At 42.9% G+C, this 265033-nt stretch overlaps 1 protein-coding gene across 3 annotated transcripts; it reads right to left on the reverse strand.

Annotated features, from left to right (window-relative positions):
- Positions 1–2150: 2150 nt before the first annotated feature.
- On the reverse strand, positions 2151–207554 carry cables1 (Cdk5 and Abl enzyme substrate 1). Of its 3 annotated transcripts, XM_059985267.1 has the most exons (11): positions 206876–207017; positions 113982–114053; positions 111727–111819; positions 93683–93779; positions 86860–86937; positions 63274–63379; positions 36524–36680; positions 29845–29948; positions 15238–15344; positions 4047–4254; positions 2151–2347 (listed from the first exon to the last, which is right to left on the reverse strand). In XM_059985267.1, exons 2-11 carry the CDS (start codon positions 113995–113997, stop codon positions 2207–2209), a joined length of 1107 nt encoding a protein of 368 aa, XP_059841250.1. In that variant the 5' UTR covers positions 113998–114053; positions 206876–207017; the 3' UTR covers positions 2151–2206. The 3 variants fall into 3 exon arrangements, with proteins under 3 accessions (XP_059841250.1, XP_059841244.1, XP_059841256.1); XM_059985261.1 differs by lacking the exon at positions 93683–93779 and having other exon boundaries at positions 206876–207554; XM_059985273.1 differs by lacking the exons at positions 111727–111819; positions 113982–114053; positions 206876–207017 and adding an exon at positions 111541–111584.
- Between the last annotated feature and the right edge of the window lie 57479 nt (positions 207555–265033).

The raw sequence follows: 265033 nt of genomic DNA on the forward strand, positions 1-265033 counted from the left end.
AACTATGGAATTCAATGCCTAAAACCATAAAAGATGCAGACTCAATTGACGCTTTTAAACACCAGCTTTATTTACTAATTTACTTAACCTTGCTTTTAACTAACATCTTTTTGTCTTTTATTTTCATGTAAATTTTACCCCATTGTGAACCGTATTGTCTGCATGAAAAGTGTTCTATAAATAAGTTGTTATTATTATTTATTTTTTCTTAGCTCAAGCTGATAAAACTTGAGGTATTAGCATTGCCAAGGACACTCAAGTCTCAAATGCTAGAAGCTTTCAAACTTTTCTAGTAGCTTCTTGAAGATTTACATAAATATTGCTGTGTAGGCTTAATGGTTTAACAATATTGTGTAGTGAATTTGGGATGATACCTGTTGTAGATATTACTAACGGGACAATGTATATCCTGCTCGTAGAAACATAGAAAACCTACAGCACAATACAGGCCCTTCAGCCGACAAAGGCAAAGACAAACATGTCCTTACCTTAGAAATTATCTAGGGTTACCCATAGCCCATTCCATGCTGCTGCAAAATATAATTTTTAGGACTCTGACTCTGAAGCTAGAACGGGCTTGTATTTATAGTAAAGTATGTATTATTAAGTTCAGTAACTTTTCATATTTTGTAGCCATCGTGGCCAATGCAGATACTGTTTCAAACAAATAAACAGGACTGACAACACGGGTTGCACATGGGAGAATCTTTAAAAACATTTGCATATTTGTCTTGCACAATAAATAACTTTTATTTTTCTAGAGTATTCAATGTTTCAAAACGGCATCATCAGAATTTTTTATCAGCACTTTTATTATATTCTATAGAGATTAGTGTAGATGCATAAGATCATTTAGTGTTACAAAATAAACTTAATCAGTAAATCAGTTTTCAGAGAATCAGTGTAAAACACATCCATTAACAACAGTCCCAAACCCAGCTGCGAAAGGAGGAGGGTTGGACGTGAGGCTAGCAACGGCATCCCGTAAAAACCCAGAGCTATAGAAACGCCAATGGAAGCTCCAAAGACTTCATTCCTGGGAGAGAAAGGATCTTCAATGAGTTACACCTGGAGCCAAATTGAAAGACAGGCCCAGGACAGAGGACTGTGGAGAGCTGCTGTCAACAGCCTAGGCCCCAGTAGGGGTGATGGGTTTAACCAACCAACCAACCAAATACATCAACATAACAAATATTTGAGAACAGCATACTGACAAGAGATTGAAATCACTTCCAAAGGAATTTGCAAACTAGAAATCTGAATTATCACCAGGAAAACGGAGTAAAATTAGTTACATTCAGCGTTTCTGGCCTGGACTTCATTTGGAGAATAATACCGAGCCTTTGTTTTATCAGAAGCCAGAAAGAGTAACAGCAAGTACTGGCCTAGGTTTGTGCTTGTTTGTACAGAGAAATATGGCTTGCTTTCATCAGCTAACAGTGCAAAGCATATCATTTATATATCTGACTGGTCAAGCATTATCGAAAGATCATTCAACATAGGAATACATAAGGAAAATGAAATCCAGTCAGATTTACACCTGCTTAACATCTATGGTTCAAGAGAGGTTCCTGTGAAAAGACAAAATCTTCAACATAGCACTGGAAACGTGCTGAGTATGAACTCTAACATAGAGCATCTTTATGAAGCTAAAGATTTAGTTTTAATCATCTCTATAATTTGGCAATAATCCCCAGACAGAAACACTTATAAATTGATTATGCAGGCAAGAAAAAGGAACAGCTTTATACACAAATATGTATAAATGTAATAAGTCACTTTCTCATTCTAGTGTTTGAAAAAAGTTATCAGGGGTTAGGAGTAAATTCTTTAAGAAACAATGATATAACAATTTATTATAGAATATATGACTGAGATTGTTCCTTCAAAATTCTGCTAACTGTAAAACAAAATTTAACAATTGTTTCGTCCCGATAGCTGATGTCAAATCAATAGACATCCTAATCAGGAAAATAACCACAAAATATCAACGCTACATCTCCAGGTCACAAAAGTGCATTTTCATCAGTGGACGTATAAAAATAGAAGAGTTTGTTTTATGTCTCGGGATATCAATTTGAGAATACCATGTGTTACAGTATGCTCTTCGAATGTTCAGTCCTTTGTAGTTGTGTTGCTTGCTGTAGTTGGGGGTGGGGTGGGGGTGGGGGCAGTAGCAGATGAACCTGGAACCCCTTGGCCACTGCTAGGAATGCTGGGTAAGCCTTCTGTAGTGCGGCAGCACTTCATGCTCGGAAAGATGAAGAGCAAATTCCAAGGCAACTAACACGGGAAACTCAAAGGCTAACAGTTCTCTTCGGTTAAGTCGGAATTTTTCTTCCAGTTTCTGTCGGGAGAAAAGAGAAAAACAAGCGTTACATTCCGGTTTCCTCCCACAGTACAAAGATGTACCAGTGAGTCAGGTAATTAGTCATGTAAATTGTCCCATGATGAGGCTAAGGGTTAAATAGGCGGGCTGCTGGGTGGTGTGGGTCATTAGGCTGAAAGGGGCTGTAAATAAACAAAGGAATAACATTTACTGTTACAATAGGTCTGTTAGGGTAGCACAGTAGTGGGGTGGTAGCTGTAGTGGGCAGCCTGGTGGCAAAGCATTAGAACATAATTTCACATCACCATCTGCAAGATGGGGGTTCAATTCCCACTGCTGTCTAGAGGAAGTCTGTACATTTCCCTCATGACCGTGTGGGTTTTTTCTGGGTGCTTCAATTTCCTCCCACATTCCGATTAGTGTCAGTGAGCTGTGGGCGTAGTGTGCTGGGGCTAGAACTGTGGCAGCGCATGTGGGCTGCCCAGCACAACGCTCACTGACTTCATTTGATGCAAATGACATATTTCCCTGTGTGCTTTGATGTTCATGTGACAAGTAAAGCTAAACTCTTTAATATTATCCAATTTGATTTGATGCATTTCACTGCATTTCGATGTACATGTAATAAATAAACTAATCTAATTGAAGCACATTTAATTTAATCTATCTGAAATTGAACCACTGTGTTTTACATTTTTCCCCTTAGCTCATGCTTAGAAGAGCCAGAATCGGGAGAACACTTACATGTCGTGAATTTTTTTTGTTTTGAGGTATCAGTATAGTACAAGATATAAAGATACGGTGTCCTCACACTGACATAAATCAAATCTTTTTTGGAAATTTGGAAGAAGGGTGATACCAGACACGTAGGTGCAATAGTGATCTGGACACTGCGGAGTCTAGAAGTACACTGCCAGAGGTTACAGTCTCAGAACTACATGGCACAGATAACAGCCCACAGTGCCTGTCACAATTTTCTGTGTTAGGGCCATATTCCTCTTAACCCCACCCCTCCATACCTATTCAAATGTTGAAACTGTCGTACTGAAACTGGCAGCTTGTTCCATATATTCATATATATATATATATGGTATATATTCCATATACCTCTCTCTGCATCTCTCCATAAGAGCATCAGACATGGGAGCAAAATTGGACTGTTTGGCTATCAACTCTGCTCTGCCATTTCATCATGGCTGATCTACTTTCCCTCTCAACTCCATTCTCCTGTCTTTTCCTTGTAACCTTTGACACCCTGATTAATCAAGAATCTATCAAGCTCCACTTTAAATATACCCAGTGGCTTGGCCTCCAGGCCATCTGTGGCAATGATTTCCACATATTTGCCACCCTCTGGTTAAAGAAATTCCTTCTCATTTCCGTTCTAAACAGACGTCCCTGTATTCTGAGACTGTGTCCTCTGGTATTTGACTCCCCCACTATAGGAAACAATCTCTCCACACCCATTCTATCTAGGCCTTTCAATATTCCATAGGTCTCAATGTGATCTCCCTCACTGTTCTAAACACCTGTGAGTACAGGCCTAGAGTCAACAAATATCTTCATACATCGAATCATTCCTGGTAAGATTAGGATTAGCTTGTTTGCCTCAACAATATATTGTGTCATGGTGTTCAATCTCAATATCTAATCCATTCATTTTTTTCTCTTTCTCTCCCCCTCTCTCTCTCTCTCTCTCATCCTCTCAGGTACATACATCAATCAGATGTTTGACTTCATGCTTCCGTAGATCGCTGTCTACTTTGGCTGCTAGTAAAACGCAGGCGCCTGCACAGAGCTTGCGGTTTTGTTTGTTCAGTTTGCCTTTGAGTGCCAGTTTCTCAAAGTAGACAAAGGCCATGGCCACGGTTGGCTCTTCCAGACCACACTCCTCTTGTGCCAGCTTCCTCATCTCCCGTTTCAGACTAGGGAAATCAAAAATACCGTAAGTAATCTTTCTTTCCAAACAAATACAACTGTGTGAAGTTCAGGTAGTCCTGGGGCAATAATGTTTCTTCAGGATGTGTATATTGGGTTCTTTTTGTTTGACAAGATATCCTGATTTAAGGCAAACAAGTAGTGAGGTCATGGAACCTATACAGACTGAAGAGGAGGAGGTGCTTGCTGTCTTGAGGCAAATCAGAGTAAATAAATCCCCAGGACGTGACAGGGTATTCACTCGGACCTTGGAGGAGACTAGTGTTGAAATCGCAATGGCCTGTGACTAGTGGTGTGCCACAGGGATCAGTGCTGGGGCCAATTGTTATTTCTCATCTGTATCAATGATCTGGATGATAAGGTGGTAAATTGGATCAGCAAATTTGCTGCTGATACAAAGATTGGAGGTGTAATGGACAGTGAGGAAGGTTTACAAAGCTTGCAGAGGGATCTGGACTAGCTGGAAAAATGGGCTGAAAAACGGCAGATGGAGTTTAGTACAGACAAGTGTGAGGTATTGCACTTTGGAAGGAAACACAAGGTAAGACATGCAAGGTAAATGGTAGGGCACTGAGGAGTGCAGTAGGACAGAGGGACCTGGGGGTACAGGTACAAAATTCCATAAAAGTGACATCACAAGTAGATAGGGTAGTAAAGAGAGTTTTTGGTACATTGGCCTTTATAAATCAAGGTATTGAGTATATTAGTTGGAATGCTATGGTGAGGTTGTATAAGGCATTGGTCAGGTCGAATTTGGAGTATTGTGTGCAGTTTTGGTCACTGAATTACAGGAAGGATATTAATAAGGTTGAGAGTGCAGAGAAGGTTTACAAGGATGTTGCCAGGACTTGAGAAACTGAGTTACACAGAAAGGTTGAATATTTTAGGACTTTATTCCTTGGAGCATAGAAGAATGAGGGATTTGACAGAGGTATATAAAATTATGGTGGGCATAGATAGAGTGAATGCAAGCAGGCTTTTCCCACTGAAGCTAGGGGAGGAAAAAACCAGAGGTCATGGGTTAAGGGTGAAAGGGGAAAAGTTTAAATGGAACATTAGGGGGGGCTTCTTCACACAGAGAGTGGTGGGAGCGTGGAATGAACTGCCAGATGAAGTGGTAAATGCACTTTTAACATTTAAGAAAAACTTGGACAGGTACATGGATGATTTCTTCGGCAGTTTGAACGGGGCACGACTGTGCAAGTGTGTGAAGGTCGGCCTCTGAGACAGTGGGAGACTTTAAAAAGTGAGCAGATTGAGAAGGGGAAGGTCACTTCTTCGGCAGTTTAAATGGGGCACAACTGCGCAAATGCGTGAAGGTTGGCTCAAGAGGCTTCGGTGAGCAGAGGCTGAGGACGAGCTTGCTCCCAGTCAGGTAAGGCCGATCAGCTCCTTTAATTAATCTAATTAACTTAGGAGTAGGTCTTCTTTTCCCCTTGGCGAATCGGCCCAGACAGACGGAGGAACAGCAGGGCTCACACAGCTAACGGTACAAGCTAACGGTTTAAAAAAAATTGTGTGTTTGGCGAGGTAAGTGGGTGAATAGACTTACTTTTCCTTGTTTCATTCCTGTAGAATTAGGTAGCATGTCTGCAGGGTTAGTGCTTTGTTCAGGGTGTCAGATGTGGGAATCCCGGGAGACCTCCAGCCTCCCTGACGGCCACATCTGCACCAGGTGCACCGAGATGCAGCTCCTCGGAGACCGTGTTAGGGTTCTGGAGCTGCAGCTTGATGACCTACTGCTTATTAGGGAGAGTGAAGAGGTGATAGACAGGAGCTACAGGGAGGTAGTCATCCCTAGGCTACAGGGGTCAGAAAACTGGGTGACTGTCAGGAGAGGTAAAGGAAATGCCCAGATAGTGGAGAGCACCTCTGTGGCTGCCCCCCTCAGCAACAAGTATATCGTTTTGGAAGCTGTTGAGGGGAATGACCTGACAGGGGACGGCCACAGTGACCGGGTCTCTGGCGCTGTTATGCAGGAGGGAAGGAGGGAGAAGAGGAATGCGGTAGTCATAGGGGATTCCATAGTCGGGGAACAGACAGGAGATTCGGTGAGCCTGATAGAGATACCCGCATGGTGTGTTAATCTCCCAGGTTCCAGGTACAGGATGTCTCGGATTGGGTCCAGAATATCGTGAAGGGAGAGGGCAAGCAGCCAGCTGTCTTGGTACATGTTGGTACCAATCACATAGATAGGAAAAGGGAGGAGGTCCTGAAGAGAGATTTCCGGGAGTTAGGCATGAAGCTGAGAAGCAGGACCTCCAGGGTAGTAATCTCAGGATTGCTACCTGTGCCAAGTGCTAGTGAGGGCAAGAATAGAAGGATCAGGCGATGGATGCGTGGCTGAGAGACTGGTGCAGGGAGCAGGGCTCCAGATTCTTGGATCATTGGGATCTCTTCTGGGGGAAGTATCAAAAAGGACGGGTTACATCTGAACCCAGAGGGGACCAATATCCTGGCCGGAAGGTTTAATAGAGCTGTTAGGTTTAAACTAATTCAGCAGGGGGATGGAAACTGGAATGGTAGAGCAGAGGAGGGGGAAAACAGAAATAAATCTAAGATAGTGAGCAGTAAGGATGTCAGGAAGGACAGGCAGGTGATGGAGCAAATTTGCAGCCATTGGGATGAGTTGAAGTGCAATCAAAGCAAAAAGTACCAAATACTGGACTTAAGGTGTTATACTTAAATGCACGCAGCATAAGGAATAAGGTGGATGATCTTGTCATACAGCTACAGATTGGCGGGTATGATATTGTGGCCATCACTGAGACGTGGCTAAAGGATGCATGTCTCTGGGAGCTGAACGTCCAAGGATACACGGTGTATCGGAAGGATAGGCAGGTAGGCAGAGGGGGTGGCATGGCTTTACTGGTAAGAAGTGTTATTAAATCATTAGAAAGAGGTGACATAGGATTGGAAGGTGCAGAATCTTTGTGGGTTGAGCAAAGAAATCGCTGGGGTAATAGGACCCTGATGGCAGTTATATACAGGCCTCTTAACAGCTGCAGTGATGTGGACTACAAATTACAACAGGAAATAGAAAAGGCTTGCCAAAAGGGCAGTGTTATGATAATTGTAGGGGATTTTAACATGCGAGTGGATTGGGAAAATCAGGTCGGCACTGGATGTCAAGAGAGAGAATTTGTAGAATGACTACGAGCTTGTTGTTGAGCCCACTAGGGGATTGACAATCCAGCCCACTACTGGATTGGGTATTGTGTAATGAACCAGAGGTGATCAGAGAGATTGAGGTGAAGGAACCCTTAGGAGGCAGTGATCATAACATGATTGAGTTCACTGTGAAATTTGAGAAAGAGAAGCCAAAATCTGATGTGTCAGTATTTCAGTGGAGTAAAGGAAATTACAGTGGCATGAGAGAGGAACTGGCCAAAGTTGACTGGAAAGGGACACTAGTGGGAAAGATGGCAGAGCAGCAGTGGCTGGAGTTTATGCGAGAAGTGAGGAAGGTGCAAGATAGCTATATTCAATAAAGAAGAAATTTTCAAATGGAAAAGGAATGCAAACGTGTCTGACAAGAGAAGGCAAAGCCAAAGTAAAAGCAAAGCATAAGGCATGCAAGGAAGCAAAAATTAGTGGGAAACCAGAGGATTGGGAAGATTTTAAAAGCTTACAAAAGGAAACTAAGAAGGTCATTAAGAGGGAAAAGATGAACTATGAAAGGAAGCTAGCAAATAACATCAAAGGGGATACTAAAAGCTTTTTCAAGTACATAAAGAGTAAAAGACAGGTGAGAGTAGATACAGGATGGATAGAAAATGATGCTGGAGAAATTGTAATGGGAGATAAGGAGATGGTGGAGGAACTGAACGAGTATTTTGCATCAATCTTCACTGAGGAAGACATCAGCAGTATACCGGACACTCAAGGGTGTCAGGGAAGAGAAGTGTGCGCAGTCACAATTATGACAGGGAAAGTACTCAGGAAGCTGAATAGTCTAAGGGTAGATAAATCTCCCGGACCAGATGGAATGCACTCTCGTTTTCTGAATGAAGTAGCTGTAGAGATTACGGAGACATAAGCAATGGTCTATCAAAAGTCAATAGATTCTGGCATGGTTCTGGAGGACTGGAAGATTGCAAATGTCACTCCGCTATCTAAGAAGGGGGCAAGGAAGCAAAAAGGAAATTATAGACCTGTTAGCTTGACATCGGTGGTTGGGAAGTTGTTGGAGTCGATTGTCAAGGATGAGGTTACGGAGTACCTGGAGGCATATGACAAGATAGGCAGAACTCAGCATGGTTTCCTTAAAAGAAAATCCTGCCTGACAAACCTATTACAATTTTTTGAGGAAATTACAAGTAGGTTGGACAAGGGAGATGCAGTGGATGTTGTGTATTTGGATTTTCAGAAGGCCTTTGACAAGGTGCAGCACATGAGGCTGCTAAACAAGATAAGAGCCCATGGAATTATGGGAAAGTTACATACATGGACAGAGCGTTGGCTGATTGGCAGGAAACAGAGAGTGGGAATAAAGGGATCCCCTTCTGGTTGGCTGACAGGGTTCCGTGTTGGGGCCACTTCTTTTTATGTTGTATATCAACAATTTGGATTATGGAATAGATGGCTTTGTGGCTAAGTTTGGTGATGATACAAAGATAGGTGGAGGGGCTGGTAGTGCTGAGGAAACAGAGTCTGCGGGGAGACTTGGATAGATTGGGAGAATGGGCAAAGAAGTGGCAAATGAAATACAATGTTGGAAAGTGTATGGTCATGCACTTTGGTAGAAGAAATAAACGGGCAGACTATTATTTAAATGAGGAGAGAATTCAAAGTTCTGAGATGCAACGGGACTTGGGAGTCCTCGTGCAGAAAACCCTTAAGGTTAACCTCCAGGTTGAGTCGGTGGTGAAGAAGGCGAATGCAATGTTGGCATTCATTTCTAGAGGAATAGAGTATAGGAGCAGGGATGTGATGTTGAGGCTCTATAAGGTACTGGTAAGACCTCACTTGGAATACTGTCTGAAGTTTTGGGCTCCTTATTTAAGAAAGGATGTGCTGATGTTGGAGAGGGTTCAGAGAAGATTCACTAGAATGATTCCGGGAATGAGAGGGTTAACATATGAGGAACGTTTGACCGCTCTTGGACTGTACTCCTTGGAGTTTAGAAGAACGAGGGGGGACCTCATAGAAACATTTCGAATGTTGAAAGGCGTGGACAGAGTGGATGTGGCAAAGTTGTTTCCCATGGTGGGGGAGTCTAGTATGAAAGGGCATGACTTAAGGATTGAAGGGCGCCCATTCAGAAGAGAGATGCGAAGAAATTTTTTTAGCCAGAGGGTGGTGAATCTGTGGAATTTGTTGCCAAGGGTGGCAGTGGAGGTCAAGTCATTGGGTGTATTTAAGGCAGAGATTGATAGGTATCTGAGTAGCCAGGGCATCAAAGGTTATGGTGAGAAGGTGGGGGGGGGGGGCACTAAATGGGAGAATGGATCAGCTCATAATAAAATGGCGGAGCAGACTCGATGAGCCGAATGGCCGACTTCTGCTCCTTTGTCTTATGATCTTATGACGGGTGTATGGAGGGATATGGTCCAGGTGCAGGTCAGTGGGACTAGGCAGAAAAATGGTTCGGCACACCCAAGGGCCAAAAGGCCTATTTCTGTGCTGTAATGTTCTATGGTTCTATATATTTAAAATGTCAGTATCTACGGGTGAGGTGCCGGAGGTTTGGAGGATAGCTCATGTTGTTCCATTGTTTAAAAAAGGCTCTAAAAGTAATCCGGGAAATTATAGGCCAGTAAGTTTGACGTCGATAGTAGGTAAACTATTGGAAGGCGTACGAAGAGATAGGATCTGCAAGTATTTGGATAGACAAGAACTTATTAGGGAGAGTCAACATGGCTTAGTGCATGTTAGGTCATGTTTAACCAATCTATTAGAGTTTTTTGAGGAGGTTACCAGGAAAGTAGATGAAGGGAAGGCAGTGGATGTTGTCTACATGGACTTCAGTAAGGCCTTTGAAAAGGCCCCGCATGGGAGGTTAGTTAGGAAGATTCAGTCACTTGGTATACATTGTGAGGTATACTTGGCTCAGTGGGAGAAGTCAGGGAGTGGTAGTGGAGGATTGCTTCTCTGAGTGCAGGCCTGTGACTAGTGATGTGCTACAGGGATCAGTGCTGGGTTCATTGTTATTTGTCATCTATATCAATGATCTGGATGATAATGTAGTAAATTGGATCAGCAAATTTGCTGGTGATACAAAGATTGGAAGTGTAGTGGGCAGTGAGGAAGGTTTTTAAAGCTTGTAGAGGGATTTAGACCAGCTGAAAATGTGGGCGGAAAAATGGCAGATGGAGTTTAATGCAGACAAGTGTGAGGTATTGCACTTTGGAAGAAAAAACCAAGGTAGGACATACAAGGTAAATGGTAGGACACTGAGGAGAGCAGTAGAACAGAGGGATCTGGGAATACAGATATTTAATTCCGTAAAAGTGGCGTCACAGGTAGATAGGGTAGTAAAGAGAGCATTTGGTACATTGGCCTTTATAAATCAAAGTACTGAATATAAGAGTTGGAATATTATGGTGAGGTTGTATAAGACATTGGTGAGGCCAAATTTGGATGTGTGCAGTTTTGGTCACCTAATTACAGGAAGGATATTAATAAGGTTGAAATTCGAGTGCAGAGAAGGTTTACAAGGATGTTGCCAGGACTTGAGAAACTGAGTTTCAGAGAAAGGTTGAATAGGTTAGGACTTTATTCCCTGGAACGTAGGAGAATGGGAGATTTGATAGAGGTATATAAAATTATGATAGGTATAGATAGAGTGAATGCAAGCAGGCTTTTTCCACTGAGGCTAGGGGAGAAAAAAAAACCAGAGGACATGGGTTGAGGGTGAAGGGGGAAAAAGTTTAAAGGGAACATTGGGGGGGGGGGCTTCTTCACACAGAGTGGTGGGAGTGTGGAATGAGCTGACAGATGAAGTGGTAAATGTGGGCTTACTTTTAACATTTAAGAAAAACTTGGACAGATACATGGATGAGAGGGGTTTGGAGAGATATGGTCCAGGTGCAGGTCAGTGGGACTCTGCAGAAAAATGGTTTGGCACAGCCAAGAAAGGCGAAGGGCTTGTTTCTGTGCTGTAATGTTCTATGGTTCTACATTTCTGTGTGTCACCAAAGGAATGATATTTACTTTGGAAAATTAAAGCAGAAAATTATAAATACAAGAGATTCTGCAAATGCTGAAAATCCAAAGCAACGCACACAAAATGCTGGAGGAACTCAGCAGGTCTGATAGCATCTATGGAGGGAAATAGCTGGTTGACATTATGGCCCCGATGAAGGGTCTCACTATGAAACATGGGCTCTTTATTCTTCTGCATAGATGCTACCCGAGCTGCAGAGTTCCTCCCGCACTTTGAGTCCATTATTGTGGTAAAAGGCAGCATTTCCAAAGAACATAGTGGGAGTAAATTGAAGGCAAACATGATGAAGATCTTCACATCCAGAATGCTAAGGATTTGGCAAACACACCAGCTGGTGTCACTCAAACACATCCTTCAGGGCACTCATGTTGAGGATGACAGGCAAGGAGGAGCGTAGAAGTGTTCCTCGTCCTTGGACAAAGGATCATTTTCATACCAGCTTCAGCGAAGGCTGCAGAATTTAAAATGGCAGCAAATACAGCATTCAGAGTGTAATATCTCAATGCACGGATTGTAAGAAATAAGGTGGATGATCCTGGTGCACTACTGTAAATTGTTGGGTATAATGATGTGGCCATCACTGAATTGTGGCTGAAGGATGGTTGCAGTTGGGAGCTAAATGTCCCAACGTTACAACTTACACGTTGTATTGGAGAGCTAGGAAGGTAGGCAGAGGGGGGTGGTGTCTCTGCTGGTAAAGAATGGAATCAAATCAGTGGGAAGATGTGACATAGGTTCAGAAGATGTTGAATCCTTGTGGGTTGAGTTCAGAAACTGCAAGGGTAAAAAGACCCTGATGGCAGTTATATACTGGCCTCCCTAGAGGAGCTGGGATGTGGACCACAGATTGCAACAGGATATAGAAAAGGTGTGTCAAAAGGACAATATCATGATAGTCATAGGAGATTTCAACATGCAGGTCAATTGGGAAATTCAGATTGTTAATGGATCTCAAGAGCGAATTTGTTGAATATCTACGCATTGGCTTTTTAGAGCAGTTTGTCGGATTGGATGTGATGTAATGAACTGGAGGCCATTTGGAAACTTACTGTAAAAGAACCCTTAGGAGACAGTGATCACAATATGATTGAGTTCAACTTGATATTTGATGGGGAGAATATAAAGTGTGATGTGGCAGCATTTCAGGTGGAGTAAAGGAGATTACAGCGGTATGAGAGAGGAGTTGGCCAAAGTAAATTGGAAGGAGCTGCTGGCAGGGATGTCAGCAGAGCAGCAAAGGTGTGAGTTTCTGGGAAAAATGAGAAAGGTGCAGTATAGATGTATTCCAAAAACGAAGAAATACTCAAAGAGCAAAATAACACTACTGTACAACAAACAGTACGATAAGGGAAGTTAAAGCTAATGTAAAAGCAAAAGAGAAGGCATACAACAAAGCAAAAATTTGTGGCAAGATAGAGGATTGGGAAACTTAAAATTCTACAGAGCAACTAAAAGAATCATTAGGCGGAAAAAGATGAAATGTGAAAGCAAGCTCGCAAAGTGGATAGTAAAAGCTTTCTCAAGTATGTAAAAAGTAAAAGAGAGATGAGAGGGGATATGGGACCGCTAGAAAATGAGGCCGGAGAAATAATAATGGGAAACAGGGAAGTGGTAGATGAATTAAATGAGTATTTTGCAACAGTCTTCAGTGTGGAAGACACTAGCAGTCTGCCAGATGTTGAAGGGTGTGAGGGAAGAGAAGTGGGTGCAGTTACTATTACAAGGGAGAAAGTGCTCCAAAAGCTGAAAGACCTGAGGGTACAGAAGTCATCTGGAGTAGATGAACTGCACACTCAGGTTCTGAAAGAGGTAGTGGTAGAAAATATGGAGGCATTAGCAATGATCTTTCAAAAATCATTGGACTCAGGCATGGTGCCAGAGGACTGGAAAAATGCAAACGTCACTTCACTCTTTAAGAAAGGAGAAGGCAGCAGGGAGGAACTTATAGACCAGTTAGCCTGACCTCAGTGGTTGGGAAGATGTTGGCGTCAACTATTAAGGGTGAGGTTATGGAGTACTTGGTGACACAGGGCAAGATAGGACAAAGTCAGTGGGGTTTCCTTAAGGGAAAATCTTGCCTAACAAACCTGTTGGAATTCTTTGAGGAGATTACAAGTAGGATAGATAAAGGGGGTGAAGTGGATGTTCTATATTTGAACAACCAAAAAGCATTTGACAAAGTGCCACACATGAGACTGCTTACCAAGTTAACAGCCCTTAGTATTAAAGTATTATAGTATTACTGGCATGGTTAGAGCATTGGCTGATTGGTAGGAGGCAGTGAGTGGGAATAAAAGGATCCTTTTCTTGTTGGCTGCCAGTGACTAGTGCTGTTCCACAGGTGCCGTTATTGGGACCATTTCTTTTATACTGTATATCAATGATTTAGATGATAGAAATGCAACTTTGTAGATGATATGAACCTCAGTGGAGGGGCAGGTCGTTTTGAGGAAACAGGTAAGCTGCAGATGAACTTAGACAGATTAGGAGAATGGGCAAGAGAGTGGCAAATGGAAGACAATGTTGGAAAATGCATGGTCCTGCACTTTGGTAGCAGAAATAAATATGCAGACTATTTTCTAAATGGGGAGAAATTCCAAAAATCTGAGATGCAAAGGGACTTGGGAGTCCTTGTGCAGAACACCCTAAAGGTTAACCTGCAGGTAGAGCTGGCCATGAGGAAGGTAACTGCAATGTTAGCATTCATTTCAAGAGGTCTAGAAGATAAGAGCAGGGATGTGATGCTGTGGTTTTGTAAGGCACTGGGTGAGACCTCACCTTGAGTATTGTGAACAGGTTTGGGCTCCTCACCTTAGAAAAGATCTGCTGACATTGGAGAGGGTTCAGAGGAAGCTCACAAGGATGAATCCGGGAAAGACAAGAATTATCAGACGAGGAATGTTTGATGGCTTTGGGACTGTACTCATTGGAATTTCGAAGGATGAGGGTGGTTCTCATTGAAACCTTTCGAATATTGAAGGGCCTAGATAGAGTAGATGTGGAAAGGAGATTTCCCATGGTAGGAGAGTCTAGGACAAGAGGGCACAATCTTAGGATAGCAGGGCCCCATTTAAAACATAGATGGGGAGAAATTTCTTTAGCTAGAGGGTGGTGAACTTGAGTAATTTATCTCCACAAGCAGCTGTGGAGGCCAGGCTGTTGGGTGTATTTAAGGCAGAGCTTGATAGGTTTTCAATTGGACACGGCATCAAAGGTTATGGAGAGAAGGTCGGGGAGTGGGGCTGAGGAGGGGAGAAAAAGGATCAGCCATGGTTGAATAGCGAAACAGACTCAATAAGCCAAGCGGCCTAATTATGTGCCTAAGTTTTATTGTCTTATGATCTTATTGTCACTGTGATAATAAAATGACTTTTTTGAACTTTGCTCCCTGGCCTGATATAAACAAACTCTGACTGTTCTGCCCTCAGTGCAATTGATTTATGTTCTTCTCTGTGATTAAGTATATTCAACTTTTATTTTGAAATTAGAAGTTACAGGTCTGTATTGGATCATGGACAGGTACATGGAGCTGAGAAATATAGAGGGCTATGGGTAACCCTAGGTAATTTTTAAGGTAAGAACATGTTCGGCAGAGCTTTGTGGGTCAAAGGGCTGTATTGTGCTGTAGGTTTTCTATGTTTCGATGAAAGTCAGCCAGTATGAGAACGACACAGAATTCAGGGGCTCTCTCCCTGCTATCAGTGTTAACATCATTTAAAAACCACAGTCAATCTAGCAGGGTTACTCTTTAACTTCCCCTGAAACCTTGGGTTACTGACTTCAGAGTGACTGTCTGTCTTACCTTCTTATCTTACTGAGGGTCAACTTGATATGGGGAAACTTTTCTCGGAAGGTTTCATTCATGTCCTTTTTAAGATCGGAGGGTTTGACATATTCAATCACTGTAGTCTAAACAGAAAAGAAATACTGATTTAGCATTAGATGTAACCATGGCTTCATGAGCTACCAATCAAATGTGCAGTTCTTGACAAAAACATCAACAAGACATGAGTCATAGAAAACTACAGGACAGAAACAGGCCCTTCAGGCATAGTAGCAGAATTAGGCCACTTGGCCCATTGATTCTGCTCTGCCGTTCAATCATGGCTAATCCTTTTCTCCCCTCCTCTGCCCCACTCCCATACCTTCTCCCCATAACCTTTGACGCCACGTCCAATCAAGAACTTATCAAGCTCTGCCATAAATACACAGAACAACCTGGCCTCCACAGCTGCCTGTGGCAGTAAATTCCACCATTCACCACCCTCTGGCTTAATAAATTTCTCTGTGTCTCTGTTTTCAATGGACATCCCTCTATCCTGAGGCTGTAACCTCTTTTCCTTTCCACATCTACTCTGTCTAGGCCTTTCAACATTTGAAAGGTTTCAGTGAGATTCCTCCTGATCCTGCTAAATTGCACTGAGTACAGACCCTGAGCTTTCATATGTTCCTTGTATGATAACTCTTTCATTCCTGAATTCATCCTCATGAACCTCCTCTGAACCCTCTCCAATGCCAACACATTTTTCTTCAATGAGGAGCCCAAAACTGATCACAATACTCTATTCTACAATATTCTAGAACTCTTGAAATGAATGCTTGTATCATTGGAAACAGATCTATTTCTACCTTTAATATCTTTATTTTTCCCTTTCAGGGTTCTTTTGAAGACCTTGACCTGCAATTACAAACAGGCTTCAGTTCTTTGCCAGAATGGGACCCATTCTTGGAGTTCCACGACTGGCCGCTATTCAACATGCCAAGGGTTTGGCCTGACAGTCTCAATCGTGATCGGAAGCCTAAGATCTCGGGGATATGGAGATGTGCGGATCGAGAATTGGTATCACGTCAGGAGACTTGTGTGTCGTCGGGGAGGCCGAAAAATCTTTCACTGTGGGCCCGAAGACCCAAGCTCTTTACGATCTTCAGACACAGAACTCAAAAAAAGCAACAAAATGGACTTTTAAGATCGTAAACCAGCGGACTGTTGTTATGCCTCCCGCCCACTGTGAAAATGGGGAACACCTCCCTCTCCTTTGCCAGGGAGAGAGAGAACTGGCAGGTTGTCAAACTTCGATGAAATGTAAAACTCGGGGTAACTTTGGTCTGTGTCTTTGCTATCGCTTAGCACATGCTTGGGCTCGGTGATTGTACAGATGCATATTTATTTTTGCTGGCGGGGGGAGGGAGGATCGTTGCTTGCTGCCACTTATGTGCGGGAGGGGGGAGCTGGGGGGATTTTGGGTTCTCACGTTTAACTGTTGTTCATTCTTTGGGCACTTCTCTGTTTTCATGGATGTTTTGCAAAGAAGAAGCATTTCAGGATGTATATTGTATGCATTTCTCTGACATTAAACTTGACCTTTGAACATTACATTTGCTTTTCTCACTCAGCGATTCAGGAACAGCTTCTTCCCCTCTGCCATCCGATTCCTTTCTTTTTCAATCTTTTTATTAATATCAACATGATAAGATTAGTACATAGATAATGGGATTACAAACTTACAAAATTAAAATGAACATAAAAGGAAACACAAGCAATAATTACAATATAGATAAGTCTTCCCAAATCATGACTGATACAAATGTCATATAAATGAAACAAAAAAAACTAAGTAAATCATGTTGGAAAAAAAACAGAAAAGAGAAAAAGAAAAAAAATATTAATACCCTAAGAAAAACTAAACAAACAAACTAACCACTAACTATTAAAGAAAAAAAAGAAAGAAAAAAATGGGCTGTTTATAGTATCTATAAAAAAAATTACAAAATCATCAGTGTCCCCAACTCCGACTCTCTCAACATATATATATAATCAAAACTGGAAAAACAAATAGGATTGGAACAGGGTCAAATTACATCTTGTGAAAATATTGAACAAATGGCCTCCAAATCTTTTCAAATTTAATAGAAGGGTCATATACGACACTTCTAATTTTCTCCAAATTTAGACATAACATAGTTTGAGAAAACTAATGAAATATGGTAGGGGGATTAATTTCTTTCCAATTCAACAAAATAGATCTTCTAGCCATTAACATAAGAAATGCAATCATTTGACAAGCAGAAGAAGATAAGTGGATTGACTCCATCATTGGTAAACCAAAGATTGCAGTAATAGGATGTGGTTGTAAATCAATGTTCAATACCCTGGAAATAATATCGAAAATGTCTTTCCAATATTTTTTTCAAAAGCAGACATGACCAAAACATATGAGTTAAAGAAGCTATCTCAGAATGACACCTGTCTCATATAGGATTTATATGGGAATAAAAACGAGCCAATTTATCCTTGGACATACGAGCCCTGTGCACTACTTTAAACTGTATCAATGAATGTTTAGCACATATAGAGAATAAATTAACTAATTGAAGAATTTTATCTCAATTCTCAATAGGGATAGTAAAGTTAAGTTCTCTTTCCCAATCATTTTTAATCTTATAAAAGGTCTCTGAATGTATTTTCATAATTATATTGTAAACATTTGATATTACACCTTTCTGAAAAGGATTTAGTTCTAACAATTTCTCCAAAATAACCGAAGAATCAAGATTTGGAAAGGTAGGAAGTACAGTGTTTAAGAAATTCCTAATCTGTAAATATCTAAAAAAATGAGATTTGGGCAAATTATATTTATTAGATAATTGTTCAAAAGACATAAAACAATTATCCAAAAATAAATCAGAAAATCGTAGTATTCCTTTAGTCTTCCAAGCTGAATAAGCTTGGTCCATAATAGAAAGATGAAAAAAGAAATTGGATACAATAGGAATAGTTAAAACAAATTGATTCAACCCAAAAAATTTCCAAAATTGAAACCATATACGTAAAGTGTGTTTGACTATTGGAACTATTTTAGGGACTTCTCTTCCCTTTGCTCTTTCTAAATTGCATAAACAAATCCGATTCCTGAATAGACATTGAAGCTTTGGACACTACCTCACATTTTTTAATATACAATATTTTTGCTTTTGCACAATTTTTAAAATCCATTCAATATACGTAATTAATTTACTTGTTTATTTCTTATTTTGATTTATTTTACTTATGATTATTATTATTATTTGTTCTTTCTCTACTAGGTTATGTATTGCATTGAACTGCTGCTGCTAAGTTAGCAAATTTCACATCACATGCCGGTGATAATAAACTTGATTCTGATTTTGAACAGCGACTGAGAACGGGGGAGAACAGACACTTGGGGATTACAGGCACTGACAAGTGACATTGAGAACAGGGGCAACATACACTGAGAACAGGAGAGATCAGATACTGAGAACAGACAATCAGAATGAGGTTGGACAGACACTGAGAATGGGGGAGAACAGACACTGAGAACAGTGGAAGGGATACTGAGAATGGGCAAGAACAGACTGGGAATGGTGGACACTGAGAGCAGGGAAAAACAGACTTTGAAAATGGGTTTAACAGACACTGAGACTGTGGGAGAACAGACACCGAGTACAAGCAATAGCAGGCACTGGCAAGTGACACTGAGAACAGGGGAGATTAAATAATGAGAACAATGGGACAAAGATGGAGAATGGGGGTAACAAACATAAAGGACAGCGAAAATGGTCATGAAAACAGAGAAAAGACTGAGAACAGGGGAGAAACTACACTGAATTTTTGGGAGAATAGCGAGTGAAAACGGTGGAGAACAGACATTGAGAATGGAACATAACAGACACTGAGATTGGTGGAGAATAGGGAGGAAAGACACTAAGGATGGGATAAAAGACACTGAGAATGGGACAGAATTGACACTGCAAACAGGAAGAACAGGTACTGAGAAAGGTGAAGAACGGACCTTGAGAACTGAGAGAAAAGACACTAAGAATGGGGGCAGAAAAGACATAGGAAAGAAACTGAGAGCATACACTGAGAACAGGGGATTACAGACACTGAGAAAGGGAGAATGGAGACTGAGAACTGGGATGACGAGCAATAGAGAATGGGGGTCGCAGACATTGAGGACAGGGGGATGACGGCCAGTGAGAACAGGTAGAACAGACACTGAAAAATTCGGAGAATAAACACTGGGAACAGTGGAGAATGTAAACTAAGAAAGGAAGAGAATGGACATTGAGACATGGCAAATAGACACTGAGAATGGTTGATAACAGACAGTGAGAATAGGAGAGGACAGACACAGAATGGAGAGAACTGACTATAAACAGACATTGATAATGGGGGAGGATATGTATTGAAAATGGTGGTGGAGAACAGACACTGAATGGGTGGGAACAAACACTGAAAACAGGAATAGGCACTGGCACTCAGAATGTGGAGAACAGACACTGAGAATAGACTGAGAATGGGAGTGAACAGACACTGAGAATGGGGATGACGGACACTGGGAATGGTGGACAACTGGCACTGAGAACCTGGGAGAACAGAGAATGGGAATGGGAGATAAAAGACACTGAACACAGGGGAGAAGTGGTACTGAGAAAGAGAAGAACAGACACTGAGAACGGGGGACAACAGATGGAAAGAGAGATACTGAGAACAAATAGTATAATACAGGGGAGAACAGATCCTCTGAAAATGGGGACGTCAGACACTGACAATGGGGACAACAGACACTGTCAACAAGGACAATAGACACAGAACCAGGGAGAACAGACACAAAGAACAGGGGAGGACAGACAGTGATAACGGTGGAGAGCAGACAGTGAGATCATGGGAGAACAGACATGGAAAATGGGGCAGAATAGTCACTGAGAGACAATCACCGGAATCCAAGAACAGAAACTCAGAAGGGGTGGGGGCAACAGTCACTGAGAATGCGGTGGAACAGACTGAGAATGGATACTGACAATGGGAGAGAATAGACACTGAGAATGGAGATGAACTGTTTACTGGGAAGAATAGACACTGAGATTGGGGGAAAACAGGCACAAAGAGACACTGAGAACACGGAAAAAGGGGGAGAAAAGTGTGATATGGAGAGAACAACCACTGAGAATGGGAGTATTAAACTGAGTACAGTGGGGAACAGACTTTGAGAACAGGGAAACATATACAGAACAGGGGAGAGCAGACACTGAAAATGAGGGAGAACAAGCACTGAGCCACTGAGAACAGACAGTGAGAAAGGGGGACAATAGCCACTAAGAATGGGGAAAAATGAACATTGTGACCTGAGAGAACAGACACTGAAAATGGGGAGATCATGCACAGAAAACCAGGAAAACATCACTGACAATGAGGAGAACAGACACAGAGAATAGAAACTGAGAACAAAAGAGAATAGAGTCTGAGAATGGGGGAGAACAGACACTGAGAATAGAGAGAATGGGAGAGAATAGAGATTGAGAATGGGGTGAACGGACACTGAGAATAGAGGGAATGGGAGAGAATAGAGATTGAGAATGGGGGTGAACGGACACTGAGAATGGAGAGAATGGGAGAGAATAGAAACTAAGAATGGGCTTCAGATTTACTCTAAACTTAGACAGGACATAATGGAGGTAAGCCAATAGAAAACAGTAGGTGGATTAGAGTCCTTCCATTTAAGCAAAATGGCTCTCCTAGCCAATAAAGTTGTAAAAGTGATCATCCATTGAGCGGAAACAGGAATATATCTTGCTTCTGGTGAAGTGATCCAAAAATTGCTGTAATTAAATTTGGTTGTAGGTCCAAATTCAAGATTTTTGATAAAGCTTTAAAGACATCTTTCCAAAAATTATCTATCTTGATACAAGAGCAAAACATATGAGTTGAAGTAGCCACCTCAACATTACATCTGTTGCAAATAGGATTCATTTTGGAAAAGATACGGGCTGATTTATCCTCTGACATATGTGCCCGACATACTACCTTGAACTATATCAAGGAATGACGGGCACAAATAGATGAAGTATTTACCAAATGGAAAATTTTATCCCATTGATTATCTGAAAATGACTCTCAAAATTCCAATTCCCATGCAGCTTTAATTTTATCATTAGATACCATTTGCAAATTCAATAACCATTTATAAATTATAGCTATCAGTCCTTTTTGAAATGGTTTAACCTGAACAAGAGTATCTATTATATTAGGTGAATAAGCCAAGGGAAAATTTGGAACTAAACTACATAAAAAATTCCTAATTTGTAAATACCTAAAAAATGTGCATTAGTTAAGTCATATTTGTCCACTGAGTGAAAGACATTAAACAATCCCCCATAGACAAGTCTAAAAAAATTTGATATATTTTTTAAATTTGAAGAAACCAGGTGACCTTTTATTCACTATTTTCATATGGTTTGAATTACTGCTCTTCCAGTTACTTTCTCAAAACTTTGGATTTGAAGAGAAAGTTTCTCTTTTTTCTTGCTTTTACTCTCAGTATGGGCTGCCCAGTCCTTCTTTTCCTCTTTTCCTTTTTGTTTTGTTTAGTGTTTTTTTTTATGTATATAAAAATAGTAAAAGTTTCTTGATCTTTTTTTTTCTTTTCATGGAATGATAAGAGGAGAATTGATTATCTTACTTTTTATTACATACTATTAAACTATTACTATGCATGATCTTGATAATGTTTATTTTACCTTTTATATAAATTGTCATAGATATTTGAGATAATTCTCCTTTTGTTTATATATATGTACTTTTTTAATTAATAAAAAGATTGATAAAGAAAGAAAGAAGAAACTAAGAATGGGGGAGAACAGGCACTGAGAATAGAGAGAATGGGAGAGAATAGCGGCTGAGAACAGGGAGAACAGACACTGGGAATAGAGAGAATGGGAGAGAATAGCGGCTGAGAATGGGGGAGAACGGACACTGGGAACCAAAGAGAACAGAGAATGAGAACAGGAGAGAAAAGACACAGAACACCAGGGAAAAGAGTCACTAAGACGGAGGAAAACAGGCATTGAATACAGGGGAGAATGGACATTGAGAACTGAGAGAACAGTCACTAATAACTTGGCAAAGGAGGAAAACAGACAGAATGAGGGAGGACAAACAATGAAAATGAGGGAGAACAAGCACTGAGACACTGAGAATGAGATAAACAGACACTGAGGTCAGGGAGACTAGACACTGAGAACAGAGGACAACAGACAGAAAGAAGAGACACTGAGAACAAACATTGAGAACGGGTGACAACAGACACTGACTAAGGGGAGAATAGACACCAAGGATGGGAAAAACAGACACTGAGAACGGGGAGAACAGACACTGAGAACAAGGAAAACAGACACTGAGAACATTAGAAAGAGCAGGGGAGAACAGACACTGGTCGACATCCTGTTGAGGAAACCAGCAAATTGATCTTGTTGGCACTGTAATCCAGCTATCTGTGGTCTGCATCCTACAAAACATCAGAGTCTCTCAGGCAACACAAACTACTGGAACTCAGCAAGTTAACAGTTGTCTTTAAAGGTCTTATTCCAAAACATTGACTTTCTGTACAGTTCCATTGATGTTGTTTGACTTGCTGAGTTCCTCCAGTATTTTGTGTGTGTTGCTCTGGATTTCCAGCATCTGCAGTATCTTTTGTGTTTAGAGTTTCTTGGGATCCTTCATCTGAATTCTGTTCCGATGAAGGGTCACATACCCAAAACATTTGCTGTTTCTCCTTCCCCAGATTCTGACTGGCATATAGTGTATACATCTTGATAATAAATTTTCTTTGAAGTTTCCAAAAGTGGGTAGACACAGCAGGTATGCTCAGAAATTCCCTTTCCCATTTCCCCCTCAATTTGTGGCAGCGCAACAGCAGGAAAAGTTTTTAAAGGACGAACAAACAGAACCATTAATCGACCAACAGAGTGTAGCAAGCAGCCCCAATTTCCTATCAACAACCTCACAGCAGGAGACACAAGACATCAGTGGCTTCAAAGTCAATTAACAGACTGGGCCACTGCTTCTGCTGTGGAAAATTTGCTCTGCTTATCTGGTAAATAATAACCAGCAACATAACCCAAACCAACGCATACAATGTGTGTCGTGATGGCACACACCTGCCCCTGACCAAAGTCTAAGCTCTACCAGGCGTTCATCTCTCTCTCTGATTAACGCTTTCAGCAATAGCTTAGGACAGAGGCAATGTTTTAGAAATAGACGTGACGTAAAATTCTGATGAATCTTGGCTGGATAGACTGAAAATTAATCTCAGGGTCATATTTGGTGATATATACAGAACAGTGCAATAGTTTTAGGCACATGGGTGTCACGGACCTTTGCACGGCACTGTAGTAATTTCATGTATTGCACTGCACTGCTGCCACAAAAAAAACTAAAGTTCATTACATATGTGAGTGATGACAAACCAGATTCTGATATGAATCCCTATTGTGGACTGACAGTGGGAAGGGGACAGGGAGAGGGGAGGGAGCAGGAAGCACAGACAGACATTCTGTAATGATCAATAAACCAATTGTTTGGAATCAGGTGACCTTGCCTGGTGCTTCAGGGCTGTGTGTGTCTGCACCCACGCCAGCTTCTGCCCCTGGCACTCCTCTGCCAACTGTCCCACACCCCTCCCGAGGCGCTCTACCCTCACCATTCACAATATCCTTTGCTCCCACCAGATTTACAAACTTATTCTGCTCCACATTGACAAACACTGTACTGTGTACAGGTCTTAGAGACCCTCGTTGTATATACGTGCCTCAGGCAGTTCTGTATGTACCTTGATAATAAATTTATTTTGAACTATGAGATTCCTTTATTGCAGTACTGTAGCCAAATTCCAAGCACTGGAGATATACTGCTGGTGTTGTGGCTAATGTTATACGTACAAAAAGACACAAACATAGAGCAAAGAACAACTCAGTACCTGCTATTTGATTGGCTGACCTTCTAAGACCTACTCCACTCTTAAAGAAAGGAGGAAGGCAGCAGAAAGGAAATTATAGATCAGTGAGCCTGACCTCAGTGGTTGGGAAGATGTTAAGAGTCAATTGTTAAAGATGAGGTTTTGAAGAACTTGGTGACACGTCAAAATCAGCATGATTTTCTTGAGGGAAGATCTTGTCTGATAAACTTGCTGGAATTCTTTGAAGAGATTACAAATAGGATAGATAAAGAGGATGCAGTGGATGTTGTATATTTGGACTTGCAGAAGGCCTTTGACAAGGTGCCACACATGAAGCTGCTTAACAAGTTAAGAGCCCATGTTATTGCAGGAAAGTTACTAACATGGTTAGAGCATTGGCTGATTGGTAGGAGGCAGCGAGTGGGAATAAAAGGATCCTTTTCTCATTAGCTACAGTGACTAGTGCAGTTCTGCAGGGGTTGATGTTGCGACCACTTCCTTTCATGCTATATATTAATGATTTAGATGATGCAATAGATGGCTTTGTTGCCAAGTTTACAGATGATACAAAGATTGGTGGAGAAGCAGCTCGTGTTGAGGAAACAAGTAGGCTGCAGAATAACTTATACATAGAAACATAGCACAATACAGGCCCTTCAGCCCACAAAGCTGTGCCGAACATGTCCTTATCTTAGAAATTACCTAGAGTTACCTATAGCCCTCTATTTTCCTGAGCTCCATGTACCTATCCAGGAGTCTCTTAAAGGACCCTATTGTATCTGCCTCCACCACCATCACCAGCAACCTATTCCACGCACTCACCACTCCCTGCGTAAGAAGTTTACCCCTGACAGCTCCTCTGTACCTACAAACTATGCCCTCTCATGCTAACCATTTCAACCCTGGGAAAAAGCCTCCGACTATCCACATGATCAATGCCTCTCATCATCTTATACGCCATCTACTAATTTCCTCGGAAAATTCTGTAAGATTGGTCAGACATGACCTATAATCAACAAAGCCAAGCTGACTATCCTTTATCAGTTCATGTCTATCCAAATACTTATATAACTGGTCCCTTAGAACACCTTCCAATAAATTTTTCACTACTGATGTCAGGGTCACCAGCCTATAATTTCCTGGTTTATTATTAGAGCCTTTCTTAAAGAGTGGAACAAGATCAGCTATCCTCCAACACGCACATAAAATACTGAAGGAGCTCAGCTGGCTAGGCAGCATCAATGGAAAGAAATAAAGAGATTTATCAGTACCGGAAAGGAAGAGAGGTGAGCGTAAAATGCTAAGAGGAGGGGAGAGGGAAGTACAAAATGGCAGGTGATCAGAGAGGGAGGGGTGAAGAAAAGAGCTGGGAAGTTGATTGGTGAAAGAGATAAAGGGCTGGAGAAAGGGGAATCTTATAGGAGAGAACGAAGACCATGGAAAAAAGGGAAGTGAGAGGAGCACCAGAGGGAGGTGATCGACAGGTAAGGAGATAAGATGAGAGAGGGAAAGGGGAATGGAGAATGGTGAAGGAGAGGAGGGGGTGGTTAGAGAAAGTTAGAAAAATTAATGTTCATGCCATCAGGTTGGAGACTTGACAGAAGTCAAGTCAAGTCAAGTCAAGTCACTTTTATTGTCATTTCAACCATAACTGCTGGTACAGTACATAGTAAAAATGAGACAACGTTTTTCAGGACCATGGTGTTACATGACACAGTACAAAAACTAGACTGAACTGCGTAAAAAATATAAGACGTTGCTCCTCCAACGTGAGCATGGCCTCATTGTGGCAGCAGAGGAGGCTGTAGGCTGAAATATTGAAATGGGAATGGGAAGTAGAATTGAAAAGGGTAGCTATTGTCTATTGTCTATTATCTCACTTCTAGTGGCCTTCGGAGCAAAGGTGCTTGACAAAGCAGCCTTCCAATCTAGGTCAGGTCTCACTGACACATGGGAGGCCAGACCGGGAGCACCAGATACAGTAGATGGCCCCAGCAGACTCACAGGTGGAGTGTTGCCTCACCTGGAAGAACTGCTTGTGGTTCTGAATGGCAGTGAGGGAGGAGGTGTACTGGCAGAGTTTGACAGATTCTTGATTAATCAGGGCATGAAGGGATATGGGGAGAAGGCAGGAGATCGAGGCTGAGAGGAAAATTGCAAGGCCATGACGAAATGGAGGAGCAGACTCAATGGGATAAAGGGCCTAATTCTGTTCCAATACTTTATGGTCTTATAGAAATGGAAGCGATGCGGTTGAGGGCAGCATTGATGGTGAAGGAAGAAAAGCCCCTTTCTTTGAAGATGGAGAGCATTTCAGTAGTTCTGGAATGAAAAGCCTCATCCTGACAGCAGATGTGGTGGAGAGGAAGGAACTGAGGGATGGGGATTTTAGTTTTACAAGTGACAGGGTGGGAAGAGGTATAGTCTAGGTAGCTGTAAGAGTTAATAGGTTTATAAAAGATAACAGGAGAAAGACTGTCTCCAGAGATGGAGACAGAGAGATCGAGAAAGGGAAGAGAGAGACCATGTAAATTTGAGGGCAGGGTGAAGTTGGAGGTAAAGTTGATGAAATTGACAAGCTCAGTATAGGAGTGGGAAGCAACATCAACTTAGCGTAGAAAGAATTGGGGAGCAATGCCAGTGTAGACTTGGGACATGGACTGCTCCTCATAACTGATGAAATGGCAGGCATAGCTGAGACCCATGTGAATGCCTAGAGCTACACCTATGGTTTGAAGAAAGTGGGAGGAGCAGAGGGAGAAATTATTGAGGGTGAGAACGAGTTCCACCAGACGAAGGAGAGTGCCCACTGAGCTCCTCCAGCATTTTGTGTGTGTTGCTTGGGATTTCCAGCAGCTTCAGATTTTGTCATGTTTGTTAACTGTCCTCCAATCCTCACTTTTTATCACACCTACTGTACATTGAAACATACAGTGAAATATGTTTCTGAAATGTTCTCCCACTGAGAGTTCTGACACCTGACATGGTTCAGTGCTGAGCACCAAATCCAATATAGATTCTCCTCTAGTCAGCTTGTCTAATTATTGTGTCAGGATTTCCTCCTGGACACACAAATTTCACCCATCTAAACCTTTTGCATGAAGGAATATTAAGGAAGTTGACCTGACTAATTAAGAACCTGTCTACCTCTGCTTTAACTATACCTAAGAACTTGGCCTCTGTAGCCATCTGTGGCAATGGTCACCATCCTTGTGGTGACCAAAACTGTACTTTGCAATTCAGCTGGGTTTAATAGAGTTGCACCTGTAAACTCCCATTGTGAACACTGTCAGCACTTTTGGACCAATTATTTGAGAAAGAATGTGGAGAGGGTTCAGAGAAGGTTCACAAATATGATTCCAGGAATGAAAGAGTTAATGTATGAGGAGTGTTTGGGCCAGTGCTACCGAAGTTTAGAAGAATAAGAGGTGAAACTCATTGAAACCTATGAAATATTGAAAGCACTAGATAGAGTGGACGTGGAGAAGATGTTTCCCATTGTGGGGGAGTCTAGGACCAGAGGACAAAGCCTCAGTACAGAGCAATGGCCATTTAGAACAGAGATGGGGAGAAATTTCTTTAGCCAGAGGGTGGTGAATCTATGGAAGTTATTGCTATACATGGCTGTGGAGGCCAAATCATTTGGTATATTTAAAGTGGAGGTTGACAGGGTCTCAATTAAGGGTTTCAATGGTGGAGTGGACTCGACAGCTGCTCCTGTATCTTAGCAGCACTCCATGAGACCCTAAGGCCATAAGACATAGGACCAGAAGTAGGCCATTCAGCCCATCGAGTCTGGTGTGCCATTCAATCATGGGTTGATCCAATTCTTCCAGTCATCCCTACTCCCCTGCCTTCTTCCCATACCCTTTGATGCCCTGGCTATTTAAGAACCTATCTATCTCTGCCTTAAATGCAACCAATGTCTTGGTCTCCACAGCTGCTTGTGGGAACAAATTCCACAGATTTACCACCCTCTGACTAAAGTAATTTCAATGCATTTCTGTTCTAAATGGATGTCCTTCAATCCTGAAGTCGTGCCCTCTTGTCCTGGACTCCCCTACCATGGGAAATAACTTTGCCATATCTAATCTATTCAGGCCTTTTAGCATTCGGAATGTTTCTATGAGATCTCCCATCATTCTCCTGAACTCCAGGAAATACAGCCCAAGAGCTGTCAGACATGTTCCTCATACAGTAAGTCTTTCACTCCTGGAATTATTCTCGTGAATCCTCTCTGAACCCTCTCCAACGTCAGTATATCCTTTCTAAAATAAGGAGCCCAAAACTGCACACAATACTCCAAGTGTGGTCTCACAAGTGCCTTATAGAGACTCAACATCACACCCCTGCTCTTATATTCTATTCCTCTAAAAATGAATGCCAACATTGCATTTGCCTTCTTCACCACTGACTCAACCTGGAGGTTAACCTTTATGGTATCCAGCACAACAGCTCCCAAATCTTCAGCTGAGAAGATTAACGGGGTCTCTCTTCCCGCCATTACGGACATTTACACTACACGCTGCATCCACAAAGCAAACAGCATTATGAAGAACCCCATACACCCCTCATACAAACTGTTCTCCCTCCTTCTGTCTCGGAAAAGGCACCAAAGCATTTGGGCTCTCACAACCAGACTATGTAACAGTTTCTTCCCTCAAGCTATCAGACTGCTCAATACCCAGAGCCTGGACTGACACCAACTTACTGCCCTATTGGCCTGTTTATTATTTATTGTAATGCCTGCACTGTTTTGTGCACTTTATGCAGTCCTGGATAGATCTGTAGTCTAGTGTAGTTTTTTTTCTGTGTTGTTTTTTACGTAGTTCAGTCTAGTTTTTGTACTGTGTCATAAACACCATGGTCCTGAAAAATGTTGTCTCATTTTTACTATGTACTGTACCAACAGTTATGGTTGAAATGACAATAAAAGTGACTTGTCTTGACTTGACTTGAAGTCCCATTGCATCTCTGCATTTTGAATTCTCTCCCCTTCTAAATAATAGTCTGCCTGTTTATTTCTTGCACCAAAGTGCATGACCATACTCTTTCCATCTTATGGTCTCCCAGCTGTTACATTCTATTCCCAGTCTAATAAAGACAGCTATGCTATTTGTGAGGATGCTGTGTTGGCACCATAATGTGTGGCAACTCTTGCTGGCTGACCCCAGCACATCCTCGGGTTGTGCTAGTTGTTAACACGAATGTCATATTTCACTCTACAGTAGGTGTGGTAAATGAATCTGAGTCTGCTTCTCAGCCACATAGATGACCGCCAAATAGTTCAAAAAAACAACAAAATATTGTCTATGCACAAAATCCAGAATTAGCACAGAAACAGCAAGCATTATTTTCTGAATTTTATCAATGTCTGGATGTTTGGCCTAATCCCATACATATCCTTGAGAACTTCACATTGAAGTCTGTTTCTCAACAAAAACAAGATATTGCCCTCACGCTGCCTCAACGCCACTTGCCATTACGCAGGCTGTTTAAAGGCGCTGAGTGTTATGCACTGTTTCTTCCATGGTAATCTCTTACAGTGCATTTTCAGATGACCGGGAGATGCTTGTCAAACCAACACTTTTGTTTTGACCATGCAGCTACATAAAACCACAGCACACAAGCAAGAGGAATGTGCCAGCACCTACCATATAGGAAGGGAAAATGAGAACTCGCTTGTGTTTTCCACACGGCCACTGTGGGTCATCCACCAGGTTGGGATTGTATTCTGCAAACTCTGTCACTTCAGTACCTGTGAGGAAACACCAGTGTTAATCTGTCCATCTGGATAGCCTCCACCTTGATAGCATGAATATTGATTTCTTCAACTTCCAGTCCCCATCCCGCTTTTCCCTCTCTCTCCGTATCTCCATGCCTGCTTGTCACCTCCCTCTGGTGCTCCTCCTCATCGTTTCTGTCTTCATGGCCTTCTGTCCTCTCCAGCCCTGTATCTCTCTCACCATTCAACTTTTCAGCTCTTCATCCATACCCCTCGCAGTTTCACCGATCACCTTGTGTTCCTTTCTCCCCTCCCCCACCTTTTAAATCTACTCCTCATCTTTTTTTCTCCAGTCCTGCCGAAGGGTCTCATCTCAAAACATTGACTGTACACTTTTCCATTGATAATTCCCAGTGGAGACGAGTGAACAAGGATATTTCCCAGTGGGGATGTGTGAACAGGGGTATTTCCCAGTGGGGACGTGTGAAGAGGGATATTTCCCAGTAGAGACGAGTGAACAGGGATATTTCCTAGTGGATAGGAGTGAACAGGGATATTTCCCAGTGGGGACAGGTGAACGGGGGTATTTCCCAGTGGGGACAGGTGAACGGGGTATTTCCCAGTGGAGAGGAGTGAACAGTCCTGAAATAGTGTCCCAGCCCGAAATGCCAACTGATGAGATTGGGTGTAGATGAGATTTACAAGGATGTTGCCTGGATTGGGGAGCATGCCTTATGAGAGCGTCGGAGGATGAGAGGTGACCTGATAGAGGTGTATAAGACGATGAGAGGCACTGATCGTGTGGATAGTCAGAGGCTTTCTCCCAGGGCTGAAATTGTTGCCACAAGAGGACACAGGTTTAAGGTGCTGGGGAGTAGGTTCAGAGGAGATGTCAGGGGTAAGTATTTTACTCAGAGAGTGGTGCCTGTGTGGAATGGGCTGCTGGCAACAGTGGTGGAGGTGAATACAATAGGGTCTTTTAAGAATCTTTTGGATAGGAACATGGAGCTTAGAAAAATAAAGGGCAATGGGTAACTCTAGTAATTTCTAAGGAAGGGACATGCTCGGCATGGGCCGAAGGGTCTGTGTTGTACTGTAGGTTTTCTAGTTTCTATAATTGTTCCAACGGGTTGGGATTATTTCAGACTGACACAGTGGATAATTGTTCTGATAGGATGGGGTTATTACGGACTGACACAGTGGATAATTATTCCGATGGGATGGGGTTATTACAGATTGACACAGTGGGTTGATTTAATAGAATATTTATTGCAGAACAGTACAGTGGAAAATTGCTCCAATGGGATTGTTATTACACAGTGGCACGATGCATACAATCCGCCCTCCTTATCCGTGGATTCCGTATGCGCGGATTCAACCAACCACAGATCGGGAAAACCCGGAAGTTCTTTCTCCAGCACTCATTGCTTGAGCATGTACAGACTATTTTTTCTTGTCATTATTCCATAAGCAATACAGTCTAACAACTATTTACATAGCATTTACATTGTATTAGGTATTATAAGTAATCTAGAAATGACTTTAAAGTACAGGCAGTCCCCAGGTTATGAATGAGTTCTGATCCTGAGTCCGTCTTTAAGTTGGATTTGAAGTCGGAACCGGTACATCCGGTATTATTTAGCGTCAGTTAGTCAAACATTTTTCTTAGTATATTGTACATATTTTAACTTTCTATGCATATAAAACACTTAAGTATTTAACACTTATGTATTTCAATAATTTAAACACTGCGTTGCTTAGTAATAACTGTTGCTTTCATCGGGGCAGGGCCTTTCACATGCTCCATTAAAATTGTTCCGATCGTTGACCAACTGTAGCCTAACGCTTTTCTAATGACCGATGGCGTTTCAACTCTTTCTGATCGCTTTTTTCCACCTTTGTTTCAATCGCGGTCATGATTATTTTCGTTAACAGAAACACTGCAGATTCAGAGCTGCGACACCAGGTCCTAATGTCCACCACACGGAGACATGTAAAATAAAGTCCGGGGTTACGCTGGGTCCTAAAGACCACTGCACCCATACATTAAGGGACTTGAGCATCTGCGAATTTTGGTATCCGTGGGGGGTCCCGGAACCAATCCCCCACAGATAAAGAGGGCGGACTGTAATTGTTTCAAAGAGATTTGTATTGTTCCCAATGGATAATTCTTCTGATGGGATTGAGTTATTAGAGACTGGCATGATGGGTAATTGTTCTCTTGAGATGGGATTGTTACAAACTGGCACAGTGGATAATTATTCCGCTACAATGGGGTAGGTATAAAACAGTGGCACAGTGGATAATTATTCCGCTACAATGGGGTGGGTATAAAACAGTGGCACAGTGGATCATTATTCCGCTACAATGGGGTGGGTATAAAACAGTGGCACGGTGGATAATTGCTCCATAACATCATAAGGTGCAGGAGCAGAATTAGGCCATTTGGCCCATCAAGTCTACCCCAGCATTTCATCATGACTGATCCATTTTTCTTCTCAGCCCCAGTCTCCTGCCTTCTCACCATATCATTTTATTAGAACATAGAAATCTACAGCACATTACAGGTCCTTCAGCCCTCAATGTTGTGCCGACCATGTAACCTACTCTAGAAATCTCCCTACCGCCCGCTCTAGCACCATTGCTGGCAGTGCATTCCATGCATCCATCACTCTCTGTGTGAAAAACTTAACCCTGACATCCCCTCGGTACCACTTCCAAGCTCCTTAAAACTATGCCCTCTCGTGTTAGCCAAGGATCAATGCCTCTCATCATCTTATACACCTCTATCAGGTCACCTCTCATCCTCCACTGCTCCAAAAAAAAGAGGCCAAGTTCCCTCAACCTATTCTCATCAGGCACACTCTCCGGTCCAGTTAATCTCCTTGTAAATCTCCTCTGCACTCTTACTGTCGTATCCACATCCTTCCTGTAGTGTGGTGACCAGAACTGGGCACAGTACTCCATTTGGAGTCTGTACAAGTTGGGGATTGCTTGACAAATCAAGCGTCTATCAATCTCTGCCTCAGATGTACATAAAGTCTTGGCCTCCACAGCTGCCTGAGGCAACAAATTCACCTTAAGACCTTTGAGTTTGCCTGGCACTTTTTTCTTTGTAATAGCAATGACACTCACTCCTTCTCCCTGACATTCACAGACTTCTGGCACACTGCTAGTGTCTTCCACAGTGAAGAATGATGCAAAGTACTAATTAAGTTCATCTGCACAACACACACAAAATGCTGGAGGAACTCAGCAGGCCAGGCAACATCTGTGGAAAAGAGTACAGTCCATGTTTTCAGCTGAGACCCTTCAGCAGGACTGGAGAAAAAAACATGAGGAGCAGATTTAAAAGGTGAGGGTCCATACTTTTGTCCTCCATTACTACCTCACAGGCATCACTTTCCAGTGGTCCAATATGAACTCTCATCTCCCTTTTACTCTTAATATAATTGTAAAAACTTTTCAAACTCTGCTTTATATTATTGCCTACTTTGCCCTCAGATTTCGTCTTCTCTCTTTTTATAGCTTTATTCGTTGCCTAAAATGAATGCAACAAGGAAATAAGGCGAAGGCCAGCAATGGTACGCACAAGCACTACCAAACTCTGGAACACCTGGAAAGATAGATCTGTGAGCACTGACACCTCCTCAAGAGTCTCGTCTGGCCAGTAACCCTATATGGCTGTGAAACATGGACCCTAAAGCAGCTGATGAAAAGAAGTTGACAGCATTTGAGATGAGGACATACAGACGGATCCTCAGGGTATCATACATTGAAAGGAGATCCAACAATTTCATCCGAGAAAAGACTGGCATGAAACCAATACTTCTGGAAACTGTTGTCCAAAGGAAACTTTGTTATTTTGGACACATCTTGAGAACCGATGACACACGAGAACCCACTGCGCTTAAAGGTAGAGTAGAAGGAGCCGCTCCCGAGGCAGACAGAGGACAACCTGGATTGACAACATCAAGCCTCACTGCCAAAGATGCAAGAGGTCTGACTGCCAACAGATCGCAGTGGAAGAAAGTGGTCGCTGAGGCTCTGGCAGAGTATGGCACTTGATGATGATGATGAGTTGCCTTTGGTTGGATTTTAAAAGCTTCCCAATCAGCAATATCCCACTCACTTTTGCTACCGTATGTGGCCTTTCCTTGGCTTTTATTCAGTCCTCAACTTCCTTCGTCAGCCACAATTGCCCACCTCTGTCCTTTGGGAACTTCGTCCTCTGTGGGATACATCTATCCTGCAACTTGTGAACTATTCCCAGAGACTTCAGCCATCTCTGCTCTGTCGTCATTCCCACCAGCATCCTCCTCCAATCCACCTGGGCAAGCTCCTCCCTCATGCCTCTGGAATTCCCTTTATTCCATTGTGACTCTGATACATCTGATTTGTGCTTCTCCCTCTCAAACTGCAGTATGAATTCAATCATATTATAGAACATAGAAAGTTCTAAGATCTGGGTTAGTACACAACACCAATCCAAGATAGCCTTTCCCAGAGTAGACTCAAGCACAAGCTGCTCTAAAATCCATCTTGTAGGCATTCAAGAAATTCCTTTCCTTGCGATCCGACAACAATCTGATTTTGCCAATCCCCTTACATATTGAACTCACCCATTACAATTATGTCATTACCCAACAAACAGAATTACAGATAATGGAATTTGTGGCTTTGTGGCAAAGTTCATGAATGATACTAAGGTAGCTGGAGAGGTAGGTAGTGCTGAGGAAGCAATGTGATTCCAGCAGGACTTAGACAAATAGGAAGAATGGACAAAAATGTGGCTGATGGAATACAGTGTTGGGGAATATATGATAATGCATTTTGGTAAAAAGGAACAATAATGCTGACTATTGTATAAATGGGAAGAAGGTTCAAACATCAGAGGGATTTAGGAGTCCTAGGCCAAGTCATTGGGTGCACTTAAAGCAGAGATAGATAGTTTCTTGATTAGCCAGGACATCAAAAGGTATGGGGAGAAGGCAGGGGACTGGGGATGACTGGAAGAATTGGATCAGCCATGATTGAATGGCCAAGCATTCTCAATGGGCCAAATGGCCTACTACTGCTCCTATACCTTATGGTCTTATAGTCCTTGTCCAAACTCCCAGCAGGTTAATTTACAGGTTGAGTCTGAGCTAAAGAAGCCAAATGCAATGTTGGCATTTATTTCAAGGGGAAAAGAATATAAAAGCAAGGAGAAAATGCTGAGGCTTTGTAAGACACTGTTCAGGCTACACTTGGAGTATTGTCAACAGTTTTGGGCCTCATATCTTCGAAAGGATGTGTTGTCATTGCAGAGAGTCAAGAGGAAGTTCACGATGATGATTCTGGGAATGAAGTGGTTAAACTATGAGGAGCATTTGGCAGCTTTGGGCCTGTACTCACTGGAATTTAGAAGAATATGGGGGGGCGGTGGAATCTCATTGAAACCTACTGAATGTATGTTGAAGAACCAAGATAGGGTGGATGGGGAAAGGATATTTCCTCTGGTGGGGGTATCCATAACTAGACAGCACAGCCTCAAAACTGAGAGGGGCAATCCTTTAGAACAGGGGTAAGGAAGAATTTTTATAGCCAGGCAAAGTTAATCTCTGGAATGCTCAGACACAAACTACGGTGGAGGCCAAGTCCATAAGGCAGAATCTGATCTTTTCTTGATCGGTTAGGCCATCAAAGGATATGGCAAGAAAGCAGTTGTATGGGTTTGAGTGAGATCCAGGATCGGCCACGATGGAATGGTGAAGCAGACTCGATGGGTTGAATGGCCTAATTCTGCTTCTATGTCTTATGGTCTTATTACATTCCTTTCCAGCTCCCTTTGCAATTACAACCCCACATCTTGGCTATTACTTGGAGGCCTACATATGACTCCCATTATGTTCTTCACCCTTGCAGTTTCTTAACTCTACCTACAAAGATTCAACATTCTCTGACCCTATGTCATCTCTTTCAAACGAAGTAATTCCATCTCTTACCAACAGAAGAACCACACCACACCTAGGCCTTTCTGCCTGTCCTTTTGATACAAAATATATCCTTTGATGTTAAGCTCCCATCTGTGGCCTTCTTTCAGCCACAACTCAGTGATGCCCACAATGTCACACCGACCAATCTCTAATTGACCCACAAGTGCCTTTAAAAAAAAAGCACCTTCAGTCCTTCATTCTTCGCCCTTCTGAATTTTGCCTCTGGTAAAATTTAACTCTTTGCTCTGTCTGCATTTGTACCCAATCATTGGCTTGTCCTTCCTTACATTCATGTTACACCCATCGTCTACTTGTAAACCTGCTGGCTCATCCTCAGCTCTATCATACTGGTTTCTATCCCCCTGCAATATTAGTTTAAACTATTCCCAACAGCTCTAGTAAATCTGCCTGCAAGCCTTCCCAGGATCTAGACCTGGACCTCATTACCTCAACATACCACCATGTTGTTATGGTTTCCTGTCGTCCAGCTGTAACTTACATGGCAATGTCAAGTATGAATTGGAACTTTATGTGGACTCTGTGTGCAGGTCTCTCGAACTCTGCAATAGGAAAGTCCAACATACAGTAAGCTTAAACTTCATGTATGATCATCTTACACCCATTACATACCTGTTTCGATGCTTCCCTGGGAACTGCTGGCCCTCCCGAGAGGAGTGTTACGATGGCTAGTGTTGCGAAACTGGGATAAAGATGCCGTGGAATCTATCGTGTTCCTCCGTCCACCAAGCACGTTAGTTGGATAAAGAAACTGTGTGTAGGAAACAGTCTGGGAAGGAAATGATTAAAAATGTTATCAGTGAAAACGTATCCTGAAACACCTCTTGTCCCTGATCCCCAACAGAGCCGACATTCCAGGAGACCGACAATAACCTGATCCTGATAGAGCTGAGGTTGTACAAGACTGACAATAACCCCCATGTCTCTGATCCCGATAGAGTTAACGTTGAAGAGAGACAATAACCTCCTTGTCCCTGATCCCCAATAAAGCTGAAGTCATACAAAGGGGACAGCCACCCTCTTGACCCTGATCCCGAAAGATCCAAGATTGTACAAGGAGTACAGTAACCTCCTTGTACCTGATCCTGATAGAGCTGATGTCGTATAAACAGGACAAGAACTTCCATGTCCCTGATCCATCCCGATAGAGCTGAGGTTGTACGGGGGGGGGGGGGGGGGGGGGAGGGGTCAATATCCACCTTCTCCCTGATCCCAATAGAGTCGAGGTACGTTGGAAAATAACCCCCTTGTCTCTAATCCCCATAGAGCTGAGGTTGTACAAGTTGGGCAATAACCCCCTAGTCTGTGATCCTGATAGAGTCAAGGTTGGACAAGGTGGGGGGGGGGGTGCAATATCCACCTTGTCTCTGATCCCAATAGAGTTGAGGTTGTACTAGGGGGGAACAATATCTGCATTGTCCCTGATCCTGATAGAGCCAAGGGTGTACAAGGGAGATAATATTCCTGTTTCTGATCCCATTAGAGCCGTGGTTGTACAAGACAGACAATAACCTCTTGTCCCTGAGCCCGATAGAGCTGAGGTTGTACAAGGGAGACAATAATCTCTGTTTCTGATTCCTAATAGAGAAATTGGGATTATTGACCTTGTAACAGAGAAAGTTGGGATATGGAGGGGTTGGTTTCAAAGAAGTGAATCGTGTGTATTTCTGGAACATAAGGAGAAAGGGCATCCACTGGAAGGGAGATGTTGAAGGACATAAAGACATCTGTTCTCATACTTCCCCTTCGCTGATGATTTGTCTTCAAGCTGAATCCTTAAATCTATTTCTCTTTCCATAGATGCTGCCTGACCCAATGAGTATTTTCCATATTTTCTGCCTGTATTTATTATTTCCAGCATCTATAGTTATTTGGTTTGTGTTAGAAATAAACCTTTTGTAATAAAATCTGTTTAAATGAAAGTTCAATGTCAATTTATTATTGAAGTGAATATATGTTGCCACTTACAACCTTGAGATTCATTTTCTTGTGGGCATACTCAATAAATCAATAATAGAATAATAACCATAATAGAATCAATGAAAGACTCGAACAACTTGGGTGTTCAACCAGTGTGTAAAAGACAACAAACTGTGCAAATTCAAAAAGTAGTAGTAATAGTAATAATAAGCAATAAATATCAAGAACCTGAGATGAAGAGTCCTTGAAAGTGAATCAATAGGAACACCAGTGATGGGGCAATTGAAGTTGAGTAAGGTTATCCCCATTGGTTCAAGAGCCTGATTGGAGGGGTAATAGTTGCTCCTGAACCTGGTGGTGTGAGTCCTGAGGCTCCTGTACCTTTTTCCTGATGGCAACAGTGAGAAGAGAGCATGACGTGGATGTTGGGGGTCCCTGATGGTGGATCCTGCCTTCCAGGACAACATTTTGTGTAGATGTGCTCAATGGTGGGGAGGGCTCTCCCCATGATGGACTGGGCCACATCCACTACTTTCTGTAGGATTTTCTGTTCAAAGGCATTGGTGTTTCCATGCCAAACTGTGATGCAGCTAGTCAATATACTCTCCACCACACAACTCCAGAAGTTTGTCAGAGTTTTAGATGTCAAATCTTCGCAAACTGCTCAGGAAGTAGAGGCACTTCCATGTTTTCTTTATAATTGCCCTTACGTTCTGGTGCAAGGACAGGTGCTTTAAAATGATAACACCAAGGAATTTAAAGTGTCCGACCTTCTCTACCTCTGATCTCCCAATGAGGACTGGCTCATGGAAATCTTGTTCCCTTCTCCTGAAGTCTACAATCAGTTCCTTGGTCTTGTTGACATTGAGAAATAGTCTGTAGTTCTGCCACCACTCAGCCAGATTTTCAATCTCCCTTCTATCTGCTGGTCATGACCTATGATTCAACCTACGACAGTGGTGTTGTCAGGAAATTTGAATATGGCATTGGAGTTGTGCTTAATCTCACGGTCATTGGTGTAAAGCCAGATGAGCAGGGGGCTAAGCACACAGCCCTGTGGTGCACCTGTGCTAATGGAGAGCACGGAGGAGATGTTGTTGCCAATCCAAACTGATTGGGATCTGCAAGTGAGGAAATTTAGAATCCATTTACATAAGGAGGTATTGAGACCAAGGTCTTGAAGCTTATTCGAGCAACACACACAAAATGCTGGAGGAACTCAGCAGGCCAGGCAGCATCTATGGAAAAAAGTACAGTTGAGGTTTTGGGTCAAAACCCTTCAGCGGAACTGGAGAAAAAAAGCAGAGCAGCAGATTTGAAAGGTGGCAGAAGGGGAGAGTGAAACAGACGACAGGTGAATCTTGGAGGAGGAGGAGGAGGGATGAAGCAAAGAGATAGGGACTTGATTGGTCAAAGAGACAGAAGGCTATGGAAGAATGAAGATGGGGCGGGGGAGGAGCACCACAGAGAAGCATTGGGCGGGCAAGGAGATAATATGAGAGAGGGACAAGGGGATGGGAAATGGTGGTGGGGGAGGGGTGGAGGCATTACTGGAAGGTTGAGAAATTAATGTTTTAATTTCTGTTGAACCTAATGTTCATACCATCAGGTTGGAGGCTACCCATACAGAATAGAAGGTGTTGTTTCTCCAACCTGAATGTGGTCTCATCATGACTGTAGAAGAGGCCTTGGATTTTTTTTTCTTTTTTTTTAAATCTTTTTATTAATCTTTAAACAAACATAAAAAGAAAAGCAGCAAATACAGAGAGCTTGAGAGTACATAATTAATAAGGCTAGGATGCAAATACAAACAGTTAATAATCCAAATACGTATAATAACCTCCCAAACTCATGGTGTATTACAAAAAATGGAAAAAAAACCCAAAAGAAAAAAAAAGAGCTAACTTAACTGACAGGGGCTATTGTATCATGTCAAGTATACACAGTAGTGTCAATAACTCCGCACCTCCATCCAAATAACTAAAGGTGTTAAGAGAAAGGTTCGGGAAAGGTCAGTTTAACTCATGAAAATGTTGAATAAAACGTCTCCAGGTTTCTTCAAATTTGACCCAAGGGTCAAAAATGACACTTCTAATTTTTTTCTAAACTCAAACAAGAAATAGTTTGGGAAAACTATTGAAATGTAGTTGGGGGATTAATTTCTTTCCAGTTCAGTAGAATAGATCTTCTTTAGTGTGGCAAATGCAATCATATGCCGAGCTGAGGGGGATAAACAACTGTTATCCACCATTGGTAAGCCAAAACTTGCAGTATTAGGATGAGGTTGCAAGTTAATACTCAAAACTGTTGAAATGATACCAAAAATATCTTTCCAGTATTTTTGCAAGGGCATGACCAAAACATGTGAGTCAATGAGGCTACTTCCGAATGGCATCTGTCACAGATTGGATTAACATGAGAATAAAATTGAGCAAGTTTGTCCTTGGCCCTATGAGCCCTATGTACAACCTTGAATTGTATTAGGGCATGTTTGGCACAAATAGAAGAGCAGTTAACTAACTGTAAGATTTTCTCCCATTGCTCAATAGGTAAGGGACATTGAAGTTCTTTTCCCCATTCATTCTTAATTTTATCTGACATCCCTGGTTGTATTTTCATGATCATATTATAAATGATGACTACTAAACCCTTCTGATAGGGATTTAAACCTAGAATTTTTTCCGTAATATCAATTGGGCATGAATTCGGAAAGGACTGTAGCATATTATTCAAAAAATTTCTAATTTGTAAGTATCTAAAAAAATGGGCACTGGACAAATTATATTTATTGGACAGCTGTTCAAAGGACATAAAACAAATATCTGAAAATAAATCATGAAAACATGTTATACCCCTCGTTTTCCATAGCACAAAGGCTTGATCCATAAGAGAGGACTGAAAAAGAAAGTTAGATATAATAGGGCTTGATAAGATGAACTTATTAAAGCAAAAAAATATACGGAATTGAAACCATATTCGTAATGTATATTTAACCATAGGGTTAGTCATTTGTTTATTCAGTTTAGAGAGGACAAAGATGCTAAGATAGAGAACAATGAAAAACCTTGTACAGATTTACCCATTGTCAACTTTGTATTGCCACCAAGTCCTGTGTCCAAAATATTAAATATCAGATGTTAACTGCCAGTAGTAAAATCTTAGGTTTGGCAAAGCCAAACCACCTTCCTTCTTAGGTTTCTGTACATATTTTTTACTTAATCTAGGATTTTTATTCTGCCATTCGTATGAGGATATTTTGGAGTCAATAATATCAAAGAAAGATTTAGGAATAAAAATTGGTAATGCTTGAAGTAAGTATAAAAAATTAGGTAAAACTATCATCTTAATAGAATTGATTTGACCAACCAATGACAAAGACAATGGGGTCCATCTGGTAATGAGTTGCTTAATCTGGTCAATTAAAGGTAAAAAGTTAACTTTAAATAAATCCTTATGTTTCTTGGTAATTTTAATACCCAAATAAGTAAAGTTATCTGTAACTACTTTATATGGTAGATGTTTATAAATTGGAACTTGTGTATTTCATGGGAACAATTCACTCTTACTAAAATTCAGTTTATAGCCAGAAAAACTACTAATCTGAGCAAGCAAAGATAAAATAACAGGAACAGATCTCTCAGGATCAGAGATATATAGTAACAAATCATCAGCATATAGTGATAGCTTATATGTCCGTTCCCCACGGGAAATACCAAATATGTTAGGTGAATCACGAATAGCAATGGCTAAGAGTTCCAAAGTAATATCAAATAGTAGAGGACTTAAAGGACAGCCTTGCCTTGTGCCACGAAACAGCTGAGAAAAGGGAGATCTTTGAGTATTGGTAAGAACTGAGGCCAAAGACTTGTAATATATTAATTTACATGTTATAAGTGTCAGGCTAAAGTTAAAATTCTGAAGCATATTAAATAAATACGGCCATTCAACTCTGTCAAACGATTTCTCAGTATAATTTCCAATCTAGTGGCCAAAATTTTGGTAAAAATCTTGGAATCCACATTCAGCAAAGATATAGGCCAATATGATGCACATTCAAAAGGGTCTTTGTATTTTTTAAGAATTAGAGAAATGAAGGCTTCATAAAAAGATTGTGGTAATTTACCTACAGTTAATGCATCCTTAAAAATTTTACATAACCAAGGAGAGAGTATAGAAGAAAAAGATTTTTAAAATTCTGCAGTATAACGATCCGGACCAGGGGCTTTACCTGAATTCATTGAAAAATTTGCCTCTTCTATTTTGGTTTCCATAATGGGGGCATCTAATGATGCACAATCCTCGGCTGTTAATTTCAGGATATTCAGTTTCCTTAAAAATTCATCCATTATGAAAGAATGATCAGAAAATTCTGATTGATATAAAGAGTTATAAAATGCTTGAAAGGCTTTATTTATGTCTTTATGATCAATCGTCAGAGTACCATCTCGTTTACGGATCTTAATGATCTGATGTTTAACCAAAGCAGTTTTCAATTGATTAGCCAATAATTTACCAGATTTCTCCCCATGTATATAAAACTGAGTCCTAGAGTTAATTAATTGATTTTCAATCGAAGAGGATAATAGCAAACTGTGCCCCATTTGAAGTTCAACTCTCTTTTTATAAAGCTCTTTACTAGGAGTCACAGAGTAAGTCTTACCAATTTCTTTAATTTTATCAACCAACATAAGTATTTCAGTGTTAATTCATTTTCTGACTCCAGCAGAGTATGAAATAATTTGTCCACGGATAAATGCTTTAAAAGTGTCCCATTATATTTCACTAGAAATCTCTTCTGTAAAGTTTGTTGAAAAGAACAAATCAATTTGTTGTTTAATAAAGTTGAGTAAGTCTGAATCCTGAAGTAGAGAAGAGTTGAACCGCCATGATTTAACACTTCAGGATGAATCCGTTTTCTTAATAAATAGTTTCAAAGGCGCACAATCAGAGATAGTAATAGAGTCATAATTACAATCAATAATGTCTGTAAGTAAATGATGATCGATAAAGAAATAGTCAATTCTTGAATAATCATGATAAACATGAGAGAAATATGAAAATTCTTTATCCTTAGGGTGAGGAAATCACCAAATTTCAGAAATTCCAGAATCAACCATAAAGGAGTTAATGAGAGAGGCCGATTTATTTGTAAGAACCTGAATAGACTTAGATCTATCCATTGAGGGATTTAAACAACTGTTAAAATTCCCACCCATTATCAGCATATACTCATTTAAATTAGGAAGAGATGTGAATAAACACTTAAAAAATTCCAGACAGTCAAATTTTGGAGCATAAGCATCCACTAAAACAACTTTTTGGTTAAAAAGTAAACCAGTGAGGAGCAAAAATCTACCTGAAATTGTCTGAAATTGTTTCATAATGAATAAAAGAGGTTGAGGAGTCTATAAAAATAGAAACGCCTCTTACTTTATCTTGAGAATTTGAATGGTACTGTTGACCTTTCCAAAACCTTAAAAAAAGTTGACTATCTATCCTCTTTCCTCACATGAGTCTCTTGTGCAAAAATAATATTAGCATTCATTCTATGGAATACATTAAATATTTTTTTCTGTTTAATCGGGTGGTTTAAACCATTTGTATTCCAAGACACAAAGTTAATAATCTTATCCATATTGTTAATATTTATCGTAGTAAACACACAAGGTTAAACTGAAGATAAACTCATGAATCCGGAAGAGGAGAGCAGGTTCAAAGAGGAACCGATAGTTACGACACTTCAGACATTTTGGTAGATTCAAATCAGCCCATGAAGGTAAAACTAAGCGAAAAGCAAAAGCAAAAGAGAATCCCCCTCCCCCCACCCACGAAAACCCAAGAAAAAGCCAGAGAAAGGCCAGCAGGCAAACTAACACTAATTTTACCCCCATCTCTCAAGATGGCAGCTCAAAAAAAAAATGAAAAAAAGAAGACACAAACCGTCCATATTCAAAAAAAAAACAAAGGGTTAGTATAACAGGAAGACAACTATAAAATTGATATTATTTTAAAAAATAGACAAGATTAAGAGAGAAAAAATAGACTAAACCGTTAAAACCTAAAACAGGGTAGCATAATACTAATATTTCGATAGAACAACAGCAGTCTTGTTCAGACACACCAGAACGGATGTGACATGTCCAGGAACTAAGGTCTTATGGGAAGAAGAAACGACATCTAAAAAGAGAAATTTTTTAAAAAGACTGAATACTTCAGCATAAAAGATATAAAGCAAAAATATATTCAAACTTAAAAACATTTAATTAGTAGCTTTCAAAATCAAAAGAATAATGATAAAAAAAGTCTCAAAAGAAGCCGAAAACAGACCTTTACTTTAACATGTAGAAAGTAATTATACTACCAGTCATCACATACAGATCTTCAAATTATGAAAAGTCCGAATCTATAAGCTATTTGTTAGCTTAAAAGAAAAAGCAGAAACAATAAAAACCATTAAAGAGAGATAATAAAAATACAATACGTTAATCAGCTCATAGTAGAAAGATGATGTTCCTCGAGAAATCTTAGGGCATCAGCTGGAGATTTGAACAGCCGATGAGAATTATCGGGAAGAACAACTCGCAGATGCGCTGGGAATAACAACACTTGTTTGAAGCCTTTCCGATAGAATTCTGACATCACCGGTTTAAAAGCCATTCTTTCCCTCAAAACTTCAGGGCTAAAAGCTTCCACAATACAAAATTTGAAATCTTGAAAGTCGATCATGCCCTTTTGGCGGGCAGCTCGAATCAGGCGAACTTTAATATGAGCATAGTGAAGCTGGAGGATTACTGGCCATGGTCTCTCACCTGCAGCTGGTTTTAAGCGAGAAATGTGGTGCCCACGGTCAATCACTGGAGGAGTATCCAGAACATGAGCCGAACACATCCATTAAGAATTTAGAGAAAAATTCAACCCGATCTCCCTTCTCGACATTTTCCGGGAGCCCAATTATCCACAGGTTCTGTCTTCGAGATTGATTTTCAAGATCAATAATTTTGGATTTGTAGCGTTCCAGCACTTGAGAAGTCGAAGACAGCTTTTGTTCCAAAGTTTCGATTTTACAATCTCTCTGACGGGCGGCTTCTTCAAGAGCTGAAATTCTTGCTTGTTGTTGTGGAATTTCCGATTTAAGTGATTGAAGACTTACATTGACCATCTTTAAAGTTTCATCAAGCTGAGAAAATTTTGGGCTGTTTATCCTCCAGTCTCTCATCCATGAGTTTCCTGATTGCATTCAGAGTTAATGGTTTTTTAGTTGGTCTCACTTCTTTAGTTTCTTGTGATCACCCAGCCATTTTAACAAGTTGAAAATATAATTCAAAAAGTCGAAAAGTATATCTTAAATATCAACCTCCTTAATGTAGGTATAAATAAGTCAGTTAGGGGGTGATTGCAGGTAAAAGAAGTAAAAGGATTGGAGAGAAGCCTAATTCAGCTTCACACCATGAGCGCCATCTTGAGAGTCCGGGATTTTCATATTGGAATGGGACGTGGAATTAAAGTGTGTGGCCTCTAGGAGATCCTGTTTTTTCTGGCAGATGGAGCGTAGGTGCTCAGCGGTGGTCTCCCAATCTATGTCAGGTCTCACCGATATACAGGAGGCCACACCGGGAGCACCAGACACAGTAAATAACCACACCAGCCGACTCACAGGTGAAGTGTCGCCTCACCTGGAAGGACTGTTTGGGGCCCTGAATGGTAGTGAGGGAGGAGGTGTAAGGGCAGGTGAAGCACTTGTTCCACTTGCAAGGATAAGAGCCAGGATGGAGATCAGTGGAGAAGGACGAATGGAAAAGTGAGTCATGTAGGGAGTGATCCTTATGGAAAGCAGGAAGTGGGTGGGGGGGGGATGGAAAGAGGTGTTTCCATTCGTCCCTCCCCACTGGTCTCCCTCCTGGCATTTATCCTTTCAAGTGGGACAAGTGCTACACCTGCTCCTACACCTCCTCCCTCACTACTATTCAGGGCACCAAACAGGCCTTCCAGGTGAGGGAACACTTCACCTGTGGTTTCAGCCCAAAACATCGACTGTGCTCTTTTCCATAGACCCTGCCAGGCCTGCTGAGTTCCTCCAGAATTTTCTGTGCGTTGCTCTTGAAGCTTATTGTATAGTTTTGATGGTACTTAATGCCGAGTTGCAGCTGATGAAGAGCATGCTGATGTATGCATCTTTGCTGCCCAGATGTTTTGGGATTGATTGAAGTAGCTCCAGTAAGCAAATTGAAGCCGATTCAAATCACTTCACAGTCAGGAGTGGATATGTCTCATCGCCAGCCTCTCAAAGCACTTCATCATGACAGTCATTGAGGCAGATTACTATGTTCTTCTTAAGCACCGGTATAATTGAAGTAGTTGGGTACCTCAGATCAGCAAAGTGAGAGGTTAATGATCTCAGTGAAGGCCAGTTGGTCAGCACAGTTCTTTAGTACTTGGTTAGCTACCCCACCTGGGGCGTGCGTGCTTCCTGGGTTCTGCATCGGCCTCTGAGATATATATTATATCTTTAGCCAAAGAGTGGTGAATCTGTGGCATACTTTGCCAGACAGCAGTGGAGACCAAGTCTTTATGTATACATAAGGCAGTAGTTGATAGATTCTTGATTGGTCAGGGCACAATAGGATAAGGGGAGAAGGCAGGAGCTTGGGGTTGAGAGGAAAATTGCATCAGCCATGATGAAATGGCAGAACAGACTTAATGGGCCAAATGGCCTAATTCAGCTCTTATATCTTATGGTCATAGGGGGCTGTGGGAGTTTGTGATGGTTCCTCCACGTTTAGATGATCAAAGTGAGCACAAAAAGCATGCAGCTCATCTGGAAGAGAACTCCTGCTGTCGCCAGTGTAGCTTCATAAAAGGTGATAGTATTCAAGCCCTGCTACAACAGTCTTTCATCCTTTGTTGACTCAAGTTTAGTTCAGAAATGCCATTTTCCCCATGAGATGACTTTCCAGAGATCATAACACCACAGAATACAAAATGTAAGAACAGAATTAGGCCATTTGGACCATCGAGTCTGCTCCACCATTTCATCATGGCTGATCCACTTTACCTCTCAGCCACCCCCCCCCCCACCCCCGTATCCCTTCATGACCTGACCTATCAAAAATCTATCAACTTCTATCAGCCTTAAGTATACATAAAGACTTGGCCTCCACAGCTGCCTGTAGCAAAGAACTCCACAGATTCACCACTCTCTGGCTAAATTCCTCCTTATCTCCATTCTAAAAGGATGCCCCTCTATTCTGAGGCTGTGTCCTCTGGTCTTAGACTCTCCCACCACAGGAAACATCCTCCCCACAAACACTCTAACGAGGCACTTCACCATTTGATAGGTTTCAATTAGATCATCCCTTATTCTTCTGAATTCTAGGGAATACAGGCCCAGTAACATCAAATGCTCTTCATATGACAAACCATTCAATCCTGGAATCATTTTTGTGCACTTCCTTTGAACCCTCTCCAGTCTAAGATAAAGGGCCCAAAGCTGCTTACAATAGTCCAAGTGAGGCTTCACCAGTACTCTATAAAGTCTCAATATTACATCTCTGATTTTATATTCTAGTCCTCTTAAAATGAATGCTAACATTACATTTGCCTCAATCTGTACGCTAACTTTCAGGGAATCCTGCGTCTCAAGTCCCTTTACAGCTCAGATTTTTGTGTTTTCTCTCCATTTAGAAATTTGTCAACATTTTCTTTTCTTCTATCAAAGTGCTTGATCATATACTTCCCGATGCTGTATTCCATCTGCCACTTCTTTATCCATTCTCCAGATCTGTCTAAGTCCTTCTGTAGTCTTTCTATTTCCTCAGAACTATCTGCACTTCCACCTAGTTTATCATGTGCCTCCAAATATTCTGAAACCACATCCTTAACAATTGACTCGAACATCTTCCCAACCACTGAGGTCAAACTAACTGGCCTATAGTTTCCTTTCCCCAGCCTCTCTCTCTTCTTGAAGAGTGGACTGACATATACAATTTCCAGTATTCTGGAACAACTCCAGAATCTAGTGATTCTTGAAATATAATCACTAATCTCCTCTGCCAACTTTTTCAGAACCCTTTGGTGTACACCATCTAGTCCAGGTGACTTAACTACTTTCAGACCTTTCAGTTTCCCAAGAAACTTCTCCCTAGTAATGATAACTTCACACAATTCAGGACTCCTGACACCTGGAACATCCAGCATATTGCTAGTGACTTTCACAGTGAACACTGATGCAAAATACTTATTCAGTTCATCCAACATATCCTTGTCCCCCATTACTAGCTCTCCAGCATCGTTTTCCAGTGTTCCAATATCCATTGTCAACTCTCTTTTACACTTTATGTATCTGAAGAAACATTAGGTATGCTCTGTATTACTATTGGTGAGCTTACTTTCATATTTCATCTTTCTCAATGACATTTTTAGTTCTGTACTACTGGATTTTTAAAAGCACCCAATCCTCCAACTTCCCACTAATTTGTTGCTCTATTATATGTTCTCTCTTTATCTTAAATTTGAAACATAGAAAACCTACAGCACAATACAGGCCCTTCAGCCCACAAGGCTGTGCCAAACATGTCCTTACATTAGACATTTCTAGGATAACCCATAGCTCTCTATTTTTCTAAGCTCCATGTACCTATCCTAAAGCCTCTTAAAAGACCCTATCGTATCTGCCTCCACCACCATCGCCGGCAGCCCATTCCACGCACTCACCACTCTCTGAGTAAAAAACTTAACCTTGACATCTCCTCGGTACCTACTCCCCAGCACATTAAATCTGTGTCCCCTTGTGGCAACCAGTTTAGCCCTGGGAAAAAGCTTCCAACTATCCACACGATCAATGCCTCTCATCATCTTATACACCTCTATCAGGTCACCTCTCATCCTCTGTCACTCCAAGGAGAAAAGGCCGAGTTCACTCAACCTACTCTCATAAGGCATGCTCCCCAATCCAAGCAACATCCTTGTAAATCTCCTCTGCACCCTTTCTATGGCTTCCACATCCTTCCTGTAGTGGGGCGACCAGTAATGAGCACAGTACTCCAGGTGGGGTCTGGCCAGGGTCCTATATAGCTGCAACATTACTTCTCGGCTCTAAATTCAATTCCACGATTGATGAAGGCCAATACACCATACGCCTTCTTAACCACAGAGTCAACCTGTGCAGCTGATTTGAGTGTCCTGTGGACTTGGACCCCAAGATCTCTCTGATCCTCCACACTGTCAACAGTCTTACCATTAATACTATATCCTGCCATTCTATTTGACCTACCAAAATGAACCACTTCACACTTATCTGGGTTGAACACCATCTGCCACTTCTCAGCCCAGTTTTGCATCCTATCAATGTCCTGCTGTAACCTCTGACAGCCCTCCACACTATACACAACATCTCTAACCTTTGTGTCATAAGCAAACTTACTAACCCATCCCTCCACTTCCTCATCTAGGTCATTTATAAAAATCACGAAGAGTAAGGGTCCCAGAACAGAACCGTGAGGCACACCACAGGTGACCGAACACCATCCAGAATAGGACCCGTCTACAATCACTTCTGTGGGCAAGCCAGTTCTGGATCCACAAAGCAATGTCCCCTTGGATCTCATGACTCCTTAGTTTCTCAATATGGCATGGGGTACCTTATCAAATGCCCTGCGGAAATCCATATACACTACATCTATTGCTCTACCTTCATGAACGTGTTTAGTCACATTCTCAAAAAATTCAGTCAGGCTCGTAAGGCAGGACCTGTCCTTGACAAAGCCATACTGACTATTCCTAATCATATATCTCTCCAAATGTTCATAAATCCTGCCTCTCAGGATCTTCTCCATCAACCTACCAACCACTGAGGTAAGACTCACTGGTCTATAATTTCCTGGGCTATCTCTACTCCCTTTCTTGAATATAGGAACAATATCTGCAACCCTCCAATCCTCCAGAACCTCTCCTGTTCCCTATTGATGGTGTAAAGATCACTGCCAGAGGCTCAGCAATCTCCTCACTTGCCTCCCACAGAAGCCTGGAGCACATCTTGTCCAGTCCCAGCGACTTATCCAACTTGATGCTTTCCAAAAGCTCCAGAACTTCCTCTTTTGTAATATCTACATGCTCAAGCTTTTCAGTTTGCTGCAAGTCATCACTACAATCACCAAGCTCCTTTTCCATAGTGAATACTGAAGTAAGTTATTCATTAAGTACCTCTGCTATTTTCTTCAGTTTCATACACTTTCCCACTGTCGCACTTGATAGGTCCTATTCTTTCACGTCTTATCCTCTTGCTCTTCACATACCTGTATAATGCCTTGAGGCTTGCCTTAATCCTGCCCGCTAAGTCCTTCTCATGGCCCCTTCTGGCTCTCCTAATTTCCTTCTTTTGCTCCTTCCTGTTAGCCTTATAATCTTCTAGATCTCTAACATTACCTAGCTCTCTGAACATTTCATAAGCTTTTTTTTTCCTTGACTAGATTTACTACAGCCTTTGTACACCATGGTTCTTGTACCCTACCATAACTTCCGTCTCATTGGAATGTACCTATGCAGAACTTCACACAAATATCCCCTGAACATTTGCTACATTTCTTCTGTACTTTTCCCTGAGAATACCTGTTTCTAATTTAAGCTTCCAATTTCTTGCTTGATAGCCTCATATTTCCCCTTATTAAACGCTTTTCTAACTTGTCTGTTCCTATCTCTCTCCAATGCTATTGTAAAGGAGATAGAATATGATCACTATCTCCAAAAAGCTCTCCCACTAAGAGATATGACACCTGACCAGGTTCATTTCCCAATACCAAATCAAGTACAGCCTCTCCTCTTGTTGGCTTATCTACATATTGTGTCAAGAACCCTTCCTGCACACACCTAACAAACTCCACTGAGTCTCTTGTTAGCCATGGTTGTGTCATCTTGCCTTTAGAATACTTCTTCCTCTTTGGGATGTATATATATTCTGTCTTCTGAATTGCTTCCAGAAATTCCAGCCATTGCTGCTCTGCCTTCATCCCTGCCAGTGTTCTTTTCCTATCAATTCAGGCCAGCTCCTCTCTCATGCCTCTGTAATTCCCTTTATGAGACCATAAGATATCTGAGCAGAATTAGGCCAGTTAGGCCACTGAGTCTGCTCTGCTATTTCATCATGATTGATCCAATTTTCTCTCAGTCCCAACCTCCTTCTTTCTCCCCATATCCCTTCATGACCTGAACAATCAAGATACTATCAACATCTGTCTCCTGTGGCAAAGGATTCCAAATATTCACCACTCCCTGACTAAAGAAATTCCTCTTCATCTCTGTTCTTTATTCCACTGTAACACGTTATTTACCTTTAGCTCTCTAATCAATTTTGGTTCATTGCACAACACACAATCCAGAATAGCGGAATAGGCGTTCAATAAGGTGCCGCATAAAACACTTGTCCATGAGATAAGGAAGCATCGAGTTGGGGGCGATGTATTAGGATGGATAGGGGATTGGTTAACTAATAGAAACTGGAGAGTTGGGATTTACTGGGTTTCACTGGTTGGCAATCAGTGATGAGTGGTGTGCCACTGGGGTCGGTGCTGGGCCCGGAACTGTTCACGATATACATTAACAACCTGGAAGAGGGGACTGAGTGTAGTGTATCTAAGTTTGCTGATGACAATAAATTGAGTGGAAAAGTAAATTGTGTAGAAGGCACGGAGAGTCTGCAGAGAGATATAGATAGGTTAAGTGGGCAAGGGTCTGGCAAATGGAATACAATGTTGGTAAATGCGAGGTCATCCAACTTAGAAGGAAAAATAGAAGATCAGATTATTATTTAAAAGGTAAAAAATTGCAGCATACTGCTGTTTAGAAGGACTTGGGAGTGCTTGTGCATGAATCACAAAAGTTTGGTTTGCAGGTACAGTAGACTATCAAGAAAGCAAATGGGATGTTGGCCTTTATTGCAGCAGGGAGGAAATACTGCAACTGTACAGGGTACTGGTGAGGCCGCACCTGGAGTACTGTGTGCAGTTCTGGTCTCCTTACTTGAGGAAGGATAGACTGGCTTTGGAGGCCGTGCAGAGGAGGTTCACCAGGTTGATTCCAGAGATGAAGGGGTTAGACTACAAGGAGAGATTGAGTCGCCTGGGACTGTACTCGCTGGAATTCAGAAGAATGAGAAATCTTAAAGAAACATGCAAAATTATGAAAAGGATAGATAAGATAGAGGCAGGGAAGTTGCTTCCACTGGCAAGTGAGACTAGAACTAGGGTACACAGCCTCAAGATTTGGGGGAGTAGATTTAGGATAGAGCTGAGGGAGAACTGCTTTTCCCAGAGAGTGGCGAATCTGTGGAATTGTCTGCCCAATAAGGCAGTGGAGGCTACTTCAGTGAATATGTTTAAGACAAGATTAAATAGATTTTTTGCATAGTAGGGGAATTAAGGGTTTGGGGGAAAAGGCAGGTAGGTGGAGATGAGTCCCTGGTCAGATCAGCCATGATCTTATAGAATAGTGGAACAGGGTCAACGGGCCAGATGGCCGACTCCTGCTCCTATTTCTTATGATCTATTTGCTAGTGGGCTCAACCACAAGCTGCTCAAAAAAGCTATCACATAGGCATTCTAGAAAATCTCCCTCTTGGGATCCAGCACCCCAATCTACCTGCAAGTTGAAATCCCCCATGACTATAGTAACATTAGTCATACCTGGCCCCCTTTGAATTTCCTTGGTCACCAGACTTGAAAACTTATCTGGCCCTCAGCAGATTGCAGATCTCATTGTTTATCCAGGACTTCATGCTGGGGAAGATTCTGAATGACTTCTGGGGATAAACTTGTCTACAACTATTTTAATAAAGTCCATGACAGCCATGGAATACTCATTCAGATCCACAGATTAGTCCTTGAACATGGCACAATTTATCAACCTGAAGCAATCCCATAGCCATCCCTCTGCCTCCTGCAAACACTTCTTTGTTGTGATCACCTCTAGAGCTTTGCTCTTTAGCCTCTGCCTGGATGCAAGTGGGAGGCCAGCCAAGGGATCAGATTCACCAAAATTGGGTCTGCTCACAGAATAGTAGGCACTCCTCACCTTAGTGGTCTCATATGTTGGGACCTCTGGTGCTACAGGTTATATGCTGATGGTAACTGGGCAGAGTTTTCTTCAAACAAGCCTAGTTAGTGTCTGACTATGATTTGAAATGCATCAGCGTGGATCGTTTCTTGTTTGGGGACGCTGGCATGCAGCATCTTAAGTGGTTGATTATATTCAACTGCTGGTGGTAAGTAAACTGTGGTCAGGATTATGGAGGAGAACTCCTTAGGTAAACAAAATGGGTAGCATTTGACCATGAGCTGTTCCATGTCAGGGGAGCACAAGTCCAACAATAACACCACACCAGAGTATCACAGGTTTATCATGAAACACACACACCTCCACCTTTCCTTAAGAGAAGAATAAGGGTAAATACAGTGTCTTGAGGTTGGCAGGTCCTTGGTTAGTCAGGGCCTCAATAGTTATAGGGAGAAGGCAGGAGAATGGTATTGAGAGGGATACTAAATCGATGGAATGGTGGAGCAGACTCGATGGGCCAAGTGGCCTAATTCTGCTCCTATACATGAAGAAGTTTGCAGGTGCTGGAAATTCAAAGCAACACACACAAAATGCTGAAGGAACTCAGCAGGTGCATTTGACCATAAGACCATTCAGCCCATCGAAGCTGCTCCACAATTCCATCATGACCGATCCTGGATCCCACTCAATCCCTTATACCTACCTTTTCGCCATATCCTTTGATGTCCTGACCAATCAGGAAACTATCAACTTCCGATCAACATCTAGACAAATGAATAAGCAGTTGACATTTCTGGTCAAGACCCAGGTCTTGGATTTTGTGTGTGTTAATTCCTTGCTGGGTCTGAGTGACATATCTTCTGTCATTGAGTGCAATGGCTGAAAATGGGAGTAGATTAAATAATAACAATCAAAGGGTATTAGAGCTGGATTCGAACAGGAGAAAGTGCATTACCATGGAGGAACTGTGATTAACTGGATTAGTCTTTCAGAGAATTGACAGTCATGTTGACCTGAAAGCTCTGTTTATGCCATGTGAATCTATTATTAGGCACCCTGGTCTAGGCAAGATAACTGAAGACAATGCCTCACCTTAATCTGTTCGGTATGCGTTCCTCAGCCAACAAAAATGAAGAGACTAAAACGTCATTCCTTTTGTTACCATTTGTGGAAGCTTCACATTGAACAATTTAACTGATGTGTCTGCCCACAAAACAACTGCAGTTACAAGCCAGCCATGGGCTGTAAACTACCTTGAGATGTTTCAGGGTTTAAAGGCCAGTTGTACCATGGATTACTTCATAGAACACTGAACATCACAGCACAGTACAGGCCCTTTAGTCCAGAATGTTGTGTCAACCTCTTAAATACTCACACATCAATCAAACCCTTCCCTCCCAGATAACCCTCCATTTTACTATCACCCAATCAAAGAGTCTCTGAAATACCCCTAATGTATCTGCCTCTACCAGCACCCCAGGCAGGTTGCTACATGCACCCACCGCTCTTTGCGTAAAAAACCTACCTCTGACATCACACCAACACTTTCCTCCATTCACGTTCAAATTATGCTCCCATGTATTAGCCCTTTTTGCCCAAGGACAAAGTTGCTCGCTGTCTACTCTGTCCATTGAACATCTGGACAGCAAAGATGTACACATCAGGATGCTCATCAGGATGATTACAGCTTGGCATTAATATCATCATCCCCTCAAAACTAATCAATAAGCTCCAAGACCTTGGCCTCAATGCCTCCTTATGCAATAGGATCCCGGATTTCCTCACTTCAAGACCCCAGTCATTTCATAGAAACATAGAAAACATACAACACAATACAGGCCCTTTGGCCCACAAAGTTAAGGGCACACCCTGCCCTTGACAAAGCCATGTTGACTACTCCTAATCATATTATACCTCTCCAAATGTTCATAAATCCTGCCTCTCCAGATCTTCTCCATCAACCTACCAACCACTGAGGTCGGACTCACTGGTCTATAACTTGCTGGGCTATGTCTACTCTCTTTCTTGAATAAGGGAACAACATCCGCAACCCTCCAATCCTCCGGAACCTCTCCCATCCCCATTGATGATGCAAAGATCATCGCCAGAGGCTCAGCAATCTCCTCCCTTGCCTTCCACAGTAGCCTGGAGTACATCTCGTCCTGTCCCAGTTACTTATCCAACTTGATGCTTTCCTAAAGCTCCAGCACATCCTCTTTCTTAATATCTACATGCTCAAGCTTTCCAGTCTGCTGAAAGTCATCGCTACAATCAACAAGATCCTTTTCCATAGTGAATACTGAAGTAAAGTATTCATTAAGTACCTCTGCTATTTCCTCCAGTTCCATACACTGTCACACTTGATAGGTCCTATTCTTTCACATCTTATCCTCTTGCTCTTCACATACTTGTAGAATGCCTTGGGATTTTCCTTAATCCTGCTCGCCAAGGCCTTCTCATGGCCCCATCTGGCTCTCCTAATTTCCTTCTTTTGCTCCTTCCTGTTCGCCTTATAATCTTCTAGATCTCTAACATTACCTAGCTCTCTGAACATTTCATAAGCTTTTCTTTTTTTCTTGACTAGATTTACTACAGCCTTTGTACTCCACAGTTCTAGCACCCTACTATATCTTCCCTGTCTCATTGGAAATTACCTATACAGAACTCCACGCAAATATCCCCTGAACATTTGCCACATTTCTTCCGTACCTTTCCCTGAGAACATCTGTTCCCAATTTAAGCTTCCAATTTCTTGCCTGATAGCCTCATATTTCCCCTTATTAAACGCTTTTCTAACTTGTCTGTTCCTATCTCTCTCCAATGCTATTGTAAAGGAGATAGAATATGATCACTATCTCCAAAATGCTCTCCCATTGAGAGATCTGACACTTGACCAGGTTCATTTCCCAGTACCAAATCAAGTACAGTCTCTCTTTTTGTAGGCTTATCTACATATTGTGTCAAGAAACCTTCCTGAACACACCTAACAAACTCCACCCCATCTAAACCTTTTGCTCTAGGGAGATGCCAATCGATATTTGGGAAATTAAAATCTCCCACCACGACAACTCTGCTATTATTACACCTTTCCAGGATCTGTTTCCCTATCTGCTCCTCAATACCCCTGTTACTATTAGGCAGCCTATAAAAAACACCCAGTAAAGTTATTGATCCCTTCCTGTTCCTAACCTGCACCCCCAGAGACTCTGTAGACAATCTGTCCATGACATCCACCTTTTCTGCAGCTGTGACACTATCTCTGATCAACAGTGCCATGCCCCCACCTCTTTTGTCTCCCTCCCTGAACCTTCTGAAACAACTAAAACCTAGCACTTGAAGTAGCCATTCCTGTCCCTGAGCCATGCAAGTCTCTGTAATGGCCACCATATCATATCTCCAAGTACTGATCCACGCTCTGAGCTCATCCACTTTGTTCAGAACGCTCCTTGCGTTAAAATAGACACATCTCAAACCATTGGTCTGAGCGCATCCCTTCTGTATTACCTGCCTAACATCCCTCGCACACTGTCTACAAGCTTTCTCTATTTGTGAGCCATTATTCCCCAGTCTCTTTAGTTTGGTTCCCACTCCCCAACAATTCTTGTCAACAACATCTCCTCCATCATCTCCATTAGCACAAATGTGCAACAGAGATGTGTACTCAGCCCCCTGCTCTACTTACTTTGCACTTACGACTGTGTGGCTAAGCACAGCTCCAACACCATATTCAAGTTTGCTGATGACACCATTGTTGTGGGCCGTATCAAAGGCGGTGATGAGTAGGCATACAGGAGGGATACTGAACATTTCACTGAGTGGTGTCATAACAACAACCTCTCACTCAATGTTAGTAAGAACAAGATCATATACTTCAGGAGAGGGAAACTGGAGGTCTATGAACCAGTCCCCATCAGTGGTGGAGAGGGTGAGCAACTTTAAATTCCTGGGTGTTACTATCTCAGAGGACCTTTTCTAGACACAGCCCATAAATATAATTGTAAAGAAATCATGGCAGCTCCTCTACTTCCTTAGGAGTCTGTGGAGTTTCGGCATGACATCAAAAACTTTGACACACTTCTATAGATGTTTAGTAGAGAGTGTATTGATTGGTGGCTTCATGGCCAGGCATGGAAATACCAATTCCTACACAACAGAAAAGCCTGCAAAAGGTACTGGATTTGGCCCTCCCAATCACTGAGCACATCTACATGAAACACAGTCATAGGAAAGCAGCATCCATCATCAGAGATCCCCACCACCCAGGCCATGCTCTCTTCTCACTGTTGCCATCAGGTAGAAGGTACAAGTGCCTGAGGTCTTGCACCACCAGGTTCAAGAACAGTTACTACCCCTTATTGTTTTGTTCAACAGGCGCTTGAACAAAAGGGAGAACTGCATTCACTTGCCCATCCATTGAGATGTTCCCACAACCAATGATCACACTTTAGACAATAGACAATAGACAATAGGTGCAGAAGTAGACCATTCGGCCCCTCGAGTCTGCACCGCCATTCTGAGATCATGGCTGATCATTCACTATCAATACCCAGTCCCTGCCTTGTCCCCATATCCCTTGATTCCCCTATCCATCAGATATCTATCCAGCTCCTTCTTGAAAGCATCCAGAGAATTGGCCTCCACCGTCTTCCAAGGCAGTGCATTCCACACCTCCACAACTCTCTGGGAGAAGAAGCTCTTCCTCAACTCTGTTTTAAATAACTGACCTCTTATTCTCAATCCATGCCCTCTGGTACTGGACTCTCCCAACATCTGGAACATATTTCCTGCCTCAATCCTATCAAATCCTTTAATTATCTTAAACGTTTCAATCAGATCACCTCTCAATCTCCTCAATTCCAGCGAGTACAAGCCCAATCTCTCCAATTTCTCTGCGTAAGACAGCCCTGCCATCCCTGGAATCAACCTAGTGAATCTACGCTGCACTTCCTCAATTGCCAGAATGTCCTTCCTTAAACCTGGAGACCAAAACTGTACACAATATTCCAGGTGTGGGCTCACCAGGGCCCTGTACAAATGCAAAAGAACATCCTTGCTCTTGTATTCAATTCCCCTTGTAACAAAGGCCAACATTCCATTTGCCCTCTTCACTGCCTGTTGCACTTGCTCATTCACCTTCATTGACTGGTGAACTAGGACTCCTAGGTCTCTTTGCATTTCTCCCTTACCTAACTCGACACCGTTCAGACAATACTCTGCCCTCTTGTTCCTGCTTCCAAAGTGGATAACTTCACATTTATTCACATTGAATGACATCTGCCAAGTATCTGCCCACTCACTCAGCCTATCCAAGTCTCCCTGTATTCTCCTAACGTCCTCTTCGCATGTCACACTGCCACCCAGTTTAGTATCGTCAGCAAATTTGCTGATATAGTTTTCAATGCCCTCATCTAAATCATTGACATAAATCGTAAAGAGCTGTGGTCCCAATACAGAGCCCTGTGGTACCCCACTAGTCACCTCCAGCCAGTCTGAGAAACACCCATTCACTGCCACCCTTTGCAACCAGTTTTCTATCCATGTTGAAACCCTGCCCCCAATGCCATGAGCTCTAATTTTACTCACCAATCTCCTATGTGGCACCTTATCGAATGCCTTCTGAAAATCTAGGTACACAACATCTACTGGCTTACTCTCGTCTAACATCCTTGTTACACCCTCAAAAAACTCCAACAGATTAGTCAAGCATGATTTGCCCTTGGTAAATCCATGCTGGCTCGGCCTAATCCTATTTCTGCCATCTAGATGTACCACTATTTCGTCCTTAATAATGGACTCAAGCATCTTCCCCACGACTGACGTTAGGCTAACAGGGCGATAGTTCTCCGTTTTCTCCTTCCCTCCCTTCTTGAAAAGTGGGACAACATTAGCCACTCTCCAATCTTCAGGAACTGATCCTGAATCTAAGGAACATTGGAAAATGATTACCAATGCATCCGCAATTTCCTGAGCCACCTCTTTTAGAACCCTCGGATGCAGACCATCTGGACCCGGGGATTTATTAGCCTTCAGTCCTACCAGTCTACTCATCACAGTTTCTTTCCTAATGTCAATCTGTCTCAATTCCTCTGATATCTTATGACCCTGGCCCATCCATAAATCTGGGAGATTGCTTGTGTCCTCCCTGGTGAAGACAGATCGAAAGTATGCATTAAATTCTGTTGCCATTTCCCTGTTTCCCATAACAATTTCTCCCAATTCATTCTTCAAGGGGCCAACATTGTTCTTAACTATCTTCTTTCTCTTCACATAGCTAAAAAAGCGTTTGCTATCCCCTTTTATATTCCTGGCTAGACTGAGCTCATACCTGATTTTTTCTCTCCGTATTGCTTTTTTAGTTAAGATCTGCTGTTCCTTAAAACTTTCCCAATCATCTGTATTCCCACTCATCTTAGCCCTGTCATACTTCTTTTTCTTTAATGCTATACAATCTCTGACTTCCTTTGTCAACCACTGTGGCCCCTTCCCCCTCTTTGAATCCTTCCTTCTCAATGGAATGAACTGCATTTGCATCTTTTGTATTATGCCCAAGAATATCTGCCACTGCTGACCACTGTCTTTCCTGCCAGGGCATCCGCCCATTTAACTTTGGCCAGCTCATCCCTCATGGCTCCGTAGTCTCCTTTATTTAATTGCAACACTGACACCTCTGATCTGCCCCTATCCCTCTCAAATTGTAGAAAAAAACTTATCATGTTATGATCACTACTTCCTAATAGCTCCTTTACTTCAAGATCACTTATCAATTCCTGTTCATTACACATCACCAAGTCCAAAATAGCCTCGTTCCTGGTTGGCTCAAGCACAAGCTGTTCCAAAAATACATCCCTTAGACACTCCACAAACTCCCTATCCTGGGGTCCAGCACCTACCTGATTCTCCCAGTTCACCTGCATGTTGAAATCTCCCATAACGACTGCATTGCCTTTAGCACATGCCAATGTTAACTCCCTAATCAACTTGTACCCAATATCCACGCTACTGTTTGGGGGCCTGTACACAACACCCATTAGGGTCTTTTTACCCTTACTGTTCCTCAGCTCAATCCACACAGACTCTACTTCCCCTGTTCCCAAGTCACCTCTTGCTAAGGACTGAATCTCATTCCTCACCAACAGGGCCACCCCACCCCCTCTTCCCATATTTCTGTCTCTACGATAGCACGTATACCCTGGTACACTCAATTCCCAGGCCTGATCCCCTTGCAGCCATGTCTCCGTTATCCCAACAATATTGTAGTTCCCCATTTTTATCTGAGCTTCAAGCTCATCTGTCTTATTTCTGACACTACGCGCATTGAAGTATAGAATTCTTAGCCCATTCCTCCTCTCTTTGCTTAAAGCACTGTCTACTGTACCTAACCCAGCTCCTTGAACTTCATCGGGCAAATTGCACCCTGAATTTTGATGACCTTCTCAAGATCACCCAAACCTTGTACACATTTAACCCCATGCACCTTCTGACCAACCCTCTGGATCTGGATCCCTGCCCCCTGCACATCTAGTTTAAACCCCCCCGAGCAGCACTGGCAAACATTCCTGCAAGAATGTTAGTACCCCTCCGGTTCAGATGTAGACCATCCCTTCGAAACAGATCCCAATGTCCCTGGAACAAAGACCAATTATCCAAAAACCTGAACCCTTCCTTCCTGCACCATGCTCTCAGCCTCGTATTAATGTGCATAATCATTCTATTCTTCGCCTCACTCGCACGTGGCACAGGTAGCAATCCCGAGATTGTCACCCTGGAGGTCCTGCCTTTCAGCTTCACTCCTAACTCCCTGAACTCTCTAAGCAGGACCCCCTCACTCACCTTACCTACATCATTGGTCCCTACATGGACCACTACATCTGGGTTCATGCCCTCACTCTCAAGAATAGCCTGCACCCGATCTGAGCTGTCCCGGACCCTGGCACCAGGGAGGCAACATACCATCCGAGACTCCCGATCTGCCCCACAAAATCTCCTATCTGCCCCCCTAACTATAGAGTCCCCTAAAACTATCGCTCTCTTCTCTTCCCTCCTCCCCTTTCTAGTTGAGGGTTCAACCTCTGTGCTAGAGACAGGACCACTACAACTCATTCCTGGTAGGTCATCTCCATCAACAGTATCCAGTACGGTATACTTATTGTTAATGGGAATGGCCACAGGGGTGCTCTGCTCTCTCTGCCTGCTCCCCCTGCCTCTCTGGACCGTCACCCATCTGCCTACTTCTTGGTTTTTTGGTGGGACGCTTTAAGGACGCTTTATCGTGGTATTTTATATTCTAGTTATATTTTGCTATTTATTTATGTTTGCATTTGCAGTTGTCTCCTGCAGTCTACTTAACCTTTCACTGGTCGTGTTATAGTTACTATTCTATATATTTGTTGAGAATGCATGCAAGAAAAGAAGTCTCAGGGTTGTACATGGTGTATGTATATATGTATTCTGTATGTATGTATTATGTATTCTGATAATAAAATCAGCTTTGAACTTTGAATATTTTATGTCTCTTATAATATTGCACATTTCTATCAAGTCACCCCTCTTCCTCATTTGTTCCAACGAGAAAAGCCCTAGCTCGCGCAAACTCCTCTCATAAGGCACCATCCAGGTGAGTCTCCCCTGCACCTTCTCTATAGGTTCTACAGTGTGTATGGTGTTAAGTGGGATCTGGGATCAGCCATGATGGAATGGCAGAGCGGACTTGATTGGCTGTAAGGCATCATTCTGCTCCTATGTCTTATAGTCTTATGATCTTATGGATCCTTCGGTCAATGACGTTGTGCCCACATCAATCAAGCTTATTGAATATGCTTCAACACAAGGAAATCCAGAGTAACACACAAAGTAAAACTGCTGGAGGCACTCAGCAGGTCAAGCAACATCTATGAAGCGTAATATACAGTTGACGTTTTGGACCGAGACCCTTCATCAGAACTGGAAAGGAAGGGGGAACGAGCCAGAATAAGGTGGGGGAGGGAAGGAGTACAAGCTGGAAGGTGATTGGTGACAGCAGGTGAATTCCTCACTCAGGGTTTCCTTTTACCCTGCCCATCTCCTCTCCTGGTGTCCCTCTTCCTTCCCTTTCTCCCTTATTTCAATCTCCTCTCCTATCAGATTCCTTCTTCTTCAGCATTTTACCTTTTCCATCTATCACCTCCCAGCTTCTCCTTCACTCACCCCCTCTTCCCCACCCACCTTCTAGCTTGTCCTCCTTCTTGTTCAGGCATCCTCCCCCTTCCTTTCCAGTCCTGATGAAGGGTCTCAGTTATTTATTCCCCTGCCTATATTTTAAATTATTTACATAGAGATGCATCGTAGGGCAGGCCCTTCTGGCCCACTGAGCTGCACAGCCCAACAGCTCACCCATATAACCCGAACCTAATCACACGACAACTTACAATGACCAACTAATCTACTAGTGTCAAGTCAAACTTGAGTTTCTAGAAAGTATTGGGACCTGGAGGCAAAAGAAAATAAAATTTAAAAGTAAGAGCAAGAATTAAAAGTAAGAACACCGATAGACCAGACGGAACCTACTGCCTGGAACATTTGGGCAGACCCCGCAGCAGTCAGGGAGCAGCGCTGGAATCTGCGGTAAGATGCCGAACTTTAAATACCTTGAGACTGTTTCAAGGAAAAGAGCTCTGCTGTCACTGCATTTGGGTTAACTCCGCCACCGGGATCATTGAACGAAGGCACTTATTCAAAACAGCGCGAGGCTTAAGAAGAGCTTGCAAACCTTCAAGAGAGTTCGCCCGGTTTGAAACCATAACAGTCAGAGGCCATAACGGTCCATTAGAGAAACGGAGGTGCAGGGCCGAATTCGTCTACAAAGTCCGAGAGGCAGCCAGTTTTTTCACCTTATGACTAACCTAATAACTTATGCCTTATGACTAATGACTTATGACTAGCCTAATGACTGACTTATGACTAATGACTAATGGAACTAACAGAACTATTAAACTGCCGCACTTGTGAAAAATAAAAGGGGAGAGAAAAAAAGGAAAATTTGTTTGGTCATTGAGTGGAATCCGGTTAAAAACCTTCAGGTAAGCGTATTCAATCCCTTTCAAGTGGGGAAGCTGCACATGTTCAAGGAAGAACAAGAACTCCGACTTGACAACTAGGGAGTATGTCTTTAGACTGTGGGAGGAAACCGGAGCACCTGAACACACACACACACACACACACACACACACACACACACACACACACACACACACACAGTTGGAATTGAACTCTAAACTCCAAAGCCCTGAGCAGTCATAGCATCATATTAACCCCTATGTTCCAAAACTTTGTGTGTTACTAAGCAAATATGCTTATCTTTAAAGTTGCTGCAGTCAGATACAAAAGCCATAGATCTCCTCGGATCCACAGGCACTAAAACTCACCTTGCCATTTGCACCCAGTTCCACTCCTTCCAGACCAACCACCATTTCCTTGGCACCAATTCCTCCAGAAGGGTGCCTCTGCCTCGCACCCTCCGCTTGCATTTCCCTGAAACCAGAGTGAATAAGCATCATTATAATTTCTAAGTTTCACAATTTCCACTCGAACTTCTTGCACATACACTGATGTTACATCAAAACTGAGGTAGATTTTGATTCATAGTCAAGGTAACCACATTTGTATAGTACTTCTGCTAGAATGAAGGCAATCACAGCTTGCAGCAGGGTCTGCACCAGATGAAATAATGTGCTGAAAAATGCATTAGATCATTAGGCATAGGAACAGAATCAGGCCAGTGGGCCCATTCAGTCTGCTCCGCCATTCCATCACAGCTGATGTATTATCTCTCTCAACCACATCCGTCTGCCTTCGCCCCATGAAGCTTTGACACCCTGACGAATAAAGAGCCTATCAACCTCCATGTTAAGTATGCTCAATGACTTAGACCCAAGAACAGCCTGTGGCAATGAATTCCACAGATTCACCACCCTCTGGCTAACGAAATTACTCTCAACTCTATTCTAAATGGATGTCTAATTATTCTGAGGCTGTGGCCTCTGGTCCTAGACTCCCCACTATTGGAAACATCCTCTCCACATCTACGTCTTTCAATATTCAATAGGTTTAAAAGAGATCCTACCTCATTTACTAACCTCCAGAAACTCAGAAACAATATAATCATGGAGAAGGTTAAGACTAGACCCAGGGTAGAGATTTCTGATTGCAGAAAGGCTAACTTTGAGAAGATGTGAAAGGATTTACAAGAGTGGATTGGGACAACTTGTTTTATGGGAAGGATGTAATAGAGAAATGGAGGTCATTTAAAGGTGAAATTTTGAGGGTACAGAAGCTTTATGTTCCTGTTCGGTTGAAAGGAAAGGTTAATGGTTTCCAAGGGATATTGGAAACTTGTTTCGGAAAAAGAGAGAGATCTACAATAAATATAGACTGCATGGAGTAAATGAGGTGCTCGAAGAATGTAAAGAATGTAAAAAGAATCTTAAGAAAGAAATTAGAAAAGCTAAAAGAAGATATGAGGTTGCTTTGGCAAGTAAGGAGAAAATAAATCTGAAGGATTTCTATATATTAATAGCAAAAAGATAGTGAGGGATAAAATTGGTCTCTTAGAGAATCAGAGTGGACAGCTATGTGTGGAGCCAAAAGAGATGGGGGAGATTTTGAACAATTTCTTTTCTTCGGTATTCACTAAGGAGAAGGATATTGAATTGTGTAAGGTAAGGGAAACAAGTAGGGTAGTTATGGAAACTATGATGATTAAAGAAGAAGAAGTACTGGCGCTTTTAAGGAATATAAAAGTGGATAAGTCTTCGGGTCTTGACAGGATATTCCCTAGGACCTTGAAGGAAGTTACTGTAGAAATAGCATGGGCTCTGACAGAAATATTTCAAATGTCATTAGAGATGGGGATGGTGCCGGAGGATTGCCGTATTGCTCATGTGGTTCCATTGTTTAAAAAGTGTTCTAAGAGTAAACCTAGCAATTATAGGCCTGTAAATTTTGATGTCAGTGGTGGGTAAATTAATGGAAAGTATTCTTAGAGATGGTATATATAATTATCTGGATAGACAGGGTCTGATTAGGAACAGTTAACATGGATTTGTGCGTGGAAGGTCATGTTTGACAAATCTTATTGAATTTTTTGAAGAGGTTACTAGGAAAGTTACGAGGGTAAAGCAGTGGATGTTGTCTATATGGACTTCAGTAAGGCATTTGACAAGGTTCCACACGGAAGGTTAGTTAGGAAGGTTCAATCGTTAGGTATTAATATTGAAGTAATAAAATGGATTGAACAGTGGCTGGATGGGAGATGCCAGAGAGTAGTGGTGGATAACTGTTTGTCTGGTTGGAGGCCGGTGACTAGTGGTGTGCCTCAGAGATCTGTACTGGGTCCAATGTTGTTTGTCATATACATAAATGATCTGGATGATGGGGTGGTAAATTGGATTAGTAAGTATGCCGATGAGACTAAGGTAGGTGGCGTTGTGGATAATGAAGTAGGTTTTCAAAGCTTGCAAAGAGATTTAGGCCAGTTAGAAGAGTGGCCTGAAAGATGGCAGATGGAGTTTAATGCTGATAAGTGTGAGATGCTACATTTTGGTAAGACGAATCGAGCCTTGAACTTAAAGAAGTTAGTCAAAATGCAACTGAACTTTCTTCTCGTTTGGAAAAGGCTCAACAACCAATCGTCGATCTGGAAGCTCGGTCGCATCAGAATAATAGCCTAATTGTTGTATTAAAAGTAAAATCAGAATCTGCCGACACACTGGATTATTTTGCTAAAATGTTTCAGTCTCTATTTCCGGAGGCTTGTTTGCAACCCTCGGAGACTGAAATGGCGCACAGAATCGGTGCTTTAAATTTTTTGGACCAAGGTAAAAACAGGCATATTGTTGTGCGTTTTCTTCATTTTAGAGACAAAGACTGCATTATTAAGCTTGCAAGAAAACAAAGGTTGTTTCAATTTCAAAGTTCGGAGATTCGCTTTTTTGAAGATTTTCCAGGCAAAATTGTTAAGAAGCGTGCTGGATTCGCCTCAGCCATGCGTTTAGCTTACCAAAAAAAAGCTCAATATCGCTTCAATATCCAGCTAAATTAAGGCATTTTGTCAAAAATTCTGGGGCTCGTACTTTTGATGACCCAGCCAAAGCATTGCGTTTTTATTAACTCTTTGCCTGACGAGTCTGAAGCCTGAAGTTTGAATGATTTACAACTGTTCAATTGTCTTGCGACGTAAGGAGTGATGAAATTGGAAGATTTGATGGTTATAGAAAGTCCTTACCTGAAAATGTATTTTTTCTCTGAAAAAGACTGGTTTGGATGGTTTTAACCTCAGAAGACATAGCGGGAGAACTGTTGAAAAACTGTAGATAATTTTGAACCATCTAGAATTTTTTTTCTGCAGCATTTAAATGAACTGTTTTTTTTTTGTTCTATATGCTTTTCCAAAGACCTCTTAAGTAATTATTTAAAGATGGTGATTGTTTTTCTTTTGTGCAAATATTTCAAGAATTGTTCTGGATGTGTTTTTCTTCCCTTATCTAATATTATGAAGGTTACTCTCAAAATTGAAGGTGGTTTTGTTTTACAAAAAAAAACTGTTCCTTCCAACTTACTTATATTGAGTTATATGTCGACTGTAACAAGTTTTATGTTTGGTAGAGGGAGACAGAGATCACTTCTTTCATTTTCATTTTTTATTTAGATAGGTGGAGTTTATATTCGCTTTCTATGCTTTCTTTGGGGCTTGCGTAGATTGATATTGACTTATTTCCAGGCTTCATAGTTCGGGTGGGTTTTTTTCTTTTTCTTCCTTTTTATATCCCCATTATGGAATCCCGGAGCATACACAAATAGTAATAATTATTGTTGTTTATCTCTGCCATTTTCAACTACCTTATCCTGACATGCGTCTAACTATTCTTTTTAGGTACAAAGTCTCATGATGATATCTAAACAGTTAAATGTTTTAAGTTGGAATGTCCGTGGTTGGAACGTCCGTGGTTGGAACCATTCTATTAAGCATAAGAAAACATTTAAAATTATTAACTGATTCCAACCTGATATAATCTTTGCTCAAGAGACACATATCAGGTTATGTGATAAAAATCAATTTTTTTAATTTTGGAAGGATCCTCAGTTTCATGCAAACTCTCAGAGTAAAATTAGAGGTGTTTCTATTTTTATTGATTCCAATATCCCTTTTAATCAGGAGGATATTATAGCCGATACTAATGGTAGATGTTTGATTGTTAAAGGAATAATTTATAATAGGAAATCGGTTTTGGTTAATATTTATAGACCAAATGTTGATGATCCCTCATTTTTTAAAGCTGTCTTTGCTTTATTACCTGATTTAAATGAATATATGTTATCAATGGGTGGTGATTTTAATACTTGATTAAATCCTTTAATGGGTAAGTCATCATCCAAACATCAACTCCCTAATTGTTCTGCATCACTTATTAATTCATTTTTAATTGATTATGGCTTAATTGAAATCTGGAGGCATATGCATCCTTGTGACAGAGAATACTCTTTTTTCTCACATGTTCATAATAAATATTCAAGAATCAACTATTTTATAGTCGATCGTCAACTTCTATTTAATGTTCAGAAATGTATGATGCAATTGTTGTCTCTGATCATGCTCCTTTAAACCTAATATTTGAACTGAAAGATGTTGCTTCTACCAGATCATTTTGGCGTTTTCCAGAATATTTGTTACAAAGTTCAGAATTTGTTGAGTTTATTGAAACTCAGATAAATGAGTTTTTTCTCTTTAATAATACAGGAAACATCTCAAAGTTAGTAATCTGGGATACATTAAAAGCCTATTTATATCATCAGATTATTTTGTATATAGCTAAACTGAAGAAACAAACAAGAATGGGATTAGATAAAATCTCTAAACAAATTAAAGAATTAGATAACATCAACGCAACTTCTCCAAATGTTGTTTCATTTAAAAGAAGAGTAGAATTACAATCGCAATATAATTTATTATTAACATATCCTATTGAAGGATATTTGCATAAATTGAAAACTCGGTTTTATATTTTTGGGGATAAAAATAATAAGCTCTTAGCTTCCCAATTAAGATCAGCTAGAGTTAAAAGACAAATTTTAAAGATTTGTAAAAGTAATGGAGATATAGCAAGTAACCATGAAGACATCAATAGTATTTTTTGAGATTTTTATTCTGATCTTTATAGATCTCAATTTCCTGCAGATTCCTTCAAAATGAAGGCTTTTTTACATAAGATTAAATTTCCTCAAATTTCTGTTGAAGATCAACAGATGCTTGATGCTCCAATTACTGAGCATGAAGTTCAGAAAGCTATTCTGTTAATGCAATCAGGCAAAGCTCCTGGACTTGATGGTTATTCGGTGGGATTTTACAAAAAATTTGAAAGATTACTTTCTCCGTATCTTTTGGAAATATTTCATGAATCCTTTGAGAAGGGTAGTTTACCTTCTTTTTATGAAGCTTCTATTTCCTTAATCCTTAAGAAAGATAAAGGTCCTATTGAATGTTCATCATATTGGCCTATTTTGCTATTAAATATGGATGCAAAAATTCTCTTTAAGATAATGGCTAACCGCTTGGAAAATCTTTTAACTAAAATCATCTCTATGGACCAAATGGGCTTTATTAAAGGCTGTTACTCTTTCTCCAATGTTCAGAGATTGATGAATATTATATATTCATCATTAACTAAACAACCCCAATTTGTTATCTCTCTCGACACAGAAAAGGCACTTGATAGAGTTGAGTGGCCATATTTGTTTAAAGTACTAGAAAAATTTGGTTTTGGTAATAATTTCAATAGGTGGATTCAAATGGTTTATAAGAATCCTATTGCCACTGTTATTACTAATAATTTCAGGTCCTCTTTTTTTTACTTTCACGTGGTACTAGACAGGGATGTCCATTAAGCTCTTTATTATTTAATCTTGTATTGGAGCCTTTGGCCATAACACTACGTGAAGCTAAAAATATTCACGGTATTTCTATGAATGGAACCATACATAAGGTTTCTCTTTATGCAGATGATCTTTTGGTTTTTATTTCGAATCCTGAGGAATCAATTCCTAATCTTTTGGAAACACTAAATATTTTGGTAAATTTTCAGGATATAAACTTAAATTGAATAAAATCGAATTGTTTCCATTAAATGCCCCTGTTTTTATATATAGTGATACTCCATTTAGAATAGTTAATTCTTTTAAATATTTCGGTACTATAATTACTAAAAAATATAAAAATCTTTATAAAGCTAATATAATTCCTTTAATGGACTCCATGAAACAACTATTTTCTAGATGGAATCCACTTACTCTCTCTTTAATAGGACGTATCCATGCTGTGAAAATGATGATTTTACCTAGATTTTTAAATATTTTCCAAAATATACCTATCTTCTTAACAAAAAACTTTTTTGATCAAACTGACTCTCTTATTTCGTCCTTTATTTGGAACAATAAGAGACCAAGAATTAATAAGTATCATTTACAAAAAATCTAAAAAAGATGGGAGACTTGCACTTCCTAATTTAAGACTGTATTATTGGCTGCTAATATCTGACAATTATGTTTTTGGCTATATTGGCTCAACAAGAGCCAAAAACCAGTTTGGGTTGATTTGGAATTAAAAGCTGTTAAACAATTTCATTTAACCTCAATATTAGGAGCTCCATTACCCTTACAGCTCTCTAAAATTCCAAATTTAAATCTTTACCCTGTTATTAAACAGTCCTTATGGATTTGGTTTCAGTTTCGCAATTTTTAAAATTTTGAACAACTTAAATTATCTGGTTCTTTATATCGAAACTTTTTATTTAAACCTTCAATAACCGATCCCATTTTTCTCCTATGGAGAAAAATGTTCTTCTACAAATTTGCTCTTCTACAAATTTATTTTGTGATGGTCGATTGATGATTTTTGAAGAGTTAATTAACAAATATTCTCTTATTCATACACCCTTTCTGCAATATCTTCAGGTTAGACATCTTCACAACAGTATTTATTTAAGTTTCCATATTTGCAAGAATCTGACTTGTTGGATACCATTTTGAAATTGAATCCTTTAGTGAGAGGTTCCATTGGTAGAATTTATAATTTATTTTTACTACAAAAAGAGAACCTCTCACTAATGATTAAACAAGACTGGGACAGAGAACTTAATATGACCTTTGTTAATAAAGATTGGTTGCAAGTTTTGAAAAAGATAAATTCTTCTTCTATATGTGCCAGTCACTGTTTAAGTCCGTTTTAAATTGTTCACTATTATTATTTAACAAAGGAGAGACTATCTAAAATATTTCCTAGTATAGACAACTACTGCAATAGGTGTAAAACTGAAGTGACAACTTTGTCACATATGTTCTGGTCATGTTCTTCATTAAAATCATTTTGGAAATCATTATTTTCTACAATTTCTAAAGCTCTGAAAATTAATTTACAACCTAATAGACTGACTGTTCTATTTGGAATAGTTCCGCATCATATTCAGGGTATTTCATCTTCAGATCAACATGTAATTGCATTTGTTATATTATTGGCAAGAAGGGCTATTTTATTAAAATGGAAAGATACCTCTGTCCCTACATTAATTGGAAGGTTTTCTCAAGTAATGTTATGTCTCATTTTGGAAAAAATTAGAAGTAGAACTTTTGATCCCCGATTCGATTTTGAGAGAAGATGGGGCTCTTTTGCCAAATATTATCTATAATATAATATAATATATAATAATATAATTTGGATTATTTTATATGGTTTGCTTCCAATCTTATTCTATATAAACATGAATTGGCAGTTGATGATTCTTTTTCTTTATATATATATATATATATATATATAGATGATGGTAAGACGTATTGCTCCGGGGGTTGATACCCAATGGATTTTTCCCCCTTTTTTTGTAGTCAGTTGGGTTTTTTCTTAGTTAGTTGGGGTTCTCTTTTTTTTCTTTCTTTTCTTTATATATAATTTTTTTTTTCATTTTCATATATTATGACCAGCTTTTTTTCTCTTCAGCTTTATTAATTGTATACATATTAATTTGTTGAAGTTTTGTATCATTTTATAGCTGTAGAAGATTATGTACCAATAAAATGATTCTAAAAATGAAAATAAAAAGGACTAATCAAAATAGGACATGCATGGTAAATGGTAGGGCATTGAGTAATTCAGTAGAACAGAGTGATCTAGGAATAATGGTGCATAGTTCCCTGAAGGTGGAATCTCATGTGGACAGGGTGATGAAGAAAGCTTTTGGTATGCTGGCCTTTATAAATCAGAGCATTGAGTATAGGAGTTGGGATGTAATGTTAAAATTGTACAAGGCATTGGTGAGGCCAAATTTGGAGTATTGTGTCCAGTTCTGGTCACCAAATTATAGGAAAGATGTCAACAAAATAGAGAGAGTACAGAGAAGATTTACTAGGATGTTACCTGGGTTTCAGCACCTAAGTTACAGAGAAAGGTTGAACAAGTTAGGTCTTTATTCTTTGGAGTGTAGAAGGTTGAGGGGGGACTTGATAGAGGTATTTAGAATTATGAGGGGGTTAGATAGAGTTGACGTGGATAGGCTTTTTCCATTGAGAGTAGGGGAGATTCAAACAAGAGGACAAGAGTTGAGAGTTAAGGGGCAGAAGTTTAGGGGTAACACAAGGGAGAACTTCTTTACTCAGAGAGTGGAAGCTGTGTGGAATGAGTTTCCAGTAGAAGTGGTAGAGGCAGGTTCTATTTTGTGATTAAAAAAATATTGGATAGGTATACGGTCAGGAAAGAAATGGAGGGTTATGAGCTGAGTGCAGGTCAGTGGGACTAGGTGAGAGTAAGCGTTCAACACGGACTAGAAGGGCCAAGATGGCCTGTTTTCGTGCTGTAATTGTTATATGGTTATAACTACAGGCCCAGAGCCATAAAACAGTCCACATACATTAACCCTTTCATTCCCAAAATAACTCTGGTGAACCTCCTCTGGACCCTGTCTTAAAAAGGGGGCCCAAAACTGCTCACAATAATCCAAGTCTTGGAGGCTGATGTCAGGCTGTCTTTCAAGAGGGTGAACTCTTGCAAGGCAGCAGGTCCTGATGGAGTACCTGGTAAGGATCTGAAAACTGGTGGGGGTGTTCAAAGATACTTTCAATCTCTCACTGCTACAGATGTAAGCTCCCACCTGCTTCAAAAGGGTAACAATTATATCAGTGCACAAGAAGAGTAGTGTGAGCTGCCTTAACAACTGTTGTCCAGTATCACCCACATTCACGCTGATGACATGCTTCTATTGGCTATCACCAACTTCTGCCTCAGCAAGGGCCTGGACCCATTACAAGTTGCCTATCGCCCCGAAAGGACAACGGCAGGCACAACCTCACTGGTTCTCCATGCGGCCCTAGATCACCTGGACAGTACAAACAGCTATGTCAGGATTCTGCTCATCAAATATAGCTCAGCATTTAACACTATTGTTCTCACAGTCCTCATTGATAAACTACAGAATCTGGGCTTCTGTACCTCCCTTGGCAACTGAATCCCTGACTTACTAATCAGAAGCCACAATCTGTGTACATTGGTAACAACTTCTCCACTTCACTGACGATCAACACTGGCACACCTCAGGGGTGTGTGCTTAGCCCACTCCTCTACTCTCTGTACACGATTGTGTGTCCAGGCACACAAATGCCATCTATAAATTTGCTGATGATATGACTATTGTTGCCAGTATTTATGGTAAGACTCTTGGCAGTGTGGAGGATCAGAGGGATTTTGGGGTCCGAGTCCATAGGACAATCAAAGCAGCTGCGCAGGTTGACTCTGTGGTTAAGAAGGCATACAGTGTATTGGCCTTCATCGATCATGGAACTGAATTTAGGAGCCGAGAGGTAATTTTGCAGCTATATAGGACCCTGGTCAGGCCCCACTTGAGGTGCTGTGCTCAGTTCTGGTCACCTCTCTATAGGAAGGATGTGGAAGCCATAGAAAGGGTGCAGAAGAGATTCACAAGGATGCTGCCTGGATTGGGGAGCATGCCTTATGAGAATAGGTTGAGTGAACTTGGCCTTTTCTCCTTGGAGTGACGGAGGATGAGAGGTGACCTGATACAGGTGTATAAGATGGTAAGAGCATTGATCGTGTGGATAGTCAGAGGCTTTTTCCCAGGGCTGAAATGATTGCCACAAGAGGATACAGGTTTAAGGTGCTGGGGAGTAGATACAGAGGAGATGTCAGGGGTAAGTTTTTGACTCAGAGAGTGGTGAATGCATGGAATGGGCTGTCGGCAATGGTGGTGGAGGCAGATACGAAAGGGTATTTTAAGAGACTTTTGGATAAGTACATGGAGCTTAGAAAAATAGAGGGCTATGGGTAAGCCTGGTAATTTCTAAGATAGGGACATGATCAGCAAAACTTTATGGGCCGAAGGGCCTGTATTGTGCTGTGGGTTTTCTATGTTTCTATTAATCTCAGATGGAAATGAGAGGGCGTTCAGGAGCAAGATTACTCAGCTAGTCAGTGTTGCAGCAACCACCTAAAGAGCTGATGGTGGACTTCAGAAAGGGTAAGATGAGGGAACATATACCAGTCCTGGCAGAAGGATCAGAAGTGGAGAGCGGGAGCAATTTTAAGTTCCTGTGTGTTAATATCTCTCAGAACCCACACTGGTCCCTAAAGCTGTAAAGAACACAAGACAGTGGATATATTTCATTAGGAGTTTGAGGCAATTTGGCATATCACCAAAAACTATTGAAAATTTCTACAAATGTACCGTGGAGAGCATTCTGACTGGCTGCATTACCATTTGGTATGGGGGAGGGGGGGGGCAGTGACTACTGCACAGGATTGAGGAATGCTGCAGAGAGTTGTTAAATTAGTCAGTTCCATCATGGCTACTAGCCCCATAGCATCCAAGACATCTTCAAGGAGTGGTCCATCATTAAAGATCCCTGTCACCTGGGATATGCCTTTTCTCATTGTTACCATCATGAAGGAGGCACAGAATCCTGAAGGAACACACTCTATGATTCAGGAACAGCTTCTTTCTATCTGCCATCTGATTTCTGAAGGGACATTGAAACCATGACCACTACCTCACTGCTTTTTTTTATTTCTGTTTTGGCACTACTTATTTGATTCACATATATATATATACTGTGACAAGCATTCGGGCCATGGTGACAGATAAAAGAGTTCCTTTATCTCAAATGGCTTCTTTACTGTGACAAGCACAAAAACAGACCGAGCGCTATGACCCAGGCAGAGAACTCACTCAGTCACATACAGACAGGGAGGTGTTTATTACACAGCCCACTTACAGTCAGGGTGACCCACAAACAGACATGCAAATAGCTGTATAAACCAAGCTAAAATGTAACAATAAATGAACTTGAACATCCGAGCAATATCCCATTTTAAAACAAGAACAATAAGTAGCACTGGCCATTAGGAATGGGGAGGAGTTCTGTTGGCTATGCCCACCCCTGGAGCACTACACTGCCTCCACCTCCCCAGCAACAACAGAGTCCACAACAGAGTCAGAAAGTCCCGGCGGTGGTCAATGCTGCCACCTCAGGCACTGTGGGGAAGCCCCTCATGGGAAGCACTGTTTGGTGAGATAAGAGCAGGGCTCCCGCAGTGTCACTTCCTTCCTCCAGCCTCGCTGGCCTGGTGCTGGTCGAGGGCCAATGTGATGTCCGCTGGTCCCAGTACAGCAGGGTTGCTCTCCGCCACCGAGGAAACCGCACCCGAGATGTGGTACAGCACCTCTCCCGGCCCCTTCCAGTGGCTTCCAAGCTTCTTGGAGGGGTAAGTACCCCCATACCAGGTACTGCTGCATGGGGGCCCATCACAGCAGTGCACAAATAGCTCCGCGTCCTGGCCAACAAAAACATTCACACCCCACCCCCAACGTCGGCGTAACCCCAAAACAGCCAGCCCCCACCAGCTCATGCACTGACCACAGTGCATTGCACGGAGTCCCTGGGGGACCACCAGCTCCAGCAGGTCTCTGTGCCATTGGAAAACTGTTACCACTAGCTCAGCAACCTGCCAACGCGACTGGAAAATGATGCTGGTGAGGTAGTAATGGGAGAAAAATAAATGGCAGATAAACTTAATGAGAACTTTAGCAGTGTGCCAGGGAGCAGGAGTGAGTGCCATTGCTATTACAAAGGAAAAACTGCTAGGCAAACTCAAAAGTGCTAAGATGGATAAGTCACCTGGGCCAGGTGGATATATCCCAGAGTCCTGAGAGTTGCTGAAGAGATAACAGATGCATTGGTCATGATCTTTCAGGAGTCACTTGATCCTGGAATGGTCCTGGAGGACCGGAAAATTGCAAATGTCACTCCAGTCTTTATGAAGGGTTAAGAACCCTCATGCGAGGAAGGCAAAAGAAAGGAAGTTATAGGCCTGTTAGCCTAACCCCAGTGGTTGGGAAAGTGTTGGAGGAAAGTGTTATTAAGGATGAGGTACTCACTGGAATTTAGAAGAATGTTAAGGGATCTCATTGAAATCTACATGATGCAATGATGCAAAATACTCACTCAGTTCATTGGCCATTTCTTTGCCCCCCATTACTACCTAGCCAGTGTTATTTTCCAGCAGTCCAATATCTACTCTCACCTCTCATTTCCATTTTATATATCTGAAGAAACTTTCGGAGTTATAGAAAAAAATACAGCACAGAACAGGCCCTTCAGCCCATTTAGTTCATGCCAAATCATTTAAACTGCCTACTCCCATCGACCTGCACCCGGACCTCAGCCCTCTATATCCCTCCTATCCATGTACCTATCCAAACTTCTTTTAAACATTGAAATCGAGCTTGCATGCACCACTTGTGCTGGCAGCTCATTCCACACTCCAACAAACTTGCAAGTAAAGAAGTTTCCTGTCATTCTCCCCTTAAACTTTTCCCCTTTCATCCTTATCCCATGACATCTGGTTGTAGTCCCATCCAATCTCAGTGGAAAAAAGCTGCTTGCATTTACCCTGCTTTTCCCTTCATAATTTTGTATACTTCCATCAAATCTCCTCTCAATCTTCTGTGCTCCAAGGAATAAAGTCCTAACATTTAATTTTTCCTTATAACTCAGGTCTTTCAGAAAATTTACATCCTTTTAAATTGTCTCTGTACTCTTTCAACCTTGTTTACATCTTTCCTGCAGGTAGGTGACCAAAACTACATACAATTCTCTAAATTAGGCTTCAGAAATGTTTTATACAACTTCAACGTAGCATCCCATCTCCTCTTTTACTTTGATTTATGAAGGCCAATGTGCCAAAAGCTTTCTTTATGACCCATCCTACCTGTGACGCCACTTTCAATGAATTGTGGTCCTGTTTTCCCAGATCCCTTTATTCTACCACACTCCTCAGTGCCCGACTGTTCACAGTGTAAGACTTACCCTGGTTAGACCTACTGAAGTGCAACACCTTGCACTTAAGAAACAGGAGCAGGAGTAGGCCATCTGGCCCATCGAGATTGCTCCATCATTCAATAAGATCATAGCTTTCCACTGATGCTGGGTGAGAACTTGTCAAAGGTCAGAGGTCATGGGTTAATGGTGAAAGGTGAAAAGCTTAAGTGGAACATGAGGGGGAACCTCTTCACTCAGAGGGTGGAACGTGTTAGGGTTCCTCCAGCTCAGAGGACAAAGCCCACAGCTGCCGGGGCTTCTTAATGTTGCTCAACGACCACAGTGTCAGGCTCCTCATTGCATCAGACCAGACTCGTCTGAGAAGAATTACAACCACAACAAGGTCAAAATCACATTCTCAATTGAAAGGGATGGAACTAACGAGGCAAACAAGGGAGTAGTGTAGCGGTTAGCATAACATATTACAGCGTCAGCAACCTGGGTTCAATTACTGCCATTGTCTTTCAGGAGTTTGTATATTCTCTATGTGACTGCAAGGGTTTCTTCTTGGTGTTCCAGTGTCCTCCCTCTGTCAAAGTTTAAAGTAAACTTATTTTCAAAATGCATATGTGTCACCATTTTCATGCGGGCATTCACACTTCAGTGATTGGTAAGTTGATGGAGAAAATCCTAAGAGGCAGAATTTATGAACATTTGGAGAGGCATAATATGATTAGGAGTAGTCAGCATGGCTTTGTCAAGGGCAGGTCGTGCCTTACGAGCCTGATTGAACTTTTTGAAGATGTGACTAAACACATTGATGAAGGAAGAGTAGTAGATGTAGTATATATAGTTTTCAGCAAGGCATTTGATAAGATACCCCATGCAAGGCTTATTGAGAAAGTAAGGAGGCATGGGATCCAAGAGGACTTTGCTTTATGGATCCAGAACTGGCTTGCCCACAGAAGGCAAAGAATAGTTATAGATGGATCATATTCTGCATGGAGGTCGGAGACCAGTAGTGTGCCTCAGGGATCTGTTCTAGGACCCTTACTCGTCGTGATTTTCATAAATGACCTGGATGAGGAAGTGGAGGGATGGGTTAGTAAGTTTGCTGATGACACAAATGTTGGAGGTGTTGTGGATAGTGTGGAGGGCTGTCAGAGGTTACAGCGGGACATTGATTGGATGCAAAACTGGGCTGAGAACTGGCAGATGGAGTTCAACCCAGATAGGTGTGAAGTGGTTCATTTTGGTAGGTCAAATATGATGGCAGGATATAGTATTAATGGTAAAACTCTTGGCAGTGTGGAGGATCAGAGGGATCTTGGGGTCCAAGACCATAGGATGCTCAAAGCAGCTGCGCAGGTGGACTCTGTGGTTAAGAAGGTGTACGGTGTATTGGCCTTCATCAATCGTGGAATTGAATTTAGGAGCCGAGAGGTAATGTTGCAGCTATATAGGACCCTGGTCAGACCCCACTTGGAGTACTTTGCTCAGTTCTAGTGACTTCACTACAGGAAGGGCGTGGATCCGTAGAAAGGGTGCAGAGGAGATTTACAAGGATGTTGCCTGGATTGGGGAGCATGCCTTATGAGAATAGGTTGAGTGAACTCGGCCTTTTCTCCTTGGAGTGAAGGAGGTTGAGAGGTGACCTGATAGAGGTGTATAAGATGATGAAAGGCATTAATCATGTGGACAGTCAGAGGCTTTTTCCCAGGGCTGAAATAGTTGCCGCAAGAGGACACAGGTTTAAGATGCTGGGGAGTAGGTACAGAGGAGATATCAGGGGTAAGTTTTTTATGCAGAGAGTGGTGAGTGCATGGAATGGGCTGCCAGCAACGGTGGTGGAGACGGATACGATAGGGTCTTTTAAGAGACTTTTGGATAGGTACATGGAGCTTAGAAAAATACAGGGCTATGGGTAAGCCCAGTAATTTCTAAGGTAAGGACATGTTCGGCACAACTTTGTGGGCCGAAGGGCCTGTATTGTGCTGTAGGTTCTCTATGTTTCTAAATAAAAGAAACACAATAGAATCAATGGAAGGCCACACCAACAGGACAGAGAACAAACAATGTATAAAAAATGTTATAAACTGTGCAAATGGAAAAGAGGAAAAAAATAATATTAATAAATGAACAATAGATATCGCGAATATGAGATGACTGTTTATTCCCCTTCATAGATGCCACCTGACTTGCTAAGTTACTCCAGCATTTCGTGTGTGTAATGTTTTAAAGATACTGTATATAGCGCTGCAATTTTTAAATTAGTTAATGTAGTCAGTGTTCTTTAAATGCATCTAAATCCTATTCAGTACATTGACTGGTTTTTCTCCTGAGCAGATCACAGCTTTGCATTGTTTGTGTTCCCTGCTCCCTACTTCCCCTTATTTTTGAAGGGTCAGAACGCTGTGAATTTGGGTCACAGTGATGTGGACAACTTAGTTTCTGTTGGCTCTGAAACTTTGAAAGTAGAGTAAAGTGACATCCAGGAAGAGTGCACAGTCCTGTTACAGAGCCATCCAATCACTTCCTCTTGTTTAGTCTAGACGGGAACCCGTGGATCAGTATGGTAGGCAGTCAGCAAATCTCCCGTGAGATTCCCATCTCTGCCCCAAAACATCGGGCTTGTGTTTAACATGATAACATACGGAGAATGATTAAATCTCAACACTCACGCTAAGGATAATTAATTATATTGCCCAGTTGTTATTAAGGCCAGTTATTTCATAATCAAGTACTACGGACAGTGGGTATTCCAGAAACAGATTTCACTCAGTTAACAAGATCATAAGAGAAAGGAGCAGAATTAGGCCATTTGGTCCATTGAGTCTATTAACTCTCACCCCATTCTTCTGCTCCTCTCCCTGTAACATTTGATGCCCTGACTAATCAAGAGCCTATCCACCTCTGCCTTAATATACTCAATGACAGTCTCCACAGCTGCCTGTGGCAATGAATGGCTCAGATTTACCACCCTCTGACGAGAAGAAATTCCTCCTCATCTCTGTTCTAAATGGGCGCTCCTCTCTATTCTGATGCTGTGACCTCTGGTCCTAGAATCTCCCACTGTTGGAAACATCTACTCTGTCTCGGTCTTACTCTCTGGCTAGTGATTACATTTCATTGTATGATTCTGGAAGCTTCTTCAGATCACATGTTTTGAATAAAGGCTCTCAGATTGGTTAACTAATATATTCTGATATACTAATTTGAATGGAAAACAGAGCTGAGGAGGAATTTCTTTAGCCAGTGAGTGGTGAATCTGCAGAATTATTTGCCACAGGCAGCTGTGGAGGCCAAGTACTTGTGTATGTTTAAGGCAGAGGTTGATAGATTCTTGATTGTTCAGGGCATGAAGTGATACAGGGAGAAGGCAGGAGTTTGGGGCTGAGAAAAAAATTGGATCAGCCATGATGAAATGGTGGAACAGACTCGATGGGCCAAATGGCCTAAATCGGCTTCTATATTTTATGGTCTTATGGTATCTGTACAGATCACGGGGTTTATCTATCCATGCACTTTTCAGGGTGAATGTATCTCAGGGTATCTCAGTTCTCAGGGTGTAAATACGATCGATCATGTTACTTAAGATTGTCATAGCCTCTGTCTGTAAACTGACAGCACCATCCTCAGCCTCAGCCCTATCACTCTGGTTCCCATCCCCTGCCAGATTAGTTTAAACCCTCCCTAATAGCTCTAGCAAACCTGCCTGAAAGGATATTGGTCCCCCTCGGGTTCAGGTGTAACCCGTTCCTTTAGTATAGGTCATACCCCCCAGAAGAGATCCATGAATCTGAACCCTGCTCAGCCACACATTCACCTGCTAAATCAACATATTCTTACCCTCATTGGTGTGTGACACAGGCAGCAATCCAGAGATTACTACCCTGGAGGTCCTGTTTCTCAGTTTTCTACCTGGTTCCCTAAAATCTCATTTCAGGATCTCCTCACATTTCTGTCCTATGTCAATGGTGCCAATATGTACCAAGATTTCTGCCTGCTCACCATTCCCCTTTAGAATGACATGGTCCCGATCCAAGACATCCCTGACCCTGGCATGTGGGAGGCAACATACCACATGGGTCTCTATCGCATCCACAGAATCTTGTGTCTATCCCTCTAATGTTGGAATCCCCTGTCACTACCGCAGCCCTCTTCTCCCCTCCCCCCCGGGCCACAGTGCTAGAGAAACGGTCGCTGCAGCTTGCCGCTCGGTAAGTCACCCCCCTCAACAGTATGCTTATTATTGAGGGGAATGGCCACTGGCTACCTATTTCCCTTCTCTTTGCCAACATTTACCCATCCACCTGCCTCCTGCAACTTGGTTACTTTCTTCACAGGTTGCAACACTGTCTGATATTCACTGCACAGGATCGGATAAATCTGCAGAGAGTTGTAAACTCCACCAGCTCCATCATGGGCGTTAACCTCCCCAGCACATCGAGAACATCTTCAAAAGGTGATTCCTCAAAAAGGTAACGTCTGTCTTCAAGGACTCTCATCACCCAGGATAATGCCTCTTCTCATTGCTACCATCAGGGAGGAGATACAGGAGCCTGCAGACATTGTCAATGATACAGGACCCCCACCACCCAGGACATGCCCTCTTCTCATTGCCACCATCAGGGAGGAGGTACAGGAGCCTGCAGACATCGTCAATGATACAGGACCCCCATCACCCAGGATAATGCCTCTTCTCATTGCCACCATCAGGGAGGAGGTACAGGAGCCTGCAGACATCGTCAATGATACAGGACCCCCACCACCCAGGACATGCCCTCTTCTCATTGCTACCATCAAGGAGGAGGTACAGGAGCCTGAAGACACACACTTCTTCAGAAACAGCTTCTTCCCCTCTGCCATCAGATTTCTGAATGGACAAAGAACCCATGTACACTACCTCACTATTTTTCTTTTTCCGCTCTCCTTTTGCATTACTTATTTAATTTTGTATACATACAGACATACAGCATATTGGGAGTTTTCTTATTATGCTGGCAAGATAAAACAGGGTTCTGGTACTATCACTGCTTATGTTGTTCCATGTAAAACCAGAAGTTAACTTTTCTTCCTGTAAACCAAAGCAAAGCCTTAGGGGTGTCTGAGATACATTTCACACATTTAACTGAAACTCTGTAGTAAAGAATTCTCTTTTGCTCCACTATCCTTGACCTTCTTCGAACTGTAAAGGCAAAAATTGAACAGAAGTGATCACCTCACAGAATAACTGGGTTCATACATACTGCTCAGATGCTGGAGGATGTCAGGCTGGAGATGAATTCTTCACTGGTCTGGCCAGCCTGCAGACGCCAGACACTGCTGATTGACAGGGCCATTGTGCTCTCTGCTGCTTCAATACCAAGCACGAAGTGGCACATCACATTACCACATCAGCCCTTGGAGGGGTCTGACAAAACAAGCCACGACAGCCAAGATGACAGCTTACTACGTCCCATCAAAACCTCAAATTAAAGTGTTATTTTGGTCTTGGTTTTAAATTATACTTAAATATTGTTTCAAAGGCAAAATGTTAATGCTTACTTTGTCTACAGATCCAGAATGATGTCATACTGATAAATGCTTGGTGTCACAAAACAACATTAAAGGTTTGAAGGATACTCGCTTTCTCAGTAATGTTTTTAATATAGATGTGATCACTTAAATATACAGAGATCGATGGATAGAAATAAGCAGCTAGGAGACCATAAGACTGTAAGGCACAGAATCAAGACTCGGCCATTTGGCCCATTAAGTCTTTTGACTAGTACACCTGATTGAACATAAAGACAGAAATTCCTGCAAATGACTTCACCTCCTCCTCAAAAAATCCATTCCAGTAATGAGATGCGTCTTAATAAACCCAGGCGGAGGTCTGATTGAAGAAGACAAAGACTAGCTTTATTTGCCGCATGTACGCTGAAACTTTGAAACATACAGGAAAATGTGTTGCTTGTGACAGCAACCAACACAGTCCATGGATATGCTGAGGGCAGCAACTTACTAATCATATTGCGTACATCTTTGGAATATGGGAGGAAACCAGAGCACCTGGAGGAAACCCACATGCACCTGGGAGAACAAATTAGCTCCTTACAGACAGTGGGGGGAATCAATGGCAAACGCTCGTGTTACAAAGTTATAGCGCTAATCACTACATTACCTGCCACACCAATTCATGCCTTTCTAAATGGAAGTTTGTATTGTCCCTTCAAATGGATGCCAATTAGTTAGGCAAAGTTAAAATAAGCATGTTACAATTAATTTTTAAACATTATCCATTTTAGGATCTTGTTAAGCAACCTCATGTGATGCAACTTGTCAAAGTTCTTCTGAAAATCCAAGTAAACAACAGCCACTGATTCTCCTTTGTCCATTCTGCCTGTTATTTCCTCAAAGAATTCCCATAGATTTGTCAGGCATGATTTCCCTTCAAGGAAACCATGTTGATGTTGTCCTATTTTATCGTGTGCCCTCAAGTACCCTGAAACGCCATCCTTAGTAATAGGCTCCAACACCTTTCCAAACGTTGAGGTCAGGCTAACTGGCTGAGAGTTCCCTTTCTCCTGCCTCTCTCTTAAACGGTAAAGGAATAGCACACGTGACTTGTGGCAAGGGCTGCATACCATCGCAGACTTCAAAGCCAAACGTTGTGGTGCCACCAACATCATGGCCTCCTTCCCAGTTGAGCTCAATCGTTTTTATGCTCAGTTCAATGTCGCTAACTCTGAGTCTCCGAGGAAAGCCACCGCTGCAACCTGCAACCTGGTCATCTCCGAGGCTGAGGTACGCAGATGTTTCTAATGCGCAAGGCTCAGAATTACAGTACACTGCGAGGCGAGTACTCAGAATGTGCGCAGTACAACCGAGAAATGTGTTTACTGACATTTTTCATTTCTCCCTCTCAGTGTAGAGTGCCCTGCTGCTTCGAAGTATCCACCATTGTCACTATACCAAAAAAGACCAAGGTAACATGCCTGAACAACTGGCGTCCTGTCGCACTCATCTCAATAATAAGCAAATGATTTGAGATGCTGGTCAAGGTTTACATCTGCAGCTTGCTACCACCCAAACTGGATCCCTTAAAATTTGCCTACCGACACTACCTATCAACAGACTACACAACAGCCACAGCTCTACACACCATCCTTACATGCCTGGAGAAGAAGGATGCTTATGTGAGAATTCTGTTCTTGGACTACAGCTCAGCATTCAACACCATAATTCCATCCAGGCTTGACAAGAAGCTCAGAGACCTCAGTCTTGACCATGCCTTGTGCAACTGGATCCTGGATTTGCTGTCAGATCACCAGCAAGTTTTAACAGTGGGCTCTTTCACCTCCACCACTCTGACTCTCAATACAGGAGCCCTACAGGTCCCCTCGTTTATTCCCCGTATACCAATGACTGCATCACCACCCACAGCCCCAATCTGCTAATTCAATTTGCTGACGACACTACATTGATTGACCTTATCTCAAACAATAATGAGGTGGTCAACAGGGAAGAAGTCATCTCTCTGATACAGTTGTGTCAAGAAAACAACCTCCCCCTCAATGTCACAAAAACAAAGGAGCTGGTTGTGGACTACAGGAGGAATGGAGACGGACTAACCTCTATTGACATCAATGGATCTGGGGTTGAGAGGGTAAACAGCTTTAAATTCCTCAGCATCCACATCACCGAGGATCTCACGTGATCTGTACACACCAGCTGTGTGGTGAATAAGGCACAACAGCGCCTCTTTCACCTCAGACGATTTAGTAAGTTTGGTATGAGCCCCCAAATACTAAGAACTTTCTAAAGGGACACAATTGAGAGCCTCCTGACTGGCTGCATCACTGCCTGGTATGGGAACAATCACAGGACTCTGCAGAGAGTGGTGCAGACAGCCCAGCATATCTGTAGTTGTGAACTTCCCATGATTCAGGACATTTACAAGGACAGGTGTGTAAAAAGGGCCCGTAGGATCATTGAGGACCCAAGCCATCCCAAACATAATCTATTCCAGCTGCTACAATCTGGGAAGTGGTATCGCCTCATCAAAGCCAGGACCAACAGGCTCTGGGACAGCTTCTTCCACCAAGCCATCAGACTGATGAACTCATGCTGATTTAAATGTACTCTATATTACATTGACTGTTCTATTTATTATAAATTACTATGATTGCACATTGCACATTTAGACGGAGATGTAACGTAAAGATATTTACTTCTCATATATGTGAAGGATGTAAGAAATAAAGTCAATTCAATTCAGTTCAATTCAAGACAGTTGAGAGTAGATATAAGACCAATAGAAAATGACGGTGGAGATATTGTAATGAGAGATGCAGAGAAGGCAGAGAAACTGAATGTGTATTTTGTATCAGTCTTCACAGTGGAAGACATCTCCAGTATATACTGGATATTCAGGAGTGTCAGGGAAGTGAGGTTTGTGCAGTGAAAATTATGGCTGAGAAGGTGCTCAGGAAGCTTAATGGTCTGAGGGTGGATAAATCTCCTGGACCTGATGGAATGCCCCCTCGGGTTCTGAAAGAAGTAGCTGGAGATTGTAGAGGCGTTAACGATGATCTTTCAAGAATCAATATGTTCTGGCATTGTACCGGATGACTGGAAAATTGCAAACGTTACTCCGTTATTCAAGAAGGGTGGGAGACAGCAGAAGGGAAACTATAGACTTGCTCGCCAGACAACAGCGGTTGGGAAGCTGTTGGAATTGATATTTAGGGATGAGGTTATGGAGTACCTGGAGGCACATGACAAGATAGGCCAAAGCCAGCATGGTTTCCTGAAAGGAAAATCCTGCCTGACACACCTACTGCAATTCTTTGTGGAAATTACAAGCAGGGTAGACAAAGGAGATGCAGTAGATGTGGTGTACTTGGATTTTCAGAAGGCCTTTGACAAGGTGCCGCACAGGAGGCTGCTTACCAAGATAAGAGCCCATGGAGTTACAAGAAAGTTAGTAACATGAGTGGAGCATTGGCCTGTTGGCAGAAAACAGAGAGTGGGAATAAAGGGATCCTATTCTGGCTGGCTGCCGGTTACCAGTGGAGTTCCACGGGGACCACTGCTTTTTACAATGTATGTCAATGATTTGGACTACAGGATTAATGGATTTGTGGCTAAATTTGCCGATGATACAAAGAAGCAGGTTGTGTTGAGGAAACAGAGAGCTTGCAGAGATTTAGATAGTTTAGGGGAATGGGCAAAGAAGTGGCAAATGAAATACAATGTTGGCAAGTGTATGGTCATGCACTTTGGTGGAAGAAATAAACAGACAGACTATTATTTAGATGGGGAGAGAATTCAAAACGTAGAGATACAAAGGGACTTGGGAGTCCTCGTGCCCTAAAGGTTAACCTCCAGGTTGAGTCGGTGGTGAAGGCAGCGAATGCAATGTTGGCATTCATTTCTAGAGGAATAGAGTATAGGAGCAGGGATGTGATGTTGAGGCTCTATAAGGCACTGGTAAGACCACTCTTGGAGTACTGTATGCAGCTTTGGGTTCTTTATTTTAGAAAGGATACTCTGGCATTGGAGAGGGTTCAGAGAAGATTCATGAGAATAATTCCAGGAATGAAAGGGTTACTGTATGAGGAATGTCTGGCAGCTCTTTGGCTGTATTCCCTGGAGTTCAGGAGAATGGCGGTGGGGGGGGGGGGGGATCTCATAGAAACATTCCAAATGTTAAAAGGCCTGAACAAATTAGATATGGCACATTTATTTCCCATGGTAGGGGAGTCTAGGACAAGAAGGTACGACTTCAGGACTGAAGGACGCCCTTTTAGAACAGAGATGCAGAGAAAATACTTTAGTAAGAGGATGGTAAATCTGTGGATTTTGTTGCTAGGAATGGCTGTGGAGGCCAAGTCACTGGGTGCATTGAAGGCAGAGATAGATAGGTTCTTGATTTGCCAAGGAATCAAGAACCAACCCTATTCAGTCCTTTCAACATTCAGTAGGTTTCAATGAAATCCTCACCAATTCCTGTGAGTACAGGCCCAAAGCTGCCAAACACCCCTCATATTACCAGAATCATCCTTGTGAATCTCCTCTGGATTCTCTCCAATGACGACACATCCTTTCTGAGATATGGGCCCTAAACTGTTGGCAATATTCCAAGTGCCACCTGAGTAGAGTTTATAAAGGCTCAGCATCATCTCCTTGCTTTTATATTCTATTCCCCTTGAAATAAATGCCAACATTGCATTTGCCTTCCTCACCACAGACTCAACTCCTAAGGAAAAGATTGGAGGTGGAGTCCCTATGGCAGTTGTGCCCTCTGGTAACTACTGCGACGCCACTCCTACCAAACTACATCGGCCTTTGCTGTTCCTTTGGACTCATCCGCTTAGGGGAGAGGGGGAGCCTGCTGCGTGGGCAACAGCTTGCTCCCCATATCGCTCTGCCCTGACTTGTGTATCACGTAAACAGCTGGAAAGCAACATTTATTGTTGAAGCCGATCGGTGGAGGCCTCGTACTAACTTGAGATTGATTTTCTTGCAGCCATTCACAGTAGAATAAAGACGTACAATAGAACCAATGAACAAGTGTCTGCATTTTCACAGGAAATGCCACAAAAGCAGAAAATAGAGCCTATATAATGCGGTGTGGGGACTGTTAATCTACTCACCCAGGCTGACCGCTGTCTTGATACGGCATTACTGAGAACACCGAGCAGAAGGACCTCTTGCCGCTGATTAACACTATCCTAGAAAAGCAGAGATCAACAAATTACTCACAATTAGCTTTCAGGAATCCAGCAGCCAGAGGAATGTAATCACCTTCTCCATGTCAGCAGCACCAGATATCACAGCACCAATACACAGTGAGTCTCGATTTATACGAATTTCCAAAAATAAACCATTGGTTTGTGCATCAAGTATCATGCATCAAGCCTTCAGCACGGCTTCCCAACCTCGGTTAATGGAAGGGGTCCACAGCATAAACATCTGGGACCACTTGCATGCACCAGAGGAAGGTGAATCTCTGAAATTCATTGCCACGGATGGGTGTGGACGGCAAATCATTGGGAATATTTAAAGCCGAGGTGAACAGATTTTTGATAAGTCAAGGCATCAAAAGTTACAGGGAGAAGGCAGGACAGGGGTCCTTTCCGACCAATATGAGACCATAAGAAATGGCAGAATTAGGCCATTCAACCCATCTAGTCTGCACCAGCATTTTATCACAGCGGATTTACTATCTGCCTTCTCCCTGTAACCTTTGACACCCTGACCCATCAACTGTTCCTCATATTCATTCCCAGGTTTCAATGCCAGTGTCCTTGCCCGACAACATAAACAATTCAAGCCCTTTCTCCGCCATTGTTAATTGTACCAGTACAAAGCTGGATAATGAAAACTGGACCCTGTCCTGAATTTGCCCACAAACACTACTTCCTTATTCAGGAAACTCACTCACATTCATATAAACACGGAAAAGCTTATTCAGTAAGGCTCCTCCTTACTGCAGCCTCAAGGCACCACTCTCAACCCGAACCTCTCTCCTCCCTCATTCATTCATTCCTTGTTGTTTTATATCAATTCCAAAGATCATTTTTCTATGTCCAGGACAGAGAAGCAGACACAACATCACTGCAACACTGCCCTCCCTGCAAGCTGCCTTTTCCAAAAGCTCCCTTCTAGAAAGTTCCATAGGGCTACTAAAACAAAAGCTTCACACCAACTAAAAAACATATTCCTCTAGGCAGTGAATCTGTTCAACCATTCTAGTTTGCCACCCATTCCCCTCTATCTAGTACCCCATCACTGCAACAGGCCGTAAACGCTTTGTAACTTTTATAATGCTCTGTAGATTGTAAATATTTGCTGGTATTATGCACATTATATTACATATCAATACTTTAATTACTAAGTATATTTTCTTTATCTGACAAGGTCCCCCATGAGAGACTCATCCAGAAAGTCATGAGGCATGGGATCGGTGGAACCTTGGTTGTTTAGATAAAAAATAGGCTTAAAGGAAGAAGGCAGAGGGTAGTAGTGGAAGGAAATTATTTTGCCTGGAGGTCGGTGAATAGTGGAGTGCCATAAGGATCTGTCCTTATGTTACTGTATTGTGTACAGTTCTGGTCACCGAATTATAGGAAAGATATCAACAAAATAGAGAGAGTACAGAGAAGATTTACCAGAATGTTACCTGGGTTTCAGCACCTAAGTTACAGGGAAAGGTTGAACAAGTTAAGTCTTTATTCTTTGGAGCATAGAAGGTTGAGGGGGGACTTGATAGAGGTATTTAAAATTATGAGGGGGATAGATAGAGTTGACATGGATAGGCTTTTTCCATTGAGAGTGGGGAGATTCAAACAAGAGGACATGAGTTGGGAGTTAGGAGGCAAAAGTTTAAGGGTAACACAAGGGAGAATTTCTTTACTCAGAGAGTGGTAGCTGTGTGGAACGAGCTTCCAGTAGAAGTGGTAGAGGCAGGTTCAGTATTGTCACTTAAAGTAAAATTGGATAGGTATATGGACAGGAAAGGAATGGAGGGTTATGGGCTGAGTGCGGGCCAGTGGGACTAGCTGAGTGTAAGCATTGGCACTGACTAGAAGGGCCAAGGTGGCCTGTTTCCGTGCTGTAATTGTTATATGGTTATATAATCCTGGGACCCCTGCTCTTTGTGATTTTTATAAATGACCTGGATGTAGAGGCGGAAGGATGGGTGAGTAAGTTTGTGGATGACACGAAGATTGGAGCGGTTGTGGATGGAGCTGTAGGTTGTCGAAGGTTACAAGAGGATATAGACAGGCTGCAGAGTTGGGCACAAAAGTGGCAGATGGCATTCAATCCGGATAAATGTGTGGTGATGCATTTTGGAAGGACAAACCAGAAGGTTGAGTACAGGGTTAATGGTCGGTTATTTAAGAGTATGGATGAACAGAGGGACCTTGGGGTTCAAATCCATACATCCCTCAAGATTGCTGCGCAGGTTGATAGGGTAGTTAAGAAGGCCTATGGGATACTAGGCTTCATTAACAGAGGGATTGAGTTCAAGAGTAGAGAGGTCATGTTGCAACTCTACAAATCTCTGGTGAGACCAAACTTGGAGTATTGTACTCAATTCTGGTCACCTCATTATAGGAAGGATGTGGAAGCTATGGAGAGGGTGCAGAGGAGATTTACAAGAATGTTGCCTGGATTCGAAAACAAGTTTTATGAGGCAAGTTTAATAGAGCTGGGACTTTTCTCTTTGGAGCGTAGAAGGATGAGAGGGGACTTGATAGAGGTCTACAAGATTATGAGAGGCATAGATAGGGTGGATAGTCAGTACCTGTTTCCCAGAGCACGAATAGTAAACACCAGTGGGCATATGTACAAAATTAAGGGAGGGAAGTTTAGGGGAGACATCAGGGGTAAGTTTTTTACACAGAGGGTTGTGAGTGCCTGGAATGACTTGCCAGGGATGGTGGTGGAGGCTAAAACATTAGGGGTATTTAAGAGCCTCTTGGACAGGCACATGGATGAAAGAAAAATGGAAGGTTATGGGGTAGCGTGGGTTTAGTACTTTTTAAGGAATATATGGGTCAGCACAACATCAAGGGCCGAAGGGCCTGTACTGTGCTGTATTATTCTCGTGTCTAGTTCTAGTGTCTTAATATTTCATATTCTTTATAAGTGTTGTATGCTGTTGCTTTTTTTGTTGCATGTCGTGCCTGAACAACACACCACAACAATTCCTAATGTGTAAATGGATATGGTGAATAAAGATTATCCTTGATCTAAAGGACACTCTTCCTTTCCAGCAAACTCTGCACTCAGCTTCCACTTCTCTACTCATTCGCTTCCACCCTTCACACCATCGAAGTCCGACCTGCTCCAAACATTTTGTTAGTGTCAATCATGCTGCCGTGACTAGATCTGATTCCCCCTGCGTTACCGCCTTCCCCTTCAGCCCAGTCTCTTCAGGAGGGCTATTCACTCCCACGGCTGCTCTGAGTTACAACAATGTGATGAATTTCATTCTCAAAGGGAATTTTATCATTCATTTATCATAACATGGGACAAATATACCAAACACTCATAACATGGGACAAATATACTCAAACGGAACGTTTCTGTGAGATCCCCCTTTATTCTCCTGAACTCCAGGGAACACAGCCCAAGAGCTGTTAGACGTTCCTCGTACGGTAACCCTTTCATTCCCGGAATCATTCTCATGAATCTTCTCTAAACCCTCTCCAATGTCAATCAGTATATCCTTTCTTGTATCATGTATCGTGTGTATCCTGCACACGATACTCCAAATGTGCCTTACAGAGCCTCAACATCACATCCAGACAGGCAGACAGACATATTTTATTGATCTCGAGGGAAATTGGGTTTCGTTACAGTCGCACCAACCAAGAATAGTGAAGAAATATAGCAAAATAAAACCAGAAATAATTAAAATAATAATAATAAATTATGCCAAGTGGAAATTAGTCCAGGACCAGCCTATTGGCTCAGGGTGTCTGACACTCCGAGGGAGGAGTTGTAAAGTTTGATGGCCACAGGTAGGAATGACTTCCTATGATACTCAGTGTTGCTCTTATGTTCTATAACTCTCAAAATAAATGCCAACATTGCATTCGCTTTCTTCAACACTGACTCAACCTGGAGGTTAATCTTTAGGGTATCCTGCACAAGGACTCCCAATTCCCTTTGCATCTTAGCATTTTGAGTTCTCTCCCCATCTAAATAATAATCTGCCTGTTTATTTCTTCCATCGAAGTGCATGACCATACACTTTCTAACATTGTATTTCATTTGCCACTTCCTTGCCCATTCCCCTAAACTATCTAAGTCTCTCTGCAAGCTCTCTGTTTCATCAACAGTACCCGCTCCTCCACCTATCTATGTATCATTGGCAAATTTAGACACAAATCCATTAATAGTGCAGTCCAAATCATTGACATAAATCATAAAAAGCAGCAGTCCGAACATTGACCCCTGTGGAACTCCACTGGTAACCGGCAGCCAGCCAGAATAGGATCCCTTTATTCCCACTCTCTGTTTTCTGCCGACCAGACAATGTTCCACTCATGTTAGTAACTTAGTAACTCCATGGGCTCTTATCTTGCTAAGCAGCCTCCTGTGCAGCACCTTGTCAAAGGCCTTCTGAAAATCCAAGTACACCACATCTACTGCATCTCCTTTGTCTACCCTGTTTGAAATTTCCTCAAAGAATTGCAGTAAATTTGACAGATAGGGTTTTCCTTTCAGGAAACCATGGTGGCTTTGGCCTATCTTGTCATGTGCCTCCAGGTACTCTGTAATCTCATCCCAAACAATCAATTCCAATGGACTTCAAAAAGGGTAAGACGAAGGAACACATACCAATCCTTATACAGGGATCAGAAGTGGAGAGAGTGAGCAGTTTCAAGTTCCTGGGTATCAAGATCTCTGAGGATCTAACTTAGTTGAAGTTATAAAGAAGGCATGATAGCAGCTATACTTCATTAGGAGTTTGAAGAGATTTGGCATGTCAACAAATACACTCAAAAACTTCTATAGATGTACCACAAAGAGCATTCTGACAGGCTGCATCAATGTTGGTATGGGGGCGGGGGCTACTGCACAGGACCGAAAGAAGCTGCAGAAGGTTGTAAATTTAGTCAGCTCCATTTTGGGCACTAGACTACAAAGTACCCAGGACACCTTCAGGGAGCGGGGTCTCCAGCACCTCCAGCACCCAGGGCCCTTTTCTCCCTGTTACCATCAGGTAGGAGGTACAGAAGCCTGAAGACACACACTCAGCGATTCAGGAACAGCTTTTTCCCCTCTGCCATCCGATTCCTAAATGGACATTGAACCCTTGGACACTACCTCACTTTTAAAAATATACAGTAGTTCTGTTTTTTGCACGATTTTTAATCTATTCAGTAAATGTATACTGTAATTGATTCATTTATTTATTTATTTATTAATACTATTTCTTTTCTTCTCTGTTATGCATTGCACTGAACTGCTGCTGCTAAGTTAAAAAATTTCATGTCAGATGCCTGATAATAAACATGATTCTGATTCTATATATGCTCTGTGGCTACTTTACCTCCTGTACATAATAAAGTGGCCATTGAGTGTATATTCACGGTTTTCACTTCAAGGTTCGATGTGTTGTGCATTCAGAGATGCTCTTCTACACACCACTGTTGTAACTTGAGTTACTGTCACCTTCCTGTCAGCTTGAACCAGTCTGGCCATTCTCCTCTGACCTTTCATTAACAAGGCATGTTTACCCACAGAAGTACTGATCACTGGATGCTCTTTGTTTCTTGTACCATTCTCTTTAAGCTCTAGAAACTGATGCATATGTAAATCCCAGGAACAGATTCTGAGATTCTCAAACCACCCCGCCTGGCACCAACAACAATTTCACAGTCAAACTCTCTTAGATCACATTTCTTCCCCAGTCTGAACAATAACTGAACCACTTCACCACATCTGCATGCTTTTATGCATTCAGTTGCTGGGGAAGTGTACAGGTGAACCTAATAAAATGGCCACTGAGTGTACATTGTCAATACTGGATAAGGTAAATATTAGGATACTGTTCTTGCAATGTGTGAATTTGGATTTGTACATGCCACCTACATTGAGAATATTAGTCACTATTTCCACTAGTTTTTAAAGATACAGATTAGCTTCATTTATCACAAGTACATCAAAACATATAGTGAAATGTGTTGTTTTTGCGTCAATGACCAATACAATTCAGCTCACAAACATTGCCACACATTCTGGCACCAACACTGCATACCCACCATTTACTAAACCCAACCCATTTATCTTGGGGAATGTGGGAGGAAACTGGAGCACCCAGAGGAAACAGACAGCGGCAGACACTGAACCCCGATCAGTGATATCTGGTGCCATAAACGATTGGGTTAATTGCTATGCTCAGTACAGAAACACTATATATGCCCTAATCTTTCACAGACACAGCAACAAGTTTACATCATGCGTTGTGCAGTTCCAGCCTTCTACACAAGGTGCAACACAACACTACTATTGGAAAAAGGAAGATTGATAGTTTCTGAGCTGCAATTAACTTATTCAACTGAACAAGAATGGGAAAGAGACGAAATCACCGCTGTCCAGAATAAGAAGTTTCCAATTTAGGCCCAGGTGGTTTCCTTTAATGAATGGCTCTTTGTAACAAGGAACAGTTACGACTTTCCTCTACACTGGTTTTTACAGAATGCAAGTGATCACTTAAGAATTCAATTACAGCCCTTATCAAATCTTACTCACTGAGCGCATTCCCGATGTAAAACCTTGTAAGGGAAGACTACATTCATACTTCAGATGAAACAGATTTTCAGCATGTTTGTCAGTGTTCCATAGACAAAAAAATCCCTTCAAGCCAAGCAACACTGAGATGTTCCTTTAACTTTGATTCTCCAGAGTTCAAAGTAAATTTATTATCAAAGTACAAATACGTCACTGTATACAAACCTGAGATTCAATTTTCCTGCAGACATTCGTCGTAAATACAAGAAACATAATAGAATCAATGAAAGACCGCACCCAACAGTACAGGCAAACAACCAATCTGCAAAAAACAAAGCACCATGATGATAACAGGCTTTATATTGGAGGGAAAAATGAGGCATTGATTGTGTGCATAGTCAGAGGCTTTTCCCCAGGGCTGAAATGGCTAACACGAGAGGGCACAGTTTTAAGGTGCTTGGAAGTAGGTACAGGGGAGATGTCAGGGGTAAGTTTTTTTAGGCAGAGAGCGGTGAGTGCGTGGAATGAGCTGCCGGCAACGGTGGTGGAGGTGGAAACAATAGGGTCTTTTACAAGATTCCTGGATGGATACATGGAGCTTAGAAAACTAGAGGGCTATGGGTAAAGCCTAGGTAGTTCTAAGGTAGGGACATGTTTGGCACAGCTTTGTGGGCCAAAGGCCTGTATTGTGCTGTAGTTTTTCTAATTTTCTTTGTAGGTTCCTTATTTATAGCCACAAGGGCGGGGTGAGGTCCAGGGTTCTAGTTCAAGCTCAAGTTGATTGTTGACTGACTGCACATAAATACAACCAAACAAAACAATGTTTCTCTGGTACACAGTGACTCACAAAACATGTATCATATAAACCAAAAAATAAAGTATAATACAAAATGCATGTAGTGCACAGCACAGGTAAACGGTAAACAGTGCGCTGTCCTAGTGATGAGACCTCAGTGATGGCAGGGTACTGATTAGTCTCACAGCCTGTGGGAAGAAGCTGTTACCCAGTCTAGCAGTCCTGGTCCTGATGCTCCTGTACTCCTGATGGGAGTGGGTCAGAGAGATTGTGGGATGGGTTGTAGGGATCCTCAAGCCCGGTAAATGCCACAAATAGGAGGGAGGGAGACCCTGGTTCTCCTCTCAGCAGTGGTGGGTTTGATAGCTTTACATAGAGCTGGATCAGTGCATTCGTTGGAGAGGCTCTCCTCTGACTGGGGCCCAGGAGAGAGGTATCCATTCCCACCCTTGGGTCACCAGTCCCAGGTACTGCCCAGACAGCTCAGGAAATCAGAATCAAAATCAGGTTTATTATCCCGACCATATGTCATGGCATTTGTTGCTTTGTGGTGGTATAGTGCAAGACATAATAATTAAAAAAATATTCTAAGTGAGAAAGGAAATATAAAAAATAAATAAGTAATGCAAAAAGAGAGTAAAATAGTGAGGTAGTGTTCATGGGTTCAACGTCCATTCTCAAATCTGATGACAGACAGGAAGACTCCTATAATGTTGAATGTGTGTCTTCAGCTCCTGTACCATCTCCTTGATGGTAGCAATGAGAAGAGGGCATGTCCTGGGTGATGGGGGTCCTTAAAGACAGATGGTCCCTTTCTAAGACATTGTCTTTTGACCCAGGTGACCGTTATATACAGGCCTCCCAACAGTAGCTGGGATGTGAATTACAGATTACAACAGGAAATAGAAAAGGCAGGTCAAAAAGGGCAATGTTATGATATGCATGGGAGACTTCAACATGCAGGTCGAGTGTGAAATCAAATTGGTAATAGATCTCAAGAGAGTGAGTTTGCTGAATGCCTACAAGGTGGCTTTTCAGAGCAGTTTGTCATTGAGCCTTCTCGGGGATCAGCTGTACTGGACTGGGTGTTATGTAATGTACCAGGGGCAACGATGGAGCTTAAAAAGAAGCCCTCAAGACAAACTCACTTTAGAAGTTACCTGAGGTTACTCACAGCCCTCTATTTTTCTAAACTCCATGTGCCTATCCGGGAGTCTCTTAAAAGACCTATTATATCCGCCTCTACCACCGTCGCTGGCAGCCCATTCCACACAATCACCACTCCCTTCATGAAAAACTTACCCCTGACATCCCCTCACTACCTACTTCCAAGCACCTTAAAACTATGCCCCCTGGTGTTAGCCATTTCAGCCCTGGGAAAAAAGCCTCTGACTATCCACACGATCAATGCCTCTCATCATCTTGTACACCTCTTTCAGATCACCTCTCATCCTCCGTCGCTCCAAGGAGAAAAGGCCGAGTTCACTCAACCTATTCTCATAAAGTATGCTCCCCAATCCAGGCAATGTCCTTGTAAATCTCCTCTGCACTCTCTCCATATTAACCATATCCTTCTAGTAGTAAAGTGACCAGACTGAACTCAAAGTGGGGTCTGACCAAGGCAACATTACCTCACAACTCTTGAACTCAATCCCTTGGTCGATGGCCAATGCACCATACACCTTCTTAACAACACTGTCAACCTGCACAGCAGCTCTGAGTGTCCTATGGACATGGACCTCAAGATTTCTCTGATCCTCCACACTGTCAAGCATCTTACCATTAATGCTATATTCTGTCTTCAAATCTGATACATCAAAATGAACCACCTCACACTTATCTGGGTTGAACTCTACCTGCCACTTCTCAGCCCAGTTCTGCATCCTATGGATGTCCCGCTGTAACCTCTGACAATACTCCAGGCTATCCACAACACCTCCAATCTTTGTATCATCAGCAAACTTACTAGCCCACCCTTCCTCTTCTTCATCCAGGTCATTTATAATAATCTCAAAGAGGAGAGCTCCCAGAACAGACCCCTGTGGCACACCACTGGTCCCCAGCCTCCACGCAGAATCCTTTTAGAACGGAGATGAGAAGGAATTTTAGAATAGAGATGAGAAGGAATTTTTCCAGCCAGAAAGGTGAATCTGGGGAATCCTTTGCCATAGGCAGCTGTGGAGGCAGAGTCTTTATGTACATTTAAGGCAGAGGTTGATAAATTCTTGATTAGTCAGGACAAGAAGTGTTACAAGAGACAGCAGGAGATTGGGGCTGAGAGGAAAATTGGATCAGCCATGATGAAATGCTGGAGCAGACTTGATAGGCCAAATGGCCTAATTCTGCTCCTATATCCTACGGTCTTATTGTCTTATTATCTGCCAAGTTTCATAAAGAGAAAGGCCAAGTTATCTACTGGCTAATATTCTTACAGCCTTATCAAGGCTGTGGAAGCTTTAGAGAGAGTGCAGAGGATATATACTATACTTCCTTTATAGAAAGCATGTCTTCTGAGGATAAGATCAGGGCATCTCTCTCTGGAGTAAAGGAGCATGAGGGGTGACAATCGAGGTATACAAGTTAATAAGGTGCATCGATCAAGTTAAGCCAGAGACTTTTCCCCAGGGCGGATATGCCTCATACAAAGGGGCATTATTTTAAGATGACTGGAGGAAAGTATAGGGGAGATATAGAACACAGAATGAAGAAATCTACAGCACATTACAGGCCCTTCGGCCCAGAATGTTGTGCTGACCATGTAACCTATTCCACAAACTGCCTAGAATCTCCCTACTGCATAGCTCTCTATGCTCCATGTATCTGTCCAAGAGTCTCTTAAAGACCCTATTGTATCCACTTCCACCACCATCTCTGGCACATCTGAGGATTTTTTACACAGAGATGGATGGGTGTGTGGGACACCCTGATGGGGTGGTGGTAGAGACCAATGCATTAGGGACATTTATAAAACTCTTAGATGGGCACACGGATGATAGAAAAATGGAGGGAAAGTGTGAGGGAATGGTTGGATTGATCTTGGAGTAGGTTAAAAGGTTTGCACAACATCGTGGGCTGAAGGGCCTGTAGTGTTCAATGTGCCACAACCTCCACAACAACAGGACGCAGGAACCCACACTTGTCAGCAGCACAGTGATGGAGGAATTGGATGTAGGGTTGGGGGAGAGTTGCCCCTTGTTTTCCCCCTTGTCCTGGGGTTTTAAGGTCCAACCTGAGGCACCTTTCACCAGTACACTACTGGCCACTTTTGGGAGACAGAGGTGATGCTCTGCTTGCAGAAATCCTCCCAAAACCTCTAGAACGACTGCAGGTCACACTGCTTGACTAGCTTAATCATAGATTAATACACATGTAGCAGTTAGCACAACACTCAGGGCATCCCAGAGTTCAGAGTTCAATCCTTGCATCCTCTGTACATTCTCCCCATGACCCCGTGGGCTTTCTTCCGGGTGCTCCCAATTCCTCCCATTGTCCAAAGACACATCGGCTGGTAGGTTAAATTGGGTATTGTACAATGTCCCGTGATAGGGTGAGGGTTGAGTAGGCGGGTTATTGGGTAGTGTGGCTTAGTGGTTACACCCAAATAAAGACAGAAAACAACACATTACAGACTCTTCAGCCCACAGTGTTGTGATTTCTGTATATTACATAATACCTCTGCAGGACAGCTGTGAACTTTCAGTGTCACCATGTGGAATTGGCTACTGGTACAGAGGTGCAACCCCCAAGCAATCAGAACTATTCAAAAGCTCAATTCTGAATAAGAAAGATCCTGATGAAGGGTCTCAGTCCAAAATGTCCTCTCCATAGAGGACAGCCTTAAATGCTGAGTTCCTACAGTATTTTGCATGTGTTGATCTGGATTTCCAGCATCTGTAGAATCCCTTGTGTTTATGGCAAGTAGATAATCTCAGTTTGCTCAAGGTCCAAAACACAAACAACCATAAAAACGGACTGTTTCTAACAGTCTGCCAACCTTGACCATATTACTGTTGACAAGCACACAGAGACAAAGTAAAATAATTCAGTTTAACAGAGGAAAACTGATTTCACAGCTGATTTTATCACTATTCACCAAATATTAATTGTCTTTAATCACCCACATTATTGGATGTTGACAGAACAACTGTACTGGAAGAAATAATTAATTACCCAAATGTGAAGACAAGATTTGATCTGTCAGTACAGTATCCATAAGAGTCTTGACAGATGACTCAGCCATTGCCCAGACCGGCTACTCTCATTATATTACACGGACCACATTACTCTCATTATAATACATTGACTGCATTACACTCATTATATTAAACTGACAGGGTTACTCTCATTATATTACTATATTACTGCACTCATAAAATTACACTGACTGTATTACACTCATTATATTACACTAACCACATTACACTCATGATATTACATTGACTACATTACACTCATTATATTACACTGACCGCATTATACTCATTATATTACACTGACTATATTACATTGACCGGATTACACTCATTATATTACACTAACTGCATTACACTCATAAAATTACACTGACTGTATTACACTCATACTACACTGACTGCATCACGATCATCATATTACATGGAATGAAGTGCACTTATTAGACCATAGACCATAAGACATAGGAGCAGAATTAGGCCATCTGGTGCATCAAATCTGCTCCGCCATTCAATCATGGCTGATCTTTTTCTCTATCTCCTCCTTCTCTCCATAAACTTCAATGCCATGTCCAATCAAAAACACACCCAACGGCCTGGCCTCCACAGCTGCATGTGGCAACAAATTCCACAAATTCACCATCTTTTGGTTCAAGAAATTTCTCCACATCTCTGTTTTGAAAGGGCTTCCCCTCTATCCTGAGGCTGTGCCCTCTTGTTCTAGACTCTCCCACCATGGGAAACATCCTTTCCACATCTACTCTGTCTAGGCCTTTCAACATTTGAAAGGTTTCAATGAGATCCTCCCTCATCCTTCCGAATTCCAGTGAGTACAGACCCAGAGCCATTAAATGTTGCCAATATGATAACCCTTTCATTCCTGAAATCATCCTTGTGAACCTCCTCTGGACCCTCTCCAATGCCAGCACATCTGTTGTAAGACAGAGAGCAAGGCAGACAGAGGAACAGATAGACAATGAGTGAGGGGCAGAAAGAGACAAAGAGAGACAGACAGCGAGAGAGTTGGACAGACAGACACAGAGACAGAGAGAGACAGAGAGACAGAAAGAAAGACAGACAGACGCAGACAGAGATAGAGCGAGGGATACACATGGAGAGACAGAGAGAGAGAGAGATGGTCAGGCAGACAGAGTTGTGGAAAATCTAACATACAAACTCATACAACTACAACTTTCTAGGAAAGCACCCCTTTTGATACCCTGTAAACTGTGGTTTAGTAATCTATTTGTTAGTTTCAACACATACCCATGTAAACTGGCTAGTGAATGAATAGTGTGCTTTTCTCATAGAATTTAAATTTGTTTGTTCTGGAAATCTGCAGAAGAGCCTGCAGTAACCAGCGTGATGCTTTAAAGAAGGACTGACGACAAGTGTTTAGTCAAGGTCAAGTTTTATTGTCTCAAGTATGTTGAGAGGACGAGATAAAGTGGATGTGGAGAGGATGTTTCATATGGTGGGGTATCCAGAACTACAGGTGACCCTTTAGAACCGAGGTAAGGAGGAATTCAGAGGGTGGTGAATCTGTGGAATGCTCTGTCACAGACTGCAGTGGAGGCCAAGTCCATGGGTATAGTTGAAGCTGAAGTTGATTGTTTTCTGATTGGTCAGGGCATTAAAGGATATGGCAAGAAGGGAGGTGTATGGCATTGAGTGGAATCTGGGATCAGCCATGATGGAATGGCAGAGCAGACTCAAGGGGCTGAATGGCCTAATTCTGTTATATGGTTGAAGTACTTGTGAAGAGGGGCAACGAAAAACACTTGCAGCACCATCGCAGGTACTGTTGCAGGAATGCTGCATCAGATAAGCAGCATGCACAACGAAAACAGAAATTATACATAGAACAAACACAATTAAAATACAAGAGATTGATTGTAGTGCAGATTGATCAAAATAATCAGTGTTGCTGTACTGAGGTAGTGGTTAGTGATTTGATGGTGGTTCGAGATCTGGATGGTTTAAGGGAACAGCTGTTCTTGAACCTGGTGGTGTGGGACTTCAGGCTTCTGTAACTCCTGCCCAGTGGCAGCTGTGAGAAGATGCAGTGGCCTGGATGGTGGGGATTTTTGAAGATAGTTATTGCTTCCTTGTAGCCCTGCCTCCTGTAGATAGTACCGATTGTGGGAATGGATGTGTCCATGATATACTGGGCAGTCGACTACTCTCTGCACTTTCTCTGCATCTGAATTGCTATACCAGACTGTAGTGCAACCTGTCGGGATACTTTCCACAGCACATCTGTAGAAGTTGCTGCGTAGCGACAAGTAGAATGCCCTTAACCTCCTCAGAATGTAAAGAAACTGAAGCCTTGTACTTGCATCCATGTGATGGCCACAGGACAGGTAAATCTGTTCATTCTCTCCACTGTGAATCTATCGACGTAGACGAGACATTTTCACCCTCTCTGTCTTGTGAATCTATCAATGTAGACTGGGACAAGTTCATCCTCTCTCCACTGTGAACCCATCAATGTAGACTGGCACATGGTTACTCTCTCTCTCCATTGTGAGTACACCAATGTAGACTGGCACATGTTGACCCTCTCTGAGCTGTGAATCTATCAATGTAGACTGGGACATGGACCCTCTCTCTGATCCTCCACACTGCCATGCATCTTGCCAATAATACTATATTCTGCCATCATATTTGACCTATCAAAATGAACCACTTCACATTTATCTGAGTTGAACACCATCTGCCACTTCTCAGCCCAGCTCTGCATCCTATCAATGTCCTGCTGTAACCTCCGACAGCCCTCTAGACTATCCACAACGCCCCCAACCTTCTTATGTCATCAGCAAACTTACTAACCCACCCTTCTACCTCTTCATCCAGGTCAGCTATAAAAATCACAAATGAGACGGGGTTGCAAAGCAGATCCCTGCAGAACACAATTTGTCACTGATCTCCATGCAGAATACGAAACATTTACAACTATCCTTTGCCTTCTGTGGGCAAGCCAATTGTGGATCCACAAAGCTAGATCTCCTTGGATCCCATGCCTTCTTATTTTCTGAACCTTATGAAATGCCTTACTAAAATCCATATACACTGTATCTACAGCTCTACCTTCGTCAATGTAAGGTTCCTTTAGCTTAGGCTTCCTAATCACCTCTAAATCATTACATAACACACAATCCACTATAACTGATTCCCTAGTAGACTCACTGACAAAATGTTCTAAAAAACTATCGCACAGGCATTCAACAAACTCACACTCTTGAGATGCTTTACCAACCAGATTTTAACCAATCTACTTGCATGTTCAAATCTCCCAAGACTATAATAACATTGCAAATTTGACGTGTCCTTTCTATTCCCCGGTGTAATCTGTATCCACGCGTTGAGAGGCATATATATAACTGCCATCAGGGTCCAATCCCCTTGTAGTTTCTAAACTCAATCCACAAGGATTCACCATCTTCTGATCCTACGTCACATCTTTCTAACGATTTGATGCCATTATTTACCAGCAGAGCCGTGCCAACCCTCTGCCTGCCTTCCTATCCCTTCGATCTCCCATACAACATGTGACCTTGGACATTCAGCTCCCAACAACAACCATCCTTCAGACATGATTCAGTGATGGCCACAACACATCATACCGAACAATCTGTAAAAGATCATCCACTTTATTTCTTAATCTCCATACACTGAGATATAACACTTTGAGTACTGTATTTGTTGCCCTTTTGATTCTGCATCCCTAATGCACTGATACTCACCATGTTGACTACAATTTTGTGGAATTTGCTACCACAGACAGCTATTGAGGCCAGGTTGTTGGGTGTATTTAAGGCAGAGATTAATAGGTTTTTGATTGGCCTTGGCATTAAAGGTTACGGACAGAAGGCCAGAGAGTGGGGCAGAGGAGCTGATAAAAAAAAGATTAGCCATGGTTGAATGGCAGAGCACACTCGATGGGACAAATGCCCTAATCTAGCTCCTATGTCTTATGGTCTTGACTGGAGCACTCCACAGAGGCAACTGAAGCATTCCCTCCCGCACAGATCCGGCAAAAAGCTTTCAAAGCCCAGTCTCCACAAAAGAGGAATTCCATCTAGTGGAGCGGCCATTGTCAGACTGGCTGTCATTGGAGTGGTCTGAGTCACAGCAGTAAGACTTTGGCTCAACAAGGCTATGCTGAGAACAGCCAAACACAAAGTAAATAGGGAAGTTTATTCCTTATTCATTTCTTTTTTTCTTATTTAACTCGGGAAAGAATAGTGGGTATGTCTACAGAGCCAGTGTCCTCAGAATCTCTGTTGCAGAACTAGAGCTGCACCTTGATGACCTTAGGTTGTTTATGAAGCAGTGATAGACGGGAGCTACAGTAAGATAGTCACCCCAAGGCTGCAGGATTCAGATAAATTGGAGACTGTCACAAGAGGGAAGGAAGAATGTCAGATAATGGAGAGCACCCCTGTGGCTGTCCCCTTCAACAATGAGTACTCTATTTTGAGTGCTGTTGGGGGGGAACAACCAACTTGGGGGAAGTAACAGTGGCCGTGCCTCTGACACTGAGTCAATAGACAATAGACAGTAGGTGCAGGAGTAGGCCATTCGGCCCTTCTAGCCAGCACCGCCATTCACTGTGATCCTGGCTGATCATACATAATCAGTACCCCATTCCTGCCCTCTCCCCATATCCCTTGACCCCACTATCTATAAGAGCTCTATCTAACTCTCTCTTGAATGCATCCAGAGACTTGGCCTCCACTGCCTTCTGGGGCAGAGCATTCCACATATCCACCACTCTCTGGGTGAAAAAGTTTTTCCGCATCTCTGTTCTAAATGGCTTACCCTTTATTCTTAAACTGTGGCCTCTAGTTCTGGACTCACCCATCAGCAGGAACATGCTTCCTGCCTCCAGCGTGTCCAATCCCTTAATAATTTTAAATGTTTCAATCAGATCCCCTCTCATCCTTCTAAATTCCAGTGTATACAAGCCCAGTCGCTCCAATCTTTCAACATATGACAGTCCCGCCATACCTTCTGAACCTATGCTGCACTCCCTCAATAGCAAGAATGTCCTTCCTCAAATTTGGAGACCAAAACTGCACACAATACTCCAGGTGGTGTCTCACCAGGGCCCTGTACAGCTGCAGAAGGACCTCTTTACTCCTATACTCAATTCCTCTTGTTATAAAGGCCAGCATGCCATTAGCTTTCTTCACTGCCTGCTGTACCTGCATGCTTGCTTTCATTGACTGATGTACAAGAATACCTAGATCTCGTTGTACTTCCCCTTTTCCTAACTTGACCCCATTTAGATAGTAATCTGCCTTCCTGTTCTTGCCTCCAAAGTGGATAATCTCACACTTATCTACATTAAAGTGCATCTGCCATGCATCTACCCACTCACCCAACCTGTCTAAGTCACCCTGCATTCTTATAATATCCTCCTGACATTTCACACTGCCACCCAGCTTTGTGTCATCAGCGAATTTGCTAATGTTACTTTTAATCCCTTCATCTAAATCATTAATGTATATTGTAAACAGCTGCGGTCCCAGCACCGAACCTTGTGGTACCCCACCGGTCACAGAAGATCAGTCAAGCATGATTTTCCCTTCATAAATCCATGCTGACTCTGACTGATCCTTCTACTGCTATCCAAATGTGTTGTAATTTCCTCTTTTATAATTGACTCCAGCATCTTTCCCACCACTGATGTCAGGCTAACCAGTCTATAATTCCCTATTTTCTCTCTCCCTCCTTTCTTGAAAAGTGGGACAACATTAGCCACCCTCCAATCTGCAGGAACTGATCCTGAATCTATAGAACATTGGAAAATGATTACCAATGCATCCACGATTTCTAGAGCCACCTCCTTAAGTACCCTGGGATGCAGACCATTAGGTCCTGAGTCTGACCCTGTGGCTCAGAAGGGTAGGGAACAGAAGAAAATGGCAGCAGTAATAGGGGACTCTAGAAAGGGAGACATCAATTCTATTGACAGAAAAAGACACAGTGATGATAGTTTGCCTCTCAGGTGCCAGGGTCCACGAACTTTCTGAACACATCCACAATATCCTGAAAAGGGAGGGAGAGCAGCCAGAAGTCGTCCTACATATTGGTACCTACAACATAGGTAGAAAAAGGGAGGTGGGAAAGGTATGTAATAAGGTTATTGAGACGATTGTAATGGGGGACTTCAATATGCAAGAGGATTGAGAAAATCAGGTTGGCGTCGCATCACAAGAGAGGGAATTTGTTGAATGCCTACGAGGTGGCTTTTAAGAGCAGTTTGTGCCTGAGTCTACTGGGGAAAAGCTACCTTAGATTGGGTGTTGTGTAAAGACCCAGATCTTAGAAGGAAGCTGAATGTAAAGGAATCCTTAGGAGACAGTGATCATAATATAAGACCATAGACTTCAGCAACCTCACTCTGGACTCTGGGTCTTAGTCCATCTGGTCCAGGTGACTTATCCACCTTAAGACCTTTGAGTTTAAATATAGAACATAGAACATAGAATAGTACAGCACATTACAGGCCCTTCAGCCCACAATGTGCCGACCCTCAAACCCCGCCTCCCATATAACCTCCCACCTTAAATTCCTCCATATACCCGTCTAGTAGTCTCTTAAAATTCACTAGTGTATCTGCCTCCACCACTGACTCAGGCAGTGCATTCCACGCACCAACCACTCTCTGAGTGAAAAACCTTCCTCTTTATCCCCCTTGAACTTCCCTCCCGTTACCTTAAAGCCATGTCCTCTTGTATTGAGCAATGGTGCCCTGAGGAAGAGGTGCTGGCTGTCCACTCTGTCTATTCCTCTTAATATCTTGTATACCTCTATCCTGTCTCCTCTCATCCTCCTTCTCTCCTAGCTCCCTTAATTGGAGCTACTCTCCAGAGTAAAGCCTAGCATTTTTCCTTTGTAATAGCAATGGCACTCACTCCTGCTCCAGGACACTCACTGACCTCTGATACATTGCTAATGTCTTCTACAGTGAAGACAGATGCAAAGTACCCATTAAGTTCATCTACCATTTCTTTGTCCCCCATTATTTTCCAGTGGTCCAATAATAACTCCCCTTTTATTCTTTAACCTGTTTTATATTATTGGTTAGTTTCCCTCATATTTCATCTTTTCCATACTTATAGTTTTCTTAGTTGTCTTTTGTTGGATTTTAAAAGCTTCCCAATCATCCAACTTCCCACTCACTTTTGTTACCTACATGCTCTTTCCTTGTCTTTTATGCAGACCTTAATTTCCCTGGTCAGCCACTGTTGCCTACCCCTGCCATTTGAGAACAATGTTTTCTTTGGAACATAACTATCCTGCGCCTTGTAAACTATTCCCAGAAATTTCAGCCCTCTCTGCTCTGCTGTCATCCCTGACAGTATGCTCCTCTAATGCTCCAACCAAGTTCCTGTCTCATGTCTCCGTAATTCCCTTTCTCAAGCTCCTACCAAACTCCTGTCTCATGTTTCCGTAATTCCCTTTCTCAAGCTCCTGTCCATGCTCCTGTCTCATGTCTCCGTAATTCCCTTTCTCAAGCTCCTGTCCACGCTCCTGTCTCATGTCTCTGTAATTCCCTTTCTCAAGCTCCTACCAAGCTCCTGTCTCATGTCTCCGTAATTCCCTTTCTCAAGCTCCTACCAAGCTCCTGTCTCATGTCTCCGTAATTCCCTTTCTCAAGCTCCTACCAAGCTCCTGTCTCATGTCTCCGTAATTCCCTTTACCCCATTGCAACACTGATACATCTGACTTGAGCTTCTCCCTCTCAAATTGCAGTATGAATTCAATCAGTGATATTGCAAATGTCACTCCACTCTTCAAGAAGGGAGGAAGGCAAAAGAAAGGAATCTACAGGCCAGTTAGCCTATCCTCAGTGGTTGGGAAATGGTTGGAGTCTGGTATTAAGGATGAGGGTTTGAGCTACTTGGAGACTAATGATGAAGTAAGGCAAAGTCAGCATGGTTTCTGTAAAGGGAAATCATGCCTGACAAATCTGTTAAGAGTTCTTCGAGGAAGTAACAAGCAGGGTTGTCAAAGGAGAGGCAGTGAGTGCCATTTACTTGGATTTTCAGAAGGCATTTGAAAAGGCTCCACTCTCAAGGCTGCTTCACATGATAAAATTCTATGGGGTTATAGGAGAGATATTAGAATGGATAGAGGAATGGCTGAGAGGCAGGAGGCATTAAGTGGGAATAAAAAGGGCATTGTCTTGTTGGCTGCCAGTGACTAGTGGTGTTCCTCAGGGTCAGTATTGGGAGCACTACATTTCACATTGTTTGTCAATGGTTTGGATAAAGGAATTGGTGGCTTTGTGACAAAGTTCGTGGATGATACGAAAATAGGTGAAAGGGTAGGTAGTGTTGAGGAAGCAGTGCATTTTCTGCAGGACTAGACAAACTGCAAGATTGGGGAAAAAAATTGGCAAATGGAATACATTGTTTAGAATTGCATGATAGTCAGCACTATTACTTAAATGGGGAGAAGGTTCAAACATCAGAGGTGTAATGGGACTTAGTAGTCCATATGCAAGAATCCCAGAAAGTTATTTTACAGGTTGATTCTGTGGTAAAGAAGGCAAATGCAATATTGGCATTTATGTCAAGGTGAATAGAATATAGACACAAGCAGATAATACTGATTCTTTTAAGGCACTAGTCAGGCCACACTTAGAGTACTGTCAATAGTTTTGGGTCTCATGTCTCAGAAAGGATGTATTTTCATTTGGAGAGTCCAAAGGAGTTTTACGAGGATGATTCCAGGAACGAAGGGGTTAACATAAGCAGCGTGCAGCAGCTTTGAGCCTGTACTCAATATAATTCAGAAGAATGCGTGGGGATGTTACAGAAACCTACTGAATATTGAGATGACTAGACAGGGTAGATGTGGAGAGGATGCTTCCTACGGTAGGGGTATCAAGAACTCAAGGGCATAGACTCAAAATAGAGTGGTGACCTTTCAGAACAGAGTTGAGGAATTTTTTTTAACCAGAGTGCACTGAATCTGTGGAATGCTCTTCACTGAATGCGGTGGAGGCCAAGTCCATGGGTATATTTAAGATGGAAGTTGATCATTTCCTAATCGGTCAGGACATCAAAGGATATGGTAAGAAGGTAGGTGTATGGGGTTGAGTGGGATCCGCGATCAGTCAGATGGAATGGTGGAGCAGACTCGATGGGCTGAATGGCAAAATTCTGCTCCTGTGTCTTATGGTCTTGTAGTCTTATGTTCTTATATGCTGTACGATAACCATGACAATGAGGATCACAAACCTATTTTATGGATAAATTACTCCAGGACTATCTTATAAGCCTCCCTACCATCAAGGACATTCAATAGGTGGCGCCTCAGGGTGGCATAGTATCCTCACCACTCAGGACATGCCCTCTTCTCATTTCTACCATCAAGGAGGAGGTACAGGAGCCTGAAGGTGCACACTCGAAGTATTAGAAACAGCTTCTTCCCCTCTGCTATTTGATTCCTGAATGGTCCATGAATACTACCTATTTTGCTGTCTTTTTGCATTACTTACTTTTTTTTCATATTTCTTATTATCGTTTATCATCATATTGCACTGTACTGCTGCCCCAAACCAAAAACATTTCACAACATATGTCAGGGATAATAATTGCCCTGCCATTTCTCAAACAATGGTAACCTTCATTAATGACTGAAGGTTGACACTGGGTGAAGAGCACCAAATCAAAGTCATAGAGGACACCAGCACAGAAACAGGCCTTTCAGCCCATCTAGTTCATACCAAACTATTATTCTGCCTACTCCTGTTGACCTGCACCGGGACCCATGTACCCATCCAAACTTCTCTTAAATGTTGAAATCAAACTTGATTGCATCACTTCCACTGGCAGCTCATTCCACACTCTCATCGCCCTCTGAATAAAGAAGTTTCCCTTTGTGTTCCCCTTAAACATTTCACCTTTTGCCCTTAACCAATGACCTCTGGCTCTGGTCTCATCCAACCTCAGTGTAAATGCTTGCATTTACCTATCTATATCCTTCATAATTTTGTACACCTCTACCAAATCTCCCCTCATTCTTCTGTGCTCCAGGAAATAATGCCCAAACCAATTCAACCTTTCCTCATAACTCGCGTCCTCAAGTCTTGACAACATCTTTGTAAATTTTCTCTGCACTCTTTCAATCTTATTTACATCTTTTCTGTAGGTAGGTGACCAAAACTGCACACAATACTCTAAATTAGGCCTCACCAACATCTTATACAACTTCAACATAGCATCCCACCTCCTGTACTCAATGCATTGATCTATGAACATGTGAAGGAGAGGCCTGCATACTTCAAAGAACCTCGGTCTCCTCAGGAAGTAGAGGCAACTTGGCCCTTCCAGTACAGAGTCTCTGTGTCGGTGCTCCACTCAAGTCTGTCATGCAGGTGCACCCCAGGTACCTGTAGGTCCTCACCACATCCACGTCTTCACCATCAATAGTAACAGGGAGCAGTGCAGGCTTAGTCTTCCTAAAGTCCATCACCATCTCCTTTGTCTTACTGATGTTGAGCTGCAGACGATTCAGCTTGCACCAATTGACAAAGTCCTCCACCAGGGTCCTGTATTCACCCTACTGCCCCCCACCCCTTTATACACCCGACTATTGCTGAGCCATCAGAGATTTTCTGCAGATGACATGACTCAGCGTTGTATCTGAAGTCCGGGGTATACAGGGTAAACAGGAAGGGAGCCAGTACAGTCCCCTGTGGGGCCCCAGTGCTGCTTATCGCCATGTCTGACACACAGCTCTGAAGCCACACAAACTGTGGTCAGGTAGTCTATTATCCAGGACACAATGGAAGTGCTAACCTGCATTGAACAGCTTTTACCCCAGCAATGAGGGTTGTATGGTACTGAAGGCACTTGAGAAATCAAGCATCATGATTCTCACTGTGCTGCTCTGCTTATCCAAACAGGAGTGGGCTCTGTTCAGCAGGCAGACAGCAGCATCGTCGACTCCAGTGTGCTCCCGGTGGACAAACTGCAGGGGATCGAGGGCTGATCTGACCAGGACCAGCCTCTCTGGGGTCTTCATAATGTGTGAGGTCAGGGCCACTAGACGGTAGTCATTCAAGACCTGTGTATGGCCTTCTTGGGTACTGCGGCCACAAATGGCCAAGACTCAGATTGAAAATGCCCTGAAGAACTCCACACAGCTGCTCAGCACACTCCTTCAGGACCGTGGGGTTCACACTGTCTGCTCACAATGCTTTGCCGTGTTTCAGTTTTACCCAGAGCCCTTCTCACCTTCTCAGTAGTGAGTCCATGATAACTGGAGAGTTGGTGGAAGGTGGGACAGTAGCAGTTGGTATGTGGATGGCAGGTGCAGGGCAAGGAGGGAATGTAGACACTGGTAGCCTGTGTTGTTCACCCACATTGTTGAACTGGAGGGTAGGCATTGGTGCTGAGGGAGCATTGGATGCCTGGACACCAGGACTGGTGTGTTGAGGGGGTGTGAACAGGAGGGCAACTATAGAGGAATTGGATTAACTCATCAGCCCTTTCACAGCTGCATTCAGAGGCTTCACAGCTAGCCTGATTGAAGCCAGTGATGAAGGGGCATGCCTCTTCACACCTCCTGTGTGCTACTCTGCACAAGCTTGTTCTCCAGCTTTCCCCCATATGCCTCTTTAGCCCCTTGATCTTCTCCTTTAGCTCCATCTGCACGTTTCAATCCCTCCCTGCCCTCCTTCTGTGGTGGAGAAGAGCCTTTAGATAACAGTCCCTCGCAGCACTGTGGGTGGACCTGCATTTCAGGGACTGCAGCGGTTCAGGAAGGCAGCTCATCACCACCTTCTCAAGGGCAGCTAGGGATGGGCAATAAATGCTGGCTTAGCTAGTGACACCCACAACACAGGTGCCCCTCAGAGCTGTGTACTAAGCCCCCTCCTTTACTCTCTGTATACCCATGACTGTGTCGCCACCCACAGCTCCAATCTACTAATTTAATTTGCTGAAGTCACTACACTGATTGGCCTAATCTCAAATAATAATGAGGCGGCCTACAGAGAAGAAGTCATCACCCTGACACGGTGGTGTCAAGAAAACAACCTCTCCCTCAATGTTGCAAAAACAAAGCAGATGGTTATGGATTACAGGAGGAATGGAGACAGGCTAATCACTATTGACATCAATGGATCTGGGGTTGAGAGGATGAAGAGCTTTAAATTCCTCGGCATAAACATCACCGAGGATCTCACATAGTCTATACATACCAGCTGTGTGGTGAAAAAGGCACAATAGCACCTCTTCCATCTCAGACGGTTGAAGAAGTTTGGCCTGGGCCCCCAAATTCTAAGAACTTTCCACAGGGGCACAATTCAGAGCATCCTGATTGTCTGCATCACTGCCTGGTATGGGAATTGTACTTCCCTTAATCGCAGGACTCTGCAGAAAGTGATGCGGATAGCCCAGTGCGTCTGTAGATGTGATCTTCCCACTATTCAGGACATTTATAAAGACAGGTGTGTAAAAAGGGTCCGAAGGATCACTGGGGACCCGAGTCACCCCAACCACAAACTGTTCCAGCTGCTACCATCCGGGAAACAGTACCACAGCATAAAAGCCAGGACCAACAGGCTCCGGGACAGCTTCTTCCACCAGACCATCAGACTGATTAATTCATGCTGATGCAACTGTATTTCTATGTCATATTGACTATACCATTGTACATAAAATTTATTATAAATTATTATAAATTGTACATTGCACATTTAGGTCGAGACATCACATAAAGATTTTTACTCATATATATGAAGGGTGTAAGTAATAGTCAGTTCAATTCAATTCAAACAAATAAATAAAGACAAATCAGTAAGTCCATTAATGTCCTCCTCATATGGTTCACAAAGCACATTCCAGTCACTTCAAAGCAGCCTTTCAAGGTCACAGGTGCCTCAGGGGACCATTTCTTTACTATCTTGGTGGTGGCTGGTTGTTGCTGTACTTTGGTCTTATACAAGGGCATGAGCTGAACCAACGTTGTGATCCAATGGGGGAAGAGCTGTGGAGCTGTATCCATCTTTAACATTTAATGTAGAGTTATATCATTCCATCAAACACTACACAATACTATAAGATTACCTAAGATCTTCCAGCAGCTTCTGTCTCCACTGGTCTGCTTTTGATCTATTTATTACCACTGTTGCTGAGTGACAAGACATACTGAGGATTGTCCAGAGACATCTAAATTAAAATACCATTGGATAAAATGTTCATGCACTCACATTAAACTTTGTTTTGAATTATTTTCTTAAAAGTACATCATACCTGCCATTCCTGGTGTCGTGTTGTCGCATGCTTTTGATAAAGTGAATCTTCTTAAAGCTCTTTGGTCTGGGGGAACCTGACAGAGTCCGACATCTGGAAAAAAAAACCAAGTTAAACATAAGTCACGAGACTGAGTGAGAGGAAGTACTCCCACCTTCAGTAATTGCTGTGTGAGAGAAATCCAGACTGGTGGCTCCATAGGGTCAACACCAATTATGATACTGATTGAAAGCAGATCCTCCCACCCTCAGTAACTCAGTGAGAGCCACATCGATAATGTGAGCGAGACTGATTCCCATGGAGAGCACATGATAGTTACAGAACCACTCTTTGCAGATTGGATGAGTAACCTACATACTCAGTGACAACTGGAATCAGCCAATCAGCTGGCAGCAACTCAATGAGTAAAAGCATGCTGACATGGTCAAGGGGTTCAGTTGTTATTCAGATTAAACATCAGAAATTGCAAAGAAATGTGAGCTAAGTGACTTTGACCATGGAAAGATTGTTGGTGCCAGACGGTGGTTTGAGTATCTCAGAAACTGCTAATCACTGGCATTTTCACACACGACAATCTCTACGGTTTATAGAGAATGGTGTGAAAAACAAAAAAAATCCAGGGAGCTGCAGTTCTGTGGATGAAAATGTCTTGTTACTAAGAGAATCAGAGGAGAATGGACAGACTGATTCAAGCTGACAGGAAGGCAATAGTAAACCAAATAGACATATTTAATAACAGTGGTGTGCAGAAGAGGATCTCTGAACGCACAACACATCTAACCTTGAAGTGGATGGGCCATAGCAGGAGAAGGTCACCAATGTACACTCAGTGATCACTTCATTCGGTACAGGAGGTATGTAATAAAGAGGCCACCCGAGTGTACACTTTTCTGTGAAGAATGGATCTTTTGCAGTGTAATCCTTCAATGCATCAACAATTCGTCCTTGTAGAGTTGGGACGAATCCACCTGAGGCGACAATTCGGCATGTCTGCAACATTGCAGTTTGATGGAACAGATGTGATTCACTTGCATTCTGGGTAAAAGAGTGGTTTCACAATACTGAGACCCTCCATTGGCCAGGGTCGACCATGGATGTTACGTCCTAGCTTTCTACATAATATGCAAGGCAGACCAATACGATATGCAGAGCAATCTCTTGCCCTTGCACAGGCTCCTCCTCTCCACACAGCTGATGAATCTAAAGGGCAGCACAGACCGATACACTTAAGCACCAAGAGTTGCCAGTCAGCATTGAACTGCACAGGACTGCCTTAGCTCCGGATTTTTCCTCAGGGTTTACTCCTGATGCCTTCCCCATAGCCGCAAGACAGTGGAAGTTTGAGATCAGAGTTTTCCTTCTCCTAGATGAGCTGCTAACTATGGTTGACGAGCCCCGAAGCGAATAGTTTTAAGGTGCCAGTAACCCACCTTTTTCCCTTCTCCTGTCATCAGAAAAAGTTCCACTGGGCTGAGAAGTGTAACGTGCTATAAGGTTTCACCGCTAATGTAATGGCCTCTTTGTAATGTTCCACTGCTAATGTAATGGCTTCTCTGTAGCAGCAATGTTTGGGTTATGTCTAGAGATAATGCGGGCTTTGGAATGTGCACCATCCAATGAGAGGAATGTTGTTCTTTCTTGTCAGAAGGGATTTTGCAGTCTTTTGTTGGGGAGAGATGCAGAGAGAAGATGTGAGCAGAGAAAGTTAGTAGACCACCAGATGGAGTGGACAGAGTGAGGGTACGAGGACCCGCAACACTTGGAGAAGGTCAATGGGGAACGAATGGATGGAAACATGAGCTCCAATGCACACATTAGACTGTCTCATTAAAATGGGCCCTTTTCTTTTTCTTTTGTTTCTTTACTAACCTATAGTCAAATTAAGAATTATAAAGCTCAATCATTTAATTGCATATTGTGTACTGTTTGTTATTTCAGGGTACTGATTTGTAACAGGGGAACACATCACACAGCATCCACCCAAACAAGATTTCTGAGGTTTGGCTGGGCTGAGGGCTGTCTTCCCCTCGAGTAAGCTGCCAGCTGAACCTGAGGGTTACAGTAGTTAAGTCACACGTGAAGGACAAGAGCTGGACTTGGTTGTCATAGACTGTTTGAGACGCATGCATTGGGAGCACAATCATGGCCCCTCACACCCCACCACCGATGACAACCTGAAGGAATCATAATACTACAGCGTTAGAACTGCATCACAAGTTCAAGAGTGCTTCTGTTTTCACCAGTTATTTTCATACCTCCGCAATGGGGCATTTTCCTCAATGTCTTCTAGAGTCTCCAATGAAGAACGCTGAGAAACCAAGCGGCGCCTGGAAGGAACAAGACCACACAATGAAACTCTGCTCTCCGTAGTCCAGTTCGACCCACACTGACTGTGGAACTGTCTCTGAACCTGCGGGTCAGTAGAGGACAGAATTGCTGTTTCAAATAAAACTCCTTTGGTAATTTTGCACCAGAAACAATATGTAGAAATATTATTTTTGGACTGAAACGTCACTGTGTGTTCCTCTGGATTTCCAGCATCTGCACAATCTTTTGTTTAATGTTTAGAAATTCCTCTTTTTCTCTGGTGAAATATCTGTAAACCAAATTATACCAACTTGGACAGGTTGTGAGGGAGAACACACAGACAAATTGTGCAAGCATCATCAGAGATCTTTCATCATGGACCAGAATGGTCTATGTTCTACCCAGCGAATGTTGAAATGCCTTGATACAGTGAACATGGAGAGTATGTTTCCTAGAGTGGGAGAGCATAGGGCCAGAGGGCTCTGCCTCCGAATAGAAGGACATCCATCTAGAACAGAGATGAAGAGGAATTTCTTTAGTCAGAGGATGTTGAATCTGTGGACTACATTGCCACAGATGACTTAGAGTGCAAGTTGATAAATTCTTGATTAGTCAGGGTGGGGAGAAAGCAGGAGAATGGGATTGAGAGGGATAATAAATGAGCCATGATGGAATGGCGGAGCAGACTCAAGACTCAGACTTATAAGACCATAAGACATAGGAACAGAATTAGACCATTTGGCCCATCTTTCTTTTTCAATTTTTTATTAAATTTTCAAAAACAAATACATATTGGTCATAATAATACAAAGGGCGTGGGAGTACATTGTTGGTAATTAATACACGTGAGTAGAAACTATAGGTAACACCAATATAACTGACCTCCCAAACTCTTAATATAGACAAGATACAAAGAAATAAAAAGATGGAAAAAAGCCCCAAATGAAAAATCAAAAACAAAATAAACTAAATAAAACTAAAACTAAACTAAACAAAGCTGAGCTATTCCATTATATCGGATAAAGTCATTGATGTTGTCAACTCCACTCTCTACTCAAATTAATAAGTAATATAAAGGAATCAGAAAAGGTCAAATTATATTCTATGAAAGTATTGGATAAATGGCCTCCAAGTTTCTTCAAATTTAACCGAGGGATCAAAGGTACCACTTCTAATTTTTTTTTAAGTTTAAACAGGATATGGTTTGGAAAGACCATTGAGATGTCGTTGGGGGGTTCATCTCTCTCCAATTCAATAAAATAGATCTTCTAGTCATTAAAGTAGTGAATGCAATCATCCGCCAAGCTGAAGAGGGCAGATCAATCATTGGTAAACCGAAAATTGTGGTAATAGGGTGAGGTTGTAAATCAATGTACAAAACTGTAGAGAATGTATCAAAAATATCTTTCCAATATATTTCCAAAAGAGGACAAGACCAAACATATGAGTCAGAGAGGCTACCTCAGAATGACATCTATCGCAGATCGGATTTATATGAGAGTAAAAGTGAGCTAATTTATCTTTAGACATATGAGCCCTATGCACCACTTTAAACTGAATCAATGTATGTTTAGCACAAATAGAAGAGAAGTTAACTAATTGAATGATTTTCTCCCATTTCTCTATAGGTAAAGAAAGTTGAAGCTCCTGCTCCCATTCATTTTAAATTTTTTATCAGATATATCTGACTATTTTCATAGTCATATCATAAATGATTGCTATTAAACCCTTTTAATAAGGGTTTAAGCCTAAAATTTTTTCTGTGATATCAGTTGGATAAGAAATTGGAAAAGTAGGTAACATCGTATTTAAAAAATCTCTGATCTGTAGATATCTAAAAAAATGTGATCTGGGCAAATTATATTTATTAGACAACTGTTCAAATGACATGAAACAGTTAATCCAAAAAGAAATCACGAAAACATATTATACCCTTTGTTTTCCATACCAAAAAGGCTTGATCTGTAACAGAGGGTTGAAAGAAAAAATTAGATATAATAGGACTTGATAAAATAAATTTATTCAAGCCAAAAAATTTACGAAACTGAAACCATATTCGCAATGCATGTTTAATTATTGGACTAACCAATTGTTTATTCAATTTAGAAAGAACAAAGGGAAGCAAGGTCCCTAAGATTGAAACCAATGAAAATCCTTGTGCAGAATTACATTCAAGGTTAACCCATTGCAGACTGACATTAATATCCACAGCATGTGTCCAAAATATTAAATATCGAATATTAATTGCCCAATAATAAAATCTTAAATTCAGCAGTGCAAAGCCACCGTTCTTTTTGGATTTCTGCAAGTATTTTTTTACTTAATCTAGGATTTTTATTCTGCCACATATAAGATGAAATTTTTAAGTCAATAATATCAAAAAAGGATTTAGGAATAAAGATTGGTACTGCTTGGAAAAGATATAAAAATTTAGGTAAAATAATCATCTTAATAGCACTAATTCAACCAATCAGTGATATAAACAGTGAAGACCATTTAGTAAGCGATTGTTTGACCTGGTCTAATAGAGGTAAAAAACTGGCGTTAAATAAATCCTTATGTTTTTTTAGTGATTTTAACACCTAGATAAGTAAAATAATCTGTAACCAATCTAAATGGTAAAAGTCTATAAATTGGAACTTACATATTTAAAGGGAAAATTTCACTCTTAAGATTCAGTTTGTAACCAAGAAAGTTACTAAACTGAGCGAGAAAGGATATAACAGCAGGAATGGATTTCTCAGGATTCAGAATATATAGTAACAAATCATCTGCATATAATGATCTTATGTATCACATTCCCACGGGAAATGCCAAGTATAGTAGGTGAGTCATCAACAGCAATAGCAAGAGATTCCACGGCAATATCAAATAACAATGGGCTAAGAGGACAGCCTTGCCTAGTGCCACGAAATAACTGAGAAAAAGGAGATCTTATATCATTGGTAAGTACCGAAATATATCAATTTAATCCAAGATATAAATTGCAGGCCAAAATTAAATTCCTCAAGCATACTAAATAAGTATGGCCATTCAAATCTATCGAACACTTTCTCGACATCCAATGAGATGACACATTCTGGAGTTCTAGATGAAGGAGTACAAACAATATTCATTAATCTCCTAATATTAAAGGACGAATAACGGTTTTTAATAAATCTGGTCTGGTCAACCGAAATAAATCGAGGCAACTAATTCTCCAATCTAATTGCCAATATTTTAGAAAAAATCTTAGAATCCACATTCAATGAGGATATAGGCCTGTATGATGCGCATTAAGTGGGATCTTTATCTTTTTTAAGCATTAAGGAAATAGAGGCACCATAAAAAGATTGTGGTAATTTACCTATAAATAATGCATCCTTAAAAATTCTACATAACCAGAGAGAAAGTATAGTAGAGAAGGATTTTTTAAATTCTACTGTGTAGCCATCTGGGCCAGGTGCTTTACCTGAATTCATCAAAGAAATAGCAACTTTTATTTCTTGTTCCATAATATGAGCATCTAATACGAAACATTCATTAGGTGATAATTTTGAAACATTCAATTTCCTTAATAATTCATGCATTATAGTGGGGTCATCAGGAAGTTCTCATTGATATAAGGAGGTATAAAAGGGAAAAAATAATAAATAAGGGATGGGGTAAGAAGTGGAGGGGGGATTTAACTGAAGTTAGTGAAATCAATGTTCATACCATCAGGTTGGAGGCTACCCAAACGGTAGGAACGGTTGTTCCTCCAACCTGAGTGTGGCTTCAACTTGACAGTAGAGGCGGCCATGAATAGACATATCAGAATGGGAAAGGGATGTGCAATTAAAATGTGTGGCCACTCCACATTCTCACCCCATCCCTTATTTATTTTTTTTTCCCTTTTTTTCTTCTTTTCTCTCTCTCTTTTTTCCTCTCTCTGTCCCTCTCACAATCACTCTTTGCCTGTTCTCCATCTCCCTGTGGTGCTCCCCTCCCCCTTTCTTTCTTCCTAGGCCTCCCGTCCCATGATCCTTTCCCTTCTCCAGCTCTGTATCCCTTTTGCCAATCACCTTTCCAGCTCTCAGCTTCACCCCTCCCCCTCCCACTTACAAATCTTTCACTATCTCTTCTTTCAGTTAGTCCTGACAAAGGGTCTCGGCCTGCAATGTTGACAGTACTTCTTCCTATAGGTGCTGCCTGGCCTGCTGTGCTCCACCAGCATTTTGTGTGTGTTGCTTGAATTTCCAGCATCTGCAGATTTCGTCATGTTTGTGACTTTGTACTATCTTGTCCTGTGTCACCAAGTACACCCTCACCTCATTCTTAATTGACTCTAACATCTTCCCAACCATAGAGGTCAGGCTAACTGGTCTATAATTTCCTTTCTGCTGCCTTCCTCTTTTCTTAAAGAATGGAGTGACATTTAAGAAAGCATACGGTGCACTGGCCTTCATCAATCGTGGGATTGAGTTTAGGAGCTGAGAGGTAATGTTGCAGTTATATAGGAACCTGGTCAGACCCCACTTAGAGTACTATGCTCAGTTCTGGTTGCCTCACTATAGGAAGGATGCGGAAACCATAGAAAGGGTGCAGAGGAGACTTACAAGGATGTTGCCTGGATTGGGGAGCATGCCTTATGAGAATAGGTTGAGTGAACACAGCCCTTTTTCCTTGGAGTGACAGAGGATGAGAGATGATCTGATAGAGGTGTTTAAGATGATGAGGGGCACTGATCGTGTGGATAGTCAGAGGTTTTTCCCAGGGCTGAAATGGCTAGCACAACAGGGCACAGTTTTAAAGTGCTTGGAAGTAGGTACAGAGGAGATATCATGGGCAAGTTTTTTATGCAGAGAGTGGTGAGTACGTGGAATAGGCTGCCGGCGACAGTGGTGGAAACGGATATGATAGGGTCTTTTAAGAGGCTCCTGGACAGATACACAGAGCTCAGAAAAATAGAGGCCTTTGGGTAAACCTAAATCATTTCTCAGGTAAGGACATGATCTGCACAGCTTTGTGGGCCAAAGAGCCTGTACTGTGCTGTAGGTTTTCTACATTACTATTTGCAATCTTCCAGTCCTCTGTCACCATATCAGGGTCCAATGATCTTTTAACAATTATTACTAATGCCTCCACGATCTCTAGCGACACCTCTTTCAGAATCCTAGTGTGCAGTTCATCTGGCCTGGGTGTCTTTTTTGAAAGACCTTAGTTACCTTCTCGCTTGTAACGGTAACTACATTTCCTTCTCTTCCCTCATGCACTTCAACATCTGGCACACTGCGAGTATCTTCCACAGTGAAGACTGAATCAGTTCATCTGTTGCCTCGTTGTCCTCCATTATTATTTGTCCGGCCTCATTTTCTGGTGGTCCTATATCCACTCTCAGCTCTCTCTTAGGGAACAGTGATCACAACATGATCCAGTTCACTTTGAAATTCGAGAAGGAGAAACTAAATTCCAATGTGTCGGCATTTCAGTGGAAAAAAAGGAAATTACAATGGCATGAGAGAGGAACTGGCCAAAGTTGACTGGAAAGGGACACCAGCAGGAAGGACAGCAGAGCAGCAATGGCTGGAGTTTCTGTGAAAAATGAGGGAAGCGCAAGACAGATATATTCCAAATAAGAAGAAATTTTGAAATGGAAGAAGGACTATGGCTGACAAGTGAAGTCAGAGCCAAAGAAAAAGCAAAAGAGAGGTCATACAAGGAAACCAAAGCCAGTGGGAAGATGGAAGATTGGAAAGCTTTTAAAAACTTGCAGAAGGAAACTAAGAAGGTCATTAGGAAGGGAAAGGTGAATTATGAAAAGAAGCTGGAAACTAATATCAAAGAAGATACTAAAAGCTTTTTGTATATAAAGGGTAAAAGAGAGTCGAGGTTAGATAGGACCAATACAAAATGTTGCTGGAGATATTGTAATGAGAGACGCAGAGATTGCAGAGGAACTGATTGTGTATTTTGCATCAGTCTTCACAGTGGAAGACATCCGCAGTATACCAGACATTCAAGAGTGTCAGGGAAGTGAGGTTTGTGCAGTGAAAATTATGACTGAGAAGGTGCTCAGGAAGCTTAATGGTCTGAGGGCGGATAAATCTCCTGGACCTGATGGAATGCACCCTCGGGTACTGAAGGAAGTAGCTGGAGAGATTGCAGAGGCATTAATAATGATCTTTCAAGAATCAATAGATTCTAGTATTGTACCGGATGACTGGAAAATTGTAAATGTGACTCTGCTATTGAAGAAGGGCGGGAGGCAGCAGAAAGGAAACTATAGACCTGTTAGCCTGATATAAGTGGTTGGGAAGTTGTTGGAATCAATTATTAAGGATGAGATTACAGAGTACCTGGAGGCACATGACAAGATAGGCCAAAGCCAGCATGGTTTCCTTAAAGGAAAATCTTGCCTGACAAACCTACTGCAATTTTTTGAGGAAATTAAAAGCAGGGTAGACAAGGGAGATGCAGTGGACACGATGTACTTGGATTTTCAAAAGGCCTTTGACAAGGTGCCGCACACAAGGCTGCTTATCAAGATAAGAGCCCATGGAATTACAGGGAAGTTACTGGCGTGGGTGGAGCATTGGCTGATCGGCAGAAAACAGAGAGTGGGAATAAAGGGATCCTATTCTGGCTGGCTGCCGGTTACCAGTGGAGTTCCACAGTGGTCGGTGTTGGGACCGCTGCTCTTTATGATATATGTCAATGATTTGGCCGAAGGTATTAATGGATTTGTGGGTAAATTCGCCAATGATACAAAGATAGGTGGAGAAGCCGGTAGTGTTGAGGAAACAGAGTGCCTTCTTAGAGAACAGGGATGCAGAGAAATTACTTTAGTCAGAGGGTGGTAAATCTGGAATTTGTTGCCAAGAGCAGCTTTGGAAGCCAAGTCATTGGGTGTATTTAAGGCAGAGATAGATGGGTTCCTGATTAGCCAGGGTATCAAAGGGCACGGGGCCTAGGCAGGGGAGTGGGGATGACTGGAAGAATTGGATCAGTCCATGATTGAATGGTGGAGCAGACTCGATGGGCAAAATGGTCTACTTCTGCTCCCATACCTTATAGTCTTATGGTCTCTTTTATTATTTTAAACTATCCCCCCACCAATAGCTCTAACAAACCTGCCTGCAAGATTATTAGTTCCCCTCGAGATTAGGTGCAATATGTCATTTTTGACAGGTCACACCAGCCCCAGAAGGGATCCCAAGGAAGCCTTGGCCCTGCACCAGATCGTCCTGCTTTTACCTTCACTGGAGCATGACACAGGGAGCATTGCAGACATTACTACCTGGGAGGGCCTGCTTCTCAGCTTTCTTTCTGGCTCTCTAAATACTCTTTTCAGGACCTCTTTCCTTCCTATGTTATTGGTATCAATACATATCAAGATATCTGGCTGCTCTCCCTCCCCCTCCAAAATGCTGTGAATGTGATCTGAGACATCCTGGACCCTGGCACCTGGGAGGCAACATACCATCCAGGTGTCCCATTCATGTCCACAGAACCTCCTGTCTGTTCCTCTGACTATTGAGTTCCCTATCACTACTGCTCCCCTCTTCTCCCTCTTTCTCTTCTGCGCCACGGACACATGCTCAGTGCCAGTAACCCGGTCCCCATGGCAACCTCCTGGGAGATCATCCCCCACAGCAGTACCCAAAGCCGTATCCTTACTATTGAGGGAATGGCTCTGCACAAACTGCCTTGTCACATTTCCATTTCTCCTGACCGTCACCCAGCTATTCGCCTCCTACAACTCAGGAGTGATTCCTTCCCTGTAACTCCGATCAATTATCTCTGCAGCTCCGGATCCCTAACATGGTTCTCAAGGAGTAGCATACAGATGTAGTTCCCCATGAAATTCCGCGTCTTCCAGGACACTTCCGGCATGAAGCACACACAACAGCCACTTACTACATTAGATACGGTAAGAGAAAACAGCAAGTGACATTTGCTGAAATATATTTGGTAATTCAGTTCCAGACTGCTGGCTCATTTGTTCTTCTTGAGGTTTGTTGTGATCTTTCCCACTGCTGACTAATCATCCCACAAAATGAACATTCTATCACTTTGCAAATTTAGAAAAAGATTTTTTGTTTTGATTCTGAAAACTGAATTAATATACTGCAGATTTTGAACAGCTGTAGTGGTAGCTGTGATCCTTACAGACACCCCTTGAACACCTTCTGCCACTCAGATCTGCCAGCCTTCTCTAACCACCCATTCAATTGTGCCCATTTTGTTGATCTAGAGATACAGCATGGAACAAGCCCTTGTCGCCCTACGAGCTGTGTCACCTAGCAACCCACCAATTTGACTGTAGCTTAATCACACAACACTTTACAATTATCAGTGAACCTACTAACTCTTTCAACTGTGGGTTGGAACCGGAAGAGCCAGAGGAAACCCATGTGTAAACAGGCAGGAACATACAAACCTGTTTACTGAGGACGTCGGAATTGAACTCTGAACTCCGAACTCCGACACCGAGATGTAATAGTGTTCCTCTAACTGCTATGCTACCATGGTGTCTCATGTAGATTAGCATTTTTCACCTTTAGATTTCCTTTTTTTGCTCGATTTTATTTGCCATTAATGCACTTACGTAATGCTCCTATTTATTGGGAGTCAGTTCGCCTATGCCAGTCTGATCGATACCGAAGCAATGGAAAAAATGGATATTTTGACACCTTCCTATCACAGCCTGTGATTGGACCAGCCCATTCCTATTCTCTGCACAACTTCACTGTCAACAGCAGAATCAGGTTTAATAATAATGGCATGTGTCATGAAAATAATTTGTTTGCAAAAAAACATAAATTACAATATATATATTTTAAAAAATAGTGAAATTAGTGTCCAATCGGAAACCTGTTGGCGGAGGGAAGAATGCTGTTTCTAAAACATTGAATGGGTGTCTTCAGACTCCTGTACCTCCTCCTTGATGGTAGCAATAAGACCCAAAGGCAAAAAACAGGATAGACCGAACTGCTGATTCAGTGAAGGCAAAAGGTGGGGGTCTGTGTTTCATGGATAAACTCTTTGAGGAGTTCAGACATGGTGTTTTGTCAAACTCTTGTTCCCACAACCTGGAACATCTAACAATTAAGTGCTGACCATATACTTAACAAGAGAGTTGCCCTCTGTGACTCTGCCCAAATATCATCAGCATATAACCTGTAGCACCAGAAGTCCCAAGATGCAAGACCACTGCTATATTAAGATCAAGAATGCCGACCGTTCCTTGCTCAGACTGCATTTTGGGAATTCTGATCACATGGCTGCACACAGGCAGAGGCCAAAGAGCAAGGCTCCAGAGATTAAAACAAAGAGGTGGCTGTGGGAGACAGAGTAGTGGCTGCGGGATTACTTCGAGTCGTGTGCTGTGTCTAAAAACTCAACACAGGATCTAAATGAATACACCACAGTCGTCGCTGACTTTCTTAAAACAGTTGTAGACAAGTGTGTCCCTACAAAATCATTCAGACTCTTGCCCAAGCAGAAGCCCTGGATAAACCATCAGACCTGAAATATGCTAAGAGCCAGTTCAAAGGCATTCAAAATGCTGGTGGAACACAGCAGGCCAGGCAGCATCTATAGGAAGAACTGTCGACGTTTTGGGCTGAGACCCTTCAGCAGGACTGGAGAAAAAATCATGAGAAGTAGATTTAAAATGTGGTGGAGGGGAGAGAAAAATACCTGAAGGGGGAGGAATGAAGGAAAGAGCTGGGAAGTTGATTGGTGTAAGAGATACAGGACTGCAGGAGGGGGAATTTGATAAGTGAGGACCCATGAAAGAAAGAAAAGGGGGAGGACCACCAGAGGGAGGTAATGGGTGGGCAAGGAGATCAGTGGGGAAAGGGAAAAGGGGATGGGAAATGGTGAAGGTGGTGAGGGGCATTACCAGAAGTTCGAGAAATCGAAGTTCATGCCAACAGGTTGGCGGCTACCCAAATGGAATATAAGGTGGTTTTCCTTCAATCTGAGTGTGGTGTCATCGCAATAGTAGAGGAGACAATAGATTGACATGTCAGAATGGGAATGGAAAGTGGATTAAAATTGGTAGCCATTGGGAGATCCAGCATCTTCTGGTGGACAGTGCATAGGTGTTCGATGAAGTGACCTTCCAACATGCCACAGATCTCAGTGATGTGCAGGAGGCCACACTGGGAGCACCGAGCACAGTAAATGACCCCAGCAGACTCACGGGTAAAGTGTCGCCTCACTGGGAAGGACTGTTTGTGGCTCTGGATGGTGGTGAGAGAGGAGGTGTAGGGATAGGTGTAGCACTTGTTCCACTTGCTTGTTGGGTGAAGATTGATTGGCCATGACATCAAAAGTTATTGTGTTCAGTTCTGGTCACCTCACTACTTCTGTGTTCAGTTCTGGTCATCTCACTACAGGAAAGATGTGGAATCTATAGAGAGAGTGCAGAGGAGATTTACAAGGACATTGCCTGCAGTGAAGGGCATACCTTATGAGAATAGGTTGAGTGAACTTGGCCTTTTCTCCTTGGAGCAACAGAGGATGAGAGGTGACCTGATAGAGGTGTATAAGATGATGAGAGGCATTGATCGTGTGGATAGTCAGAGGCTTTTTCCCAGGGCTGAAATGGTTAACATTAAGGGGCATAGTTTTAAGGTATTTCGAAATAGGTACCAAGGGGATGTCAGGGGTAAGTTTTTTTAGACAGAGAGTGGCGGTGGTGGTGGAAACGGATAAGGTAGGGTCTTTTAAGAGACTCTTAAATAGATACATGGAGCTTAGAAGAATAGAGGGCTATGCGGCAGGGAAATTCTAGGCAATCTCTAGAATAGGTTACATGGTTGACACAACATTGTGGGCCGAAGGGCCTGTAATGTGCTGAACATTTCTATGTTCTCTATGTTACGGGAAGAAGGTCAAGGAGTGGAGCTGAGGAGGGGAGAAAGAGTCAGCCATGACTGAATGGCAGAGCAGAATCGATGGGCCAAATAGTCTACTTCTGCTCCACTGTCTTATGATCTTACATTTACTTTAATTTGTCATGGTCCGGTCCATGAAATCCGTGTTCCGGTTCACAGTCTGGTCCGTGGACGCTGGACTCCGGGTCTTCTGGCTGTCCGTTGTTTCAGTTGGGTTTAATCACAGGCACCTGATTCTCATATTGGGGCTAAAATATAAGTGGCCCTGGGTTCGAATGTGGTTGCTGGTTCGTCTTGTTGGTATCCTGTCCTCACCTCTGTGGGGTATGTCAGGCCGTTATTTCCGTTACCCTACAATTGGATCTGTCCCTTCCTGTCCTTGCCTCCATTGGGTAAGTCAGGCCATCTTTGCCATTACCCTGAGGCTGGACTGTTCCCTTCCTTCCCTCTGAACCCACGCCTGAAGCACTGGCGGCAACCTCGTCTACGTCCTCACCTGTATCACCAACAAGTTCAGCCACCGAAGTGAGACCAGAACCTTGCCATGCCAACAGAAGGAACTATCTATCGTTGAGCTTGGAACTGTCTCTTTGTGGCCCTGTGTTTAGTGTCTGTGTATGAGTCCTGGCCCTATGTCCTGTTCCCTAGGAAGGGGCCCAGCTCTGTGTTCTGTGTTCCTGCGCTCAAGTCCAAGGCTCCGAGGAGGTTCCAGTCCGTGTCCAAGTCCAAGTCGTGGCCTGGGCCCTGAGTCCTGATCTCATCCGGGACCAGTGTCCATGTCCAGCTACGCCTCTCCCCACTTCTGCTTTGCTCTCCCTCGACCAAGACCAAGTCTGAGATTCATGTCCTCCTCCAGCCCTGTAGTCCTGCGTCCTGCCCCCACATCCAGTCCTGTTGCCTTGCCACGACCAGTCCTCGCCTTGATCCAGAGTCCAAGCCCGAGTCAAGACCCAGGTTCCTGGTCCCTGTCCAGTCTCTAGCTTGGAGTCCTTGTCGAGGTTCCTCGTTCCTCATTCCCAGTTCTTAGTTCCTCGTCCAGGTCCCACTTTCCTACTCTAGTCCTGGTTCATGCCCTGTCTCCTAGTCTTGTCCAGTGTCGTTTCTTCCCCACTTCCCTTGCTTTCATGATACACCTAGTCCTCTCCCTAGTACTTCAGTGTCTGTGTCTTGCATTTGGGTCCGTTCCCAACGACCACCTTATGACATAATTTCCATTATTTACTTCTCAACTGATTTGATTTCTTGTCAATAATAAATAAGAAATCCCCCTTCATCGGTCTACATTCACACCAAATTCAGAAGATCTAAGGCAATACACACAAAAAGCTGGAGGAACTCAGCATCTATGGAGGGGAATAAAGAGTCGACCTTTTGGGCCGAGGCCCTTCACCTGGACTGGAAAGGAAGGGAATTGTCAGAATAAGAAGGTGGACGGAGGGGAAAGGGTAATCTAGATGGTGACAGATGAGACCAGTGAGGGAGAAAGTGGGTGGATCAGTGAGGGAGGATAAGGTAACAAGCTGGGACATAATAGGTGGAAAAAGTAAACAGCTGAAGAAGGAAGAATATGATAGGACAGGAGAGCAGATTATGGGATAAGGGGAAGGAGGGGCCACCAGAGGGAGGAGATAGGCAGCTGAGGAGAAGAGAAGGGGACGAAAGGAGTGAGAATGGGAAATGGAAAAGTAGAGAATGGGAAAGGGTAAGAAATTACTGGAAGTTAGAGAAATCAATGTTCATGCCATCAGGTTGGACGCTACACAAACAGAATATGAGGTGTTGCTCTTCTGACCTGAAAGTGGCCTTGTCATGGCAGTAGAACAGGCCATGGGCTGACATGTTGGAATGAGAATGGGGAATGGAATTATAATGAATGGTCGCTAGGTTATCCTGCTTGTTGTGAACGGAGCCAAGGTGCTCCAGAAAGCAATCACAGTCCACCAATGTAAAGGAGACTATTTCAGGAGTGACAGATACAGTAGATTCACAGTGTTTGCTCACCTGGAAGGACTGTTCAGGGCACTGAATAATGATGATTGGCAGGTGTGCAGTTCTGTCACTTGTAGAGCTAAGTGCTACGAGGGAGATTAGTGGCAAGGGACAAATAGACAAGGGAATCACAGAGAGAGTGGTCCCTACAGAAAACGGTAGGGGCAGGGAAATTAAAGATGTGTCTTGTGCTAGGATCCTATTGAAGATGACGGTTGCAAAGAATTATGTGTTGGAACTCCTCAAAGGATTTAATTTATAACTTGGCAAATAGATGATAGAAAACTGGAGAGCTATGTAAGAAGGAACAGTTGCTTAACTTGGAGTAGGTTAAAAAGTCGGCACAATATTGTACACCAAATGACCTGTACTGTGCTGCAATGTTGATGAAGGGAGAGCAGTAGATGTAGTGTATATGGATTTCAGCAAGGCATTACTAGGATGTTATCTGGGTTTCAGCAATTAAGTTACAGAGAAAGGTTGAACAAGTTAGGTCTCTATTCATTGGAGCGTAGAAGGTTGAGGGGGGATTTGATCGAGGTATTTAAAATTTTGAGAGGGATAGATAGAGTTGACGTGAACGGGCTGTTTCCATTGAGAGTAGGGGAGATTCAAACTAGAGGATATGATTTGAGAGTTAGGGGGCAGAAGTTTAAGGGAAACACGAGGGGGTATTTCTTTACTCAAAGAGTGATAGCTGTGTGGAATGAGCTTCCTGTAGAAGTAGTAGAGGCCAGTTCAGTTGTGTCATTTAAGGTAAAATTAGATAGGTATATGGACAGGAAAGGAGTGGAGGGTTATGGGCTGAGTGCGGGTAGGTGGGACTAGGTGAGATTAAGGGTTCGGCACGGACTAGGAGGGCCAAGATGGCCTGTTTCTGTGCTGTGATTGTTATATGGTTATATGGCTATTTGATAAGGTACCCATTGCAAGGCTTATTGAGAAAGTAAGGAGGTATGGGATCCAAGAGGACATTGCTTTGTGGATCCAGAACTGGCTTGCCCACAGAAGACAAAGAGTGGTTGTAGACGGGTCATATTCTGCATGGAGGCTGGTGACCAGTGGTGTGCCTCAGGGATCTGTTCTGGGACCCCTACCTACACTTTGTGATTTTTATAAATGACCTGGATGAATAAGTGGAGGGATGGGTTAGTAATTTTGCTGTATTGTGCTGTAGGTTTTCTATGTTTCTAGGTCAGTCAGCATCTACAGAGAGAAATAGAGTCAATGTTTTGGGCCGAGACCCTTCATCAGCACCAGAAAGGAAGGGGGGTGAAACGAGAATAAGGTGGGCAGAGGTGAAGGAGGATAAATGAAAGGTGACAGGTGAGACCAAATGAGGGGTAAGGTGGGTGGGTAGGGGCCCCTGGCTTCACCTATCATCTTCTAGCTTGTACTCCTTCTCCCCCACCCCCCATCTTCCCTCGTCATTTCCACTCCTGAAAAAGTGTCCCAGCCCGAAATATTGACTGATCATTCATTTCCATAAATGCCTGGTCTGCTGAGTTCTTCCAGCATTTTATAGGTGATGTTCTGCATTTCCAGCATCTGCAGAATCTTCTGTGTTTTTAATAATGAAATTAACTTCATTTCTAAACCAATATATTACTGATCTGAGAAGAGGTTTGATAAGATGCTTTTTAAAGAAAATGCTTTTAGAATATGCTTTGATATCATACAGGTGAGGTTCTTGCAAAGTTTTATTGCCCTGAGGTGTTGTATAGGTCCAAGTTCTATCACTATTGGCTGTGGAAATAATACAGGCTTCATGCTCATGTCTCGCTGGGAAGGGAGGAATGGCACTTCTTAGCAATGAAATTCAGTGGCAGTCTACAATAAGGTGTTCCATTTCACCTGTTACCAGCCTGATGCCTCATTCCATTTCACCTGTTACCAGCCTGATGCCTCGTTCCATTTCACCTGTTACCAGCCTGATGCCTCATTCCATTTCACCTGTTACCAGCCTGATGCCTCGTTCCATTTCACCTGTTACCAGGGAGCTAGCTTGATGCCTCGTTCCATTTCACCTGTTACCAGCCTGATGCCTCGTTCCATTTCACCTGTTACCAGCCTGATGCATCGTTCCATTTCACCTCTTACCAGCCTGATGCATCGTTCCATTTCACCTATTACCAGCCTGATGCATCGTTCCATTTCACCTATTACCAGGCTGATGCCTCGTTCCATTTCACCTGTTACCAGCCTGATGCCTCGTTCCATTTCACCTGTTACCAGGCTGATGCCTCGTTCCATTTCACCTGTTACCAGGGAGCTAGCCTGATGCCTCGTTCCATTTCACCTGTTACCAGCCTGATGCCTCGTTCCATTTCACCTGTTACCAGGCTGATGCCTCGTTCCATTTCACCTGTTACCAGGGAGCTAGCCTGATGCCTCTTTCCATTTCACCTGTTACCAGCCTGATGCCTCATTCCATTTCACCTGTTACCAGCCTGATGCCTCGTTCCATTTCACCTGTTACCAGCCTGATGCCTCGTTCCATTTCACCTGTTACCAGGCTGATGCCTCGTTCCATTTCACCTGTTACCAGGGAGCTAGCCTGATGCCTCGTTCCATTTCACCTGTTACCAGCCTGATGCCTCATTCCATTTCACCTGTTACCAGCCTGATGCATCGTTCCATTTCACCTATTACCAGCCTGATGCCACGTTCCATTTCACCTATTACCAGCCTGATGCCTCGTTCCATTTCACCTGTTACCAGGGAGCTAGCCTGATGCCTCGTTCCATTTCACCTGTTACCAGCCTGATGCCTCGTTCCATTTCACCTGTTACCAGGCTGATGCCTCATTCCATTTCACCTGTTACCAGGGAGCTAGCCTGATGCCATGTTCCATTTCACCTTCCACAAATCACACAATGATCACCTAGGTCATGCAGGATAGCATAGTAGTGCAGCAGTTAGTGTAACACTATTATCGTGCCAATGACCGAGCTTCAATTTTCACCGCTGTCTGTAAGGAGATTGTACATTGTCCCCGTGACCACGTGTGTCCCCTCTGGGTTCTCTGGCTTCCTCTGACATTCCAAAGATGTATTATTTAGTAAGTTAATTGATCATTGCAAATTGTCCTGGGATTAGGCCAGGGTTAAAGAGCAGCGGAGGATGAGAGGTGACCTGATAGAGGTGTATAAGCTGATGAGAGGCATTGATCGTGTGGATAGTCAGAGACTTTTTCCCAGGGCTGAAATGGTTGCCACAAGAGTACACAGTTTTAAGGTCTTGGAATTAGGTACAGAGGAGATGTCAGGGGCAAGTTTTTTATGCAGAGAGTGGAGAGTGCGTGGAATGGGCTGCTGGCAACAGTGGTGGAGGCGGATACGTCTAGATACATGGAGTTTAAAAAAAGAGGGCTATTTGTAACCCTAGGTAATTACTAAAGAAAGTACACGTTTGACACAGCTTTGTGGGCCAAAGGGCCTGTATTGTGCTGCAGGTTTTCTATGTTTTATGTTTTTGAATAGGTGTATTGCTGACTATAGGTTTTCTATGTTTCTATATTTCTGAATACGTGTGTTGCTGACTGTAGGTTTCCTATGTTTCTATGTTTCTGAATAGGTGAGTTACTGACTGTACGTTTCCTATGTTTCTGAATAGGTATGTTGCTAACTGTAGGTTTCCTATGTTTCTATGTTTCTGAATAGGTGTGTTGCTGACTGTAGGTTTCCTATGTTTCTATGTTTCTGAATAGGTGTGTTGCTGACTGTAGGTTTCCTATGTTTCTGAATTGGTGTGTTACTGACTGTAGGTTTCCTATGTTTCTGAATAGGAGTGTTGCTGACTGTAGGTTTCCTATGTTTCTGAATAGGTGTGTTGCTGACTGTAGGTTTCCTATGTTTCTGAATAGGAGTGTTGCTGGCTGTAGGTTTCCTATGTTTCTGAATAGGTGTATTGCTGACTGTAGGTTTCCTATGTTTCTGAATAGGAGTTTTGCTGACTGTAGGTTTCCTATCTTTCTGAATAGGAGTGTTGCTGACTGTAGGTTTCCTATGTTTCTGATTAGGTGTGTTGCTGACTGTAGGTTTCCTATGTTTCTGAATAGGAGTTTTGCTGACTGTAGGTTTCCTATGTTTCTGAATAGGAGTTTTGCTGACTGTAGGTTTCCTATGTTTCTGAATAGGTGTGTTGCTGACTGTAGGTTTCCTATGTTTCTATGTTTCTGAATAGGAGTGTTGCTGACTGTAGGTTTTCTATGTTTCTGAATAGGTGTGTTGCTGACTGTAGGTTTCCTATGTTTCTGAATAGGTGTGTTGCTGACTGTAGGTTTCCTATGTTTCTATGTTTCTGAATAGGTGTGTTGCTGACTGTAGGTTTCCTATGTTTCTGAATAGGAGTGTTGCTGACTGTAGGTTTCCTATGTTTCTGAATAGGTGTATTGCTGACTGTAGGTTTCCTATGTTTCTGAATAGGAGTTTTGCTGACTGTAGGTTTCCTATGTTTCTGAATAGGAGTTTTGCTGACTGTAGGTTTCCTATGTTTCTATGTTTCTGAATAGGTGTATTGCTGACTGTAGGTTTTCTATGTTTCTGAATAGGTGTGTTGCTGACTGTAGGTTTCCTATGTTTCTGAATAGGTGTGTTGCTGACTGTAGGTTTCCTATGTTTCTATGTTTCTGAATAGGAGTGTTGCTGACTGTAGGTTTCCTATGTTTCTGAATAGGAGTGTTGCTGACTGTAGGTTTCCTATGTTTCTGAATAGGAGTGTTGCTGACTGTAGGTTCCCTATGTTTCTGAATAGGAGTATTGCTGACTGTAGGTTTCCTATGTTTCTGAATAGGAGTGTTGCTGACTGTAGGTTTCCTATGTTTCTATGTTTCTGAATAGGAGTGTTGCTGACTGTAGGTTTCCTATGTTTCTGAATAGGAGTTTTGCTGACTGTAGGTTTCCTATGTTTCTGAATAGGAGTGTTGCTGACTGTAGGTTCCCTATGTTTCTGAATAGGAGTGTTGCTGACTGTAGGTTTCCTATGTTTCTGAATAGGAGTTTTGCTGACTGTAGGTTTCCTATGTTTCTATGTTTCTGAATAGGTGTATTGCTGACTGTAGGTTTCCTATGTTTCTGAATAGGAGTGTTGCTGACTGTAGGTTTCCTATGTTTCTGAATAGGAGTTTTGCTGACTGTAGGTTTCCTATGTTTCTGAATAGGAGTGTTGCTGACTGTAGGTTTCCTATGTTTCTGAATAGGTGTGTTGCTGACTCTAGGTTTCCTATGTTTCTGAATAGGAGTTTTGCTGACTGTAGGTTTCCTATGTTTCTGAATAGGAGTGTTGCTGACTGTAGGTTTCCTATGTTTCTGAATAGGGGTTTTGCTGACTGTAGGTTTTCTATGTTTCTATGTTTCTGAATAGGTGTATTGCTGACTGTAGGTTTCCTATGTTTCTGAATAGGTGTGTTGCTAACTGTAGGTTTTCTATGTTTCTATGTTTCTGAATAGGTGTGTTGCTGACTGTAGGTTTCCTATGTTTCTGAATAGGAGTGTTGCTGACTGTAGGTTTCCTATGTTTCTGAATAGGAGTGTTGCTGACTGTAGGTTCCCTATGTTTCTGTATAGGAGTGTTGCTGACTGTAGGTTTCCTATGTTTCTGAATAGGAGTGTTGCTGACTGTAGGTTTCCTATGTTTCTGAATAGGTGTGTTGCTGACTGTAGGTTTCCTATGTTTCTATGTTTCTGAATAGGTGTGTTGCTGACTGTAGGTTTCCTATGTTTCTATGTTTCTGAATAGGAGTGTTGCTGACTGTAGGTTTCCTATGTTTCTGAATAGGAGTGTTGCTGACTGTAGGTTTCCTATGTTTCTGAATAGGAGTGTTGCTGACTGTAGGTTTCCTATGTTTCTGAATAGGAGTGTTGCTGACTGTAGGTTTCCTATGTTTCTGAATAGGAGTGTTGCTGACTGTAGGTTTCCTATGTTTCGGAATAGGAGTGTTGCTGACTGTAGGTTTCCTATGTTTCTGAATAGGTGTGTTGCTGACTGTAGGTTTTCTATGTTTCTGAATAGGAGTGTTGCTGACTGTAGGTTTCCTATGTTTCTGAATAGGTGTGTTGCTGACTGTAGGTTTTCTATGTTTCTGAATAGGTGTGTTGCTGACTGTAGGTTTTCTATGTTTCTGAATAGGAGTGTTGCTGACTGTAGGTTTCCTATGTTTCTGAATAGGAGTGTTGCTGACTGTAGGTTTCCTATGTTTCTGAATAGGTGTGTTGCTGACTGTAGGTTTCCTATGTTTCTGAATAGGTGTATTGCTGACTGTAGGTTTCCTATGTTTCTGAATAGGTGTGTTGCTAACTGTAGGTTTTCTATGTTTCTATGTTTCTGAATAGGTGTGTTGCTGACTGTAGGTTTCCTATGTTTCTGAATAGGAGTGTTGCTGACTGTAGGTTTCCGATGTTTCTGAATAGGTGTGTTGCTGACTGTAGGTTTCCTATGTTTCTGAATAGGTGTGTTGCTAACTGTAGGTTTTCTATGTTTCTACATTTCTGAATAGGTGTATTGCTGACTGTAGGTTTTCTATGTTTCTATGTTTCTGAATAGGAGTGTTGCTGACTGTAGGTTTCCTATGTTTCTGAATAGGAGTGTTGCTGACTGTAGGTTTCCTATGTTTCTATGTTTCTGAATAGGTGTGTTGCTGACTGTAGGTTTCCTATGTTTCTATGTTTCTGAATAGGAGTGTTGCTGACTGTAGGTTTCCTATGTTTCTGAATAGGAGTGTTGCTGACTGTAGGTTTCCTATGTTTCTGAATAGGAGTGTTGCTGACTGTAGGTTTCCTATGTTTCTGAATAGGAGTGTTGCTGACTGTAGGTTTCCTATGTTTCTGAATAGGAGTGTTGCTGACTGTAGGTTTCCTATGTTTCTGAATAGGAGTGTTGCTGACTGTAGGTTTCCTATGTTTCTGAATAGGTGTGTTGCTGACTGTAGGTTTTCTATGTTTCTGAATAGGAGTGTTGCTGACTGTAGGTTTCCTATGTTTCTGAATAGGTGTGTTGCTGACTGTAGGTTTTCTATGTTTCTGAATAGGTGTGTTGCTGACTGTAGGTTTTCTATGTTTCTGAATAGGAGTGTTGCTGACTGTAGGTTTCCTATGTTTCTGAATAGGTGTGTTGCTGACTGTAGGTTTCTTATGTTTCTGAATAGGTGTGTTGCTAACTGTAGGTTTTCTATGTTTCTATGTTTCTGAATAGGTGTGTTGCTGACTGTAGGTTTCCTATGTTTCTGAATAGGAGTGTTGCTGACTGTAGGTTTCCTATGTTTCTGAATAGGAGTGTTGCTGACTGTAGGTTCCCTATGTTTCTGTATAGGAGTGTTGCTGACTGTAGGTTTCCTATGTTTCTGAATAGGAGTGTTGCTGACTGTAGGTTTCCTATGTTCCTATGTTTCTGAATAGGAGTGTTGCTGACTGTAGGTTTCCGATGTTTCTGAATAGGTGTGTTGCTAACTGTAGGTTTTCTATGTTTCTACGTTTCTGAATAGGTGTATTGCTGACTGTAGGTTTTCTATGTTTCTATGTTTCTGAATAGGAGTGTTGCTGACTGTAGGTTTCCTATGTTTCTGAATAGGTGTGTTGCTGACTGTAGGTTTTCTATGTTTCTGAATAGGTGTGTTGCTGACTGTAGGTTTTCTATGTTTCTGAATAGGAGTGTTGCTGACTGTAGGTTTCCTATGTTTCTGAATAGGTGTGTTGCTGACTGTAGGTTTCCTATGTTTCTGAATAGGTGTGTTGCTAACTGTAGGTTTTCTATGTTTCTATGTTTCTGAATAGGTGTGTTGCTGACTGTAGGTTTCCTATGTTTCTGAATAGGAGTGTTGCTGACTGTAGGTTCCCTATGTTTCTGTATAGGAGTGTTGCTGACTGTAGGTTTCCTATGTTTCTGAATAGGAGTGTTGCTGACTGTAGGTTTCCTATGTTCCTATGTTTCTGAATAGGAGTGTTGCTGACTGTAGGTTTCCGATGTTTCTGAATAGGTGTGTTGCTAACTGTAGGTTTTCTATGTTTCTATGTTTCTGAATAGGTGTATTGCTGACTGTAGGTTTTCTATGTTTCTATGTTTCTGAATAGGAGTGTTGCTGACTGTAGGTTTCCTATGTTTCTGAATAGGTGTGTTGCTAACTGTAGGTTTTCTATGTTTCTACGTTTCTGAATAGGTGTGTTGGCGCGTGGCCTAGTGGGCAAGGCATCAGACTAGTAACCTGAAGGTCACTGGTTCGAGCCTCAGCTGAGGTGTTTGTGTCCTTGAGCAAAGTGCTGAACAACACATTGCTCTGCAACATCACCGGTGCCAAGCTGCTTGGGTCCTAGTGCCCTTCCCTTGGACAACATCAGTGGTGTGCCGTGGAAAGGGGAAGCTTGGGCAACTGCCGGTCTCCCATACAACTCTGCCCAGGCGCAGATCCATGGTCTCTCGAGACCGACGTATGCCACCACGAATAGGTGTGTTGCTGGCTATTGGGCCTGGAGAGCCAATCCCATGCTGCATCTCTAAAAATTAAAAGTGATACAATCCTGTTCCCACATCCAATCCTGTTCCCACATCAGATGAAACATTTGCAGCCAAGCATTCTGCCCATCCAATTGAAAACATTGTGTGCCCCAGTGAACGAGGAAAACAATCTATTCCTTCAATGTGTTGAGTGATTTAGTTAAGCACTTAATGCATCATGCTCTGAGTTTGAATTGTGCAATTAATGGCCATGCCACAGTACAAAGCTTTTCTAAGCAGAGTTCTTTTTCTGCTTGGTCAGCAGACCAGGCTCTCCGCCAGAGAAACAAACAATATCAACCTGTAATCCTGGTTTTGGAGCTGGCAGCCAGTCAAGGAAAGAGCAGCCATCGCGTGAAATAACTGACGTAGAAATTAAGCTGAGGGCAGGATAGGCTTCCTCAATACAATGACTTCTGGAAATTGCACAGAGTGAAATCTTACAGCAATCACTCAATGAATGCTTCAAGAAGGCTTCAAATTTACAAGTGGCCAAGTAGAGTGTGGTAATTTGCCTCAATGACTCTCACGCAGCTGCACTTACATCCACAGTGATGAAGTGTTTTGAGAGGCTGGTGATGAAACATATCAGCTCCTGCCTGAGAGGCGATTTGGATCCGTTCAATTTGCCTACTGGTGGAACAGGTCCACAGCAGATGCCATCGGCTCTTCACTCAATCCAGGATTTTTACTCCTTATGTATGTGAAGGATGTCAGGAATAAAGTCAATTCAATTCAATTCCACCTGGACAGCAAAGATGCATATATCAGATGCTCCTTGTCATTTATAGCTCAGCATTCAATATCAAAACTAATCAATAACCCCCAAGACCTTGGCCTCAGTATCTCAACAGGGTGGTGTGCTTTGCCCCCAGTTCTGCTCGTTTCATACCTATGACTGCGTGGCTAAGCACAGCTCCAATACTATATTCAAGTTTGCTGATGACATCACTGTTATAAGCCGAATCAAAGGTGGTGATAAATCTGCACTTCAGAGGGAGATTGCAAATTTGGCTGAGAGGTGCCATAACAAGAACGTCTCACTCATTGTCATCAAGACCAAGGTGCTGATTATAGACTTCAGGAGGGGAAACCAGAGGGCCATGACCCAATCCTCATGAGAGGATCACAGGTGGAGAAGGTCAGCAACTTTAAATTCCTGCGTGTCACTATTTCAAAGGATCTGTCCTGGACCCAGCACATTAGTGCAACTGCGAAGAAAGCACCGCAGCACATCTATTTCCTCGCGAGTTTGCAGGGATTCAGCATGGCTTCTACCACTTTGGCAAACTTCTATAGGTGTATACTGGAGAGCATATTAACCATATTAACAATTACAGCACGGAAACAGGCCATCTCGGCCCTTCTAGTCTGTGCCGAACGCTTACTCTCACCTAGTCCCGCTGACCCGCACTCAGCCCATAACCCACCGACTGCATCGCAGCCTGGTATGGAAACACCAAAGCACTTCAAGGAAAAATCCGCAAAGAGCAGTGGATTTGGCCCCGTACATCACAGGTAAAGCCCTCTCCACCACTGAGCACATCTACAGAAGCACTGTCACAGAAAAGCAGCATCCACCACTAGAGATCCCCACCACCTAGGTCATGCTCTCTTTTCGATGTCGCCATCAGGTACAGGAGCCTCAGGACTTGCACCAGCAGGTTCAAAAACATTTACTATACCTGAACCATCAGGCTCTCAAATAATATACACAACATTACTTGCCCCATCATTGAAATGTTTCCACAACCAATAATCTCATTTTAGACCATAAGACATAGGAGCAGAATTAAGCCATTTGGCCCATTGAGTCTGCTCCACCATTCAATCATGGCTGATCTTTTTTCCCCTACTCCGCCCCACTACCCAGCCTTCTCACCATAACCTTTGATGCCATGTTCAATCAAGAAACTACCAGGCTTTGCCTTTTGCCTTAAATATATCCAACAACGTGGCCTCCACACCTGCCTGTGGTACAAATTCCACAAATTCATCACCCTCTAGATGAAGAAATTTCTCCACATTTGTGTTTTAAATGAACACCCCTCTGTCCTAAGGCCCTCTTGTCCTGGACTCCCCCACCGTGGGAAATATCCTTTCCATATAACAATCACAGCACAGAAACAGGCCATCTCGGCCCTCCTAGTCCGTGCCGAACTATGCACTGTTATTCCTAGATCTCTCTGTTCCACTGCATTCCTCAATGCCCTACCATTTACCCTGTATGTTCTATTTGGATTATTCCTGCCAAAATGTAGAACCTCACACTTCTCAGCATTAAACTCCATCTGCCAATGTTCAGCCCATTCTTCTAACCGGCATAAATCTTCCTACAAGCTTTGAAAACCCACCTCATTATCCACAACACCTCCTACCTTAGTATCATCAGCATACTTACTAATCCAATTTACCACCCCATCATCCAGATCATTTATGTATATTACAAACAACATTGGGCCCAAAACTGATCCCTGAGGCACCCCGCTAGTCACTGGCCTCCATCCCGATAAACAATTATCCACCACTACTGTCTGGCATCTCCCATCTAGCCACTGTTGAATCCATTTTATTACTCCAGCATTAATACCTAACGACCAAACCTTCTTAACTAACCTTCCATGTGGAACTTTGTCAAAGGTCTTGCTGAAGTCCCTATAGACTACATCCACTGCCTTACCCTCGTCAACATTCCTCGTAACTTCTTCAAAAAGTTCAATAAGGTTTGTCAAACATGACCTTCCACGCACAAATCCATGCTGGCTACTCCTAATCAGATCCTGTCTATCCAGATAATTATAAATACTATCTCTAAGAATACTTTCCATTAATTTATCCACCACTGATGTCAAACTAGGCTTACTTCTAGAACCCTTTTAAAACAATGGAACCACATGAGCAATATGCCAATCCTCCGGCACAATCCCCGTTTCTAATGACATCTGAAAGATTTCCATCAGAGCTCCTGCTATTTCTACACAAACTTCTCTCAAGGTCCTGAGGAATATCCTGTCAGGACCCGGAGATTTATCCACTTTTAAATTTCTTAAAAGCGCCAGTACTTCCACCTCTTTAATTGTCATAGGTTCCATAACTTCCTTACTTGTTTCCCACACCTTACACAATTCAATATCCTTCTCCTTAGTGAATACCAAAGAGAAGAAATCATTCAAAATCTCTCCCATCTCCCTCGGCTCCACACATAGCTGACCACCCTGATTCTCTAAGGGACCAATTTTATCCCTCACTATCCTCTTGCTTTTAATATAACTGTAGAAACCTTTCGGATTTACTTTCACCTTATTTGCCAAACCAACCTCGTATCTTCTTTTAGCTTTTCTAATCTCTTTCTTAAGATTCCTTTTACATTCTTTATATTCCTCGAGCAATTCCTTTACTCCATGCTGCCTATATCTATTGTAGACATCCCTCTTTTTCCGAACCAAGTTTCTAATATCCCTTGAAAACCATGGTGCTTTCAAACCTTTAACCTTTCCTTTCAACCTAACAGGAACATAAAGATTCTGTACCCTCAAAATTTCACCCTTAAATGACCTCCATTTCTCTATTACATCCTTCCCATAAAACAACTTGACCCAATCCACTCTCTCTAAATCCCTTCGCATCTCCTCAAAGTTAGCCTTTCTCCAATCAAAAATCTCAACTCTAGGTCTAGGTCTAACTCTAGGTCTAACTCTAACTCAACTCTTGTACACACTGGAATTGAGGAGATTGAGAGGGGATTTGATTGAAATGTTTAAGATAATTAAAGGATTTGATAGGATTGAGGCAGGAAATATGTTCCAGATGTTGGGAGAGTCCAGTACCAGAGGGCATGGATTGAGAATAAGAGGTCAGTTATTTAAAACAGAGTTGAGGAAGAACTTCTTCTCCCAGAGAGTTGTGGAGGTGTGGAATGCACTGCCTCGGAAGATGGTGGAGGCCAATTCTCTGGATGCTTTCAAGAAGGAGCTAGATAGATATCTGATGGATAGGGGAATCAAGGGATATGGGGACAAGGCAGGGACTGGGTATTGATAGTGAATGATCAGCCATGATCTCAGAATGGCGGTGCAGACTCAAGGGGCCGAATGGTCTACTTCTGCACCTATTGTCTATTGTCTATTGTCCTGTCCTTCTCCATAATTATATTGAAGCTAATGCTATTGTGATCACTGGACCCGAAGTGCTCCCCAACATATACATCTGTCAGCTGACCTATCGCATTCCCTAACAGGAGATCCAACACTGCCCCATCTCTAGTTGGTACTTCTATGTATTGTTGCAAAAAACTATCCTGCACACATTTCACAAACTCTAAACCAGGGGTCGGCAACGTTTACCACTGAAAGAGCCATATGGACCCATTTCCCACAGAAAAGAAAACACTGGGAGCCACAAAACCCGTTTGACATTTAAAATGAAATAACACTGCATACGATTTTTTTTTGCCTTTATGCTATGTATAAACAAACTATAATGTGTTGCATTTATGAAATTGATGAACTCCTACAGAGAAAACAAAATTACATTTCTGCATGCAACAAAAACATTTTGAACTCCTAAAAAAAGACGTTGGGTTGAAGGTTACTCCATAGTTAGCCTACCTTGGATCGAAGAATTAAAAGAAAGCGCGCACTGGCGGGTGTCAGGCATTGGCAGTGGTGGTGTATATTAATAGCGATAAAAAACACGTTGTAGCAGTGTGCTACACGCAGCGCTAAAATAAAGACACTGCAGTCAAAGGTAGCTTTATTCGAACTAAACAGCCTTGCTTTAAAGCCTCCCTCAACCCGTCCCCGTGGGCACGGATGCTCCAAAAGACATGTACTCACAAACCCCCGTAGGCTATCTCCCTTAGCCGGAACGGTGGCTAATTGTGAGCTGGTTCGGATGTGCTAGGAAATGGGGTCTCCACAAAGTTTTTAGATTGTACAAGATCACCATAATCTTCAAATTTCGAATTACATTTCAAAAACTAACAAACCACGGGGAGCCGCAGCACAGAGATGAAAGAGCCACATGCAGCTCTGGAGCCACAGGTTGCCGATCTCTGCTCTAAACCATCCAGCCCTTTTACAGAATGAGCTTCCTAGTCTACATGTGGAAAATTAAAATCTCCCACAATCACCACCTTGTGTTTACTACAAATATCTGCTATCTCCTTACACATTTGCTCTTCCAACTCACGCTCCCCATTTCCGCATCTACTCTGTCTAGGCCTTTCAACATTTGAAAGGTTTCAATGAGATCTCCCTTCATCCTAAATTCTAGTGAGTACAGCCATCAAATGTTCCTCGTATGATAACCCTTTCATTCCTGGAATCATCCTTGTGAACTGCCTCTGGACCCTCTCCAATGCCAGCACATCTTTTTTTTTAGATAAGGAGCTGAAAACTGTTCACAATACTCAAGGTGAGGCCTTGTCTGTGCCTCATAAAGCCTCAGCGTCACATCTTTGCGCTTGTGTTCCAGACCTCTTGAAATGAATGCTAACATGGCATTTACCTTCCTCACCACTGACTCAAACTGCAAGTTAATCTTTAGGGTGTTCTGTACAAGAACTCCCAAGCCCCTTTACACCTCAGATTTTTGGATTTTCACCTCATTTAAAGAAACAGTCTGCACATTTATTTCTACTACCAATGACCATTCATTTTCCAGCAATGCATTTCATTTGCCACTTTCTTGCCCATTCTTCTAATCGTCCTTCTTCAGCCTACCTGCCCCAACCAATCTTCGTATCATCTGTAAGCTTGGCAAAAGCCATCAATTTCATCATCTAAATCATTTATATACAGCATAAAAGTCCCAACACCGATCCCTGAGAAACACCACTGGTTACTTACAGCCAACCAGACAATCATCCTTTTTTTCCCACTAACTGCATCCTATCAATCAGCCAAAGCTCCAACCAGGTTAGTAACTTTCCTGTAATAACAGGCTCTTAACTTGGTGTGTGACACTTTTTCAAAGGCCTTCTGAAAGTCTAAATATACAACATCCACCACATCCCCTTTATCCATCCTACCTGTAGTCTCCTTAACGGATTCCAACAGGTTCATCAGATAAGATTTTCCCTTAAGGAAACCATGCTGACTTTGTTCTATGTTGTCCTGTGTCACCTAGTACTCCATAACCTCATCCTTAACTCCTTCCCAACCACTGAGGGTAGGCTAACTGCTCTATAAATTACTTTCTGCTGTGTCCCTCCTTTCTTAGAGTCACTTTAAGGACTCTTTATCTCATTATCTCACACTCTCGTAATTTATTGCTATTTATTTATATTTGCATTTGCACAATTTATCATCTTCTGCACCCAGATTGATCCTTTATTGATCCTGTTATGGTTACCATTCAATTGAATTGCCGAGTATGTCCACAAGAAAATGAATCTGAGTTGTATTTGGTGAAATATGGATACTTTGAAAATTAAATTTACTTTGAAGTTTGAGCTTTTTGAACACACACAGATTTTTTTTGAGCAGCAGTCAGAATCTGAAGCTTGAGAAGACACAGTTCACTCAGTTTTGCCAATAGAATACATAAGGCATCGATTCACAGCAGTTTGGTGTTTTGAATAGCGGTCAATTTGTGATTGGGATTGATTGATAAGAACTAATTAAATTAAGGCAGGGGCAAGAGAAGCAGCCATTCGTGGAGGGGACAGGGTAAGAGTTGGGATTTTGAGGCCTTTGCTCTTTGAGGCTTCAGCAGGGAGTAGAATGAGTGAGAGAAAGTGAAAAAGCTGTAGGTAGATTTTTTCCCATTTACTCATTGTTCTTTTTGGTCATAGTCGATCATGGCACGACTATGCAAACACATGGACGCCAGTGAGTTAGACCGGCAGGAAGGGTATATAAAACAGCTTTTACTTCAGCGGTTCGATCAAAGCACGACTGCGCAAGCACATGGACGTCAGTGAGTTAGACAGGTGGGAAAGATTTAAAAGGAGACAGCTTTATAGAGCAGACATCAGAAGAGCAGACGACGGAGTATAGGGAATCAGACTAGGTCAGCTTTGGTTCAACAGGGCTTCGGTGATAACGGGTCGAGGTGAGGAATAGGAAGTAGGTCTGTGAGGCTGGTGTTCTGTACTGGGTGTCAGATGCGGGATGTCCGGAAGACTCCCAGCTTTCCGGAAGGCCACATCTGCACCAGGTGAGTCGAGTTGCAACTCCTTAGGGACCGTTAGGGAACTGAAGATGCAGCTCGATGACCTTCATCTGGTCAGGGAGAGTAAGGAGGTGATAGGAGCTATAGGCGTATTCAAACTGGGGCCACGGGAGACAGATAAGTGGGTCACAGTCAGGAGAGGGAAGGGCAAGAGTCAGATACTAGAGAGTACCCCTGTGGCTCTCCCCCTTAACAGTAAGTACTCCTGTTTGAGTACTCTTGGACAGCCTACCTAGGGGATGCAACAGTGGCTGTGCCTCTGGCACAGAGTCTGGCCCTGTGGTTCAGAAGGATAGGGAAAAGAAGAGGAAGGCAGCAGTGATAGGGGACTCTATAGTTAGGGGATCAGACAGGCGATTCTGTGGATGCAGGAAAGAAACACGGATGGTAGTTTGCCTCCCAGGTGCCAAGGTCCAGGATGTTTCTGATCACGTCCACGATATCCTGAAGTGGGAGGAAGAACAGCCAGAGGTTGTGGTACATATTGGTACCAATGACATAGGTAGGAAAAGGGAGGAGGTCCTGAAAACAGACTACAGGGAGTTAGGAATGAAGTTGAGAAGCAGGACCTCAAAGGAAGTAATCTCGGGATTACTGCCTGTGCCACGTGACAGTGAGAAGAGGAATAGAATGAGGTGGAGGATAAATGCGTGGCTGAGGGATTGGAGCAGGGGGTAGGGATTTAGATTTCTGGATCATTGGGACCTCTTTTGGGGCAGATGTGACCTGTACAAAAAGGACAGGTTGCACCTGAATACAAGGGGGACCAATATCCGGGCAGTGGGTTTGCTTAGGCTATTGGGGAGAGTGTAAACTAGAATTGCTGGGGTGTGGAAACTGAACTGAGAGACAGAGGAAGGGGCAGTTGGCTCACAAATTGTGAAAGCTTGGAGACAGTGCGAGAGGGAGGATAGGCAGGTGATAGAGAAGGGACGCACTCAGACCGATGGTATGAGATGCATCTATTTTAATGCAAGAAGCATTATGAACAAAGCAGATGAGCTTAGAGCGTGGATCAGTACTTGGAGCTATGATGTGGTGGCCATTACAGAGACTTGGATGGTTTAGGGGCAGGAATGGTTACTTAGAGTGCCAGGCTTTAGATGTTTCAGAGAAGATACTTCCGTATCTTGCCATGAAAACCCCTGGTCCATGAGGTCACAAAGAGTCAACTCAACAATTGAACAACAAGCCATTGGTTGCAGGAGGGGCAGGATTCTGGGATTCTGGGACAGAGCAGATGGGATTTAAGATAGAGGGATGGAATTACTAGTCAGAGAAAATACCATGGCAGTGCTCAGTCAGGATAGACTGGAGAACTTGTCTAGAGAAGCTTTATGAGTGGAAATGAGGAATAAGAAAGATGTGACCACATTAATGGGGCTATATTATAGAGAGATCGCAGACTGTTGCAAGAAACATAAGGTTGTTATAGTAGGTGATTTTAACTTTCCACCCATTGACTGGGAGTCACGTACTGTAAAAGGACTGGATAGAATAGAGTTTGTCAAATGTGTTCAGGAAAGTCTCCTTAATCAGTACGTAGAATTCCCAATGAGAGAGTGTGCAATACTTGATCTCCTATTAGGAAATGAGACAGAACAGGTGACAGAAACTTGTGTCAGGGAACATTTTGCATCCAGTGACTATAATCACATTAGTTTCAAAGTAAATATGGAGAAAGATAGGTCTGATATACAGGCCGAGATTCGAAATTGGAGAATGGCCAATTTTGATAGATCAGAAAGGATCAGGCAAGTGTGGATTGGGACAGCCAGTTTTCTGGTAAAGGTGTCCCTGGCAGGTGGGAGGCCTTGAAAAGTGAAATTTTGAGAGTACAAAACTTGTATGTGCCCGTTGAATAAAAGGTAAAGATAAGGGTAGGGAACTTAGGTTTTCAAGGGCTACTGAGGCCCTGGTTAAAAAAAAAGGAGGTTCATAGCAGGTAGGAACAAATGAAGTGCTTATGGAGCTTGAGAAATGTAAGAGAACACTTCAGAAAGAAATCAGAAAGGCTAAAAGAAGGCATGAAGTTGCCCAAGCGGACATGGTGTAGGAGAACACGAAGGGATTCTACAGATATGTTAAGAGCAAAGGGATTGCAAAGGACAAAATTGGCCCTCTGGAAGATCAAAATGGTAATCCATGTGTGGACCCAAAAAGAGATGGGGGAGATCTATTTATTCGGGAAACAGACACAGTCTATAAAAGTGAGGCAAAGCAGCAGCGAGGCCATGGACAGTATACAGATTACAGAAGAGAAGATGTTTGATATCTTGAGGCAATTTATGGTGGATAAATCTCCAGGTCCTGACAGGGTGTTTACTCGGACCCTGTAAGAGGTAACTGCAGAAACTGGAGGGGCTCTGGCAGAGATATTTAAGTCATTCTTAGTGACAGGTGAGGTACCTGAGAATTGAAGGACAACTAATGCTTTTCTGTAGTTTAATAAAGGCTTTAAAACTAAACCAGGAATTTATAGGCCAGTGAACCTGGCATCATTAGTCAGACCCTAATGGCAGTTATATACAGGCCTCGAAACAGCAGCCGGAATGTGGATTACAGATTACAGCAGGAGAGAGAAAAGGCGTGTCAGAAGGGCAATGTCATGATAATCACTGGGGATGTTAACATGAAAGTGGATTGGGAAAACCAGGCCAGTGCCTGAACTTAAGAGAGACAATCTGTAGAATGTCTAAGGAATGGTTTTTAGAACAGCTTGTTGTTGAGCCCACTAGGGGTTCAGCTGTGCTGGATTGGATGTTGTACAATGAACCGGAGGTATTAAGAGAGCTTAAGGTTAAGGAACCCTTGGGGAACAGTGATCATAACATGATCGAGTTCACTTCGAAATTTGAGAAGGAGAAGCTAAATTTCAATGTGTCGGTATTTCAGTGGGAAAAAAGGAAATTACAATGGCATAAGCGGGGAATTGGTCAAGGTTGACTGGAAAGGGACACCAGCAGGAAGGACAGCAGAGCAGCAATGACTGGAGTTTCTGTGAAAAATGAGGGAAGTGCAACAGACATAATTCAAGTAAGAAGAAATTTTCGAATGGAAGGACACTACCATGGTTGACGAGTGAAGTCAGAGCCAAAGTAAAAGCAAAAGAGAGGGCATACAAGGAAGCCAAAGCTAGCAGAATATAGGGAATTAGAAAGATTTTAAAAACTTGCAGAAGGAAACTAAGAAGGTCACTAGGAAGGAAAAGATGAATTCTGAAACGAAGCTGACGACTAATATCAAAGAAGACACTGAAAGCTTTTTTAAGTACCTAAAGGGTAAAAGAGAGTTGAGGGTAGATATAGGACCAATACAAAATGACGCTGAACATATTGTAATGGGAGACGCAGAGATGGCAGAGGAACTGAAAGCATATTTTGCATCAGTCTTCACAGTAGAAGACATCTGCAGTGGACCGGATATACAAGTGTGTCAGGGAAGTGAATTTACGTGCTGTGAAAATTACGACTGAGAAGCTACTCGGGAAGGTTAATGGTCTGAGGATGGATAAATCTCCTGGACCTGATGGAATGCACCCTTGGATTCTGAAAGAAATAGCTGGAGAGACTGTGGAGGCATTAACAATGATCTTTCAAGAATCGATAGATTCTGGCATTGTACCGGATGACTAGAAAATTGCAAATGTTACTCTGCTATTTAAGAAGGGTGGGAGGGAACAGAAAGAAAACTATAGACCTGTTAGCCTGACATCAGTGGTTGGGAAGTTGTTGGAATCGATTGTTAGGGATGAGATTACGGAGTACTTGGATGCACATGACAAGGTAGGCCAAAGCCCTTTGTTCAGGTAGGCAATATAAAAGGACCGAGTGAGGTCTTCTGTGATGTGAACTCCCAACAACTTGGTGCACTTAACTCTCTCAATGGAGGAGTCGTGTATTCTCACAGGGTGATGGCTTAGCTTCATCTTCCTAAAGTCCACAATAATTTCCTTTATTCCTCATGTTTAAGCTTAGCTTATTCTTCTCACCCCAATCTACCAACTGCTCCACTTTCTCTCTACAGTGCGTGTCGCCATCATTCAAAATGTTGCATCATCCACAAACTTGATGACAGAGTTTGAGCTGGATCCTGCAACACAGTCATGCATCAGCAGTGTGAACAACAGTGGGCTGAGCACATAGCCTAGGGGGGACGCCAGTGCTCAGCACAATGGGACAGGAGACATTGCTGCCCACACGAGCTAACTGTGGCATAGTCCAGTATCTAATTGCAGAGGCAGGTGTTGAGAACCAGTGAGGACAGTTTCCCCACTAGTTTCTGGAGTAAGATGGTGTTAAGCACTGAATTGGTCTATAAACAACAGTCTGGCATATAAGAGCCCATTTTCCAGGTGGGACAGGGCACATTGGAGGGCACAGGCTATTGCCTTGTCAGTGGACTGATATGAGCAATATGCAAACTGGAAAGGGTCCAATGTATCCAGGAGAAAAGTTTTAATGTGCTCCATGACCAGCTGTTCAAAGCATTTCATAATGGTTGACGTTAATGCCACCGGAAGATAGTCATTTAGGCAGGTTACTGTCACCTTCTTTGGCACTGGAATGATGGTTACCGCCTTGGAAACAGGTTTATCTAAGAAACCTGTGTAACACTGGACAGCACTAATCAGAACCAGGCCACCGTTATAAGCAAACTTTATAACCACCAACTCTGGGATCCTTTTAAAATCTTTTATTGAGCTATTCACAGGTGCAATGGAAAACATTTGCAGCAGTGTCACAGACACAGAGCATTAGATAAACAGCATTAAAAAAACAATAAGACCATAAGACAGAGGTGCAGAATTAGGCCATTCAGCCCACTGAGTTGCTCTGCTTTTCCATCTTGGCTGACTTACCATCCCTCTCACCCCATTCTCCTGCTTTCTCCCTGTAACCTTGGAGCCCAAACTAATAATAAATTGTACACAATTTTTACACTGGTACATTTTTGGACTGTCAGAGGAAACAGGAGAACTTGAAGGAGACACACAGAGAACAACATACAAACTTTTTACAGATGTGCCAAAATTGAACTCCAAACTCCATTGAGCTGAGCTGTATAGTGACATGCCAAACACTACACTTCCATGATGCCCCTGATTGGCCATTTTTTTGTACATTAAGGAAAGTTGACTCAGAAACAAGCCAGGTGTTAGCAGCTAAAATGTTTAAAGAGGGCATTTAGATTCAAGGTTCAAGATTGTTTAATGTCATTTCCAGTACACGAGTGTGAAGGAGAACAAAATCACTGTTGCAGCACAATAACTCTGCAGCATAAAAAATGTCAATAAGCTAAAGAACACAATAATAAAAAAACACAATTAATAGAAATGCGTACGATAACTTATGTACACAGATTGGTTGTATGTTCATAAAGTGATGCTAGGCACAGGAGTGTCTGTGGTAACAGATCCTTCTGGTCTAATGAGCCTGTGCCACACATCACATCCGTGAGCCCAATAAGCCTAGTAACCAGTACGTCTTTGAACCACAGGAGGAAACAGGAGCACCTGGAGATGGAGAGAACGTACTAACTCCTTAGAGACAGTGGTGGAATTGAACCCTGATCATTGGTGCTCTATTAGTAATGTGCTACTGCTACACTATCAACGTTCATGAGCATCAGACTGGCATACATTTCAGAGCTATAAAGATGGCTTTCAAATGAGTTCAGGCTCTCTGTTCATTCACTGCACTGCCTGGAAACAGCTGAGAAAACACCATGGCTACAAGACATTACTTTTCAATTCATTCCAAAATCACTGCTGAACTACACTCAATAAACTTGTAAATTTCTGCTTCCTGAAGTTTGAAAGGATTGAGTGTGATAATATTTTCCCAACAGTCTGTCATTTCCCCTAAAATCTACCTTCCCATGTCAGTTCTCTCCTCCCAGGAAGACATTTTTGAGATATGTTTCCAGGGGTTTCCATCATCCCCAATGCCTGGTCCAACCATTCACAAGCTGAAAGCAAGTTCAAATGAAGGGAGCTCACAGGTAATCCCAGTGGTTTAATCCTCAGCCAAACCAGTAAGCACATAAATTCAACTGGTATATCATCTCCCTGAAGCAAGGAAAACAGAGGGGCCAATTAGGGAACAGCATTCCCTGTCCTATTGTGGTTAGCTCATTCTGCACGTCAATAGTACAAATTGGAGTGAGTGTGTGTCAGAGAAAGTGTATGAGAGTGTATGGTGTGTGTTAGTGTGTTTGTGAGAGTGAATGTGTGAGAGTGTGAGAGCAAATGAGTTTGTGAGTGTGTGTGTGTGTGTGTGTGTATGTGCTTGAGTAAGTGTGAGAGTGTGTGAGTATGTATGAGTGTGTGTGAGTGAGTGTGTATGGTTGTGAGAGTATATGTCAGAGTGTGAGACAGTATGTGTGGTTGTGATGGAAGGTAGTGAAGAAGGGATGGGGTAGCGAAGATGTGGATGGATAAACATTCACTGCAGCTGTAAGGGGCTATGTACACCTGTGCTACAAATTCTTGTATTTTTCTTAACTGCAGTTAGATTTAATTGCTACTTCATTTCCCAGAAATCAGATCAGGTAGGAGTAGAATTCAGCAACTGGCTGATTTGTTATCCCTTTCCTCCCCTAGCTAACACAGATTCTGCCTCAGCTGCTCAGCTCCTCCAGCATTCCATGTTTCCAGTCTCACTCGTATCTCCAAATGAGATTTTTTGTGTGTTCCGAACATTTGCATGGTCCAGGCCACACCTGTCCTCTTCTTGTGACTTCAGACTGTTGTGTGTTATGTGTGACCTCTCCCCTGATTAACGAAAAATTTCAGCTGGTTCGAAATACATGCCTCAACATCCTCTGCTGTTAACAAGCAGGATTGCAATCAGAGATTGCTGGTCTGCCAAAGACATAAATTCACCTCTTAATTTTCCACAAAGGGGTTAAAGGTGTCATCAAGATGCCATCCTTGGTGTTATCATTTTAGAAGATTTGTCCCAGGAGCAGCACGTGTGCCATCGCAAAGAAAGCTCGGCAGCACCATTACTTTCTCTGAGGTTTGTGCAGATCCACTATGACATCTCAAGCCTTGACAAACTGCTATTCATGGAGAGTATCCTGACCGATCGCATCACATGGATGGATGGAAACCTCAATGCCTTTGGAAAACCCAACAAAAAGTAATGGAACAGCCCAGTCCCTCCCCACATCCACACAGAGTGCATTTGCAGGATGCAGCATCCATCACCAAGTGTCCCCACCATCCACAACATGCTCTCTTCATGCTGTTCTGTTGCCATCAGGAAGGAGGTACAGAGCCTCAGGACCAACAGCACCAGGCTCGGGTGGAGGTTTATGTAATTAGTAGAAATGTGCATAATTTATAACCACCGACATTAAATTCAGGTTTACTTTAAAAAGGTTGGTCAGATGTGTTGACGTATGAAGTTTTGTGACCACGCACTTTCTGTTCAGTGTTTGGACAAAAATAAATGAGGTGCTTTGGTTTTTCTTAAACATAAAATGCCTCATATTGCTTTACTTGCGAAACCCCGGTGTTCTAGGACCACTCCAGAGTAATTAAATGAAATCAAATCATTAGAAAGAAGTAATATAGGAAGGGAAGATGTTGAATCATTCTGGATAGAGCTAAGGAACTGCAAAATTAAGAAGAACCTGATGGGTGTTATGTACAGACTCCCAAACAGTAGTAAGGATGTAGTGTACAAATTACAACGGGAGATAGAAAGTGCATGCCAAAAGGGCAGTGGGGACTTCAATATGCAGGTAGATTGGGGACATCAAGTCGGTACTGCACTCCAGGAGGGGGATTTTCTAGATTGCCAAAGAGATGGCTTTTGGAGCAGCATGTGATTGAGGCCACCAGGGGATCAGCGTTTCTGGACTGGGTGTTGTGAAATGACCCAGAAATGATTAGAGAGCTTTAGGTAAAAGAGTGGAATGACATTTGCAATATTACTGATTGAATTCATACTGTGATTTGAGGGGCAGAAGCACAAGTCAGATGTACCAGTATCGCAATGGAATAAAGGGAATTACAGAGGCTTGAGAGTGGACCTTGGTAGGTGCATTGGAAGAGGATGCTGGTGGGGATGATGGCAGAGCAGAGATGGCTGAAGTTTCTGGGAATAGATCACAAGTCAAAGGATAGATGTGTCCCACAGAGGAAGAAGTTCTGAAATGGCAGGGTGATGCACCATCAATAACTCACACTGAGACGTAGGCGAGATATTGGCTTTTATTGACTGGAAGAAGGAACCAGGAGTGAGTGTCTATCATACAAGGTCCTGGAGACTGAGGCCGATCTTCAGGCCGCAGGTCTCCTTTATACAGGGGCCTGTGGGAGGAGCCACAGGAGCAGTCAGCAGGGGCGTGTCCCGACAGGCACATAGTTCACCACACAGGGGTAGGCAACTGTGGCTGACCAAGGAAGTTAAGGACTGCATAAAAGTCAATGAAAGGGCATAGAAGGTAGCAAAAATGAGTGGGAAGTTGGATGATTGGGAAGCTTTTAAAATCCAACAAAAGGCAACCAAAAAGATATAAGAAGGGAAAAGATGAAATATGAGGGCAGACTAGCCAATAGTATAAAGCAGGATACCAAACATGTTGTCCGCTATATAAAGAGTACAAGAGAGGTAAGAGGTGAGAGTTGGGCCACTGGAAAATGATGCTGCTGAGATGGTAATGGGAGACAAAGAAATGGTAGTTGAACTTAATAGGTACTTTGCATCTGTCTTCACTGTGGAAGACACTAGCAGTGTTGCAGAGGTCTGTAAGTGTCAGGGAGCAAGAGTGACTGCCATTGCTATTACAACGGGGTAAGTGTTAGGCAGACTCAAAGGCCTTAATATGGATAAAGTCACCTGGGACAGATGGACTACTAGAGTTCTTCGAAGAAATAACATGCAGAGTGGACAAAGGAGAGGCAGTGGATGTCATTTACTTGGATATTCAGAAGGTGTTTGATAAGGTGCCACCCATGAGTCTGTTTAACAAGATAAAATCCAATGGTGTTACAAGAAAGAATTTGGCATGGATAGAGGAATAGCTGACAGGCAGGAGGCAGCAAGTGGGAATAAAAGGGGCCTTTTCTGATTGGCTACCGGTGACTAGTGGTATTTCTCAGGATCAGTATTGGTACGGCTACTTGTCACATTGTTTGTCGGTGATTTAGATAATGGAATTAACACGAGGAAATCTGCAGATGCTGGAAATTCAAACAACGCACACAAAATGCTGGTGGAACACAGCAGGCCAGGCAGCATCTATAGGGAGAAGCACTGTTGACATTTCGGGCCAAGACCCTTCGTCAGGACTCATTTTGTGTGTGTTGTAGATAATGGAACTGATGGCTTTGTGGCAAAAAGTTTGCGGATGATACAAAGATAGTTGGAGGGGTAGGTGGTGCTGAGGAAGCAATGCATTTGCAGCACGATTTAGACAAATTGGAAGAATGAGCAAAAAAGTGGCAGATGGAATACAGTGTTGGGAAATGTACAATAATACATTTTGGTGAAAGGAACAATAGTGCGGACTATTATCTAAATGGGGTGAAGGTTCAAACATCAGGGGTGCAGAGGGACTCAGGAGTCCTCATGCAAGTTGAGTCTGTGTTAAAGCAGCAAATGCAATGTTGGCATTTATTTCAAGGGGAATAGAATATAAAAGCAAGGAGATAATGCTGAGCCTTTATAAGACAATAGTCAAGCCACACCTGGAGAGTTGTCAACAGTTTTGGGCCTCATAAAGCAGTTGTTGATTGGAAGAAGGCAAAGAGTGGTAATAATGGGTGTTTTTTCTGGTTGGCTTCCAGTGACTAGTGGTGTTGCACAGGGTTCTATGTTGGGACCAATTCTTTTTATGTTATATGTTAATAATTTGGATGATGGCATTGATGGCTTTGTTGCGAAGTTCACAAACGATATAAAGATAGGTGAAGGGGCAGGTAGTTTTGAGGAAGTAGAGAGGCTACAGAAGGACTTAAATGGATTAGGAATACAGTGTTGGGAAGCGTACGGTCATGCACTCTGGTAGAAGAAATGAAAGGGTTGACGATTCTCAAAATGGAGTTAAAAAATGAGGTGCAAAAGGACTTGAGGACTTCTTGTGCAGGACTCCCTAAAGGTTAATTTGCAGGTTGAGTCTGTGGTGAAGAAGGCAGATGCAATGTTAACATTCATTTCAAGATGACTAGAGTATAAAAGCAAGGATGTTACGTCGAGACTTTATAAAGTACTGGTGAGGCCTCACTTGGAGTTTTGTGTGCAGTTTTGGGCTCCTGATATTAGAAACTGGAGAGGGTTCAAAGGAGGCTCAGGGAAATGATTTAAGGATTGAATGGCTTGTCATATGGAGAGCATTTGATGGGCTCTGGGCCTACTGGAATCCAAAAGAATAAGGGATGACCTCATTGAAAGCTATCAAATAGTGAAAGGCCTTGAGAGAGTGGATGTGGAGAGGATGTTTCTGATGGTGGGAAAGTCCAGTACCAGAAGACATAGCCTCAGAAGAGAGGGGTGCCCCTTTAGAATGGAAATGAGGAGGAATTTCTCTAGCCAGAAAGTGGTGAATCTGTGGAATTTATTGCCACAAGCAACTGAGGGAGCCCAAGACTTTCTGTACATTTAAGGCAGAAGTTGATAAATCCTTGATTGGTCAGCGCAAGAAAGGATACAGGTGTAAGGTGTTTCTTCTTTTATGTTACTGCTAAGGCTGATAAAATGGCTTCTTTGTTGTGGTAGCTGGTGAGAGAGTGCTTTCTCTCGTAGCTTGTTTGGGTTATAGTTACTGATAACGAGAATTGTATTAATTCGTTAACCAATTGGGATAGCCGTTATTCTTTCTTGTGGGTCTGTAAGAGATTGTTTCGCGAACTTTTGGGGAGAAGGCATGATACAGTAAGCTGAGTGAGCCCGAGGCTTACCGGGGGCTACACAGGGATCAGCCAAGAGGAAAGAGCAGAGCAGACTCGATAGGGTCAAATGGCCTAAACCTGCTCCTATATCTTATCTTATGGTATTAATTGACTTAGATTTTCTTTATGTTTACCTGGATGACATATTTGTCACCAGTGCACCCAAATCTGAACACGAATCTCATCTCCGCACACTTTCTGGGAGCTTATTAATCCTGCTAAGTGCCATTTTGGGTTGTCAACCATTGACTTTCTTGGCCATCACATCTCTGCAGAAGGTGCAAAACTCTTCCCATTAAAAGCAGCTGCTGTGATGGATTTGCCACCCGCTCCACTACTAACAAACTGTAGGAGTTTTTAGGCATGCTGAACTTCATTCCACTTCCTGCTGAACTTGTGCTCCACCTGGATAATGCACTTATAGACAATACCCCTCTGTGCTTGACTGTCAGCGGACATAATCAGGGCATTTGATGATACCAAATGAGCTCTTTCCAATCACCCTACTGGCACACCTTCTCCCCGACACACCCACAGCCATTACTACTGACATTATGCTGTGTGTGCTGAGCCTGAACAGTCGGCCTTCTTTAGCCAGCAGCTCAGTCCCCCTGAAAGGAAGTACAGTACATTTTACCGTGAGCTCTATCTGGCTGTCCGCCATTTTCATTTTCTTCTAGAGAGTCACCATTTCTGTTAACCACAAAACCTTGTGCACATGATGGCCAAAATATCGCACCCTTGTCTGCACTGCAGGAATACCTTGTGGCCTGCATATCAGTGTTCACAACATATCAAGGGGAAAAGTAATGCCGTGGCTGCTGAGGCCATACACATAGGAGTTGACTACTGCAGCCGAACAAGTTACCAACCCAGAGGTCGAGGCTTACCGAAGAGCCGTCATGGGCTTGTGGTTGGCTGACACTAAGTTCAGGAAAGCTGTGGGTTCTCCCGTGTGATGTCTCAACTGGCTGCCCTCAGTATATCTGAAGGTGAACGGTTTTTGACCCTTTACATGGTGTTTTGCATCTTGGCCAAAAGACCTCACAGAAAATGGTTGCACTAAAGTCTGTGGCATGGCTTTAGAAAGGTTATGTGTGATTGGACTTCAGTCTATATGGAGTGCCAGCAGAAAAAAATTAACCACCATGTTCAGGCGCTATTGGCACCTTTTGAGGTCCCTGAGCAATGGTTTGACTATGTCAATTTAACCTTGTTGATCCTCGCTTTCCCCTTGTGGTTTCATTTACCTGCTTACCATGGTAAACCATACAACCAGGTCCCTCTAGCATCGACGGCAGCCACAGACAAGGCTTCGGCATTAATCAACACTGGCGTTGCTCAGTTTAGCATACCATCCAATATTTCCTCTGATTGTCCCCAGTTCTTATCAGACCTCTGGGCTGGGATGGATCAGAACCTTGGCGTTAGGCTACCTCTCACCATGGTCTATTTGCCAGTCAAATGGCCTATGCGAGTGGTTTCACCGCTCCTTAAAGGCAGCTCTGAGGGCTTCCCTGATGAATGAGTGTTGGCACGACCGTCTCCCATGGGTCATGCTAGGGTTCAGAACTGCTCCAAAAGAGGACTTGCAGTCGTCCACAGCTGAGATGGTATATGGGCAACCATTAATAATGCAGGTTATTTTATTCCTGATGCCATGCCTCTCAGCATTGTTCCACCCTCCTCAGTAAACTCAATCCCTTTCCACATATATCTGCCTCCCATCATGGTGTACAGCACTCTGGGTTCCTGATGACCAATATTCCACCTTGGTTGTTTCCGTCAGCCATAATGCACACCAAAATCCCCTTATGATGGCCCGTTCACATTTTGGAATGGAGGGAAGATGTTTATCATAAACAAGAGGGGTAAACCTGAATGTGTTTCAGTGGACCACTTAAACCGGCCTACCAAGAAGAGAATTCCGCTACCATGGCCCTGCCATCACGACATAACCGTGAGTGTGACAATACACTTCTGGACAAGCCCGAGGCACTTGCTGTTCCTCCATTCATGAAACACAGGAGTGAAGCTGGGCAGCTCACCCGAGCTCTGTGCAGTGTCGGTGTTAGTGAATTCTGGGGCAGGGCTGTGAAGGGTAATGTAACTGGAGGAAACATACAAACACCGACATTGAGTTAGGGTTCACTTTAAGAGGCTGGTCAGACATGATAACATTTTACATGAAGTTCTGTTACTACACTTTTTGTGTTCAGTATTTGGAGTGCAATAAATGCATTGTTACAGATTTTCTTAAACATGAAATGCCTCACGTCATTTTATTTGTAAAATCCTACATAGGAACAAATATCAGACTTCTGATTAACTCACCACAACTCTGGTTAGCTTCACACAATGTGGTTAAATTCATTCACCACAACTCTGAACTGTTTACACAACCTTACAAAGACTCATAAAGACTCTACAATTCAAGTTCTTGGTATTATTTCTTTATTATTATTATTCTTTCTCAGCTCAAACTAATAAATGCTGAGGTACAGGGATAGCCAAGCACACTTATTTCTTAATTGCTAGGAACTTTCCGACTATTCTAGTGGTGTCTATAATTGTGGCTTTCTGAGATTTACATAAATATTGTTGTGTAGTCCTGACTGTCTAATGCCATGTAGAGAAGGTATGTCAAGGTATAGTTCATTTGGTTGTTTCCGATTTGATACTCTATTTATCCGATTCAGTAAATTGAAGAGCATGTTTACAGCTAGACAAAACCAGAGTCACCCTGGAAAATGCCTCGGTTTATTTTGAATGTTAATAGATAAGGTGATTATGGTGGGCTTCATCAGTTGCAGAAGGAATTTCACAAGTATTGAATGTCGTTTATATGTATTAAGAACTTCTATTAACCATGAGTGTGGGACAGAATCATATGCTTTTTGGTCGTCAATAACATGAAAGATTTCTACTTTTCCACTTTACAGAATCTATTATCAGTTGTTCTTTACACCCTTTCATACCCTTACAGCAACCTTTCTGCTCTTCTGTAAGTATACTGTGGTTACCTAAGTGAGTGATAGTTAATTGAGAGATGCAGAGATGCATAACGTTACAATTTAACGTATAGTTTGTAAACAAGTAATAGGACAATATTTTGATGGATCATTTGTGCTTTCTCCTTTAGGTAAGAGATATGTTTTACCTCTGTCAAAAGTTCCGGCACTTTTAAAAAAAAATTGTTAATAGGTACAGATGTAGGCAAGTAAATTTTTTATACAAATAATTATGAACATTATCACTGCTGGTATTTTACCAGTAGTGGGTATTTTTTATAAACACTTTTAGTATATCCATTGTAACTTCAGGTTGCATTTCTTCAATTGTATGAGTGTGTTCCTTTTCCTCCCTCACCCAGCTTGCTTCTTAATTGTGCATAAACCTGTTTGACCAGATATTAGACCAAAACTTCATTATCTCTCCGTTTGTTGGTAATTCTGCATTGAATTTAGTTTCAATACCCTGTTCAAACTTTTTTCATTGTTTCTGAACTGATAATTCTGTTTCCTTCATCCATCACGAGTCAAGGATATATTTAGTCTGGCTTTCTATGCACAAAGCTTTTGTTTTAGTGTATCTAAAAATTCCACAATACTTTTGTTAGGTTGATCGTATCTGACATGGATCTTATATTTCATTAATATTTCCTTAGCTTTTCTCTCAGATTTCTTGCTCAGGTTGTCCATTTTATACTCCATTCGGTGGGTTATTTCTGCTCTTAAGGATCCAATTTTCTTTCTTAATCTCTTCTGCCATTTCGATGTCCTCATTTTATTACAGTTTAGGATTTCTATTAATGAGTGCCTCCAATCTGAGACATTGCACTGCACTGCTATTAATATCATTAATAAAAACATATTTTCTTTTCTCAGCTCGAGCTGGTAAAACCTGAGGTACAGGCATAGCCGAGCACACTCATTTCTCAATTGCTAGCAACTTAGAGACTATTCTAGTGGTGCTAAGTATTGTGGCATTCTGAAGATTTACATAGATATTACTGTGCAGCCCTAATTTTTTAATGCTTTGGGACGAAACTAGTTGTAAATATTACTATCGGGACAATGTATAGCTTTCTTCATGTATCAACGTTTTTCAATTTCCTCTTCCAATTCAGCATATTTTGGGTCTTTTTCATCAATTGATTTCTGTAGGTTGTGTGTGTTTGGAATGGCTGTTTCTATTAAATAAGTTGTTCATGTTTGTTTATCCTCTATTATTATATCCTGATGGTTATTATGGAATATCCTGTCTGTAATATTGATCGGTCACAATATAATTTGTGGTATTCTGACTCTAAAACTGGATCAGGCTTGTATCTCTGCCAATGAAGCAATGGAAGCTACCTCAGTAAATATATTTAAGACAAGGTTGGATAGATTTTTGCATTGTAGGGGAATTAAGGGTTAAGTGGTGAAAATGACTCCATGGCCACATCAGCCACGAACTTACTGAATGGCAGAACAGGCTTGACGAGCCAGATGGCCGACTCCTGCTCCCATTTCATATGTTCTTATTTATAATAAGGAGCGATTTCATTTATGTGTTTGCATTTTAAAGCAAGCTTTTGATGAATAATGTTTGCCACTTGTTTGTGCCTGTGTAAGTAATCAGATTATGTTAAACTGCTACAGGATCCTGTAATGTGTTGGACTGATTCTGTTTTTTTTTTGGACAATTTCTACATTGATCATCTTGAATCTGTTGGTCTTTTATTATGCATTTTTGAATAAACCACAGGAGAGGTCTCCAACACTGAGCCAGGCTTTTGATGCTTTCTTGTGAACATCTAATCTGCTCGGATCATGGGGATGCCTTCCATGGAGGGTCGTGCCCTTCCACTGATTAACCTTTTCTTCAATAGTGATAATTTCTTTATTTTTCTGCATTGTGGTCACATTTAAGTTTAGTGGTGTCTATTTCTTATCGGAATGGCATATGCTTGTGTGGAGTGCAGATGCCTGCTTTTGTTGATGAAAGTGTATCTTTAGAAGTTTTATCTATCTGTCCTGTAAATTGTTAATGTCTGTTATTCCTCTTCCCTCTCTATCCCAGGTAGTGTTTATCTAAGCACATTTGAACAAACAATGTTTTCTGAAATCTGTCATTTCAGTTCTTACGTTTCTTTGTAAATTTTGCAGATCGGTTTTGGACCAAGATATTATGCCGAAAGATTACACTGATATAGGTGTATCGAAAGTGTTTATTGCCTCTGCTATACTTTTACTTCTGAGCTCTGACAGATTTTCTTAAGACTTAAAGTAAATAATCACACTATGATCTAATTTCTTCACTTGTTGATATCCCAAACACTTAAGTTTCATATTCATCCACTGATTGTATTGTGTCCTGCTACTCTGCTTTGTATTCTATTAGCCCGGTTGCACCTTTCTTTATGTTTAATGTTCTATGTTTATCCACTCCAAAGGTCATGTTTGTGTCTTTTGAAAATAGTTCAGCTACTTGAATTAATTGCTTTACCTTAAATGATGAAGGAGCATATAATTTCAAATCACCTATACGTAAAAGACGTGTTAAGGTATTGTTCATTTCCTTGTTTGTAATTTGATACCCAATTAACGTCCGATTCAGAAAATAAGGGTGCAGGTTTAAAGCTGGGCAGAACCATCACGGACTAACGATGGTTGTTCTTTTCTGTTGTTAATACATAGGGTGATTACAGTTCGCCGATGCTTCAGATGTTGCAGGAATTTCACAAGCATTGGGTGCAGGCCACAGTGACGAGGTTTCTCACAGATTGGTGACACTTGTTTAAAAGCACTAAAGGGACAAGCAGGTCAGCCATTGTTGGGAGTAGCCAGTGGTGAGAGTAGGATTGTCAGGCTTTGGCCCAAAGGAGGCTTCGGCACGAATGTGACGTTAGCTGTAGGTAAGTTTCTGTTCAGGTTCCTTTTTCCCTCTTACCACAGAGTACAGTAAATGGCTGTTCTCTGTTCTTTATGCCGGATGTTGGAGTCCTTGAAGACCCAGAGTCTCCCAGGCAACTACACCTGTGTGGTGCATCCAGCTGCAACTCCATGAAGAACATATGAGGGATCTGGAGCAGCAGCTGGATGACCTTCAGCTTGTACGGGAAAGTGAGGGGATTATCAGAAATACAGGGGAGTAGTCACCCCTAAATTACAGGAGGTGAGTAGCTGTGTGACTGTCAGGAGAAATGGGAATGTGAATAGGCAGTTAGCACAGCGCACCCTGTGGCCATTCCTCTCAATAATAAGTATACCATTTTGGATACTGTTGTGGGGGATGACCTCCCAGGGGAATGCCATGGAGATTGGATTTCTGGCACTGAGCATACACCCATGTTACACAAGGTAAAGAGGGAGAAGAGGGGAGCGGTAGTGATAGGGGATTCAATAGTCAGGGGAACAGACTGGAGATTCTGTGGACAAGAACAGAACACCCAAATGGTATGTTGCCTCTGAGGTGCCAGGGTAGGGATGGCTACAATTTCATTCACAACATTTTGGAGAGGGAGAGAGAGCAGCCAGATGTCTTGGTATATATTGGTACCAATGATGTAGGAAAGAAAAGCAAAGAGGTCCTCAACAGAGAAGTTAGAGAGCTGAAAGCTGAGAAGCAGGACCTCCAGGGTAGTAATTTTTGAATTGCTGCAGGTGCCAGGTGCCAGCGAGATGATTTGGCAGATAGTGTGTGGCTGAGAAGCTGGTGCAGGGGACAGGGCTTCAGGTTGTTGCGTCATTGGGATCTCTTCTGGGGGAGGTATGACCTGTTCAAAAGTGATGGGTTGCACCTGAACCCAAGGGGAACCAATATTCTCATGAGCAGGTTTGTTAGAGCTGTTGGGGAGGATTTAATCTAATTTAACAGGGGATGGGAACCAGAGTGAAGGGACTCAAGATAGGATGGATGGTAAAAAGGCACAGATAGCTTACAGTCAGACTGTCAGGCAGGTGATAGTACCTAATTGCAGCCAGCAATCAGTGTATCAGTGCATTTGGGATACAGAATCAGAAATGGTAGCAAATACAGTACTCAAAGTGTTATATCCCATGCATAGAACAAATAAGGTGGATGATCTTATTGCACTATTACAGATTGTCAGGTATGATATTTGTGGCCATCACTAAAACATGGCTGAAGGATGGTTGTAGCTGGGAGCTGAAAGTCCAAGGTTACAAGTTGTATTGGGAGGGTAGGAAGGTAGGCAGAGGGGTGGTATGATTTGCTGGTAAAGAATGGCGTTATATCAGTAGAAAGATGTGAAATAGGATCGGAAGATGTTGGATCCTTGTGGGTTGAGTTAAGAAACTGCAAGGGCAAAAGGACCCTGATGACAGTTATATACAGGCCTCCCAACTGTGGCTGGGAGGTGGACCACAGATTTCAACAGGAAATAGAAAAGGCGAGTCAAAGAGGCAATGTTATGATAGTCATGAGAGATTTTAACATGCAGATGGAAATGGCAAATCAGGTTGAGAATTGATCACAAGAGAATGAATTTGTTGAATGCCTATGAGATTTTTTTTTAAGAACAGCTTGTTGTTCATCTCACTAGGGGATCAGCTATACTGGATTGGCTGTTATGCAAAGAACCGGAGCTGATTAGGAAGCTTACGGTAAAAGAACATTTAGGAGGCAGTGATCACAATATGACTGAGTTCAACAGAAATTTGAAAGGAGATGCTGGAAGGGATGACAGCTGAGCAGCAACCCTCCTGATGAAGGGTTTTGGCCCAAAACGTCGTCACTACCTTCTCCCATAGATGCTGTTTGGCCTGCTGAGTTCTGCCAGCATTTTGTGTTTTTATAAATGAGTATTTTGCATCAGTTTTCACTGTGGAAGACACTAGAAGTGTGTCACATGTTGAAGGGTGTGAGGGAAGAGAAGTGAGTCCAGTTACAAGGGAGAAGGTGCTCAAAAAGCTAAAAGACATGTCACCTGGATGAGATGAACTGCGCCCTTGTGTTCTGAAAGAGGTAGCATTAGAGATTGTGGGGGCATTAAGAATGATCTTTCAAAAATCAGACTCTGGCATGGTGCCAGAAGACTGGAAAATTGCAAACGTTACTCCACTCTTTAAGAAAGAAGGAAGGCAACGGACAGGAAGTTATGGACCAGTTCACCTGACCTCAGTGATTAAAAAGACTTTGGATTCAATTGTTAAGGATGAGGTGATGGAGTACTTGGTGACACAGGTCAAGACAGTACAACGTCAGCATGGTTTCCTTCAGGGTAAATCCTGCCTGATAAACCTGTTGCAATCTCATTGCTTCATCAGCACTACCTACCCCTCCACCTATCTTTGTATCATCTAAAAACGTTACCACAAAGCCATCAATTCCATGATCCAAATCATTGAGAAATGATGTGAAACGTAGTGGTCCCGATACTGACCCCTGAGGAACACCATTAGTCACAGGCAGCCAAGCAGAAAAGAAAGTTTTAATCCCACTCACTGCCTCCACAGGATAGAAGAATGTTCATTTAAAACAGAGATGCAGAGAAATTTCTTTAGCCAGAGGGTGACAAATTTGTGGAACTTATTACCACAGGCAGCTGTGGAGGCCAGGTCGTTGGGTGTATTTAAGGCACAGTTTGCTATGTTCTTGATTGAACACGGCGTCAAAGCTTATGGGAAGAAGGCTGGGGAGTGGGGCTGAGGAGAGAAAAAAGGGTCAGCCATAATTGAATGGCGGAGCAGACTCAATGGGTCAGTGGCCAAATTCTGCTCCTGTGTCTTACGTTCCTCTGTAAGGAGTCTCTATACTTCCTCCCCGTGGAATGTGTGGGTATTCTCTGCGTCCTCTGGTTTCTTCCCAAGGTAGATTAAATGGTCATTTTAAATTGTCCAGTGATTAGATTGGGGTTAAGTCAGGGTTGTCAGGGGTTGCTAGGCAGCAAAGTTCCAAGATCCAGAAGACACTACGTAGACTGGAGCCTTGCTCACAGACTCATTCAAAGTTATGTGTTGGCCTTCATTAGTCAGGAGGCATTGAGTTCAAGAGCCATGAGATGGTGTTGCAGCTCTATAGACCACACTTGTTCAGTTCTGGTCGCCTCATTATAGGAAGGATGTGGAGGCTTTGGGGAGGGTGCAGGAGATATAGCAGGGTGCTGCTGGATTAGAGAAGAGTTCTTCTGAGGGTAGGTTGAGTGAGCTAGGGCTTTTCTTTTCGGTGCGAAGGAGAATGAGAGGTGACTTGATAGAGGTGTACAAGAAGATAAGGCACATAGGTAGACTGGATTGCTAGAGACTTTTTCCCGGTTAATACAAGAGTACATAATTTTAAGGTAGTTAGAGGAAAGTATAGGGGGGAGTTAGAGCTAAGATTTTTGCACAGAGATAGGCACATGCATGGTGGAAAAATGGAGGGCTATGCAAATTGCAAACATTAAATTGATCTTTGAGTAGGTTAAAAGCTAAGGAAAGGTACGGTTTGATTCAAAGAATCAGGTTTATTTTCACTGGCATGTGATGTGAAATTTGTTAACTTAGCAGCAGCAATTCAATGCAATACAGAGAGAGAAAAAATAATAATAATAAAATGAAATAAAACATAATAAATAGACAAGTAAATCAATTACATATATTGAATAGATTATTAAAGATGTGCAAAAACAGAAATACTGTATATTGAAAAAAGAATGAGGCAGTATCTAAAGCTTCAATGTCCATTTAGGAATCAGATGGCGGGGGGAAGGAGCTGTTCCTGAATCACTGAGTGTGTGCCTTCAGGCTTCTGTATCTCCTACCTGATGGTACAGTAGTACAGTATGGGGTTATGGTCTCCACATCTAAGGAATAATCTGTCTGATTGGAAGTGAGCTGATTCCTGGTTGTCACAGAAGATAATTTGAGCAGGTTTGACTCATGGTCACTGAGGTTAGACCATGATCATTGTTTGATCCATGGCACTGAGGTGAGACCCATGGTCACTGAGGTGAGACCCATGGTCACTGAGGTGAGACCCCTGGCCATTGACGCTCCGAAGAATGAGATGTGATCTTGCTATAACATACAAAATACCAAGGGTGGTTGACAAGGTTAACATTATGAGGATGTTTCCCTAATAGCAGTATCTAGAACTAGAGGTTACAACTGCAGATAATCACTATCCTAGAGGGCTGTGGAGGCAGAATCATTGAATCTATTCAAGGTAGAGATTAATGAATTAGAACAACAAAGAGACTAGTAGAGTGAACAGTAGAGAAGCAGGGATGAATGGCCTATCCCTGTTTCGATTCACTGACATTCTTGTGTAAGATCTTCGATAAAAATCCTACATATTGAAGAATAAATTATACAATATATCAACGTTTATTTCTAATAAGAAATATACTCCGTCTAGGCAGGCTTCAAACTGATGGTGTGCACATCAATTTTTCCAAAGTCCGGTAATTTTCCCCTCCCCTTTCCTCCTCCTTTAATTCCTGCCCTGGTTTTTTTACCTCTTCTCCTCAACTGCCTATCACCTACCCCTACTGACCCTCCTCTACTTTCTCCCATGATCCACTCTCCTCTCCTATCAGATTCCTTCTCCAGCCCTTTACTGCTTCCATCTATCACCTCCCAACTTCTTACTTCATCCCCCCTCGGCTGGTCTCACCCATCAGCTTCCAGCTTGTACAACTCTCGCTCCCACACCCTCCCATTCTGGCATCTTCTCCATCCTTCCCAGTCCTGGTGAAGGGTCTCAGCCTGAAACATTGACTGTTTATTCTTTTCCATAGATGCTACCTGATCTGCTGAGTTCCTCCAACACTGAGTGTATGTTGTCGATGGATTAATGTGTTGTTCTGCATTTTAGATGCACTGCATTATGTTTGAAAACCTGCATAATCAGCTGGATAATAGTTGTTCTACTTCTTCCCAGGAGATGGACAAGAGCTCTGCTCAGTGCTCTGTGAATCTATTACACCAGTATTTTCCAAAAAAAAAGTTCCAGTTTCTTCCTACACTGAAGACATTGACTGCTTGGGACATACAAATTGCTGGACATTCTCCAGAATTTCAACAACTGGTGGTCCATCATCTCTACAACTTGGCAGAGAGTGATACCCTACAATTCAACTGCAGCCTCCGCACAGCCAAGTCGATCCCAGCAGCAAACCATTTCCCACACAAGAAACAATCCTCACTGGATCTAATCAGAATGGGAACAGAAGACAATTCTAATCTCCAGCTCTTCAGAGCTCACCTAAGTCAGCATACAACATGGAACAGTCTCAAACTATGTGGTTCAGTTTAACATAGTGTTCTGTTTCTGCACACACAACTGAGGAAAAGTTTACCTAACTCTTTACTAAACAACACTTCACCCTAGGTTGAATAGGTTCGGACTTCGTTCCCTGGGGCGGAGGAGAATAAGAAAGATATAATAGAGGCATACAAAATTATGAGGGGTATAGACAGGGTAAACACAGGCAAACTTTTTCCCCCCACTGACATCAGGTGAGACTACAGGTAGGTCATGGGTTAAGGTGAAAGGTGAAATGTTTAAGGTGAACCTGAGTGGGAGTTTCTTCACTCAGAGTGGCGAGAATGTGAAACGAGCTGCCAGAAGTGGTGAATGTGAGTTCATTTTCAACATCTAAGAGAAATTTGGATAGGTACATGGATGGGAGGGGTATTTTGGGCTATGGAGATCAAGATGTGGGTGAATGGGATTAGGAAGAATAATTATTGGGCATGGACTAGATGGGCTGAGGGCTTGTTAATGTGCTGTAGTGTGCTATGTGAATCTTCATTATAGGGAATAATTGCATGTACAATCGCTGTCTTACATCCCTCTCAGACACCAGGCATATACTTGCACAAGGACTGATTGCAATTATATTTCAACACACAAAATACTGAAGGAACTCAGCAGGTCAGGCAGCATCTGCATTCAGAGGCCATTTCTTTAGGGAAAAAATTGCAAATATCTAGTCAGATATGTGGTACATGATATAATATCTAGTCAGATATATGATTGCTGTCAATCATGTGACAGCAACACAATGCATAAAAGCAAGCAGACATGGACAAGAGGTTCAGTTGTTTAGACTAAACATCGGAACAGGGAAGAAATGTGATTGAAGTGACTTTGACCGTGGAATGATTGTTGGTTCCAGACAGGGTGGTTAGAGTATCTCAGCAGAAACTGCTGATTTGAGATTTTCAAACGCAACAGTCTCTAGTGTTTACAGAGATCAGTACAAAAGACAAAAAAACATCCACTGAGAGGCAGTTCCGTGGGCATAAACGCCTTGTTAATGATGCACATCTGAACAAACAATACCACAAACCTTGAAAAGGATGGGCTACAGCAGCAGAAGACCACACTGGGTTCCAGTCCTGTTCCTGTGCTGTGGAAGACGTCCTGCCTCATTCCTGTACCGAAGACACCACACCCCAGTGGCTCCAATGACTACAGACCAGTGGCATTGACCTCCCACATCATGAAGACCCTGGAGGAACTTGTTCTAGAGCAGCTCTGGCCTATGGTTAGGCCACACTTAGACCACCTCCAGTTCGCCTACCAGCCCCGACTAGGAGTTGAGGATGCCATCGTCTACCTGCTGAACCGTGTCTACGCCCACCTGGACAAGCCAGCGAGCACTGTGAGGGTCATGTTTTTTGACTTCTCCAGTGCATTCAACATCATCCACCCTGCTCTGTGGGGTGAGAAGCTGACAGTGATGCAGGTGGGTGCTTCCCTGGTGTCATGGATTATTGATTACCTGACTGGCAGACCGCAGTACGTGCGCTTGCAACATTGTGTGTCAGACAGAGTGGTCAGCAGCACTGGGGCTCCACAGGGGACTGTCCTGTCTCCCTTTCTCTTCACCATCTACACCTCGGACTTCAACTACAACACAGAGTCTTGCCATCTTCAGAAGTTTTCTGATAACTCTGCCATAGTTGGATGCATCAGCAAGGGAGATGAGGCTGAGTACAGGGCTACGGAGGGAAACTTTGTAACATGGTGTGAGCAGAATCATCTGCAGCTTAATGTGAAAAAGACTAAGGAGCTGGTGGTGGACCTGAGGAGGGCTAAGGCACCGATGACCCCTGTTTCCATCCAAGGGGTCAGTGTGGACATGGTGGAGGATTACAAATACCTGGGGATACAAGTGGACAATAAACTGGACTGGTCAAAGAACACTGAGGCTGTCTACAAGAAGGGTCAGAGCCGTCTCTATTTCCTGAGGAGACTGAGGTCCTTTAACATCTGCCGGACGTTGCTGAGGATGTTCTACGAGGCTGTGGTGGCCAGTGCTATCATGTTTGCTGTTGTGTGCTGGGGCAGCAGGCTGAGGGTAGCAGACACCAACAGAATCAACAAACTCATTCGTAAAGCCAGTGATGTTGTGGGGGTGGAACTGGACTCTCTGACAGTGGTGTCTGAAAAGAGGATGCTGTCCAAGTTGCATGCCATCTTGGACAATGTCTCCCATCCACTCCATAATGTACTGGTTATGCACAGGAGTACATTCAGCCAGAGACTCATTCCACCGAGATGTAACACTGAGCGTCATAGGAAGTCATTCCTGCCTGTGGCCATCAAACTTTACAACTCCTCCCTCGGAGTGTCAGACACCCTGAGCCAATAGGCTGGTCCTGGACTTATTTCCACTTGGCATAATTAACTTATTTTTATTTAATTATTTATGGATTTATATTGCTATATTTCTACACTATTCTTGGCTGGTGCGGCTGTAGCAAAACCCTCAATACAGTGATAAAGTTTGTTTGGCATGCTATCAACACAAGTCATTTCACCACATCAGGACATAGAGTCACAGAAACAAGCCCTTAAACTCATCTAATCCAAGTGTCCAAGAGTAGAAGGGGAAAGCAAACAGACGAAATGTGCAAAGCCCCGGCAAGATTGTGAGATCAAGAGTTTAATCAGATCTCCATTGAATACTCAATACAACAGGATAGTCACTATCCTTTGGCCTGGTGCCATATGCCTTCAGGCCTTTTGATTTGGCATCTCCGTGGTTGGACCAGCACAAACTATTAATGATTCTCACTCCTAGGAATGTGACACTCAACCTCACTCCAAGCACTAGATATAAATAAGAGTATATGTATCATATCACTTCCTCAAGTCAAAACAGCCCAACACATCGCCAGCACCACCCTACCCACTATCAGCAGTTACTGTATACAGAAAGGTGCCGGAAAAGGGCCAGTAACACTTTGAAGGATCCCACCCACCCTGCTCGTGGGCAGTTGGTCCCACTTCCATCAGGGAGAAGGCGAGCTGACATCCATGCCGGGGCCATGAGACTAAAAGATAGTTGTTTTCCCCCAGCAGTAAGGCTGATCCACACGTCCACACACTGATCCACCCTCCACACCCAAACCACCACTACTTGATCACTTCCTTTCAAAGTTATGTTAGGTACAGACTACTATGCCTAGTGCCACCTTATGGACATACAATCAGTGCATATAAGCTGTCTTATGTATTAATAATTATTCTGTTTTTATATCTATTATGTTTCTTTTCCGCTCCATTAGGTCCGGAATGACAATTATTTTGTTTTCCTTCACACTTGTGCAGTGGAAATGACATTAAACAATCCTGAATCTTGGAGGGTACTGCTTTAAGTAAAAAAAAACGTACCTCTGATGTCCCCCACCTACACATTCCTCCAATTATCTTAAAATGATTTCCTCTTATATTAGCCATCACAACCCTGGAAAAGTGTCTCTGGCTGTCCACTCAATCTGTGTGTCTTATCAAAAATAATTATCTTCTGGAATTAATAAAGATCAAGCCCTGATGTTAGAGGCTTCCAGAAATTTATTTTTTATAGTTTTGCTTTTCAGTCTGCTTCATATCTTGATCAACTCCTGCGAACGATTTCATGTTAATTTATTCTTTCTGGTTCGGAAAACCCCCATGCTGACATTGTGAAGACATGCTGATAAGGAACCTGCTTGAACGTACTGTAGATACCCCACAGAAGGGTGGTAAAGGATTGCTGAATCCAGCTCACAGAAGGAAAAAACCTGTGTGCAGTTGTAAAGACCATAAGACAATAAGACACTGGAGCAGAATCTGGCCATTCAGTCCATTGAGTCTGCTCTGCCATTCCATCATGGCTGATCCTGGACCTCACTCAACCCTAGAAAACTGCCTTCTCGCCAAATCTTTTGATACCTTGATCAATCAGGAAACTATTAATTTCCAATTTCAGTATATGCATTCCTCCAATTCACTATACGCCGGCTAAAAACATTCCTCCTTACCTCTGTTCTAAAAAGTTGCACCTCAATTTTGAGGTCGTCCCTCTAGTTCTGGATGCCCCACCATACAAAACATCCTCTCCACATCCATCTTATCTCGTCCTTTCAATGGTAGGTTTCAATGAAGTCACCAAGCATTCTTCTAAATTCCAGATAGTACAGTCCCAGAGCTGCCAAACACTCCTCATATGTTAACCCCTTCATTCACAGAACCATCCTCTGGACTCTCTCTAATTACAATGCATCCCTTCTGAGATATGGGGCCAAAAACTGTTGACAGTATCCCAAGTGCGGCCTGACTAGTGTCTTATTAAAGGCTCAGCATTATCTTCTTGCATTTATATTCTATTCCCCATGAAATAAATACCAACATTGTGTCTGCCTTCTTTACCGCAGACACAACCTGTAAATTAAACTTTTGGGAGTCTTGCACAAGGACTCCAAAGTCCCTCTGCACCTCCAATGTTTGAATTTTTCCTTATTTAGATGAAAGTCCACATTATGTATTATCATACATTTCCCAACACTGTATTCCATCTGCCACATTTTTGCCCATTCTTCCAATTTGTCTAAGTCCTGCTGTAATCGCATTGCTTCCTCAGCACTACCTAACCCTCCACTTACCTTTGTATCATCCTCAAACTTAGAAACAAAGCTATCAATTCCATTATCTAAATGATTGACAAGCAATGTGAAAAGTAGCGATCCCAATACTGATACCCAAGGAACACAACTAGTCACTGGCAGCCAACCAGACAAGGCCCCCTTTACTTCCACTCGCTGCCTCCTGCCTGTCAGCCATTCCTCTATCCATGCCTGTATCTTTCCTGCAATGCTACGGGATTTTATCTCGTTAAGCTTTTTATCTTCTGTGGCACCTTATCAAATGCCTTCTGAAAATCCAAGTAAATGACATCCACAGTCTTTCCTTTGGCCACCTTGGTTATTACTCCCTTGAACTCTAACAGATTCTTCAGTCAAGATTTCCCTTTACAGAAACCATGCTCACTTTTTATCATTAGTCTCCAAGTAGCCCGAAACTTCATCCTTAATAATGACTCCAACACTTTCCCAACCACTGAGGATAGGCTAACTGGCCTATAATTTCCATTCTTTTACGTTCCTCCCTTGTTGAAGAGTGGAGTGACAATTGCAATCTTCCAGTCATCCAGGAACTTGCCAGAATTAATTGATTCTTGAAAGATCATGACCAATGCATCCATTATCTCTTCAGCAACCTCTCTCAGCATTCTAGGATGTAGTCTATCTGGTCCACATGACTTATCCATCCTAAAGCCTTTGAGTTTGCCTTGCACTTTTTCCTTTAATAGCAATGTCACTCTCTCCTGCTCCCTGACACTCACGGACCTCCAGCACACTGCTAGTATCTTCAACCTGAAGGCTGATACAAAGCACCCATTAAATTCATTTGCCATTTCTTCTCCCCCATTTCTACCTCACTAGCATAATTTTCCATAGACAAATATCAACACTTTCTTCCCTTTTACTCTTTATATAACTTAAAAACTTTTAGTATCCTCTTTATATTATTGGCCAGCTTACCCTCATATTTCATCTTTTCCTTTCTTATAGCTTTTTAGTTACTATTTGTTGGATTTCAAAAGCTTCCCGATCATCCAACTTCCTACTCACTTTTGCTACCTAATATGCACTTTCCTTGGCTTTTATGCAGTCTTAAAACCATAAAGCATAGACACAGAATTATGCCATTTGGCCCATTGAGTCTGCTCCACTATTCAATCACGGATGATGCTTTTTTCCCCTCCTCAGCCCCAGTCCTTGGCCTTCTCACCATAACCTTTGATGCTGTGTCTAATTGAGGATCCATGAAGCCTGGCCTTAAATACACCCAATGACCTGGCCTCCACAGCTACCTGTGGTAACAAATTCCACAAATTCACCACCCTCTGGTGAAAAAAAAAATTCTCTGCATTTCTGTTGTAAATGGACACTCCTCTAACTTGAAGCTGTGCCCTCTTGCCCTAGACTCCCCCACCATGGGAAACATCCTTTCCACACCTAGTCAGTCTAGACCTTTCAACATTCAACAGGTTTCAATGAGAACCCTCCTTATCCTTCAAAATTCCATTGAGTACAGACCCAAAGCTATCAAACTTTCCTCATAGTATAACCCTTTCATTCCCGGAATCTTCCTTGTGAACCTCCTCTGGACCCTTTCCAATGCCAGCACATCTTCTCTAAGATGAGCCAGTTAGAAGAGTGGGCTGAAAGATGGCAGATGGAGTTTAATGCTGATAAGTGTGAGGTGCTACACTTTGGTAGGAATAATCAAAATACGACATACGTGGTAAATGGTGGGGCATTGAGGAATGCAGTAGAACAGAGTGATCTAGGAATAATGGTGCATAGTTCCCTGAAGGTGGAATCTCATGTGGTTAGGGTGGTGAAGAAAGCTTTTGGTATGCTGGCCTTTATAAATCAGAGCATTGAGTATAGGAGTTGGGATGTAATGTTAAAATTGTACAAGGCATTGGTAAGGCCGAATTTGGAGTATTGTGTACACTTCTGGTCACTGAATTATAGGAAAGATGTCAACAAAATAGAGAGAGTACAGAGAAGATTTAATAGAATGTTACCTGGGTTTCAGCACCTAAGTTACAGGGAAAGGTTGAACAAGTTAGGTCTTTATTCTTTGGAGCGTAGAAGGTTGACAGGGGACGATAGAGGTATTTAAAATTATAAGGGTGATAGATAGAGTTGGATAGGCTTTTTCCATTGAGAGTAGGGGAGATTCAAACAAGAGGACATGAGTTGAGAGTTAAGGGAAAAAAGTTTAGGGGCAACACAAGGGGGAACTTCTTTACTCAGAGAGTGGTAGCTGTGTGGAATGAGCTTCCAGTAGAAGTGGTAGAGGCAGGTTCGATTTTGTCATTTTAAAAAAATTGGACAGGTATATGGACAGGAAAGGAATGGAGGGTTATGGGCTGAGTGCAGGTAGGTGGGACTAAGTGAGAGTAAGCATTCGGCATGGACTAGAAGGGCCAAGAGGGCCTGTTTCCATGCTGTAATTGTTATATGAAAATGGAATAGTTTGTAGTCAAGTAGTTGTTATATGGTTATATAAACTTCACAATACTCAAGGTGGGGCCTCACCAGTGCCTTATAAAGCCTTAGCATCACATCCTTGCTCTTGTATTCTAGACCTCTTGAAATGAATGCTAACATTGAATTTGCCTTCCTCACCACTGACTCAACCTGCAAGTCAACCTTTAAGGTGTTCTGCACAAGGACTCCCAAGTCCCTCTGCATCTCATATTTTTGAATTTTCTGCTTGTTTAGAAAATAGTCTGCTCATTTATTTCTGCTACCAAATTGCATGGCCATGCATTTTCCAACATTGTATTTCTTTTGCCACATTCTTGTCCATTCTCCTAATTTGTCTAAGTCCTTCTGCAGCTTGCCTGTTTCCTTATCACTACATGCCCCTCCACCAATCTTTGTATTATCTGCAAACTTGACTACAAACTATTCCATTTTCAAAATCATTGATATACACCAAAAAGAGAAGCAGTCCCAACACCAACCCCCTGGAACACCACTAGTCACTGGCAGCCAACCAGACAAGGATCCTTTTATTCCCCAAACATAAGGAAATCTGCAGATGCTGGAAATTCAAACAACACACACAAAATGCTGGTGGAACACAGCAGGCCAGGCAGCATCTATAGCGAGAAGCACCATCGACGTTTCGGGCCGAGACCCTTTTATTCCCATTCGCTGCCTCCTACCAATCAGCCATTGCTCTAACCATGTCTGTAACCTTTCTCTAACACTATGGGCTTTTGATGTGGTAAGCAGCCTCATGTGTGGCACCTGGTCAAAAGCCTTCTGAAAGTCCAAATATACAACATCCACTGCATGCCCTTTATCTATCCTACATGTAATCTCCTCAAGAATTCTAACAGGTTTTGTCAGGCAGGATTTTCCCTTAAGGAAACCATGCTGACTTTGTCCTATATCACCAAGTACTCCATCACCTCATCCTTAACAACTGACTCCAACATCTTCCCAACCACTGAGGTCAGGCTAACTGGTCTATAATTTGCTTTCTGTTTCCGTCCTTCTTTCTTAAAGGGTAGACTTCCCTTGTCAGCCTTGATTGCCTACACCTGCCATTTGAGAACTACTTCTGTGGGACATATCTATCCTCTGACTTATGAACTATTTCCAGAAACATCAGCCATCTCTGTTCTACTGTCAACCCCAGAAGTATTTGCCAGGGCAAGCTCTTCTCTCATGCCTCTGTAATTCCCTTTATTCCATTCTGATACTGATACATCTGACTTGTGCTTCTCCCTCTCAAGCTGAAACATGAGTTCAATCATATTATGATCACTGCTTCCTAAGGGTTGCTTCATATTATGCTTGCAAATAAGATTTGGGTTATTACACAACACCCAATCTAACAGCCTTTCCCTGAGTAGGCTCACACAAAAGCTGCTCTAAAAAGTCATCTCATAGACATTCAACAAAATTCCCCTCTTGTGATCCAGAAGCAAACTGATTTTTCCAATCCCCATTACAATTGTCACATTACTCTTATTACATGCATTTTCCAGCTCCCTTTGCTGCCTCAGCCCCACATCTTGGCTACTATTTGGAGACCAATAAATGATTCCCATATAAAGGGTTTTTTTTTACCCTTGTAATTTCTTAAATCTTAACACAAAGATTCAACATTCTCTGACCCCATGTCACCTCTTTCTAAAGATGTAACTTCATCTCTTACCAACAGAGCCACACCACTGCCTATGCCTTCCTGCCTGTCCTTTCAATACAAAGTATATCCTGTGACATTAACAATGCTCTCAATCTTCTTTCAGGCATGACTCAGTGATGCCCACAAAGTCATAGTAACCAATCTCAAATTGCGCTACAAGTTCATCCACCTTATTCTGAATACTATGTCCATTTAAATACAGCACCTCAGTCCTACATTCTTTGCCCTTTTGAATTTTGCCGCTGTGGTACAAATTAACTCTTTGCTCTGTCTGCATTTGTACCCAATCATTGGCTTGTCCTTCCTTACATTCATGTTACACCCATCATCTACTTGTAAACCTGTTGGCTCATCCTCAGCTCTATCATACTGCCCCCCCCCACCATATTAGTTTAAACCACTCCCAACAGCTCTAGTAAACCTGCCTGCAAGAATGTTGCCCGCCCTTGCATTCAAGTACAACCTATCCCACCTGCCCCAGTAAAGGCAACTAAAGGAGTAGCAAAAACTAAGGAGTAGCAAAAACTGCCAAAAGAATCACTGGGGTCTCCCTCCCTCATATTTGTGACACTTACTAGGAACATTGCAGACGAAGGGCCTGAAGCATTGTTGAGGATCCATACCACGATCTGTTTGACCCATTACCATCAGGAAGCAGCAATGGTCATCTGCTCACCACTGGCCTGTTAGTGCCAATATCAGGAGAAACAAAACTACACAGCATTCTCAAAATGTTCATCGGTAGTCACTACCACTCAAAACAATTGGGCGTCATGGTAACACAGCGGTCTGTGCAACACTATTACAGCTCAGAGTGACAGAGTTCAGAGTTCAATTCTGATGTTGTCTGTAAAGAGTTTGTCTATTCTCCCCATGAACACATGGATTTCCTCCGGGTACTCCACTTCCTCCTACAGTAAAAAGACATACCAGTTCATAGGTTAATTGGCCATTGTAAATTGTCCTGTGATTCGACTAGGGTGAAATCGGGGGTTGCTGGGCGGCGCAGTTTGGTGACACAGGAAGGGTCTGTTCCACACCGTATCTCTAAATAAATAAAAAAAAATTATTGTGTGAGCCACTCTGCAAAATGATACTAACCACCGGACTTCGTTCAGGGTTTTATATTCCATTTGTTACAAGTACGGCAATTTTTGTTCTTGTTTGCCAGTTTCCTGCAGCATACTGGAGCCAGTAATCCAATCCAAACACATCATCTGACATCCTCCTCAAAGAAAACAAAGCTACTATTCAGGGTGTCTTGTTTTGGTCACTGTCTGAAATACAGCTGGAGCAGCGCTCATTTAAAACCAGTTTAAACATATAGTCTCGGTGTTACAAAAAGAAACCACTAATTCGCCTGTTCTGGACGTGCATTTTAACTTTCTACACTGTCCTGAAACTGGCTCCTCTCCTGAGCCATGAACTAGTTCCTGCTGTTGTAAACTCATAATTTATCAGTCTCGGCAGCCACGTGGGCCATGCTGTGCTCTTAAGAATGTTAGCATTACTGCAGTCCTGGCTTAACATGCATGTTGAGCGGGGCAGCCCAAAGTCACTGAGCAATAGCAGGCTTGCTGCTAAGCACTGTGTCAGCTGATGAGAGCCTGGAATTTCACAGGATAGTTCTCTATAGACATCCAGTTCAGGCACAATATAATGGGACCCTGGACTTCAGGCAACTTGTCAGAAATTGCTACTCTAACAAGTTCATAAGATAAAATATTCCTCGGTCAACTTTGAAAATGCTCTCCTGTGATTGAAGATTCAAAACTGTTCAGTGTCATTTCCAGTACACAAGTTTAAAAGAACAAAATTATTGCCACTACTGATCAAAAAAACACAGTAAAATAAAGAACACAATGTTTAAAAAACACACAATAAATATAAATGCATATCAACTGTATATACACAGACTGATTGTATCTCCATAAACTGACGCTAGGCACAGGAGTGTCTGTACATAAGGTGACTCTGACAGGAAGTGATAAAGTAGTGGAGATTGGGGTGCGGAGGGGTGGGTTAGTGGGTGGAAGAGTGGATCAGCCTTACTGCTTGGGGAAAATAGCTGCTTTGAGTTTGGTGGTTCTAGTGTGAATGCTACTTAGCCTCCTCCTTGAAAGGAGTGGAACAAACAGTCGAGAAGAGAACGGATGATGTTACTGGCCCTTTCCCAGCACTTTTCTGGATATATGTCCTCAATGGTGGGTAGGCTGCTGCGGGGATGCATTGCGCAGTCTTGACTCTGTATATAGAGCCTACCTGTCTGCAGCATCTTATGATGAACAGTGGTGGATATGGTCCAGTCCATTATGGTTAAACCCCAGCCAACATTTTGAGCACATCTGCATGGAGTATTGTCGCACCACCTAGTTTAGGAACAGTTATTAACCCTCAACAGTCAAACCATAAGACCATGAGACAAGAGCAGAATTAAGCCATCCAGCTCATTGAGTCTGCTGTGCCATTCCATCATGGCTGCTCCCAGATCCCGTTCAATCCCATACACCTGCCTTTTTGCTATATCGTTTGATGCTCTGACTGGTCAGGAAACTGTCAACTTCCACTTTAAATATACCCATGACATGACCATGGCAGAGCATTCCACAAATTCACTACTCTCTGGCTAAAAAAATTCCTCCTTACCTCTGTTCTAAAGGGTCACCCCTCAGTTTTGAGGCTGTGTCCTCTAGTTCTGGATCTCTTCTAGGGCCCCGGCAATTTCAGCTCTTGCCTCCCACAGGATCCAAGGGTACACCTTGTCCTTGAGGATTTATCCAACCCGATTTGCCTCAAGACAACAAACACCTCATCCTCTGTATTATATACAAGTTCCATGAAGTTGTGCTGCTTTGTCTCATTTCTATAGACTCTGCGTACTCTTGAGTAAATATAGGTGCAAAAAATCCATTTAAGATCTCCTCCATCTGTTTCTTTTCCTTACGTTTTAGTATTATTTCAGTGAACTCTCTTTTCCTTATATTTTGATATAATTAGGGACATTAAGACCAATTGTGTTTTTTGTTTCACAGGATCTTGGCTAACCTCTTTCTTTCCAGATACAGTTTGATGGGATCACAATTCAAGATAGGACAGCTGAGTCTTTCAAAGGCAGATGAGCTGCAGTATGCTTGTGGTGGACAAATGTGGTGGTGTTGTCCCAGTCTCCCTCACCCAATCTGGAACTTCCCGTGATCAAGTGCTACAGGAGATTTCAGCAATCCTCTTGGTAGCGGTGTACAACCCACCTCCAACCCATTTGGCCAATGTCAAACAGGTTCTAGATGACCTGAGCGATGTGATAAACATGCATGAAACAGCACATCCTGATGCCTTCCTTATCATTTTGGAAGATTTTAACCAGGCCAGCTTGAAAATGTCCCTCAATAATTATTACCAACAAATCACTTGTAATACCAGAGGAATCAACACGCTGGACCACTATTACACTACCAGCAAGAGAGCTACCGTGTTATCCCACACCCACACTTTAGAAAGTCTACTCACCTAGCTGGACCTCTGCTCCCTGAGTATAAGCAGAGACTGAAGGCTGCAGCATCAGTAATGAGTACCAAGACAGTATGGACAAGAGAAGCACTAGAATGCTTTGAATCGGCGGACTGCACTGTATTCAGGAATTCATCTTCCGAGTCTGAATGAGTATGTCACAGCTATCGCTGACTTTATTAAAACCTGTGTGGATGAGTGTGCCTACAAGAACTTACCATGCATACCCAAATCAAAAGCCACAGATGAACCAGGAGGTTCGTAGTTTGCTGAGGGCTAGATCTGTGGCATTCAAGTCTGGAGATCCAGCACTGTACAAGAAAAACACATCAACTTACAGGGGACTATCTCAAAAGCAGAGGAACAATTTCAAACAAGGTTGAAGGCAGAATCAGATGCACATCAACCCTGAGTCAAAGACTCATGGCGAAGTACAGCACAAAAACAGGCCCTTCAGCCCCTCTAGTCTGTGCCAAAACCATTTAAACTGCCTACTCCTATTGACCTACCTTGGTTGATCCTACCAAAGTGCAAAACCTTGCACTTGTCTGCATTCAATTCCATCGGCCACTTTTCAGCCCATTTCTGAGGCTCTATAAGGTACATGAGTCCACATTTGTAGTTTTGTGTGTAGTTTTGGGCTCCTTATTTCAGAAAGGATATACTGACATGGGAGAGGGTTCAGGGAAGATTCACGAGAATGATTCCAGGAATGAAAGGGTTACCATATGAGGAATGTCTGGCAGCTCTTGGGCTGTATTCCCTGGAGTTCAGGAGAATGAGGGGAGATCTCACGGAAACATTCCGAATATTAAAAGGCCTGAACAGATTACATATGGCAAAGTTATTTCCCATGGTAGGAAAGTCCAGGACAAGATGGCATGACTTCAGGATTGAAGGACATCCATTTAGAACAGAGATGCGGAGAAATTACTTTAGTCAAAGAGTGGTGAATCTGTGTAATTTGTTGTCATGAGCAGCTTTGGAAGCCAAGTCATTGGGTACATTTAAACCAGAGATAGATAGGTTCTTGATTAGCCAGGGCATCAAAGGGTATGGGGAGAAGACAGGGGAGTGGGGATGACTGGAAAAATTGGATCAGCCCGTGATTGAATGGCGGAGCAAACTTGATGGGCCGGATGGCCTACTTCTGCTCCTATATCTTATGGTCTGATGGTCTTTTCCCACTGAAGTAGATTCTTCTGCAAGCCATGGTAACATTTTTACCTCAAGGTGTGCAATTGTGTGCACATACACATCTTTTGCTACCAGTGCAAAAAGGCATTAAATCTGCGCACAAAAGGTTGTCACCCTCTAACTCACTACCATGTTAAGAATATTTCACAATCATATATAATCACATTTCCTTTTCCAGCTTCTGATGCAGACAATGTTGACCATGCAGAGGTTAGCATGATTTGTCTGTAGATTTTAGAACAGGGTTCTTTATACTATTTTATTGAAGAAATTATTGATTCACCATGTCAAATTCCAAAGAAGCAAAGAGAGCGAAGCGCAAAAGAACTGCAAGAACATCCTTCTCTACTTGCTACAGGCCTGCTACATATGTTTTGTGAGAGTGCAGATGAACAAGAGCGAAAATGATCAAACACAAAGGAGATCAAAGTTCTTATTAACAGTTATTTTATTATTTTAAATCTTGAATAACAAACTGGACTTTATGATAGTTTATTATATTTAGAATAGCACCACGTTTCAAAATTCAGTGCGCACACGTTGTCATCACTGGACAAAAAAATTGCACAGCATAAGATTTTTGCACACGCTCATTACAAACTAGAGGAAACAGTGCATGATAGCTTTTCTCACTGTCCACTACACTCCCAATCTTGGTGTCATCTGCAAATTTGCTGATCCAATTAACCTCATTATCATCCAGATCATTGATATAGATGACAAGCAACAAGGGACCCAGCACCAGTCCCTGTGACACACCACTAGTCACAGGCCTCCAGTCAGAGAGACAACCCTCTATACCACTCTCTGGCTTCTCCCACAAAGCCAATGTTTTATCCAGTTTACTACCTCATCCTGAATGCCGAGCGGCTGAACCTTCTTGACCAACTTCCTTACTAGAGTTCATGTAGACACCATCCACTGCCTTGCCTTCATCCACTTTCCTGGTAACATTCTCGAAAAATTGTATAAGGTTGGTTAGACATGACCTACCATGCACAAAGCCATGCTGACTATTTTTAATCAGTCCATGTTGATCCAAATACTTATCTATCTGTTCTGTTAGAATACCCTCCAATAACTTTCCCACAACAGATGTCAGACTCACCAGCCTCTAATCTCCTGGCTTCTGTTTGTAGCCTTTTCCAAACACACTGGCAATCCTCCAATCCTCTGGTACCTTCCCTGTTGCTAAGGATGTTCCCTGCTAGGGCCCTGGCAATTTCTGCACTTGCCTTCCATAGGGCCTGAGGGAACACCTTGTCAGGCACTAAATGTGCAATTTATAGTAATTTATAATAAATATTATGTACTGCAGGACAGTTAATATAACATAGAAATACAGTTGTGTTAGCATGGATTAATCAGTCTGATGGCCTGGTGAAAAAAGCTGTCCCAAAGCCTCTCGGTTCTGACTTTTACGCTGCAGTAGCATTTCCTAGGTGGTAGCAACCGGAACAGTTTGTGGTTGGGGTGACTCGGGTCCCCAATGATCCTTCGGGCCCTTTTTACACACCTGTCTTTGTAAATGTCCTGAATAGTGGAAAGTTCACAACTACAGATGCGCTGGGCTGTCCGCACCACACTCTGCAGAATCCTGCGATTGAGAGGTACAGTTCCCATACCAGGCAGTGATGCAGCCAATCCTGCTCTCAGTTGTGCCCTGTAGAAAGTTCTTAGGATTTGGGGGCCCATACCAAAGCTCTTCAACTGTCTGAGGTGAAAGAGGCACTGTTGTACTTTTTTCCACCACACAGCCAGTATGTACAGACCACGTGAGATCCTCAGTGATGTGTATACTGAGGAACTTAAGCTGTCCATCTTCTCAACCTCAGATCCATTGATGTCAATAGGGGTTAGCCTGTCTCCATTCCTCCTGTAATCCACAACCAGCTCCTTTGTTTTTGCGACATTGAGGGAGAGGTTGTTTTCTTGACACCACTGAGTCAGGGTGATGACTTCTTCTCTGTAGGCTGCCTCATTATTATTTGAGATTAGGCCAATCAGTGTAGTGGCGTCAGCAAAAGGGTTATGCACTATGGAAATTCTAGGCAGTCTCTAGAATAGATTACATGGTCAACACAACATTGTGGGCTGAATGGCCTGTAATGTGCTGAAAATTTTTATGTTCTATGTTCAAATTTAACTGCAGATTGGAGCTGTGGGTGGCAACACAGTCATGGGTATACAGACAGTAAAGGAGGGGGCTTACTACACAGCACTGAGGGGCACCTGTGTTGAGGGTCAGAGGGTCAGATGTGAGGGTTCCCACTCCTACCATCTGCCGGTGATCTGACATGAAGTTCAGAATCCAGCTACACAAGGCAGGGTGAAGGCCGAGGTCTCTGAGCTTTTAGTCAAGCCTGGAGGGAATTATGGTGTTGAATGTTGAACCATAGTCCAAGAACAGTGTTCTCACATAAACATCCTTCTTCTCCAGATGTGTAAGGACAGTGTGTAGAGCTGTGGCCATTGCGTCATCTGTTGATCGGCTGTGTCGGTAGGTGAATTGTAGGGCGTCCAATGTGGGTGGTAGCAAGCTGCAGATGTAATCCTTGACCAGCCTCTCAAAGCATTTGCTTATTGTTGAGGTGAGTGTGACAGGACGCCAGTCGTTCATACATTTTACCTTGGTCTCTTTAGGTACCAGAACAATGGTGGATGTTTTGAAGCAGAAGGGAGTGGGAGAGATTAAAAATGTCTGTAAACACACCTGCCACTTGTGCCGTGCACGCTCTGAGTACCTGCACTGGGAGGCCATCTGGTCCCACAACCTTGTGACTGTCCACTCGTTGGAAACACCTGGTCTTCCGAAGGATCAATTTTGTCCCTTGTAATCCTTTTGCTCTTAACATATTTTTAGAATCCCTGTGGATTCTCCTTCACCTTGTCTGCTAGACTAACTTAATTCCTTCTGTTAGCCTTCTTGATTTCCTCCTTAAGTGTTCTCTTGCATTTCTTTACTCCACAAACACCTCACTTTCTCCTGCTTGCCTATAGTTGCTATGCGTTTCCTTTTTCCTGAACCAGTGCCTCAATATCTCTTGAAAAACAAAGTTCCCTACACTTGTTATCTTTAGCTTTTATTCTGAAAGGCACATACAAACTTTGTGCTCTGAAAATTTTGTTTTTTTCCCCAAGGACACCTTTACCAGAAAACAGCCCGTTTCTGGCAAATCTTGCTATACTTGCCAGATCATTTCTGATACCATCAAAACTGGCCTATCTCCAATTCAGAATCTCAACCCACAGACCAGACCCATGTTTTTGCATATTTACTTTGAAACTAATGGCATTGTGGTCACTGGATGCAAAGTGTTCCTGTACACAAACTTCTATCAGCTGCCTTGCCTCATTTCAGAGTAGCAGATCTAGTAGCACATATTCTCTCATTGGGACTTCTACATACTGATGAAGGGAACTTTCTTGAACACATTTGACAAACACTATCCCATCTGGTCCTTCTTGCCATAGAGGGAGTACAGAGAAGGTTCACCAGATTGATTCCTGGGATGGCAGGACTTTCATATGAAGAAAGACTGGATCAACTAGGCTTATACTTGCTGGAATTTAGAAGATTGAGGGGGGATCTTATTGAAATGTATAAAATTCTAAAGGGATTGGACAGGCTAGATGCAGGAAGATTGTTTCCGATGTTGGGGAAGTCCAGAACGAGGGGTCACAGTTTAAGGATAAAGGAGAAGCCTTTTAGGAGATGAGGAAAAACTTCTTCACACAGAGAGTGGTGAATCTGTGGAATTCTCTGCCACAGGAAATAGTTGAGGCCGGTTCATTGGCTACATTTAAGAGTAAGTTAGATATGGCCCTTGCAGCTAAAGGGATCGGGGGTATAGAGAGAAAGCAGGTACAGGGTTCTGAGTTGGATGATCAGCCATGATCATACTAAATGGCAGTGCAGGCTCGAAGGGCTGAATGGCCTACTCCTGCACCTATGTTTCTATGTTTTACAGTGTGGATTTCCAGTCAATATGTAGAAAGTTAAAATCACCCACTATAACAACCTAATGCTTCTTGCAACACTTTGCGATCTCTTTACAAGTTGTTTTTTTCTAAATCCCTAGGACTGTTGGGTGGTACGTAATATAGCCCCGTTAACGTGGTCATACCTTTCTTATTTCTCAATTCCACCTACAACCCCTCATTAGATGATTTCTCCAGTCCGTTCTAATAGAGCACTGCTGTGACATTTTCCCTGACAAGTAACAACACCATACCTTTAATCCTTTCTACTTTGTTGTGTCTAAAATAATGGGACTCCGGAACACTGAGCAGCTGGTCCTGTCCTCCTGCAACTAAATCTCATAATGGCTACAACGTCATGATTCCAGGTGTCAATTCATGCCCTGAGATCATCCGGCTTTCCTATGATACTTCTGGCATTGAATTATACGCAGCCCAGAACACTAGACGCATCATGCTCAGCATTTTGATTCCTGACTTTGTCCGACATCCTACCAACATCTGTCTCCACAACCTCACAACTATTTGTTCTGGCACTCGAGATCCCATCCCCCTGCAACTCTAGTTTAAACCCCACATGCAGCATTTACAAACCTCTCTGTTAGGATGTTAGTCCCCCTTCAGGTCAAATGCAAACTGTCCTTTCTGGACAGGTCCACTTTACATGGAAGAGAGCCCAATGATCCAAAAATCTTATGCCCTCCCTCCTACACAAACTCCTTAGCCACGTATAAAACTGTATAATCTTCCTCGTTCTGGCCTCACTAGTACATGGCACAGGCAGCAATTCTGAGATCACAACCCTAGAATCCTGCCCTTTAACTTGGCGCCTAACTCCTTGAACTCCCTATGCAGAATCTCGACACTTGTCCAGTCCATGTCATTGGTACCCACATGGACCATAACTTCTGACTCTTCACCCTCCCCCACTTAAGATTTTTGAGGACTTGATCTAAGATGCCCCAGACCCTGGCACCCGGGAGGCAACATACAATTTGGTAATCTCGCACTTGCCCAAAGAAACTCCTGTCCATTCCCCTAACTAACAAATCCCTTATCACCACAACTTGCCTCTTCTCCCCTCCTTCCCTTCTAAGTTATAGAATCAGACTAAGTGCCAGAGACCCGACCACTGTGACCCCTCTGCTGGTTCAACTCCCACGCATCCCCCAACAGTTTACAAAGTGATATACAGTACCTGTTGTTAAGGGGGATGGCCATCGGGGTATTCTGCACTGCTTCTAAACCCCTTCCCCTTTCCTGACTGTCATCCAGTTCCAGCTCCAACTCCTTAACATGAACTGTTAGAAGCTGCAGCTGGGTGCGCTTCTCACAGTTGTAGTTGTCAGGGACACGGAGGTCTCCCTGCCTTCCCATATCCTGCAAGAGGAGCATTTCTCCTGTCCTAACTGAGCACACATAAAGAAAAGGGAAAAATAAGTTTACCTTGAGCTTTACTTTTTTTTCCCTGTTTTCTCTGACTGAAGCCTCGTAGCGCTAAAGCTTCAAGATCACCACTCAACTCTGTCCATTCAGACTATGGCCACTGCGCTTGACCCTACCTTCCTTTAACTTGCTCTAGCTAATCAATCCTAAACTCGGCTTGATCGCTGGTCAGAGCTCAATCAGGTTGCCGCGATCCACCGCTGCCTTTTCCAACTTGGACTATGGACCTGAGTGAAATCTCCTCCTGGCAAACATCTAACGTCTGGATTGGTCAGCGATCAGAGCTCGAGAGCACTGCTGCCTTTTTGTATTCTGGCTAGGGTACTTTTTACTTCCTACAAAGCGAAACCCAACATCATGAATGGCAGTGGTGCCTCACTACCTTATGAGCTCAGTGCCTTTTCTGCTGGCTTTGAAAGGAAGAATAAAACTACAGCTTTGAGGATCCCGACAGCACCCGGTGACCCTGTGATCTGTGTCTCAGAGGTCGACATCCAGCCGTCTTTCAAGAGGGTGCACTCTCACACGGCAATAGGCCCTGATGGAGGACCTGGTAAGGCTCTGAAAACCTGTGTGAACCAACTGGTGGATGTATTCAGGGACATTTTCAATCTCTCATTGCTACAGTCAGAGGTCCCCACCTGCTTCAAAAGGACAATACCACTGCCCCAGAAGAGCAGGATGAGCTGCCTTAACAACTAACGTCCAGCAGCACTCACATTTGTGGTGATGGAAGTGCTTTGAGAGGTTGGTTATGGTTAGAATTAACTCCTATCTCAACAAGGACCTGGAAGCTCTGCAATTTGCCTATTGACACAATAGGTCTACGGCAGACGCAATCTCATTGACTCTTTGCGCCTAGACAACACTAATGCCCACATCAGGACACTGTTTATTGACTACAGCTCAGTGTTTAACACCATCATCCCTACAGTTCTGATCATAAAGCTCCACAGCCTGGGCCTCTGTACCTCCCTCTGCAACCGTCTCCTCGCCTTCCTAACTAGAAGACCACAATCTGTGTAGATTAGAAGTAACATCTCCAGCTCCTGACCCTCAACACTGGTGCACCTTGGGGATGTGCGCTGAGCCCACTGCTCTACTCTCTCTATACCCATGACTGTGTGGCTATTTATAGCTCAAATGCCGCTATAAATTTTCTGATGACACAGCTACTGCTAGCAGAATTTCGGACGAGCGCTCTCAAACTTGCACTCAACATCAGTAAAACCAAAGAACTTCAGAAAGAGTAAGGCCCTCGAGGGGACACACCAGTCCTCACCGAGGGATCAGAAGTGGGCAGAGTGAGCAGGAAACCAGCTTCATTCCATCAGGAGTTTGAGGAGATTCGGTACAACATTCGCAAATTTCTACAGATGTACCATGGGGAGCATTCTAACCTGCTGCATCACCATCTGGTGGGGGGGTGGGGGGGCTACCGCACAGGATCGAAATAAGCTGCAGAAAGTTGTAAATTAAGTCAGCTCCATCTTGGGTACTAGCCTCCCAATTACTCAAGACGTCTTCAAGTAGTGGTGCCTCAAAAAGGTGGTGACCATCATTAAGGACCCCCACCACCCAGGACATGCCCTCTTCTCACTGTTACCATCAATAAGGAGGTACAGAAGCCTGAAGGCACACAACTCAGTGATTCAGGAACAGCTTCTTCCCCTCTGCCATCAGATTTCTGATGGACATTGAACCCATGAACACTGCCTCACTACTTTTTTTATTTCTATTATTGCACGACTTGTTTAATTTAACTATTTTATATAAACACATTCATGTTTTCTCTGTTATTACGTATTGCACTCTACTGTTGCTGCAAAACAACAAATTTCACGATGTCTGCAAGTGATATTAAACTTGATTGAAATTCTGGCAGAATAGTGCAATGACAGCAACCACATACTCAACGTCAGCAAGATCAAGGAGCTGGTAATATTTTAGGAGGAGATTGGAGGTCCATGAGCCAGACCTGATCGGGGGATCAGAGGTGGAGAGGGTCAGCAACTTTAAATTCCTCATTTCAGGGGGTGTCCTGAACCCAGCTCATAAGTGCAATCACAGAAAGAGCTTGGCAGTGCCTCTACTTCCTTAGAAGTTTGTGAAGATTCTGCAAGATATCTAAAACTTTGACAAACTCCTATCGATGTATGGTGGGAAGTACTGATTGGCTGTATCACAGCCTGGCATGGAAACACCAATGCCCTGGAGTGGAAGAGTCTGCAAAAAGTTGTGAGAGTAGGAGTGTCAGGCTTTGAGTCAAAGGAGGCTTCGGCTCAAATGAAGCATTGGCTCTGGGTAAGTTTAATAGAACATAAAAATTTACAGCACATTACAGGCCCTTCAGCCCACAATGTTGTGCTAACCATGTAACCTACTCTAGAAACTGCCTAGAATTTCCCTAGTGCATAGCCTTCTATTTGTCTAAGCTCCATGTACCTATCTAAGAGGCTCTTAAAAGACCCCATTGTATCTGAGTTTCTGTTAAGGTTCCCTTTTTCTCCACGCTTAGTTTAGTAAATGGCCATTGTGTGTTCTTCATGCCGGATGTTGGAGTCCTGGAGGACCCAGGGAACTACATCTGCGTGAAGTGCATCCGGCTGCAGCTCCTTGGAGACCGTGTTAGGGATCTGGAGCAGCAGCTGGATGACCTTCAGCTTGTATGGGAGAGTGAGGAGATAATCAATCAGAGTTACAGGGAAGTAGTCACCCCAAAGTTGCAGAAGACGAGTTGCTGGGTAGCTGTCAGAAGGAAAGGAAATATGAATAGGCAGTTGGCACAGAGCACCCCTGTGGCCATTCCCCTCAATAATAAGTATACAGTTTTTGGATAGTGCTGTGGGGGATGACATCCCAGGGGAATGCCACAAAGACCGGCACTGAGCATGGGTTCACAGTACAGAAGGGAAAGAGGAAGAAGAGGAGAGTTATAGTGATAGGGGACTCAATATTCAGGGGAACAGAAAGTAAACTCAGTGGACATGAACAGGACACCCAAACAGTATGTTGCCTCCCTGGTGCCAGGGTCAGGGACATCTCAGATCACGTCCACAGCATTTTGGAGAAGGAAGGAGAGCAGCCGATGTCTTGGTACATATTGGTACCAATGACAAAGAAAGGAAAAGCTGAGAAGCAGGAACTCCAGGGTAGTAATTTCTGGATTGCTGTCTGTGCCATATGTCACTGAGGGTAGAAACACGATGATTTGGCGGATCAATGAGTGGCTGAGAAGCTGATGCAAGGAGCAGATTCTTGGATCATTGGGATCTCTTCTGGGGAAGGTATGATCTGTTCAAAAGTGACCTGAACCCGAGGGGAACCTCTATTCTCGCAGGCAGGTTTGTTAGAGTTGCTTTGGAGGGCTTACACTAATTTGGCACAGGGGTAGGAACCAGGGTGAATAGACTCAGATTAGGATGGATGGAAAAAAAGCAAAGATAGTCTGCAGTCAGACCGTCAGGAAGGGCAGGCAGGTGACAAGACAAAATTGCAGCCAGCAAGGTGAGTATCAGTATATTAGGGATACAGAATCAAAAATGGTAGCAAATGCAGTACTCAAAGTGTTATATCTCAATGCACGGAGTATCAGAAATAAGGTGGGTGATCTTATTGCACTATTACAGATGGTCAGGTATGATATTTGTGGCCATCAGTGAATCGTGGCTGAAGGATGGCTGCAGTTGGGAGCTGAATGTCCAAGGTTACTCATTATATTGGAAGGAGAGGAAGGTAGGCAGAGGGGGCGGTGTGGCTAAGCTGCTAAAGAATGACATCAAATATGTAGAAAGATGTGACAAAGGACGAGAAGATGTCAAATCCTTGTGGCTTGAGTTAAAAAACTGCAAGGGTAGAAGGACCCTGATGGCAGTTATATACAGGCCTCCAAACAGAAGCTGGGATGTGGACCACAGATTACAAAGGGAATTAGAACAGGCATGTCAAAAGGGCAATGTTATGATAGTCATGGGAGATTTCAACATTTGAGAACATCAAGTTGGCAATGGATCTCAACAGTGTGAGTTTATTGAGTGCCTATGAGACGGCTTTTTAGAGCAGTCTGTCATTGAGCCTACTGGGGGATCAGTGATACTGGATTGGGTGTTATGTAATGAACTGGAGGTGATTAGAGAATTTAAAGAACCCTTAGGAGACAGTGATCACAATCTGAATGCGTTCAACTTGAAACTTGATGGGGAAAAAATAAACTCTGACGTAGCAGTATTTCAGTAGAGTAAAGGAAATTACAGTGGTATGAGAGAGGAGTTGGCCAGAGTAAATTGGAAGGAGCTGCTGGCAGTTATGACAGTTATGAGTATCTGGGAAAAATGAGGAAGGTGCAGATTGGATGTATTTCAAAAATAAAGAAATACTCAAATGGGAAAATTGTATGACCATGGCTGACAAGGGAAGTCAAAGCTAAAGTAAGAGCAAAAGGAAAGGCATACAACAACAAAAATTAGTGGTAAAACTGTGGATTGGGAAGCTTTTAAAAACCTACAGAAATCAACTGAAAGAATCATAGAACATAGAACAGTACAGCACATTACAGGCCCTTCGGCCCACAATGTTGTGCTGACCCTCAAACCCTGCCTCACATATAACCCCCGACCTTAAATTCCTTCATATACCTGTCTAGTGGTCTCTTAAACTTCACTAGCGAGTCTGCCTCCATCACTGAATCAGGCAGTGCATTCCAAGCACTATTATTCCTCTTAATATCTTGTACACCACTATCATGTCTCCTCTCCTCCTCCTCTCCAAAGAGTAAAGCCCTAGCTCCCTTAATCTCTGATCATAATCCATACTCTCTAAACCAGGCAGCATCCTGGTAAATCTCCTCTGTGCCCTTTCCAATGCATCCACATCCTTCCTATAGTGAGATAACCAGAACTGGACACAGTACACCAAGTGTGGCCTAACTAGAGTTTTATAGAGCTGCATCATTACATCGCGACTCTTAAACTCTATCCTTCGACTTATGAAAGCTAACACCCCATAAGCTTTCTTAACTACCCTATCTACCTGTGAGGCAACTTTCAGTGATCTGTGGACATGTATCCCCAGATCCCTCTGCTCCTCCACACTACCAAGTATCCTGCCATTTACTTTGTACTCTGCCTTGGGAGTTTGTCCTTCTAAAGTGTACCACCTCACACTTCTCTGGGTTGAACTCCATCTGCCACTTCTCAGCACACTTCTGCATCCTATCAATGTCTCTCTGCAATCTTCAACAATTCCTACACTATCTACACCACCACCAACCTTTGTGTTGTCTGCAAAATTGCCAACCCACCCTTCTACCCCCACATCCAGGTCGTTAATAAACATCACAAAAAGTAAAGGTCCCAGAACAGATCCTTGTGGGACACCATTAGTCACAACCCTCCAATCTAAATGTACTCCCTCCACCATGACCCTCTGCCTTCTGCAGGCAAGCCAATTCTGAATCCACCTGGCCAAACTTCGCTGGATCCCATGCCTTCTGACTTTCTGAATAAGCCTACCATGTCGAGCCTTGTCAAATGCCTTTCTAAAATCCATGTAGCTCACATCCACTGCACTACCCTCATCTATATGCCTGGTCACCTCCTCAAAGAACTCAATCAGGCTTGTTAGACATGATCAGCCCTTCACAAAGCCATGCTGACTGTCCCTGATCAGACCATGATTCTCTAAATGCCCATAAATCCTTTCTCTAAGAATCTCTTCCAACAGCTTTCCCACCACAGACGTAAGGCTCACTGGTCTATAACTACCTGGACTATCCCTACTACCTTTTTTGAACAAGGGGACAACATTCGCCTCCCTCCAATCCTCCGGTACCATTCCTGTGGACAACAAGGACATAAAGATCCTAGCCAGAGGTTCAGCAATCTCTTCCCTTGCCTCCTGGTGCAGCCTGGGGAATAATCCATCAGGCCCCGGGGACTTAACCGTCCTAATGTATTATAACAACTCCAACACCTCCTCTCCCTTAATATCAACATGCTCCAGAACATCTACCTCACTCATATTGTCCTCACCGTCATCAAGTTCCCTCTCATTGGTGAATTCCGAAGAGAAGTATTCATTGAGGACCTCGCTCACTTCCACAGCCTCCAGGCACATCTTCCCACTTTTATCTCTAATCGGTCCTACCTTCACTCCTGTCATCCTTTTGTTCTTTACATAATTGAAGAATGCCTTGGGGTTTTCCTTTATCCTACTTGCCAGGCCTTCTCATGCTCCCTTCTTGCTCTTCTCAGCCCCTTCTTAAGCTCCTTTCTTGCTACCCTATATTCCTCAATAGACCCATCTGATCCTTGTTTCCTAAACCTCATGTATGCTGCCTTCTTCCACCTGACTAAATTTTCCACTTCACTTGTCACCCATGGTTCCTTCACCCTACCATTCTTTATCTTCCTCACCGGGACAAATTTATCCCTAACATCCTGCAAAAGATCCTTAAACATCGACCACATTCCATAGTACACTTCCCTGCGAAAACATCATCCCAATTCACACCCACAAGTTCTAGCCTTATAGCCTCATAATTTGCCCTTCCCCAATTAAAAATTCTCCTGTCCTCTCTGATTCTATCCTTTTCTATGATAATGCTAAAGGTCAGGGAGCGGTGGTCACTGTCCCCCAGATGCTCACCCACTGACAGATCTGTGACCTGACCCAGTTCGTTACCTAATACTAGATCTAGTATGGCATTGCCCCTAGTCGGCCTGTCAACATACTGTGACAGGAATCCATCCTGGACACACTTAACAAACTCTGCCCCATCTAAACCCTTGCAACTAAACAAGTGCCAATCAATATTAGGGAAGTTAAAGTCACCGTTGATAACAACCCTGTTATTTTTGCAGCTTTCCAAAACCTGCCTCCCAATCTGCTCCTCAGTATCTCTGCTGCTACCAGGGGGCCTATAGAATACCCCCAGTAGTGTAACTGCTCCCTTCCTGTTCCTGACTTCTACCCATACTGACTCAAAAGAGGATCCTGCTACATTACCCACCCTTTCTGCAGCTGTAATAGTATCCCTGACTAGTAATGCCACCCCTCGTCCCCTTTTCCCCTCTCTATCCCTTTTAAAGCACTGAAATCCAGGAATATTGAGAATCCATTCTTGCCCTGGTGCCAGCCAAGTCTCTGTAATGGCCACTACATCATAATTCCACGTATGTATCCAAGCTCTCAGTTCATTACCTTTGTTCCTGATGCTTCTTGCATTGAAGTACACACACTTTAGTCATTCTACCTTACTACCTTTACACCCTTTATTCTGCTTCTTTTTCATCAAAGCCTCACTATATGTTACATCTGGCTTTACTCCATGCACTTCTTTCACTGCTCTATCGCTCTGGGTCCCATCCCCCTTGCAAATTAGTTTAAACCCTCCCGAACCATGCTTAGGAGAGAAAAAATGAAATATGAAAATAAGCTAGCAAGTAATATCAAAGTAGATAGTAAAACCTTTTTCAGGTTTGTCAAAAATAAAAGAGATCCAAGTGGATATAGCAATGCTAGAAAATGAGGCCGGAGAAATAACGGGACAGGGAGATGGCAGATGAACTAAATGAGTACTTTGCATCAGTCTTCACTGTGGAGGACGCAAGCAGTGTGCCAGATGTTGAAGGGTGTGAGGGAGGAGAAATGAGTGCAATTAATATCACAAGGGAGAAAGATGCTGAAAGACCTGAGAGTACACAAGTCACCCGGAGCAAAAGAAATGCACCCCAGGGTTCTGAAGGAAATAGCCGTAGTGATTGTGCAAACATGAGTAATGATCTTTCAATGATCTTTGGAGTCTAGCATGGTGCCAGAGGACTGCAAAATAGCAACTGTCACTCCACTCTAAGAAAGGAGGAAGACAGCAGAAAAGAATTTATAGACCAGTTAGTCTGAACTCAGTGGTTGGGAAGCTGTTGGAGTCAATTATTAAGGATGAGGTTATGGAGTACTTGGTGATACATCACAAGATAGGACAAAGTCAGCATGGTTTCCTTATGGGCAAAATTGCCTGACAAACCAGGTAGGATAGATAAAGGGGAGGTAATGGATGTTGTATATTTGGACTTTCAGAAGGCCATTGACAAGGTGCCACAAATGAGGCTGCTTACAAGTTAAGAGCCTATGGTATTACAGTAAAGTTACTAACATGGTTAGAGCATTGGCTGTTTGGTAGGAGGCAGTGAGGGGGAATAAAAGGATCCTTGTCTGGTTGGCTGCCAATGACCAGTGGTGATCCACAGGGGTCAGCACTGAGATTGCTTCTTCTTATGCCGTATGACAATGACTTAGATGGCTATGCTGCCAAGTTTGCAGATGTTACAAGAACTGGTGGAGGGGCAGGTAAATGACTCTGGGACTATACTCACTGGAATCGAAAAGGTTGAGGAGGGAGTCTCACCGAAACCTTTCAAATGTTGAAAGGCCTAGACAGAGTGGATGTGGAAAGGATGTTTCCCATGGTGGGAGTCTAGAACAAGAGGGCACAGCCTCAGGATAGTGGGGCATCCATTTAAAACAGAGATCCAGGGAATTTTCTTTAGCCAGAGGATGGTGAATTTGTGGAAATTATTCCCACAAGGTTGTGGGGGTGTATTTAAGGCCAAGGATCTTAATTGCACATGGCATCAAAGGTTATGGGAAGTGGAGTGAAGCTGAGGAGGGTAAAAGGGGACCAACATGATTGAATACCAGAGCAGACTCGATGGGCCAAATGGTCTAATTCTACTCCTCTGTCTTATGGAAAGTAACTGCTTTTGTCCGGGCGTGGATGCTATGTACCCTACAGGAAGTGGGACAAACAGGCCATGAGCAAGGCGGGTGGGATTCTTCATAAAAACACTTTCTCTATCTCACAAACAAGAGGAAATCTGCAGATGCTGGAAATCCAAGCAACACAGGCCTGGCAGCATCTGTGGAAAAAAGGTACAGGCAACATTTCAAGCTGAGACCCTTCATCAGGACTTTTCCATTGATGCTGCCCGGCCTGCTGAGCTCCTCCAGCACTCTTGTGTTACTTTATACTCGTTGTTCTGATTCTTGACAAAACCACATGGTGTAGTTAATAAACTTAACTTTAGTCTTAGCTTTCAAGGCTATACTCATTTGAAGTTTTATTGTTTGCAAACATCATGCACCTAATACAGAGTTAAGAATTAACTATTTTTTCCACATTGAGAGGGTGCCATAAGCGTTGCTACACAGGCATGATTGTCCATCCCAGTGTCAAGTTCATATTTAGAGAAAGTATATTTCCTTCCACTGTTGATGATTTATCTTCTGATTTTGCATTTTTATGGTTTCTGTGGCACAGATCACAGCTGATTAATGTCTGTTCATAGTCCCCACTAAACTGATAATTTACAATCCAGAGTTCTTAACTGGGCATCAGAACCCGTGGTAGTTGAGAAATAATACACTCAGTGGCCACTTTGTTAGGTACTCATTAATGAAAATATCTAATCAGCCAATCATGCGGCAGGAACTCAATGTATAAAAGCCATCAGACATGGTCAAGAGGTTTAGTTGTTCAGAACATACATCAGAATAGGTAAATAAATGTGTGGACTTTTTTCTAAAAGGGGGAGAATGAGGGGGAATCTCACAGAAACAGTCCGAACGTTAAAATATCTGAACAGTTTAGATATGGCAAAGTTATTTCCCATGGTAGTGGATTCTAGGACAAGAGGGCACGACTTCAGGATTGAAGGACGTCCATTTAAAACAGAGATGCAAAGAAATTACTTGAGTCAGAGGGTAGTAAATCTGTGGAATTTGTTGCCATGAGCGGCTGTGGAGGTCAAGTCGTTGGTATTTAAGGCAGATAGGTTCTTGATTAGCCAGGGCATCAAAGGATATGGGGAGAAAGCAGGGGAGTGGGGATGACTTGAAGAATTGGATCAGCCCATGATTAAATGGCGGAGCAGACTCGATGGGCTGAATAGCCTACTTCTGCTCCTATATCTTATGGTCTTAAATGATAGTTAAAGGAGGGTTACCTTCATTGCTGATTTTGGACAAAAGCAGAGTGGACACCTATCTCACTCAAAAGAGGAGATTGATCAACATATCCAGGACACCAATGTACACACAACTATGGAGCAAGACTTGGGGGTATGCAGGAACCTGATAAGTCCACCAGCATCTACCACTGAGTTTGACAACAGGGAGCCCAGCTTGAAAGAGGTCCCAGAAATAGTAAGGACAGCTAGGGCAAGCTCAGTACCTGAACCAAGTGGAGTACCATAGAAGGTATAAAAGTAGTGTCCCAAACTTCTGTACAGACTGTGGAGGATGCTCAGGGTGATTTGGAGGGGGAGATTGGCCCACCAATGGAGATTTGCAGATGGTGTCTGGATTCCCAAGGAGGAGTTCTCCAAGAACATCCTCGAGTCATCTCACTGCTCAGCACTGAGGGGTAGATATATTTTAGTGTTGTTGCCCAACACCTAACTGAGTACCTCCTGACGAATCACTACATTACCATCTCAATGCAAAAGGGCAGAATAGAGCAGGTTCCAGGGTGCTTAGAGCACACAGGATCACTCAGTTGATCAGAGAAGCATGGGAAGGCAAAGGGGATCTCCCCATGCTCTGACTGGACCTCACAAATGCCTACAGTTCCATACCACATAAGCTGGTTGAAGTTGCCCTCGTGTGTCACCATGTCCCAATAAGGACCAGGGAACTCATTCTGGACTACTTCTTCAGTTGTCCATCGGAATCCGATGGTGACGTCCACTCCTTTAACAGTGAGATCTTTGATGACCATACAGTCCTGTCCTGGACCCACAAGTTCTACTGCAGGTGGGACATGTATATGTGGTAGTGGTGGTGGTAGTGATGGCAACCATGGCTGCATTTCTCCTGGCTCTCCTCTGGTTGTTTTTTCCATCTCCAGAATACGAACCCTGTCCCGACACAGCTGTCGCCAAGTGTTACGGTCAGCAGCCACATCCACCAGGTTCTCAGGTCTGATCTTGCACTTCCTTATAGCATTCTTCATCTGATCCTTATAGCGTGTCTTCTGACCTCCAGCTGAGTGTTGACCATGATGTAGCTGACCGTATAACACTCTGCAGGGTAGCCGACATGGGGGCATCCTTATCACGTGCCCCAGCCACTGCAGCCGACGCTGGGTGATCATGGCCTCAATACTTCTGCAGTTGGTCTTTACAAGTATTTCAGTGTGAGGCACCCACTCACGCCAGGTAATTCCCAGGATGTGCTGAAGGCAGCTTATGTGGAAGTTCTCCAAGGACTTGATGTGATGTCTGTAGGTTAACCAAGCTTCACAGCCATAAAGGAGGGTGGTGACACAGACCGCTTGGTTTACAGCGACCTTTGTGGAGGGATGAAGGCTCCTGTTCTGAAAGACTCTACGCTGAAGTCTCCCAAAGGCAGCTGATGCCTGTTCAATGCGGCTCTGGATGTCGTTGTCAATGCCGCTATCCTCAGAGAGAATGCTCCCAGATATTTGAAAGATGGCACTACTGACAGCTTTTCATCACCAACAGTGAAGGCAGGTAGGGTGGGTGGGACACTGACACTCCATTGGCAAACCACTTCTGTCTTGGTGGTATTGACGGTCGGCCCCATCCTGCTGTACGCTCTCACCGCCACAGCAAGGACAGTCTGAGGATCCTCCGGAGTGTGGGCCGCAACAGCACAGTCATCTGCATACTGCAGCTCCAGGACCCGCCCTCTATGGAGCCTCCTGATGTCAAAGAGGTTGCCATCTAATCTGACATCCACTGCCACACTGCTGCAGTCCTCAATCTCATTGTGGAGAAGCTTGGTAACACACAAGAGGAAGATGTTAAAGAGCACGGGCGCTAGCTCACTACAGAAATGTCAGTCTAAGAGTCACCTTTGGGACAGTCACATCTGATTGGCATTATCTTGAGAAGGGGATCAAGCCAAGTTTGCTGAGGTGGAGTGCAGAGGCCTGTTGACCAGGTCTGGTGTCCATGAACCACCTATGGATGGCCTGACTATAACAACATCGGTGCCAGGATGCAAATGGAAGCCCTCTGCTTGGGTAAGGATCAGCTTCAATCCTAACAAATCCAGCTTTAGTACTTCAGAAAGGAAAGATGGTTGACAAATTCTGCTTCAACCTCGGAGGTGCCCAGTTCCAAGTCTACTAGAGAAGCCGGTGAAGAGCCTTGGCAAAGTGTTTAACAGCTCACTGAAGATGCAGCATCCATCGAAGCAGTCGGGGAGAAGCTGCAACAATGGTTGGCTGCTGTGGACGTCAGGGCTGCCAGGTAAATCCAACGCCTGGATTAAACCGTATGTTATTCTCCCTCGGATCCTGTGGCCTCTGCTAGTCTAAGATGTCCCACTGTCAACAGCTGACAGTGAGAAACAGTGACAGCTGCCTTTTCAGAGAAAATCCAGCCAGCATCTGGGGAGGCGGCTGGATCTGCCTAGGAGACTGGTACGGGAAGGAAAACGGACTGAAACTCCCTGTCAGCGGTGTGAGCGAGGAGTTCATGGTCACCCGTGCAACACAGCGAGCCCAGCAACCCGAAGGTCTCACACGCTGGCTTTGAGGTGAGGACGGGCATGAGGTGGAGGGCACAGGATGCGGGTGGACAAACCGAAGCACGGCTATGCCAGAGCGTGCTGGTGGGCTCAGTGACATCGGGACGGGTGGGCTTGGGTTGTCCGCTACGATAAGGAGCAAGGAAGAGCGAGGCACCGGTTGGTCCAGCAGGAAATGCGAGCTCCGGTGGAGGAGCCATGTACCAGTGACATTGCTGGCATGCGGCAACGAGGCACGTGGAGAAGATGGGACCAGGTAATGGAGTACATCCCACGGGGGCAAGTTTGGTGGGCATCAAGTTCCTGATCCAGATGGTCTATGATGCCTTGGTAAGTCCGGCGAACATCTACCGCTGGGGCAAGGCCAAAACTCCAGTATGGTCCCTGTACCAAGGGAAGGGAACACTACAGCACATTCTCAGCTGCTGCCCAAAAGCCTTGGGGGAAGCGCTTTGTCATTGGCACCACAACCGGGGCTGAAGACAGTGGCTGACACCTTGTGCAAAGTAATTGCTTTTATCAAGGCGGGGGAGAAGGCCAAACCCAATCCCAGGAGCACACCGGTTTCCTAGGAACTGCAAAGGGCTGGCAATTGACAGCCGACCCTGAGGAAGCAGCTCAGATTCCCTGAGCACATCTCCTCGACCATGACTAGGCCAGACGTAGTGCTGCTGCCAGAGTCATCTATACAGGTAGTCATGGTGGAGCTGACCATTCCCTGGGAAGACCAGATAGAGGAGGCCCATGAAAGGACAGAGATCAAGACTTGGTGGAGGAGTGCTGCAGCACAATGTGTGCCCACAGGGATGGGCTGCAGAGGGTTTGCTGGTCAATCAGATGGGCATCTCAGGAGCCCCAAAGTGGAAAGCCATCAGGAACACCACAGTGGCAGCAGGGTGAGCCTCAAGATGGGCTCAAGTAGGGGCCTGATCAATACTGGCTGGGTCACCCGTACGAGGATGTCTGACATTAAAAGACCCGAAACACCCTGTGACCCCAGGTTGCATAAAATCTTTTGAATCATTGTATATAGAACTAAAAAACTGCAAGGGTAAAAAGACCATGATGGGAATTATATACAGACTCCAAAACAGTAGTAAGGATGTGGCCTACAAATTACAACAGGAAATAGAAAATGCATGCCTAAAGAGCAATGTTACAATAGGCATGGGGGACTTCAATATGCAGGTAGATTGGGAAAATCAGGTTGGTGCTGGGTTCCAGGAGGGTAATTTCTAGAATGCCTATGAGATGGCTTTTTAGATCAGCTCCTGGTTGAGCCCACCAGGGGATCAGCTATTCTGGATTGCGTGTTGTGCAATAAACTAGAATTGATTAGAGAGCTTAAGGTACAAGAACTCTTAGGGGAAAATTATAAAATTCACCCTGAAATTTGAGAAGGGGAAGCTAAAATCAAACGTATCAGTATTATAATGGAGCAAAGGGAATTACAGAGGCATGAGAGAGGAGTTGGCCAGAATTGATTGGAAAAAACACTGGCAGGGAGGATGACAGAGCAACAATGCTGGAATTTCTAGAAGCAATTTGGAAGGCACAGGATATATACATCCCAAAGAGAAATAATTCCAAAGGAAAGATGACAACTGTGGCTAACAAGAGAAGTCAAAGCCAACATAAAAACCATACAATAAAGCAAAAATTAGTGGAAATGTAGAGAATTGGGAAGGCTTTAAAAACCAATTTAAGGCAACTAAAAAGTCAATAAGAAGGAAAAGATGGAATACGAAAGTAAACTAGCCAATAATATTAAAGAAGATTCCAAAGGTTTCTTTAGATACATAAAAGAGAGGCGAGAGTCGATACTGGACCACTTTACAATGAAATGGGGAATTCACTGAATAAGTATATTGCATCAGTCTTCATGGTGGAAGACACTAACAGTATGGTGGAAGTTCCAGGTGTCAGGGGTCATGAAGTGTGTGAAGCTAACATAACTAGAGAGAAGGTTCTTGGGAAACAGAAAGGTCTGAAGGTAGGTATGGATCAGATGGTGTACACCCCAGAGTTCTGAAAGAGGTGGCAAAAGAGATCATGGAGGCGTTAGTAATGATCTTTTAGAATTACTAGATTCTTAAATGGTTCTGGAAGACTAGGAAATTGCAAAAGTCACTCCACTCTTCAAGAAGAGAGAGAGGCAGAAGAAAGGAAACTATAGGCCAATTAGTCTGACCTCAGTGGTTGGGAAGATGTTGGAGTCGATTCTTAAGGACGAGTTCTCAAGGTACTTGGAGGCACATGATAAAATAGGCCATAGTCAGCATAATTTCCTCAAGGGAAAATCTTGCCTGACAAGTCTGCTGGAACTCTTTGAAGAAATAACAAGTAAGATAGACAAAGATGTTCAGAAAGTCTTTGACAAGGATGGATAAAGTAGAGGCTGATTGGCAGGAGGCAGCGAGTGGGAATAAAAGGAGCCTTTTCTAGCTGACTGCCGATGACGAGTGGTGTTCCACAGGGGTCAGTGCTGGGACCAATTCTTTTTTCGTTATATATCAATGATTTTGATGATGGAATTGATGGCTTTGTTGCAAGTTTGCAGACAATATGAAGATAGGTGGAGGGCAGGTAGTTTTGAGGAAGTAGAAAGGTTACAAAAGGACAGATAGATTAGGAGAATGGGTAAAGAAATGGCTGACGGAATACACTGTCACGAAGTGCACTTTGGTAGACAAAATGAGAGGGTTGGCTATTTTCTAAATGGAGAGAAAATACAAAAACTGAGGTACAAAGGGACTTGGCAGTCCTTGTGCAGGATTCCCTAAAGTTTAATTGCATGTTGAGTCTGTGGTGGGGAAGGCAAATGCAATGTTAGAATTCATTTTAAGAGGACTGGAATATAAAAGCAAGGATGTCATGCTGAGACTGTATGAAGCACGAGTGAGGCCTCACTTAGAGAACTGTGAACAGTCTTGGTCCTCTTATCTTAGAAAGGATGTGTTGAAACTGGAGAGGATTTAAAGGAGGTTCACAAGAATGATTCTAGGATTGAATGGTTTGTCAGACAAGTGTTTGATGGCTCTGGGCCTGTATTCACTAGAATTTAGAAGAATGAAGGGTGGCCTCATTGAAACATATCAAATCGTGAAAGGCCTTGATAGAGTGTGTGCGGAGACATTTCCTAAGGTGGGAGAGTCTAAAACTAGAGGACACAGCTTCAGAATAGAGAGGCATCCTTTTAAAAGGGAGATAAGGAGCAAGTCTTATAGCCAGAGAGTGGTGAATCTGTGGAATTCTTTGCCGTAGAAGCCAAGTCTTTATGTATATTTAAGGAAGAAGTTGATAGATTCTTGATTTGTCAGTGCATGAATGGATATGGGGAGAAGGCAGGAGACTGCGGCTGAGTGGGAATTGGATAAGTCATGATGAAAATGGCAGAGCAGACTCAATGGGGCAAATGGCTTAATTCGCTCTTATATCTTATGGTCTTTATTAGATACAGGATGTACAGAAGGTAATAATTATGTGGCCACTGAGTGTAAATTAAATACAACTTGATGCACGGAAGTTGCTCTCTTCTGATTGGAACCATAAAGCGATCAACTTCAAACCTATACAGACTGACACTGATCTCTAAATGTGCCAGGCTGGAATAGGAGGCCCTCCATTGGTTGAGATCAACCATGGATGTTGCATCCTACCTGCCTACGTTGCAGAGGCAAGGCAGGGCAGTATGATATGAAGAGTGCACTTTTGCCCATTCAGCATCCTCCCCCTCTCCACGCAGCTGGAAAACACTGGTACAGTTTGGGACCAGTGGCATCACAGGAGTTGCCGGTCAGTGTTGAATTCCGTGTAGGAATGCCTTAGGACCAGCTCCTGATCTTTCCCTCGGGGTTTACCCATCAAAGCCTTCCCCATGCGTGGGTTTAGATGCAATGCAGTGAGGTTTGAGATCAAAGTTTTCCTTCTCCTTATTACTTAGGCTGGATTACATATCAGTTTAAACACCAGTCACAAGTTATCTGCATCACCAGGTCATGGCTCGGAGGGTTATAAACCCAAAGTAAACAATGAACCACAGATCACGTTCACCATTAGAGAGTGTCTTCTTGGAACTTGACTGTAAGTGTGACATTGGCCTATTCCCTCTGATCATAGGCCATCTACAGCAACTCAGACACAGCAACAAGATAATTACTCTGTTATGCTACACCTACAGGGAGATGTTATTGACACATTGGGGTGCCATGGTACAGTGTAGTGGTTAGCAAGATGTTATTTTAGCTTGGGACTTTGGAGTTCGAATTTAAATCCCGACCTCATCTGTAGGTTCTCTCCACGAGTTCCCTCCGGGTGCTCCGTTTTCCTTCTACGTTCCAAAGGTTAGTCAGTTAATTGATCTTTGTAAAAATCCTCTGATTAGTCAAGGGTTAAATGTCGGGCACCTCCACTCCATCCACAAAACAGCAGAATTTCCTTGTGGTTAACCATTTTAATTCCTATCCCCATTCCTATTCTGCCATGTCAGTCCATCACCTCTTCTGGCATAATGAGTTCATTCTCAGGGAGGAGGAACAACACCTCATATTCCCCCTGGGTAGCCTCTAACCTGATGGTATGAATATTGATTTCTCTAACTACTGGTAGTTTTTCACTCCCCATTCCATCTTCCTCTATTCCCCACTGCGGCCTCTTGCCTCCTCTCCTCAGCTGCCTATCACCTCTCCCTGGTGCTCCTTCTTCACTTTCTCCAATGGTCCACTCTCCTCTCCTTTCAGATTCCTTCGCTTGTCTTCTATTCTCCTCTATGTTCTCTCACCTCTTCCAATCAGATTGCTTATGCTTCAGCCCTTTACCTTTTCTACCTATCACCTCTCAGTTTCTTAACTCACCCCTCCCCCACCAACCTGGCTTCACCTATCACCCCCCCCAACTTGTTGTCCTTCCCTCACCCTTCTTATTCTGACTTCTTCCCTCTTCCCTTCCAGTCCTGAAGAATGGTCTTGACCCAAAATGTCGACTATTTATTCACTTCCATAAATGTTGGGTGTATTTAAGGCAGAGATTGATAGGTTTTTGTTTGGACATGGCATCAAAGCTTACAGGGAGAAGGCCGGGAACTGGGGTTGAAAAAAGGATCAACCATGACTGCATGGTGGATCAGACCCGATGGGCTCATTCTGCTCCTACATCTTACCGACCCGCTGAGTTCCTCCAGCAATTTGTGTGTTGTTCTAGACCTCCAGCATCTGCAGAACCTCTTGTGCTTATGAAACACTTATTTCTTTACTACCTCGTTTTTTAAACCAAACACTATAAATACAGACAAGGCCCTTGTGGTTGAAAGGATTCAGATAAACTTTAAAAAATAAAAATGTTCCAAAATTATAAAAGTCATGGAATGATTATTGCAACAATTTTAAATCCAAATTTCCATCACTGTAAACCACATATTACATAAATATACCATAACTGAAAAATATATTAACACAATAATTAATCCCTCAATTATCCTTCAACTTCTTCAAAACTGAAACATCCTAACTTTAAACTACCCAAAACTTTGGGCTAGATTGTACCAATCACCTAATGGAATGTGACCTTAGACTTGTCATTCCACGCTCCACTATTATGTTTTGGTAAAGCAAGACGCTGATAATTCGAATTGATGGGAGCACCAAGGGGCTAACAGGATACCTGGGTTCTTACTGAACAAGGAGAGCAACAACGTAGGTCTCCTTTACAAGCGAGGATTGTGAGAATGCAAGGACTGACAAGTATTTTAAACTTCAGAGTTACATCAACAGAATGAGTTAAAAGTGAACTTGAGTTTCTTATGTGTTCCGAATGCATTTGCCTCTACCTCCACTTCTGGCAGGGTATTTGAAACACTCACTACTCTGTGCAAAAAACTTGTCTTTGACAACCCCTATCATACTTTCCTCCAAATATCTTTAAATTATGTGGCCTAGTATTAGCAATTAGATTTTTTAAAATAAATTGTATAATCTAACATTTTAGCAGTGTCCAACAATTCATTCTTGTTGAAATTAGAATTGTTGCTGGAAATAGTTCATATTTAATACCAGTGATCTTGATGGACAGTAGTTAATAGATCACTTTGATAAACCAGTTTTTAAACTTTTAAATGTTACAACTTTAACCAACCATCTTCAGCTTACAGTACAACTAAGTTCAAAGTACAAAGTAAATTTATTATTAAAGTATCCATAGAGTCTCAGAGTCATAGAACACTACAGCACAGAATCAGGCCCTTTAGCCCATCTAGAGCATGCCGATCTATCAATTTACTTAGTCCTATTGTTCTGAACCTGAACGATACACTCCAAATGTGCTAATCAAAATTTTCTTAAATGTTGAAATCCAATCTGTTTCACCTTTCACCCTTAACCCTTGGCTTCTAGATCACCCAGCCTCTGGAAAAAGCCTGTTTGCATTTACCCTATCTATACCCCACATAATTTTGTAGATGTCTATCAAATCTCCCTTCATTCTCCTATACTCCAGGGAATAAAGTCATAACCTATTCATCCTTTCCCTACATCTCAGATCCCCAAGTCCTGGCAACATTCTTGTAAACTTTATATGTACTCTTTCAATCTTATTGATATCTTTCATGTTGGTATGTGTCCAAAACTGTACAAATACTCCAAATTAGGCCTCACAGTTGTCTTATACAACTTCAACTCTTATGCACAATACCTTGATTTATGAAGGCCAATGTGCCAAAAGACCATTGACCATAATATATAGGAGTGGAATGAGACCATTCAGCCCATTGAGTCCGCTCCATCATTTCATCATGACTGATCCATTTCCCTCCTCAGCCCCAACCTCATATCCCTTCTCCCTGTATCCCTTCCATATAACAATCAATCACAGCATGGAAACAGGCCATCTTGGCCCTCCTAGTCCGTGCCGAACCCTTAATCTCACCTAGTCCCACCTACCCGCACTCAGCCCATAACCCTCCACTCCTTTCCTGTCCATATACCTATCCAATTTTACCTTAAATGACACAACTGAACTGGCCTCTACTACTTCTACAGGAAGCTCATTCCACACAGCTATCACTCTTTGAGTAAAGAAATACCCCTCGTGTTTCCCTTAAACTTCTGCCCCCTAACTCTCAAATCATGTCCTCTAGTTTGAATCTCCCCTACTCTCAATGGAAACAGCCTGTTCACGTCAACTCTATCTATCCCTCTCAAGATTTTAAATACCTCGATCAAATCCCCCCTCAACCTTCTACGCTCCAATGAATAGAGACCTAACTTGTTCAACCTTTCTCTGTAACTTAATTGCTGAAACCCAGGTAACATCCTAGTAAATCGTCTCTGCACTCTCTCTAATTTATTGATATCTTTCCTATAATTCGGTGACCAGAACTGCATACAATATTCCAAATTTGGCCTTACCAATGCCTTGTACAACTTTAGCATTACATCCCAACTTCTGTACTCAATGCTTTGATTTATAAAGGCCAGCGTTCCAAAAGCCCTCTTCACCACCCTATCTACATGAGACTCCACCTTCAGGGAACTATGCACAGTTATTCCTAGATCTCTCTGTTCCTCTGCATTCCTCAATGCCCTACCATTTACCCTGTATGTTCTATTTGGATTATTCCTGCCAAAATGTAGAACCTCACACTTCTCAGCATTAAACTCCATCTGCCAACATTCAGCCCATTCTTCTAACCGGCATAAATCTCCCTGCAAGCTTTGAAAATCCACCTCATTATCCACAACACCTCCTACCTTAGTATCATCGGCATACTTACTAATCCAATTTACCACCCCATCATCCAGATCATTTATGTATATTACAAACAACATTGGGCCCAAAACAGATCCCTGAGGCACCCCGCTAGTCACCGGCCTCCATCCCGATAAACAATTATCCACCACTACTGTCTGGCATCTCCCATCTAGCCACTGTTGAATCCATTTTATTACTCCAGCATTAATACCTAACGACTGAACCTTCTTAACTAACCTTCCATGTGGAACTTTGTCAAAGGCTTTGCTGAAGTCCATATAGACTACATCCACTGCCTTACCCTCATCAACATTCCTCGTAACTTCTTCAAAAAATTCAATAAGGTTTGTCAAACATGACCTTCCACGCACAAATCCATGCTGGCTACTTCTAATCAGATCCCATCTATCCAGATAATTATAAATACTATCTCTAAGAATACTTTCCATTAATTTACCCACCACTGATGTCAAACTGACAGGTCTATAATTGCTAGGCTTCCTTCTAGAACCCTTTTTAAACAATGGAACCACATGTGCAATACGCCAATCCTCCGGCACAATCCCCGTTTCTAATGACATATTAAAGATCTCCGTCAGAGCTCCTGCTATTTCTACACAAACTTCCCTCAAGGTCCTGGGGAATATCCTGTCAGGACCTGGAGATTTATCCACTTTTAAATTTCTTAAAAGCGCCAGTACCTCCACCTCTTTAATTGTCATAGGTTCCATAACTTCCTTACTTGTTTCCCACACCTTAGACAATTCAATATCCTTCTCCTTAGTGAATACCGAAGAGAAGAAATCATTCAAAATCTCTCCCATCTCCTTCGGTTCCACACATAGCTGACCACTCTGATTCTCTAAGGGGCCAATTTTATCCCTCACTATCCTCTTGCTTTTAATATAACTGTAGAAACCTTTCAGATTTACTTTCACCTTATTTGCCAAACCAACCTCGTATCTTCTTTTAGCTTTTCTAATCTCTTTAAGATTCCTTTTACATTCTTTATATTCCTCGAGCAATTCCTTTACTCCATGCTGCCTATATCTATTGTAGACATCCCTCTTTTTCTGAACCAAATTTCTAATATCCCTTGAAAACCATGGTGCTCTCAAACCTTTAACCTTTCCTTTCACCCTAACAGGAACATAAAGATTCTGTACCCTCATAATTTCACCCTTAAATGACCTCCATTTCTCAATTACATCCTTCCCATAAAACAACTTGACCCAATCCACTCTCTCTAAATCCCTTCGCATCCCCTCAAAGTTAGCCTTTCTCCAATCAAAAATCTCAACTCTAGGTCCAGTCCTGTCCTTCTCCATAATTATATTGAAGCTAATGCTATTGTGATCACTGGACCCGAAGTGCTCCCCAACACATACATCTGTCAGCTGACCTATCGCATTCCCTAACAGGAGATCCAACACTGCCCCATCTCTAGTCGGTACTTCTATGTATTGTTGCAAAAAACTATCCTGCACACATTTCACAAACTCTAAGCCATCCAGCCCTTTTACAGAATGAGCTTCCCAGTCTACGTGTGGAAAATTAAAATCTCCCACAATCACCACCTTGTGTTTACTACAAATATCTGCTATCTCCTTACACATTTGCTCTTCCAACTCACGCGCCCCATTAGGTGGCCTATAATACTCTCCTATCAGTGTTACTGCACCTTTCCCATTCTTCAATTCCACCCAAATGGCCTCCCTAGAGGAGCTCTCTAATCTATCCTTCCAAAGCACCGCCATAAGATTTTCTCGGACAAGCAATGCAACACCTCCTCCTCTGGCCCCTCCTACTCTATCACACCTGAAGCAACAAAATCCAGGAATATTTAGTTGCCAATCACACCCCTCCTGCAACTATGTTTCACTAATAGCTACAACATCATAATTCCAGGTATAATTCACGCCCTGATTAATTAAAAATCAATCAACCTCTGCCTTAAATATGCCCAGTGACTTGCCCTCCACAGCTGCTTTTGGCACCAAATTCCAGCGACTCCCCATTAGCTGGCTAAATAAATTCCTCCTCATCTCCCTCTGGTCTTAGATTCCAAACCTTCCTTTACAACTCTATCTAGCAGCATGCATACCTTCACTAATCCCAAAACTGAACTGATTCCACAACCGAGGGACTCACTTTCAAGGACTCTATAACTTGCTCTTTTTTGGATTTGCACAGCTCATTGTCTTTTGATTGTTTGTCTCACTCAGCAAGTTTCACTGAGTCTATAGTGTTTCTTTGTACTTACTGTAAATGCCCTCAAGAAAAATGGATCTTAGGGTTGTATATGGTGACATATGTGTACTTTGATAACAAATCTTTGAGCATAACCAAGACTAACAAAAAATGTGCAAAAAGACAAGCCATCCGAGTAATGAATGCTGTATAGTATGTAAAGAGTATTGCCCAGCTTCCGTTAGATGAAACAGCCAAATACAGATAATGCTGTACTTGATATTATGAATTTGTGTAAATTAGCTGTACTATTTCTACGTAAATATTAACACCATTTGCCTCACTTATCTGAGAACAACGTTTGCCACAATAATAAACTGAACACATAATATTGACAGTCAAACTGTACACATCTAGATTGCCCATAGAGAGATATACAGCAACATCACTGTACAATACAGATTACAGTAACAAACTCGTGGTAACAAGGCAGTATTGAGAACCGTCTCAATTCAATAGAAATTGTATTGACTACCATCAGAATTCTACGAAGCCCGGCTGTGAAAGGAGGGTTGGGCATGGATCTAGCAACCACATCAAACCCAGAGCTACAGAAACGCCAACAGAAGCTCCAGACACCTCATCCCCAGGAGAGGATGCATCTTCGATGGGCTACACCTGGGACAAACTGAAAGACTGGCCCAGGACTGAGGACTCTGGCGAGCTGCATTTGGCGGCCTATGCCACAGTCGGGGTAAGTATTATCAGGGTTTATTTATGCAGATTAGGCACTGACCTGGATCGCTGTAAATCGAAAGCGGCGCTGCCAATCTGGCCCTGCTCCAGGCAGTAGTTCGGCACTGACGCCTGCCTCAGGAAAGCAGTGGGCACAATTCCCAGAGTGAAGGAATTGATCCTCCCCCTGGGGGAAGCGCCCGCACCGCCGGTGAGCACCCTGCGCTCGGCGCACCTCGCCGTCGGCTCCCCTTCCGCTGAATTCCTGCAGCTCGGAGCGCCGGCTTTGCAAGACAGACAGGAGTCGGTACGAGTCGGCGCTTCCTCCTCTTCTTCCTGCGCTTCTCCCTCACCCTGCGCCGGACGCCCATCCAGGGAGATGTTGGTAAGGAAGCTGAGAGCCGCCTGCCTTCTCCTCGGGTCTATGCGCTTCTTGGGGGGCTCCAGGCTGCCGTGTGCGGTGTGCAGTGCGGCCGAGGTACTGTTGCTGCGCGTGGCAGCCGCCATCGTCTAATGCTAATACCAACCCTCTGCCCGGTGTCTGCAGATGTGGATTTATATCACTATGCATGTAGAAATTTGTCCGAGTATGTTATAGATGTGAATGCATATCTGTCCGTTCGCCTGTCTGTGTCCGCGTCTGCGTGTGTGTGCATGAGCGAGCGTGAGGCTGTGCGGACACTGTGAAGCGCTCTGACAGTCTCAGGACACGCATGGGGCGGAGAGAGGGGAGGGGAGGGGAGGAGAGAGAGGGGAGGGGAGGGGGGAGGGGAGGAGAGAGGGGAGGGGAGGGGAGGAGAGAGAGGGGAGAGAGAGGGGAGGGGAGGGGAGGGGAGGAGAGAGGGGAGGAGAGGAGAGAGGGGAGGGGAGGAGAGGAGAGAGGGGAGGGGAGGAGAGAGAGGGGAGGGGAGGAGAGAGAGGGGAGGGGAGGAGAGAGAGGGGAGGGGAGGAGAGAGAGGAGAGGGGAGGGGGGAGGGGAGGAGAGAGAGGGGAGAGGGAGGAGGGGAGGAGAGAGGGGAGAGAGGGGAGAGGGAGGAGAGAGGGGAGAGAGGGGAGAGGGAGGAGAGGGAGGAGAGAGGGGAGAGAGGGGAGAGGGAGGAGAGAGGGGAGAGAGGGGAGAGGGAGGAGGGAAGGAGAGAGGGGAGAGGGGGGAGAGGGAGGAGGGGAGGAGAGAGGGGAAAGGGAGGAGGGGAGGAGAGAGGGGAGAGGGAGGAGAGAGGGGAGAGGGAGGAGGGGGGGAGGAGGGGGGGAGGGGGGGAGGAGGGGGGGAGGAGGGGAGGAGGGGAGGAGGGGGGGAGGAGGAGGGGAGGAGGGGGGGAGGAGGGGGGGAGGAGGGGGGAGGAGGGGGGGAGGAGGAGGGGAGGAGGGGGGGAGGAGGGGGGGAGGAGGGGGGGAGGAGGGGAGGAGAGAGGGGAGGAGGGGGGGAGGAGGGGAGGAGAGAGAGGAGGGGAGGAGGGGGGGAGGAGGGGAGGAGAGAGGGGAGGAGGGGGGGAGGAGGGGAGGAGAGAGGGGAGAGGGAGGAGGGGAGGAGAGAGGGGAGAGGGAGGAGGGGAGGAGAGAGGGGAGAGGGAGGAGGGGAGGAGAGAGGGGAGAGGGAGGAGGGGAGGGGAGAGGGAGGAGAGAGGGGAGAGGGAGGAGAGAGGGGAGAGGGAGGAGGGGAGGGGGAAGAGAGGGGAGGGGAGGAGAGTAAAGTAGTGGAGAAAGGAGAGAGAGCGGGGAGGGAGGGTAGGGTAGGGAGAGGGGAAGGGAGGAGGAATACAGGAGCGGAAGGAGGAGGCAGGGGTATGGAGGTAGGGAGGAGAAAGGTGAGAAGAGAGGAGGGGAAGGGAGTGGGAGGGGAGGAAGGGAGCGGGGGAGGGGAGACGGAAGGAGAGAGAGGGCGGGAAGGGAAGTAAAGGAAGTGGGAGGTGGAGCGGTCAGCGGGAGAGAAGGAGTGGGACGAGAGGGGAGGGTGGAAGGAAGTGAGAGTGAGTGGGGTGGGGGAAGGGAAGTAGGAGGTGAGGAGGAATAGAGGGAGGGGAGAGATCCGACCAGTTGCAGCACCTCGTCCAGGACAAGTGGATCCTGCGTGCCGCCGTGTCACTGGGCGTTCATGGAGGGTTTCGGGGTTTCTGGACACTCTGCAACATGGGCAAGTTCCTTTGCGGGAAGCCGAGCGCCTGCGGTCAGTGAGCTCTGCTGTCTGCTCTCGGTACTTCGGCAGCCCTGGCGCTGATTGTTGAGCTTGCGTATGTGAAACTGCGAACTAGTCAGGCAGTATATAGTGTAAAATACCACAATAACCAAAACAATAGTGGTCTTCGCAGTTCATCCTGTTGTGTAGCAAATTTGCTCAAATTCCTGGAAGTCTTAGCTCAGACTTAAACAGGACAGCACAGGAACAGACCCTTCGGCCCACAAAGTTTTGTCAAACCAATTAAATTAGGATTCAAATGGCCAACTAAACGAATCCCTCTGCCTCAGTATTCATATCCTTCCATTTTCCTCACATTCATGTGCCGATCTAAACGGATCTTGTAAGTCTCTAATGTACGGCCATCCCGGGCAGCACCTTTCGGGAACCCACCACTCCGTGTAAGGAAACTTGCAGCTCACGTCTCCTTTAAAATTCCTCCTTTCACCTTAAATGCTTGGCTTCTGGTACTAGACTTTTCAACCCTAGAGAGAAAAAGATATTGGCTCTTTACTCTTTCTATGACACTCAGTTTATAAACCTCTATCAGATCTCTCAGCTTCTGCCGCCGAAGTTAACAACCCAAGTTTATCCAGCCTCTCATGATAGCACATGCCATCTAAACCAGGTAATATCCTGGCAAACTTCAGACCTTCTCCAAAACTTCTGCATCCTTCCTACAGCGGGGTGACCAGAACTGTGTGCAGTACAAGTTGAAGTGTGGGGCTGTAGTCCAACGGTTTAGTTGGCAGAAACTGGGCAGAATTTTTTAAAATCTGAAAATAATAGGTCAATGAGCAGCTGGTGGTGGGAGAATCAGGAACATCTTTTTAGTTCTATGACCTTTAGAATATAGAATGCTACAGCACAGTACAGGCCTTTTGGCCCACGATGTTGTGCAGACCTTTTAACCTACTCTAAATTTAATCTAACACTTTCCTCCTGCACTTTTTCTATTATCCATGTGCCAAAGTGTTTCTTAAATGGCCCTAATGTATCTGCCACCACCACCTTTGACATCTCCCTATACTTTCCTCCAATCATCTTAAAATTATGCTTGTTTGTATTAGTCATTGTTGCCTGGCTGTCCACTGAATCTGTACCGATTACTATCTTGTACACTTCTATCAAGTCACCTCTCATCCTCCTTCATTCCAAAGAGAAATGCGCTAGCTCACTCAAAGTATTCACATACAACTTTTATTAGGTCCCAGAAGCATTAACCCAAACACTGGGACTGTGGAGGAATTTGATGGATGAATTTGTAATCAAAAAGACCATGAGACATAGGAGCAGAATTAGGCCATCTGGCCCGTCGCGTCTGCTCTGCCATTCAATCATGGCTGATCCATTTTTCTTATATCTCCTCCTCAACCCCAGTTCACCCCATAACCAGTCAAGATCCTATCAGTCTCTGCTTTAAGTACACCCAATGACCTGGCTTTCACAGCTGCATGTGGCCACAAATTCACCACCCTTTGGCTAAAGAAATTTCTCCGCAACTCTGTTTTGAAAGGGTGCCCCTCTATCCTGAGGCTATGCTCTCTTGTTCTAGACTTTTCCACCATGGGAAACATCCTTTCCACATCTGCTCTGTCTAGGCCTTTCAACATTCAAAAGGTTTCAATGAAATCCTGTCTCATCCTTCTGAATTCCAGTGAGTACAGACCCAGAACCATCAAGCATTCCCCGTATGATAACCCTTTCATTCCTTGTCAACCTCCTCTGGACCCTCTCCAATGCCAGCACATCTCTTCTATGAGAGGCCCAAGACTGTTCACAATACTCAAGGTGAGGCCTCACCAGTGCCTTATAAAGCCTCAGTGTTACATCTTGCTCTTGTACTCGAGACCTCTTGAAATGAATGCTAACATGGCATTTGCCTTCCTCACCACTGACTCAACCTGTAAGTTAACTTTCAGGGTGTTCTACACAAGGACTCCCAAGTCCCTCTGCATCTCAGATTCCTGTATTTTCTCCCTGTTTAGTAAATAGTCCATACACTTATTTCTACTACCAAAGTGCATGATCATGCATTTTCTAACATTGTATTTTATTTGCCACTTTCTTGACTATTCTACTAATCTGTCTAAGTCCTTCTGCATCCTATTTGTTTCCTCAACACTACCTGCCCACCAACAATTTTCGTATCATCTGCAAACTTGACAACAAAGCTGTCATCTAAATCATGCTCTAACCATGTTAGTAACTCCCCTGTAATACCATGGGCTCTTAACGTGGTAAGCAGCCTCATGTGTGGCATCTTGTCAAAGGCCTTCTGAAAGCCCAAATATACAAAATCCATTGTATCCCTTTTTTTTCCTACCTGTAATTTCCTCAAAGAATTCTAACAGGTTTTTCAGGCAGGATTTTCCCTGAAGGAAACCATGTTGACTTTGTGCTATCTTGTCCTGTGCCACCAAGTACTCCATCACCTCATCCTTAACAATTAACTCCAACACCTTCCCAACCACTGAGATCAGGCTAACTGGTCTATTGTTACGTACCCCATAACTGGGTGTCTAACCAGCAGAGAAAGAAGAATCCATTGGAGTCTGGTGGTACTATATTTAAAGGTGTTTATTAATAAAAATAAGCAAAACCATATCAATAATGCAAATATACATATAAAACAAGTTAGCAGTAATAAACCTAAAAGTGTAGGAATAATAATAATCAATAATAAACAAGCTCTATCGATGTCTAGGGGTAATTAAATTGTCATAGAAAAGTATAAAGTTCAGTTCAGTTCATGAGTGCTGATGTAGTTATGGTTGTTGTATTGTAATCGTTGGAGAGAGAGAGAGAGAGCGAGGGGTAACAGCTACAGCAGCCAAACCTTCCTTTGCTTTCTTAATCCGTCGTATCTTTGTTATGGTGGTCATTCAGTTATGACACCTCTGGTCTTCAGCCAGACCATCCTTCTGTAGTGGACTCATCACTCCGGCATGAGTGGACACACACACAAGTCCCCACCAGCCCTGATGTAACACTGTGAGCTTTACTGACCAACCTCCTGGTTCAGTCTTCGAAGCCCCCACCTTTCTTGTGGGTTCCAACACTCAATCAGTGTCCACTGGCGTGTCTGGAGGGTGTCTCTCCGGACCTGTCTTTTATCCCTGCTCAGGGTGTCTCAGCTATCATTCAATTTTGAATGACTGTGTCCATCAAATCAGGCCACTCCTTTAGTCCATTGAGGAACGTTTATGAGCAAACTATTGTCCTTGCAGCGAAACAGTAAATAATTCAAAAAGGAGTCACAATACAGTTAATCAGCAATTTCCCTCTCTCTTATCTGTCGCAGATGTTCTTGCCTGTTTTTCGTCTTTCTCATGGTCAGCATAGCAACAGTAATAGTTTGTGTTTCTCGGGGGGGGGGGGATGGTTAATTCTGTACCCCATTGTCCATCAGGTCTGTTCATCAGTCAGAACACTACAATTTCCTTTCTGCTGCCTTCCTCCTTTCTTAAAGAATGGAGTCATTTGCAATTTTCCAGTCCTCTGGCACCATGCCAGAGTCCAATGATTTTTGAAAGATCATTTATAATGCCTCCACAATCTCTACAGCTACCTCTTTCAGAACCTCTTTGCAGTTTCAGAACTGCAGGTGCAGTTCATCTGATCCAGGTGACTTATGTACCTTTAGGTCTTTCAGCTTTTTGAACACCTTATCCCATGTAATAGTGACTACACTCACTCCTCTTCCTTCACACACTACAACATCTGTAAAGAATATACAGACAGCAAAGAAACCCTTCCCATGGGGCAGACAAATCAAGAACCAGAAGCTTAAGATGAGTTTCAGAAGACCCAAGGGTGGCCCAAAGAAGAACTTCCTTGTGCGTTGGAATGCCATGATCTAGAATTCAATGCCCCATTGTAAGTTTAGAGACCATTTTCACGGGGTAGGTACCTGAGAACAACTGCAGAATTACAGTTCAAAGTTCAGAAGTAAATGGTGTCATCAGAGGGCAGATATGTCACCACAAACAACCCTGAGACTCATTTTCCTTTGGGCATACTCAACAAATCTATAGAATTGCAACTACAACAGGATCAATGAAAGATCAAGTAGAGTGCGGAAGACAACAAAATACAAATGAAAGTATAAATAAATAGCAATAAATAATGAGAATGTGACATAACAAGATAAAGAGTCTTTAAAGTGAAATCACACACAAAATGCTGAAGGAACTCAGCAGGCCAGGCAGTATCTAGGAAAAGTGTACAGTGCCGTTTTGAGTAGAAGCCCTTTGGCAAGTCAGAGTGAGATAATTGACTATCTCAAAGAATGGGCAATTGAATGTAATTATGTCCTTTTGTTCAAGAGCCTGATGATTGAGGTAACTGTTCTTGATCTACTCATGTAATGATTATTTCTTTGTGTTGGACACAAACTTTATAATTTAAAAGAAAACTGGTTAAATAAACTAAACTGCTTTAATGCAAATTTTAACCGTTTTACACCTATGACTGTGTGGCTAAGTACAGCTCCAACACCATATACAAGTCTGCTGATGACACCATTGTTGTGAGCCGTATCAAAGGTGGTGATGAATCAGTATACAGGAGTAAGATTGAAAATTTGGCTGAGTGGTTGTTGTGATGGAAATGAGACAGATTCTTTGGGTCTCAAAGGCAAGGGCTTTGGACACACAGTTTTAATAATAAGAGTTTATTTACAAGGGGAGAAAAGCTTGGGAACAACACAAACGGCTACAATATTTGCACAAACGCACTTAGAATAGACAAGCATGGGAAAAGTCAGGTTGGCAGTGCAATACACAGGAAAACAGCGTGGGGACAGAGTACAGGTACACTTACAAGAAAGGGAAAAGTAACTACAATATCCGCCTCCCTTGACTATGGGCAGGCACGGCTCTCTGCAACAGGGACAACAATAAATGCTCCCAAAACCCTGTTCAATTCTCAGCTCAGCACGTGTCTCCAGCACTGTTCTGCAGTCTTCAGCCTGGAGTGAAGCAGGGTGGTCCCTCGAGGATGGCAAAAAGAGAACGAGCCAAGCACATGTAGCACCCTTTATAGGTCAGGGAGCTGGAGGGTCCAGCCCAGGTGATTCACCAGGAGGCCAACGGCTTGGTGCCAGATGGGTTAATCCAATTAAGGTGGCCAATGGTTAAGTGTGCATTGATTAGTTCGAAATGTTGACTGGCATGTGGTGTGCCTTTCGACCAGGTGAGGGCAGTGCTGTCACATGACAGACACAGCTCTCTGGATACAGTGGTGTAATAACAACAACCTCCCACTCAACCTCAATAGGACCAAGGAGCTGATTGTAGATTTCAGGAGAGGAAAAACAGAGGCTCATTCAGTACTTATTAGAGGATCAGAGGTGGAGAGGGTCAGTAACTTTAAATTCCTGGCTGTCACTATCTCTGAGGACCTGTACTGGACCCATCATATAAATATAATTGCAAAGAAGTCACAAAAATGCCTCTACTTTCTCAGGACTCTGCAGAGATCTGGTATGTCATCAAAAAACTTGGCAAACCTCTTAGATGTGTAGTGGAAAGTGTGCTGACGAGCTGAATTATGGCCTGGAAAGGGAACACCATAGCTTTTGAGTGGAAAATCCTACTAAAGTTAGTGGATTGGACCCAGTCTGTCATAGGTTAAGCCCTCCCAATCGTGAAGCACACTACATGAAATATTGTTATAAAAAAGCAGCATCCATCATCAAGGTTCCTCAACACCCAGGCCATGTTCTTTTCTCGCTGCTTTCATTAGCTAGAAGGTACAAATGCCTCAGGACTTGCACCACCAGATTCAAGAACTGTTACTACCCCTCATTCTTCAGGCTCTTGAACAAAAGGGATAACTACACTCATTCTATTTCTGCCCTCAAACAATGGTCTCACTTTAAGGACTTTTTATCTTGTTATTTCATACTCTTTCATTTCATGTTATCCCATACTTGTCATTTATTGCTATTTGTTTATATTTGCATTTGCACAGTTTGTTGTTCATTGATCCTGTTTGCCATTACTGTTCTATAGATTTCCTAAGTATGCCCACAGGAAAAAGAATTTCAGGGTTGTGTGTGGTGACATGAGAGGCCCCATGTGCCACCTAGGCACTAAGGGGTCAGATGTGATGACATGTATGTACTTTGATGATAAATTTTACTTTGAACTTTGAACTATTTCACACTGAAGATTACTTCATTAGGTGCGAGTCTTGGGCAACATGTCCATCTGAAATTTAGTAAGTTCCTGATCCACCTGCTCATTCTTGTTATTCGTATTTACTGTACTTCCACTCAGTTTTCATTCCACTGAAGACCTGGGATCCCTCAAAGTTGCCACACAAGTTGACAGGTGGTTAAGAAGGTGTATGGTGCATTGTCCTTCATCAGTTGGGGCACTGAGTTCAGGAACCATGAGATACTGGTGCAGCTCTATAAAACCCTGGTTAGACCACACATGGAGTATTGTGTTCTGTTCTGGCTCACCATTCACCCATACCTGTTATTCCTGTTTCCCTCTCTCACCTTATCTCCTTACATATCCATCACCTCCCTCTGGTTCTGCCCACCCCCTTCTCTATAGTCAGGGGAGCAGAGAGGAGATTTTGTGGATGTGAGAAGGAAACCCACATGGTTTGTTGCCTCCCGGGTGCCAGGGTCCAGGATGTCTCTGACCGGGCGCATGACATCCTGGTACGAGAGATTGTACCAGAAATTGTGATACATATTGGGACCAACGACATAGGCAGGAAGAGGGATGAGGTCCTGAAGTGTGAGTTTCGGGAACTAGGCAGAAGGCTGAAGAACAGGACCTCAAGGGTGGCGTTCTCAGGATTGCTGCCAGTGCTACGTGATAGTGATGGTAAGAATTGGAGGTGATGACAGTTGAATGTGTGGCTGAGGAGTTGGTGCAGGGGGCAGGGTTTTAGATATTTGGATCATTGGGATCTCTTCTGGGGAAGGTGGGACCTGTACAGATTGGATGGGTTGCACGTGAACTCAAGGGGGAGTAATATCCTTGCTGGTAGGTTTGCTAGCATGGTTCGGGAGGGTTTAAACTAATTTGCAAGGGGGATGGGACCCGGAGCGATAGAGCAATGAAAGAAGTGTATGGAGTAAAGCCAGATCTAACATATAGAGAGGCTTTGAGGAAAGAGAAGCAGAATAAAGGGTGTAAAGGTAGTAAGGTAGAAGGGTTAAAGTGTGTGGACTTCAATGCAAGAAGCATCAGGAACAAAGGTAATGAACTGAGAGCTTGGATACATACATGGAATTATGACGTAGTGGCCATTACGGAGACTTGGCTGGCACCAGGGCAGGAATGGATTCTCAATATTCCTGGATTTCAGTGCTTTAAAAGGGATGGGGGGGGGGGAGGGGAGGAGGGATGGCATTACTAGTCAGGATTACTATTACAGCTACAGAAAGGGTGGATAATGTAGCAGGATCCTCTTCTGAATCAGTATGGGTCGAAGTCAGGAACAGGAAGGGAGCAGTTACTCTACTGGGGGTATCCTATAGGCCCCCTGGTAGCAGCAGAGATACTGAGGAGCAGATTGGGAGGCAGATTTTGGAAAGGTGTAAAAATAACAGGGTCATTATCATGGGTGACTTTAACTTCCCTAATATTGATTGGCACTTGATTAGTTCCAAGGGTTTAGATGGGGCAGAGTTTGTTAAGTGTGTCCAGGATGGATTCCTGTCACAGTACGTTGACAGGCCGACTAGGGGGAATGCCATACTAGATCTAGAATTAGGTAATGAACTGGGTCAGGTCACAGATCTGTCAGTGGGTGAGCATCTGGGGGACAGTGACCACCGCTCCCTGACCTTTAGCATTATCATAGAAAAGGATAGAATCAGAGAGATCAGGAAAATGTTTTAACTGGGGAAGGGCAAATTATGAGGCTGTAAGGCTGGAACTTGTGGGTGTGAATTGGGATGATATTTTTGCAGGGAAATGTACTATGGACATGTGGTCGATGTTTAAGGATCTCTTGCAGGATGTTAGGGATAAATTTGTCCCAGTGAGGAAGATAAAGAATGCAGGGTGAAGGAACCATGGGTGACAAGTGAGGTGGAAAATCTAGTCAGGTGGAGGAAGGCAACATACATAAGGTTTAGGAAGCAAGGATCAGGTGGGTCTGTTGAGGAATATAGGGTAGCAAGAAAGGAGCTTAAGAGGGGGCTGAGAAGAGCAAAAAGGGGGCATGAGAAGGCCTTGGCGAGTAGGGTAAAGGAAAACCCCAAGGCATTCTTCAATTATGTGAAGAACAAAAGGATGACAGGAGTGAAGGTAGGACTGATTAGAGATAAAAGTGGGAAGATGTGCCGGGAGACTGTGGAAGTGAGCGAAGTCCTCAATGAATACTTCTCTTCGGTATTCACCAATGAGAGGGAACTTGATGATGGTGAGGACAATATGAGTGAGGTTGATGTTCTGGAGCATGTTGATATTAAGGGAGAGGAAGTGTTGGAGTTGTTAAAATACGTTAGGACGAATAAGTCCCTGGGGCTTGACGGAATATTCCCCAGGCTGCTCCACACGGCGAGGGAAGAGATTGCTGAACCTCTGGCTAGGATCTTTATGTCCTTGTTGTCCACAGGAATGGTACCGGAGGATTGGAGGGAGGCGAATGTTGTCCCCTTGTTCAAAAGAGGTAGTAGGGGTAGTCCGGGTAATTATAGACCAGTGAGCCTTACGTCTGTGGTGGGAAAGCTGTTGGAAAAGATTCTTAGAGATAGGATCTATGGGCACTTAGAGAATCATGGTCTGATCAGGGACATTCAGCATGGCTTTGTGAAGGGCAGATCGTGCCTAATAAGCCTGATAGAGTTCTTTGAGGAGGTGACCAGGCATATGGATGAGGGTAGTGCAGTGGATGTGAACTACATGGATTTTAGTAAAGCATTTGACAAAATTCCACACGGTATTCAGAAAGTCAGAAGGCATGGGATCCAGGGAAGTTTGGCCAGGTGGATTCAGAATTGGCTTGCCTGCAGAAGGCAGAGGGTTGTGGTGGAGGGAGTACATTCAGATTGGAGGGTTGTGACTAGTGGTGTCCCACAAGGATCTGTTCTGGGACCTCTACTTTTTGTGATTTTTATTAACGACCTGGATGTGGGGGTAGAAGGGTGGGTTGGCAAGTTTGCAGACGACACAAAGGTTGGTGGTGTTGTGAATAGTGTAGGAATTGTTGAAGATTGCAGAGAGACATTGATAGGATGCAGAAGTGGGCTGAGAGATGGCAGATGGAGTTCAAACCAGAGAAGTGTGAAGCGGTACACTTTGGAAGGACAAACTCCAAGGCAGAGTACAAAGTAAATGGCAGAATACTTGGTAGTGTGGAGGAGCAGAGGGATCTGGGGGTACATGTCCACAGATCCCTGAAAGTTGCCTCACAGGTAAATAGGGTAGTTAAGAAAGCTTATGGGCTGTTAGCTTTCATAAGTCGAGGGATAGAATTTAAGAGACACGATGTAATGTTGCAGCTCTATAAAACTCTAGTTAGGCCACACTTGGAGTACTGTGTCCATTTCTGGTCGCCTCAGTATAGGAAGGATGTGGAAGCATTGGAAAGGGTACAGAGGAGAATTACCAGGATGCTGCCTGGTTTAGAGAGTATGGATTATGATCAGAGATTAAGGGAGCTGGGGCAGTACTCTTTGGAGAGAAGGAGGATGAGAGGAGACATGATAGAGGTGTACAAGATATTAAGAGGGATAGATAGAGTGGACAGCCAGCACCTCTTTCCCAGGGCACCACAACTCAGTATAAGAGGACATGGCTTTAAAGTAAGTGGAGGGAAGATCAAGGGGGATATTAGAGGAAGGTTTTTCACTCAGAGAGTGGTTGATGCTTGGAATGCACTGCCTGGGGCAGTGGTGGAGGCAGATACACTAGTCAAGTTTAAGAGACTACTAGACAGGTATATGGAGGAATTTAAGGTGGGCAGTTATATGGGAGGCAGGGTTTGAGGGTCAGCACAACATTGTGGGCCGAAGGGCCTGTAAAGTGCTGTACTATTCTATGTTCTATGTTCTTTCTTTGATTATCCTCTACCCTCTCCAGCCCTTTATCTTTTTCACCAATCAACTTCTTCCTCCCCTCCCCACAGTTTCTTGCTCTGATTTCTCATCATTTATTCCAGCCCTGATGGACGGTCTCAGCCCGAAACATCAACTGCTTACTCCTTTCATAGAAGTACTTGAACGAAAGACATTAGTTCCCAAAGTTTATGGATCCCAAAGGAAATTATGGTGTCACAGTACCATTACAAGTGCACAGATATATAAATATTAGGAAAGAAGTATAAGTATGAAAGAAGAAAAATAAGTTCTCTAAAATATAAGATGTACAAGATTTACAAGGCAAAGATTACAATATAACTTCCCCAGCTATAGGTTGACTCTTTATAGAGCTTGATGGTCAAAGTTTCAGATCTCTTGGGAGCATCACTGGGATCTCTTCTGGGGCAGGTGGGACCTATACAAGAGAGATGGGTTAAAACTGTACTACAAGGGGACCAATATACTTGCAGGGAGTTTTGCTAACAAGAGGCTCTTAAATACCCCTAATGTTTTAGCCTCCACCACCATCCCTGGCAAGTCATTCCAGGCACTCACAACCCTCTGTGTAAAAAACTTACCCCTGATGTCTCCCCTAAACTTCCCTCCCTTAATTTTGTACCTATACCCCCTGGTGTTTGCTATTGGTGCCCTGGGAAACAGGTACTGACTATCCACCCTATCTATGCCTCTCATAATCTTGTAGACCTCTATCAAGTCCCCTCTCATTCTTCTACGCTCCAAAGAGAAAAATCCCAGCTCTGCTAACCTTGCTTCATATTGCTTGTTCTCCAAACCAGGCAACATCCTGGTAAATCTCCTCTGCACCCTCTCCATAGCTTCCACATCCTTCCTATAATGAGGTGACCAGAATTGAACACAATACTCTAAGTGCAGTCTCAGCAGAGATTTGTAGAGTTGCAACATGACCTCTCTACTCATGAACTCAATTCCCCTGTTAATGAAGCCTAGCATCCCGTAGGCCTTCTTAACTACCCTATCAACCTGTGCAGTGACCTTAAAGAATGTATGGATTTGAACCCCAAGGTCCCTTTATTCATCCACACTCTTAGGTAACTGACCATTAATCCTGTACTCAGTCTTCTGATTTGTCCTTCCAAAATGCGTCACCTAGTCAACTGGATCTCAAATTTGTGGACGACACCAAAATTAGGGGTCTAGTTGACACCAAGAAAGGCTATCATGGCTTGCAGATAGATCTGAATCAGTTGGATAGATGAGCTGAAAAATGGCAGATTTAATGCTGAGTAGTGCAAGGTTTTGCACTTCATTAGGACCAACCAGGGTAGAACATAAGAACATAAGAAAAAGGAGCAGGAGTAGGCTACCTGGCCCATCAAGCCTACTCTGCCATTCAATAAGGTCATGGCTGATCAGGCCATGGAACTTATCACCTCCTACCTGCCCTTTCCCAAAACCTTTAATTCCCCTAGTGTGCAAAAATCTATCCAACCTTGTCTTACATAATATTTACTGAGGTAGCCTCCACTGCTTCATTGGGCAGAGACTTCCACAGATTCACCACTCTCTGGGGAAAGCAATTCCTCTTCATCTCCATCCTAAATCTACTCTCACAAATCTTGAGGCTATGTCCCCTATTTCTAGTCTCACCTGTCAGTGAAAACAACTTTCCTGTCTCTATCTTATCTATCCCTTTCATCATTTTATGTTTCTATAAGATCTCTTCTCATTCTTCATTCTTCCAGCAAGTACAGTCCCAGGGAACTCAATCTCTCCTCATAGTCTAATCCCCTTATCCCTGGAATCAACCTGGTGTACCTCCTGTGCATTGCCTCCAAAGCCAATATATCCTTCCTCAAGTATGGAGACCAGAACTGCACACGGTACTCCAGGTGCGGCCTCACCAGTACCTTGTATAGTTGCAGCATGACCTCCCTGCCCTTGAATTCAATCCCTCTGGCAATGAAGGCCAACGATCCATTTGCCTTCTTGCTAGCCTGCTGCATCTGCAAACCAACCTTTTGTGATTCATGCACAAACACTCCCAAGTCCCTCTGCACAGCAGCATGCTGCAATTTTTTACCATTAAAATAATAATCTGCCCTTTCATTTTTCCTTCCAATGTGGATGACCTTGCATTTACCAACATTGTATTCCATCTGCCAGACCCTCGCCCACTCACTTAACCTGTAATGTAATGTATGGTGAGGTTGTTGGAATGTAATGGTGAGATTGTATAAGACATTGGTGAGACAGAATTTGGAGTATTGTGTGCAGTTTTGGTCACCTAATTACAGGAAGGATATTAATAAGGTTGAAAGAGTGAAGAGAAAGTTTACAAGGATGTTGCCGGGACTTGAGAAACTGAGTTACAGAGAAAGGTTGAATATGTTAGGACTTTATTCCCTGGAGCGTAGGAGTATGAGGGGTGATTTGATAGAGGTGTATAAAATTATGATGGGTATGGATAGAGTGAATGCAACCAGGCTTTTTCCACTGAGGCCGGGGAGAAAAAAACCAGAGGACATGGGTGAAGGGGGAAAAGTTTAAAGGGAGCATTAGAGGGGCTTCTTCACACAGAGAGTGGTGGGAGTGTGGAATGAGCTGCCAGATGAAGTGATGAATGTGGACTCACTTTTGACATTTAAGAAAAACTTGGACAGGTATATGGATGAGAGGGGTTTGGAGGATTATGGCCTAGGTGCAGGTCAGTGGGACTAGGCAGAAAAATGGTTCAGCACAGCCAAGAAGGGCCAAAGGGCCTGTTTCTGTGCCGAAATGTTCTATGGTTCTATAGTTCTATCTATATCTCTCTGCAGGCTCTCCATGTCTTCTGCATAATTTGCTCTTTCACTCAATTTAGTATCATCAGCAAACTTAGATACACTACACTTGGTCCCCTCTTCCAGATTGTTAATATATGGTATAACCCAGGTCAATTAAACCCAAAGATGTGATGCTAGAAAGCTCCAGCTGCAGAAATGAAAATGCTAAGCAAGGGCGGGGCATAACTGACGCAAGCACGGACCAGGAGGGAAACGCTGCAATGATTAGAAGCTGAAGACATGAACTGTTAAGAGTGGAATTAGTAGTGAGTATCTTTACCCTACTAAGATGAAAACCTCAGGGTGAAACCGCTGGAGGAGAGACAATAGCAATAAAAGATTTATTGAAGCTACAGCTATAACATGCGGCAGCTCTAACGAGACAACATTGGCAGAGACAAGTGTCTCTAGTGTCTCTAAATCCCTAGTGTAGTTGGGATTTGGTCAAGTTTTTGTACAAGTTTGTGAACTGATTTACTTTCATTCCAGTGAACCAAGAAAGAAGATGGTGAGCTACCCAAGATTTGACAAACCAGTACAGGAACGAAATGTGTAATGGTGCAGAGGGTTTAATACGGTTGGATGTATAAGTCTATTTTCATTCAAAGAATCCATTTTTGATTTTCTACAAGAACTGATTTTTTTTTTGCTAAGGCTTTGATAAGTTACTGAATGAGATTTACTTTGTTTAAAAGCTGTGATGTTGGAGAATTGTTGTGAAAGGAGTTTGTGTGTGTGTGTGTGTGTGTGTGTGTGTGTGTATATATAAACTTGTATTTACTTGTATTTAAATGTATGAATTGAAACTTGTAGTAGCCTGGAACTGAAACTGAAGTTAACTATAATACTTGAGTATTGGAATTATATTTGGTTTTCCAACTAATCAGTAAAAAGGAAAGTTTAGTCTGTAAACTTTTAAAATGGGAGTAACACTTGAGCAAGTTATTTGGAGAGATTAGAGTAATAAAGGAATCTCGTTGATTCTAATTAAAAAGGAATTTGTTTTGGTTGATATCTAAGATTTGGAACCTAAACAGAATGTTGGAATTTTGAATTGTTCTTGATCATATAAATGTTTTGTACATTCTTTTTCTAATAAACAAAACTTATCTCCAGAAATGTGTGGTTTCTATTCACTGCCTCCTTTTGATACCTAGAATTTTCTGATAACGTACTAGTGCTTAGTGTAATTTGTTCTTCTCAAAAATTGCAGCGACTAGTCACACTCAATAAGATGGGTGCTACACAGGTAGTACAATATAGTGAATAGTTGCAGGCCCAGCATCGACCCCTACGGCACACCGCTCATCACTGATTGCCAACCAGAGTAATACCCACGTATCCCAACTCCCTGCTTTCTATTAGTGAACCAATTCTCTATCCATGCTAATACATCACCCCAACTCTATGCATCCTTATCTTATGAATAAGTCTTTTCTGTGGCACCTTATCAAATGCCTTCTGGAAGTCCAAGTAAATAATGTCCATCTGTTTTCCTCTATCCACTGTGCTTGTTATATCCTAATAGAACTCCAGTAAGTTTGTCAAACAGGACCTGCCTTTGCTGAATCCATGCTGCGTCTGCCTGATGGATCCATTTCTTTCCAGGTGCCTTGCCAATTCTTCTTTAATGATAGTTTCAAGCATTTTCCCAACTACAGATGTTAAACTAACCAGCCTATAGCTATCGGCCTTTTGCCTACATCCTTTTTTTGAACAGTGGCATGACATTCACCTTCTTCCAATCTGCCAGGATCTGCCCAGAGTCCAGAGAATTTTGGTAAATCATCACCAAAGCTTCTATTATAACTTCTGCCATTTCTTTCAGTATTCCATACTGGGATGTATTCCATCAGGACCAGGGGATTTGTCTATCTTCAGGCCCACAAGTTTGCTCAGCATTATCTCTTTAGTGATAGCTATTGTAGTGAGGTCCTCACCTCCCATTGCATCCATAACATTTCTCTTTGGCATATTAAGACACATTCTCCACCATGAAGACTAACACAAAATAGTCATTCAATGCATCTGGCATTTCCTCATTACCCAATATCAATTCCCTTCTCATCCTCCACGGGACCTATGTTCACTTCAGCCGCCCTTTTCCACTTATTATAATGATAAAACTTTTACTATTTGTTTTTATATTTTGTGCTAGCTTATTTTCACAGTAAAGCTTCCCATGGGAGACCGCCTCTGTCTGTCGATGGAGTAGCAGTAATTTTCTGCAGCTCTCTCTCCCCACAGTTTAAATTTTGAATTTAATATTCTTAATTGCGGAGTTCCGGTGACATCATCGTCGAGAATGGCAGCTTAAGTCACTAGCTCCTCCGGAAAAACGCGTATTAAGCCCCATTAACCCATCAAATATAGTATTTTTTGAAAAATATATGAACTGAAAAGAGGGGCAAGAATGGGGAAAAGGAATGGAAATAAAAAAAGTGACACTGCGAAGCCTGCGGCCGAGAGGAGTGCAGCGAGCGGCTCTCCTACCCGACCGCGTGCTAGCGAGGTGGGCGCTGGGCCTCGTTCAGGTGAAGCGGCGAATATGATCGAAATCCCGAAAGAGATAAAGGAGTTCAGGAAAGAAATAGAGCAGCAGCTCCGTGATTTTAAGGCAGAGCTCACCAGCATTAAAAAATAGCGGTGGCAGAGATTCGAATTGAGAAGGTGGAAAATCATATTCAAAACATGGAATGGATACTGAGTAAGACAATAAAAATATTAAATCACCAAGAAGGTAAACTGCTTGACCTGGAGGGAAGATCACGGCGGAAAAATATCAGAATCTACAACGTTCCCAACAGAGTGGAGGGCTCGTCTATGACAGAGTTGGTCAGAAAGTTACTGCGGGACGCGCTGGATCTTCCCACGGCTATGGAGAGGGAAGTCGAAAGAGTCCATTGTGCGCTCATCCCAAAACCTACCCAGGATAGAAAGCATCGCTCAATAATAATAAAATTCCTTCGGTACAGCACCAAAGCAGAGATTCTACGAAGGGCTTGGGGTAAGAAGAGAGTGCTTTTAGACGATAAATTAATATATTTTGACCAAGATTACCACCCCCCCCCCCACAGTCCTGCAGAAACGCAAAGAATACTCTGAAGTAAAGTGAGTACTAAAGCAAAAAAAGATTAGATTTCAAACTCTGTACCCTGCTAAACTTCGAGTGTTTTATGATAATGGGATGCGGTTGTACCAAACAGTGGAAGAGGCGACTACAGACATGAAGGCCAGAGGGTTGCCCGTCATTATGACCAAACGAGGGAAAGCCTGGCTGAGGAATTACCCCCGCTCCGCTTGGGAAATAGTGTGAGAATCAAGAAGGCAGGAGACGGCAGGAGGCCGAGAGAAATATATCAGGAAGAGACCCGGAGTTTCCCAAAGACAGTCCTCACCCTTTCAGAGGAGCCATAAGGTTTGGCTAACTTTAAAACTAAAGAGAGAAGCTAAACTGAGAAGCTAAATGGAAGCAAAAGTAGACGATGATATACCAATCTGGAGAAATATTTATTATAATGTGGATTTTATATTACTTAGTTGTTATTCCTTATTCACTCACTTACTCCTTTTTCCCCACCAAAATGAGAATATATATATGTGTGCATATATGTGTATGTATGTAATATATATGTATATATAGGAGAAGTACACAGGGAAATCTTTTCTGTGTAATGGATTTGTTCACTGACTTTTATGAATACTGCATTGGGGGCCCTCAACTCACAAGTAGGAGGGTTCTCCCCCACAGCTAGACGTTTCCTCTAGCTCAATGCAGGGTCATCTACTAGAGACCTCAGCCTTGGAATCACACGTTCGTTGCCATTTTTGTTATTATTTGCGTTTCTTGGTTTTTATTTGTTCAGGGAGTAGATCGATTAAGTTTTATTCTAATTTCAATGATACGTTGACAGATAAATACAGATGGCTAAGGACAAGGTAAAATTCATTTCCTTTAATGTCAATGGGCTATTAAATCCGATCAAACGTAAGAGAATTTTATCCAAAATGAAAAAAGAACAAGCCCATGTAGTATATTTACAGGAAACTCATTTAAGTGATAATGAGCATAAAAACTAAAGAGAATGGGCTTCACTAATCTGTTTTTCTCCTCATATAAATCAGGACATAGGAGAGCAGTTGCTATTATCTCAAGTAAGCTAAATTTTGAAAAAGTATTCGAAATGGGAGATAAAGAGGGCAGATATATTCTGGTAAGGGGGAATATAGATGGAAATTCAGTTACTCTATTGAATATACATGCACCCCTGGGAACTGATATTGGTTTCTTTTAGAAAATTACTGATATTATGGTAGCGGAAACAGAAGGTCTCCTGATATGCGGGGGAGACTTAAATTTACAATTACAACCAAAGTTAGATTCTTCCAATAGAAAAACCTATGAAACAAAATCTTTACATAAGAAAGTTAATACACTTTTTGAGGATGTTGGTTTAATAGAGGATGTTGGTTTAATAATATGGAGGGCCCTTTTCCCCGACAGAAGGGATTACACTCATTATTCTCTCCCCATTCTGTATATACAAGAATAGATTATTTCATAATATTTGGAAAAGACAAAGACAAAATAAACACCCGTGGAATTGGGACAATAGATGTAAGTGACAATGCACCTATATATTTATCTGTTGATTTTGACCTGCAACCAAAGAATACTATTTGGAAACTAAATTCAAGTCTACTCAATGATCCGTACTTTAAGGAACAAATTAAAAAAGAAATTGGTCTCTACTTAGAATTTAAAGATATTCTCCTCCCATTTTATGTGATACTCTGAAGGCGGTCTTAAGAGGGAAAATTATAGCGATATCTTCATATAAGAAAAAAATAAGGAATAAAACATTGGAGGAATTACAAAATAGGCTGAAGGAACTAGAGAAAAAACACAAATTGAATTTAGCACAGGGTACATTAGGGGAAATTAAAAGAATTAGGAATGAAATAAATAGTTTGGCTATGCAAGAAATCAGGAAAAACTTAATGTTTCTGAAACAGAGACATTATGAAAGTGGATCAAAATCTATGAAAACACTGGTGTGGAAACTGAAAAAAAAATAGCAGAAATTACAATTCATAGAATTAAGGACCCAAGAACAAAAATGATAAAAAATAAGCTAAGTGAAATTCAAGAAGCTTTTGAAGTGTTTTACGAAACTCTATATTCCAAAGTTCCAGGGGGAAGCATAACCCAAACTGACACCTTCTTGAATTCTCTAGAGTTACCCACTTTAAGCGAAGAACAAAATAGAACGATGACTGCTGACATAACTGAAGTTGAATTAAAAGCTGCAATTAGTAGGCTTAAATTAAGTAAGTCACCAGGATCAGATGGGTATACGACAGAGTGGTACAAAGAATTAAAAAATAAGTTTATTCCTGTTTTACTCCCCACACTGAACTGGACTCTAAAAAAGGCACAAATGCCACCCAGTTGAAAGGAAGCGATAATCTCAGCTATACCGAAAGAAGGTAAGGATAAAATGGAATGTGGGTCATTTAGACCAGTATCCGGTCTTAATGTAGATTATAGGTTATTTACCTTCATCATGGCCAAACGACCAGAAGAGTTTCTACCCATACTGATATGTAACGATCAGACAGGTTTTATACGATAATGCCAGAAACAAGACAGTATATGAAGGACACTTCACATTATGGATCATATACAAAAAAATAAAATCGAAGCAATGGTGATAAGCATGGACGCTGAAAAAGCATTTGATTCAGTTAATTGGAATTTCTTTACAGAGTTTTACATAGATTTGCTTTCCAAGACACAATTATTAAAACTATACAGACACTATATGACAATCCTACTGCTAGGATTAAAATCAATGGATATTTATCAAATAGTCTTACCCTAGAAAGGGGCACGAGACAGGGTTGTGCATGGTCACCACTACTCTTCGTGTTATATCTGGAACCATTAGCTCAATGCATCAGACAAAATGAAGATATCAGGGGAATTACAACTAAAGGGACAGAGCATAAATTGGCCTGTTATGCGGATGACATTTTGATCTATCTAGGGCAACCAACATACTCTTTACCTAAATTGACGCAATCCTTTGAACAATATGGTCAATTATCAGGATACACGATCAACATAGATAAAACCCAATTACTTTCATATTACTACAGCCCACCAAGAGAAATTGAAAATTGATACCACTGGGCATGGCACACAGATTCTTTCAAATATTTGGGCATCATTATGCCAAAAGATTTGGCAAAATTATCAGAATGTAATTATCAGCCTTTATATAAAAAATATTAAGGAACATGTGGCAAGATGGAACCTGATTCCTTTTTGCAGTCTCAGTTCAAGGATTGAGTCGATTAAAATGAATATACTGCCCGGACTGTTATATCTCTTTCAGACCCTACCAATAGAGATTAATCAAAATCAATTCAATGAATGGAACAAGATGCTATCAAGGTATATTTGGCAGGGTAAAAGGCTTAGACTTCATCTTAAAACTTTGCAATTAACAAAGGAAAAGGGGGGATGTGGCCTACCTTCTCTTAGAGATTATTATTTTGCAGCACAGTTGAGAGCTGTGATATGTTGGTGCAACCCATCATATGACGCTCAATGGAAAAACATTGAGGAGCGGGTACTTCCCATCCCCAGACAAGCAATTTTGGCTGATAACAACCTGCAAAGGTACATAAATACTATTGATAACCCATGGGTGAAATTGACTCTTAAAATATGGAAAACTACTATAAAAGAATATAACCTAGAGGGAGATATTGCAATTCTTAAATGGTGTGCATATGACTCGGATTTTACACCAAATAAATTGGATGCTAGATTTAAGGACTGGACAGCTAAAGGAGTAACAGTTCTTTGCAACATAATGAAAGAAGGAACACTGTTCAGTTTTGAAATGCTTAAAGAGAAACACTTATTAGAAAAACAAGATTTTTATCAGTATTTACAGATGCGTCAATATGTTAATAAGACACTTAAAAATGTAACCAAGGCAAGTACGTGTTTGATAGAGCTCTTTAGAAAAGCATATAATTCAGATAATGGTAGTAGAATCATTTCAAGCATGTATAAGGGGTTGTCAAATCTTAAAATACATTCGACTTCATACATTAAAACAAAATGGGAGAAGGAGGGATAATTATATCTGAGGAAGAATGGACAACAATATGGAGGTATCAATGGAAGTGTACCAGTTCACAGAAATGGAGAGAGTTCGGATGGAAAAATTTGATAAGATATTTTATTACACCCTCTCAGAAATCTCATTATAACCCCCCTGTTTGCTGGAGAAATTGTGGAAATCAAAATGCAAATCATTATCATATTTTTTGGGACTGTCCTGTTATCAAAAACTATTGGAGGGGGATACACAAGATATCTTTACATGTGAAATACCCTTAGACAGTAAGACCATATATTTTGGATATATACCTCAAGAATGGTTGAAAAGAGATAACTATTTAATGAATATACTGTTGGTGGCTGGTAAAAAGACTCTTACTAGGAAATGGTTATCACAGGAGAACCCAACTTTAAGTACATGGATGGAAATTACAATGGACATTTACAAAATGGAGAAGATAACAGCATCTGTTAATCATAAGCTGGAACAATTTGATTCATACTAGGAAAAATGGTTTAACTACATAATGCCTCATAGGCCTGATTTTATTCTCACAAATCAATGAATCTGTTGTAAAAAAAAAACACTCCCTACTTGTACATAGTTCTTTCCTTTTGCTTGTTTTTTCTTTCCACACTTTTCTATAAGTGTATACCTCAGATAAATACTTTGTATATATGATTATATGATATATATGTACAATGTCTGAAACACATCTTATGGAAATGTTTGTTTCATGATGAATTTCAATAAAAAAATTATGAAATAAAATTTTAAATTGCTGATTCTTGAAGGGGAGTAATATGTCGATGTCTATGAGAAGTGGGAAGAATCTGCATGAACCTACTGATAAAGGTAATGGAAAAGGAAAGATGCTGAAGGTAAGATCTGATGAAATGCCAGCATGGGCTGAAGATATCGTTCGGAATTCAATTCAAGATCAGAACAGGGCAATTAAAGATCCAAGATCCAAATAATGAAATGAAGTTATTTCTGGGAAAATTTAAAGATGTGGAAACTCAAGTTACTAAACATGAAGAGGAATTGTAGTTAACTAAGCAAAAATTGTCTGAAACTACAACCCGTTTGGAAAAATATCAAAATAAGATTATAGACCTGGAAACTAGGTTTTGCCGAAACAATATATGAATCATTGGATCATTGGATTGCAAGAAGGAATTGAAAATGGAGACTTAACGTGTTACTTTGGTAAGCTCTTTCAAACTCTATTTCGGACTATTTTATCACAGCCGCCTGCTATTGAAAGAGCACACAAGCTGTCTACTTCGAAATTTAAAGACTCTAGCAGACCAAGAGTTATTTTGGTTGTTTTCATCACTTTAAAATTAAAGATCAAATAATGCGACAGGCAAGAAAACTGAGAGTTTTCAAATTCAATGAGTCTGAGCTCCGTTTTTATGAAGATTATCCAAAAGAAGTAATGGAACAAAGATCAAGATTTGCTTTGGTAATGAAACAAGCATATGATAAGAAACTATTTCCCTCTTTGGGTTACCCGACAAAAATGAAAGTTTTTCCTTCTAATTCTTCTCCATGTACTTTCTTCGACCCAAAATCCACACTGGATTTTGTGCAGGCTATACCTGTCACCATTACTGATGTTACTACTGAATGAACTATCTGAAAAGCTGTTTAATTATCTGTATATTATTCACATTTCGAAAAGAAGATATATGAAGGCTATTTGGATATTTCATTGAGAGATTAATAAAAGAAGATAAGAAAACCTGCTCATCATTACATCCTATTGGATTTTTTTTTGGAAAGAAAATTTATGGTTCAAGTTTGACGGTGGAGAACTGCCAGTGAGTGAGTGGGCCAGTGAAGGAGTGGAGATTTGAAGCTTTGACTCAAGAGGCTTCGACAAAAAGAGGCAGAGGATGAGTTTGTTCCCAGTTAGTCTTTACAATGCCTGCTGAGACAGTGATGTGCCTCTCCTGTGAGATGTGGCAGTCTTGGGGGAACCCCCCCCCCCTCCCGCAGAGTCACATCTGCCAGAAGTGCTTGCGGCTGGGCGATCTGGAAGACCGTGTGAGAAATCTGGAGCAGCAGCTGGATGACCTTCGACTCATAAGGGAAAATGAGACAGTCACAGATGAGAGCTACAGGGAGGTAGTCACACCTAGGCTGCCGGAAGCAGGTCGTTGGGTGACAGTCAGAGGGGAGAAAGCAAATGTGAATAGACAGGTAGTGCAGAGCACCCCTGTAGCCATTCCCCTGAATAACAAGTTTACCGTCCTGGATACTGTTGGCGAGGATGACCGACCAGGTGTAAGCCACGGCGGCAGGGCCTCTGGCACTGAGTTTGACCCTGTGTTGCAGAAGGATGGGATGGAGAAGAGGAGAGCTGTCGTCATTGGAGACTCTATAGTCAGGGGAGCAGACAGGAGATTTTGTGGACGTGAGAAGGAAACCCGTATGGTTTGTTGCCTCCCGGGTGCCAGGGTCCGGGATGTCTCTGACTGGGTGAGTTTCAGGAACTAGGCAGGAGGCTGAAGAACGGGACCTCACGGGTGGCGTTCTCAGGATTGCTGCCAGTGCTACGTGATAGTGATGGTAAGAATTGGAGGAGATGGCAGTTGAATGTGTGGCTGAGGAATTGGTGCAGGGGACAGGGTTTTAGATTTTTGGACCATTGGGATCTCTTCTGGGGAAGGTGGGACCTGTACAGATTGGATGGGTTGCACCTGAACTCGAGGGGGAGTAATATCCTTGCAGGTAGGTTTGCTAGCATGGTTCAGGAGGGTTTAAACTAATTTGCAAGGGGGGTGGGACCTGGAGCGATAGAGCAGTGAAAGAAGTGTATGGAGTAAAGCCAGATCTAACATATAGAGAGGCTTTGAGGAAAGAGAAGCAGAATAAAGGGTGTAAAGGTAGTAAGGTAGAAGGGCTAAAGTGCGCGTTCTTCAATGCACGAAGCATCATAAACAAACGTGATGAACTGAGAGCTTGGATCCAATAATTGGCTTGCCTGCAGAAGGCAGAGGATTGTGGTGGAGGGTATACATTCAGATTGGAGGGTTGTGACTATTGGTGTCCCAGAAGGATCTGTTCTGGGACCTCTACTTTTCATGATTTTTATTAATGACCTGGATGTGGGGGTAGAAGGGTGGGTTGGCAAGTTTGCAGACCACACAAAGGTTGGTGGTGTTGTAGATAGTGTAGAGGATTGTCGAAGATTGCAGAGAGACATTGACAGGATGCAGAGTGGGCTGAGAAGTGGCAGATGGAGTTCAACCTGGAGAAGTGTGAGATGGTACACTTTAGAAGGACAAACTCCAAGGCAGAGTACAAAGTAAATGGCAGGATACTTGGTAGTGTGGAGGAGCAGAGGGATCTGGGGGTACATGTCCACAGATCCCTGAAAGTTGCCTCACAGGTAGATAGGGTAGTTAAGAAAGGTTATGGGGTGTTAGCTTTCATAAGTCGGGGGTAGAGTTTGAGAATCGCGATGTAATGATGCAGCTCTATAAAACTCTAGTTAGGCCACACTTGGAGTACTGTGTCCAGTTCTGGTCGCCTCACTATAGGAAGGATGTCGAAGCATTGGAAAGGGTACAGAGGAGATTTACCAGGATGCTGCCTGGTTTAGAGAGTATGGATTATGATCAGAGATTAAGGGAGCTAGGGCTTTACTCTTTGGACAGAAGGAGGATGAGAGGAGACGTGATAGAAGTGTACAAGATATTAAGAGGAATAGATAGAGTGGACAGCCAGCGCCTCTTCCCCAGGGCACCACTGCTCAGTACAAGAGGACATGGCTTTAAGGTAAAGGGAGGGAAGTTCAAGGGGAATATTAGAGGAAGGTTTTTTACTCAGAGAGTGGTTCATGCGTGGAATGCACTGCCTGGGTCAGTGGTGGAGGCAGATACACTAGTGAAGTTTAAGAGACTACTAGACAGGTATATGGAGGAATTTAAGGTGGGGGTTTATATGGGAGGCGGGGTTTGACGGTTGGCACAACATTGTGGGTGAAGGGCCTATAATCTGCTGTACTATTCTATGTTCTATGTTCTAAATGGCTAATTAGATATTTGACTGAGAAAAGAGGATAAAAGGATTTGTTCCTTTTCTCTAATATTTGGTTTGATGTTTCTTTTTGTTGTTTCTTAATTTACTAATTGGTAGTTTTTTCCCTACTAATAGAGTTTCTGTTTATATATTTATCTGGGAGGGTAAAGTTACTTATGATATTATTAATTAATATTTTTGTAAATTTAGTTTGGCTAAATATACTACTAACCTTCTTATCTCCTTTATTATAGCGTCCTATAACTGAATTTAAAGTTTTCTTAGATTCAAAACTAAACTTAAGATGGCACTGGTTTTTCTCTCTAAAAGATTATATTACTTTGGTTCTTTTTTGTTTAATATATGATGGAATGTAAAGACTCTCCTTTGTTGAGACATTACTGTCTTTATTGCAAGGTCATTTTATTTTTTTATGCGTTGGCTGGGGGCGGGGAGAAAGAGAGGAGACCGACAGAGCAGCCCATGGCTTTGTATTCTATCTGAGTTCGCTTGCCTTTTTTTCGGGCTTTTGGGAGGGTGGGTGGGTTTAGAGTTAGGAGTTTTTCCCATTGGGTAGTTCTGGAGCATATGTGTTTTCTATATGGTTGTATTCTTCATCAATGCCATCTTTGATAATCCCATATTGGTATGTGTTCTGCACATGTATAAAGTAAATTAGAATAAAATTATAGTATTGTGGCGACTCATTTCCTAGCGTATCCGAACCGACTCTCAATTAGATAGCCTACGGGGGTTTGCGAGCACAGAGCTTTGGAGCCTCTTCGCCATGGGGGGCCGGTTGACAGAGGCTTAAAAGTGAGGCTGAAGTTTTCGAATAAAGTTTTTCCTTCGACTGCAGTTACCGACTCCGTGTCGTAATTTTAGCGCTGCGTGTAGCACACCGCTACAGTATGGCAGTTAAACGGATTGATGTAATAAGTTGGAATGTACATGGTTGGAATATCCTATTACATGAAAAAGACTTTTAAAATTATTAATCGATTCCAACCTGATATAATTTTTGCTCAGGAGACGCATATCAGGGTGGGAGATCAAAATAGGTTTTTTGGATGGTGGAATGAATTACAGCTCCATGCTACTTCTCAGAGTAAAACTAAAGGTGTATCTATCTTTATTAAATCTAATATATTTACTCAAGAGGATATTGAATCAGATTCTAATGGTAGATTTTTAATTGTTAAAGGAGTGATTTGTAATAGAAAGGTTGTTTTGGTCAATTTGTATGGTCCTAATTTAGAAGATCCTTCTTTTTAAAAAAAAACATATTTGCTTTATTCCCGGATTTAAATGAATATATGTTGATAATGGCTGGGGATTTTAATTGTTGTTTAAATCCTATGATTAACACAAGCTCAACTAATCAGCGACTTCCAAATCATTCTGCGTCAGTTATTAACTCCTTTTTGATCAACTTTGGGTTGATCGAATTATGGAGGAATTTGCACCTGGATAACAGAGAATATTCTTTTTTCTCGCATGTCTATAAAAAATATTTGGGGATTAATTATATTATAATTGATCGCTGCCTTTTGCCTAACGTTAAAAACTGTGAATATGAGGCTATTGCTCTATCTGATCATGCACCTTTGAGTTTGTCCTTTGAATTTGATGATGACATTTTTGCCCGTCCACCATGGTGCATGTCTCAGACTTTATTGCAAAACTCTGATTATATCAGTTTTATTGAAAGCCAGATAAAAGATTTTTTTCTATTTAATGATATAGGTGGTATGTCCAAGTTAATTATATGGGATACATTCAAAGCAGTTTTACATGGTCAGATTATTTCTTATTCAGCTAAACTTAAAAAAACAGACTAAAGCAGAATTAGATCAAATTTCAGAACAAATTAAAGATTTGGATAATGTCTATGCAACTTCCCCTAATATTGACTTATTTTTAAAAAGGATGGAACGTCAATCACAATATAACCTATTATTAACTCATCCAATTGAAGGTTATCTGTTTAAATTAAAGAGCCAATTTTATATGTTTGGAGATGAAAATAATAAACTACTTGCATCTCAATTAAAATCAGCTGGAGCCAAAAGGCAAATTTTGAAAATTCGTAGAAAGGATGGCACCCTGGCTTGGGAATATGAAGAATTTAATAAGATATTTATACTGAACTTTATAAATCTCAATGTCCTGTAGATTCTTCTGAAATGAATGCTTTTTTATGAAAGATTGCTTTTCCTAAAATTTCTGCTGAGGACCAAAAAACTCTTGATGCCCAAATTACTAAATCCAAAATTCATAAAGCTATTTTTTCAATGCAATCTGGTAAGGTCCTGGGACTTGATGGTTATCCTGTAGAATTTTATTAAAAATTTGGAAAATTGCTTTCTCCATATATATTGAAGATATTTAAAGATTCTTTTGTGTAAAGTGATTTACCCTTTACTTTTTATGAGGCTTCTATTTCTTTAATCCTCAAAAAGGATAAAGATCCTACCGATTGTGCCTCATACAGACCTATTTCATTATTGAATGTTGATGCTAAGATTCTCTCAAAGATAATGGCCAATCGGTTGGAGAGTATTTCGGGTAAAAGCACTTTTAAAGATCAAACAGGCTTTCTAAAGGGTCATTATGCTTTTTCAAATGTTCAGAGACCATTTAACATTATATATTCACCCTCTTCTAAAACTTCACAATGTGTTGTATCATTGGATGCTGAAAAAGCATTTGATCAAGTCAAATGGAAAATTTATTTATTCTTTTTAGAAAAAATTGGCTTTGGTATTAATTTTAATAATTAGATTAAAATTATATGTAAATCTCCTATTGCTGCTGTTGTCACTAATAACTGTAGATCTCCTTTTTTTCAGCTATCACAGGGGACAAGACAAGGTTGTCCATTAAGTCCTTTGTTATTTAATTTAATATTAGAACCCCTGGCTATTGCTCTTCATGAAGCCAAAAATATTCATGGGATTTTTGTGATTGAGACCATGCACAAGATCTCTCTTTATGCTGATGATTTATTGGTGTATATATATCTAAGCCTGAAGAATCTATTCTTGCTTTGCTAAGATTATTTGACAGATTTGGAGATTGTTCAGGATATAAAATAAATTTTAGTAAAAGTGAATTACTCCCTTTAAATGAATCTACCTCTATATATGATAATATTCCTTTTAAAGTTACAGATTCTTTTAGATAGCTAGGTGTCATATTTACTAAAAAATATAAGGATCTTCATAAAGCCAATTTTCCTCCTTTAGTGGACTCTATGAAGTACTCATTTAGTAGATGGAGCCCACTTACATTTTCACTTGTTGGTCGTATTCATGTAGTTAAAATGATGATTTTACCAAAATTTTTATACTTATTTCAGAATATTCCTGTTTTTTTGACTAAGAAGTTTTTTGATCGGATTGATTTTATTATTCTATCTTTTATTTGGGATAATAAAATACCAAGAATTAGTAAATGTCATTTACAAAAGTTGAAAAAGGATGGAGGTCTCACTTTGCCTAATCTAAGAATATATTATTGGGCTGTTAAAATTGTGATATATGTCCTTTTGGTTATATTGGGGTGATAGGAATGATCAGCCAATTTGGGTAGACCGGAACTGAGAGCTGTGAAAGAGTTTTATTTAACTTCGTTATTAAGAGTTGCTCTACCTATACAATTAGCTAAAGTTGCTAATTTAAACCTATATCCTGTGGTTAAGCACTCTTTACAAATTTGGCTCCAGTTCTGCAATTTTTTTAATCTTAAAAAATTTAAACTTTGTAGTATAATTTATCGTAATTACTTTTTTAAACCTTCCTGGAGTGATCCAATTTTTTTACTTCGGAAAAATAAAGGCATGAATTCTTTTCTGGATTAATTTAAAGAAGGCAGATTGATGTCTTTTGAACAATTAGTCAATAAATATTCTCTCTCATATTCACACTTGTTATAATATGTTCAAGTTAGATATTTTTTACAAAAATATTTAAGCAATTTTCCTTACATATTGGAGGCTGACTTGTTAGATACTATTATGAATATGAACCTTTCGATAAAATGTTCTATTGGAAGAATTTATAATTTATTATTACAAAGGGATAAGCGCCCTTTACTTAAGAGTAAACAAGATTAGGAGAAGGAAGTCAATTTGACTTTTACATGGGAAGATTGGACACAGATTCTGAAGCTGGTTAACTCTTGTTCGATCTGTGCTAGTCATTCACTGATTCAATTTAAAATTGTACATCGTTACCATTTGACGAAGGAGAGACTTTCTAAAATATTTCCCAATGTTGACAAGTATTGTGATAGATGTAAAACTGAGATAGCTACACTGACACATATGTTCTGGTCATGTTTGATATTAAAACAGTTTTGGAAGTCAGTCTTTTTGACAATTTCTGAAGCACTCAGAATCAACTTACAACCTAATAAAATGACTGAGCTTTTGGAATAATTCCTCAAAATATCCATGGTATTTCTGTGTCTGACCAACATATTATTGCATTTGTTACATTGATAGCTAGGAGGGCCATCTTGTTGAAATGGAGGGATATATCAGCTCCTACTTTGCCACAATGGTTCTCTCAAATGATGCTGTGTCTTAGCTTGGAGAAAATTAGAAATCGAACTTTTGAAGCTTTGACTTTGAGAAGAGATGGGGCTCATTTGCTTGTTATTATCTGATAGATTTCCTCCACGATCTAAGTGTAAATTTTTTTCTTGACATATCTTTCTTTCTTGTTGGTGGTTTGATGTTTATTTTTAGAAGCTTTCTGTATGACGCACGGCTCCGGGGTTGTACCCCCAATAGGTTTCTTTTTTTTCTCACTTTTCTTGCTTGGTAGGGTTTTTTTATTCACAAAACTTTTCAATCTTTGAGATAATTTCTTTTTTTGAGGCATTGTAAGTGTTGCTTCTTCAATGTACTTATGTTATTTTGGAATAATAATAATAAAAAGATTTAATACGAAAAAAGAATCTAGCTTCCCTTTCCTTATTGCTCACTTGGTGGTTCCTTGTTGCTTCTTAAACTTTTCCCAATCTTCCAGTTTCACACTACTCTTGGCAACTTTGTATGTAAAACCATTCAGTTTAATGCTTTCTTTTATTTCCTTAGTTATCCAAGGCTGGCTCTCCCCACCCCTACTGTCCTTACTTTAACTGGAATATACTTTTGTTGAGCACCGTGAAAATTCTCTTGAAATTCTTCCACTGTTCCTCCATAAAGTCTGTGTTCCTAGTCTACACTAGCCAAATCCTCCCTCATCCCATTATAGTCTCCATGTATTTGGATTTTCAGAAGGCCTTTGACAAGATGCCGCAGCTGAGGCTGCTAAACAAGATAAGAGCCCATGGAATTACAGGGAAGTTACATATGTGGATAGAACGTTGGTTGATTGGCTAGAAACAGAGAGTGAAAATAAAGGGATCCCGTTCTAGCTGGCTGCTGGTTACCAGTGGTTTTCCACAGGGGTCCGTGTTGGAGCCTCTTCTTTTTATGTTGTATATCAACGATTTGGATTATGGACTAGATGGCTTTTGGCTAAGTTTGCTGATGATACAAAGATAGGTGGAGGGGCCAGTAGTGCTGAGGAAACAGAGAGTCTGCAGAGAGACTTGGATAGACTGGGGGAATGGGCAAAGGAGTAGCAAATGAATTACAATGTCGGAAAGTGTACAGTCATGCACTTTGGTAGAAGAAATAAATGGGCAGATTATCATTCGAATGGGGAGAGAATTCAAAGTTCTGAGATGCAATGGGACTTGGGAGTCCTCATGCAGGATACCCTTAAGGTTAACCTCCAGGTTGAGTCAGTGGTGAAGAAGGCGAATGCAATGTTGGCATTCATTTCTAGAGGAATAGAGTATAGGAGCAGGGATGTGATGTTGAGGCTCTATAAGGCCTCACTTGGAATACTGTGTGCAGTTTTGGGCTCCTTATTTAACAAAGGATGTGCTGACATTGGAGAGGGTTCAGAGAAGATTCACTAGAATGATTCCGGGAATGAGAGGGTTAACATATGAGGAACATTTGACCGCTCTTGGACTGTACTCCTTGGAGTTTAGAAGAATGAGGGGGGACCTCATAGAAACATTTCGAATGTTGAAAGGCATGGACAGAGTGGATGTGGCAAAGTTGTTTCCCATGGTGGGGGAGTCTAGTACAAGAGGACATGACTTGAGGATTGCAGGGCACCCATTCTGAACAAAGATGCGAAAAAAAAATTTTAGCCAGAGGGTGGTGAATCTATAGAATTTGTTGCCACGGGTGGCAGTGGAGGCTAAGTCATTGGGTGTATTTAAGGCAGAGATTGATAGGTATCTGAGTAGTCAGGGCATCAAAGGTTGTAGTGAGAAGGCGAGGGAATGGGACTAAAGGGGAGATTGGATCAGCTCATGATAAAATGACAGAGCAGACTCGATGGGCTGAATGGCTGACTTCTGCTTCTTTGTCTTATGGTCTAGGCATAATACAAAGGTTTTACATCAAACTATTGTACCCTCCATTTGTATGAGAAACTCAGCCATACTGTGATCACTCTTTCCAGGAGGATCCCCAACTACAAGATCACTAATTTTACCTGTCTCTTTGCACAGGACCAGATCTAAGATAGCACGTTCCCTTGTAGGTTCAGTAACATGCAGGTCTTAGACAGGGAACAGTAGGGCACTGAGGAGTGTGGTAGAACAGAAGGATCTGGAAATACAGGTCCATAACTCATTGAAAATGACACCACAGGTAGATAGGGTCATAGAGAAAGCTTTTGGCATATTGGCCTGCATAAATCAAAGTACAGAGTACAGGATAAGGGATGTTATATTGAAGTTGTATGAGATGTTGTTGAGGCCTAATTTGGAGTATTTAAGTCAAGTCAAGTCACTTTTATTTTCATTTCAACCATAACTGCTGGTACAGCACATAGTAAAAATGAGACAATGTTTTTCGGGATCATGATGTTACATGACACAGTACAAAAACTAGACTGAACTATGTTCAAGGCAACTCACAGACTGCTCGTTGCCTTCCCTCTCTCTTGCTGAATTAGCACACACTCTCTCTCTTTTTAAAGGAACAGTCCATATTGAATAATCCTTCAGATCACTTCTTTGGGTATGTGAAGAGGAAAAAATTAGTTAAGACTAAAGTTGGGCCCTTGAAGACAGAAACGAGTGAATGTATTATGGGGAACAAGAAAATGACAGACGAGTTGAACAGGTACTTTGGATCTGTCTTCACTAGGGAAGACACAAACAATCTTCCAGATGCAATAGTGGCCAAAGGACCTAGGGTAATGGAGGAACTGAAGGAAATTCACATTAGGCAGAAAATGGTGTTGAGTAGACTGATGGGACTGAAGGCTGATAAATACTCAGGGCCTGATGGTCTGCATCCCAGGGTACATAAGGAGGTGGCTCTAGAAATCGTGCACGCATTGGTAATCATTTTCCAATGTTCTATAGATTTAGGATCAGTTCCTGTTGATTGGAGGGTAACTAATGTTATCCCGCATTTTAAGAAAGGAGGGAGAGAGAAAAAAGGGAATTATAGACCATTAGCTTGACATCAGTGTTGGGGAAGATGCTGAAAGTCAATTATAAAAGATGAAATAGCAGCACATTTGGGTAGCAGTAAGAGGATCGGTCCTAGTCAGCATGGATTTACGAAGGGGAAATCATTCTTGACTAATCTTCTGGAATTTTTTGAGGATGTAACTATGAAAATGGACAAGGGAGAGCCAGTGGATGTAGTGTACTTGGACTTTCAGAAAGCCTTTGATAAGGTCCCACATGGGAGATTAGTGGGAAAAATTAGAGCACATGGTATTGGGGGTAGGGTACTGACATGGATAGAAAATTGGTTGGCAGACAGGAAGCAAAGAGTAGGGATTAATGGGTCCCTTTCGGAATGGCAGGCTGTGACCAGTAGGGTACCACAAGGTTTGGTGCTGGGACCGCAGATACTTACAATATACATTAATAATTTAGATGAAGGGATTAAAAGTAACATCAGCAAATTTGCTGATGACACAAAGCTGTGTGGCAGTGTGAAATATGAGGAGGATGTTAGGAGAATGCAGGGTGACTTGGACAGGTTGGTTGAGTGGGCAGATGCATGGCAGATGCAGTTTAATGTGGATAAATGTGAGGTTATCCACTTTGGTGGCAAGAACAGGAAGGCAGATTACTACCTGAATGGTGTCAAGTTAGGAAAAGGGGAAGTACAATGAGATCTAGGTGTCCATGTTCATTAGTCACTGAAAGTAAGCATGCAGATACAGCAGGCAGAGAAGAAAGCTAATGGCATGTTGGCCTTCATAACAAGGGAAGTTGAGTATAGGAGCAAAAAGGTCCTTGTGCAGTTGTACAGGGCCCTGGTGAGGCCACACCTGAAGTATTGTGTGCAGTTTTGGTCTCCAAATTTGAGGAAGGACATTCTTGCTATTGAGGGGGTGCAATGTAGGTTCACGAGGTTAATTCCTGGGATGGCGGGACTGTCATATGGTGAAAGATTGGAGTGACTGGGCTTATATACACTGGAATTTAGAAGGATGAGAGGGGATCTGATTGAAACATATTATTAAGGGATTGGACACGCTGGGGGCAGGAAACATGTTCCCGATGTTGGGGGAGTCCAGAACCAGAGGCCACAGTTTAAGAATAAGGGGTAGGCCATTTAGAACGGAGCTGAGGAAAAACTTTTCACCTAGAGTGTTGTGGATCTGTGGAATGCTCTGCCTCAGAATGCAGTGGAGACCAATTCTCTGGATGCTTTCAAGAAAGAGTTAGATAGAGCTCTTAAAGATAGCGGAGTCAAGGGATATGGGGAGAAGGCAGGAACGGAGTACTGATTGTGGATTATCAGCCATGATCACAGTGAATGGTGGTGCTGGCTCAAAGGGCCAAATGGCCTACTCCTGCACCTATTGTCTATTGTCACAGTTGACACAACATTGTGGGCCGAAGGGCCTGTAATATGCTTAAATTTCTATGTTCTATGTTGTCAGCCACTAATGTTATTGTCCTGCCTTTAGAATACTTGTTCCTCTTTGGGATGTATATATCATGCGCCTTCTGAATTGCTCCCAGAAATTCCAGCCACTGCTACTCTGCTGTTATCCCTGCTAGTGTTCCTTTCCAATCAGTTTTGGCTAGCTCCTCTCTCATGCCTCTGTAATTCCTTTTACTCCATAATAATACTGATACACCTGACTTCAGCTTTTTCTTCTCATATTGCTGGGTGAATCTGCTCATATTATGATCACTGCTCACTAAGGGTTTTTTTTTATCTTAAGCTCTCGAATTAATTCCGGTTCATTGCACAACACCCAATCCAGAATAGCTGATCCTCTGGTGGGCTCAACCGTGAGCTGATCTAAAAAGCCATCTCATAGGCATTCTAGAAATTCCCCCTTGGGATCCAACATCACCCTGATTTTACCTGCATGACTATCACAACATCACCATTTGGGCGTGCATTTTCTATCTCTCACTATAATTTGTAGACCACTGTTACTTATTGCTGTTTGGGGGTCTGAAGGTATTTTTACAGGGTATATTTACCCTTGCAGTTCCTTAGCTCTATCCACAATGATCCAGCACCTTCCAACCCTATGTCACCTCTTCCTTATGATTTGACTTTATTTTTTACTAACAGAGCCATGCATTCCCCTCTACCTACCTGTCCTTTTGATACAATGTGTCTCCATGGAGGTTAAGCTCCCAGCTGTAATCTCCGTTCAGCCTTGATTCAGTGATGCCCATAAGGTCATACATGCCAATCTGTAACTATGCCACAAGTTCATCTACCTTATTTTGTATACTGCATGCATTCAAATATAACACCCTCAGTCCTGTATTCACACTTTAGGATTTTGTCCCCAAGAAACACTGGGAGCAGAACACTTTGAAGAGGTTACTCACAGGTCGGCAAAGCTTGTATGAAAGGAGAGCTTTGCGGGCATTCAGACATTCCGGAGACTCGATCGGCTTTGGGAGCAGAGCACAGCAAATTAAATATACAGTATGTACAGAAGGGGAGCAAGCAGGGTGGCCATTGTTCAGAGTGGGCCAGCGGTGAGAGTAGGAGCATCAGGCTTTGGCTCAAGAGGCTTCGTCAAGAAAAGGCTGAGGCCAAAGACACTGGTTTGAAGATTTGGTCTTGGTTGCCCATTGAACAGTACAGGCAGGATGGCAGACATGTCAGTGGAATGCTCCTCCTGTAGGATGTGGGAATTCATGGAACCCGATGGTCTCCCTGATGATTACACCTGTGGGAAATACAGCCACCTCCAGCTCATGAAAGACCACATGAGGAGCAGGAGCTGGAACTGATGAACTTCTGATCATCCAGGAAGTAGGGCAATTGATAGAGAAAACTTTTGAGCAGGTAGTTACACCCAGAGTGCAGAATTCAGGGAGAAGATTGGTTTATTCCATAAGAGGGAAAGGGAGAGGAAGTCAGTGGAGGGACCCCCCCCCCACCCCCATGGCCATTCACCTCAGCAAAAGCTATACCCCTTTGGATACTGCAGCAGCCAGACCAACAGCTCTGTGGTGGGCTCTGAGCCTCCACAGGGTAGGGTGAAGGCAGGTGAAGCAATAGTCATAGGGGATATGATAGTTAGGGGGACAGATAGGAGATTCAGTGGCAGCAAAAGAGACACCAGGATGGCATGTTGCCTTCTGGGTGCAGGGGCCCAGGATGTCTCTGAGCTGTTCCAGAATATTCTTGAAGGGGAGGGTGAGCAGCTGGAGGTCATGGTGCAAGTTCGTACCAATGACATAGACAGGAGAGGAGTAGCACTCCTGCGCATTAAGTTTAGGGAGTTGGAAAGGAGGTTGAAGTGTAGGAATCTCCAGATTACTCATGGTACCACAAGCTAGAGAAGGTCAGAACAGATGAATGAGTGGCTGAAGAGATGGTGAATGGGTAGGGTTTCAAGTTCTGAGGTCATTGGAACTTTTTCTGTGTTTTTTGAAAGCATGAAGATAGATAAGTCACCGGGACCGGACAAGATATACCCAGACTACTGTGGGAAGCAAGGAAAGAGATTGCTGAGAGTCTGGCAATGATCTATAGGGATGGGAGTACCATCAGAGGATTGGAAGGTTACAAATGTTGTTCAAGAAAAGGAGTAGAGTTTACCAGGAAATTATAGACCAGTCAGCCTGACTTCAGTGTTGAGCAAGGTGTTGGAAAAGATCCTGAGAGGCAAGATTCTGAGCATTAGGAGAGACGTAATCTGATTATGAATAGTCAGCATGGCTTTGTTAAAGGCAAATTGTGCCTTACAAGCCTGATTGAATTCTTGACACAATATGTAGATAAGCCTACAAGAGGAGACTTGATCTGGGATTGGGAAATGAACCTGGTCAAGTGTCAGTGGGAGAGCATTTTGGAGATAGCGATCACAATTCTATCACCTTTACCATAGCTTTGGAGAGAGATGGGAACAGACAAGTTAGGGGAGCATTTAATTGGAATAAGGGGAAATATGAGGCTATAAGGCAGGAACTTAGAAGCATAAATTGGAAACATATGTTTCAAGGAAACATACAGAAGAAATGTGGCAAATGTTCAGGGGATATTTGCATGGGGTTCTGCATAGGTACGTTCCATTGAGACAGGGAAAGCATGGTAGGGTACAGGAACCGTGGTGTACAAAGGCTGTTGTAAATCTAGTCAAGAAGAAAAGAAGAGCTAATGAAAGGTTCAAAAAACTAGGTAATGATAGAGATCTAGAAGGTTATAAGGCTACCAGGAAGAAGCTTAAGAATTAAATTAGGAAAGCTAGAAGGGACTATGAGAAGGCTTTGGCAGACAGGAATAAAGAAAACCCAAGGCATTCAACAAGTATGTGAAGAGCAAGAGGATAAGACGTGTGAGAATAGGACCAATCAAGTGTGTTTGGAACCAGAGGAGCAGCAGAGGTACTTAATTAATACTTTGCTTCAGTATTGTTACGTACCCCGTAACTGGGTCACTTACCAGCAAAGATAGAGAGGTCCGTTGAAGTCTGATGGTAATATTTTGAACAGTATTTATTGATAAAAATACACAAAAATAATATCATTGCAAACATACAGATAATATACATCGTCAATACTAAATCTAAAAGCGCGGGTATAATAATAATCAATAAGAAATAGCTCTATCGTTGTCTAGGGGATAATGTATTGTTCGATGGAAATATAAAAGTCACTTTAGTTCATTCAAGCTGCAGCTTTTGGTTGGAGAGAGAGACGGAGGTTTAGAACTTGCCCGGTTTTCCGTTTTATGATGTCGATCCTTCGAAATGGCGTCAGTGGTGATCTCTTCCTTAGCTAAGCCGCCTTCCGTGGTAGGGCCTCAATCCCGTGGCAACGGGAAAGGACACACGTGGGCTCTGCACCGGCTGTCGCTATTAAACGCTGTCACGGGACTTCTAGCGTTTCTCCGGGTGCGTGTCGAAGGGGTTGTTCCCCAGACCCTCTTTTATCCTGACTCACGGGGTCTCAGATGTCAATCAGGTTGGGGAGGATGCTATCCCCCCCAACCAGCCCACATTGCTCATTCCTTGAGGACGTCGATGAATAGCACAGTGCTCAATACACAATTCCGTCTCCAAGAGACAATGGCCGTTTTCCATAGCTTTGTATCGTTGAGGGGCCTGGACATTCCAAACGTCTCTCTCTCATTTCCTGGGTCTCCTGACCTGAATTAATAGTGATCTTGCGATTCTCAAAAAGGAGGGGGCCACGGGCGTAACAGTATTCACTGCGGAAAAGGATCTTGGCGATTGTAGGGATGACTCACAGTGGACTGATAAGCTTGAGCATATAGATATTAAGGAACAGGTTGTCCTGGAGCTTTTGGAAGGCATCAAGTTGGATAAGTCACTGGGACCGGATGAGATGTACTCCAGGCTACTATGCAAGACGAGGGAGGAGATTGCTGACCCTCTGGTAAAGACCATCCCATCAACAATCAGGACAGGAGAGTTCTGGAGGATTGGAGGGTTGAAGATGTTGTTCCCTTATTCAAGAAAGGGAATAGAGATAGCCCAGGAAATTATACATCAATAAGTCTTACTTCAGTGGTTGGTAAGAGGATCCTGAGAGACGGGATTTATGAACATTTGGAGAGGCATAATATGATTAGGAATAGTCAGCATGGCTTTGTCAAAGGCAGGTCGTGCCTTATGAGCTTGATTGAATTTTTTGAGAATGTGACTAAACACATTGATGAAGATAGTCAAGTCACTTTTATTGTCATTTCGACCATAACTGCTGGTACAGTACGTAGTAAAAATGAAACAATGGTTTTTCAGGACCATGGTGTTACATGACACAGTACAAAAACTAGACTGAACTAGGTAAAAAACAACACAGAAAAAAAACTACACTTGACTATAGACCTACCCAGGACAGCATAAAGTGCACAAAACAGTGCAGGCATTACAATAAATAATAAACAAGACAATAGGGCAGTAAGGTGTCAGTCCAGGCTCTGGATATTGAGGAGTCTGATAGCTCGGGGGAACTAACTGTTACATAGTTTGGTTGTGAGAACCTGAATGCTTCGGTGTATTCGGGAGAAGAGATTGTATGACGGGTGCATGGGGTCCTTCATAATGCTGTTTGGTCTGCAGATGCAGGGTGTAGTGTAAATGTCTGTAATGGTGGGAAGAGAGACCCCTGTGATCTTCTCAGCTGACCTCACTATCCGCTGCAGGGTCTTACGATCCGAGATGGTGCAATTTCCAAACCAGGCAGTGATGCAGCTGCTCAGGATGTTCTCAATACAACCCCTGTAGAATGTGATGAGGATGGGGGGTGGGAGATGGACTTCCCTCAACCTTCACAGAAAGTAGAGACGCTGCTGGGCTTTCTTTGCTATGGAGCTGGTGTTGAGGGACCAGGTGAAATTCTCCGCCAGGTGAACACCAAGAAATTTGGTGCTCTTAACGATCTCTACCGAGGAGCCGTTGATGTTCAGTGGAGAGTGGTCGCTCCGTGCTCTCCTGAAGTCAACAACCATCTCTTTTGTTTTGTTCACATTCAGAGACAGGTTGTTGGCTCTGCACCAGTCCGTTAGCCCCTGCACCTCCTCTCTGTAAGCTGATTCGTCGTTCTTGCTGATGAGACCCACCACAGTCGTGTCATCGGCGAACTTGATGATGTGGTTCGAGCTGTGTGTTGCAGCACAGTCGTGGGTCAACAGAGTAAACAGCAGTGGACTGAGCACACAGCCCTGGGGGGCCCCGTGCTCAGTGTGATGGCGTTGGAGATGCTGCTCCCGATCCGGACTGACTGAGGTCTCCCAGTCAGGAAGTCTAGGATCCAGTTGCAGAGGGAAGTGTTCAGGCCCAGTAGGCTCAGCTTTCCAACCAGTTTCTGAGGGATGATTGTGTTGAATGCTGAACTGAAGTCTGTGAACAGCATTCAAACATATGTGTCTTTTCTGTCCAGGTGGGTTAGGGCCAGGTGGAGGGTGATGGCAATGGCATCATTTGTTGAGTGGTTGGGATGGCACGCAAACTGCAGGGGGTCCAGTGAGGGGACAGCAGGGTCTTGATATGCCTTATGATGAGCTTCTCGAAACACTTCATCATGATGGATGTCTGTGCAACAGTACGGTAGTCACTTAGGGAGGACACTGAAGACTTCTTCGGCACGGGGACGATGGTGGCGGCCTTGAAGCACGTTGGAACGGTGGCGCTGCTCGGGGAGATGTTGAAGATGTCAGTGAGAACATCTGCTAGCTGGTTTGCACATCCTCTGAACACTCTACCAGGAATGTTGTCTGGTCCAGCAGCCTTCCGTGGGTTGACCCTGCACAGGGTTCTTCTCACATCGGCCACGGTGAGACACAGCAGCTGGTCATTTGTAGGAGGGGTGGACTTCCTCGCTGCCACATCATTTTCCACCTCAAAACGGGCATAGAAGTTATTCAGCACATCTGGGAGGGAGGCATCACCCGCACAATCAGGTGATGTTGTCCTGTAATTGGTGATGTCCTGGATGCCCTTCCACATGCGCCGCATGTCGCCGCTGTCCTGGAAGTGACTGTGGATTCGCTGGGCGTGTGCACGCTTTGCTTGTCTGATGGTCTGGGACAGTTTGGCCCTTGCTGTTGTTAGAGCTGCCTTGTTGCCTGCTCTAATGGTGGAGTCGCGGGTCCTCAGCAGCGCACGCACCTCCGCGGTCATCCATGGCTTCTGGTTAGTGTGTATAGTGATGGACAGAGTAACATCATCAATGCATTTGCTGATGTAGCTGGTCACTGATGCTGTGTACTCCTCTAAGTTGGTAGAGTTGCCAATGGTTGCAGCCTCCCTGAACGTGTGCCAGTCAGTGTGCTCAAAGCAGTCTTGAGGAGCAGAGATGGCTCCTGCTGGCCGGGTTTTCACCAGCTTCTGAACTGGTCTGGAGCACCTGACGAGCGGTCTGTATGCTGGGATTAGCATAACAGAGATGTGATCTGAGTAACCGAGGTGGTGTCGGGGCTCCACCCGGTACGCTTCAGGGAGTTTGTATAAACCAGGTCCAACGCGTTTTCCCCCCTCGTTGCAAAGTCCACATACTGATGGAATTGGGGGAGCACTGACTTAAGGTTTGCGTGGTTAAAATCTCCAGCGACAATAAACAGTCCATCAGGGTGTACGTTCTGCAGTTCGCTAATAGCCCCGAACAGTTCACAGAGCGCTTCCTTAGCATTAGTGCTGGAAAGAATGTAGACACTGAAAATAAGGACAGTGGTGAATTCCCAAGGCAAATAAAATGGTCTGCATCTAACAGCCACAAACTCCACTAGCGATGAGCAGTGTCTGGAAACCAGCACAGAGTTCTTGCACCGTTCCGTATTGATGTAAACACATACGCCAACACTGTGAGTCTCACCGGAGAGAGCTGCGTCCCTGTCCACTCGAAACAAGGAGAGCCCGTCCAGCTGAACAGCAGCATCCGAAATTATATCAGTGATCCATGTCTCTGTGAAAACATACACACAGCAGACTCTGTACTCCTGCCGAGAGTTTCGTTGGAGTCGGATGTAGTCCAATTTATTGTCCAGGAAGTGGACATTGGAGAGCAGAATGGACGGGAGAGCTGGCCAGCTAGGATTTGCTTTTAGCCTGGCACGGACTCCTGCCTGCTTGCCTCGCTTCCGCTTCCTTGCACACCACTTATGACGTCTCCATCTCCAGCTATCAGCATCAGGCGAGTCCGAGGATTGTGGCCTGTTCCCCTCAGCGAGCCAAGGTCACATAATTTGACCAGCAAATCTTTGTGGAGGTTTGTTTTTGGGCAATCTCTGTATTGTAGTAGTAACTGGCAATGGTAGATAGTCACTCTGTTATCCATGAGCCCGAATCGAAAATTGTGTATCAAACTTAAATTAGAAAATTAAATTAAAGTAACACCAGGTCTGAAAGGCCGCTGCTGCCGTGCTGCACCGCCTCATGGGAGCCTCATAGAGTTGTAGATGTAGTGTATATGGATTTCAGCAAGGCATTTGATAAGGAACCCAATGCAAGGCTTATTGAGAAAGTAAGGAGGCATGGGATCCAAGGGGACATTGCTTTCTAGATCCAGAATTGGCTTACCCACAGAAGGCAAAGTGTGGTTGTAGATGGGTCACATTCTGCATGCAGGCCGGTGACCAGTGGGGTGCCTCAGGGATCTGTTCTCGGACCCTTACTCTTCATGAGATGAGGAAGTGGGGGGGTGGGTTAGTAAATTTCCTGATGACACAGAGGTTGGAGATGTTGTGGATAGTGTGGAGGGCTGTCAGAGGTTACAGTGGGACATTGATAGGATGCAAAACTGGGCTGAGAAGTGGCAGATGTTCAACCCAGATAAGTGTGAAGTGGTTCATCTTGGTAGGTCAAATATGATGGCAGAATATAGTATTAATGGTAAGACTCTTGGCAGTGTGGAGGATCAGAGGGATCTTGGAGCCCGAGTCCATAGGACACTCAAAGCTGCTGTGCAGGTTGACTCTGTGGTTAAGAAGGCGTACGGTGTATTGGCCTTCATCAATCTTGGAATTGAATTTAGGAGCCAAGAGGTAAAGTTGCAACTATATAGGACCCTGGTCAGACCCCACTTGGAGTACGGTGCTCAGTTCTGGTCGCCTCACTACAGGAAGGATGTGGAAGCCTTAGAAAGGGTGTAGAGGAGATTTACAAGCATGTTGCCTGGATTGGGGAGCATGCCTTATGAGAATACCTTGAGTGAACTCGGCCTTTTCTCCTTGGAGTGACGGTGGATGAGAGGTGACCTGATAGAGGTGTACAAGATAATGAGAGGCAGTGATCGTGTGGATAGTCAGAGGCTTTTTCCCAGGGCTGCAATGGCTAGCACGAGAGGGAAAAGTTTTAAGGTGCTTGGAAGCAGGTACAGAGGAGTTGTCATGGGTAAGTTTTTTTACGCAGAGAGTGGTGCATGTGTTGAATGGGCTGCTGGCAACAGTGGTGGAGGCGGATACGGTAGGGATTTTTAAGAGACTCCTGGATAGGTACATGGAGCTTAGAAAAATGGAAGGCTACGGGTAATTTCTAAGGTAAGGACATGTTTGGCGCAGCTTTGTGGGCCGAAAGGCCTGTATTGTACTGTAGGTTTTTCTATGTTTCTATCCCCCCTCATTCTCCTGAACTCCAGGGAATATAGCCCAAGAGCTGCCAGATGTTCCTCATGTAGTACCCCTTCATTCCTGGAAACATTTTCACTCATCTTCTCTGAACCCTCTCCAACGTCAATATATCCTTTCTAAAATAAGGAGCACAAAACTACACGGAACACTCCAAGTGTGGTCTCACAAGTGTCTTATAGAGCCTCAACATCTTATAGACAATAGACAATAGACAATAGTTGCAGAAGTAGACCATTCGGCCCCTCGAGTCTGCACCGCCATTCTGAGATCATGGCTGATCATTCACTATCAATACCCAGTCCCTGCCTTGTCCCCATATCCCTTGATTCCCCTATCCATCAGATATCTATCTAGCTCCTTCTTGAAAGCATCCAGAGAATTGGCCTCCACCGTTTTCCGAGGCAGTGCATTCCACACCTCCACAACTCTCTGGGAGAAGAAGCTCTTCCTCAACTCTGTTTTAAATAACTGACCTCTTATTCTTACTCCATGCCCTCTGGTACTGGACTCTCCCAACATCTGGAACATATTTCCTGCCTCAATCCTATCAAATCCTTTAATTATCTTAAACGTTTCAATCAGATCCCCTCTCAATCTCCTCAATTCCAGTGTGTACAAGCCCAATCTCTCCAATCTCTCTGTGTAAGACAGCCCTGCCATCCCAGGAATCAACCTAGTGAATCTACGCTGCACTTCCTCAATTGCCAGAATGTCCTTCCTTAAACCTGGAGACCAAAACTGTACACAATATTCCAGGTGTGGTCTCACCAGGGCCCTGTACAAATGCAAAAGGACATCCTTGCTCTTGTACCCAATTCCCCTTGTAATAAAGGCCAACATTCCATTTGCCCTCTTCACTGCCTGTTGCACTTGCTCATTCACCTTCATTGACTGATGAACTAGGACTCCTAGGTCTCTTTGCATTTCTCCCTTACCTAACTCTACACCGTTCAGACAATACTCTGCCCTCTTGTTCCTGCTTCCAAAGTGGATAACTTCACATTTATTCACATTGAATGACATCTGCCAAGTATCTGCCCACTCACCCAGCCTATCCAAGTCTCCCTGTATTCTCCTAATACATGTATTCTCCTCTTCGCATGTCACACTGCCACCCAGTTTAGTATTGTCAGCAAACTTGCTGATATAGTTTTCAATGCCCTCATCTAAATCGTTGACATAAATCGTAAAGAGCTGTGGTCCCAATACAGAGCCCTGTGGTACCCCACTAGTCACCTCCAGCCAGTCCGAGAAACACCCATTCACTGCTACCCTTTGCTTTCTATCTGCCAACCAGTTTTCTATCCATGTCGAAACCCTGCCCCTAATGCCATGAGCTCTGATTTTACTCACCAATCTCCTATGTGGCACCTTATCGAATGCCTTCTGAAAATCTAGGTACACTACATCCACTGGCTTACCCTCATCTAATATCCTTGTTACACCCTCAAAAAACTCCAACAGATTAGTCAAGCATGATTTGCCCTTGGTAAATCCATGCTGGCTCGGCCTAATCCTATTACTGCCATCAAGATATGCCACTATTTCGTCCTTAATAATGGACTCAAGCATCTTCCCCACGACTGACGTTAGGCTAACAGGGCAATAGTTCTCTGTTTTCTCCTTCCCTCCCTTCTTGAAAAGTGGGATAACATTAGCCACTCTCCAATCTTCAGGAACTGATCCTGAATCTAAGGAACATTGGAAAATGATTACCAATGCATCCGCAATTTCCTGAGCCACCTCTTTTAGAACCCTCGGATGCAGACCATCTGGACCCGGGGATTTATTAGCCTTCAGTCCTATCAGTCTACTCATCACAGTTTCTTTCCTAATGTCAATCTGCTTCAATTCCTCTGATATCTTATGACCCTGGCCCATCCATACATCTGGGAGATTGCTTGTGTCCTCCCTGGTGAAGACAGATCTAAAGTACGCATTAAATTCTGTTGCCATTTCCCTGTTTCCCATAACAATTTCTCCCAATTCATTCTTCAAGGGGCCAACATTGTTCTTAACTATCTTCTTTCTCTTCACATAGCTAAAAAAGCTTTTGCTATCCCCTTTTATATTCCTGGCTAGACTGAGCTCATACCTGATTTTTTCTCTCTGTATTGCTTTTTTAGTTAAGATCTGCTGTTTCTTAAAACTTTCCCAATCATCTGTATTCCCACTCATCTTAGCCCTGTCATACTTCTTTTTCTTTAATGCTATACAATCTCTGACTTCCTTTGTCAACCACTGTGGCCCCTTCCCCCTCTTTGAATCCTTCCTTCTCATTGGAATGAACTGCTTTTGCATCTTTTGTATTATTCCCAAGAATATCTGCCACTGCTGATCCACTGTCTTTCCTGCCAGGGCATCTGCCCATTTAACTTTGGCCAGCTCTTCCCTCATGGCTCCATAGTCTCCTTTATTTAATCGCAACACTGACACCTCTGATCTGCCCTTATCCCTCTCAAATTGTAGATAAAAACTTTTCATGTTATGATCACTACTTCCTAATGGCTCCTTTACTTCAAGATCACTTATCAATTCCTGTTCATTGCACATCACCAAGTCCAAAATAGCCTCGTTCCTGGTTGGCTCAAGCACAAGCTGTTCCAAAAATACATCCCTTAGACACTCCACAAACTCCCTATCCTGGGGTCCAGCACCTACCTGATTCTCCCAGTTCACCTGCATGTTGAAATCTCCCATAACGACTGCATTACCTTTAGCACATGCCAATGTTAACTCCCTAATCAACTTGTACCCAATATCCACGCTACTGTTTGGGGGCCTGTACACAACACCCATTAGGGTCTTTTTACCCTTACTGTTCCTCAGCTCAATCCACACAGACTCTACTTCCCCTGTTCCTAAGTCACCCCTTGCTAAGGACTGAATCTCATTCCTCACCAACAGGGCCACCCCACCCCCTCTTCCCATATTTCTGTCTCTACGATAGCACGTATACCCTGGTACACTCAATTCCCAGGCCTGATCCCCTTGCAGCCATGTCTCCGTTATCCCAACAATATCGTAGTTCCCCATTTTCATCTGAGCTTCAAGCTCATCTGTCTTATTTCTGACACTAGAGGTATATATTCTATACCTCTGGAACTGAATGCCAACGTTGCATTTGCATTCTGCACCACTGACTCAACCTGGAGGTTAACCTTCAGGGTGTTCTGCACAAGGACTCCCAAGTCCCTTTGCATCTCTGCATTTTGAATTCCGTCCCCATCTAAATAATAGTCTGCATGACCATACACTTTTCAACACTGTATGTCATTTTCCACATCTTTGCCCAATACCCTGAACTATCAAAGTCTCCTCAATCATTAAAAGTTTCCTCAACATTACCTGCTCCTTCACCTATCTTTGTATCATTGGCAAATTTAGCCACAAATCCATTAATCTCATAGCCCAATTCGTTGACATACATCGTAAAAAGCAGCAGTCCCAAAACTGACCCCTGTGGAACTCCACTGGTAACTGGCAGCCAGCCAGAATAGGATCCCTTTATTCCCACTCTCTGTTTTCTGCCGATCAGCCAATGCTCCATCCAGGCTAGTAACTCCCCTGTAATTCCGTGGGCCCTCAGCATGGAGGTAAACATTGGATAACAAACTGGTAAAACCTGGACTAGGGTTTGGGCTCAGAACCTGGACTGGGATCGCAGCTTGGGCTCGGAATCTGGATCTTGACTTGGACTCAGAACTTGGACAATGAGCTTGGACTTGAACCACAAAAAGGCAGAATACCCAACTCAGAGTAGGGGCAAACAGCCGGATCTACCCAGCTGGAAAGGACTTTGACAACAAGGGGACAGAATACCCGACTCAGAACAGCGGCAAATGGCCAGACCCATTCAGCTGGATAGGACTTGGACAATGAGGAGACAAAACCACACAACGACAGTCCATACATATCTTTGCTCGTAGTGGCAGCAAACGCTCAGTGTCAGCCAGCCACGAAAATGACAGAATTCGTACCTTACTCAGAGCTGCAGCAAAACAGCTGGCAACTCAGCCGGACATGAAAACGACTGAATTCGCTAAGCAGCCACAGGCACTGAGGTGACTAGGGTCCACGATTCATGGCAGTCTCGGGATGAGCATAATCGCAGTGGCTACGGTGAGAAGACTGGCTTCCGGTGACTGGTTTCCAGTGATGAACCTCTGGTGACAGTCCAGCAATCACTGCTGTAACCCGGAACCTTTATGTTGTCGGTACAAAATGAAGATCAGGTGCCTCAATCAAGGCGCCCAATGGAACACGGGAAAAGGAAATACAGTAACTGGAATGAGGAATCCATGGACCGGACCATGACACTTAGACAGATTAAGAGAATGGGTGAAGAAGTGGCTGAAGGCATACAGTGTCAGGAAGTGTATGGTCATTGTCACGCAGGTGAGAAACTGCTAGAAAATTCAGCAGTCTAATGAACAAGGAGGCAATTAAAAGAGAGAGAGGACTCTGACTTGGTTTTGATAACACTTTTAATTGTGACCTTGAGAGAGAGAGAGTACAGCACCAGCTGAGACACGAACTGGGAAGTCGCCATGGTAATAACTCAGAGTAGTTGAGCTAACAGACGGTTGGAATTCCAGATGGAATATAAGAAGTTGAGGCGTTGGTCTGATAACGACAAAGGAGACAAGACACGGGAGAAGTGCGGAAGCTACCCAAGAAACCACGGGTGGAGTTTAAGGGTGGAGGCCATGGACCAATTAATTTCGACCCGTGATTACCAGTGTGGGTAAGAGCTTGCTTGTGGGGGTCTGCTGGTGGTGATGAGGAGACCCTGTTACAACTAGAACAATTAAGAATGGAGAGACTTAAGTTCGAGGCTGCAGAGGCAGAGAAACAGAGGGAGTTTGAGAGGGAGATGCAGCATCAAGAGGGTCAAATGTCAGGCCGTGGTGGCGGGAGGCAGGTATCAATTAATGTCAGTCAGGAAATTAAGTTGGTACCTCCATTTGCCGAAGGAAACGTTGATAGGTACTTCCTATTCTTTGAGAAAGTGGCTCAGAACAGGAAGTAGCCGAGAGAGGGCTGGGCAGTATTGCTGCAGAGTGTGTTAAAAGGGAAGGTGCAGCAAGCATATTCTGCCTTGTCTGTGACTGAGTCGACTAACTATGATACTGTGAAGGAGGCTGTGCTTAAAGTCTATGAAATGGTGGCAGAAGTTTCGGGGTTTGAGGAAGTCTGGGAACCAGACATATGTAGAGTTTGCCCATGAAAAGGAGAGGTACTTTGATCGGTGGTGTGCCTCGAGAGAGGTAGACGAGGACTACCACAAAGTGAGACAGCTGATGCTGATAGAGGAATCTAAAGAGTGTGTCCCTAGTGAGATATGGACATACTTAGAAGAGAAAGAGGTTGAGACTCTTTCCGCAGCCGCTAGGTTAGCGGATGTGTTTGCCCTGACACACAAGATTAAGTTTTTCCTGAGCAAGGGTTATCAGAAGAGTTACCGGGATAATCCACCAAGTAACACAGGAAACAAGGCAGGAGCTAGTGACAGAGGTAAAGAGGAGGGGAAACCGACCAAAGATAAGTTTTCCACTTATACCTGTTACTACTGCAGGAAGCCTGGCCATGTGGCGTCCAACTGTCTTATTCGGAAGAAAGTAATGGGAAAGGAGAAGGGGAAAACTCTGACTTGATAACACTTTTAATTGTAACCTTGAGAGAGAGAGAGTACAGCGCCAGCTGAGACACGAGCTGGAAAGTCGCCATGGTAACAGCTCAGAGTGGTTGAGCTAACAGACGGTTGGAATTCCAGATGGAATATAAAAGGTTGAGGCGTTGGTCTGATAACAGCAGAGGAGACACGACATGGGAGAAGTGCGGAAGCTACCCAAGAAACCACTGGTGGAGTTTAAGACCACCACTCCAGGTGTGTTCCATTTCTGCTGGTCCTTTTCAACTTGTCACAGGATTCGTGACATCATGTTATGGTCCGGTCCGGAGCCCGCATTCCAGGTATTGATCCAGTCTGCGGACTGCGGACTCTGGGCTCCGGGTCTTGTAGCCGTCCCTCCTTTCACCCTTAAACCCAAATGGGATCATCTTGGCTTAAGGAGATGGACCTGATGCCTATTGGCTGGCAGGTGTATGTACGTATATAAGGGGCCCTGGGACTGAGTCTATGTGTGTGTATGTGCGCGCTCATTTGTGTTCTGTTTGCCTTGTATGTGCTGGTCCTGCTGTTCTGTCTGGTTTGCCTTGTTCGCGCTGTCTGCCTGTCTATCCTGTTTCGACCTGGTCATCCTGGTCATCCTGGTCATCCTGGTCGTCCTGGTCGTCCTGGTCATCCTGGTCATCCTGGTCGTCCTGGTCATCCTGGTCATCCTGGTCATCCTGGTCGTCCTGGTCATCCTGGTCGTCCTGGTCGTCCTGGTCATCCTGGTCGTCCTGGTCGTCCTGGTCATCCTGGTCATCCTGTTTCGACCTGGTCATTCGTCCTGGTTGCCCTGGTTACCCTGTTTACCCTGTTCTGACCTGTGCATCATGTTTGTCCTGCTTGTGCTGTTTTCCTGGTTTCGTTCTGTTTGTCCCAGCTTGGAGTACCCACTGTTAATCAACTAGTTCTGTAAGTCTGTTCTTGTAGTCACCCTGGACCAAGCTCCCTTCCTATTCCTTGCCTCCATTGTGTAAACCCGGCCAGACTGCCGTTGCCTGGTGGGGGACTCTGACCCTTTCCTACCCCTCTCTTCTGATGGGTTGTGTCCCGCACCTGCCCAGGTGCCCTGTGACCTGCCCAGACCCCTGTATTCCTGCCTGGGAGGCTGGGCCCTGCTCAGGAGTTATGTAGCCTGCCCAGGGGGCTATCCTCCCAGCATTCCTTGTCCCATAGACCCATCCTCGCCACGAACCCCAGGGTCCTGCCTCGCCATGAACCATCTCTGAACCCCGGGATCACCTTTGAATGCCTGCGTCCTGCATTTGGGTCCAGTCTCCACGTCCCCTTGTGACACATTATGCATTTAGAAGAAATGAAAGGGTTGACTATTTTCTAAATGGACAAGAAATATAAAAAAACTGAAGTGCAAAGGGACTTGGGAGCCCTGTGCAGGATTCCCTAAATGTTAATTTGCAGTTTGAGTCGATGGCACGGAAGGCACATGCAATGTTAGCATCCATTTCAAGAAGGCTAGAATATAAAAGCAAGATTGTAATTTTGAGACTTTATAATGAGGCCTGATGAGGCCTCACTTAGAGTATTGCAAGCAGTTTTCGGCCTTTTATCTTAGAAAGGATGTGCTGAAATTGGATAGGGTTCAAAGAAGGTTCACAAAAATAATTCCAGGAATCAATGGCTTGTCATATGAAGTGCGTTTGATGGCTCTGGCCCTGCATTTGCTGGAATTTGGAAGAATGAGGGGTATCCTCATTGAAACCTATTGCATGGTGAAAGGCCTTGGTAGAGTGGATGTGGAGATGATGTTTCCCATAGTGGGAGAGTCTAAGGCCAGAGGACACAACCCCAGAATAGAGGGATGTCCTTTTAGAAAGGAGATGAGTTGGAATTTCTTTAGCCAGAGAGTACTGAATCTGTGGAATTCTTTGTCACTGGTAGCTATGGAGGACAAGTCTTTATGTATATTTAAGGCTGAGGTTGATAGATTCTTGATTGGTCAGGGCAAGAAAGAATACGGGGAGAGGGGCTGAGAAAAAAAATTGGATCAGCCATAGTGAAATGACTGAGCAGACTCAATGGGCAAAATAACCTAATTCTGCTCCTATATCTTGCAGTCTTATGAGACATGGGAGCAGAATTCTACCATTTGGCTCTTATATTCTCTTCTGCCATTCCATCTGAACACCTGTTTTCTGATGTCATTTTTGACAATTCAATCTTTCTTGATGCTTTAACTGAGGAGTAAAGGAGTCATGTTCCACCATAAGGAATTGATGCAGTGTACACTCCCCCAGCAACAGTGGTCATTGCATTCTTCATTCTCAGCCACACCAAGTCTCCCCAGGGATCACAGAAGTGCCAGGTATATTTGGAAGATGAAGCAGAGTATCTAGTAGTTTTGTAAGCTGTGCCATTGGTCACTGGTGCCATTTTGCCAGCTACCCTCTGGCTAAAGAAATTCCTCTTCATCTCTGTTCCAAACAGATGTCCTTGTATTCTGAGTAACACATACAAAATTCGACTTATTTATTTAGAGATACAACATGGAGTAGGCCCTTCTGGCCCTTCAAGCTCTGCTGTCCCAGCAACCACCAACAACCAGAATTTAAGCATTAACCTAATCACAGGACAACTTACAATGATCTATTGCATTGCCTAGTATGTCTCTGATCTATGGAAGGAAATTGGAGCACTGAGGGAAAACCTATGCATTTCACGGTATAGAGACACGTTACAGAGGATGTCAGAATTGAACTCTGAACTCCGATACTCTGGGCTGTAATAGCTTTGCGCTAACTGCTATGCTATCATGGCAAAAATGCTGGAGGAACTCAGTAAGCCAGGCAACATTGATGGAAATGAATAGAGTCAATGTTTCAGTCTGACCCCTTTCATTAGACTGAAAAGGAAGAGGGAGGATAGCAAAATAAGAAGTGGGGAGAGGACAGGGTACAAGCTGAAAGGTAAGAAGTGAGACCTGGTGGGTGGGGGATGGGGCAATGAAGTGAGAAGCTGGGTGGTGATAGTTGGAAAAGAGCCAAGCAAAAAGGAATCTTATTGGAGAGGAAAGTGGACCTTGGGCGATAAAGATGGAGGAAAAGCAGCAGAGGAGGTGATAGGCAGGTGAGGAGAGGAGAAAGGGTAAGAAAGAGGGTAAGAGAGATGCCAAAGTGGGGAATGGAAGAAGAGGAAGAGTAAGGGGGAAAATTACTGGAATATAGAGGATTCAACACTCATAACATCAGGTAATGTGTTGCTCCTCCATTCTGAGAGTGGCCTCATGGTGGCAGTAGATGACAATCAAGGGATGGTAACCATCAAAGGTTGATGGTTTTGGTATTACATGGCTACTTACCTCACACCATCATGTCTGAACAGTCCGGCCATAAATGTGGTTCCAGTCAGGAGCCTTTACATTCTCTCAGCCATTGTCACTGCCTGTACAGCTGAGTAATCTCAGACAGTGTTTGTAAATCATGTAGTTTTATACCACCTGTAAAATAGCAAACTACTGAAAGAACTCAGCAGGTCAGACAGCATCTATCAAGGGGAATAAACAGTCAACATTTGGACCGAGACCCTCCATTGGGACTGTTTATTAATCTCAGCAAATTAGAAAATTCAGAACATGGTGTTCAAAGAATGTGTAAGGTCACAGAAAACACACAGTTTCATAAAGTGTTTAAGCAAGGTACTGTCAATTTGAAATCAAATCAGATAGGACACGAAACTCTACACTAAACCACACTAACCATAAAGGCAGTGTTTGATTAGACTGTTCAATTATTTTCTTTGTAATTTGACAATTAATTACCTGCTTGTATTTCACGTCACTATTTATATACATACAACTGTCCAGTATGCTTCCTATTGTCCACACTATGTATATGTAGCTGTTCAATGTGCCCCCTCATGATTACTTTTGTATGATTTTAGAAAGGTCTGGAAGCTCCTCTGGCACTGCATTATCTGAAAATCTGAATGGTAAGTCCCTTATCTGTGGGTACAAAGAAAGCTGACCAGGAGCTGGTGCAATCTTCTTGCTCTTCTCTCTCTCTTCACTTACTGGACCCCTATCACTGTCCATTTTTCCAGTTTTCTTTGATTTAATAATGCTTAATAAAATGATTGTGAAGCAACAAGTGGTGTGCCTTTTTCCTGACTCCTGAAAGAACCTTGGATCAAGAACATCGAAATCTAACAGCAGTTATCTGTATCTTCATGGGGAAATGTTGGCATTACCATTCAACAGGCAACGTCTCACCAGATGGTGAAACATGTTTCAAATGGAGATGCAGATAAACCCTGCTCAGGTAAAATGTGCAACATGGTAAGAACGTTGTCCTTATATTCTCTTATCATGGTGATCTCCTCCATGGGGAGAACAAGCTGATAAATGCAGGAACTTTCTATCTCGAATCTCACACAGCACCGGAAGTAAAATCTCACCTTTCACTTGGTCTTATCTGAGCACCTAACTTTGGAAAAGTTTGAAGAAACTTGGTATGTCACCAAAGACACTTGCAAGTGTATCATGGAGAGCATTCCAACTGGTTGCATCACTGTCAGGTATGGGGACATGGATGCGGTAGGGAGGGGGACCACTGCACAGGATTGGAAAAAGCTGTAGAAAGTTGTAAATTCAGCCACCTCCATTATGGCCACTCGGCTCCAGGGCATCCAGGACACCTTCAAGGAGCAAAGCCTCATAAAGACAGCAACCATCATTAAGAACCCCCATCAGCCAGGACATGCCCTCTTCTCATTGCTACCATTGAGGAGGTTCCGGAGACTGAACACACACTCTCAACAATTCAGAAACAGTTTCTTCCCCTCTGCCATCAGATTTCTGAATTGACAATGAACCTATGTATACTACCTCACAGAATCTTACTCTCTTTTTGCACTACCTACTTAATTTAATTTATATATATATATATTTCTTATTGCAATTTATATATTTTACTGTTTTGTATTGCAATGTACTGCTGCTGCAAATCAACAAATTTCATGACATATTGTACGCCAGTGTTATTAAATTGGATTCTGATTCTGATATCATGTAGCCCAAAGCAACCCTCCTCACTATCATTAACATCATCAATCTTTGTGTCATCTGCAAACTTACTAATCATACTCCTATATTCACATCCACAGTGTCCAGATGAGTTCTGGCACCAATCCTTGCAGTACACCACTGGGCAAAGACTTCCAAATGCAAATATACACTCATCATCCTAGTCATTACCAAGCCAGTTTTGGATCTAATTTGCCAACATCCTCTGGATCCCACGCCATTATCTTTCTGTGGGCCCTTTATTGAAGTTCATGGAGACTACATCAACTGCACTAACCTCTATCTTCTTGGGAAAATTCAGTCAAATTAGGCATACCTAACTATCCTTAAGGCGTCAGTCCTGCCAATCTCTCAAAAACAGTATCAGAGGTGTTATAGGACATAGCACGCTACAGCACAGTACAGACCCTTCAGCCATTGATGTTGTGCCGACCTTTTAGCCTACTCGAAGATCAACCTAACCCTTCCATCCTACATAACCCTCCATTTTTCTAGCATCCTTGTGCCTATCTAAGTTTCTTAGATGTCCCTAATGTATCTGCCTCTACTACCAGCCCTGGTAGCACATTCCACACACTCGCCATAAAAAAAATCACCCTGTCATCCCCTATCCATTGCTCTAATCACCTTAAAATGATGCACTCTGTATTAGCCATTTCTTTCTCAAAAAAGTCTCTGGCTGTCCTTTCAATCTATGCCTCTTGTCATCTTGTACACCTCCATCATGTTGTCTCTCATCCTCCTTCACTCCAAAAAGAAAAGTCCTAGCTCACTGTGGTGAACTACATATACCTGTCTGGACACCCCCCCCCCCCCACCCCCAATGACTGCTCCTGTGGCTCCTCCCACAGACCCCTGTATAAAGGCAATTGGAGGCACTGCTCCTCCCTCAGTCTCCAGGATGTTGTGTGGTGTTCTCTTGCTGCTGATAGTGCTCTCTTCCAGCTAATAAAAGCCTATCCCTCACCTCACGTCTCTGAGAGTTATTGATGGTGCATCACTCACTCAAACTATCCTTGTAAAACATGTTCTCTAATCCTGGCAAATAATAACTGTCTTCAGTCATCAGTTTCACTCATCAGACTCCATTCATTCCAATCCAAACTGGTTACAGCACCCTTGTGCCTGGATTCAGTTCCATATATTCTTACTCAATTCTTATGCTGTGTATTAGCTTAAATCTTTCCAAATAAGTCTACAGCCACAAACCTCACACTGTGGATGTTATATAAAAGGCTGCAAATACACAGTAAATTGTAAATATTCTGTAGAGCAGTGGTGTCCAACCACCAAGCCACGGACCGGTACTGGGCCACAAAGCCTGTGCGACTGGGCCGCGAGGAAGTGATATGATCTGGCGATAGGAAATGATACGAGTCAGCTGCACCTTTCCTCATTCCCTGTCACACCCACTGTTGAACTTGAATGCACGCGAGGTCTTTAACTTACAACTACTTGATGAATAAAAAACAAACGTCGCTTGAGAGTTTCTTTGGAAGAGGTGGTGGGGGACATAAAATGCCTAATGATGATAACAACGCAGAGACAGCTGAGGCCAAGACTGCAAATAAAAAAGAAAGCTTCAACAGAAAATACGACGAGTCGTACAAAAAATATGGCTTTAATGCGACTAGTGACTTGCCCTCTGTGTGTGATATATGGAGACAAGCTGTCTAATGAGGCAATGAAGCCCTCAAAACTGCTTCAGCACCTTGAGTCCAAGCACCCTGCACTTAAAGACAAACCCGTTGAGTTTTTTGAGCAGAAAAAACATGAGCAAGCGGGACAGAGGCAAGTGCTGAGAACCACCACCTCCACAAATGCTGCTGCTCTGAGAGCATCGTACTGAGTGGCTAGCCGTATTGCTAAGGCTAAGAAGCCTTTCACTGTCAGTGAAGATTTGATTCTGCCCGCTGCCAAGGACATGTGCCATAACTGTTGGGAGAAGCTGCAGCTAACAAGATGGCACAGGTTTCTCTTTCAGCTACCACAGGTTCAAGGAGAATCGATGACATAGCGGAGGACACCGAAGTACAGCTGTTGGAACGGCTTAACGAGTCACCATGGTATGTTATCCAGGTCGACAAGTCTACCAATGTCGACAACAAGGCAATACTGCTGGTTTATGTGCGATATATATTTCAAGACGATATGCAACAGGATATGTTGTGTGCACTGCCGCTACCAACCAACACAACTGGGGCAGAACTATTCAAGTCTTTGAATGATTACCTGTCAGGGAAACTGGACTGGTCATTCTGTGTTGGAATATGCATAAACGGGGCTGTAGTTATGACTGGACGGCTGTCTGGTTTCACTACCTGAGTCAAAGAGGTTGCTCCTGAATGCCAGTGTACACACTGTGTCATACACAAGGAAATGCTGGCTAGCCAAAAATGTCACCTGATCTTAACAGCGTATTGAGTGATGTTGTTGTAGTTGAAATGAATTGAATTTCAGTTTATTGTGATTTATAAACCACAAATGCAATGCAGTTAAAAAATGAGACAACGTTCCTCCAGAATGATATCACAAAAGCAGTTGACCAAACATTCTACACCAGAAAATCCACATAACATTTGGCAATCCCCAAATCCAGAGTCCGGAGAGGCTGCTGCATATTAATATCACGCTACCATCTTAGCGTGTTCCCCAGAAAGGAGCTACAAATCCACCAGACAAAACAAGACTACCCAAGACACACCAAGTCAGGAGACCAACTCAACCACCCAACAAACCAAAAACTAAAGCTACAAGACCTACACAAAACCACATAGTTACATATAGTTACAACTGTGCAGACAATACCATAATTGATAAGAAACAGACCATGGGCATAGTAAAAATAGTCCAAAGATGTTAAAAGACTATAAGTTCGAAAGAAACCACCGCACAGTATCCACAGATCCTCAGGGTCCCAATAGACTTGTCATCCCACCAGGTGGCAGAAGGGAATACCCCTGCTATGGACTTCCACGGCACCAGACTCAGCCCCATAGATGCAGCACACAGTGAAAGCACCCCGACTGCAGCGGACTCCGAGTCCGTCGAACCTCCGACCATCCCCTCCGCCACAGCCTCTCCGAGCACCATCCTTTGCCGAGCACACTACAATGCCCCTGCCACCGGCAACGCGACCCAGAAGACTGGGGGCATGTTCTTCTCAGCAGAGTCCCAGACCTCACAACAGCAGCAATGAAGAAGGCCTTCCTGGAGATTTGCAGATGTTCCTCCGTGCACCCACGTCTATTCTTCACCAGATTAGGATTGTGTACAGCACCCCGCTTGACAAATAACAGATATCAACACCAGAGAGGCCGCTGCAAATTGTGTCACGCTGCCATCGTGAGACTTGAGAATTATCAATCACATCAAAGCAAAGGTCCTTAACTCAAGTCTGTTTCAGCAGCAAATGGATGCAGAGCACAAACACCTTCTCTTACACACTGAAGTCAGGTGGCTATCGAGGGGGAGAGCTCTGGCCAGGGTTTTTGAGTAAAGAAAGCTGCTACAGAGATTTCTTTCAGGAAAAAACTCACCACTGGCAGCACACTTCAGTGACGAGGGGTGGATAGCAAAACTTGCTTATCTGTGTGGCATCTTCAACCTACTCAATGAACTCAATTTGTCACTTCAGGGGAGAATGACAACTGTCTTCAAGTTGGCAGATAAAGTG

The sequence above is a fragment of the Hypanus sabinus genome, chromosome 1, assembly GCF_030144855.1.
Source record: "Hypanus sabinus isolate sHypSab1 chromosome 1, sHypSab1.hap1, whole genome shotgun sequence".
NCBI classification, from domain to species: domain Eukaryota; kingdom Metazoa; phylum Chordata; class Chondrichthyes; order Myliobatiformes; family Dasyatidae; genus Hypanus; species Hypanus sabinus.

Excerpts from the sequence above, each read along its gene's own strand:
- cables1 (XM_059985261.1), bottom strand. The coding sequence starts at position 207,321 with ATGGCGGCTGCCACGCGCAGCAACAGTACCTCGGCCGCACTGCACACC. Across the intron at positions 63,380-86,859 it reads CAAGACAGCGGTCAGCCTGG|GGAAATGCAAGCGGAGGGTG; the intron begins GTGAGTAGATTA and ends CTCTGGTTTCAG. Across the intron at positions 15,345-29,844 it reads TCATTTTCCCTTCCTATATG|ACTACAGTGATTGAATATGT; the intron begins GTAGGTGCTGGC and ends TTTTCTGTTTAG.